This window comes from Marmota flaviventris, unplaced genomic scaffold, assembly GCF_047511675.1.
Source record: "Marmota flaviventris isolate mMarFla1 unplaced genomic scaffold, mMarFla1.hap1 Scaffold_132, whole genome shotgun sequence".
NCBI classification, from domain to species: Eukaryota; Metazoa; Chordata; class Mammalia; order Rodentia; family Sciuridae; genus Marmota; species Marmota flaviventris.
In genome coordinates this window covers 1-261,300 of record NW_027287911.1, presented here as the reverse complement: position 1 = coordinate 261,300, position 261,300 = coordinate 1, and the positions used below count along the sequence as shown (strand labels likewise).

The following is a 261,300-nucleotide window of genomic DNA, read 5'->3' as shown; positions in this document are numbered from 1 at the left end:
GATCTCGTCTGATCTCGGAAGCTAAGCAGGGTCGGGCCTGGTTAGTACTTGGATGGGAGACCGCCTGGGAATACCGGGTGCTGTAGGCTTTTGCGCCCCCTTCCCACACACACTTTTAACTTGCGTGGCCCCGAGAGACAGGCCGTGACCCCCGGGCCCTCGGGCCAGGGCGCAGGCGCAGCCCTGGGCTGCCGGTCGCTGTCCCTTCAGGCCTGCGGCTGGCCTCCCGACGACCAGCGCCCAGCGCCTGCAACAAGGCCCACAGGCCTGGCTCTCCCCAGGGACGCTAGGACACTCACTCCATGAGACCCCGCTGAGCCGAGCCAGGTCCAGGCCACGACCCTCCATGTGCACCCAGACCGACCCCCCCACCCCTCGGCCTGGAGGATGGGGTGTGTGGGGGGGCGACACCCGCCTTCCCCAGAACACGGGGCCCACCCGCGGGGCCCGCTCCCTCACCCGTTCCTGCCACACAAGCAGAACCTTGACACCCAGATCCTGGGAGTGGGAGAGTCCATCGAGCGTCTCTGCCTGGGTCCTTTCTCTTTGCACCACCTCCGCAAGGTCCCTCCTGTGTCTCTACCTCCTTCCCCACCGCCTTCCTCCGTGAGGGTCCCCCTGAGTCAATCTCTCTCTCTGCCTGTCTCTCCCTTTCACTCTCATCGGAGCAGCAGATGTCTCTGTGGGTCCCTGTTCATCCATCTCTCCTTCTCTCTTGTGCCTCTCTTGGCCTGTGAGGAGGCATCCCTGTCTCCATCTCCCACTCAATCCCTCTCTGGCCTTGACTCTCCTCTCTCTCTCTCTCTCTCTCTCTCTCTCTCACACACACACACACACACACACACACACACACAGAGACACACACTCACCCCTCTACCCCCCACCCAACCCCAGCCAACTCACTCTGGGCTGCAAGTCACCAGGTCCATGGTAGCCTGGAGACTGGGCAGTCACAGGTTCTCTCATCTCCCATCTAACTTCCCATGGATGTAAGAGTGGATTCACACATCACCCTTGAAGTGCGCGCAGGACTTCAGGGTGTGTGCTCAGCAGAGGCTGAGAGAGGGCCGAGGAGGCCACAGGGTCTTAGGAGTCTGCGCTGAGAGCCAAGCAAGAGAGCAGATGGCAAAAGAGGGCAGGCGCTCCTGAAAGAGGAGGAAGCAGCCTTCAGAGCAGGCAAGCGGTTCGGGGCCAGGGGGTTGCCATGGAGGACCAGGTGCCAAGAGGAGTTGAAGCCTGGCCGGTGGGGACAGGGAAGCAGAGGCCCCTTGGTCGAGGTCACCGGTCCACCTGCAGAGGACAGGACAAGACGCAGGGCCTGACGACCCGGTGGGCGCGTGTCCCCGCAACGCAACCACCGCTCCCCTCCCTCCCCCCTCTCCCCCCTGCAATGCTTGCAGGGGAGGGGGCTTTCCGTCTGGTGAGGCCGCCGACTAAGCTCCCACAGGGGTTTGAATCAGGGTGCTTCTTCCACAGGCGGTCCTTTCCTGGACACTGGACAGAGGGGTCTATGCCCTTCCTCAGGGCGGTGCTGTGCACGTGCTGGTCGTTGACTGGTACCAACAAGGCGCAGAGCCCTCCGACCTTGGCATTGGGTCCGAAGGGGGTGACTGCGGTGGCTTTGCAGAGTGGGCCCGAAACTCAGGGCGAGGCACGACCCCAGCGGCGCACTTCTGAGCCTGGCCGGGCGACTGACTGACTGGGAGCCAGCGGGCCGCTGCCCCCGGCCACCCTCTGCCCGGTTTTCCCTGAGTCCCTGAGTGTGTTCCTCCCTCCTGCCCTCCCTGTGCGTGGCTCCACTCGCCAGGCACGCTCAGGGGACGTGTGTGGCCGGCGGCTGGCCATTGCCCAGTCGGACTGCATTTCCGCCTGGGGCGCAGGGCCTCTGTCAGGGTCCCTGGGGTGTTGAGTTGAGTTGGGCTGGGCTGCCCTGTTGTGGGGCTGGCGAGGGAGGCCCCCTGCGACCACCCCCTCCGATTTCCCCCCTCCATCCCCCTCCCGTCCCCTGGACTGAAGGGTGGAACCCGGAGCAGGCTCTTGAGGCGCCCCCGGGCGGCCCTCCCCGTCTACGGCCATACCACCCTGAACGCGCCCGATCTTGTCTGATCTCGGAAGCTAAGCAGGGTCGGGCCTGGTTAGTACTTGGATGGGAGACCGCCTGGGAATACCGGGTGCTGTAGGCTTTTGCGCCCCCTTCCCACACACACTTTTAACTTGCGTGGCCCCGAGAGACAGGCCGTGACCCCCGGGCCCTCGGGCCAGGGCGCAGGCGCAGCCCTGGGCTGCCGGTCGCTGTCCCTTCAGGCCTGCGGCTGGCCTCCCGACGACCAGCGCCCAGCGCCTGCAACAAGGCCCACAGGCCTGGCTCTCCCCAGGGACGCTAGGACACTCACTCCATGAGACCCCGCTGAGCCGAGCCAGGTCCAGGCCACGACCCTCCATGTGCACCCAGACCGACCCCCCCACCCCTCGGCCTGGAGGATGGGGTGTGTGGGGGGGCGACACCCGCCTTCCCCAGAACACGGGGCCCACCCGCGGGGCCCGCTCCCTCACCCGTTCCTGCCACACAAGCAGAACCTTGACACCCAGATCCTGGGAGTGGGAGAGTCCATCGAGCGTCTCTGCCTGGGTCCTTTCTCTTTGCACCACCTCCGCAAGGTCCCTCCTGTGTCTCTACCTCCTTCCCCACCGCCTTCCTCCGTGAGGGTCCCCCTGAGTCAATCTCTCTCTCTGCCTGTCTCTCCCTTTCACTCTCATCGGAGCAGCAGATGTCTCTGTGGGTCCCTGTTCATCCATCTCTCCTTCTCTCTTGTGCCTCTCTTGGCCTGTGAGGAGGCATCCCTGTCTCCATCTCCCACTCAATCCCTCTCTGGCCTTGACTCTCCTCTCTCTCTCTCTCTCTCTCTCTCTCTCTCTCTCTCTCTCTCACACACACACACACACACACACAGAGACACACACTCACCCCTCTACCCCCCACCCAACCCCAGCCAACTCACTCTGGGCTGCAAGTCACCAGGTCCATGGTAGCCTGGAGACTGGGCAGTCACAGGTTCTCTCATCTCCCATCTAACTTCCCATGGATGTAAGAGTGGATTCACACATCACCCTTGAAGTGCGCGCAGGACTTCAGGGTGTGTGCTCAGCAGAGGCTGAGAGAGGGCCGAGGAGGCCACAGGGTCTTAGGAGTCTGCGCTGAGAGCCAAGCAAGAGAGCAGATGGCAAAAGAGGGCAGGCGCTCCTGAAAGAGGAGGAAGCAGCCTTCAGAGCAGGCAAGCGGTTCGGGGCCAGGGGGTTGCCATGGAGGACCAGGTGCCAAGAGGAGTTGAAGCCTGGCCGGTGGGGACAGGGAAGCAGAGGCCCCTTGGTCGCGGTCACCGGTCCACCTGCAGAGGACAGGACAAGACGCAGGGCCTGACGACCCGGTGGGCGCGTGTCCCCGCAACGCAACCACCGCTCCCCTCCCTCCCCCCTCTCCCCCCTGCAATGCTTGCAGGGGAGGGGGCTTTCCGTCTGGTGAGGCCGCCGACTAAGCTCCCACAGGGGTTTGAATCAGGGTGCTTCTTCCACAGGCGGTCCTTTCCTGGACACTGGACAGAGGGGTCTATGCCCTTCCTCAGGGCGGTGCTGTGCACGTGCTGGTCGTTGACTGGTACCAACAAGGCGCAGAGCCCTCCGACCTTGGCATTGGGTCCGAAGGGGGTGACTGCGGTGGCTTTGCAGAGTGGGCCCGAAACTCAGGGCGAGGCACGACCCCAGCGGCGCACTTCTGAGCCTGGCCGGGCGACTGACTGACTGGGAGCCAGCGGGCCGCTGCCCCCGGCCACCCTCTGCCCGGTTTTCCCTGAGTCCCTGAGTGTGTTCCTCCCTCCTGCCCTCCCTGTGCGTGGCTCCACTCGCCAGGCACGCTCAGGGGACGTGTGTGGCCGGCGGCTGGCCATTGCCCAGTCGGACTGCATTTCCGCCTGGGGCGCAGGGCCTGTGTCAGGGTCCCTGGGGTGTCCGAGGGGGGTGCCCGCCTGCCTCTCCGCCCCTGGCTCTCTGGGCTCCGGGCTAGGCTAGGCTAGGTTCGCGCGCGCGGGACACTGAAACGGCCAGGGCTTCTGGGCTTCTCCGCCTGGCGAAAGGCGGGGTGGGCGTGGCGGTGGGGGGCCGGGGGTCCGTGGGGGGGTTGGGGTCGCGGGAGGCCTGGGCCTTGGCGAGGAGCGGCGGAGGAGGCCAGGCCACGCCAGGCCACGCCAGGCCGGGGCGGGGCGGTGCGATCCCTGCGGGCGCTTGGTGGGGCTCGCGGTAAGTGGAGCCAGGTGGAGAGCGGCGGTGTTGGAGGCGGGACTCAGCCAGTCCCAGTCTCCCAGGACCCCTGGGCCGCTGCCCGGTGGAGTCAGGTCGGAGCAGAGCGTGAGAGCCCCCAGCCTTGAGTTGAGTTGGGCTGGGCTGCGCTGTTGTGGGGCGGGCGAGGGAGGCCCCCTGCGACCACCCCCTCCGATTTCCCCCCTCCACCCCCCTCCCGTCCCCTGGACTGAAGGGTGGAACCCGGAGCAGGCTCTTGAGGCGCCCCCGGGCGGCCCTCCCCGTCTACTGCCATACCACCCTGAACGCGCCCGATCTCGTCTGATCTCGGAAGCTAAGCAGGGTCGGGCCTGGTTAGTACTTGGATGGGAGACCGCCTGGGAATACCGGGTGCTGTAGGCTTTTGCGCCCCCTTCCCACACACACTTTTAACTTGCGTGGCCCCGAGAGACAGGCCGTGACCCCCGGGCCCTCGGGCCAGGGCGCAGGCGCAGCCCTGGGCTGCCGGTCGCTGTCCCTTCAGGCCTGCGGCTGGCCTCCCGACGACCAGCGCCCAGCGCCTGCAACAAGGCCCACAGGCCTGGCTCTCCCCAGGGACGCTAGGACACTCACTCCATGAGACCCCGCTGAGCCGAGCCAGGTCCAGGCCACGACCCTCCATGTGCACCCAGACCGACCCCCCCACCCCTCGGCCTGGAGGATGGGGTGTGTGGGGGGGCGACACCCGCCTTCCCCAGAACACGGGGCCCACCCGCGGGGCCCGCTCCCTCACCCGTTCCTGCCACACAAGCAGAACCTTGACACCCAGATCCTGGGAGTGGGAGAGTCCATCGAGCGTCTCTGCCTGGGTCCTTTCTCTTTGCACCACCTCCGCAAGGTCCCTCCTGTGTCTCTACCTCCTTCCCCACCGCCTTCCTCCGTGAGGGTCCCCCTGAGTCTATCTCTCTCTCTGCCTGTCTCTCCCTTTCACTCTCATCGGAGCAGCAGATGTCTCTGTGGGTCCCTGTTCATCCATCTCTCCTTCTCTCTTGTGCCTCTCTTGGCCTGTGAGGAGGCATCCCTGTCTCCATCTCCCACTCAATCCCTCTCTGGCCTTGACTCTCCTCTCTCTCTCTCTCTCTCTCTCTCACACACACACACACACACACACACACAGAGAGAGAGACACACACTCACCCCTCTACCCCCCACCCAACCCCAGCCAACTCACTCTGGGCTGCAAGTCACCAGGTCCATGGTAGCCTGGAGACTGGGCAGTCACAGGTTCTCTCATCTCCCATCTAACTTCCCATGGATGTAAGAGTGGATTCACACATCACCCTTGAAGTGCGCGCAGGACTTCAGGGTGTGTGCTCAGCAGAGGCTGAGAGAGGGCCGAGGAGGCCACAGGGTCTTAGGAGTCTGCGCTGAGAGCCAAGCAAGAGAGCAGATGGCAAAAGAGGGCAGGCGCTCCTGAAAGAGGAGGAAGCAGCCTTCAGAGCAGGCAAGCGGTTCGGGGCCAGGGGGTTGCCATGGAGGACCAGGTGCCAAGAGGAGTTGAAGCCCGGCCGGTGGGGACAGGGAAGCAGAGGCCCCTTGGTCGCGGTCACCGGTCCACCTGCAGAGGACAGGACAAGACGCAGGGCCTGACGACCCGGTGGGCGCGTGTCCCCGCAACGCAACCACCGCTCCCCTCCCTCCCCCCTCTCCCCCCTGCAATGCTTGCAGGGGAGGGGGCTTTCCGTCTGGTGAGGCCGCCGACTAAGCTCCCACAGGGGTTTGAATCAGGGTGCTTCTTCCACAGGCGGTCCTTTCCTGGACACTGGACAGAGGGGTCTATGCCCTTCCTCAGGGCGGTGCTGTGCACGTGCTGGTCGTTGACTGGTACCAACAAGGCGCAGAGCCCTCCGACCTTGGCATTGGGTCCGAAGGGGGTGACTGCGGTGGCTTTGCAGAGTGGGCCCGAAACTCAGGGCGAGGCACGACCCCAGCGGCGCACTTCTGAGCCTGGCCGGGCGACTGACTGACTGGGAGCCAGCGGGCCGCTGCCCCCGGCCACCCTCTGCCCGGTTTTCCCTGAGTCCCTGAGTGTGTTCCTCCCTCCTGCCCTCCCTGTGCGTGGCTCCACTCGCCAGGCACGCTCAGGGGACGTGTGTGGCCGGCGGCTGGCCATTGCCCAGTCGGACTGCATTTCCGCCTGGGGCGCAGGGCCTGTGTCAGGGTCCCTGGGGTGTCCGAGGGGGGTGCCCGCCTGCCTCTCCGCCCCTGGCTCTCTGGGCTCCGGGCTAGGCTAGGCTAGGTTCGCGCGCGCGGGACACTGAAACGGCCAGGGCTTCTGGGCTTCTCCGCCTGGCGAAAGGCGGGGTGGGCGTGGCGGTGGGGGGCCGGGGGTCCGTGGGGGGGTTGGGGTCGCGGGAGGCCTGGGCCTTGGCGAGGAGCGGCGGAGGAGGCCAGGCCACGCCAGGCCACGCCAGGCCGGGGCGGGGCGGTGCGATCCCTGCGGGCGCTTGGTGGGGCTCGCGGTAAGTGGAGCCAGGTGGAGAGCGGCGGTGTTGGAGGCGGGACTCAGCCAGTCCCAGTCTCCCAGGACCCCTGGGCCGCTGCCCGGTGGAGTCAGGTCGGAGCAGAGCGTGAGAGCCCCCAGCCTTGAGTTGAGTTGGGCTGGGCTGCGCTGTTGTGGGGCGGGCGAGGGAGGCCCCCTGCGACCACCCCCTCCGATTTCCCCCCTCCACCCCCCTCCCGTCCCCTGGACTGAAGGGTGGAACCCGGAGCAGGCTCTTGAGGCGCCCCCGGGCGGCCCTCCCCGTCTACGGCCATACCACCCTGAACGCGCCCGATCTCGTCTGATCTCGGAAGCTAAGCAGGGTCGGGCCTGGTTAGTACTTGGATGGGAGACCGCCTGGGAATACCGGGTGCTGTAGGCTTTTGCGCCCCCTTCCCACACACACTTTTAACTTGCGTGGCCCCGAGAGACAGGCCGTGACCCCCGGGCCCTCGGGCCAGGGCGCAGGCGCAGCCCTGGGCTGCCGGTCGCTGTCCCTTCAGGCCTGCGGCTGGCCTCCCGACGACCAGCGCCCAGCGCCTGCAACAAGGCCCACAGGCCTGGCTCTCCCCAGGGACGCTAGGACACTCACTCCATGAGACCCCGCTGAGCCGAGCCAGGTCCAGGCCACGACCCTCCATGTGCACCCAGACCGACCCCCCCACCCCTCGGCCTGGAGGATGGGGTGTGTGGGGGGGCGACACCCGCCTTCCCCAGAACACGGGGCCCACCCGCGGGGCCCGCTCCCTCACCCGTTCCTGCCACACAAGCAGAACCTTGACACCCAGATCCTGGGAGTGGGAGAGTCCATCGAGCGTCTCTGCCTGGGTCCTTTCTCTTTGCACCACCTCCGCAAGGTCCCTCCTGTGTCTCTACCTCCTTCCCCACCGCCTTCCTCCGTGAGGGTCCCCCTGAGTCAATCTCTCTCTCTGCCTGTCTCTCCCTTTCACTCTCATCGGAGCAGCAGATGTCTCTGTGGGTCCCTGTTCATCCATCTCTCCTTCTCTCTTGTGCCTCTCTTGGCCTGTGAGGAGGCATCCCTGTCTCCATCTCCCACTCAATCCCTCTCTGGCCTTGACTCTCCTCTCTCTCTCTCTCTCTCTCTCTCTCTCTCTCTCTCTCTCTCTCACACACACACACACACACAGAGACACACACTCACCCCTCTACCCCCCACCCAACCCCAGCCAACTCACTCTGGGCTGCAAGTCACCAGGTCCATGGTAGCCTGGAGACTGGGCAGTCACAGGTTCTCTCATCTCCCATCTAACTTCCCATGGATGTAAGAGTGGATTCACACATCACCCTTGAAGTGCGCGCAGGACTTCAGGGTGTGTGCTCAGCAGAGGCTGAGAGAGGGCCGAGGAGGCCACAGGGTCTTAGGAGTCTGCGCTGAGAGCCAAGCAAGAGAGCAGATGGCAAAAGAGGGCAGGCGCTCCTGAAAGAGGAGGAAGCAGCCTTCAGAGCAGGCAAGCGGTTCGGGGCCAGGGGGTTGCCATGGAGGACCAGGTGCCAAGAGGAGTTGAAGCCTGGCCGGTGGGGACAGGGAAGCAGAGGCCCCTTGGTCGAGGTCACCGGTCCACCTGCAGAGGACAGGACAAGACGCAGGGCCTGACGACCCGGTGGGCGCGTGTCCCCGCAACGCAACCACCGCTCCCCTCCCTCCCCCCTCTCCCCCCTGCAATGCTTGCAGGGGAGGGGGCTTTCCGTCTGGTGAGGCCGCCGACTAAGCTCCCACAGGGGTTTGAATCAGGGTGCTTCTTCCACAGGCGGTCCTTTCCTGGACACTGGACAGAGGGGTCTATGCCCTTCCTCAGGGCGGTGCTGTGCACGTGCTGGTCGTTGACTGGTACCAACAAGGCGCAGAGCCCTCCGACCTTGGCATTGGGTCCGAAGGGGGTGACTGCGGTGGCTTTGCAGAGTGGGCCCGAAACTCAGGGCGAGGCACGACCCCAGCGGCGCACTTCTGAGCCTGGCCGGGCGACTGACTGACTGGGAGCCAGCGGGCCGCTGCCCCCGGCCACCCTCTGCCCGGTTTTCCCTGAGTCCCTGAGTGTGTTCCTCCCTCCTGCCCTCCCTGTGCGTGGCTCCACTCGCCAGGCACGCTCAGGGGACGTGTGTGGCCGGCGGCTGGCCATTGCCCAGTCGGACTGCATTTCCGCCTGGGGCGCAGGGCCTCTGTCAGGGTCCCTGGGGTGTCCGAGGGGGGTGCCCGCCTGCCTCTCCGCCCCTGGCTCTCTGGGCTCCGGGCTAGGCTAGGCTAGGTTCGCGCGCGCGGGACACTGAAACGGCCAGGGCTTCTGGGCTTCTCCGCCTGGCGAAAGGCGGGGTGGGCGTGGCGGTGGGGGGCCGGGGGTCCGTGGGGGGGTTGGGGTCGCGGGAGGCCTGGGCCTTGGCGAGGAGCGGCGGAGGAGGCCAGGCCACGCCAGGCCACGCCAGGCCGGGGCGGGGCGGTGCGATCCCTGCGGGCGCTTGGTGGGGCTCGCGGTAAGTGGAGCCAGGTGGAGAGCGGCGGTGTTGGAGGCGGGACTCAGCCAGTCCCAGTCTCCCAGGACCCCTGGGCCGCTGCCCGGTGGAGTCAGGTCGGAGCAGAGCGTGAGAGCCCCCAGCCTTGAGTTGAGTTGGGCTGGGCTGCGCTGTTGTGGGGCGGGCGAGGGAGGCCCCCTGCGACCACCCCCTCCGATTTCCCCCCTCCACCCCCCTCCCGTCCCCTGGACTGAAGGGTGGAACCCGGAGCAGGCTCTTGAGGCGCCCCCGGGCGGCCCTCCCCGTCTACGGCCATACCACCCTGAACGCGCCCGATCTCGTCTGATCTCGGAAGCTAAGCAGGGTCGGGCCTGGTTAGTACTTGGATGGGAGACCGCCTGGGAATACCGGGTGCTGTAGGCTTTTGCGCCCCCTTCCCACACACACTTTTAACTTGCGTGGCCCCGAGAGACAGGCCGTGACCCCCGGGCCCTCGGGCCAGGGCGCAGGCGCAGCCCTGGGCTGCCGGTCGCTGTCCCTTCAGGCCTGCGGCTGGCCTCCCGACGACCAGCGCCCAGCGCCTGCAACAAGGCCCACAGGCCTGGCTCTCCCCAGGGACGCTAGGACACTCACTCCATGAGACCCCGCTGAGCCGAGCCAGGTCCAGGCCACGACCCTCCATGTGCACCCAGACCGACCCCCCCACCCCTCGGCCTGGAGGATGGGGTGTGTGGGGGGGCGACACCCGCCTTCCCCAGAACACGGGGCCCACCCGCGGGGCCCGCTCCCTCACCCGTTCCTGCCACACAAGCAGAACCTTGACACCCAGATCCTGGGAGTGGGAGAGTCCATCGAGCGTCTCTGCCTGGGTCCTTTCTCTTTGCACCACCTCCGCAAGGTCCCTCCTGTGTCTCTACCTCCTTCCCCACAGCCTTCCTCCGTGAGGGTCCCCCTGAGTCAATCTCTCTCTCTGCCTGTCTCTCCCTTTCACTCTCATCGGAGCAGCAGATGTCTCTGTGGGTCCCTGTTCATCCATCTCTCCTTCTCTCTTGTGCCTCTCTTGGCCTGTGAGGAGGCATCCCTGTCTCCATCTCCCACTCAATCCCTCTCTGGCCTTGACTCTCCTCTCTCTCTCTCTCTCTCTCTCTCTCTCTCTCTCTCTCTCACACACACACACACACACACACACAGAGACACACACTCACCCCTCTACCCCCCACCCAACCCCAGCCAACTCACTCTGGGCTGCAAGTCACCAGGTCCATGGTAGCCTGGAGACTGGGCAGTCACAGGTTCTCTCATCTCCCATCTAACTTCCCATGGATGTAAGAGTGGATTCACACATCACCCTTGAAGTGCGCGCAGGACTTCAGGGTGTGTGCTCAGCAGAGGCTGAGAGAGGGCCGAGGAGGCCACAGGGTCTTAGGAGTCTGCGCTGAGAGCCAAGCAAGAGAGCAGATGGCAAAAGAGGGCAGGCGCTCCTGAAAGAGGAGGAAGCAGCCTTCAGAGCAGGCAAGCGGTTCGGGGCCAGGGGGTTGCCATGGAGGACCAGGTGCCAAGAGGAGTTGAAGCCCGGCCGGTGGGGACAGGGAAGCAGAGGCCCCTTGGTCGCGGTCACCGGTCCACCTGCAGAGGACAGGACAAGACGCAGGGCCTGACGACCCGGTGGGCGCGTGTCCCCGCAACGCAACCACCGCTCCCCTCCCTCCCCCCTCTCCCCCCTGCAATGCTTGCAGGGGAGGGGGCTTTCCGTCTGGTGAGGCCGCCGACTAAGCTCCCACAGGGGTTTGAATCAGGGTGCTTCTTCCACAGGCGGTCCTTTCCTGGACACTGGACAGAGGGGTCTATGCCCTTCCTCAGGGCGGTGCTGTGCACGTGCTGGTCGTTGACTGGTACCAACAAGGCGCAGAGCCCTCCGACCTTGGCATTGGGTCCGAAGGGGGTGACTGCGGTGGCTTTGCAGAGTGGGCCCGAAACTCAGGGCGAGGCACGACCCCAGCGGCGCACTTCTGAGCCTGGCCGGGCGACTGACTGACTGGGAGCCAGCGGGCCGCTGCCCCCGGCCACCCTCTGCCCGGTTTTCCCTGAGTCCCTGAGTGTGTTCCTCCCTCCTGCCCTCCCTGTGCGTGGCTCCACTCGCCAGGCACGCTCAGGGGACGTGTGTGGCCGGCGGCTGGCCATTGCCCAGTCGGACTGCATTTCCGCCTGGGGCGCAGGGCCTGTGTCAGGGTCCCTGGGGTGTCCGAGGGGGGTGCCCGCCTGCCTCTCCGCCCCTGGCTCTCTGGGCTCCGGGCTAGGCTAGGCTAGGTTCGCGCGCGCGGGACACTGAAACGGCCAGGGCTTCTGGGCTTCTCCGCCTGGCGAAAGGCGGGGTGGGCGTGGCGGTGGGGGGCCGGGGGTCCGTGGGGGGGTTGGGGTCGCGGGAGGCCTGGGCCTTGGCGAGGAGCGGCGGAGGAGGCCAGGCCACGCCAGGCCACGCCAGGGCGGGGCGGGGCGGTGCGATCTCTGGGGGCGCTTGGTGGGGCTCGCGGTAGGTGGAGCCAGGTGGAGAGCGGCGGTGTTGGAGGCGGGACTCAGCCAGTCCCAGTCTCCCAGGCCTCCTGGGCCACTGCCCGGTGGAGTCAGGTCGGAGCGGAGCGTGAGAGCCCCCAGCCTTGAGTTGAGTTGGGCTGGGCTGCGCTGTTGTGGGGCGGGCGAGGGAGGCCCCCTGCGACCACCCCCTCCGATTTCCCCCCTCCACCCCCCTCCCGTCCCCTGGACTGAAGGGTGGAACCCGGAGCAGGCTCTTGAGGCGCCCCCGGGCGGCCCTCCCCGTCTATGGCCATACCACCCTGAACGCGCCCGATCTCGTCTGATCTCGGAAGCTAAGCAGGGTCGGGCCTGGTTAGTACTTGGATGGGAGACCGCCTGGGAATACCGGGTGCTGTAGGCTTTTGCGCCCCCTTCCCACACACACTTTTAACTTGCGTGGCCCCGAGAGACAGGCCGTGACCCCCGGGCCCTCGGGCCAGGGCGCAGGCGCAGCCCTGGGCTGCCGGTCGCTGTCCCTTCAGGCCTGCGGCTGGCCTCCCGACGACCAGCGCCCAGCGCCTGCAACAAGGCCCACAGGCCTGGCTCTCCCCAGGGACGCTAGGACACTCACTCCATGAGACCCCGCTGAGCCGAGCCAGGTCCAGGCCACGACCCTCCATGTGCACCCAGACCGACCCCCCCACCCCTCGGCCTGGAGGATGGGGTGTGTGGGGGGGCGACACCCGCCTTCCCCAGAACACGGGGCCCACCCGCGGGGCCCGCTCCCTCACCCGTTCCTGCCACACAAGCAGAACCTTGACACCGAGATCCTGGGAGTGGGAGAGTCCATCGAGCGTCTCTGCCTGGGTCCTTCTCTCTTTGCACCACCTCCGCAAGGTCCCTCCTGTGTCTCTACCTCCTTCCCCACCGCCTTCCTCCGTGAGGGTCCCCCTGAGTCAATCTCTCTCTCTGCCTGTCTCTCCCTTTCACTCTCATCGGAGCAGCAGATGTCTCTGTGGGTCCCTGTTCATCCATCTCTCCTTCTCTCTTGTGCCTCTCTTGGCCTGTGAGGAGGCATCCCTGTCTCCATCTCCCACTCAATCCCTCTCTGGCCTTGACTCTCCTCTCTCTCTCTCTCTCTCTCTCTCTCTCTCTCTCTCTCTCTCACACACACACACACACACAGAGACACACACTCACCCCTCTACCCCCCACCCAACCCCAGCCAACTCACTCTGGGCTGCAAGTCACCAGGTCCATGGTAGCCTGGAGACTGGGCAGTCACAGGTTCTCTCATCTCCCATCTAACTTCCCATGGATGTAAGAGTGGATTCACACATCACCCTTGAAGTGCGCGCAGGACTTCAGGGTGTGTGCTCAGCAGAGGCTGAGAGAGGGCCGAGGAGGCCACAGGGTCTTAGGAGTCTGCGCTGAGAGCCAAGCAAGAGAGCAGATGGCAAAAGAGGGCAGGCGCTCCTGAAAGAGGAGGAAGCAGCCTTCAGAGCAGGCAAGCGGTTCGGGGCCAGGGGGTTGCCATGGAGGACCAGGTGCCAAGAGGAGTTGAAGCCTGGCCGGTGGGGACAGGGAAGCAGAGGCCCCTTGGTCGCGGTCACCGGTCCACCTGCAGAGGACAGGACAAGACGCAGGGCCTGACGACCCGGTGGGCGCGTGTCCCCGCAACGCAACCACCGCTCCCCTCCCTCCCCCCTCTCCCCCCTGCAATGCTTGCAGGGGAGGGGGCTTTCCGTCTGGTGAGGCCGCCGACTAAGCTCCCACAGGGGTTTGAATCAGGGTGCTTCTTCCACAGGCGGTCCTTTCCTGGACACTGGACAGAGGGGTCTATGCCCTTCCTCAGGGCGGTGCTGTGCACGTGCTGGTCGTTGACTGGTACCAACAAGGCGCAGAGCCCTCCGACCTTGGCATTGGGTCCGAAGGGGGTGACTGCGGTGGCTTTGCAGAGTGGGCCCGAAACTCAGGGCGAGGCACGACCCCAGCGGCGCACTTCTGAGCCTGGCCGGGCGACTGACTGACTGGGAGCCAGCGGGCCGCTGCCCCCGGCCACCCTCTGCCCGGTTTTCCCTGAGTCCCTGAGTGTGTTCCTCCCTCCTGCCCTCCCTGTGCGTGGCTCCACTCGCCAGGCACGCTCAGGGGACGTGTGTGGCCGGCGGCTGGCCATTGCCCAGTCGGACTGCATTTCCGCCTGGGGCGCAGGGCCTGTGTCAGGGTCCCTGGGGTGTCCGAGGGGGGTGCCCGCCTGCCTCTCCGCCCCTGGCTCTCTGGGCTCCGGGCTAGGCTAGGCTAGGTTCGCGCGCGCGGGACACTGAAACGGCCAGGGCTTCTGGGCTTCTCCGCCTGGCGAAAGGCGGGGTGGGCGTGGCGGTGGGGGGCCGGGGGTCCGTGGGGGGGTTGGGGTCGCGGGAGGCCTGGGCCTTGGCGAGGAGCGGCGGAGGAGGCCAGGCCACGCCAGGCCACGCCAGGCCGGGGCGGGGCGGTGCGATCCCTGCGGGCGCTTGGTGGGGCTCGCGGTAGGTGGAGCCAGGTGGAGAGGGGCGGTGTTGGAGGCGGGACTCAGCCAGTCCCAGTCTCCCAGGACCCCTGGGCCGCTGCCCGGTGGAGTCAGGTCGGAGCGGAGCGTGAGAGCCCCCAGCCTTGAGTTGAGTTGGGCTGGGCTGCGCTGTTGTGGGGCGGGCGAGGGAGGACCCCTGCGACCACCCCCTCCGATTTCCCCCCTCCACCCCCCTCCCGTCCCCTGGACTGAAGGTTGGAACCCGGAGCAGGCTCTTGAGGCGCCCCCGGGCGGCCTCTCTGTCTATGGCCATACCACCCTGAACGCGCCCGATCTCGTCTGATCTCGGAAGCTAAGCAGGGTCGGGCCTGGTTAGTACTTGGATGGGAGACCGCCTGGGAATACCGGGTGCTGTAGGCTTTTGCGCCCCCTTCCCACACACACTTTTAACTTGCGTGGCCCCGAGAGACAGGCCGTGACCCCCGGGCCCTCGGGCCAGGGCGCAGGCGCAGCCCTGGGCTGCCGGTCGCTGTCCCTTCAGGCCTGCGGCTGGCCTCCCGACGACCAGCGCCCAGCGCCTGCAACAAGGCCCACAGGCCTGGCTCTCCCCAGGGACGCTAGGACACTCACTCCATGAGACCCCGCTGAGCCGAGCCAGGTCCAGGCCACGACCCTCCATGTGCACCCAGACCGACCCCCCCACCCCTCGGCCTGGAGGATGGGGTGTGTGGGGGGGCGACACCCGCCTTCCCCAGAACACGGGGCCCACCCGCGGGGCCCGCTCCCTCACCCGTTCCTGCCACACAAGCAGAACCTTGACACCGAGATCCTGGGAGTGGGAGAGTCCATCGAGCGTCTCTGCCTGGGTCCTTCTCTCTTTGCACCACCTCCGCAAGGTCCCTCCTGTGTCTCTACCTCCTTCCCCACCGCCTTCCTCCGTGAGGGTCCCCCTGAGTCAATCTCTCTCTCTGCCTGTCTCTCCCTTTCACTCTCATCGGAGCAGCAGATGTCTCTGTGGGTCCCTGTTCATCCATCTCTCCTTCTCTCTTGTGCCTCTCTTGGCCTGTGAGGAGGCATCCCTGTCTCCATCTCCCACTCAATCCCTCTCTGGCCTTGACTCTCCTCTCTCTCTCTCTCTCTCTCTCTCTCTCTCTCTCTCTCTCTCACACACACACACACAGAGAGACACACACTCACCCCTCTACCCCCCACCCAACCCCAGCCAACTCACTCTGGGCTGCAAGTCACCAGGTCCATGGTAGCCTGGAGACTGGGCAGTCACAGGTTCTCTCATCTCCCATCTAACTTCCCATGGATGTAAGAGTGGATTCACACATCACCCTTGAAGTGCGCGCAGGACTTCAGGGTGTGTGCTCAGCAGAGGCTGAGAGAGGGCCGAGGAGGCCACAGGGTCTTAGGAGTCTGCGCTGAGAGCCAAGCAAGAGAGCAGATGGCAAAAGAGGGCAGGCGCTCCTGAAAGAGGAGGAAGCAGCCTTCAGAGCAGGCAAGCGGTTCGGGGCCAGGGGGTTGCCATGGAGGACCAGGTGCCAAGAGGAGTTGAAGCCTGGCCGGTGGGGACAGGGAAGCAGAGGCCCCTTGGTCGCGGTCACCGGTCCACCTGCAGAGGACAGGACAAGACGCAGGGCCTGACGACCCGGTGGGCGCGTGTCCCCGCAACGCAACCACCGCTCCCCTCCCTCCCCCCTCTCCCCCCTGCAATGCTTGCAGGGGAGGGGGCTTTCCGTCTGGTGAGGCCGCCGACTAAGCTCCCACAGGGGTTTGAATCAGGGTGCTTCTTCCACAGGCGGTCCTTTCCTGGACACTGGACAGAGGGGTCTATGCCCTTCCTCAGGGCGGTGCTGTGCACGTGCTGGTCGTTGACTGGTACCAACAAGGCGCAGAGCCCTCCGACCTTGGCATTGGGTCCGAAGGGGGTGACTGCGGTGGCTTTGCAGAGTGGGCCCGAAACTCAGGGCGAGGCACGACCCCAGCGGCGCACTTCTGAGCCTGGCCGGGCGACTGACTGACTGGGAGCCAGCGGGCCGCTGCCCCCGGCCACCCTCTGCCCGGTTTTCCCTGAGTCCCTGAGTGTGTTCCTCCCTCCTGCCCTCCCTGTGCGTGGCTCCACTCGCCAGGCACGCTCAGGGGACGTGTGTGGCCGGCGGCTGGCCATTGCCCAGTCGGACTGCATTTCCGCCTGGGGCGCAGGGCCTCTGTCAGGGTCCCTGGGGTGTCCGAGGGGGGTGCCCGCCTGCCTCTCCGCCCCTGGCTCTCTGGGCTCCGGGCTAGGCTAGGCTAGGTTCGCGCGCGCGGGACACTGAAATGGCCAGGGCTTCTGGGCTTCTCCGCCTGGCGAAAGGCGGGGTGGGCGTGGCGGTGGGGGGCCGGGGGTCCGTGGGGGGGTTGGGGTCGCGGGAGGCCTGGGCCTTGGCGAGGAGCGGCGGAGGAGGCCAGGCCACGCCAGGCCACGCCAGGCCGGGGCGGGGCGGTGCGATCCCTGCGGGCGCTTGGTGGGGCTCGCGGTAGGTGGAGCCAGGTGGAGAGGGGCGGTGTTGGAGGCGGGACTCAGCCAGTCCCAGTCTCCCAGGACCCCTGGGCCGCTGCCCGGTGGAGTCAGGTCGGAGCGGAGCGTGAGAGCCCCCAGCCTTGAGTTGAGTTGGGCTGGGCTGCGCTGTTGTGGGGCGGGCGAGGGAGGCCCCCTGCGACCACCCCCTCCGATTTCCCCCCTCCACCCCCCTCCCGTCCCCTGGACTGAAGGGTGGAACCCGGAGCAGGCTCTTGAGGCGCCCCCGGGCGGCCCTCCCCGTCTACTGCCATACCACCCTGAACGCGCCCGATCTCGTCTGATCTCGGAAGCTAAGCAGGGTCGGGCCTGGTTAGTACTTGGATGGGAGACCGCCTGGGAATACCGGGTGCTGTAGGCTTTTGCGCCCCCTTCCCACACACACTTTTAACTTGCGTGGCCCCGAGAGACAGGCCGTGACCCCCGGGCCCTCGGGCCAGGGCGCAGGCGCAGCCCTGGGCTGCCGGTCGCTGTCCCTTCAGGCCTGCGGCTGGCCTCCCGACGACCAGCGCCCAGCGCCTGCAACAAGGCCCACAGGCCTGGCTCTCCCCAGGGACGCTAGGACACTCACTCCATGAGACCCCGCTGAGCCGAGCCAGGTCCAGGCCACGACCCTCCATGTGCACCCAGACCGACCCCCCCACCCCTCGGCCTGGAGGATGGGGTGTGTGGGGGGGCGACACCCGCCTTCCCCAGAACACGGGGCCCACCCGCGGGGCCCGCTCCCTCACCCGTTCCTGCCACACAAGCAGAACCTTGACACCCAGATCCTGGGAGTGGGAGAGTCCATCGAGCGTCTCTGCCTGGGTCCTTTCTCTTTGCACCACCTCCGCAAGGTCCCTCCTGTGTCTCTACCTCCTTCCCCACCGCCTTCCTCCGTGAGGGTCCCCCTGAGTCTATCTCTCTCTCTGCCTGTCTCTCCCTTTCACTCTCATCGGAGCAGCAGATGTCTCTGTGGGTCCCTGTTCATCCATCTCTCCTTCTCTCTTGTGCCTCTCTTGGCCTGTGAGGAGGCATCCCTGTCTCCATCTCCCACTCAATCCCTCTCTGGCCTTGACTCTCCTCTCTCTCTCTCTCTCTCTCTCTCTCTCTCTCTCTCTCTCTCTCACACACACACACACACACACACACACAGAGAGACACACACTCACCCCTCTACCCCCCACCCAACCCCAGCCAACTCACTCTGGGCTGCAAGTCACCAGGTCCATGGTAGCCTGGAGACTGGGCAGTCACAGGTTCTCTCATCTCCCATCTAACTTCCCATGGATGTAAGAGTGGATTCACACATCACCCTTGAAGTGCGCGCAGGACTTCAGGGTGTGTGCTCAGCAGAGGCTGAGAGAGGGCCGAGGAGGCCACAGGGTCTTAGGAGTCTGCGCTGAGAGCCAAGCAAGAGAGCAGATGGCAAAAGAGGGCAGGCGCTCCTGAAAGAGGAGGAAGCAGCCTTCAGAGCAGGCAAGCGGTTCGGGGCCAGGGGGTTGCCATGGAGGACCAGGTGCCAAGAGGAGTTGAAGCCCGGCCGGTGGGGACAGGGAAGCAGAGGCCCCTTGGTCGCGGTCACCGGTCCACCTGCAGAGGACAGGACAAGACGCAGGGCCTGACGACCCGGTGGGCGCGTGTCCCCGCAACGCAACCACCGCTCCCCTCCCTCCCCCCTCTCCCCCCTGCAATGCTTGCAGGGGAGGGGGCTTTCCGTCTGGTGAGGCCGCCGACTAAGCTCCCACAGGGGTTTGAATCAGGGTGCTTCTTCCACAGGCGGTCCTTTCCTGGACACTGGACAGAGGGGTCTATGCCCTTCCTCAGGGCGGTGCTGTGCACGTGCTGGTCGTTGACTGGTACCAACAAGGCGCAGAGCCCTCCGACCTTGGCATTGGGTCCGAAGGGGGTGACTGCGGTGGCTTTGCAGAGTGGGCCCGAAACTCAGGGCGAGGCACGACCCCAGCGGCGCACTTCTGAGTCTGGCCGGGCGACTGACTGACTGGGAGCCAGCGGGCCGCTGCCCCCGGCCACCCTCTGCCCGGTTTTCCCTGAGTCCCTGAGTGTGTTCCTCCCTCCTGCCCTCCCTGTGCGTGGCTCCACTCGCCAGGCACGCTCAGGGGACGTGTGTGGCCGGCGGCTGGCCATTGCCCAGTCGGACTGCATTTCCGCCTGGGGCGCAGGGCCTCTGTCAGGGTCCCTGGGGTGTCCGAGGGGGGTGCCCGCCTGCCTCTCCGCCCCTGGCTCTCTGGGCTCCGGGCTAGGCTAGGCTAGGTTCGCGCGCGCGGGACACTGAAACGGCCAGGGCTTCTGGGCTTCTCCGCCTGGCGAAAGGCGGGGTGGGCGTGGCGGTGGGGGGCCGGGGGTCCGTGGGGGGGTTGGGGTCGCGGGAGGCCTGGGCCTTGGCGAGGAGCGGCGGAGGAGGCCAGGCCACGCCAGGCCACGCCAGGCCGGGGCGGGGCGGTGCGATCTCTGGGGGCGCTTGGTGGGGCTCGCGGTAGGTGGAGCCAGGTGGAGAGCGGCGGTGTTGGAGGCGGGACTCAGCCAGTCCCAGTCTCCCAGGACTCCTGGGCCACTGCCCGGTGGAGTCAGGTCGGAGCGGAGCGTGAGAGCCCCCAGCCTTGAGTTGAGTTGGGCTGGGCTGCGCTGTTGTGGGGCGGGCGAGGGAGGCCCCCTGCGACCACCCCCTCCGATTTCCCCCCTCCACCCCCCTCCCGTCCCCTGGACTGAAAGGTGGAACCCGGAGCAGGCTCTTGAGGCGCCCCCGGGCGGCCCTCCCCGTCTATGGCCATACCACCCTGAACGCGCCCGATCTCGTCTGATCTCGGAAGCTAAGCAGGGTCGGGCCTGGTTAGTACTTGGATGGGAGACCGCCTGGGAATACCGGGTGCTGTAGGCTTTTGCGCCCCCTTCCCACACACACTTTTAACTTGCGTGGCCCCGAGAGACAGGCCGTGACCCCCGGGCCCTCGGGCCAGGGCGCAGGCGCAGCCCTGGGCTGCCGGTCGCTGTCCCTTCAGGCCTGCGGCTGGCCTCCCGACGACCAGCGCCCAGCGCCTGCAACAAGGCCCACAGGCCTGGCTCTCCCCAGGGACGCTAGGACACTCACTCCATGAGACCCCGCTGAGCCGAGCCAGGTCCAGGCCACGACCCTCCATGTGCACCCAGACCGACCCCCCCACCCCTCGGCCTGGAGGATGGGGTGTGTGGGGGGGCGACACCCGCCTTCCCCAGAACACGGGGCCCACCCGCGGGGCCCGCTCCCTCACCCGTTCCTGCCACACAAGCAGAACCTTGACACCGAGATCCTGGGAGTGGGAGAGTCCATCGAGCGTCTCTGCCTGGGTCCTTCTCTCTTTGCACCACCTCCGCAAGGTCCCTCCTGTGTCTCTACCTCCTTCCCCACCGCCTTCCTCCGTGAGGGTCCCCCTGAGTCAATCTCTCTCTCTGCCTGTCTCTCCCTTTCACTCTCATCGGAGCAGCAGATGTCTCTGTGGGTCCCTGTTCATCCATCTCTCCTTCTCTCTTGTGCCTCTCTTGGCCTGTGAGGAGGCATCCCTGTCTCCATCTCCCACTCAATCCCTCTCTGGCCTTGACTCTCCTCTCTCTCTCTCTCTCTCTCTCTCTCTCTCTCTCTCTCTCTCACACACACACACACACACAGAGACACACACTCACCCCTCTACCCCCCACCCAACCCCAGCCAACTCACTCTGGGCTGCAAGTCACCAGGTCCATGGTAGCCTGGAGACTGGGCAGTCACAGGTTCTCTCATCTCCCATCTAACTTCCCATGGATGTAAGAGTGGATTCACACATCACCCTTGAAGTGCGCGCAGGACTTCAGGGTGTGTGCTCAGCAGAGGCTGAGAGAGGGCCGAGGAGGCCACAGGGTCTTAGGAGTCTGCGCTGAGAGCCAAGCAAGAGAGCAGATGGCAAAAGAGGGCAGGCGCTCCTGAAAGAGGAGGAAGCAGCCTTCAGAGCAGGCAAGCGGTTCGGGGCCAGGGGGTTGCCATGGAGGACCAGGTGCCAAGAGGAGTTGAAGCCTGGCCGGTGGGGACAGGGAAGCAGAGGCCCCTTGGTCGCGGTCACCGGTCCACCTGCAGAGGACAGGACAAGACGCAGGGCCTGACGACCCGGTGGGCGCGTGTCCCCGCAACGCAACCACCGCTCCCCTCCCTCCCCCCTCTCCCCCCTGCAATGCTTGCAGGGGAGGGGGCTTTCCGTCTGGTGAGGCCGCCGACTAAGCTCCCACAGGGGTTTGAATCAGGGTGCTTCTTCCACAGGCGGTCCTTTCCTGGACACTGGACAGAGGGGTCTATGCCCTTCCTCAGGGCGGTGCTGTGCACGTGCTGGTCGTTGACTGGTACCAACAAGGCGCAGAGCCCTCCGACCTTGGCATTGGGTCCGAAGGGGGTGACTGCGGTGGCTTTGCAGAGTGGGCCCGAAACTCAGGGCGAGGCACGACCCCAGCGGCGCACTTCTGAGCCTGGCCGGGCGACTGACTGACTGGGAGCCAGCGGGCCGCTGCCCCCGGCCACCCTCTGCCCGGTTTTCCCTGAGTCCCTGAGTGTGTTCCTCCCTCCTGCCCTCCCTGTGCGTGGCTCCACTCGCCAGGCACGCTCAGGGGACGTGTGTGGCCGGCGGCTGGCCATTGCCCAGTCGGACTGCATTTCCGCCTGGGGCGCAGGGCCTCTGTCAGGGTCCCTGGGGTGTCCGAGGGGGGTGCCCGCCTGCCTCTCCGCCCCTGGCTCTCTGGGCTCCGGGCTAGGCTAGGCTAGGTTCGCGCGCGCGGGACACTGAAACGGCCAGGGCTTCTGGGCTTCTCCGCCTGGCGAAAGGCGGGGTGGGCGTGGCGGTGGGGGGCCGGGGGTCCGTGGGGGGGTTGGGGTCGCGGGAGGCCTGGGCCTTGGCGAGGAGCGGCGGAGGAGGCCAGGCCACGCCAGGCCACGCCAGGCCGGGGCGGGGCGGTGCGATCCCTGCGGGCGCTTGGTGGGGCTCGCGGTAGGTGGAGCCAGGTGGAGAGGGGCGGTGTTGGAGGCGGGACTCAGCCAGTCCCAGTCTCCCAGGACCCCTGGGCCGCTGCCCGGTGGAGTCAGGTCGGAGCGGAGCGTGAGAGCCCCCAGCCTTGAGTTGAGTTGGGCTGGGCTGCGCTGTTGTGGGGCGGGCGAGGGAGGACCCCTGCGACCACCCCCTCCGATTTCCCCCCTCCACCCCCCTCCCGTCCCCTGGACTGAAGGTTGGAACCCGGAGCAGGCTCTTGAGGCGCCCCCGGGCGGCCTCTCTGTCTATGGCCATACCACCCTGAACGCGCCCGATCTCGTCTGATCTCGGAAGCTAAGCAGGGTCGGGCCTGGTTAGTACTTGGATGGGAGACCGCCTGGGAATACCGGGTGCTGTAGGCTTTTGCGCCCCCTTCCCACACACACTTTTAACTTGCGTGGCCCCGAGAGACAGGCCGTGACCCCCGGGCCCTCGGGCCAGGGCGCAGGCGCAGCCCTGGGCTGCCGGTCGCTGTCCCTTCAGGCCTGCGGCTGGCCTCCCGACGACCAGCGCCCAGCGCCTGCAACAAGGCCCACAGGCCTGGCTCTCCCCAGGGACGCTAGGACACTCACTCCATGAGACCCCGCTGAGCCGAGCCAGGTCCAGGCCACGACCCTCCATGTGCACCCAGACCGACCCCCCCACCCCTCGGCCTGGAGGATGGGGTGTGTGGGGGGGCGACACCCGCCTTCCCCAGAACACGGGGCCCACCCGCGGGGCCCGCTCCCTCACCCGTTCCTGCCACACAAGCAGAACCTTGACACCGAGATCCTGGGAGTGGGAGAGTCCATCGAGCGTCTCTGCCTGGGTCCTTCTCTCTTTGCACCACCTCCGCAAGGTCCCTCCTGTGTCTCTACCTCCTTCCCCACCGCCTTCCTCCGTGAGGGTCCCCCTGAGTCAATCTCTCTCTCTGCCTGTCTCTCCCTTTCACTCTCATCGGAGCAGCAGATGTCTCTGTGGGTCCCTGTTCATCCATCTCTCCTTCTCTCTTGTGCCTCTCTTGGCCTGTGAGGAGGCATCCCTGTCTCCATCTCCCACTCAATCCCTCTCTGGCCTTGACTCTCCTCTCTCTCTCTCTCTCTCTCTCTCTCTCTCTCTCTCTCTCTCTCACACACACACACACACACAGAGACACACACTCACCCCTCTACCCCCCACCCAACCCCAGCCAACTCACTCTGGGCTGCAAGTCACCAGGTCCATGGTAGCCTGGAGACTGGGCAGTCACAGGTTCTCTCATCTCCCATCTAACTTCCCATGGATGTAAGAGTGGATTCACACATCACCCTTGAAGTGCGCGCAGGACTTCAGGGTGTGTGCTCAGCAGAGGCTGAGAGAGGGCCGAGGAGGCCACAGGGTCTTAGGAGTCTGCGCTGAGAGCCAAGCAAGAGAGCAGATGGCAAAAGAGGGCAGGCGCTCCTGAAAGAGGAGGAAGCAGCCTTCAGAGCAGGCAAGCGGTTCGGGGCCAGGGGGTTGCCATGGAGGACCAGGTGCCAAGAGGAGTTGAAGCCTGGCCGGTGGGGACAGGGAAGCAGAGGCCCCTTGGTCGCGGTCACCGGTCCACCTGCAGAGGACAGGACAAGACGCAGGGCCTGACGACCCGGTGGGCGCGTGTCCCCGCAACGCAACCACCGCTCCCCTCCCTCCCCCCTCTCCCCCCTGCAATGCTTGCAGGGGAGGGGGCTTTCCGTCTGGTGAGGCCGCCGACTAAGCTCCCACAGGGGTTTGAATCAGGGTGCTTCTTCCACAGGCGGTCCTTTCCTGGACACTGGACAGAGGGGTCTATGCCCTTCCTCAGGGCGGTGCTGTGCACGTGCTGGTCGTTGACTGGTACCAACAAGGCGCAGAGCCCTCCGACCTTGGCATTGGGTCCGAAGGGGGTGACTGCGGTGGCTTTGCAGAGTGGGCCCGAAACTCAGGGCGAGGCACGACCCCAGCGGCGCACTTCTGAGCCTGGCCGGGCGACTGACTGACTGGGAGCCAGCGGGCCGCTGCCCCCGGCCACCCTCTGCCCGGTTTTCCCTGAGTCCCTGAGTGTGTTCCTCCCTCCTGCCCTCCCTGTGCGTGGCTCCACTCGCCAGGCACGCTCAGGGGACGTGTGTGGCCGGCGGCTGGCCATTGCCCAGTCGGACTGCATTTCCGCCTGGGGCGCAGGGCCTGTGTCAGGGTCCCTGGGGTGTCCGAGGGGGGTGCCCGCCTGCCTCTCCGCCCCTGGCTCTCTGGGCTCCGGGCTAGGCTAGGCTAGGTTCGCGCGCGCGGGACACTGAAACGGCCAGGGCTTCTGGGCTTCTCCGCCTGGCGAAAGGCGGGGTGGGCGTGGCGGTGGGGGGCCGGGGGTCCGTGGGGGGGTTGGGGTCGCGGGAGGCCTGGGCCTTGGCGAGGAGCGGCGGAGGAGGCCAGGCCACGCCAGGCCACGCCAGGCCGGGGCGGGGCGGTGCGATCCCTGCGGGCGCTTGGTGGGGCTCGCGGTAGGTGGAGCCAGGTGGAGAGGGGCGGTGTTGGAGGCGGGACTCAGCCAGTCCCAGTCTCCCAGGACCCCTGGGCCGCTGCCCGGTGGAGTCAGGTCGGAGCGGAGCGTGAGAGCCCCCAGCCTTGAGTTGAGTTGGGCTGGGCTGCGCTGTTGTGGGGCGGGCGAGGGAGGACCCTTGCGACCACCCCCTCCGATTTCCCCCCTCCACCCCCCTCCCGTCCCCTGGACTGAAGGTTGGAACCCGGAGCAGGCTCTTGAGGCGCCCCCGGGCGGCCTCTCTGTCTATGGCCATACCACCCTGAACGCGCCCGATCTCGTCTGATCTCGGAAGCTAAGCAGGGTCGGGCCTGGTTAGTACTTGGATGGGAGACCGCCTGGGAATACCGGGTGCTGTAGGCTTTTGCGCCCCCTTCCCACACACACTTTTAACTTGCGTGGCCCCGAGAGACAGGCCGTGACCCCCGGGCCCTCGGGCCAGGGCGCAGGCGCAGCCCTGGGCTGCCGGTCGCTGTCCCTTCAGGCCTGCGGCTGGCCTCCCGACGACCAGCGCCCAGCGCCTGCAACAAGGCCCACAGGCCTGGCTCTCCCCAGGGACGCTAGGACACTCACTCCATGAGACCCCGCTGAGCCGAGCCAGGTCCAGGCCACGACCCTCCATGTGCACCCAGACCGACCCCCCCACCCCTCGGCCTGGAGGATGGGGTGTGTGGGGGGGCGACACCCGCCTTCCCCAGAACACGGGGCCCACCCGCGGGGCCCGCTCCCTCACCCGTTCCTGCCACACAAGCAGAACCTTGACACCCAGATCCTGGGAGTGGGAGAGTCCATCGAGCGTCTCTGCCTGGGTCCTTCTCTCTTTGCACCACCTCCGCAAGGTCCCTCCTGTGTCTCTACCTCCTTCCCCACCGCCTTCCTCCGTGAGGGTCCCCCTGAGTCTATCTCTCTCTCTGCCTGTCTCTCCCTTTCACTCTCATCGGAGCAGCAGATGTCTCTGTGGGTCCCTGTTCATCCATCTCTCCTTCTCTCTTGTGCCTCTCTTGGCCTGTGAGGAGGCATCCCTGTCTCCATCTCCCACTCAATCCCTCTCTGGCCTTGACTCTCCTCTCTCTCTCTCTCTCTCTCTCTCTCTCTCTCTCTCACACACACACACACACACACACACACACAGAGACACACACTCACCCCTCTACCCCCCACCCAACCCCAGCCAACTCACTCTGGGCTGCAAGTCACCAGGTCCATGGTAGCCTGGAGACTGGGCAGTCACAGGTTCTCTCATCTCCCATCTAACTTCCCATGGATGTAAGAGTGGATTCACACATCACCCTTGAAGTGCGCGCAGGACTTCAGGGTGTGTGCTCAGCAGAGGCTGAGAGAGGGCCGAGGAGGCCACAGGGTCTTAGGAGTCTGCGCTGAGAGCCAAGCAAGAGAGCAGATGGCAAAAGAGGGCAGGCGCTCCTGAAAGAGGAGGAAGCAGCCTTCAGAGCAGGCAAGCGGTTCGGGGCCAGGGGGTTGCCATGGAGGACCAGGTGCCAAGAGGAGTTGAAGCCCGGCCGGTGGGGACAGGGAAGCAGAGGCCCCTTGGTCGCGGTCACCGGTCCACCTGCAGAGGACAGGACAAGACGCAGGGCCTGACGACCCGGTGGGCGCGTGTCCCCGCAACGCAACCACCGCTCCCCTCCCTCCCCCCTCTCCCCCCTGCAATGCTTGCAGGGGAGGGGGCTTTCCGTCTGGTGAGGCCGCCGACTAAGCTCCCACAGGGGTTTGAATCAGGGTGCTTCTTCCACAGGCGGTCCTTTCCTGGACACTGGACAGAGGGGTCTATGCCCTTCCTCAGGGCGGTGCTGTGCACGTGCTGGTCGTTGACTGGTACCAACAAGGCGCAGAGCCCTCCGACCTTGGCATTGGGTCCGAAGGGGGTGACTGCGGTGGCTTTGCAGAGTGGGCCCGAAACTCAGGGCGAGGCACGACCCCAGCGGCGCACTTCTGAGCCTGGCCGGGCGACTGACTGACTGGGAGCCAGCGGGCCGCTGCCCCCGGCCACCCTCTGCCCGGTTTTCCCTGAGTCCCTGAGTGTGTTCCTCCCTCCTGCCCTCCCTGTGCGTGGCTCCACTCGCCAGGCACGCTCAGGGGACGTGTGTGGCCGGCGGCTGGCCATTGCCCAGTCGGACTGCATTTCCGCCTGGGGCGCTGGGCCTGTGTCAGGGTCCCTGGGGTGTCCGAGGGGGGTGCCCGCCTGCCTCTCCGCCCCTGGCTCTCTGGGCTCCGGGCTAGGCTAGGCTAGGTTCGCGCGCGCGGGACACTGAAACGGCCAGGGCTTCTGGGCTTCTCCGCCTGGCGAAAGGCGGGGTGGGCGTGGCGGTGGGGGGCCGGGGGTCCGTGGGGGGGTTGGGGTCGCGGGAGGCCTGGGCCTTGGCGAGGAGCGGCGGAGGAGGCCAGGCCACGCCAGGCCACACCAGGCCGGGGCGGGGCGGGGCGGGGCGATCCCTGCGGGCGCTTGGTGGGGCTCGCGGTAGGTGGAGCCAGGTGGAGAGGGGCGGTGTTGGAGGCGGGACTCAGCCAGTCCCAGTCTCCCAGGACCCCTGGGCCGCTGCCCGGTGGAGTCAGGTCGGAGCGGAGCGTGAGAGCCCCCAGCCTTGAGTTGAGTTGGGTTGGGCTGCGCTGTTGTGGGGCGGGCGAGGGAGGCCCCCTGCGACCACCCCCTCCGATTTCCCCCCTCCACCCCCCTCCCGTCCCCTGGACTGAAGGGTGGAACCCGGAGCAGGCTCTTGAGGCGCCCCCGGGCGGCCTCTCCGTCTAAGGCCATACCACCCTGAACGCGCCCGATCTCGTCTGATCTCGGAAGCTAAGCAGGGTCGGGCCTGGTTAGTACTTGGATGGGAGACCGCCTGGGAATACCGGGTGCTGTAGGCTTTTGCGCCCCCTTCCCACACACACTTTTAACTTGCGTGGCCCCGAGAGACAGGCCGTGACCCCCGGGCCCTCGGGCCAGGGCGCAGGCGCAGCCCTGGGCTGCCGGTCGCTGTCCCTTCAGGCCTGCGGCTGGCCTCCCGACGACCAGCGCCCAGCGCCTGCAACAAGGCCCACAGGCCTGGCTCTCCCCAGGGACGCTAGGACACTCACTCCATGAGACCCCGCTGAGCCGAGCCAGGTCCAGGCCACGACCCTCCATGTGCACCCAGACCGACCCCCCCACCCCTCGGCCTGGAGGATGGGGTGTGTGGGGGGGCGACACCCGCCTTCCCCAGAACACGGGGCCCACCCGCGGGGCCCGCTCCCTCACCCGTTCCTGCCACACAAGCAGAACCTTGACACCCAGATCCTGGGAGTGGGAGAGTCCATCGAGCGTCTCTGCCTGGGTCCTTCTCTCTTTGCACCACCTCCGCAAGGTCCCTCCTGTGTCTCTACCTCCTTCCCCACCGCCTTCCTCCGTGAGGGTCCCCCTGAGTCTATCTCTCTCTCTGCCTGTCTCTCCTTTTCACTCTCATCGGAGCAGCAGATGTCTCTGTGGGTCCCTGTTCATCCATCTCTCCTTCTCTCTTGTGCCTCTCTTGGCCTGTGAGGAGGCATCCCTGTCTCCATCTCCCACTCAATCCCTCTCTGGCCTTGACTCTCCTCTCTCTCTCTCTCTCTCTCTCTCTCTCTCTCACACACACACACACACACACACACACAGAGAGAGACACACACTCACCCCTCTACCCCCCACCCAACCCCAGCCAACTCACTCTGGGCTGCAAGTCACCAGGTCCATGGTAGCCTGGAGACTGGGCAGTCACAGGTTCTCTCATCTCCCATCTAACTTCCCATGGATGTAAGAGTGGATTCACACATCACCCTTGAAGTGCGCGCAGGACTTCAGGGTGTGTGCTCAGCAGAGGCTGAGAGAGGGCCGAGGAGGCCACAGGGTCTTAGGAGTCTGCGCTGAGAGCCAAGCAAGAGAGCAGATGGCAAAAGAGGGCAGGCGCTCCTGAAAGAGGAGGAAGCAGCCTTCAGAGCAGGCAAGCGGTTCGGGGCCAGGGGGTTGCCATGGAGGACCAGGTGCCAAGAGGAGTTGAAGCCCGGCCGGTGGGGACAGGGAAGCAGAGGCCCCTTGGTCGCGGTCACCGGTCCACCTGCAGAGGACAGGACAAGACGCAGGGCCTGACGACCCGGTGGGCGCGTGTCCCCGCAACGCAACCACCGCTCCCCTCCCTCCCCCCTCTCCCCCCTGCAATGCTTGCAGGGGAGGGGGCTTTCCGTCTGGTGAGGCCGCCGACTAAGCTCCCACAGGGGTTTGAATCAGGGTGCTTCTTCCACAGGCGGTCCTTTCCTGGACACTGGACAGAGGGGTCTATGCCCTTCCTCAGGGCGGTGCTGTGCACGTGCTGGTCGTTGACTGGTACCAACAAGGCGCAGAGCCCTCCGACCTTGGCATTGGGTCCGAAGGGGGTGACTGCGGTGGCTTTGCAGAGTGGGCCCGAAACTCAGGGCGAGGCACGACCCCAGCGGCGCACTTCTGAGCCTGGCCGGGCGACTGACTGACTGGGAGCCAGCGGGCCGCTGCCCCCGGCCACCCTCTGCCCGGTTTTCCCTGAGTCCCTGAGTGTGTTCCTCCCTCCTGCCCTCCCTGTGCGTGGCTCCACTCGCCAGGCACGCTCAGGGGACGTGTGTGGCCGGCGGCTGGCCATTGCCCAGTCGGACTGCATTTCCGCCTGGGGCGCTCGGCCTGTGTCAGGGTCCCTGGGGTGTCCGAGGGGGGTGCCCGCCTGCCTCTCCGCCCCTGGCTCTCTGGGCTCCGGGCTAGGCTAGGCTAGGTTCGCGCGCGCGGGACACTGAAACGGCCAGGGCTTCTGGGCTTCTCCGCCTGGCGAAAGGCGGGGTGGGCGTGGCGGTGGGGGGCCGGGGGTCCGTGGGGGGGTTGGGGTCGCGGGAGGCCTGGGCCTTGGCTAGGAGCGGCGGAGGAGGCCAGGCCACGCCAGGCCAGGCCGGGGCGGGGCGGGGCGATCCCTGCGGGCGCTTGGTGGGGCTCGCGGTAGGTGGAGCCAGGTGGAGAGGGGCGGTGTTGGAGGCGGGATTCAGCCAGTCCCAGTCTCCCAGGACCCCTGGGCCGCTGCCCGGTGGAGTCAGGTCGGAGCGGAGCATGAGAGCCCCCAGCCTTGAGTTGAGTTGGGTTGGGCTGCGCTGTTGTGGGGCGGGCGAGGGAGGACCCCTGCGACCACCCCCTCCGATTTCCCCCCTCCACCCCCCTCCCGTCCCCTGGACTGAAGGTTGGAACCCGGAGCAGGCTCTTGAGGCGCCCCCGGGCGGCCTCTCTGTCTATGGCCATACCACCCTGAACGCGCCCGATCTCGTCTGATCTCGGAAGCTAAGCAGGGTCGGGCCTGGTTAGTACTTGGATGGGAGACCGCCTGGGAATACCGGGTGCTGTAGGCTTTTGCGCCCCCTTCCCACACACACTTTTAACTTGCGTGGCCCCGAGAGACAGGCCGTGACCCCCGGGCCCTCGGGCCAGGGCGCAGGCGCAGCCCTGGGCTGCCGGTCGCTGTCCCTTCAGGCCTGCGGCTGGCCTCCCGACGACCAGCGCCCAGCGCCTGCAACAAGGCCCACAGGCCTGGCTCTCCCCAGGGACGCTAGGACACTCACTCCATGAGACCCCGCTGAGCCGAGCCAGGTCCAGGCCACGACCCTCCATGTGCACCCAGACCGACCCCCCCACCCCTCGGCCTGGAGGATGGGGTGTGTGGGGGGGCGACACCCGCCTTCCCCAGAACACGGGGCCCACCCGCGGGGCCCGCTCCCTCACCCGTTCCTGCCACACAAGCAGAACCTTGACACCCAGATCCTGGGAGTGGGAGAGTCCATCGAGCGTCTCTGCCTGGGTCCTTCTCTCTTTGCACCACCTCCGCAAGGTCCCTCCTGTGTCTCTACCTCCTTCCCCACCGCCTTCCTCCGTGAGGGTCCCCCTGAGTCAATCTCTCTCTCTGCCTGTCTCTCCCTTTCACTCTCATCGGAGCAGCAGATGTCTCTGTGGGTCCCTGTTCATCCATCTCTCCTTCTCTCTTGTGCCTCTCTTGGCCTGTGAGGAGGCATCCCTGTCTCCATCTCCCACTCAATCCCTCTCTGGCCTTGACTCTCCTCTCTCTCTCTCTCTCTCTCTCTCTCTCACACACACACACACACACACACACAGAGAGAGAGACACACACTCACCCCTCTACCCCCCACCCAACCCCAGCCAACTCACTCTGGGCTGCAAGTCACCAGGTCCATGGTAGCCTGGAGACTGGGCAGTCACAGGTTCTCTCATCTCCCATCTAACTTCCCATGGATGTAAGAGTGGATTCACACATCACCCTTGAAGTGCGCGCAGGACTTCAGGGTGTGTGCTCAGCAGAGGCTGAGAGAGGGCCGAGGAGGCCACAGGGTCTTAGGAGTCTGCGCTGAGAGCCAAGCAAGAGAGCAGATGGCAAAAGAGGGCAGGCGCTCCTGAAAGAGGAGGAAGCAGCCTTCAGAGCAGGCAAGCGGTTCGGGGCCAGGGGGTTGCCATGGAGGACCAGGTGCCAAGAGGAGTTGAAGCCCGGCCGGTGGGGACAGGGAAGCAGAGGCCCCTTGGTCGCGGTCACCGGTCCACCTGCAGAGGACAGGACAAGACGCAGGGCCTGACGACCCGGTGGGCGCGTGTCCCCGCAACGCAACCACCGCTCCCCTCCCTCCCCCCTCTCCCCCCTGCAATGCTTGCAGGGGAGGGGGCTTTCCGTCTGGTGAGGCCGCCGACTAAGCTCCCACAGGGGTTTGAATCAGGGTGCTTCTTCCACAGGCGGTCCTTTCCTGGACACTGGACAGAGGGGTCTATGCCCTTCCTCAGGGCGGTGCTGTGCACGTGCTGGTCGTTGACTGGTACCAACAAGGCGCAGAGCCCTCCGACCTTGGCATTGGGTCCGAAGGGGGTGACTGCGGTGGCTTTGCAGAGTGGGCCCGAAACTCAGGGCGAGGCACGACCCCAGCGGCGCACTTCTGAGCCTGGCCGGGCGACTGACTGACTGGGAGCCAGCGGGCCGCTGCCCCCGGCCACCCTCTGCCCGGTTTTCCCTGAGTCCCTGAGTGTGTTCCTCCCTCCTGCCCTCCCTGTGCGTGGCTCCACTCGCCAGGCACGCTCAGGGGACGTGTGTGGCCGGCGGCTGGCCATTGCCCAGTCGGACTGCATTTCCGCCTGGGGCGCTGGGCCTGTGTCAGGGTCCCTGGGGTGTCCGAGGGGGGTGCCCGCCTGCCTCTCCGCCCCTGGCTCTCTGGGCTCCGGGCTAGGCTAGGCTAGGTTCGCGCGCGCGGGACACTGAAACGGCCAGGGCTTCTGGGCTTCTCCGCCTGGCGAAAGGCGGGGTGGGCGTGGCGGTGGGGGGCCGGGGGTCCGTGGGGGGGTTGGGGTCGCGGGAGGCCTGGGCCTTGGCGAGGAGCGGCGGAGGAGGCCAGGCCACGCCAGGCCACGCCAGGCCGGGGCGGGGCGGTGCGATCCCTGCGGGCGCTTGGTGGGGCTCGCTGTAAGTGGAGCCAGGTGGAGAGCGGCGGTGTTGGAGGCGGGACTCAGCCAGTCCCAGTCTCCCAGGACCCCTGGGCCGCTGCCCGGTGGAGTCAGGTCGGAGCGGAGCGTGAGAGCCCCCAGCCTTGAGTTGAGTTGGGCTGGGCTGCGCTGTTGTGGGGCGGGCGAGGGAGGCCCCCTGCGACCACCCCCTCCGATTTCCCCCCTCCACCCCCCTCCCGTCCCCTGGACTGAAGGGTGGAACCCGGAGCAGGCTCTTGAGGCGCCCCCGGGCGGCCCTCCCCGTCTACGGCCATACCACCCTGAACGCGCCCGATCTCGTCTGATCTCGGAAGCTAAGCAGGGTCGGGCCTGGTTAGTACTTGGATGGGAGACCGCCTGGGAATACCGGGTGCTGTAGGCTTTTGCGCCCCCTTCCCACACACACTTTTAACTTGCGTGGCCCCGAGAGACAGGCCGTGACCCCCGGGCCCTCGGGCCAGGGCGCAGGCGCAGCCCTGGGCTGCCGGTCGCTGTCCCTTCAGGCCTGCGGCTGGCCTCCCGACGACCAGCGCCCAGCGCCTGCAACAAGGCCCACAGGCCTGGCTCTCCCCAGGGACGCTAGGACACTCACTCCATGAGACCCCGCTGAGCCGAGCCAGGTCCAGGCCACGACCCTCCATGTGCACCCAGACCGACCCCCCCACCCCTCGGCCTGGAGGATGGGGTGTGTGGGGGGGCGACACCCGCCTTCCCCAGAACACGGGGCCCACCCGCGGGGCCCGCTCCCTCACCCGTTCCTGCCACACAAGCAGAACCTTGACACCCAGATCCTGGGAGTGGGAGAGTCCATCGAGCGTCTCTGCCTGGGTCCTTCTCTCTTTGCACCACCTCCGCAAGGTCCCTCCTGTGTCTCTACCTCCTTCCCCACCGCCTTCCTCCGTGAGGGTCCCCCTGAGTCTATCTCTCTCTCTGCCTGTCTCTCCTTTTCACTCTCATCGGAGCAGCAGATGTCTCTGTGGGTCCCTGTTCATCCATCTCTCCTTCTCTCTTGTGCCTCTCTTGGCCTGTGAGGAGGCATCCCTGTCTCCATCTCCCACTCAATCCCTCTCTGGCCTTGACTCTCCTCTCTCTCTCTCTCTCTCTCTCTCTCTCTCTCTCTCTCTCACACACACACACACACACACACACAGAGACACACACTCACCCCTCTACCCCCCACCCAACCCCAGCCAACTCACTCTGGGCTGCAAGTCACCAGGTCCATGGTAGCCTGGAGACTGGGCAGTCACAGGTTCTCTCATCTCCCATCTAACTTCCCATGGATGTAAGAGTGGATTCACACATCACCCTTGAAGTGCGCGCAGGACTTCAGGGTGTGTGCTCAGCAGAGGCTGAGAGAGGGCCGAGGAGGCCACAGGGTCTTAGGAGTCTGCGCTGAGAGCCAAGCAAGAGAGCAGATGGCAAAAGAGGGCAGGCGCTCCTGAAAGAGGAGGAAGCAGCCTTCAGAGCAGGCAAGCGGTTCGGGGCCAGGGGGTTGCCATGGAGGACCAGGTGCCAAGAGGAGTTGAAGCCCGGCCGGTGGGGACAGGGAAGCAGAGGCCCCTTGGTCGCGGTCACCGGTCCACCTGCAGAGGACAGGACAAGACGCAGGGCCTGACGACCCGGTGGGCGCGTGTCCCCGCAACGCAACCACCGCTCCCCTCCCTCCCCTCTCTCCCCCCTGCAATGCTTGCAGGGGAGGGGGCTTTCCGTCTGGTGAGGCCGCCTACTAAGCTCCCACAGGGGTTTGAATCAGGGTGCTTCTTCCACAGGCGGTCCTTTCCTGGACACTGGACAGAGGGGTCTATGCCCTTCCTCAGGGCGGTGCTGTGCACGTGCTGGTCGATGACTGGTACCAACAAGGCGCAGAGCCCTCCGACCTTGGCATTGGGTCCGAAGGGGGTGACTGCGGTGGCTTTGCAGAGTGGGCCCGAAACTCAGGGCGAGGCACGACCCCAGCGGCGCACTTCTGAGCCTGGCCGGGCGACTGACTGACTGGGAGCCAGCGGGCCGCTGCCCCCGGCCACCCTCTGCCCGGTTTTCCCTGAGTCCCTGAGTGTGTTCCTCCCTCCTGCCCTCCCTGTGCGTGGCTCCACTCGCCAGGCACGCTCAGGGGACGTGTGTGGCCGGCGGCTGGCCATTGCCCAGTCGGACTGCATTTCCGCCTGGGGCGCTGGGCCTGTGTCAGGGTCCCTGGGGTGTCCGAGGGGGGTGCCCGCCTGCCTCTCCGCCCCTGGCTCTCTGGGCTCCGGGCTAGGCTAGGCTAGGTTCGCGCGCGCGGGACACTGAAACGGCCAGGGCTTCTGGGCTTCTCCGCCTGGCGAAAGGCGGGGTGGGCGTGGCGGTGGGGGGCCGGGGGTCCGTGGGGGGGTTGGGGTCGCGGGAGGCCTGGGCCTTGGCGAGGAGCGGCGGAGGAGGCCAGGCCACGCCAGGCCACGCCAGGCCGGGGCGGGGCGGGGCGATCCCTGCGGGCGCTTGGTGGGGCTCGCGGTAGGTGGAGCCAGGTGGAGAGGGGCGGTGTTGGAGGCGGGATTCAGCCAGTCCCAGTCTCCCAGGACCCCTGGGCCGCTGCCTGGTGGAGTCAGGTCGGAGCGGAGCGTGAGAGCCCCCAGCCTTGAGTTGAGTTGGGTTGGGCTGCGCTGTTGTGGGGCGGGCGAGGGAGGCCCCCTGCGACCACCCCCTCCGATTTCCCCCCTCCACCCCCCTCCCGTCCCCTGGACTGAAGGGTGGAACCCGGAGCAGGCTCTTGAGGCGCCCCCGGGCGGCCCTCCCCGTCTACGGCCATACCACCCTGAACGCGCCCGATCTCGTCTGATCTCGGAAGCTAAGCAGGGTCGGGCCTGGTTAGTACTTGGATGGGAGACCGCCTGGGAATACCGGGTGCTGTAGGCTTTTGCGCCCCCTTCCCACACACACTTTTAACTTGCGTGGCCCCGAGAGACAGGCCGTGACCCCCGGGCCCTCGGGCCAGGGCGCAGGCGCAGCCCTGGGCTGCCGGTCGCTGTCCCTTCAGGCCTGCGGCTGGCCTCCCGACGACCAGCGCCCAGCGCCTGCAACAAGGCCCACAGGCCTGGCTCTCCCCAGGGACGCTAGGACACTCACTCCATGAGACCCCGCTGAGCCGAGCCAGGTCCAGGCCACGACCCTCCATGTGCACCCAGACCGACCCCCCCACCCCTCGGCCTGGAGGATGGGGTGTGTGGGGGGGCGACACCCGCCTTCCCCAGAACACGGGGCCCACCCGCGGGGCCCGCTCCCTCACCCGTTCCTGCCCCACAAGCAGAAACTTGACACCCACATCCTGGGAGTGGGAGAGTCCGTCGAGCGTCTCTGCCTGGGTCCTTCTCTCTTTGCACCACCTCCGCAAGGTCCCTCCTGTGTCTCTACCTCCTTCCCCACCGCCTTCCTCCGTGAGGGTCCCCCTGAGTCTATCTCTCTCTCTGCCTGTCTCTCCCTTTCACTCTCATCGGAGCAGCAGATGTCTCTGTGGGTCCCTGTTCATCCATCTCTCCTTCTCTCTTGTGCCTCTCTTGGCCTGTGAGGAGGCATCCCTGTCTCCATCTCCCACTCAATCCCTCTCTGTCCTTGACTCTCCTCTCTCTCTCTCTCTCTCTCACACACACACACACACACACACACACAGAGAGAGACACACACTCACCCCTCTACCCCCCACCCAACCCCAGCCAACTCACTCTGGGCTGCAAGTCACCAGGTCCATGGTAGCCTGGAGACTGGGCAGTCACAGGTTCTCTCATCTCCCATCTAACTTCCCATGGATGTAAGAGTGGATTCACACATCACCCTTGAAGTGCGCGCAGGACTTCAGGGTGTGTGCTCAGCAGAGGCTGAGAGAGGGCCGAGGAGGCCACAGGGTCTTAGGAGTCTGTGCTGAGAGCCAAGCAAGAGAGCAGATGGCAAAAGAGGGCAGGCGCTCCTGAAAGAGGAGGAAGCAGCCTTCAGAGCAGGCAAGCGGTTCGGGGCCAGGGGGTTGCCATGGAGGACCAGGTGCCAAGAGGAGTTGAAGCCCGGCCGGTGGGGACAGGGAAGCAGAGGCCCCTTGGTCGCGGTCACCGGTCCACCTGCAGAGGACAGGACAAGACGCAGGGCCTGACGACCCGGTGGGCGCGTGTCCCCGCAACGCAACCACCGCTCCCCTCCCTCCCCCCTCTCCCCCCTGCAATGCTTGCAGGGGAGGGGGCTTTCCGTCTGGTGAGGCCGCCGACTAAGCTCCCACAGGGGTTTGAATCAGGGTGCTTCTTCCACAGGCGGTCCTTTCCTGGACACTGGACAGAGGGGTCTATGCCCTTCCTCAGGGCGGTGCTGTGCACGTGCTGGTCGTTGACTGGTACCAACAAGGCGCAGAGCCCTCCGACCTTGGCATTGGGTCCGAAGGGGGTGACTGCGGTGGCTTTGCAGAGTGGGCCCGAAACTCAGGGCGAGGCACGACCCCAGCGGCGCACTTCTGAGCCTGGCCGGGCGACTGACTGACTGGGAGCCAGCGGGCCGCTGCCCCCGGCCACCCTCTGCCCGGTTTTCCCTGAGTCCCTGAGTGTGTTCCTCCCTCCTGCCCTCCCTGTGCGTGGCTCCACTCGCCAGGCACGCTCAGGGGACGTGTGTGGCCGGCGGCTGGCCATTGCCCAGTCGGACTGCATTTCCGCCTGGGGCGCTGGGCCTGTGTCAGGGTCCCTGGGGTGTCCGAGGGGGGTGCCCGCCTGCCTCTCCGCCCCTGGCTCTCTGGTCTCCGGGCTAGGCTAGGCTAGGTTCGCGCGCGCGGGACACTGAAACGGCCAGGGCTTCTGGGCTTCTCCGCCTGGCGAAAGGCGGGGTGGGCGTGGCGGTGGGGGGCCGGGGCTCCGTGGGGGGGTTGGGGTCGCGGGAGGCCTGGGCCTTGGCGAGGAGCGGCGGAGGAGGCCAGGCCACGCCAGGCCACGCCAGGCCGGGGCGGGGCGGGGCGATCCCTGCGGGCGCTTGGTGGGGCTCGCGGTAGGTGGAGCCAGGTGGAGAGGGGCGGTGTTGGAGGCGGGACTCAGCCAGTCCCAGTCTCCCAGGACCCCTGGGCCGCTGCCCGGTGGAGTCAGGTCGGAGCGGAGCGTGAGAGCCCCCAGCCTTGAGTTGAGTTGGGTTGGGCTGCGCTGTTGTGGGGCGGGCGAGGGAGGCCCCCTGCTACCACCCCCTCCGATTTCCCCCCTCCACCCCCCTCCCGTCCCCTGGACTGAAGGGTGGAACCCGGAGCAGGCTCTTGAGGCGCCCCCGGGCGGCCCTCCCCGTCTACGGCCATACCACCCTGAACGCGCCCGATCTCGTCTGATCTCGGAAGCTAAGCAGGGTCGGGCCTGGTTAGTACTTGGATGGGAGACCGCCTGGGAATACCGGGTGCTGTAGGCTTTTGCGCCCCCTTCCCACACACACTTTTAACTTGCGTGGCCCCGAGAGACAGGCCGTGACCCCCGGGCCCTCGGGCCAGGGCGCAGGCGCAGCCCTGGGCTGCCGGTCGCTGTCCCTTCAGGCCTGCGGCTGGCCTCCCGACGACCAGCGCCCAGCGCCTGCAACAAGGCCCACAGGCCTGGCTCTCCCCAGGGACGCTAGGACACTCACTCCATGAGACCCCGCTGAGCCGAGCCAGGTCCAGGCCACGACCCTCCATGTGCACCCAGACCGACCCCCCCACCCCTCGGCCTGGAGGATGGGGTGTGTGGGGGGGCGACACCCGCCTTCCCCAGAACACGGGGCCCACCCGCGGGGCCCGCTCCCTCACCCGTTCCTGCCACACAAGCAGAACCTTGACACCCAGATCCTGGGAGTGGGAGAGTCCATCGAGCGTCTCTGCCTGGGTCCTTCTCTCTTTGCACCACCTCCGCAAGGTCCCTCCTGTGTCTCTACCTCCTTCCCCACCGCCTTCCTCCGTGAGGGTCCCCCTGAGTCTATCTCTCTCTCTGCCTGTCTCTCCCTTTCACTCTCATCGGAGCAGCAGATGTCTCTGTGGGTCCCTGTTCATCCATCTCTCCTTCTCTCTTGTGCCTCTCTTGGCCTGTGAGGAGGCATCCCTGTCTCCATCTCCCACCCAATCCCTCTCTGGCCTTGACTCTCCTCTCTCTCTCTCTCTCTCTCTCTCTCTCTCTCTCTCTCACAGACACACACACACACACACAGAGAGAGAGACACACACTCACCCCTCTACCCCCCACCCAACCCCAGCCAACTCACTCTGGGCTGCAAGTCACCAGGTCCATGGTAGCCTGGAGACTGGGCAGTCACAGGTTCTCTCATCTCCCATCTAACTTCCCATGGATGTAAGAGTGGATTCACACATCACCCTTGAAGTGCGCGCAGGACTTCAGGGTGTGTGCTCAGCAGAGGCTGAGAGAGGGCCGAGGAGGCCACAGGGTCTTAGGAGTCTGCGCTGAGAGCCAAGCAAGAGAGCAGATGGCAAAAGAGGGCAGGCGCTCCTGAAAGAGGAGGAAGCAGCCTTCAGAGCAGGCAAGCGGTTCGGGGCCAGGGGGTTGCCATGGAGGACCAGGTGCCAAGAGGAGTTGAAGCCCGGCCGGTGGGGACAGGGAAGCAGAGGCCCCTTGGTCGCGGTCACCGGTCCACCTGCAGAGGACAGGACAAGACGCAGGGCCTGACGACCCGGTGGGCGCGTGTCCCCGCAACGCAACCACCGCTCCCCTCCCTCCCCCCTCTCCCCCCTGCAATGCTTGCAGGGGAGGGGGCTTTCCGTCTGGTGAGGCCGCCGACTAAGCTCCCACAGGGGTTTGAATCAGGGTGCTTCTTCCACAGGCGGTCCTTTCCTGGACACTGGACAGAGGGGTCTATGCCCTTCCTCAGGGCGGTGCTGTGCACGTGCTGGTCGTTGACTGGTACCAACAAGGCGCAGAGCCCTCCGACCTTGGCATTGGGTCCGAAGGGGGTGACTGCGGTGGCTTTGCAGAGTGGGCCCGAAACTCAGGGCGAGGCACGACCCCAGCGGCGCACTTCTGAGCCTGGCCGGGCGACTGACTGACTGGGAGCCAGCGGGCCGCTGCCCCCGGCCACCCTCTGCCCGGTTTTCCCTGAGTCCCTGAGTGTGTTCCTCCCTCCTGCCCTCCCTGTGCGTGGCTCCACTCGCCAGGCACGCTCAGGGGACGTGTGTGGCCGGCGGCTGGCCATTGCCCAGTCGGACTGCATTTCCGCCTGGGGCGCTGGGCCTGTGTCAGGGTCCCTGGGGTGTCCGAGGGGGGTGCCCGCCTGCCTCTCCGCCCCTGGCTCTCTGGGCTCCGGGCTAGGCTAGGCTAGGTTCGCGCGCGCGGGACACTGAAACGGCCAGGGCTTCTGGGCTTCTCCGCCTGGCGAAAGGCGGGGTGGGCGTGGCGGTGGGGGGCCGGGGGTCCGTGGGGGGGTTGGGGTCGCGGGAGGCCTGGGCCTTGGCGAGGAGCGGCGGAGGAGGCCAGGCCACGCCAGGCCACACCAGGCCGGGGCGGGGCGGGGCGGGGCGATCCCTGCGGGCGCTTGGTGGGGCTCGCGGTAGGTGGAGCCAGGTGGAGAGGGGCGGTGTTGGAGGCGGGACTCAGCCAGTCCCAGTCTCCCAGGACCCCTGGGCCGCTGCCCGGTGGAGTCAGGTCGGAGCGGAGCGTGAGAGCCCCCAGCCTTGAGTTGAGTTGGGTTGGGCTGCGCTGTTGTGGGGCGGGCGAGGGAGGCCCCCTGCGACCACCCCCTCCGATTTCCCCCCTCCACCCCCCTCCCGTCCCCTGGACTGAAGGGTGGAACCCGGAGCAGGCTCTTGAGGCGCCCCCGGGCGGCCTCTCCGTCTAAGGCCATACCACCCTGAACGCGCCCGATCTCGTCTGATCTCGGAAGCTAAGCAGGGTCGGGCCTGGTTAGTACTTGGATGGGAGACCGCCTGGGAATACCGGGTGCTGTAGGCTTTTGCGCCCCCTTCCCACACACACTTTTAACTTGCGTGGCCCCGAGAGACAGGCCGTGACCCCCGGGCCCTCGGGCCAGGGCGCAGGCGCAGCCCTGGGCTGCCGGTCGCTGTCCCTTCAGGCCTGCGGCTGGCCTCCCGACGACCAGCGCCCAGCGCCTGCAACAAGGCCCACAGGCCTGGCTCTCCCCAGGGACGCTAGGACACTCACTCCATGAGACCCCGCTGAGCCGAGCCAGGTCCAGGCCACGACCCTCCATGTGCACCCAGACCGACCCCCCCACCCCTCGGCCTGGAGGATGGGGTGTGTGGGGGGGCGACACCCGCCTTCCCCAGAACACGGGGCCCACCCGCGGGGCCCGCTCCCTCACCCGTTCCTGCCACACAAGCAGAACCTTGACACCCAGATCCTGGGAGTGGGAGAGTCCATCGAGCGTCTCTGCCTGGGTCCTTCTCTCTTTGCACCACCTCCGCAAGGTCCCTCCTGTGTCTCTACCTCCTTCCCCACCGCCTTCCTCCGTGAGGGTCCCCCTGAGTCTATCTCTCTCTCTGCCTGTCTCTCCTTTTCACTCTCATCGGAGCAGCAGATGTCTCTGTGGGTCCCTGTTCATCCATCTCTCCTTCTCTCTTGTGCCTCTCTTGGCCTGTGAGGAGGCATCCCTGTCTCCATCTCCCACTCAATCCCTCTCTGGCCTTGACTCTCCTCTCTCTCTCTCTCTCTCTCTCTCTCTCTCTCTCTCTCTCTCACACACACACACACACACACACACAGAGACACACACTCACCCCTCTACCCCCCACCCAACCCCAGCCAACTCACTCTGGGCTGCAAGTCACCAGGTCCATGGTAGCCTGGAGACTGGGCAGTCACAGGTTCTCTCATCTCCCATCTAACTTCCCATGGATGTAAGAGTGGATTCACACATCACCCTTGAAGTGCGCGCAGGACTTCAGGGTGTGTGCTCAGCAGAGGCTGAGAGAGGGCCGAGGAGGCCACAGGGTCTTAGGAGTCTGCGCTGAGAGCCAAGCAAGAGAGCAGATGGCAAAAGAGGGCAGGCGCTCCTGAAAGAGGAGGAAGCAGCCTTCAGAGCAGGCAAGCGGTTCGGGGCCAGGGGGTTGCCATGGAGGACCAGGTGCCAAGAGGAGTTGAAGCCCGGCCGGTGGGGACAGGGAAGCAGAGGCCCCTTGGTCGCGGTCACCGGTCCACCTGCAGAGGACAGGACAAGACGCAGGGCCTGACGACCCGGTGGGCGCGTGTCCCCGCAACGCAACCACTGCTCCCCTCCCTCCCCTCTCTCCCCCCTGCAATGCTTGCAGGGGAGGGGGCTTTCCGTCTGGTGAGGCCGCCTACTAAGCTCCCACAGGGGTTTGAATCAGGGTGCTTCTTCCACAGGCGGTCCTTTCCTGGACACTGGACAGAGGGGTCTATGCCCTTCCTCAGGGCGGTGCTGTGCACGTGCTGGTCGATGACTGGTACCAACAAGGCGCAGAGCCCTCCGACCTTGGCATTGGGTCCGAAGGGGGTGACTGCGGTGGCTTTGCAGAGTGGGCCCGAAACTCAGGGCGAGGCACGACCCCAGCGGCGCACTTCTGAGCCTGGCCGGGCGACTGACTGACTGGGAGCCAGCGGGCCGCTGCCCCCGGCCACCCTCTGCCCGGTTTTCCCTGAGTCCCTGAGTGTGTTCCTCCCTCCTGCCCTCCCTGTGCGTGGCTCCACTCGCCAGGCACGCTCAGGGGACGTGTGTGGCCGGCGGCTGGCCATTGCCCAGTCGGACTGCATTTCCGCCTGGGGCGCTGGGCCTGTGTCAGGGTCCCTGGGGTGTCCGAGGGGGGTGCCCGCCTGCCTCTCCGCCCCTGGCTCTCTGGGCTCCGGGCTAGGCTAGGCTAGGTTCGCGCGCGCGGGACACTGAAACGGCCAGGGCTTCTGGGCTTCTCCGCCTGGCGAAAGGCGGGGTGGGCGTGGCGGTGGGGGGCCGGGGGTCCGTGGGGGGGTTGGGGTCGCGGGAGGCCTGGGCCTTGGCGAGGAGCGGCGGAGGAGGCCAGGCCACGCCAGGCCACACCAGGCCGGGGCGGGGCGGGGCGGGGCGATCCCTGCGGGCGCTTGGTGGGGCTCGCGGTAGGTGGAGCCAGGTGGAGAGGGGCGGTGTTGGAGGCGGGACTCAGCCAGTCCCAGTCTCCCAGGACCCCTGGGCCGCTGCCCGGTGGAGTCAGGTCGGAGCGGAGCGTGAGAGCCCCCAGCCTTGAGTTGAGTTGGGTTGGGCTGCGCTGTTGTGGGGCGGGCGAGGGAGGCCCCCTGCGACCACCCCCTCCGATTTCCCCCCTCCACCCCCCTCCCGTCCCCTGGACTGAAGGGTGGAACCCGGAGCAGGCTCTTGAGGCGCCCCCGGGCGGCCTCTCCGTCTAAGGCCATACCACCCTGAACGCGCCCGATCTCGTCTGATCTCGGAAGCTAAGCAGGGTCGGGCCTGGTTAGTACTTGGATGGGAGACCGCCTGGGAATACCGGGTGCTGTAGGCTTTTGCGCCCCCTTCCCACACACACTTTTAACTTGCGTGGCCCCGAGAGACAGGCCGTGACCCCCGGGCCCTCGGGCCAGGGCGCAGGCGCAGCCCTGGGCTGCCGGTCGCTGTCCCTTCAGGCCTGCGGCTGGCCTCCCGACGACCAGCGCCCAGCGCCTGCAACAAGGCCCACAGGCCTGGCTCTCCCCAGGGACGCTAGGACACTCACTCCATGAGACCCCGCTGAGCCGAGCCAGGTCCAGGCCACGACCCTCCATGTGCACCCAGACCGACCCCCCCACCCCTCGGCCTGGAGGATGGGGTGTGTGGGGGGGCGACACCCGCCTTCCCCAGAACACGGGGCCCACCCGCGGGGCCCGCTCCCTCACCCGTTCCTGCCACACAAGCAGAACCTTGACACCCAGATCCTGGGAGTGGGAGAGTCCATCGAGCGTCTCTGCCTGGGTCCTTCTCTCTTTGCACCACCTCCGCAAGGTCCCTCCTGTGTCTCTACCTCCTTCCCCACCGCCTTCCTCCGTGAGGGTCCCCCTGAGTCTATCTCTCTCTCTGCCTGTCTCTCCTTTTCACTCTCATCGGAGCAGCAGATGTCTCTGTGGGTCCCTGTTCATCCATCTCTCCTTCTCTCTTGTGCCTCTCTTGGCCTGTGAGGAGGCATCCCTGTCTCCATCTCCCACTCAATCCCTCTCTGGCCTTGACTCTCCTCTCTCTCTCTCTCTCTCTCTCTCTCTCTCTCTCTCTCTCTCTCTCACACACACACACACACACACACACACAGAGACACACACTCACCCCTCTACCCCCCACCCAACCCCAGCCAACTCACTCTGGGCTGCAAGTCACCAGGTCCATGGTAGCCTGGAGACTGGGCAGTCACAGGTTCTCTCATCTCCCATCTAACTTCCCATGGATGTAAGAGTGGATTCACACATCACCCTTGAAGTGCGCGCAGGACTTCAGGGTGTGTGCTCAGCAGAGGCTGAGAGAGGGCCGAGGAGGCCACAGGGTCTTAGGAGTCTGCGCTGAGAGCCAAGCAAGAGAGCAGATGGCAAAAGAGGGCAGGCGCTCCTGAAAGAGGAGGAAGCAGCCTTCAGAGCAGGCAAGCGGTTCGGGGCCAGGGGGTTGCCATGGAGGACCAGGTGCCAAGAGGAGTTGAAGCCCGGCCGGTGGGGACAGGGAAGCAGAGGCCCCTTGGTCGCGGTCACCGGTCCACCTGCAGAGGACAGGACAAGACGCAGGGCCTGACGACCCGGTGGGCGCGTGTCCCCGCAACGCAACCACCGCTCCCCTCCCTCCCCTCTCTCCCCCCTGCAATGCTTGCAGGGGAGGGGGCTTTCCGTCTGGTGAGGCCGCCTACTAAGCTCCCACAGGGGTTTGAATCAGGTTGCTTCTTCCACAGGCGGTCCTTTCCTGGACACTGGACAGAGGGGTCTATGCCCTTCCTCAGGGCGGTGCTGTGCACGTGCTGGTCGATGACTGGTACCAACAAGGCGCAGAGCCCTCCGACCTTGGCATTGGGTCCGAAGGGGGTGACTGCGGTGGCTTTGCAGAGTGGGCCCGAAACTCAGGGCGAGGCACGACCCCAGCGGCGCACTTCTGAGCCTGGCCGGGCGACTGACTGACTGGGAGCCAGCGGGCCGCTGCCCCCGGCCACCCTCTGCCCGGTTTTCCCTGAGTCCCTGAGTGTGTTCCTCCCTCCTGCCCTCCCTGTGCGTGGCTCCACTCGCCAGGCACGCTCAGGGGACGTGTGTGGCCGGCGGCTGGCCATTGCCCAGTCGGACTGCATTTCCGCCTGGGGCGCTGGGCCTGTGTCAGGGTCCCTGGGGTGTCCGAGGGGGGTGCCCGCCTGCCTCTCCGCCCCTGGCTCTCTGGGCTCCGGGCTAGGCTAGGCTAGGTTCGCGCGCGCGGGACACTGAAACGGCCAGGGCTTCTGGGCTTCTCCGCCTGGCGAAAGGCGGGGTGGGCGTGGCGGTGGGGGGCCGGGGGTCCGTGGGGGGGTTGGGGTCGCGGGAGGCCTGGGCCTTGGCGAGGAGCGGCGGAGGAGGCCAGGCCACGCCAGGCCACGCCAGGCCGGGGCGGGGCGGGGCGATCCCTGCGGGCGCTTGGTGGGGCTCGCGGTAGGTGGAGCCAGGTGGAGAGGGGCGGTGTTGGAGGCGGGATTCAGCCAGTCCCAGTCTCCCAGGACCCCTGGGCCGCTGCCTGGTGGAGTCAGGTCGGAGCGGAGCGTGAGAGCCCCCAGCCTTGAGTTGAGTTGGGTTGGGCTGCGCTGTTGTGGGGCGGGCGAGGGAGGCCCCCTGCGACCACCCCCTCCGATTTCCCCCCTCCACCCCCCTCCCGTCCCCTGGACTGAAGGGTGGAACCCGGAGCAGGCTCTTGAGGCGCCCCCGGGCGGCCCTCCCCGTCTACGGCCATACCACCCTGAACGCGCCCGATCTCGTCTGATCTCGGAAGCTAAGCAGGGTCGGGCCTGGTTAGTACTTGGATGGGAGACCGCCTGGGAATACCGGGTGCTGTAGGCTTTTGCGCCCCCTTCCCACACACACTTTTAACTTGCGTGGCCCCGAGAGACAGGCCGTGACCCCCGGGCCCTCGGGCCAGGGCGCAGGCGCAGCCCTGGGCTGCCGGTCGCTGTCCCTTCAGGCCTGCGGCTGGCCTCCCGACGACCAGCGCCCAGCGCCTGCAACAAGGCCCACAGGCCTGGCTCTCCCCAGGGACGCTAGGACACTCACTCCATGAGACCCCGCTGAGCCGAGCCAGGTCCAGGCCACGACCCTCCATGTGCACCCAGACCGACCCCCCCACCCCTCGGCCTGGAGGATGGGGTGTGTGGGGGGGCGACACCCGCCTTCCCCAGAACACGGGGCCCACCCGCGGGGCCCGCTCCCTCACCCGTTCCTGCCCCACAAGCAGAAACTTGACACCCACATCCTGGGAGTGGGAGAGTCCGTCGAGCGTCTCTGCCTGGGTCCTTCTCTCTTTGCACCACCTCCGCAAGGTCCCTCCTGTGTCTCTACCTCCTTCCCCACCGCCTTCCTCCGTGAGGGTCCCCCTGAGTCTATCTCTCTCTCTGCCTGTCTCTCCCTTTCACTCTCATCGGAGCAGCAGATGTCTCTGTGGGTCCCTGTTCATCCATCTCTCCTTCTCTCTTGTGCCTCTCTTGGCCTGTGAGGAGGCATCCCTGTCTCCATCTCCCACTCAATCCCTCTCTGTCCTTGACTCTCCTCTCTCTCTCTCTCTCTCACACACACACACACACACACACACACACACAGAGAGAGACACACACTCACCCCTCTACCCCCCACCCAACCCCAGCCAACTCACTCTGGGCTGCAAGTCACCAGGTCCATGGTAGCCTGGAGACTGGGCAGTCACAGGTTCTCTCATCTCCCATCTAACTTCCCATGGATGTAAGAGTGGATTCACACATCACCCTTGAAGTGCGCGCAGGACTTCAGGGTGTGTGCTCAGCAGAGGCTGAGAGAGGGCCGAGGAGGCCACAGGGTCTTAGGAGTCTGCGCTGAGAGCCAAGCAAGAGAGCAGATGGCAAAAGAGGGCAGGCGCTCCTGAAAGAGGAGGAAGCAGCCTTCAGAGCAGGCAAGCGGTTCGGGGCCAGGGGGTTGCCATGGAGGACCAGGTGCCAAGAGGAGTTGAAGCCCGGCCGGTGGGGACAGGGAAGCAGAGGCCCCTTGGTCGCGGTCACCGGTCCACCTGCAGAGGACAGGACAAGACGCAGGGCCTGACGACCCGGTGGGCGCGTGTCCCCGCAACGCAACCACCGCTCCCCTCCCTCCCCCCTCTCCCCCCTGCAATGCTTGCAGGGGAGGGGGCTTTCCGTCTGGTGAGGCCGCCGACTAAGCTCCCACAGGGGTTTGAATCAGGGTGCTTCTTCCACAGGCGGTCCTTTCCTGGACACTGGACAGAGGGGTCTATGCCCTTCCTCAGGGCGGTGCTGTGCACGTGCTGGTCGTTGACTGGTACCAACAAGGCGCAGAGCCCTCCGACCTTGGCATTGGGTCCGAAGGGGGTGACTGCGGTGGCTTTGCAGAGTGGGCCCGAAACTCAGGGCGAGGCACGACCCCAGCGGCGCACTTCTGAGCCTGGCCGGGCGACTGACTGACTGGGAGCCAGCGGGCCGCTGCCCCCGGCCACCCTCTGCCCGGTTTTCCCTGAGTCCCTGAGTGTGTTCCTCCCTCCTGCCCTCCCTGTGCGTGGCTCCACTCGCCAGGCACGCTCAGGGGACGTGTGTGGCCGGCGGCTGGCCATTGCCCAGTCGGACTGCATTTCCGCCTGGGGCGCTGGGCCTGTGTCAGGGTCCCTGGGGTGTCCGAGGGGGGTGCCCGCCTGCCTCTCCGCCCCTGGCTCTCTGGGCTCCGGGCTAGGCTAGGCTAGGTTCGCGCGCGCGGGACACTGAAACGGCCAGGGCTTCTGGGCTTCTCCGCCTGGCGAAAGGCGGGGTGGGCGTGGCGGTGGGGGGCCGGGGCTCCGTGGGGGGGTTGGGGTCGCGGGAGGCCTGGGCCTTGGCGAGGAGCGGCGGAGGAGGCCAGGCCACGCCAGGCCACGCCAGGCCGGGGCGGGGCGGGGCGATCCCTGCGGGCGCTTGGTGGGGCTCGCGGTAGGTGGAGCCAGGTGGAGAGGGGCGGTGTTGGAGGCGGGACTCAGCCAGTCCCAGTCTCCCAGGACCCCTGGGCCGCTGCCCGGTGGAGTCAGGTCGGAGCGGAGCGTGAGAGCCCCCAGCCTTGAGTTGAGTTGGGTTGGGCTGCGCTGTTGTGGGGCGGGCGAGGGAGGCCCCCTGCTACCACCCCCTCCGATTTCCCCCCTCCACCCCCCTCCCGTCCCCTGGACTGAAGGGTGGAACCCGGAGCAGGCTCTTGAGGCGCCCCCGGGCGGCCCTCCCCGTCTACGGCCATACCACCCTGAACGCGCCCGATCTCGTCTGATCTCGGAAGCTAAGCAGGGTCGGGCCTGGTTAGTACTTGGATGGGAGACCGCCTGGGAATACCGGGTGCTGTAGGCTTTTGCGCCCCCTTCCCACACACACTTTTAACTTGCGTGGCCCCGAGAGACAGGCCGTGACCCCCGGGCCCTCGGGCCAGGGCGCAGGCGCAGCCCTGGGCTGCCGGTCGCTGTCCCTTCAGGCCTGCGGCTGGCCTCCCGACGACCAGCGCCCAGCGCCTGCAACAAGGCCCACAGGCCTGGCTCTCCCCAGGGACGCTAGGACACTCACTCCATGAGACCCCGCTGAGCCGAGCCAGGTCCAGGCCACGACCCTCCATGTGCACCCAGACCGACCCCCCCACCCCTCGGCCTGGAGGATGGGGTGTGTGGGGGGGCGACACCCGCCTTCCCCAGAACACGGGGCCCACCCGCGGGGCCCGCTCCCTCACCCGTTCCTGCCACACAAGCAGAACCTTGACACCCAGATCCTGGGAGTGGGAGAGTCCATCGAGCGTCTCTGCCTGGGTCCTTCTCTCTTTGCACCACCTCCGCAAGGTCCCTCCTGTGTCTCTACCTCCTTCCCCACCGCCTTCCTCCGTGAGGGTCCCCCTGAGTCTATCTCTCTCTCTGCCTGTCTCTCCTTTTCACTCTCATCGGAGCAGCAGATGTCTCTGTGGGTCCCTGTTCATCCATCTCTCCTTCTCTCTTGTGCCTCTCTTGGCCTGTGAGGAGGCATCCCTGTCTCCATCTCCCACTCAATCCCTCTCTGGCCTTGACTCTCCTCTCTCTCTCTCTCTCTCTCTCTCTCTCTCTCACACACACACACACACACACACACACAGAGAGAGACACACACTCACCCCTCTACCCCCCACCCAACCCCAGCCAACTCACTCTGGGCTGCAAGTCACCAGGTCCATGGTAGCCTGGAGACTGGGCAGTCACAGGTTCTCTCATCTCCCATCTAACTTCCCATGGATGTAAGAGTGGATTCACACATCACCCTTGAAGTGCGCGCAGGACTTCAGGGTGTGTGCTCAGCAGAGGCTGAGAGAGGGCCGAGGAGGCCACAGGGTCTTAGGAGTCTGCGCTGAGAGCCAAGCAAGAGAGCAGATGGCAAAAGAGGGCAGGCGCTCCTGAAAGAGGAGGAAGCAGCCTTCAGAGCAGGCAAGCGGTTCGGGGCCAGGGGGTTGCCATGGAGGACCAGGTGCCAAGAGGAGTTGAAGCCCGGCCGGTGGGGACAGGGAAGCAGAGGCCCCTTGGTCGCGGTCACCGGTCCACCTGCAGAGGACAGGACAAGACGCAGGGCCTGACGACCCGGTGGGCGCGTGTCCCCGCAACGCAACCACCGCTCCCCTCCCTCCCCCCTCTCCCCCCTGCAATGCTTGCAGGGGAGGGGGCTTTCCGTCTGGTGAGGCCGCCGACTAAGCTCCCACAGGGGTTTGAATCAGGGTGCTTCTTCCACAGGCGGTCCTTTCCTGGACACTGGACAGAGGGGTCTATGCCCTTCCTCAGGGCGGTGCTGTGCACGTGCTGGTCGTTGACTGGTACCAACAAGGCGCAGAGCCCTCCGACCTTGGCATTGGGTCCGAAGGGGGTGACTGCGGTGGCTTTGCAGAGTGGGCCCGAAACTCAGGGCGAGGCACGACCCCAGCGGCGCACTTCTGAGCCTGGCCGGGCGACTGACTGACTGGGAGCCAGCGGGCCGCTGCCCCCGGCCACCCTCTGCCCGGTTTTCCCTGAGTCCCTGAGTGTGTTCCTCCCTCCTGCCCTCCCTGTGCGTGGCTCCACTCGCCAGGCACGCTCAGGGGACGTGTGTGGCCGGCGGCTGGCCATTGCCCAGTCGGACTGCATTTCCGCCTGGGGCGCTCGGCCTGTGTCAGGGTCCCTGGGGTGTCCGAGGGGGGTGCCCGCCTGCCTCTCCGCCCCTGGCTCTCTGGGCTCCGGGCTAGGCTAGGCTAGGTTCGCGCGCGCGGGACACTGAAACGGCCAGGGCTTCTGGGCTTCTCCGCCTGGCGAAAGGCGGGGTGGGCGTGGCGGTGGGGGGCCGGGGGTCCGTGGGGGGGTTGGGGTCGCGGGAGGCCTGGGCCTTGGCTAGGAGCGGCGGAGGAGGCCAGGCCACGCCAGGCCAGGCCGGGGCGGGGCGGGGCGATCCCTGCGGGCGCTTGGTGGGGCTCGCGGTAGGTGGAGCCAGGTGGAGAGGGGCGGTGTTGGAGGCGGGATTCAGCCAGTCCCAGTCTCCCAGGACCCCTGGGCCGCTGCCCGGTGGAGTCAGGTCGGAGCGGAGCATGAGAGCCCCCAGCCTTGAGTTGAGTTGGGTTGGGCTGCGCTGTTGTGGGGCGGGCGAGGGAGGACCCCTGCGACCACCCCCTCCGATTTCCCCCCTCCACCCCCCTCCCGTCCCCTGGACTGAAGGTTGGAACCCGGAGCAGGCTCTTGAGGCGCCCCCGGGCGGCCTCTCTGTCTATGGCCATACCACCCTGAACGCGCCCGATCTCGTCTGATCTCGGAAGCTAAGCAGGGTCGGGCCTGGTTAGTACTTGGATGGGAGACCGCCTGGGAATACCGGGTGCTGTAGGCTTTTGCGCCCCCTTCCCACACACACTTTTAACTTGCGTGGCCCCGAGAGACAGGCCGTGACCCCCGGGCCCTCGGGCCAGGGCGCAGGCGCAGCCCTGGGCTGCCGGTCGCTGTCCCTTCAGGCCTGCGGCTGGCCTCCCGACGACCAGCGCCCAGCGCCTGCAACAAGGCCCACAGGCCTGGCTCTCCCCAGGGACGCTAGGACACTCACTCCATGAGACCCCGCTGAGCCGAGCCAGGTCCAGGCCACGACCCTCCATGTGCACCCAGACCGACCCCCCCACCCCTCGGCCTGGAGGATGGGGTGTGTGGGGGGGCGACACCCGCCTTCCCCAGAACACGGGGCCCACCCGCGGGGCCCGCTCCCTCACCCGTTCCTGCCACACAAGCAGAACCTTGACACCCAGATCCTGGGAGTGGGAGAGTCCATCGAGCGTCTCTGCCTGGGTCCTTCTCTCTTTGCACCACCTCCGCAAGGTCCCTCCTGTGTCTCTACCTCCTTCCCCACCGCCTTCCTCCGTGAGGGTCCCCCTGAGTCAATCTCTCTCTCTGCCTGTCTCTCCCTTTCACTCTCATCGGAGCAGCAGATGTCTCTGTGGGTCCCTGTTCATCCATCTCTCCTTCTCTCTTGTGCCTCTCTTGGCCTGTGAGGAGGCATCCCTGTCTCCATCTCCCACTCAATCCCTCTCTGGCCTTGACTCTCCTCTCTCTCTCTCTCTCTCTCTCTCTCTCACACACACACACACACACACACACAGAGAGAGAGACACACACTCACCCCTCTACCCCCCACCCAACCCCAGCCAACTCACTCTGGGCTGCAAGTCACCAGGTCCATGGTAGCCTGGAGACTGGGCAGTCACAGGTTCTCTCATCTCCCATCTAACTTCCCATGGATGTAAGAGTGGATTCACACATCACCCTTGAAGTGCGCGCAGGACTTCAGGGTGTGTGCTCAGCAGAGGCTGAGAGAGGGCCGAGGAGGCCACAGGGTCTTAGGAGTCTGCGCTGAGAGCCAAGCAAGAGAGCAGATGGCAAAAGAGGGCAGGCGCTCCTGAAAGAGGAGGAAGCAGCCTTCAGAGCAGGCAAGCGGTTCGGGGCCAGGGGGTTGCCATGGAGGACCAGGTGCCAAGAGGAGTTGAAGCCCGGCCGGTGGGGACAGGGAAGCAGAGGCCCCTTGGTCGCGGTCACCGGTCCACCTGCAGAGGACAGGACAAGACGCAGGGCCTGACGACCCGGTGGGCGCGTGTCCCCGCAACGCAACCACCGCTCCCCTCCCTCCCCCCTCTCCCCCCTGCAATGCTTGCAGGGGAGGGGGCTTTCCGTCTGGTGAGGCCGCCGACTAAGCTCCCACAGGGGTTTGAATCAGGGTGCTTCTTCCACAGGCGGTCCTTTCCTGGACACTGGACAGAGGGGTCTATGCCCTTCCTCAGGGCGGTGCTGTGCACGTGCTGGTCGTTGACTGGTACCAACAAGGCGCAGAGCCCTCCGACCTTGGCATTGGGTCCGAAGGGGGTGACTGCGGTGGCTTTGCAGAGTGGGCCCGAAACTCAGGGCGAGGCACGACCCCAGCGGCGCACTTCTGAGCCTGGCCGGGCGACTGACTGACTGGGAGCCAGCGGGCCGCTGCCCCCGGCCACCCTCTGCCCGGTTTTCCCTGAGTCCCTGAGTGTGTTCCTCCCTCCTGCCCTCCCTGTGCGTGGCTCCACTCGCCAGGCACGCTCAGGGGACGTGTGTGGCCGGCGGCTGGCCATTGCCCAGTCGGACTGCATTTCCGCCTGGGGCGCTGGGCCTGTGTCAGGGTCCCTGGGGTGTCCGAGGGGGGTGCCCGCCTGCCTCTCCGCCCCTGGCTCTCTGGGCTCCGGGCTAGGCTAGGCTAGGTTCGCGCGCGCGGGACACTGAAACGGCCAGGGCTTCTGGGCTTCTCCGCCTGGCGAAAGGCGGGGTGGGCGTGGCGGTGGGGGGCCGGGGGTCCGTGGGGGGGTTGGGGTCGCGGGAGGCCTGGGCCTTGGCGAGGAGCGGCGGAGGAGGCCAGGCCACGCCAGGCCACGCCAGGCCGGGGCGGGGCGGTGCGATCCCTGCGGGCGCTTGGTGGGGCTCGCGGTAAGTGGAGCCAGGTGGAGAGCGGCGGTGTTGGAGGCGGGACTCAGCCAGTCCCAGTCTCCCAGGACCCCTGGGCCGCTGCCCGGTGGAGTCAGGTCGGAGCGGAGCGTGAGAGCCCCCAGCCTTGAGTTGAGTTGGGCTGGGCTGCGCTGTTGTGGGGCGGGCGAGGGAGGCCCCCTGCGACCACCCCCTCCGATTTCCCCCCTCCACCCCCCTCCCGTCCCCTGGACTGAAGGGTGGAACCCGGAGCAGGCTCTTGAGGCGCCCCCGGGCGGCCCTCCCCGTCTACGGCCATACCACCCTGAACGCGCCCGATCTCGTCTGATCTCGGAAGCTAAGCAGGGTCGGGCCTGGTTAGTACTTGGATGGGAGACCGCCTGGGAATACCGGGTGCTGTAGGCTTTTGCGCCCCCTTCCCACACACACTTTTAACTTGCGTGGCCCCGAGAGACAGGCCGTGACCCCCGGGCCCTCGGGCCAGGGCGCAGGCGCAGCCCTGGGCTGCCGGTCGCTGTCCCTTCAGGCCTGCGGCTGGCCTCCCGACGACCAGCGCCCAGCGCCTGCAACAAGGCCCACAGGCCTGGCTCTCCCCAGGGACGCTAGGACACTCACTCCATGAGACCCCGCTGAGCCGAGCCAGGTCCAGGCCACGACCCTCCATGTGCACCCAGACCGACCCCCCCACCCCTCGGCCTGGAGGATGGGGTGTGTGGGGGGGCGACACCCGCCTTCCCCAGAACACGGGGCCCACCCGCGGGGCCCGCTCCCTCACCCGTTCCTGCCACACAAGCAGAACCTTGACACCCAGATCCTGGGAGTGGGAGAGTCCATCGAGCGTCTCTGCCTGGGTCCTTCTCTCTTTGCACCACCTCCGCAAGGTCCCTCCTGTGTCTCTACCTCCTTCCCCACCGCCTTCCTCCGTGAGGGTCCCCCTGAGTCTATCTCTCTCTCTGCCTGTCTCTCCTTTTCACTCTCATCGGAGCAGCAGATGTCTCTGTGGGTCCCTGTTCATCCATCTCTCCTTCTCTCTTGTGCCTCTCTTGGCCTGTGAGGAGGCATCCCTGTCTCCATCTCCCACTCAATCCCTCTCTGGCCTTGACTCTCCTCTCTCTCTCTCTCTCTCTCTCTCTCTCTCTCTCTCTCACACACACACACACACACACACACAGAGACACACACTCACCCCTCTACCCCCCACCCAACCCCAGCCAACTCACTCTGGGCTGCAAGTCACCAGGTCCATGGTAGCCTGGAGACTGGGCAGTCACAGGTTCTCTCATCTCCCATCTAACTTCCCATGGATGTAAGAGTGGATTCACACATCACCCTTGAAGTGCGCGCAGGACTTCAGGGTGTGTGCTCAGCAGAGGCTGAGAGAGGGCCGAGGAGGCCACAGGGTCTTAGGAGTCTGCGCTGAGAGCCAAGCAAGAGAGCAGATGGCAAAAGAGGGCAGGCGCTCCTGAAAGAGGAGGAAGCAGCCTTCAGAGCAGGCAAGCGGTTCGGGGCCAGGGGGTTGCCATGGAGGACCAGGTGCCAAGAGGAGTTGAAGCCCGGCCGGTGGGGACAGGGAAGCAGAGGCCCCTTGGTCGCGGTCACCGGTCCACCTGCAGAGGACAGGACAAGACGCAGGGCCTGACGACCCGGTGGGCGCGTGTCCCCGCAACGCAACCACCGCTCCCCTCCCTCCCCTCTCTCCCCCCTGCAATGCTTGCAGGGGAGGGGGCTTTCCATCTGGTGAGGCCGCCTACTAAGCTCCCACAGGGGTTTGAATCAGGGTGCTTCTTCCACAGGCGGTCCTTTCCTGGACACTGGACAGAGGGGTCTATGCCCTTCCTCAGGGCGGTGCTGTGCACGTGCTGGTCGATGACTGGTACCAACAAGGCGCAGAGCCCTCCGACCTTGGCATTGGGTCCGAAGGGGGTGACTGCGGTGGCTTTGCAGAGTGGGCCCGAAACTCAGGGCGAGGCACGACCCCAGCGGCGCACTTCTGAGCCTGGCCGGGCGACTGACTGACTGGGAGCCAGCGGGCCGCTGCCCCCGGCCACCCTCTGCCCGGTTTTCCCTGAGTCCCTGAGTGTGTTCCTCCCTCCTGCCCTCCCTGTGCGTGGCTCCACTCGCCAGGCACGCTCAGGGGACGTGTGTGGCCGGCGGCTGGCCATTGCCCAGTCGGACTGCATTTCCGCCTGGGGCGCTGGGCCTGTGTCAGGGTCCCTGGGGTGTCCGAGGGGGGTGCCCGCCTGCCTCTCCGCCCCTGGCTCTCTGGGCTCCGGGCTAGGCTAGGCTAGGTTCGCGCGCGCGGGACACTGAAACGGCCAGGGCTTCTGGGCTTCTCCGCCTGGCGAAAGGCGGGGTGGGCGTGGCGGTGGGGGGCCGGGGGTCCGTGGGGGGGTTGGGGTCGCGGGAGGCCTGGGCCTTGGCGAGGAGCGGCGGAGGAGGCCAGGCCACGCCAGGCCACGCCAGGCCGGGGCGGGGCGGGGCGATCCCTGCGGGCGCTTGGTGGGGCTCGCGGTAGGTGGAGCCAGGTGGAGAGGGGCGGTGTTGGAGGCGGGATTCAGCCAGTCCCAGTCTCCCAGGACCCCTGGGCCGCTGCCTGGTGGAGTCAGGTCGGAGCGGAGCGTGAGAGCCCCCAGCCTTGAGTTGAGTTGGGTTGGGCTGCGCTGTTGTGGGGCGGGCGAGGGAGGCCCCCTGCGACCACCCCCTCCGATTTCCCCCCTCCACCCCCCTCCCGTCCCCTGGACTGAAGGGTGGAACCCGGAGCAGGCTCTTGAGGCGCCCCCGGGCGGCCCTCCCCGTCTACGGCCATACCACCCTGAACGCGCCCGATCTCGTCTGATCTCGGAAGCTAAGCAGGGTCGGGCCTGGTTAGTACTTGGATGGGAGACCGCCTGGGAATACCGGGTGCTGTAGGCTTTTGCGCCCCCTTCCCACACACACTTTTAACTTGCGTGGCCCCGAGAGACAGGCCGTGACCCCCGGGCCCTCGGGCCAGGGCGCAGGCGCAGCCCTGGGCTGCCGGTCGCTGTCCCTTCAGGCCTGCGGCTGGCCTCCCGACGACCAGCGCCCAGCGCCTGCAACAAGGCCCACAGGCCTGGCTCTCCCCAGGGACGCTAGGACACTCACTCCATGAGACCCCGCTGAGCCGAGCCAGGTCCAGGCCACGACCCTCCATGTGCACCCAGACCGACCCCCCCACCCCTCGGCCTGGAGGATGGGGTGTGTGGGGGGGCGACACCCGCCTTCCCCAGAACACGGGGCCCACCCGCGGGGCCCGCTCCCTCACCCGTTCCTGCCCCACAAGCAGAAACTTGACACCCACATCCTGGGAGTGGGAGAGTCCGTCGAGCGTCTCTGCCTGGGTCCTTCTCTCTTTGCACCACCTCCGCAAGGTCCCTCCTGTGTCTCTACCTCCTTCCCCACCGCCTTCCTCCGTGAGGGTCCCCCTGAGTCTATCTCTCTCTCTGCCTGTCTCTCCCTTTCACTCTCATCGGAGCAGCAGATGTCTCTGTGGGTCCCTGTTCATCCATCTCTCCTTCTCTCTTGTGCCTCTCTTGGCCTGTGAGGAGGCATCCCTGTCTCCATCTCCCACTCAATCCCTCTCTGTCCTTGACTCTCCTCTCTCTCTCTCTCTCTCTCACACACACACACACACACACACACACAGAGAGAGACACACACTCACCCCTCTACCCCCCACCCAACCCCAGCCAACTCACTCTGGGCTGCAAGTCACCAGGTCCATGGTAGCCTGGAGACTGGGCAGTCACAGGTTCTCTCATCTCCCATCTAACTTCCCATGGATGTAAGAGTGGATTCACACATCACCCTTGAAGTGCGCGCAGGACTTCAGGGTGTGTGCTCAGCAGAGGCTGAGAGAGGGCCGAGGAGGCCACAGGGTCTTAGGAGTCTGTGCTGAGAGCCAAGCAAGAGAGCAGATGGCAAAAGAGGGCAGGCGCTCCTGAAAGAGGAGGAAGCAGCCTTCAGAGCAGGCAAGCGGTTCGGGGCCAGGGGGTTGCCATGGAGGACCAGGTGCCAAGAGGAGTTGAAGCCCGGCCGGTGGGGACAGGGAAGCAGAGGCCCCTTGGTCGCGGTCACCGGTCCACCTGCAGAGGACAGGACAAGACGCAGGGCCTGACGACCCGGTGGGCGCGTGTCCCCGCAACGCAACCACCGCTCCCCTCCCTCCCCCCTCTCCCCCCTGCAATGCTTGCAGGGGAGGGGGCTTTCCGTCTGGTGAGGCCGCCGACTAAGCTCCCACAGGGGTTTGAATCAGGGTGCTTCTTCCACAGGCGGTCCTTTCCTGGACACTGGACAGAGGGGTCTATGCCCTTCCTCAGGGCGGTGCTGTGCACGTGCTGGTCGTTGACTGGTACCAACAAGGCGCAGAGCCCTCCGACCTTGGCATTGGGTCCGAAGGGGGTGACTGCGGTGGCTTTGCAGAGTGGGCCCGAAACTCAGGGCGAGGCACGACCCCAGCGGCGCACTTCTGAGCCTGGCCGGGCGACTGACTGACTGGGAGCCAGCGGGCCGCTGCCCCCGGCCACCCTCTGCCCGGTTTTCCCTGAGTCCCTGAGTGTGTTCCTCCCTCCTGCCCTCCCTGTGCGTGGCTCCACTCGCCAGGCACGCTCAGGGGACGTGTGTGGCCGGCGGCTGGCCATTGCCCAGTCGGACTGCATTTCCGCCTGGGGCGCTGGGCCTGTGTCAGGGTCCCTGGGGTGTCCGAGGGGGGTGCCCGCCTGCCTCTCCGCCCCTGGCTCTCTGGTCTCCGGGCTAGGCTAGGCTAGGTTCGCGCGCGCGGGACACTGAAACGGCCAGGGCTTCTGGGCTTCTCCGCCTGGCGAAAGGCGGGGTGGGCGTGGCGGTGGGGGGCCGGGGCTCCGTGGGGGGGTTGGGGTCGCGGGAGGCCTGGGCCTTGGCGAGGAGCGGCGGAGGAGGCCAGGCCACGCCAGGCCACGCCAGGCCGGGGCGGGGCGGGGCGATCCCTGCGGGCGCTTGGTGGGGCTCGCGGTAGGTGGAGCCAGGTGGAGAGGGGCGGTGTTGGAGGCGGGACTCAGCCAGTCCCAGTCTCCCAGGACCCCTGGGCCGCTGCCCGGTGGAGTCAGGTCGGAGCGGAGCGTGAGAGCCCCCAGCCTTGAGTTGAGTTGGGTTGGGCTGCGCTGTTGTGGGGCGGGCGAGGGAGGCCCCCTGCTACCACCCCCTCCGATTTCCCCCCTCCACCCCCCTCCCGTCCCCTGGACTGAAGGGTGGAACCCGGAGCAGGCTCTTGAGGCGCCCCCGGGCGGCCCTCCCCGTCTACGGCCATACCACCCTGAACGCGCCCGATCTCGTCTGATCTCGGAAGCTAAGCAGGGTCGGGCCTGGTTAGTACTTGGATGGGAGACCGCCTGGGAATACCGGGTGCTGTAGGCTTTTGCGCCCCCTTCCCACACACACTTTTAACTTGCGTGGCCCCGAGAGACAGGCCGTGACCCCCGGGCCCTCGGGCCAGGGCGCAGGCGCAGCCCTGGGCTGCCGGTCGCTGTCCCTTCAGGCCTGCGGCTGGCCTCCCGACGACCAGCGCCCAGCGCCTGCAACAAGGCCCACAGGCCTGGCTCTCCCCAGGGACGCTAGGACACTCACTCCATGAGACCCCGCTGAGCCGAGCCAGGTCCAGGCCACGACCCTCCATGTGCACCCAGACCGACCCCCCCACCCCTCGGCCTGGAGGATGGGGTGTGTGGGGGGGCGACACCCGCCTTCCCCAGAACACGGGGCCCACCCGCGGGGCCCGCTCCCTCACCCGTTCCTGCCACACAAGCAGAACCTTGACACCCAGATCCTGGGAGTGGGAGAGTCCATCGAGCGTCTCTGCCTGGGTCCTTCTCTCTTTGCACCACCTCCGCAAGGTCCCTCCTGTGTCTCTACCTCCTTCCCCACCGCCTTCCTCCGTGAGGGTCCCCCTGAGTCTATCTCTCTCTCTGCCTGTCTCTCCCTTTCACTCTCATCGGAGCAGCAGATGTCTCTGTGGGTCCCTGTTCATCCATCTCTCCTTCTCTCTTGTGCCTCTCTTGGCCTGTGAGGAGGCATCCCTGTCTCCATCTCCCACCCAATCCCTCTCTGGCCTTGACTCTCCTCTCTCTCTCTCTCTCTCTCTCTCTCTCTCTCTCTCACAGACACACACACACACACACAGAGAGAGAGACACACACTCACCCCTCTACCCCCCACCCAACCCCAGCCAACTCACTCTGGGCTGCAAGTCACCAGGTCCATGGTAGCCTGGAGACTGGGCAGTCACAGGTTCTCTCATCTCCCATCTAACTTCCCATGGATGTAAGAGTGGATTCACACATCACCCTTGAAGTGCGCGCAGGACTTCAGGGTGTGTGCTCAGCAGAGGCTGAGAGAGGGCCGAGGAGGCCACAGGGTCTTAGGAGTCTGCGCTGAGAGCCAAGCAAGAGAGCAGATGGCAAAAGAGGGCAGGCGCTCCTGAAAGAGGAGGAAGCAGCCTTCAGAGCAGGCAAGCGGTTCGGGGCCAGGGGGTTGCCATGGAGGACCAGGTGCCAAGAGGAGTTGAAGCCCGGCCGGTGGGGACAGGGAAGCAGAGGCCCCTTGGTCGCGGTCACCGGTCCACCTGCAGAGGACAGGACAAGACGCAGGGCCTGACGACCCGGTGGGCGCGTGTCCCCGCAACGCAACCACCGCTCCCCTCCCTCCCCCCTCTCCCCCCTGCAATGCTTGCAGGGGAGGGGGCTTTCCGTCTGGTGAGGCCGCCGACTAAGCTCCCACAGGGGTTTGAATCAGGGTGCTTCTTCCACAGGCGGTCCTTTCCTGGACACTGGACAGAGGGGTCTATGCCCTTCCTCAGGGCGGTGCTGTGCACGTGCTGGTCGTTGACTGGTACCAACAAGGCGCAGAGCCCTCCGACCTTGGCATTGGGTCCGAAGGGGGTGACTGCGGTGGCTTTGCAGAGTGGGCCCGAAACTCAGGGCGAGGCACGACCCCAGCGGCGCACTTCTGAGCCTGGCCGGGCGACTGACTGACTGGGAGCCAGCGGGCCGCTGCCCCCGGCCACCCTCTGCCCGGTTTTCCCTGAGTCCCTGAGTGTGTTCCTCCCTCCTGCCCTCCCTGTGCGTGGCTCCACTCGCCAGGCACGCTCAGGGGACGTGTGTGGCCGGCGGCTGGCCATTGCCCAGTCGGACTGCATTTCCGCCTGGGGCGCTGGGCCTGTGTCAGGGTCCCTGGGGTGTCCGAGGGGGGTGCCCGCCTGCCTCTCCGCCCCTGGCTCTCTGGGCTCCGGGCTAGGCTAGGCTAGGTTCGCGCGCGCGGGACACTGAAACGGCCAGGGCTTCTGGGCTTCTCCGCCTGGCGAAAGGCGGGGTGGGCGTGGCGGTGGGGGGCCGGGGGTCCGTGGGGGGGTTGGGGTCGCGGGAGGCCTGGGCCTTGGCGAGGAGCGGCGGAGGAGGCCAGGCCACGCCAGGCCACACCAGGCCACACCAGGCCGGGGCGGGGCGGGGCGGGGCGATCCCTGCGGGCGCTTGGTGGGGCTCGCGGTAGGTGGAGCCAGGTGGAGAGGGGCGGTGTTGGAGGCGGGACTCAGCCAGTCCCAGTCTCCCAGGACCCCTGGGCCGCTGCCCGGTGGAGTCAGGTCGGAGCGGAGCGTGAGAGCCCCCAGCCTTGAGTTGAGTTGGGTTGGGCTGCGCTGTTGTGGGGCGGGCGAGGGAGGCCCCCTGCGACCACCCCCTCCGATTTCCCCCCTCCACCCCCCTCCCGTCCCCTGGACTGAAGGGTGGAACCCGGAGCAGGCTCTTGAGGCGCCCCCGGGCGGCCTCTCCGTCTAAGGCCATACCACCCTGAACGCGCCCGATCTCGTCTGATCTCGGAAGCTAAGCAGGGTCGGGCCTGGTTAGTACTTGGATGGGAGACCGCCTGGGAATACCGGGTGCTGTAGGCTTTTGCGCCCCCTTCCCACACACACTTTTAACTTGCGTGGCCCCGAGAGACAGGCCGTGACCCCCGGGCCCTCGGGCCAGGGCGCAGGCGCAGCCCTGGGCTGCCGGTCGCTGTCCCTTCAGGCCTGCGGCTGGCCTCCCGACGACCAGCGCCCAGCGCCTGCAACAAGGCCCACAGGCCTGGCTCTCCCCAGGGACGCTAGGACACTCACTCCATGAGACCCCGCTGAGCCGAGCCAGGTCCAGGCCACGACCCTCCATGTGCACCCAGACCGACCCCCCCACCCCTCGGCCTGGAGGATGGGGTGTGTGGGGGGGCGACACCCGCCTTCCCCAGAACACGGGGCCCACCCGCGGGGCCCGCTCCCTCACCCGTTCCTGCCACACAAGCAGAACCTTGACACCCAGATCCTGGGAGTGGGAGAGTCCATCGAGCGTCTCTGCCTGGGTCCTTCTCTCTTTGCACCACCTCCGCAAGGTCCCTCCTGTGTCTCTACCTCCTTCCCCACCGCCTTCCTCCGTGAGGGTCCCCCTGAGTCTATCTCTCTCTCTGCCTGTCTCTCCTTTTCACTCTCATCGGAGCAGCAGATGTCTCTGTGGGTCCCTGTTCATCCATCTCTCCTTCTCTCTTGTGCCTCTCTTGGCCTGTGAGGAGGCATCCCTGTCTCCATCTCCCACTCAATCCCTCTCTGGCCTTGACTCTCCTCTCTCTCTCTCTCTCTCTCTCTCTCTCTCTCTCTCTCTCTCACACACACACACACACACACACACAGAGACACACACTCACCCCTCTACCCCCCACCCAACCCCAGCCAACTCACTCTGGGCTGCAAGTCACCAGGTCCATGGTAGCCTGGAGACTGGGCAGTCACAGGTTCTCTCATCTCCCATCTAACTTCCCATGGATGTAAGAGTGGATTCACACATCACCCTTGAAGTGCGCGCAGGACTTCAGGGTGTGTGCTCAGCAGAGGCTGAGAGAGGGCCGAGGAGGCCACAGGGTCTTAGGAGTCTGCGCTGAGAGCCAAGCAAGAGAGCAGATGGCAAAAGAGGGCAGGCGCTCCTGAAAGAGGAGGAAGCAGCCTTCAGAGCAGGCAAGCGGTTCGGGGCCAGGGGGTTGCCATGGAGGACCAGGTGCCAAGAGGAGTTGAAGCCCGGCCGGTGGGGACAGGGAAGCAGAGGCCCCTTGGTCGCGGTCACCGGTCCACCTGCAGAGGACAGGACAAGACGCAGGGCCTGACGACCCGGTGGGCGCGTGTCCCCGCAACGCAACCACTGCTCCCCTCCCTCCCCTCTCTCCCCCCTGCAATGCTTGCAGGGGAGGGGGCTTTCCGTCTGGTGAGGCCGCCTACTAAGCTCCCACAGGGGTTTGAATCAGGGTGCTTCTTCCACAGGCGGTCCTTTCCTGGACACTGGACAGAGGGGTCTATGCCCTTCCTCAGGGCGGTGCTGTGCACGTGCTGGTCGATGACTGGTACCAACAAGGCGCAGAGCCCTCCGACCTTGGCATTGGGTCCGAAGGGGGTGACTGCGGTGGCTTTGCAGAGTGGGCCCGAAACTCAGGGCGAGGCACGACCCCAGCGGCGCACTTCTGAGCCTGGCCGGGCGACTGACTGACTGGGAGCCAGCGGGCCGCTGCCCCCGGCCACCCTCTGCCCGGTTTTCCCTGAGTCCCTGAGTGTGTTCCTCCCTCCTGCCCTCCCTGTGCGTGGCTCCACTCGCCAGGCACGCTCAGGGGACGTGTGTGGCCGGCGGCTGGCCATTGCCCAGTCGGACTGCATTTCCGCCTGGGGCGCTGGGCCTGTGTCAGGGTCCCTGGGGTGTCCGAGGGGGGTGCCCGCCTGCCTCTCCGCCCCTGGCTCTCTGGGCTCCGGGCTAGGCTAGGCTAGGTTCGCGCGCGCGGGACACTGAAACGGCCAGGGCTTCTGGGCTTCTCCGCCTGGCGAAAGGCGGGGTGGGCGTGGCGGTGGGGGGCCGGGGGTCCGTGGGGGGGTTGGGGTCGCGGGAGGCCTGGGCCTTGGCGAGGAGCGGCGGAGGAGGCCAGGCCACGCCAGGCCACACCAGGCCGGGGCGGGGCGGGGCGGGGCGATCCCTGCGGGCGCTTGGTGGGGCTCGCGGTAGGTGGAGCCAGGTGGAGAGGGGCGGTGTTGGAGGCGGGACTCAGCCAGTCCCAGTCTCCCAGGACCCCTGGGCCGCTGCCCGGTGGAGTCAGGTCGGAGCGGAGCGTGAGAGCCCCCAGCCTTGAGTTGAGTTGGGTTGGGCTGCGCTGTTGTGGGGCGGGCGAGGGAGGCCCCCTGCGACCACCCCCTCCGATTTCCCCCCTCCACCCCCCTCCCGTCCCCTGGACTGAAGGGTGGAACCCGGAGCAGGCTCTTGAGGCGCCCCCGGGCGGCCTCTCCGTCTAAGGCCATACCACCCTGAACGCGCCCGATCTCGTCTGATCTCGGAAGCTAAGCAGGGTCGGGCCTGGTTAGTACTTGGATGGGAGACCGCCTGGGAATACCGGGTGCTGTAGGCTTTTGCGCCCCCTTCCCACACACACTTTTAACTTGCGTGGCCCCGAGAGACAGGCCGTGACCCCCGGGCCCTCGGGCCAGGGCGCAGGCGCAGCCCTGGGCTGCCGGTCGCTGTCCCTTCAGGCCTGCGGCTGGCCTCCCGACGACCAGCGCCCAGCGCCTGCAACAAGGCCCACAGGCCTGGCTCTCCCCAGGGACGCTAGGACACTCACTCCATGAGACCCCGCTGAGCCGAGCCAGGTCCAGGCCACGACCCTCCATGTGCACCCAGACCGACCCCCCCACCCCTCGGCCTGGAGGATGGGGTGTGTGGGGGGGCGACACCCGCCTTCCCCAGAACACGGGGCCCACCCGCGGGGCCCGCTCCCTCACCCGTTCCTGCCACACAAGCAGAACCTTGACACCCAGATCCTGGGAGTGGGAGAGTCCATCGAGCGTCTCTGCCTGGGTCCTTCTCTCTTTGCACCACCTCCGCAAGGTCCCTCCTGTGTCTCTACCTCCTTCCCCACCGCCTTCCTCCGTGAGGGTCCCCCTGAGTCTATCTCTCTCTCTGCCTGTCTCTCCTTTTCACTCTCATCGGAGCAGCAGATGTCTCTGTGGGTCCCTGTTCATCCATCTCTCCTTCTCTCTTGTGCCTCTCTTGGCCTGTGAGGAGGCATCCCTGTCTCCATCTCCCACTCAATCCCTCTCTGGCCTTGACTCTCCTCTCTCTCTCTCTCTCTCTCTCTCTCTCTCTCTCTCTCTCACACACACACACACACACACACACACAGAGACACACACTCACCCCTCTACCCCCCACCCAACCCCAGCCAACTCACTCTGGGCTGCAAGTCACCAGGTCCATGGTAGCCTGGAGACTGGGCAGTCACAGGTTCTCTCATCTCCCATCTAACTTCCCATGGATGTAAGAGTGGATTCACACATCACCCTTGAAGTGCGCGCAGGACTTCAGGGTGTGTGCTCAGCAGAGGCTGAGAGAGGGCCGAGGAGGCCACAGGGTCTTAGGAGTCTGCGCTGAGAGCCAAGCAAGAGAGCAGATGGCAAAAGAGGGCAGGCGCTCCTGAAAGAGGAGGAAGCAGCCTTCAGAGCAGGCAAGCGGTTCGGGGCCAGGGGGTTGCCATGGAGGACCAGGTGCCAAGAGGAGTTGAAGCCCGGCCGGTGGGGACAGGGAAGCAGAGGCCCCTTGGTCGCGGTCACCGGTCCACCTGCAGAGGACAGGACAAGACGCAGGGCCTGACGACCCGGTGGGCGCGTGTCCCCGCAACGCAACCACCGCTCCCCTCCCTCCCCTCTCTCCCCCCTGCAATGCTTGCAGGGGAGGGGGCTTTCCGTCTGGTGAGGCCGCCTACTAAGCTCCCACAGGGGTTTGAATCAGGTTGCTTCTTCCACAGGCGGTCCTTTCCTGGACACTGGACAGAGGGGTCTATGCCCTTCCTCAGGGCGGTGCTGTGCACGTGCTGGTCGATGACTGGTACCAACAAGGCGCAGAGCCCTCCGACCTTGGCATTGGGTCCGAAGGGGGTGACTGCGGTGGCTTTGCAGAGTGGGCCCGAAACTCAGGGCGAGGCACGACCCCAGCGGCGCACTTCTGAGCCTGGCCGGGCGACTGACTGACTGGGAGCCAGCGGGCCGCTGCCCCCGGCCACCCTCTGCCCGGTTTTCCCTGAGTCCCTGAGTGTGTTCCTCCCTCCTGCCCTCCCTGTGCGTGGCTCCACTCGCCAGGCACGCTCAGGGGACGTGTGTGGCCGGCGGCTGGCCATTGCCCAGTCGGACTGCATTTCCGCCTGGGGCGCTGGGCCTGTGTCAGGGTCCCTGGGGTGTCCGAGGGGGGTGCCCGCCTGCCTCTCCGCCCCTGGCTCTCTGGGCTCCGGGCTAGGCTAGGCTAGGTTCGCGCGCGCGGGACACTGAAACGGCCAGGGCTTCTGGGCTTCTCCGCCTGGCGAAAGGCGGGGTGGGCGTGGCGGTGGGGGGCCGGGGGTCCGTGGGGGGGTTGGGGTCGCGGGAGGCCTGGGCCTTGGCGAGGAGCGGCGGAGGAGGCCAGGCCACGCCAGGCCACGCCAGGCCGGGGCGGGGCGGGGCGATCCCTGCGGGCGCTTGGTGGGGCTCGCGGTAGGTGGAGCCAGGTGGAGAGGGGCGGTGTTGGAGGCGGGATTCAGCCAGTCCCAGTCTCCCAGGACCCCTGGGCCGCTGCCTGGTGGAGTCAGGTCGGAGCGGAGCGTGAGAGCCCCCAGCCTTGAGTTGAGTTGGGTTGGGCTGCGCTGTTGTGGGGCGGGCGAGGGAGGCCCCCTGCGACCACCCCCTCCGATTTCCCCCCTCCACCCCCCTCCCGTCCCCTGGACTGAAGGGTGGAACCCGGAGCAGGCTCTTGAGGCGCCCCCGGGCGGCCCTCCCCGTCTACGGCCATACCACCCTGAACGCGCCCGATCTCGTCTGATCTCGGAAGCTAAGCAGGGTCGGGCCTGGTTAGTACTTGGATGGGAGACCGCCTGGGAATACCGGGTGCTGTAGGCTTTTGCGCCCCCTTCCCACACACACTTTTAACTTGCGTGGCCCCGAGAGACAGGCCGTGACCCCCGGGCCCTCGGGCCAGGGCGCAGGCGCAGCCCTGGGCTGCCGGTCGCTGTCCCTTCAGGCCTGCGGCTGGCCTCCCGACGACCAGCGCCCAGCGCCTGCAACAAGGCCCACAGGCCTGGCTCTCCCCAGGGACGCTAGGACACTCACTCCATGAGACCCCGCTGAGCCGAGCCAGGTCCAGGCCACGACCCTCCATGTGCACCCAGACCGACCCCCCCACCCCTCGGCCTGGAGGATGGGGTGTGTGGGGGGGCGACACCCGCCTTCCCCAGAACACGGGGCCCACCCGCGGGGCCCGCTCCCTCACCCGTTCCTGCCCCACAAGCAGAAACTTGACACCCACATCCTGGGAGTGGGAGAGTCCATCGAGCGTCTCTGCCTGGGTCCTTCTCTCTTTGCACCACCTCCGCAAGGTCCCTCCTGTGTCTCTACCTCCTTCCCCACCGCCTTCCTCCGTGAGGGTCCCCCTGAGTCTATCTCTCTCTCTGCCTGTCTCTCCCTTTCACTCTCATCGGAGCAGCAGATGTCTCTGTGGGTCCCTGTTCATCCATCTCTCCTTCTCTCTTGTGCCTCTCTTGGCCTGTGAGGAGGCATCCCTGTCTCCATCTCCCACTCAATCCCTCTCTGTCCTTGACTCTCCTCTCTCTCTCTCTCTCTCTCACACACACACACACACACACACACACACAGAGAGAGACACACACTCACCCCTCTACCCCCCACCCAACCCCAGCCAACTCACTCTGGGCTGCAAGTCACCAGGTCCATGGTAGCCTGGAGACTGGGCAGTCACAGGTTCTCTCATCTCCCATCTAACTTCCCATGGATGTAAGAGTGGATTCACACATCACCCTTGAAGTGCGCGCAGGACTTCAGGGTGTGTGCTCAGCAGAGGCTGAGAGAGGGCCGAGGAGGCCACAGGGTCTTAGGAGTCTGCGCTGAGAGCCAAGCAAGAGAGCAGATGGCAAAAGAGGGCAGGCGCTCCTGAAAGAGGAGGAAGCAGCCTTCAGAGCAGGCAAGCGGTTCGGGGCCAGGGGGTTGCCATGGAGGACCAGGTGCCAAGAGGAGTTGAAGCCCGGCCGGTGGGGACAGGGAAGCAGAGGCCCCTTGGTCGCGGTCACCGGTCCACCTGCAGAGGACAGGACAAGACGCAGGGCCTGACGACCCGGTGGGCGCGTGTCCCCGCAACGCAACCACCGCTCCCCTCCCTCCCCCCTCTCCCCCCTGCAATGCTTGCAGGGGAGGGGGCTTTCCGTCTGGTGAGGCCGCCGACTAAGCTCCCACAGGGGTTTGAATCAGGGTGCTTCTTCCACAGGCGGTCCTTTCCTGGACACTGGACAGAGGGGTCTATGCCCTTCCTCAGGGCGGTGCTGTGCACGTGCTGGTCGTTGACTGGTACCAACAAGGCGCAGAGCCCTCCGACCTTGGCATTGGGTCCGAAGGGGGTGACTGCGGTGGCTTTGCAGAGTGGGCCCGAAACTCAGGGCGAGGCACGACCCCAGCGGCGCACTTCTGAGCCTGGCCGGGCGACTGACTGACTGGGAGCCAGCGGGCCGCTGCCCCCGGCCACCCTCTGCCCGGTTTTCCCTGAGTCCCTGAGTGTGTTCCTCCCTCCTGCCCTCCCTGTGCGTGGCTCCACTCGCCAGGCACGCTCAGGGGACGTGTGTGGCCGGCGGCTGGCCATTGCCCAGTCGGACTGCATTTCCGCCTGGGGCGCTGGGCCTGTGTCAGGGTCCCTGGGGTGTCCGAGGGGGGTGCCCGCCTGCCTCTCCGCCCCTGGCTCTCTGGGCTCCGGGCTAGGCTAGGCTAGGTTCGCGCGCGCGGGACACTGAAACGGCCAGGGCTTCTGGGCTTCTCCGCCTGGCGAAAGGCGGGGTGGGCGTGGCGGTGGGGGGCCGGGGCTCCGTGGGGGGGTTGGGGTCGCGGGAGGCCTGGGCCTTGGCGAGGAGCGGCGGAGGAGGCCAGGCCACGCCAGGCCACGCCAGGCCGGGGCGGGGCGGGGCGATCCCTGCGGGCGCTTGGTGGGGCTCGCGGTAGGTGGAGCCAGGTGGAGAGGGGCGGTGTTGGAGGCGGGACTCAGCCAGTCCCAGTCTCCCAGGACCCCTGGGCCGCTGCCCGGTGGAGTCAGGTCGGAGCGGAGCGTGAGAGCCCCCAGCCTTGAGTTGAGTTGGGTTGGGCTGCGCTGTTGTGGGGCGGGCGAGGGAGGCCCCCTGCTACCACCCCCTCCGATTTCCCCCCTCCACCCCCCTCCCGTCCCCTGGACTGAAGGGTGGAACCCGGAGCAGGCTCTTGAGGCGCCCCCGGGCGGCCCTCCCCGTCTACGGCCATACCACCCTGAACGCGCCCGATCTCGTCTGATCTCGGAAGCTAAGCAGGGTCGGGCCTGGTTAGTACTTGGATGGGAGACCGCCTGGGAATACCGGGTGCTGTAGGCTTTTGCGCCCCCTTCCCACACACACTTTTAACTTGCGTGGCCCCGAGAGACAGGCCGTGACCCCCGGGCCCTCGGGCCAGGGCGCAGGCGCAGCCCTGGGCTGCCGGTCGCTGTCCCTTCAGGCCTGCGGCTGGCCTCCCGACGACCAGCGCCCAGCGCCTGCAACAAGGCCCACAGGCCTGGCTCTCCCCAGGGACGCTAGGACACTCACTCCATGAGACCCCGCTGAGCCGAGCCAGGTCCAGGCCACGACCCTCCATGTGCACCCAGACCGACCCCCCCACCCCTCGGCCTGGAGGATGGGGTGTGTGGGGGGGCGACACCCGCCTTCCCCAGAACACGGGGCCCACCCGCGGGGCCCGCTCCCTCACCCGTTCCTGCCACACAAGCAGAACCTTGACACCCAGATCCTGGGAGTGGGAGAGTCCATCGAGCGTCTCTGCCTGGGTCCTTCTCTCTTTGCACCACCTCCGCAAGGTCCCTCCTGTGTCTCTACCTCCTTCCCCACCGCCTTCCTCCGTGAGGGTCCCCCTGAGTCTATCTCTCTCTCTGCCTGTCTCTCCCTTTCACTCTCATCGGAGCAGCAGATGTCTCTGTGGGTCCCTGTTCATCCATCTCTCCTTCTCTCTTGTGCCTCTCTTGGCCTGTGAGGAGGCATCCCTGTCTCCATCTCCCACTCAATCCCTCTCTGGCCTTGACTCTCCTCTCTCTCTCTCTCTCTCTCTCTCTCTCTCTCTCTCTCTATCTCTCACAGACACACACACACACACACAGAGAGAGAGACACACACTCACCCCTCTACCCCCCACCCAACCCCAGCCAACTCACTCTGGGCTGCAAGTCACCAGGTCCATGGTAGCCTGGAGACTGGGCAGTCACAGGTTCTCTCATCTCCCATCTAACTTCCCATGGATGTAAGAGTGGATTCACACATCACCCTTGAAGTGCGCGCAGGACTTCAGGGTGTGTGCTCAGCAGAGGCTGAGAGAGGGCCGAGGAGGCCACAGGGTCTTAGGAGTCTGCGCTGAGAGCCAAGCAAGAGAGCAGATGGCAAAAGAGGGCAGGCGCTCCTGAAAGAGGAGGAAGCAGCCTTCAGAGCAGGCAAGCGGTTCGGGGCCAGGGGGTTGCCATGGAGGACCAGGTGCCAAGAGGAGTTGAAGCCCGGCCGGTGGGGACAGGGAAGCAGAGGCCCCTTGGTCGCGGTCACCGGTCCACCTGCAGAGGACAGGACAAGACGCAGGGCCTGACGACCCGGTGGGCGCGTGTCCCCGCAACGCAACCACCGCTCCCCTCCCTCCCCCCTCTCCCCCCTGCAATGCTTGCAGGGGAGGGGGCTTTCCGTCTGGTGAGGCCGCCGACTAAGCTCCCACAGGGGTTTGAATCAGGGTGCTTCTTCCACAGGCGGTCCTTTCCTGGACACTGGACAGAGGGGTCTATGCCCTTCCTCAGGGCGGTGCTGTGCACGTGCTGGTCGTTGACTGGTACCAACAAGGCGCAGAGCCCTCCGACCTTGGCATTGGGTCCGAAGGGGGTGACTGCGGTGGCTTTGCAGAGTGGGCCCGAAACTCAGGGCGAGGCACGACCCCAGCGGCGCACTTCTGAGCCTGGCCGGGCGACTGACTGACTGGGAGCCAGCGGGCCGCTGCCCCCGGCCACCCTCTGCCCGGTTTTCCCTGAGTCCCTGAGTGTGTTCCTCCCTCCTGCCCTCCCTGTGCGTGGCTCCACTCGCCAGGCACGCTCAGGGGACGTGTGTGGCCGGCGGCTGGCCATTGCCCAGTCGGACTGCATTTCCGCCTGGGGCGCTGGGCCTGTGTCAGGGTCCCTGGGGTGTCCGAGGGGGGTGCCCGCCTGCCTCTCCGCCCCTGGCTCTCTGGTCTCCGGGCTAGGCTAGGCTAGGTTCGCGCGCGCGGGACACTGAAACGGCCAGGGCTTCTGGGCTTCTCCGCCTGGCGAAAGGCGGGGTGGGCGTGGCGGTGGGGGGCCGGGGCTCCGTGGGGGGGTTGGGGTCGCGGGAGGCCTGGGCCTTGGCGAGGAGCGGCGGAGGAGGCCAGGCCACGCCAGGCCACGCCAGGCCGGGGCGGGGCGGGGCGATCCCTGCGGGCGCTTGGTGGGGCTCGCGGTAGGTGGAGCCAGGTGGAGAGGGGCGGTGTTGGAGGCGGGACTCAGCCAGTCCCAGTCTCCCAGGACCCCTGGGCCGCTGCCCGGTGGAGTCAGGTCGGAGCGGAGCGTGAGAGCCCCCAGCCTTGAGTTGAGTTGGGTTGGGCTGCGCTGTTGTGGGGCGGGCGAGGGAGGCCCCCTGCTACCACCCCCTCCGATTTCCCCCCTCCACCCCCCTCCCGTCCCCTGGACTGAAGGGTGGAACCCGGAGCAGGCTCTTGAGGCGCCCCCGGGCGGCCCTCCCCGTCTACGGCCATACCACCCTGAACGCGCCCGATCTCGTCTGATCTCGGAAGCTAAGCAGGGTCGGGCCTGGTTAGTACTTGGATGGGAGACCGCCTGGGAATACCGGGTGCTGTAGGCTTTTGCGCCCCCTTCCCACACACACTTTTAACTTGCGTGGCCCCGAGAGACAGGCCGTGACCCCCGGGCCCTCGGGCCAGGGCGCAGGCGCAGCCCTGGGCTGCCGGTCGCTGTCCCTTCAGGCCTGCGGCTGGCCTCCCGACGACCAGCGCCCAGCGCCTGCAACAAGGCCCACAGGCCTGGCTCTCCCCAGGGACGCTAGGACACTCACTCCATGAGACCCCGCTGAGCCGAGCCAGGTCCAGGCCACGACCCTCCATGTGCACCCAGACCGACCCCCCCACCCCTCGGCCTGGAGGATGGGGTGTGTGGGGGGGCGACACCCGCCTTCCCCAGAACACGGGGCCCACCCGCGGGGCCCGCTCCCTCACCCGTTCCTGCCACACAAGCAGAACCTTGACACCCAGATCCTGGGAGTGGGAGAGTCCATCGAGCGTCTCTGCCTGGGTCCTTCTCTCTTTGCACCACCTCCGCAAGGTCCCTCCTGTGTCTCTACCTCCTTCCCCACCGCCTTCCTCCGTGAGGGTCCCCCTGAGTCTATCTCTCTCTCTGCCTGTCTCTCCCTTTCACTCTCATCGGAGCAGCAGATGTCTCTGTGGGTCCCTGTTCATCCATCTCTCCTTCTCTCTTGTGCCTCTCTTGGCCTGTGAGGAGGCATCCCTGTCTCCATCTCCCACTCAATCCCTCTCTGGCCTTGACTCTCCTCTCTCTCTCTCTCTCTCTCTCTCTCTCTCTCTCTCTCTCTCTCACACAGACACACACACACACACACAGAGAGAGAGACACACACTCACCCCTCTACCCCCCACCCAACCCCAGCCAACTCACTCTGGGCTGCAAGTCACCAGGTCCATGGTAGCCTGGAGACTGGGCAGTCACAGGTTCTCTCATCTCCCATCTAACTTCCCATGGATGTAAGAGTGGATTCACACATCACCCTTGAAGTGCGCGCAGGACTTCAGGGTGTGTGCTCAGCAGAGGCTGAGAGAGGGCCGAGGAGGCCACAGGGTCTTAGGAGTCTGCGCTGAGAGCCAAGCAAGAGAGCAGATGGCAAAAGAGGGCAGGCGCTCCTGAAAGAGGAGGAAGCAGCCTTCAGAGCAGGCAAGCGGTTCGGGGCCAGGGGGTTGCCATGGAGGACCAGGTGCCAAGAGGAGTTGAAGCCCGGCCGGTGGGGACAGGGAAGCAGAGGCCCCTTGGTCGCGGTCACCGGTCCACCTGCAGAGGACAGGACAAGACGCAGGGCCTGACGACCCGGTGGGCGCGTGTCCCCGCAACGCAACCACCGCTCCCCTCCCTCCCCCCTCTCCCCCCTGCAATGCTTGCAGGGGAGGGGGCTTTCCGTCTGGTGAGGCCGCCGACTAAGCTCCCACAGGGGTTTGAATCAGGGTGCTTCTTCCACAGGCGGTCCTTTCCTGGACACTGGACAGAGGGGTCTATGCCCTTCCTCAGGGCGGTGCTGTGCACGTGCTGGTCGTTGACTGGTACCAACAAGGCGCAGAGCCCTCCGACCTTGGCATTGGGTCCGAAGGGGGTGACTGCGGTGGCTTTGCAGAGTGGGCCCGAAACTCAGGGCGAGGCACGACCCCAGCGGCGCACTTCTGAGCCTGGCCGGGCGACTGACTGACTGGGAGCCAGCGGGCCGCTGCCCCCGGCCACCCTCTGCCCGGTTTTCCCTGAGTCCCTGAGTGTGTTCCTCCCTCCTGCCCTCCCTGTGCGTGGCTCCACTCGCCAGGCACGCTCAGGGGACGTGTGTGGCCGGCGGCTGGCCATTGCCCAGTCGGACTGCATTTCCGCCTGGGGCGCTGGGCCTGTGTCAGGGTCCCTGGGGTGTCCGAGGGGGGTGCCCGCCTGCCTCTCCGCCCCTGGCTCTCTGGTCTCCGGGCTAGGCTAGGCTAGGTTCGCGCGCGCGGGACACTGAAACGGCCAGGGCTTCTGGGCTTCTCCGCCTGGCGAAAGGCGGGGTGGGCGTGGCGGTGGGGGGCCGGGGCTCCGTGGGGGGGTTGGGGTCGCGGGAGGCCTGGGCCTTGGCGAGGAGCGGCGGAGGAGGCCAGGCCACGCCAGGCCACGCCAGGCCGGGGCGGGGCGGGGCGATCCCTGCGGGCGCTTGGTGGGGCTCGCGGTAGGTGGAGCCAGGTGGAGAGGGGCGGTGTTGGAGGCGGGACTCAGCCAGTCCCAGTCTCCCAGGACCCCTGGGCCGCTGCCCGGTGGAGTCAGGTCGGAGCGGAGCGTGAGAGCCCCCAGCCTTGAGTTGAGTTGGGTTGGGCTGCGCTGTTGTGGGGCGGGCGAGGGAGGCCCCCTGCTACCACCCCCTCCGATTTCCCCCCTCCACCCCCCTCCCGTCCCCTGGACTGAAGGGTGGAACCCGGAGCAGGCTCTTGAGGCGCCCCCGGGCGGCCCTCCCCGTCTACGGCCATACCACCCTGAACGCGCCCGATCTCGTCTGATCTCGGAAGCTAAGCAGGGTCGGGCCTGGTTAGTACTTGGATGGGAGACCGCCTGGGAATACCGGGTGCTGTAGGCTTTTGCGCCCCCTTCCCACACACACTTTTAACTTGCGTGGCCCCGAGAGACAGGCCGTGACCCCCGGGCCCTCGGGCCAGGGCGCAGGCGCAGCCCTGGGCTGCCGGTCGCTGTCCCTTCAGGCCTGCGGCTGGCCTCCCGACGACCAGCGCCCAGCGCCTGCAACAAGGCCCACAGGCCTGGCTCTCCCCAGGGACGCTAGGACACTCACTCCATGAGACCCCGCTGAGCCGAGCCAGGTCCAGGCCACGACCCTCCATGTGCACCCAGACCGACCCCCCCACCCCTCGGCCTGGAGGATGGGGTGTGTGGGGGGGCGACACCCGCCTTCCCCAGAACACGGGGCCCACCCGCGGGGCCCGCTCCCTCACCCGTTCCTGCCACACAAGCAGAACCTTGACACCCAGATCCTGGGAGTGGGAGAGTCCATCGAGCGTCTCTGCCTGGGTCCTTCTCTCTTTGCACCACCTCCGCAAGGTCCCTCCTGTGTCTCTACCTCCTTCCCCACCGCCTTCCTCCGTGAGGGTCCCCCTGAGTCTATCTCTCTCTCTGCCTGTCTCTCCCTTTCACTCTCATCGGAGCAGCAGATGTCTCTGTGGGTCCCTGTTCATCCATCTCTCCTTCTCTCTTGTGCCTCTCTTGGCCTGTGAGGAGGCATCCCTGTCTCCATCTCCCACTCAATCCCTCTCTGGCCTTGACTCTCCTCTCTCTCTCTCTCTCTCTCTCTCTCTCTCTCTCTCTCTCACACAGACACACACACACACACACAGAGAGAGAGACACACACTCACCCCTCTACCCCCCACCCAACCCCAGCCAACTCACTCTGGGCTGCAAGTCACCAGGTCCATGGTAGCCTGGAGACTGGGCAGTCACAGGTTCTCTCATCTCCCATCTAACTTCCCATGGATGTAAGAGTGGATTCACACATCACCCTTGAAGTGCGCGCAGGACTTCAGGGTGTGTGCTCAGCAGAGGCTGAGAGAGGGCCGAGGAGGCCACAGGGTCTTAGGAGTCTGCGCTGAGAGCCAAGCAAGAGAGCAGATGGCAAAAGAGGGCAGGCGCTCCTGAAAGAGGAGGAAGCAGCCTTCAGAGCAGGCAAGCGGTTCGGGGCCAGGGGGTTGCCATGGAGGACCAGGTGCCAAGAGGAGTTGAAGCCCGGCCGGTGGGGACAGGGAAGCAGAGGCCCCTTGGTCGCGGTCACCGGTCCACCTGCAGAGGACAGGACAAGACGCAGGGCCTGACGACCCGGTGGGCGCGTGTCCCCGCAACGCAACCACCGCTCCCCTCCCTCCCCCCTCTCCCCCCTGCAATGCTTGCAGGGGAGGGGGCTTTCCGTCTGGTGAGGCCGCCGACTAAGCTCCCACAGGGGTTTGAATCAGGGTGCTTCTTCCACAGGCGGTCCTTTCCTGGACACTGGACAGAGGGGTCTATGCCCTTCCTCAGGGCGGTGCTGTGCACGTGCTGGTCGTTGACTGGTACCAACAAGGCGCAGAGCCCTCCGACCTTGGCATTGGGTCCGAAGGGGGTGACTGCGGTGGCTTTGCAGAGTGGGCCCGAAACTCAGGGCGAGGCACGACCCCAGCGGCGCACTTCTGAGCCTGGCCGGGCGACTGACTGACTGGGAGCCAGCGGGCCGCTGCCCCCGGCCACCCTCTGCCCGGTTTTCCCTGAGTCCCTGAGTGTGTTCCTCCCTCCTGCCCTCCCTGTGCGTGGCTCCACTCGCCAGGCACGCTCAGGGGACGTGTGTGGCCGGCGGCTGGCCATTGCCCAGTCGGACTGCATTTCCGCCTGGGGCGCTGGGCCTGTGTCAGGGTCCCTGGGGTGTCCGAGGGGGGTGCCCGCCTGCCTCTCCGCCCCTGGCTCTCTGGTCTCCGGGCTAGGCTAGGCTAGGTTCGCGCGCGCGGGACACTGAAACGGCCAGGGCTTCTGGGCTTCTCCGCCTGGCGAAAGGCGGGGTGGGCGTGGCGGTGGGGGGCCGGGGCTCCGTGGGGGGGTTGGGGTCGCGGGAGGCCTGGGCCTTGGCGAGGAGCGGCGGAGGAGGCCAGGCCACGCCAGGCCACGCCAGGCCGGGGCGGGGCGGGGCGATCCCTGCGGGCGCTTGGTGGGGCTCGCGGTAGGTGGAGCCAGGTGGAGAGGGGCGGTGTTGGAGGCGGGACTCAGCCAGTCCCAGTCTCCCAGGACCCCTGGGCCGCTGCCCGGTGGAGTCAGGTCGGAGCGGAGCGTGAGAGCCCCCAGCCTTGAGTTGAGTTGGGTTGGGCTGCGCTGTTGTGGGGCGGGCGAGGGAGGCCCCCTGCTACCACCCCCTCCGATTTCCCCCCTCCACCCCCCTCCCGTCCCCTGGACTGAAGGGTGGAACCCGGAGCAGGCTCTTGAGGCGCCCCCGGGCGGCCCTCCCCGTCTACGGCCATACCACCCTGAACGCGCCCGATCTCGTCTGATCTCGGAAGCTAAGCAGGGTCGGGCCTGGTTAGTACTTGGATGGGAGACCGCCTGGGAATACCGGGTGCTGTAGGCTTTTGCGCCCCCTTCCCACACACACTTTTAACTTGCGTGGCCCCGAGAGACAGGCCGTGACCCCCGGGCCCTCGGGCCAGGGCGCAGGCGCAGCCCTGGGCTGCCGGTCGCTGTCCCTTCAGGCCTGCGGCTGGCCTCCCGACGACCAGCGCCCAGCGCCTGCAACAAGGCCCACAGGCCTGGCTCTCCCCAGGGACGCTAGGACACTCACTCCATGAGACCCCGCTGAGCCGAGCCAGGTCCAGGCCACGACCCTCCATGTGCACCCAGACCGACCCCCCCACCCCTCGGCCTGGAGGATGGGGTGTGTGGGGGGGCGACACCCGCCTTCCCCAGAACACGGGGCCCACCCGCGGGGCCCGCTCCCTCACCCGTTCCTGCCACACAAGCAGAACCTTGACACCCAGATCCTGGGAGTGGGAGAGTCCATCGAGCGTCTCTGCCTGGGTCCTTCTCTCTTTGCACCACCTCCGCAAGGTCCCTCCTGTGTCTCTACCTCCTTCCCCACCGCCTTCCTCCGTGAGGGTCCCCCTGAGTCTATCTCTCTCTCTGCCTGTCTCTCCCTTTCACTCTCATCGGAGCAGCAGATGTCTCTGTGGGTCCCTGTTCATCCATCTCTCCTTCTCTCTTGTGCCTCTCTTGGCCTGTGAGGAGGCATCCCTGTCTCCATCTCCCACTCAATCCCTCTCTGGCCTTGACTCTCCTCTCTCTCTCTCTCTCTCTCTCTCTCTCTCTCTCTCTCTATCTCTCACAGACACACACACACACACACAGAGAGAGAGACACACACTCACCCCTCTACCCCCCACCCAACCCCAGCCAACTCACTCTGGGCTGCAAGTCACCAGGTCCATGGTAGCCTGGAGACTGGGCAGTCACAGGTTCTCTCATCTCCCATCTAACTTCCCATGGATGTAAGAGTGGATTCACACATCACCCTTGAAGTGCGCGCAGGACTTCAGGGTGTGTGCTCAGCAGAGGCTGAGAGAGGGCCGAGGAGGCCACAGGGTCTTAGGAGTCTGCGCTGAGAGCCAAGCAAGAGAGCAGATGGCAAAAGAGGGCAGGCGCTCCTGAAAGAGGAGGAAGCAGCCTTCAGAGCAGGCAAGCGGTTCGGGGCCAGGGGGTTGCCATGGAGGACCAGGTGCCAAGAGGAGTTGAAGCCCGGCCGGTGGGGACAGGGAAGCAGAGGCCCCTTGGTCGCGGTCACCGGTCCACCTGCAGAGGACAGGACAAGACGCAGGGCCTGACGACCCGGTGGGCGCGTGTCCCCGCAACGCAACCACCGCTCCCCTCCCTCCCCCCTCTCCCCCCTGCAATGCTTGCAGGGGAGGGGGCTTTCCGTCTGGTGAGGCCGCCGACTAAGCTCCCACAGGGGTTTGAATCAGGGTGCTTCTTCCACAGGCGGTCCTTTCCTGGACACTGGACAGAGGGGTCTATGCCCTTCCTCAGGGCGGTGCTGTGCACGTGCTGGTCGTTGACTGGTACCAACAAGGCGCAGAGCCCTCCGACCTTGGCATTGGGTCCGAAGGGGGTGACTGCGGTGGCTTTGCAGAGTGGGCCCGAAACTCAGGGCGAGGCACGACCCCAGCGGCGCACTTCTGAGCCTGGCCGGGCGACTGACTGACTGGGAGCCAGCGGGCCGCTGCCCCCGGCCACCCTCTGCCCGGTTTTCCCTGAGTCCCTGAGTGTGTTCCTCCCTCCTGCCCTCCCTGTGCGTGGCTCCACTCGCCAGGCACGCTCAGGGGACGTGTGTGGCCGGCGGCTGGCCATTGCCCAGTCGGACTGCATTTCCGCCTGGGGCGCTGGGCCTGTGTCAGGGTCCCTGGGGTGTCCGAGGGGGGTGCCCGCCTGCCTCTCCGCCCCTGGCTCTCTGGTCTCCGGGCTAGGCTAGGCTAGGTTCGCGCGCGCGGGACACTGAAACGGCCAGGGCTTCTGGGCTTCTCCGCCTGGCGAAAGGCGGGGTGGGCGTGGCGGTGGGGGGCCGGGGCTCCGTGGGGGGGTTGGGGTCGCGGGAGGCCTGGGCCTTGGCGAGGAGCGGCGGAGGAGGCCAGGCCACGCCAGGCCACGCCAGGCCGGGGCGGGGCGGGGCGATCCCTGCGGGCGCTTGGTGGGGCTCGCGGTAGGTGGAGCCAGGTGGAGAGGGGCGGTGTTGGAGGCGGGACTCAGCCAGTCCCAGTCTCCCAGGACCCCTGGGCCGCTGCCCGGTGGAGTCAGGTCGGAGCGGAGCGTGAGAGCCCCCAGCCTTGAGTTGAGTTGGGTTGGGCTGCGCTGTTGTGGGGCGGGCGAGGGAGGCCCCCTGCTACCACCCCCTCCGATTTCCCCCCTCCACCCCCCTCCCGTCCCCTGGACTGAAGGGTGGAACCCGGAGCAGGCTCTTGAGGCGCCCCCGGGCGGCCCTCCCCGTCTACGGCCATACCACCCTGAACGCGCCCGATCTCGTCTGATCTCGGAAGCTAAGCAGGGTCGGGCCTGGTTAGTACTTGGATGGGAGACCGCCTGGGAATACCGGGTGCTGTAGGCTTTTGCGCCCCCTTCCCACACACACTTTTAACTTGCGTGGCCCCGAGAGACAGGCCGTGACCCCCGGGCCCTCGGGCCAGGGCGCAGGCGCAGCCCTGGGCTGCCGGTCGCTGTCCCTTCAGGCCTGCGGCTGGCCTCCCGACGACCAGCGCCCAGCGCCTGCAACAAGGCCCACAGGCCTGGCTCTCCCCAGGGACGCTAGGACACTCACTCCATGAGACCCCGCTGAGCCGAGCCAGGTCCAGGCCACGACCCTCCATGTGCACCCAGACCGACCCCCCCACCCCTCGGCCTGGAGGATGGGGTGTGTGGGGGGGCGACACCCGCCTTCCCCAGAACACGGGGCCCACCCGCGGGGCCCGCTCCCTCACCCGTTCCTGCCACACAAGCAGAACCTTGACACCCAGATCCTGGGAGTGGGAGAGTCCATCGAGCGTCTCTGCCTGGGTCCTTCTCTCTTTGCACCACCTCCGCAAGGTCCCTCCTGTGTCTCTACCTCCTTCCCCACCGCCTTCCTCCGTGAGGGTCCCCCTGAGTCTATCTCTCTCTCTGCCTGTCTCTCCCTTTCACTCTCATCGGAGCAGCAGATGTCTCTGTGGGTCCCTGTTCATCCATCTCTCCTTCTCTCTTGTGCCTCTCTTGGCCTGTGAGGAGGCATCCCTGTCTCCATCTCCCACTCAATCCCTCTCTGGCCTTGACTCTCCTCTCTCTCTCTCTCTCTCTCTCTCTCTCTCTCTCTCTCTCTCTCACACAGACACACACACACACACACAGAGAGAGAGACACACACTCACCCCTCTACCCCCCACCCAACCCCAGCCAACTCACTCTGGGCTGCAAGTCACCAGGTCCATGGTAGCCTGGAGACTGGGCAGTCACAGGTTCTCTCATCTCCCATCTAACTTCCCATGGATGTAAGAGTGGATTCACACATCACCCTTGAAGTGCGCGCAGGACTTCAGGGTGTGTGCTCAGCAGAGGCTGAGAGAGGGCCGAGGAGGCCACAGGGTCTTAGGAGTCTGCGCTGAGAGCCAAGCAAGAGAGCAGATGGCAAAAGAGGGCAGGCGCTCCTGAAAGAGGAGGAAGCAGCCTTCAGAGCAGGCAAGCGGTTCGGGGCCAGGGGGTTGCCATGGAGGACCAGGTGCCAAGAGGAGTTGAAGCCCGGCCGGTGGGGACAGGGAAGCAGAGGCCCCTTGGTCGCGGTCACCGGTCCACCTGCAGAGGACAGGACAAGACGCAGGGCCTGACGACCCGGTGGGCGCGTGTCCCCGCAACGCAACCACCGCTCCCCTCCCTCCCCCCTCTCCCCCCTGCAATGCTTGCAGGGGAGGGGGCTTTCCGTCTGGTGAGGCCGCCGACTAAGCTCCCACAGGGGTTTGAATCAGGGTGCTTCTTCCACAGGCGGTCCTTTCCTGGACACTGGACAGAGGGGTCTATGCCCTTCCTCAGGGCGGTGCTGTGCACGTGCTGGTCGTTGACTGGTACCAACAAGGCGCAGAGCCCTCCGACCTTGGCATTGGGTCCGAAGGGGGTGACTGCGGTGGCTTTGCAGAGTGGGCCCGAAACTCAGGGCGAGGCACGACCCCAGCGGCGCACTTCTGAGCCTGGCCGGGCGACTGACTGACTGGGAGCCAGCGGGCCGCTGCCCCCGGCCACCCTCTGCCCGGTTTTCCCTGAGTCCCTGAGTGTGTTCCTCCCTCCTGCCCTCCCTGTGCGTGGCTCCACTCGCCAGGCACGCTCAGGGGACGTGTGTGGCCGGCGGCTGGCCATTGCCCAGTCGGACTGCATTTCCGCCTGGGGCGCTGGGCCTGTGTCAGGGTCCCTGGGGTGTCCGAGGGGGGTGCCCGCCTGCCTCTCCGCCCCTGGCTCTCTGGTCTCCGGGCTAGGCTAGGCTAGGTTCGCGCGCGCGGGACACTGAAACGGCCAGGGCTTCTGGGCTTCTCCGCCTGGCGAAAGGCGGGGTGGGCGTGGCGGTGGGGGGCCGGGGCTCCGTGGGGGGGTTGGGGTCGCGGGAGGCCTGGGCCTTGGCGAGGAGCGGCGGAGGAGGCCAGGCCACGCCAGGCCACGCCAGGCCGGGGCGGGGCGGGGCGATCCCTGCGGGCGCTTGGTGGGGCTCGCGGTAGGTGGAGCCAGGTGGAGAGGGGCGGTGTTGGAGGCGGGACTCAGCCAGTCCCAGTCTCCCAGGACCCCTGGGCCGCTGCCCGGTGGAGTCAGGTCGGAGCGGAGCGTGAGAGCCCCCAGCCTTGAGTTGAGTTGGGTTGGGCTGCGCTGTTGTGGGGCGGGCGAGGGAGGCCCCCTGCTACCACCCCCTCCGATTTCCCCCCTCCACCCCCCTCCCGTCCCCTGGACTGAAGGGTGGAACCCGGAGCAGGCTCTTGAGGCGCCCCCGGGCGGCCCTCCCCGTCTACGGCCATACCACCCTGAACGCGCCCGATCTCGTCTGATCTCGGAAGCTAAGCAGGGTCGGGCCTGGTTAGTACTTGGATGGGAGACCGCCTGGGAATACCGGGTGCTGTAGGCTTTTGCGCCCCCTTCCCACACACACTTTTAACTTGCGTGGCCCCGAGAGACAGGCCGTGACCCCCGGGCCCTCGGGCCAGGGCGCAGGCGCAGCCCTGGGCTGCCGGTCGCTGTCCCTTCAGGCCTGCGGCTGGCCTCCCGACGACCAGCGCCCAGCGCCTGCAACAAGGCCCACAGGCCTGGCTCTCCCCAGGGACGCTAGGACACTCACTCCATGAGACCCCGCTGAGCCGAGCCAGGTCCAGGCCACGACCCTCCATGTGCACCCAGACCGACCCCCCCACCCCTCGGCCTGGAGGATGGGGTGTGTGGGGGGGCGACACCCGCCTTCCCCAGAACACGGGGCCCACCCGCGGGGCCCGCTCCCTCACCCGTTCCTGCCACACAAGCAGAACCTTGACACCCAGATCCTGGGAGTGGGAGAGTCCATCGAGCGTCTCTGCCTGGGTCCTTCTCTCTTTGCACCACCTCCGCAAGGTCCCTCCTGTGTCTCTACCTCCTTCCCCACCGCCTTCCTCCGTGAGGGTCCCCCTGAGTCTATCTCTCTCTCTGCCTGTCTCTCCCTTTCACTCTCATCGGAGCAGCAGATGTCTCTGTGGGTCCCTGTTCATCCATCTCTCCTTCTCTCTTGTGCCTCTCTTGGCCTGTGAGGAGGCATCCCTGTCTCCATCTCCCACTCAATCCCTCTCTGGCCTTGACTCTCCTCTCTCTCTCTCTCTCTCTCTCTCTCTCTCTCTCTCTCTATCTCTCACAGACACACACACACACACACAGAGAGAGAGACACACACTCACCCCTCTACCCCCCACCCAACCCCAGCCAACTCACTCTGGGCTGCAAGTCACCAGGTCCATGGTAGCCTGGAGACTGGGCAGTCACAGGTTCTCTCATCTCCCATCTAACTTCCCATGGATGTAAGAGTGGATTCACACATCACCCTTGAAGTGCGCGCAGGACTTCAGGGTGTGTGCTCAGCAGAGGCTGAGAGAGGGCCGAGGAGGCCACAGGGTCTTAGGAGTCTGCGCTGAGAGCCAAGCAAGAGAGCAGATGGCAAAAGAGGGCAGGCGCTCCTGAAAGAGGAGGAAGCAGCCTTCAGAGCAGGCAAGCGGTTCGGGGCCAGGGGGTTGCCATGGAGGACCAGGTGCCAAGAGGAGTTGAAGCCCGGCCGGTGGGGACAGGGAAGCAGAGGCCCCTTGGTCGCGGTCACCGGTCCACCTGCAGAGGACAGGACAAGACGCAGGGCCTGACGACCCGGTGGGCGCGTGTCCCCGCAACGCAACCACCGCTCCCCTCCCTCCCCCCTCTCCCCCCTGCAATGCTTGCAGGGGAGGGGGCTTTCCGTCTGGTGAGGCCGCCGACTAAGCTCCCACAGGGGTTTGAATCAGGGTGCTTCTTCCACAGGCGGTCCTTTCCTGGACACTGGACAGAGGGGTCTATGCCCTTCCTCAGGGCGGTGCTGTGCACGTGCTGGTCGTTGACTGGTACCAACAAGGCGCAGAGCCCTCCGACCTTGGCATTGGGTCCGAAGGGGGTGACTGCGGTGGCTTTGCAGAGTGGGCCCGAAACTCAGGGCGAGGCACGACCCCAGCGGCGCACTTCTGAGCCTGGCCGGGCGACTGACTGACTGGGAGCCAGCGGGCCGCTGCCCCCGGCCACCCTCTGCCCGGTTTTCCCTGAGTCCCTGAGTGTGTTCCTCCCTCCTGCCCTCCCTGTGCGTGGCTCCACTCGCCAGGCACGCTCAGGGGACGTGTGTGGCCGGCGGCTGGCCATTGCCCAGTCGGACTGCATTTCCGCCTGGGGCGCTGGGCCTGTGTCAGGGTCCCTGGGGTGTCCGAGGGGGGTGCCCGCCTGCCTCTCCGCCCCTGGCTCTCTGGTCTCCGGGCTAGGCTAGGCTAGGTTCGCGCGCGCGGGACACTGAAACGGCCAGGGCTTCTGGGCTTCTCCGCCTGGCGAAAGGCGGGGTGGGCGTGGCGGTGGGGGGCCGGGGCTCCGTGGGGGGGTTGGGGTCGCGGGAGGCCTGGGCCTTGGCGAGGAGCGGCGGAGGAGGCCAGGCCACGCCAGGCCACGCCAGGCCGGGGCGGGGCGGGGCGATCCCTGCGGGCGCTTGGTGGGGCTCGCGGTAGGTGGAGCCAGGTGGAGAGGGGCGGTGTTGGAGGCGGGACTCAGCCAGTCCCAGTCTCCCAGGACCCCTGGGCCGCTGCCCGGTGGAGTCAGGTCGGAGCGGAGCGTGAGAGCCCCCAGCCTTGAGTTGAGTTGGGTTGGGCTGCGCTGTTGTGGGGCGGGCGAGGGAGGCCCCCTGCTACCACCCCCTCCGATTTCCCCCCTCCACCCCCCTCCCGTCCCCTGGACTGAAGGGTGGAACCCGGAGCAGGCTCTTGAGGCGCCCCCGGGCGGCCCTCCCCGTCTACGGCCATACCACCCTGAACGCGCCCGATCTCGTCTGATCTCGGAAGCTAAGCAGGGTCGGGCCTGGTTAGTACTTGGATGGGAGACCGCCTGGGAATACCGGGTGCTGTAGGCTTTTGCGCCCCCTTCCCACACACACTTTTAACTTGCGTGGCCCCGAGAGACAGGCCGTGACCCCCGGGCCCTCGGGCCAGGGCGCAGGCGCAGCCCTGGGCTGCCGGTCGCTGTCCCTTCAGGCCTGCGGCTGGCCTCCCGACGACCAGCGCCCAGCGCCTGCAACAAGGCCCACAGGCCTGGCTCTCCCCAGGGACGCTAGGACACTCACTCCATGAGACCCCGCTGAGCCGAGCCAGGTCCAGGCCACGACCCTCCATGTGCACCCAGACCGACCCCCCCACCCCTCGGCCTGGAGGATGGGGTGTGTGGGGGGGCGACACCCGCCTTCCCCAGAACACGGGGCCCACCCGCGGGGCCCGCTCCCTCACCCGTTCCTGCCACACAAGCAGAACCTTGACACCCACATCCTGGGAGTGGGAGAGTCCATCGAGCGTCTCTGCCTGGGTCCTTCTCTCTTTGCACCACCTCCGCAAGGTCCCTCCTGTGTCTCTACCTCCTTCCCCACCGCCTTCCTCCGTGAGGGTCCCCCTGAGTCTATCTCTCTCTCTGCCTGTCTCTCCCTTTCACTCTCATCGGAGCAGCAGATGTCTCTGTGGGTCCCTGTTCATCCATCTCTCCTTCTCTCTTGTGCCTCTCTTGGCCTGTGAGGAGGCATCCCTGTCTCCATCTCCCACTCAATCCCTCTCTGGCCTTGACTCTCCTCTCTCTCTCTCTCTCTCTCTCTCTCTCTCTCTCTCTCTCTCTCTATCTCTCACAGACACACACACACACACACAGAGAGAGAGACACACACTCACCCCTCTACCCCCCACCCAACCCCAGCCAACTCACTCTGGGCTGCAAGTCACCAGGTCCATGGTAGCCTGGAGACTGGGCAGTCACAGGTTCTCTCATCTCCCATCTAACTTCCCATGGATGTAAGAGTGGATTCACACATCACCCTTGAAGTGCGCGCAGGACTTCAGGGTGTGTGCTCAGCAGAGGCTGAGAGAGGGCCGAGGAGGCCACAGGGTCTTAGGAGTCTGCGCTGAGAGCCAAGCAAGAGAGCAGATGGCAAAAGAGGGCAGGCGCTCCTGAAAGAGGAGGAAGCAGCCTTCAGAGCAGGCAAGCGGTTCGGGGCCAGGGGGTTGCCATGGAGGACCAGGTGCCAAGAGGAGTTGAAGCCCGGCCGGTGGGGACAGGGAAGCAGAGGCCCCTTGGTCGCGGTCACCGGTCCACCTGCAGAGGACAGGACAAGACGCAGGGCCTGACGACCCGGTGGGCGCGTGTCCCCGCAACGCAACCACCGCTCCCCTCCCTCCCCCCTCTCCCCCCTGCAATGCTTGCAGGGGAGGGGGCTTTCCGTCTGGTGAGGCCGCCGACTAAGCTCCCACAGGGGTTTGAATCAGGGTGCTTCTTCCACAGGCGGTCCTTTCCTGGACACTGGACAGAGGGGTCTATGCCCTTCCTCAGGGCGGTGCTGTGCACGTGCTGGTCGTTGACTGGTACCAACAAGGCGCAGAGCCCTCCGACCTTGGCATTGGGTCCGAAGGGGGTGACTGCGGTGGCTTTGCAGAGTGGGCCCGAAACTCAGGGCGAGGCACGACCCCAGCGGCGCACTTCTGAGCCTGGCCGGGCGACTGACTGACTGGGAGCCAGCGGGCCGCTGCCCCCGGCCACCCTCTGCCCGGTTTTCCCTGAGTCCCTGAGTGTGTTCCTCCCTCCTGCCCTCCCTGTGCGTGGCTCCACTCGCCAGGCACGCTCAGGGGACGTGTGTGGCCGGCGGCTGGCCATTGCCCAGTCGGACTGCATTTCCGCCTGGGGCGCTGGGCCTGTGTCAGGGTCCCTGGGGTGTCCGAGGGGGGTGCCCGCCTGCCTCTCCGCCCCTGGCTCTCTGGTCTCCGGGCTAGGCTAGGCTAGGTTCGCGCGCGCGGGACACTGAAACGGCCAGGGCTTCTGGGCTTCTCCGCCTGGCGAAAGGCGGGGTGGGCGTGGCGGTGGGGGGCCGGGGCTCCGTGGGGGGGTTGGGGTCGCGGGAGGCCTGGGCCTTGGCGAGGAGCGGCGGAGGAGGCCAGGCCACGCCAGGCCACGCCAGGCCGGGGCGGGGCGGGGCGATCCCTGCGGGCGCTTGGTGGGGCTCGCGGTAGGTGGAGCCAGGTGGAGAGGGGCGGTGTTGGAGGCGGGACTCAGCCAGTCCCAGTCTCCCAGGACCCCTGGGCCGCTGCCCGGTGGAGTCAGGTCGGAGCGGAGCGTGAGAGCCCCCAGCCTTGAGTTGAGTTGGGTTGGGCTGCGCTGTTGTGGGGCGGGCGAGGGAGGCCCCCTGCTACCACCCCCTCCGATTTCCCCCCTCCACCCCCCTCCCGTCCCCTGGACTGAAGGGTGGAACCCGGAGCAGGCTCTTGAGGCGCCCCCGGGCGGCCCTCCCCGTCTACGGCCATACCACCCTGAACGCGCCCGATCTCGTCTGATCTCGGAAGCTAAGCAGGGTCGGGCCTGGTTAGTACTTGGATGGGAGACCGCCTGGGAATACCGGGTGCTGTAGGCTTTTGCGCCCCCTTCCCACACACACTTTTAACTTGCGTGGCCCCGAGAGACAGGCCGTGACCCCCGGGCCCTCGGGCCAGGGCGCAGGCGCAGCCCTGGGCTGCCGGTCGCTGTCCCTTCAGGCCTGCGGCTGGCCTCCCGACGACCAGCGCCCAGCGCCTGCAACAAGGCCCACAGGCCTGGCTCTCCCCAGGGACGCTAGGACACTCACTCCATGAGACCCCGCTGAGCCGAGCCAGGTCCAGGCCACGACCCTCCATGTGCACCCAGACCGACCCCCCCACCCCTCGGCCTGGAGGATGGGGTGTGTGGGGGGGCGACACCCGCCTTCCCCAGAACACGGGGCCCACCCGCGGGGCCCGCTCCCTCACCCGTTCCTGCCACACAAGCAGAACCTTGACACCCACATCCTGGGAGTGGGAGAGTCCATCGAGCGTCTCTGCCTGGGTCCTTCTCTCTTTGCACCACCTCCGCAAGGTCCCTCCTGTGTCTCTACCTCCTTCCCCACCGCCTTCCTCCGTGAGGGTCCCCCTGAGTCTATCTCTCTCTCTGCCTGTCTCTCCCTTTCACTCTCATCGGAGCAGCAGATGTCTCTGTGGGTCCCTGTTCATCCATCTCTCCTTCTCTCTTGTGCCTCTCTTGGCCTGTGAGGAGGCATCCCTGTCTCCATCTCCCACTCAATCCCTCTCTGGCCTTGACTCTCCTCTCTCTCTCTCTCTCTCTCTCTCTCTCTCTCTCTCTCTCTCACACAGACACACACACACACACACAGAGAGAGAGACACACACTCACCCCTCTACCCCCCACCCAACCCCAGCCAACTCACTCTGGGCTGCAAGTCACCAGGTCCATGGTAGCCTGGAGACTGGGCAGTCACAGGTTCTCTCATCTCCCATCTAACTTCCCATGGATGTAAGAGTGGATTCACACATCACCCTTGAAGTGCGCGCAGGACTTCAGGGTGTGTGCTCAGCAGAGGCTGAGAGAGGGCCGAGGAGGCCACAGGGTCTTAGGAGTCTGCGCTGAGAGCCAAGCAAGAGAGCAGATGGCAAAAGAGGGCAGGCGCTCCTGAAAGAGGAGGAAGCAGCCTTCAGAGCAGGCAAGCGGTTCGGGGCCAGGGGGTTGCCATGGAGGACCAGGTGCCAAGAGGAGTTGAAGCCCGGCCGGTGGGGACAGGGAAGCAGAGGCCCCTTGGTCGCGGTCACCGGTCCACCTGCAGAGGACAGGACAAGACGCAGGGCCTGACGACCCGGTGGGCGCGTGTCCCCGCAACGCAACCACCGCTCCCCTCCCTCCCCCCTCTCCCCCCTGCAATGCTTGCAGGGGAGGGGGCTTTCCGTCTGGTGAGGCCGCCGACTAAGCTCCCACAGGGGTTTGAATCAGGGTGCTTCTTCCACAGGCGGTCCTTTCCTGGACACTGGACAGAGGGGTCTATGCCCTTCCTCAGGGCGGTGCTGTGCACGTGCTGGTCGTTGACTGGTACCAACAAGGCGCAGAGCCCTCCGACCTTGGCATTGGGTCCGAAGGGGGTGACTGCGGTGGCTTTGCAGAGTGGGCCCGAAACTCAGGGCGAGGCACGACCCCAGCGGCGCACTTCTGAGCCTGGCCGGGCGACTGACTGACTGGGAGCCAGCGGGCCGCTGCCCCCGGCCACCCTCTGCCCGGTTTTCCCTGAGTCCCTGAGTGTGTTCCTCCCTCCTGCCCTCCCTGTGCGTGGCTCCACTCGCCAGGCACGCTCAGGGGACGTGTGTGGCCGGCGGCTGGCCATTGCCCAGTCGGACTGCATTTCCGCCTGGGGCGCTGGGCCTGTGTCAGGGTCCCTGGGGTGTCCGAGGGGGGTGCCCGCCTGCCTCTCCGCCCCTGGCTCTCTGGTCTCCGGGCTAGGCTAGGCTAGGTTCGCGCGCGCGGGACACTGAAACGGCCAGGGCTTCTGGGCTTCTCCGCCTGGCGAAAGGCGGGGTGGGCGTGGCGGTGGGGGGCCGGGGCTCCGTGGGGGGGTTGGGGTCGCGGGAGGCCTGGGCCTTGGCGAGGAGCGGCGGAGGAGGCCAGGCCACGCCAGGCCACGCCAGGCCGGGGCGGGGCGGGGCGATCCCTGCGGGCGCTTGGTGGGGCTCGCGGTAGGTGGAGCCAGGTGGAGAGGGGCGGTGTTGGAGGCGGGACTCAGCCAGTCCCAGTCTCCCAGGACCCCTGGGCCGCTGCCCGGTGGAGTCAGGTCGGAGCGGAGCGTGAGAGCCCCCAGCCTTGAGTTGAGTTGGGTTGGGCTGCGCTGTTGTGGGGCGGGCGAGGGAGGCCCCCTGCTACCACCCCCTCCGATTTCCCCCCTCCACCCCCCTCCCGTCCCCTGGACTGAAGGGTGGAACCCGGAGCAGGCTCTTGAGGCGCCCCCGGGCGGCCCTCCCCGTCTACGGCCATACCACCCTGAACGCGCCCGATCTCGTCTGATCTCGGAAGCTAAGCAGGGTCGGGCCTGGTTAGTACTTGGATGGGAGACCGCCTGGGAATACCGGGTGCTGTAGGCTTTTGCGCCCCCTTCCCACACACACTTTTAACTTGCGTGGCCCCGAGAGACAGGCCGTGACCCCCGGGCCCTCGGGCCAGGGCGCAGGCGCAGCCCTGGGCTGCCGGTCGCTGTCCCTTCAGGCCTGCGGCTGGCCTCCCGACGACCAGCGCCCAGCGCCTGCAACAAGGCCCACAGGCCTGGCTCTCCCCAGGGACGCTAGGACACTCACTCCATGAGACCCCGCTGAGCCGAGCCAGGTCCAGGCCACGACCCTCCATGTGCACCCAGACCGACCCCCCCACCCCTCGGCCTGGAGGATGGGGTGTGTGGGGGGGCGACACCCGCCTTCCCCAGAACACGGGGCCCACCCGCGGGGCCCGCTCCCTCACCCGTTCCTGCCACACAAGCAGAACCTTGACACCCAGATCCTGGGAGTGGGAGAGTCCATCGAGCGTCTCTGCCTGGGTCCTTCTCTCTTTGCACCACCTCCGCAAGGTCCCTCCTGTGTCTCTACCTCCTTCCCCACCGCCTTCCTCCGTGAGGGTCCCCCTGAGTCTATCTCTCTCTCTGCCTGTCTCTCCCTTTCACTCTCATCGGAGCAGCAGATGTCTCTGTGGGTCCCTGTTCATCCATCTCTCCTTCTCTCTTGTGCCTCTCTTGGCCTGTGAGGAGGCATCCCTGTCTCCATCTCCCACTCAATCCCTCTCTGGCCTTGACTCTCCTCTCTCTCTCTCTCTCTCTCTCTCTCTCTCTCTCTCTCTCTCTCACACAGACACACACACACACACACAGAGAGAGAGACACACACTCACCCCTCTACCCCCCACCCAACCCCAGCCAACTCACTCTGGGCTGCAAGTCACCAGGTCCATGGTAGCCTGGAGACTGGGCAGTCACAGGTTCTCTCATCTCCCATCTAACTTCCCATGGATGTAAGAGTGGATTCACACATCACCCTTGAAGTGCGCGCAGGACTTCAGGGTGTGTGCTCAGCAGAGGCTGAGAGAGGGCCGAGGAGGCCACAGGGTCTTAGGAGTCTGCGCTGAGAGCCAAGCAAGAGAGCAGATGGCAAAAGAGGGCAGGCGCTCCTGAAAGAGGAGGAAGCAGCCTTCAGAGCAGGCAAGCGGTTCGGGGCCAGGGGGTTGCCATGGAGGACCAGGTGCCAAGAGGAGTTGAAGCCCGGCCGGTGGGGACAGGGAAGCAGAGGCCCCTTGGTCGCGGTCACCGGTCCACCTGCAGAGGACAGGACAAGACGCAGGGCCTGACGACCCGGTGGGCGCGTGTCCCCGCAACGCAACCACCGCTCCCCTCCCTCCCCCCTCTCCCCCCTGCAATGCTTGCAGGGGAGGGGGCTTTCCGTCTGGTGAGGCCGCCGACTAAGCTCCCACAGGGGTTTGAATCAGGGTGCTTCTTCCACAGGCGGTCCTTTCCTGGACACTGGACAGAGGGGTCTATGCCCTTCCTCAGGGCGGTGCTGTGCACGTGCTGGTCGTTGACTGGTACCAACAAGGCGCAGAGCCCTCCGACCTTGGCATTGGGTCCGAAGGGGGTGACTGCGGTGGCTTTGCAGAGTGGGCCCGAAACTCAGGGCGAGGCACGACCCCAGCGGCGCACTTCTGAGCCTGGCCGGGCGACTGACTGACTGGGAGCCAGCGGGCCGCTGCCCCCGGCCACCCTCTGCCCGGTTTTCCCTGAGTCCCTGAGTGTGTTCCTCCCTCCTGCCCTCCCTGTGCGTGGCTCCACTCGCCAGGCACGCTCAGGGGACGTGTGTGGCCGGCGGCTGGCCATTGCCCAGTCGGACTGCATTTCCGCCTGGGGCGCTGGGCCTGTGTCAGGGTCCCTGGGGTGTCCGAGGGGGGTGCCCGCCTGCCTCTCCGCCCCTGGCTCTCTGGTCTCCGGGCTAGGCTAGGCTAGGTTCGCGCGCGCGGGACACTGAAACGGCCAGGGCTTCTGGGCTTCTCCGCCTGGCGAAAGGCGGGGTGGGCGTGGCGGTGGGGGGCCGGGGCTCCGTGGGGGGGTTGGGGTCGCGGGAGGCCTGGGCCTTGGCGAGGAGCGGCGGAGGAGGCCAGGCCACGCCAGGCCACGCCAGGCCGGGGCGGGGCGGGGCGATCCCTGCGGGCGCTTGGTGGGGCTCGCGGTAGGTGGAGCCAGGTGGAGAGGGGCGGTGTTGGAGGCGGGACTCAGCCAGTCCCAGTCTCCCAGGACCCCTGGGCCGCTGCCCGGTGGAGTCAGGTCGGAGCGGAGCGTGAGAGCCCCCAGCCTTGAGTTGAGTTGGGTTGGGCTGCGCTGTTGTGGGGCGGGCGAGGGAGGCCCCCTGCTACCACCCCCTCCGATTTCCCCCCTCCACCCCCCTCCCGTCCCCTGGACTGAAGGGTGGAACCCGGAGCAGGCTCTTGAGGCGCCCCCGGGCGGCCCTCCCCGTCTACGGCCATACCACCCTGAACGCGCCCGATCTCGTCTGATCTCGGAAGCTAAGCAGGGTCGGGCCTGGTTAGTACTTGGATGGGAGACCGCCTGGGAATACCGGGTGCTGTAGGCTTTTGCGCCCCCTTCCCACACACACTTTTAACTTGCGTGGCCCCGAGAGACAGGCCGTGACCCCCGGGCCCTCGGGCCAGGGCGCAGGCGCAGCCCTGGGCTGCCGGTCGCTGTCCCTTCAGGCCTGCGGCTGGCCTCCCGACGACCAGCGCCCAGCGCCTGCAACAAGGCCCACAGGCCTGGCTCTCCCCAGGGACGCTAGGACACTCACTCCATGAGACCCCGCTGAGCCGAGCCAGGTCCAGGCCACGACCCTCCATGTGCACCCAGACCGACCCCCCCACCCCTCGGCCTGGAGGATGGGGTGTGTGGGGGGGCGACACCCGCCTTCCCCAGAACACGGGGCCCACCCGCGGGGCCCGCTCCCTCACCCGTTCCTGCCACACAAGCAGAACCTTGACACCCAGATCCTGGGAGTGGGAGAGTCCATCGAGCGTCTCTGCCTGGGTCCTTCTCTCTTTGCACCACCTCCGCAAGGTCCCTCCTGTGTCTCTACCTCCTTCCCCACCGCCTTCCTCCGTGAGGGTCCCCCTGAGTCTATCTCTCTCTCTGCCTGTCTCTCCCTTTCACTCTCATCGGAGCAGCAGATGTCTCTGTGGGTCCCTGTTCATCCATCTCTCCTTCTCTCTTGTGCCTCTCTTGGCCTGTGAGGAGGCATCCCTGTCTCCATCTCCCACTCAATCCCTCTCTGGCCTTGACTCTCCTCTCTCTCTCTCTCTCTCTCTCTCTCTCTCTCTCTCTCTATCTCTCACAGACACACACACACACACACAGAGAGAGAGACACACACTCACCCCTCTACCCCCCACCCAACCCCAGCCAACTCACTCTGGGCTGCAAGTCACCAGGTCCATGGTAGCCTGGAGACTGGGCAGTCACAGGTTCTCTCATCTCCCATCTAACTTCCCATGGATGTAAGAGTGGATTCACACATCACCCTTGAAGTGCGCGCAGGACTTCAGGGTGTGTGCTCAGCAGAGGCTGAGAGAGGGCCGAGGAGGCCACAGGGTCTTAGGAGTCTGCGCTGAGAGCCAAGCAAGAGAGCAGATGGCAAAAGAGGGCAGGCGCTCCTGAAAGAGGAGGAAGCAGCCTTCAGAGCAGGCAAGCGGTTCGGGGCCAGGGGGTTGCCATGGAGGACCAGGTGCCAAGAGGAGTTGAAGCCCGGCCGGTGGGGACAGGGAAGCAGAGGCCCCTTGGTCGCGGTCACCGGTCCACCTGCAGAGGACAGGACAAGACGCAGGGCCTGACGACCCGGTGGGCGCGTGTCCCCGCAACGCAACCACCGCTCCCCTCCCTCCCCCCTCTCCCCCCTGCAATGCTTGCAGGGGAGGGGGCTTTCCGTCTGGTGAGGCCGCCGACTAAGCTCCCACAGGGGTTTGAATCAGGGTGCTTCTTCCACAGGCGGTCCTTTCCTGGACACTGGACAGAGGGGTCTATGCCCTTCCTCAGGGCGGTGCTGTGCACGTGCTGGTCGTTGACTGGTACCAACAAGGCGCAGAGCCCTCCGACCTTGGCATTGGGTCCGAAGGGGGTGACTGCGGTGGCTTTGCAGAGTGGGCCCGAAACTCAGGGCGAGGCACGACCCCAGCGGCGCACTTCTGAGCCTGGCCGGGCGACTGACTGACTGGGAGCCACCGGGCCGCTGCCCCCGGCCACCCTCTGCCCGGTTTTCCCTGAGTCCCTGAGTGTGTTCCTCCCTCCTGCCCTCCCTGTGCGTGGCTCCACTCGCCAGGCACGCTCAGGGGACGTGTGTGGCCGGCGGCTGGCCATTGCCCAGTCGGACTGCATTTCCGCCTGGGGCGCTGGGCCTGTGTCAGGGTCCCTGGGGTGTCCGAGGGGGGTGCCCGCCTGCCTCTCCGCCCCTGGCTCTCTGGGCTCCGGGCTAGGCTAGGCTAGGTTCGCGCGCGCGGGACACTGAAACGGCCAGGGCTTCTGGGCTTCTCCGCCTGGCGAAAGGCGGGGTGGGCGTGGCGGTGGGGGGCCGGGGCTCCGTGGGGGGGTTGGGGTCGCGGGAGGCCTGGGCCTTGGCGAGGAGCGGCGGAGGAGGCCAGGCCACGCCAGGCCACGCCAGGCCGGGGCGGGGCGGGGCGATCCCTGCGGGCGCTTGGTGGGGCTCGCGGTAGGTGGAGCCAGGTGGAGAGGGGCGGTGTTGGAGGCGGGACTCAGCCAGTCCCAGTCTCCCAGGACCCCTGGGCCGCTGCCCGGTGGAGTCAGGTCGGAGCGGAGCGTGAGAGCCCCCAGCCTTGAGTTGAGTTGGGTTGGGCTGCGCTGTTGTGGGGCGGGCGAGGGAGGCCCCCTGCTACCACCCCCTCCGATTTCCCCCCTCCACCCCCCTCCCGTCCCCTGGACTGAAGGGTGGAACCCGGAGCAGGCTCTTGAGGCGCCCCCGGGCGGCCCTCCCCGTCTACGGCCATACCACCCTGAACGCGCCCGATCTCGTCTGATCTCGGAAGCTAAGCAGGGTCGGGCCTGGTTAGTACTTGGATGGGAGACCGCCTGGGAATACCGGGTGCTGTAGGCTTTTGCGCCCCCTTCCCACACACACTTTTAACTTGCGTGGCCCCGAGAGACAGGCCGTGACCCCCGGGCCCTCGGGCCAGGGCGCAGGCGCAGCCCTGGGCTGCCGGTCGCTGTCCCTTCAGGCCTGCGGCTGGCCTCCCGACGACCAGCGCCCAGCGCCTGCAACAAGGCCCACAGGCCTGGCTCTCCCCAGGGACGCTAGGACACTCACTCCATGAGACCCCGCTGAGCCGAGCCAGGTCCAGGCCACGACCCTCCATGTGCACCCAGACCGACCCCCCCACCCCTCGGCCTGGAGGATGGGGTGTGTGGGGGGGCGACACCCGCCTTCCCCAGAACACGGGGCCCACCCGCGGGGCCCGCTCCCTCACCCGTTCCTGCCACACAAGCAGAACCTTGACACCCAGATCCTGGGAGTGGGAGAGTCCATCGAGCGTCTCTGCCTGGGTCCTTCTCTCTTTGCACCACCTCCGCAAGGTCCCTCCTGTGTCTCTACCTCCTTCCCCACCGCCTTCCTCCGTGAGGGTCCCCCTGAGTCTATCTCTCTCTCTGCCTGTCTCTCCCTTTCACTCTCATCGGAGCAGCAGATGTCTCTGTGGGTCCCTGTTCATCCATCTCTCCTTCTCTCTTGTGCCTCTCTTGGCCTGTGAGGAGGCATCCCTGTCTCCATCTCCCACTCAATCCCTCTCTGGCCTTGACTCTCCTCTCTCTCTCTCTCTCTCTCTCTCTCTCTCTCTCTCTCTCTCTCACACAGACACACACACACACACACAGAGAGAGAGACACACACTCACCCCTCTACCCCCCACCCAACCCCAGCCAACTCACTCTGGGCTGCAAGTCACCAGGTCCATGGTAGCCTGGAGACTGGGCAGTCACAGGTTCTCTCATCTCCCATCTAACTTCCCATGGATGTAAGAGTGGATTCACACATCACCCTTGAAGTGCGCGCAGGACTTCAGGGTGTGTGCTCAGCAGAGGCTGAGAGAGGGCCGAGGAGGCCACAGGGTCTTAGGAGTCTGCGCTGAGAGCCAAGCAAGAGAGCAGATGGCAAAAGAGGGCAGGCGCTCCTGAAAGAGGAGGAAGCAGCCTTCAGAGCAGGCAAGCGGTTCGGGGCCAGGGGGTTGCCATGGAGGACCAGGTGCCAAGAGGAGTTGAAGCCCGGCCGGTGGGGACAGGGAAGCAGAGGCCCCTTGGTCGCGGTCACCGGTCCACCTGCAGAGGACAGGACAAGACGCAGGGCCTGACGACCCGGTGGGCGCGTGTCCCCGCAACGCAACCACCGCTCCCCTCCCTCCCCCCTCTCCCCCCTGCAATGCTTGCAGGGGAGGGGGCTTTCCGTCTGGTGAGGCCGCCGACTAAGCTCCCACAGGGGTTTGAATCAGGGTGCTTCTTCCACAGGCGGTCCTTTCCTGGACACTGGACAGAGGGGTCTATGCCCTTCCTCAGGGCGGTGCTGTGCACGTGCTGGTCGTTGACTGGTACCAACAAGGCGCAGAGCCCTCCGACCTTGGCATTGGGTCCGAAGGGGGTGACTGCGGTGGCTTTGCAGAGTGGGCCCGAAACTCAGGGCGAGGCACGACCCCAGCGGCGCACTTCTGAGCCTGGCCGGGCGACTGACTGACTGGGAGCCACCGGGCCGCTGCCCCCGGCCACCCTCTGCCCGGTTTTCCCTGAGTCCCTGAGTGTGTTCCTCCCTCCTGCCCTCCCTGTGCGTGGCTCCACTCGCCAGGCACGCTCAGGGGACGTGTGTGGCCGGCGGCTGGCCATTGCCCAGTCGGACTGCATTTCCGCCTGGGGCGCTGGGCCTGTGTCAGGGTCCCTGGGGTGTCCGAGGGGGGTGCCCGCCTGCCTCTCCGCCCCTGGCTCTCTGGGCTCCGGGCTAGGCTAGGCTAGGTTCGCGCGCGCGGGACACTGAAACGGCCAGGGCTTCTGGGCTTCTCCGCCTGGCGAAAGGCGGGGTGGGCGTGGCGGTGGGGGGCCGGGGCTCCGTGGGGGGGTTGGGGTCGCGGGAGGCCTGGGCCTTGGCGAGGAGCGGCGGAGGAGGCCAGGCCACGCCAGGCCACGCCAGGCCGGGGCGGGGCGGGGCGATCCCTGCGGGCGCTTGGTGGGGCTCGCGGTAGGTGGAGCCAGGTGGAGAGGGGCGGTGTTGGAGGCGGGACTCAGCCAGTCCCAGTCTCCCAGGACCCCTGGGCCGCTGCCCGGTGGAGTCAGGTCGGAGCGGAGCGTGAGAGCCCCCAGCCTTGAGTTGAGTTGGGTTGGGCTGCGCTGTTGTGGGGCGGGCGAGGGAGGCCCCCTGCTACCACCCCCTCCGATTTCCCCCCTCCACCCCCCTCCCGTCCCCTGGACTGAAGGGTGGAACCCGGAGCAGGCTCTTGAGGCGCCCCCGGGCGGCCCTCCCCGTCTACGGCCATACCACCCTGAACGCGCCCGATCTCGTCTGATCTCGGAAGCTAAGCAGGGTCGGGCCTGGTTAGTACTTGGATGGGAGACCGCCTGGGAATACCGGGTGCTGTAGGCTTTTGCGCCCCCTTCCCACACACACTTTTAACTTGCGTGGCCCCGAGAGACAGGCCGTGACCCCCGGGCCCTCGGGCCAGGGCGCAGGCGCAGCCCTGGGCTGCCGGTCGCTGTCCCTTCAGGCCTGCGGCTGGCCTCCCGACGACCAGCGCCCAGCGCCTGCAACAAGGCCCACAGGCCTGGCTCTCCCCAGGGACGCTAGGACACTCACTCCATGAGACCCCGCTGAGCCGAGCCAGGTCCAGGCCACGACCCTCCATGTGCACCCAGACCGACCCCCCCACCCCTCGGCCTGGAGGATGGGGTGTGTGGGGGGGCGACACCCGCCTTCCCCAGAACACGGGGCCCACCCGCGGGGCCCGCTCCCTCACCCGTTCCTGCCACACAAGCAGAACCTTGACACCCAGATCCTGGGAGTGGGAGAGTCCATCGAGCGTCTCTGCCTGGGTCCTTCTCTCTTTGCACCACCTCCGCAAGGTCCCTCCTGTGTCTCTACCTCCTTCCCCACCGCCTTCCTCCGTGAGGGTCCCCCTGAGTCTATCTCTCTCTCTGCCTGTCTCTCCCTTTCACTCTCATCGGAGCAGCAGATGTCTCTGTGGGTCCCTGTTCATCCATCTCTCCTTCTCTCTTGTGCCTCTCTTGGCCTGTGAGGAGGCATCCCTGTCTCCATCTCCCACTCAATCCCTCTCTGGCCTTGACTCTCCTCTCTCTCTCTCTCTCTCTCTCTCTCTCACAGACACACACACACACACACAGAGAGAGAGACACACACTCACCCCTCTACCCCCCACCCAACCCCAGCCAACTCACTCTGGGCTGCAAGTCACCAGGTCCATGGTAGCCTGGAGACTGGGCAGTCACAGGTTCTCTCATCTCCCATCTAACTTCCCATGGATGTAAGAGTGGATTCACACATCACCCTTGAAGTGCGCGCAGGACTTCAGGGTGTGTGCTCAGCAGAGGCTGAGAGAGGGCCGAGGAGGCCACAGGGTCTTAGGAGTCTGCGCTGAGAGCCAAGCAAGAGAGCAGATGGCAAAAGAGGGCAGGCGCTCCTGAAAGAGGAGGAAGCAGCCTTCAGAGCAGGCAAGCGGTTCGGGGCCAGGGGGTTGCCATGGAGGACCAGGTGCCAAGAGGAGTTGAAGCCCGGCCGGTGGGGACAGGGAAGCAGAGGCCCCTTGGTCGCGGTCACCGGTCCACCTGCAGAGGACAGGACAAGACGCAGGGCCTGACGACCCGGTGGGCGCGTGTCCCCGCAACGCAACCACCGCTCCCCTCCCTCCCCCCTCTCCCCCCTGCAATGCTTGCAGGGGAGGGGGCTTTCCGTCTGGTGAGGCCGCCGACTAAGCTCCCACAGGGGTTTGAATCAGGGTGCTTCTTCCACAGGCGGTCCTTTCCTGGACACTGGACAGAGGGGTCTATGCCCTTCCTCAGGGCGGTGCTGTGCACGTGCTGGTCGTTGACTGGTACCAACAAGGCGCAGAGCCCTCCGACCTTGGCATTGGGTCCGAAGGGGGTGACTGCGGTGGCTTTGCAGAGTGGGCCCGAAACTCAGGGCGAGGCACGACCCCAGCGGCGCACTTCTGAGCCTGGCCGGGCGACTGACTGACTGGGAGCCACCGGGCCGCTGCCCCCGGCCACCCTCTGCCCGGTTTTCCCTGAGTCCCTGAGTGTGTTCCTCCCTCCTGCCCTCCCTGTGCGTGGCTCCACTCGCCAGGCACGCTCAGGGGACGTGTGTGGCCGGCGGCTGGCCATTGCCCAGTCGGACTGCATTTCCGCCTGGGGCGCTGGGCCTGTGTCAGGGTCCCTGGGGTGTCCGAGGGGGGTGCCCGCCTGCCTCTCCGCCCCTGGCTCTCTGGGCTCCGGGCTAGGCTAGGCTAGGTTCGCGCGCGCGGGACACTGAAACGGCCAGGGCTTCTGGGCTTCTCCGCCTGGCGAAAGGCGGGGTGGGCGTGGCGGTGGGGGGCCGGGGCTCCGTGGGGGGGTTGGGGTCGCGGGAGGCCTGGGCCTTGGCGAGGAGCGGCGGAGGAGGCCAGGCCACGCCAGGCCACGCCAGGCCGGGGCGGGGCGGGGCGATCCCTGCGGGCGCTTGGTGGGGCTCGCGGTAGGTGGAGCCAGGTGGAGAGGGGCGGTGTTGGAGGCGGGACTCAGCCAGTCCCAGTCTCCCAGGACCCCTGGGCCGCTGCCCGGTGGAGTCAGGTCGGAGCGGAGCGTGAGAGCCCCCAGCCTTGAGTTGAGTTGGGTTGGGCTGCGCTGTTGTGGGGCGGGCGAGGGAGGCCCCCTGCTACCACCCCCTCCGATTTCCCCCCTCCACCCCCCTCCCGTCCCCTGGACTGAAGGGTGGAACCCGGAGCAGGCTCTTGAGGCGCCCCCGGGCGGCCCTCCCCGTCTACGGCCATACCACCCTGAACGCGCCCGATCTCGTCTGATCTCGGAAGCTAAGCAGGGTCGGGCCTGGTTAGTACTTGGATGGGAGACCGCCTGGGAATACCGGGTGCTGTAGGCTTTTGCGCCCCCTTCCCACACACACTTTTAACTTGCGTGGCCCCGAGAGACAGGCCGTGACCCCCGGGCCCTCGGGCCAGGGCGCAGGCGCAGCCCTGGGCTGCCGGTCGCTGTCCCTTCAGGCCTGCGGCTGGCCTCCCGACGACCAGCGCCCAGCGCCTGCAACAAGGCCCACAGGCCTGGCTCTCCCCAGGGACGCTAGGACACTCACTCCATGAGACCCCGCTGAGCCGAGCCAGGTCCAGGCCACGACCCTCCATGTGCACCCAGACCGACCCCCCCACCCCTCGGCCTGGAGGATGGGGTGTGTGGGGGGGCGACACCCGCCTTCCCCAGAACACGGGGCCCACCCGCGGGGCCCGCTCCCTCACCCGTTCCTGCCACACAAGCAGAACCTTGACACCCAGATCCTGGGAGTGGGAGAGTCCATCGAGCGTCTCTGCCTGGGTCCTTCTCTCTTTGCACCACCTCCGCAAGGTCCCTCCTGTGTCTCTACCTCCTTCCCCACCGCCTTCCTCCGTGAGGGTCCCCCTGAGTCTATCTCTCTCTCTGCCTGTCTCTCCCTTTCACTCTCATCGGAGCAGCAGATGTCTCTGTGGGTCCCTGTTCATCCATCTCTCCTTCTCTCTTGTGCCTCTCTTGGCCTGTGAGGAGGCATCCCTGTCTCCATCTCCCACTCAATCCCTCTCTGGCCTTGACTCTCCTCTCTCTCTCTCTCTCTCTCTCTCTCTCACAGACACACACACACACACACAGAGAGAGAGACACACACTCACCCCTCTACCCCCCACCCAACCCCAGCCAACTCACTCTGGGCTGCAAGTCACCAGGTCCATGGTAGCCTGGAGACTGGGCAGTCACAGGTTCTCTCATCTCCCATCTAACTTCCCATGGATGTAAGAGTGGATTCACACATCACCCTTGAAGTGCGCGCAGGACTTCAGGGTGTGTGCTCAGCAGAGGCTGAGAGAGGGCCGAGGAGGCCACAGGGTCTTAGGAGTCTGCGCTGAGAGCCAAGCAAGAGAGCAGATGGCAAAAGAGGGCAGGCGCTCCTGAAAGAGGAGGAAGCAGCCTTCAGAGCAGGCAAGCGGTTCGGGGCCAGGGGGTTGCCATGGAGGACCAGGTGCCAAGAGGAGTTGAAGCCCGGCCGGTGGGGACAGGGAAGCAGAGGCCCCTTGGTCGCGGTCACCGGTCCACCTGCAGAGGACAGGACAAGACGCAGGGCCTGACGACCCGGTGGGCGCGTGTCCCCGCAACGCAACCACCGCTCCCCTCCCTCCCCCCTCTCCCCCCTGCAATGCTTGCAGGGGAGGGGGCTTTCCGTCTGGTGAGGCCGCCGACTAAGCTCCCACAGGGGTTTGAATCAGGGTGCTTCTTCCACAGGCGGTCCTTTCCTGGACACTGGACAGAGGGGTCTATGCCCTTCCTCAGGGCGGTGCTGTGCACGTGCTGGTCGTTGACTGGTACCAACAAGGCGCAGAGCCCTCCGACCTTGGCATTGGGTCCAAAGGGGGTGACTGCGGTGGCTTTGCAGAGTGGGCCCGAAACTCAGGGCGAGGCACGACCCCAGCGGCGCACTTCTGAGCCTGGCCGGGCGACTGACTGACTGGGAGCCACCGGGCCGCTGCCCCCGGCCACCCTCTGCCCGGTTTTCCCTGAGTCCCTGAGTGTGTTCCTCCCTCCTGCCCTCCCTGTGCGTGGCTCCACTCGCCAGGCACGCTCAGGGGACGTGTGTGGCCGGCGGCTGGCCATTGCCCAGTCGGACTGCATTTCCGCCTGGGGCGCTGGGCCTGTGTCAGGGTCCCTGGGGTGTCCGAGGGGGGTGCCCGCCTGCCTCTCCGCCCCTGGCTCTCTGGGCTCCGGGCTAGGCTAGGCTAGGTTCGCGCGCGCGGGACACTGAAACGGCCAGGGCTTCTGGGCTTCTCCGCCTGGCGAAAGGCGGGGTGGGCGTGGCGGTGGGGGGCCGGGGGTCCGTGGGGGGGTTGGGGTCGCGGGAGGCCTGGGCCTTGGCGAGGAGCGGCGGAGGAGGCCAGGCCACGCCAGGCCACGCCAGGCCGGGGCGGGGCGGGGCGATCCCTGCGGGCGCTTGGTGGGGCTCGCGGTAGGTGGAGCCAGGTGGAGAGGGGCGGTGTTGGAGGCGGGACTCAGCCAGTCCCAGTCTCCCAGGACCCCTGGGCCGCTGCCCGGTGGAGTCAGGTCGGAGCGGAGCGTGAGAGCCCCCAGCCTTGAGTTGAGTTGGGTTGGGCTGCGCTGTTGTGGGGCGGGCGAGGGAGGCCCCCTGCGACCACCCCCTCCGATTTCCCCCCTCCACCCCCCTCCCGTCCCCTGGACTGAAGGGTGGAACCCGGAGCAGGCTCTTGAGGCGCCCCCGGGCGGCCCTCCCCGTCTACGGCCATACCACCCTGAACGCGCCCGATCTCGTCTGATCTCGGAAGCTAAGCAGGGTCGGGCCTGGTTAGTACTTGGATGGGAGACCGCCTGGGAATACCGGGTGCTGTAGGCTTTTGCGCCCCCTTCCCACACACACTTTTAACTTGCGTGGCCCCGAGAGACAGGCCGTGACCCCCGGGCCCTCGGGCCAGGGCGCAGGCGCAGCCCTGGGCTGCCGGTCGCTGTCCCTTCAGGCCTGCGGCTGGCCTCCCGACGACCAGCGCCCAGCGCCTGCAACAAGGCCCACAGGCCTGGCTCTCCCCAGGGACGCTAGGACACTCACTCCATGAGACCCCGCTGAGCCGAGCCAGGTCCAGGCCACGACCCTCCATGTGCACCCAGACCGACCCCCCCACCCCTCGGCCTGGAGGATGGGGTGTGTGGGGGGGCGACACCCGCCTTCCCCAGAACACGGGGCCCACCCGCGGGGCCCGCTCCCTCACCCGTTCCTGCCACACAAGCAGAACCTTGACACCCAGATCCTGGGAGTGGGAGAGTCCATCGAGCGTCTCTGCCTGGGTCCTTCTCTCTTTGCACCACCTCCGCAAGGTCCCTCCTGTGTCTCTACCTCCTTCCCCACCGCCTTCCTCCGTGAGGGTCCCCCTGAGTCTATCTCTCTCTCTGCCTGTCTCTCCCTTTCACTCTCATCGGAGCAGCAGATGTCTCTGTGGGTCCCTGTTCATCCATCTCTCCTTCTCTCTTGTGCCTCTCTTGGCCTGTGAGGAGGCATCCCTGTCTCCATCTCCCACTCAATCCCTCTCTGGCCTTGACTCTCCTCTCTCTCTCTCTCTCTCTCTCTCTCTCTCTCTCTCTCTCTCACACAGACACACACACACACACACAGAGAGAGAGACACACACTCACCCCTCTACCCCCCACCCAACCCCAGCCAACTCACTCTGGGCTGCAAGTCACCAGGTCCATGGTAGCCTGGAGACTGGGCAGTCACAGGTTCTCTCATCTCCCATCTAACTTCCCATGGATGTAAGAGTGGATTCACACATCACCCTTGAAGTGCGCGCAGGACTTCAGGGTGTGTGCTCAGCAGAGGCTGAGAGAGGGCCGAGGAGGCCACAGGGTCTTAGGAGTCTGCGCTGAGAGCCAAGCAAGAGAGCAGATGGCAAAAGAGGGCAGGCGCTCCTGAAAGAGGAGGAAGCAGCCTTCAGAGCAGGCAAGCGGTTCGGGGCCAGGGGGTTGCCATGGAGGACCAGGTGCCAAGAGGAGTTGAAGCCCGGCCGGTGGGGACAGGGAAGCAGAGGCCCCTTGGTCGCGGTCACCGGTCCACCTGCAGAGGACAGGACAAGACGCAGGGCCTGACGACCCGGTGGGCGCGTGTCCCCGCAACGCAACCACCGCTCCCCTCCCTCCCCCCTCTCCCCCCTGCAATGCTTGCAGGGGAGGGGGCTTTCCGTCTGGTGAGGCCGCCGACTAAGCTCCCACAGGGGTTTGAATCAGGGTGCTTCTTCCACAGGCGGTCCTTTCCTGGACACTGGACAGAGGGGTCTATGCCCTTCCTCAGGGCGGTGCTGTGCACGTGCTGGTCGTTGACTGGTACCAACAAGGCGCAGAGCCCTCCGACCTTGGCATTGGGTCCGAAGGGGGTGACTGCGGTGGCTTTGCAGAGTGGGCCCGAAACTCAGGGCGAGGCACGACCCCAGCGGCGCACTTCTGAGCCTGGCCGGGCGACTGACTGACTGGGAGCCACCGGGCCGCTGCCCCCGGCCACCCTCTGCCCGGTTTTCCCTGAGTCCCTGAGTGTGTTCCTCCCTCCTGCCCTCCCTGTGCGTGGCTCCACTCGCCAGGCACGCTCAGGGGACGTGTGTGGCCGGCGGCTGGCCATTGCCCAGTCGGACTGCATTTCCGCCTGGGGCGCTGGGCCTGTGTCAGGGTCCCTGGGGTGTCCGAGGGGGGTGCCCGCCTGCCTCTCCGCCCCTGGCTCTCTGGGCTCCGGGCTAGGCTAGGCTAGGTTCGCGCGCGCGGGACACTGAAACGGCCAGGGCTTCTGGGCTTCTCCGCCTGGCGAAAGGCGGGGTGGGCGTGGCGGTGGGGGGCCGGGGCTCCGTGGGGGGGTTGGGGTCGCGGGAGGCCTGGGCCTTGGCGAGGAGCGGCGGAGGAGGCCAGGCCACGCCAGGCCACGCCAGGCCGGGGCGGGGCGGGGCGATCCCTGCGGGCGCTTGGTGGGGCTCGCGGTAGGTGGAGCCAGGTGGAGAGGGGCGGTGTTGGAGGCGGGACTCAGCCAGTCCCAGTCTCCCAGGACCCCTGGGCCGCTGCCCGGTGGAGTCAGGTCGGAGCGGAGCGTGAGAGCCCCCAGCCTTGAGTTGAGTTGGGTTGGGCTGCGCTGTTGTGGGGCGGGCGAGGGAGGCCCCCTGCTACCACCCCCTCCGATTTCCCCCCTCCACCCCCCTCCCGTCCCCTGGACTGAAGGGTGGAACCCGGAGCAGGCTCTTGAGGCGCCCCCGGGCGGCCCTCCCCGTCTACGGCCATACCACCCTGAACGCGCCCGATCTCGTCTGATCTCGGAAGCTAAGCAGGGTCGGGCCTGGTTAGTACTTGGATGGGAGACCGCCTGGGAATACCGGGTGCTGTAGGCTTTTGCGCCCCCTTCCCACACACACTTTTAACTTGCGTGGCCCCGAGAGACAGGCCGTGACCCCCGGGCCCTCGGGCCAGGGCGCAGGCGCAGCCCTGGGCTGCCGGTCGCTGTCCCTTCAGGCCTGCGGCTGGCCTCCCGACGACCAGCGCCCAGCGCCTGCAACAAGGCCCACAGGCCTGGCTCTCCCCAGGGACGCTAGGACACTCACTCCATGAGACCCCGCTGAGCCGAGCCAGGTCCAGGCCACGACCCTCCATGTGCACCCAGACCGACCCCCCCACCCCTCGGCCTGGAGGATGGGGTGTGTGGGGGGGCGACACCCGCCTTCCCCAGAACACGGGGCCCACCCGCGGGGCCCGCTCCCTCACCCGTTCCTGCCACACAAGCAGAACCTTGACACCCAGATCCTGGGAGTGGGAGAGTCCATCGAGCGTCTCTGCCTGGGTCCTTCTCTCTTTGCACCACCTCCGCAAGGTCCCTCCTGTGTCTCTACCTCCTTCCCCACCGCCTTCCTCCGTGAGGGTCCCCCTGAGTCTATCTCTCTCTCTGCCTGTCTCTCCCTTTCACTCTCATCGGAGCAGCAGATGTCTCTGTGGGTCCCTGTTCATCCATCTCTCCTTCTCTCTTGTGCCTCTCTTGGCCTGTGAGGAGGCATCCCTGTCTCCATCTCCCACTCAATCCCTCTCTGGCCTTGACTCTCCTCTCTCTCTCTCTCTCTCTCTCTCTCTCTCACAGACACACACACACACACACAGAGAGAGAGACACACACTCACCCCTCTACCCCCCACCCAACCCCAGCCAACTCACTCTGGGCTGCAAGTCACCAGGTCCATGGTAGCCTGGAGACTGGGCAGTCACAGGTTCTCTCATCTCCCATCTAACTTCCCATGGATGTAAGAGTGGATTCACACATCACCCTTGAAGTGCGCGCAGGACTTCAGGGTGTGTGCTCAGCAGAGGCTGAGAGAGGGCCGAGGAGGCCACAGGGTCTTAGGAGTCTGCGCTGAGAGCCAAGCAAGAGAGCAGATGGCAAAAGAGGGCAGGCGCTCCTGAAAGAGGAGGAAGCAGCCTTCAGAGCAGGCAAGCGGTTCGGGGCCAGGGGGTTGCCATGGAGGACCAGGTGCCAAGAGGAGTTGAAGCCCGGCCGGTGGGGACAGGGAAGCAGAGGCCCCTTGGTCGCGGTCACCGGTCCACCTGCAGAGGACAGGACAAGACGCAGGGCCTGACGACCCGGTGGGCGCGTGTCCCCGCAACGCAACCACCGCTCCCCTCCCTCCCCCCTCTCCCCCCTGCAATGCTTGCAGGGGAGGGGGCTTTCCGTCTGGTGAGGCCGCCGACTAAGCTCCCACAGGGGTTTGAATCAGGGTGCTTCTTCCACAGGCGGTCCTTTCCTGGACACTGGACAGAGGGGTCTATGCCCTTCCTCAGGGCGGTGCTGTGCACGTGCTGGTCGTTGACTGGTACCAACAAGGCGCAGAGCCCTCCGACCTTGGCATTGGGTCCAAAGGGGGTGACTGCGGTGGCTTTGCAGAGTGGGCCCGAAACTCAGGGCGAGGCACGACCCCAGCGGCGCACTTCTGAGCCTGGCCGGGCGACTGACTGACTGGGAGCCACCGGGCCGCTGCCCCCGGCCACCCTCTGCCCGGTTTTCCCTGAGTCCCTGAGTGTGTTCCTCCCTCCTGCCCTCCCTGTGCGTGGCTCCACTCGCCAGGCACGCTCAGGGGACGTGTGTGGCCGGCGGCTGGCCATTGCCCAGTCGGACTGCATTTCCGCCTGGGGCGCTGGGCCTGTGTCAGGGTCCCTGGGGTGTCCGAGGGGGGTGCCCGCCTGCCTCTCCGCCCCTGGCTCTCTGGGCTCCGGGCTAGGCTAGGCTAGGTTCGCGCGCGCGGGACACTGAAACGGCCAGGGCTTCTGGGCTTCTCCGCCTGGCGAAAGGCGGGGTGGGCGTGGCGGTGGGGGGCCGGGGGTCCGTGGGGGGGTTGGGGTCGCGGGAGGCCTGGGCCTTGGCGAGGAGCGGCGGAGGAGGCCAGGCCACGCCAGGCCACGCCAGGCCGGGGCGGGGCGGGGCGATCCCTGCGGGCGCTTGGTGGGGCTCGCGGTAGGTGGAGCCAGGTGGAGAGGGGCGGTGTTGGAGGCGGGACTCAGCCAGTCCCAGTCTCCCAGGACCCCTGGGCCGCTGCCCGGTGGAGTCAGGTCGGAGCGGAGCGTGAGAGCCCCCAGCCTTGAGTTGAGTTGGGTTGGGCTGCGCTGTTGTGGGGCGGGCGAGGGAGGCCCCCTGCGACCACCCCCTCCGATTTCCCCCCTCCACCCCCCTCCCGTCCCCTGGACTGAAGGGTGGAACCCGGAGCAGGCTCTTGAGGCGCCCCCGGGCGGCCCTCCCCGTCTACGGCCATACCACCCTGAACGCGCCCGATCTCGTCTGATCTCGGAAGCTAAGCAGGGTCGGGCCTGGTTAGTACTTGGATGGGAGACCGCCTGGGAATACCGGGTGCTGTAGGCTTTTGCGCCCCCTTCCCACACACACTTTTAACTTGCGTGGCCCCGAGAGACAGGCCGTGACCCCCGGGCCCTCGGGCCAGGGCGCAGGCGCAGCCCTGGGCTGCCGGTCGCTGTCCCTTCAGGCCTGCGGCTGGCCTCCCGACGACCAGCGCCCAGCGCCTGCAACAAGGCCCACAGGCCTGGCTCTCCCCAGGGACGCTAGGACACTCACTCCATGAGACCCCGCTGAGCCGAGCCAGGTCCAGGCCACGACCCTCCATGTGCACCCAGACCGACCCCCCCACCCCTCGGCCTGGAGGATGGGGTGTGTGGGGGGGCGACACCCGCCTTCCCCAGAACACGGGGCCCACCCGCGGGGCCCGCTCCCTCACCCGTTCCTGCCACACAAGCAGAACCTTGACACCCAGATCCTGGGAGTGGGAGAGTCCATCGAGCGTCTCTGCCTGGGTCCTTCTCTCTTTGCACCACCTCCGCAAGGTCCCTCCTGTGTCTCTACCTCCTTCCCCACCGCCTTCCTCCGTGAGGGTCCCCCTGAGTCTATCTCTCTCTCTGCCTGTCTCTCCCTTTCACTCTCATCGGAGCAGCAGATGTCTCTGTGGGTCCCTGTTCATCCATCTCTCCTTCTCTCTTGTGCCTCTCTTGGCCTGTGAGGAGGCATCCCTGTCTCCATCTCCCACTCAATCCCTCTCTGGCCTTGACTCTCCTCTCTCTCTCTCTCTCTCTCTCTCTCTCTCTCTCACACACACACACACACACACACACACACAGAGAGACACACACTCACCCCTCTACCCCCCACCCAACCCCAGCCAACTCACTCTGGGCTGCAAGTCACCAGGTCCATGGTAGCCTGGAGACTGGGCAGTCACAGGTTCTCTCATCTCCCATCTAACTTCCCATGGATGTAAGAGTGGATTCACACATCACCCTTGAAGTGCGCGCAGGACTTCAGGGTGTGTGCTCAGCAGAGGCTGAGAGAGGGCCGAGGAGGCCACAGGGTCTTAGGAGTCTGCGCTGAGAGCCAAGCAAGAGAGCAGATGGCAAAAGAGGGCAGGCGCTCCTGAAAGAGGAGGAAGCAGCCTTCAGAGCAGGCAAGCGGTTCGGGGCCAGGGGGTTGCCATGGAGGACCAGGTGCCAAGAGGAGTTGAAGCCCGGCCGGTGGGGACAGGGAAGCAGAGGCCCCTTGGTCGCGGTCACCGGTCCACCTGCAGAGGACAGGACAAGACGCAGGGCCTGACGACCCGGTGGGCGCGTGTCCCCGCAACGCAACCACCGCTCCCCTCCCTCCCCCCTCTCCCCCCTGCAATGCTTGCAGGGGAGGGGGCTTTCCGTCTGGTGAGGCCGCCGACTAAGCTCCCACAGGGGTTTGAATCAGGGTGCTTCTTCCACAGGCGGTCCTTTCCTGGACACTGGACAGAGGGGTCTATGCCCTTCCTCAGGGCGGTGCTGTGCACGTGCTGGTCGTTGACTGGTACCAACAAGGCGCAGAGCCCTCCGACCTTGGCATTGGGTCCGAAGGGGGTGACTGCGGTGGCTTTGCAGAGTGGGCCCGAAACTCAGGGCGAGGCACGACCCCAGCGGCGCACTTCTGAGCCTGGCCGGGCGACTGACTGACTGGGAGCCACCGGGCCGCTGCCCCCGGCCACCCTCTGCCCGGTTTTCCCTGAGTCCCTGAGTGTGTTCCTCCCTCCTGCCCTCCCTGTGCGTGGCTCCACTCGCCAGGCACGCTCAGGGGACGTGTGTGGCCGGCGGCTGGCCATTGCCCAGTCGGACTGCATTTCCGCCTGGGGCGCTGGGCCTGTGTCAGGGTCCCTGGGGTGTCCGAGGGGGGTGCCCGCCTGCCTCTCCGCCCCTGGCTCTCTGGGCTCCGGGCTAGGCTAGGCTAGGTTCGCGCGCGCGGGACACTGAAACGGCCAGGGCTTCTGGGCTTCTCCGCCTGGCGAAAGGCGGGGTGGGCGTGGCGGTGGGGGGCCGGGGGTCCGTGGGGGGGTTGGGGTCGCGGGAGGCCTGGGCCTTGGCGAGGAGCGGCGGAGGAGGCCAGGCCACGCCAGGCCACGCCAGGCCGGGGCGGGGCGGGGCGATCCCTGCGGGCGCTTGGTGGGGCTCGCGGTAGGTGGAGCCAGGTGGAGAGCGGCGGTGTTGGAGGCGGGACTCAGCCAGTCCCAGTCTCCCAGGACCCCTGGGCCGCTGCCCGGTGGAGTCAGGTCGGAGCGGAGCGTGAGAGCCCCCAGCCTTGAGTTGAGTTGGGTTGGGCTGCGCTGTTGTGGGGCGGGCGAGGGAGGCCCCCTGCGACCACCACCTCCGATTTCCCCCCTCCACCCCCCTCCCGTCCCCTGGACTGAAGGGTGGAACCCGGAGCAGGCTCTTGAGGCGCCCCCGGGCGGCCCTCCCCGTCTACGGCCATACCACCCTGAACGCGCCTGATCTCATCTGATCTCGGAAGCTAAGCAGGGTCGGGCCTGGTTAGTACTTGGATGGGAGACCGCCTGGGAATACCGGGTGCTGTAGGCTTTTGCGCCCCCTTCCCACACACACTTTTAACTTGCGTGGCCCCGAGAGACAGGCCGTGACCCCCGGGCCCTCGGGCCAGGGCGCAGGCGCAGCCCTGGGCTGCCGGTCGCTGTCCCTTCAGGCCTGCGGCTGGCCTCCCGACGACCAGCGCCCAGCGCCTGCAACAAGGCCCACAGGCCTGGCTCTCCCCAGGGACGCTAGGACACTCACTCCATGAGACCCCGCTGAGCCGAGCCAGGTCCAGGCCACGACCCTCCATGTGCACCCAGACCGACCCCCCCACCCCTCGGCCTGGAGGATGGGGTGTGTGGGGGGGCGACACCCGCCTTCCCCAGAACACGGGGCCCACCCGCGGGGCCCGCTCCCTCACCCGTTCCTGCCACACAAGCAGAACCTTGACACCCACATCCTGGGAGTGGGAGAGTCCATCGAGCGTCTCTGCCTGGGTCCTTCTCTCTTTGCACCACCTCCGCAAGGTCCCTCCTGTGTCTCTACCTCCTTCCCCACCGCCTTCCTCCGTGAGGGTCCCCCTGAGTCTATCTCTCTCTCTGCCTGTCTCTCCCTTTCACTCTCATCGGAGCAGCAGATGTCTCTGTGGGTCCCTGTTCATCCATCTCTCCTTCTCTCTTGTGCCTCTCTTGGCCTGTGAGGAGGCATCCCTGTCTCCATCTCCCACTCAATCCCTCTCTGGCCTTGACTCTCCTCTCTCTCTCTCTCTCTCTCTCTCTCTCTCTCTCTCTCTCACACACACACACACACACACACACACACACAGAGAGAGAGACACACACTCACCCCTCTACCCCCCACCCAACCCCAGCCAACTCACTCTGGGCTGCAAGTCACCAGGTCCATGGTAGCCTGGAGACTGGGCAGTCACAGGTTCTCTCATCTCCCATCTAACTTCCCATGGATGTAAGAGTGGATTCACACATCACCCTTGAAGTGCGCGCAGGACTTCAGGGTGTGTGCTCAGCAGAGGCTGAGAGAGGGCCGAGGAGGCCACAGGGTCTTAGGAGTCTGCGCTGAGAGCCAAGCAAGAGAGCAGATGGCAAAAGAGGGCAGGCGCTCCTGAAAGAGGAGGAAGCAGCCTTCAGAGCAGGCAAGCGGTTCGGGGCCAGGGGGTTGCCATGGAGGACCAGGTGCCAAGAGGAGTTGAAGCCCGGCCGGTGGGGACAGGGAAGCAGAGGCCCCTTGGTCGCGGTCACCGGTCCACCTGCAGAGGACAGGACAAGACGCAGGGCCTGACGACCCGGTGGGCGCGTGTCCCCGCAACGCAACCACCGCTCCCCTCCCTCCCCCCTCTCCCCCCTGCAATGCTTGCAGGGGAGGGGGCTTTCCGTCTGGTGAGGCCGCCGACTAAGCTCCCACAGGGGTTTGAATCAGGGTGCTTCTTCCACAGGCGGTCCTTTCCTGGACACTGGACAGAGGGGTCTATGCCCTTCCTCAGGGCGGTGCTGTGCACGTGCTGGTCGTTGACTGGTACCAACAAGGCGCAGAGCCCTCCGACCTTGGCATTGGGTCCGAAGGGGGTGACTGCGGTGGCTTTGCAGAGTGGGCCCGAAACTCAGGGCGAGGCACGACCCCAGCGGCGCACTTCTGAGCCTGGCCGGGCGACTGACTGACTGGGAGCCAGCGGGCCGCTGCCCCCGGCCACCCTCTGCCCGGTTTTCCCTGAGTCCCTGAGTGTGTTCCTCCCTCCTGCCCTCCCTGTGCGTGGCTCCACTCGCCAGGCACGCTCAGGGGACGTGTGTGGCCGGCGGCTGGCCATTGCCCAGTCGGACTGCATTTCCGCCTGGGGCGCTGGGCCTGTGTCAGGGTCCCTGGGGTGTCCGAGGGGGGTGCCCGCCTGCCTCTCCGCCCCTGGCTCTCTGGGCTCCGGGCTAGGCTAGGCTAGGTTCGCGCGCGCGGGACACTGAAACGGCCAGGGCTTCTGGGCTTCTCCGCCTGGCGAAAGGCGGGGTGGGCGTGGCGGTGGGGGGCCGGGGGTCCGTGGGGGGGTTGGGGTCGCGGGAGGCCTGGGCCTTGGCGAGGAGCGGCGGAGGAGGCCAGGCCACGCCAGGCCACGCCAGGCCGGGGCGGGGCGGGGCGATCCCTGCGGGCGCTTGGTGGGGCTCGCGGTAGGTGGAGCCAGGTGGAGAGGGGCGGTGTTGGAGGCGGGACTCAGCCAGTCCCAGTCTCCCAGGACCCCTGGGCCGCTGCCCGGTGGAGTCAGGTCGGAGCGGAGCGTGAGAGCCCCCAGCCTTGAGTTGAGTTGGGTTGGGCTGCGCTGTTGTGGGGCGGGCGAGGGAGGCCCCCTGCGACCACCCCCTCCGATTTCCCCCCTCCACCCCCCTCCCGTCCCCTGGACTGAAGGGTGGAACCCGGAGCAGGCTCTTGAGGCGCCCCCGGGCGGCCCTCCCCGTCTACGGCCATACCACCCTGAACGCGCCTGATCTCATCTGATCTCGGAAGCTAAGCAGGGTCGGGCCTGGTTAGTACTTGGATGGGAGACCGCCTGGGAATACCGGGTGCTGTAGGCTTTTGCGCCCCCTTCCCACACACACTTTTAACTTGCGTGGCCCCGAGAGACAGGCCGTGACCCCCGGGCCCTCGGGCCAGGGCGCAGGCGCAGCCCTGGGCTGCCGGTCGCTGTCCCTTCAGGCCTGCGGCTGGCCTCCCGACGACCAGCGCCCAGCGCCTGCAACAAGGCCCACAGGCCTGGCTCTCCCCAGGGACGCTAGGACACTCACTCCATGAGACCCCGCTGAGCCGAGCCAGGTCCAGGCCACGACCCTCCATGTGCACCCAGACCGACCCCCCCACCCCTCGGCCTGGAGGATGGGGTGTGTGGGGGGGCGACACCCGCCTTCCCCAGAACACGGGGCCCACCCGCGGGGCCCGCTCCCTCACCCGTTCCTGCCACACAAGCAGAACCTTGACACCCAGATCCTGGGAGTGGGAGAGTCCATCGAGCGTCTCTGCCTGGGTCCTTCTCTCTTTGCACCACCTCCGCAAGGTCCCTCCTGTGTCTCTACCTCCTTCCCCACCGCCTTCCTCCGTGAGGGTCCCCCTGAGTCTATCTCTCTCTCTGCCTGTCTCTCCCTTTCACTCTCATCGGAGCAGCAGATGTCTCTGTGGGTCCCTGTTCATCCATCTCTCCTTCTCTCTTGTGCCTCTCTTGGCCTGTGAGGAGGCATCCCTGTCTCCATCTCCCACTCAATCCCTCTCTGGCCTTGACTCTCCTCTCTCTCTCTCTCTCTCTCTCTCTCTCTCTCTCACACACACACACACACACACACACACACAGAGAGAGACACACACTCACCCCTCTACCCCCCACCCAACCCCAGCCAACTCACTCTGGGCTGCAAGTCACCAGGTCCATGGTAGCCTGGAGACTGGGCAGTCACAGGTTCTCTCATCTCCCATCTAACTTCCCATGGATGTAAGAGTGGATTCACACATCACCCTTGAAGTGCGCGCAGGACTTCAGGGTGTGTGCTCAGCAGAGGCTGAGAGAGGGCCGAGGAGGCCACAGGGTCTTAGGAGTCTGCGCTGAGAGCCAAGCAAGAGAGCAGATGGCAAAAGAGGGCAGGCGCTCCTGAAAGAGGAGGAAGCAGCCTTCAGAGCAGGCAAGCGGTTCGGGGCCAGGGGGTTGCCATGGAGGACCAGGTGCCAAGAGGAGTTGAAGCCCGGCCGGTGGGGACAGGGAAGCAGAGGCCCCTTGGTCGCGGTCACCGGTCCACCTGCAGAGGACAGGACAAGACGCAGGGCCTGACGACCCGGTGGGCGCGTGTCCCCGCAACGCAACCACCGCTCCCCTCCCTCCCCCCTCTCCCCCCTGCAATGCTTGCAGGGGAGGGGGCTTTCCGTCTGGTGAGGCCGCCGACTAAGCTCCCACAGGGGTTTGAATCAGGGTGCTTCTTCCACAGGCGGTCCTTTCCTGGACACTGGACAGAGGGGTCTATGCCCTTCCTCAGGGCGGTGCTGTGCACGTGCTGGTCGTTGACTGGTACCAACAAGGCGCAGAGCCCTCCGACCTTGGCATTGGGTCCGAAGGGGGTGACTGCGGTGGCTTTGCAGAGTGGGCCCGAAACTCAGGGCGAGGCACGACCCCAGCGGCGCACTTCTGAGCCTGGCCGGGCGACTGACTGACTGGGAGCCAGCGGGCCGCTGCCCCCGGCCACCCTCTGCCCGGTTTTCCCTGAGTCCCTGAGTGTGTTCCTCCCTCCTGCCCTCCCTGTGCGTGGCTCCACTCGCCAGGCACGCTCAGGGGACGTGTGTGGCCGGCGGCTGGCCATTGCCCAGTCGGACTGCATTTCCGCCTGGGGCGCTGGGCCTGTGTCAGGGTCCCTGGGGTGTCCGAGGGGGGTGCCCGCCTGCCTCTCCGCCCCTGGCTCTCTGGGCTCCGGGCTAGGCTAGGCTAGGTTCGCGCGCGCGGGACACTGAAACGGCCAGGGCTTCTGGGCTTCTCCGCCTGGCGAAAGGCGGGGTGGGCGTGGCGGTGGGGGGCCGGGGGTCCGTGGGGGGGTTGGGGTCGCGGGAGGCCTGGGCCTTGGCGAGGAGCGGCGGAGGAGGCCAGGCCACGCCAGGCCACGCCAGGCCGGGGCGGGGCGGGGCGATCCCTGCGGGCGCTTGGTGGGGCTCGCGGTAGGTGGAGCCAGGTGGAGAGGGGCGGTGTTGGAGGCGGGACTCAGCCAGTCCCAGTCTCCCAGGACCCCTGGGCCGCTGCCCGGTGGAGTCAGGTCGGAGCGGAGCGTGAGAGCCCCCAGCCTTGAGTTGAGTTGGGTTGGGCTGCGCTGTTGTGGGGCGGGCGAGGGAGGCCCCCTGCGACCACCCCCTCCGATTTCCCCCCTCCACCCCCCTCCCGTCCCCTGGACTGAAGGGTGGAACCCGGAGCAGGCTCTTGAGGCGCCCCCGGGCGGCCCTCCCCGTCTACGGCCATACCACCCTGAACGCGCCCGATCTCATCTGATCTCGGAAGCTAAGCAGGGTCGGGCCTGGTTAGTACTTGGATGGGAGACCGCCTGGGAATACCGGGTGCTGTAGGCTTTTGCGCCCCCTTCCCACACACACTTTTAACTTGCGTGGCCCCGAGAGACAGGCCGTGACCCCCGGGCCCTCGGGCCAGGGCGCAGGCGCAGCCCTGGGCTGCCGGTCGCTGTCCCTTCAGGCCTGCGGCTGGCCTCCCGACGACCAGCGCCCAGCGCCTGCAACAAGGCCCACAGGCCTGGCTCTCCCCAGGGACGCTAGGACACTCACTCCATGAGACCCCGCTGAGCCGAGCCAGGTCCAGGCCACGACCCTCCATGTGCACCCAGACCGACCCCCCCACCCCTCGGCCTGGAGGATGGGGTGTGTGGGGGGGCGACACCCGCCTTCCCCAGAACACGGGGCCCACCCGCGGGGCCCGCTCCCTCACCCGTTCCTGCCACACAAGCAGAACCTTGACACCCACATCCTGGGAGTGGGAGAGTCCATCGAGCGTCTCTGCCTGGGTCCTTCTCTCTTTGCACCACCTCCGTAAGGTCCCTCCTGTGTCTCTACCTCCTTCCCCACCGCCTTCCTCCGTGAGGGTCCCCCTGAGTCTATCTCTCTCTCTGCCTGTCTCTCCCTTTCACTCTCATCGGAGCAGCAGATGTCTCTGTGGGTCCCTGTTCATCCATCTCTCCTTCTCTCTTGTGCCTCTCTTGGCCTGTGAGGAGGCATCCCTGTCTCCATCTCCCACTCAATCCCTCTCTGGCCTTGACTCTCCTCTCTCTCTCTCTCTCTCTCTCTCTCTCTCTCACACACACACACACACACACACACACACACAGAGACACACACTCACCCCTCTACCCCCCACCCAACCCCAGCCAACTCACTCTGGGCTGCAAGTCACCAGGTCCATGGTAGCCTGGAGACTGGGCAGTCACAGGTTCTCTCATCTCCCATCTAACTTCCCATGGATGTAAGAGTGGATTCACACATCACCCTTGAAGTGCGCGCAGGACTTCAGGGTGTGTGCTCAGCAGAGGCTGAGAGAGGGCCGAGGAGGCCACAGGGTCTTAGGAGTCTGCGCTGAGAGCCAAGCAAGAGAGCAGATGGCAAAAGAGGGCAGGCGCTCCTGAAAGAGGAGGAAGCAGCCTTCAGAGCAGGCAAGCGGTTCGGGGCCAGGGGGTTGCCATGGAGGACCAGGTGCCAAGAGGAGTTGAAGCCCGGCCGGTGGGGACAGGGAAGCAGAGGCCCCTTGGTCGCGGTCACCGGTCCACCTGCAGAGGACAGGACAAGACGCAGGGCCTGACGACCCGGTGGGCGCGTGTCCCCGCAACGCAACCACCGCTCCCCTCCCTCCCCCCTCTCCCCCCTGCAATGCTTGCAGGGGAGGGGGCTTTCCGTCTGGTGAGGCCGCCGACTAAGCTCCCACAGGGGTTTGAATCAGGGTGCTTCTTCCACAGGCGGTCCTTTCCTGGACACTGGACAGAGGGGTCTATGCCCTTCCTCAGGGCGGTGCTGTGCACGTGCTGGTCGTTGACTGGTACCAACAAGGCGCAGAGCCCTCCGACCTTGGCATTGGGTCCGAAGGGGGTGACTGCGGTGGCTTTGCAGAGTGGGCCCGAAACTCAGGGCGAGGCACGACCCCAGCGGCGCACTTCTGAGCCTGGCCGGGCGACTGACTGACTGGGAGCCAGCGGGCCGCTGCCCCCGGCCACCCTCTGCCCGGTTTTCCCTGAGTCCCTGAGTGTGTTCCTCCCTCCTGCCCTCCCTGTGCGTGGCTCCACTCGCCAGGCACGCTCAGGGGACGTGTGTGGCCGGCGGCTGGCCATTGCCCAGTCGGACTGCATTTCCGCCTGGGGCGCAGGGCCTGTGTCAGGGTCCCTGGGGTGTCCGAGGGGGGTGCCCGCCTGCCTCTCCGCCCCTGGCTCTCTGGGCTCCGGGCTAGGCTAGGCTAGGTTCGCGCGCGCGGGACACTGAAACGGCCAGGGCTTCTGGGCTTCTCCGCCTGGCGAAAGGCGGGGTGGGCGTGGCGGTGGGGGGCCGGGGGTCCGTGGGGGGGTTGGGGTCGCGGGAGGCCTGGGCCTTGGCGAGGAGCGGCGGAGGAGGCCAGGCCACGCCAGGCCACACCAGGCCGGGGCGGGGCGGGGCGGGGCGATCCCTGCGGGCGCTTGGTGGGGCTCGCGGTAGGTGGAGCCAGGTGGAGAGGGGCGGTGTTGGAGGCGGGACTCAGCCAGTCCCAGTCTCCCAGGACCCCTGGGCCGCTGCCCGGTGGAGTCAGGTCGGAGCGGAGCGTGAGAGCCCCCAGCCTTGAGTTGAGTTGGGTTGGGCTGCGCTGTTGTGGGGCGGGCGAGGGAGGCCCCCTGCGACCACCCCCTCCGATTTCCCCCCTCCACCCCCCTCCCGTCCCCTGGACTGAAGGGTGGAACCCGGAGCAGGCTCTTGAGGCGCCCCCGGGCGGCCCTCCCCGTCTACGGCCATACCACCCTGAACGCGCCTGATCTCATCTGATCTCGGAAGCTAAGCAGGGTCGGGCCTGGTTAGTACTTGGATGGGAGACCGCCTGGGAATACCGGGTGCTGTAGGCTTTTGCGCCCCCTTCCCACACACACTTTTAACTTGCGTGGCCCCGAGAGACAGGCCGTGACCCCCGGGCCCTCGGGCCAGGGCGCAGGCGCAGCCCTGGGCTGCCGGTCGCTGTCCCTTCAGGCCTGCGGCTGGCCTCCCGACGACCAGCGCCCAGCGCCTGCAACAAGGCCCACAGGCCTGGCTCTCCCCAGGGACGCTAGGACACTCACTCCATGAGACCCCGCTGAGCCGAGCCAGGTCCAGGCCACGACCCTCCATGTGCACCCAGACCGACCCCCCCACCCCTCGGCCTGGAGGATGGGGTGTGTGGGGGGGCGACACCCGCCTTCCCCAGAACACGGGGCCCACCCGCGGGGCCCGCTCCCTCACCCGTTCCTGCCACACAAGCAGAACCTTGACACCCAGATCCTGGGAGTGGGAGAGTCCATCGAGCGTCTCTGCCTGGGTCCTTCTCTCTTTGCACCACCTCCGTAAGGTCCCTCCTGTGTCTCTACCTCCTTCCCCACCGCCTTCCTCCGTGAGGGTCCCCCTGAGTCTATCTCTCTCTCTGCCTGTCTCTCCCTTTCACTCTCATCGGAGCAGCAGATGTCTCTGTGGGTCCCTGTTCATCCATCTCTCCTTCTCTCTTGTGCCTCTCTTGGCCTGTGAGGAGGCATCCCTGTCTCCATCTCCCACTCAATCCCTCTCTGGCCTTGACTCTCCTCTCTCTCTCTCTCTCTCTCTCTCTCTCTCACACACACACACACACACACACACACACACAGAGACACACACTCACCCCTCTACCCCCCACCCAACCCCAGCCAACTCACTCTGGGCTGCAAGTCACCAGGTCCATGGTAGCCTGGAGACTGGGCAGTCACAGGTTCTCTCATCTCCCATCTAACTTCCCATGGATGTAAGAGTGGATTCACACATCACCCTTGAAGTGCGCGCAGGACTTCAGGGTGTGTGCTCAGCAGAGGCTGAGAGAGGGCCGAGGAGGCCACAGGGTCTTAGGAGTCTGCGCTGAGAGCCAAGCAAGAGAGCAGATGGCAAAAGAGGGCAGGCGCTCCTGAAAGAGGAGGAAGCAGCCTTCAGAGCAGGCAAGCGGTTCGGGGCCAGGGGGTTGCCATGGAGGACCAGGTGCCAAGAGGAGTTGAAGCCCGGCCGGTGGGGACAGGGAAGCAGAGGCCCCTTGGTCGCGGTCACCGGTCCACCTGCAGAGGACAGGACAAGACGCAGGGCCTGACGACCCGGTGGGCGCGTGTCCCCGCAACGCAACCACCGCTCCCCTCCCTCCCCCCTCTCCCCCCTGCAATGCTTGCAGGGGAGGGGGCTTTCCGTCTGGTGAGGCCGCCGACTAAGCTCCCACAGGGGTTTGAATCAGGGTGCTTCTTCCACAGGCGGTCCTTTCCTGGACACTGGACAGAGGGGTCTATGCCCTTCCTCAGGGCGGTGCTGTGCACGTGCTGGTCGTTGACTGGTACCAACAAGGCGCAGAGCCCTCCGACCTTGGCATTGGGTCCGAAGGGGGTGACTGCGGTGGCTTTGCAGAGTGGGCCCGAAACTCAGGGCGAGGCACGACCCCAGCGGCGCACTTCTGAGCCTGGCCGGGCGACTGACTGACTGGGAGCCAGCGGGCCGCTGCCCCCGGCCACCCTCTGCCCGGTTTTCCCTGAGTCCCTGAGTGTGTTCCTCCCTCCTGCCCTCCCTGTGCGTGGCTCCACTCGCCAGGCACGCTCAGGGGACGTGTGTGGCCGGCGGCTGGCCATTGCCCAGTCGGACTGCATTTCCGCCTGGGGCGCTCGGCCTGTGTCAGGGTCCCTGGGGTGTCCGAGGGGGGTGCCCGCCTGCCTCTCCGCCCCTGGCTCTCTGGGCTCCGGGCTAGGCTAGGCTAGGTTCGCGCGCGCGGGACACTGAAACGGCCAGGGCTTCTGGGCTTCTCCGCCTGGCGAAAGGCGGGGTGGGCGTGGCGGTGGGGGGCCGGGGGTCCGTGGGGGGGTTGGGGTCGCGGGAGGCCTGGGCCTTGGCGAGGAGCGGCGGAGGAGGCCAGGCCACGCCAGGCCACACCAGGCCGGGGCGGGGCGGGGCGATCCCTGCGGGCGCTTGGTGGGGCTCGCGGTAGGTGGAGCCAGGTGGAGAGGGGCGGTGTTGGAGGCGGGACTCAGCCAGTCCCAGTCTCCCAGGACCCCTGGGCCGCTGCCCGGTGGAGTCAGGTCGGAGCGGAGCGTGAGAGCCCCCAGCCTTGAGTTGAGTTGGGTTGGGCTGCGCTGTTGTGGGGCGGGCGAGGGAGGCCCCCTGCGACCACCCCCTCCGATTTCCCCCCTCCACCCCCCTCCCGTCCCCTGGACTGAAGGGTGGAACCCGGAGCAGGCTCTTGAGGCGCCCCCGGGCGGCCCTCCCCGTCTACGGCCATACCACCCTGAACGTGCCCGATCTCATCTGATCTCGGAAGCTAAGCAGGGTCGGGCCTGGTTAGTACTTGGATGGGAGACCGCCTGGGAATACCGGGTGCTGTAGGCTTTTGCGCCCCCTTCCCACACACACTTTTAACTTGCGTGGCCCCGAGAGACAGGCCGTGACCCCCGGGCCCTCGGGCCAGGGCGCAGGCGCAGCCCTGGGCTGCCGGTCGCTGTCCCTTCAGGCCTGCGGCTGGCCTCCCGACGACCAGCGCCCAGCGCCTGCAACAAGGCCCACAGGCCTGGCTCTCCCCAGGGACGCTAGGACACTCACTCCATGAGACCCCGCTGAGCCGAGCCAGGTCCAGGCCACGACCCTCCATGTGCACCCAGACCGACCCCCCCACCCCTCGGCCTGGAGGATGGGGTGTGTGGGGGGGCGACACCCGCCTTCCCCAGAACACGGGGCCCACCCGCGGGGCCCGCTCCCTCACCCGTTCCTGCCACACAAGCAGAACCTTGACACCCAGATCCTGGGAGTGGGAGAGTCCATCGAGCGTCTCTGCCTGGGTCCTTCTCTCTTTGCACCACCTCCGTAAGGTCCCTCCTGTGTCTCTACCTCCTTCCCCACCGCCTTCCTCCGTGAGGGTCCCCCTGAGTCAATCTCTCTCTCTGCCTGTCTCTCCCTTTCACTCTCATCGGAGCAGCAGATGTCTCTGTGGGTCCCTGTTCATCCATCTCTCCTTCTCTCTTGTGCCTCTCTTGGCCTGTGAGGAGGCATCCCTGTCTCCATCTCCCACTCAATCCCTCTCTGGCCTTGACTCTCCTCTCTCTCTCTCTCTCTCTCTCTCTCTCACACACACACACACACACACACACACACACACAGAGACACACACTCACCCCTCTACCCCCCACCCAACCCCAGCCAACTCACTCTGGGCTGCAAGTCACCAGGTCCATGGTAGCCTGGAGACTGGGCAGTCACAGGTTCTCTCATCTCCCATCTAACTTCCCATGGATGTAAGAGTGGATTCACACATCACCCTTGAAGTGCGCGCAGGACTTCAGGGTGTGTGCTCAGCAGAGGCTGAGAGAGGGCCGAGGAGGCCACAGGGTCTTAGGAGTCTGCGCTGAGAGCCAAGCAAGAGAGCAGATGGCAAAAGAGGGCAGGCGCTCCTGAAAGAGGAGGAAGCAGCCTTCAGAGCAGGCAAGCGGTTCGGGGCCAGGGGGTTGCCATGGAGGACCAGGTGCCAAGAGGAGTTGAAGCCCGGCCGGTGGGGACAGGGAAGCAGAGGCCCCTTGGTCGCGGTCACCGGTCCACCTGCAGAGGACAGGACAAGACGCAGGGCCTGACGACCCGGTGGGCGCGTGTCCCCGCAACGCAACCACCGCTCCCCTCCCTCCCCCCTCTCCCCCCTGCAATGCTTGCAGGGGAGGGGGCTTTCCGTCTGGTGAGGCCGCCGACTAAGCTCCCACAGGGGTTTGAATCAGGGTGCTTCTTCCACAGGCGGTCCTTTCCTGGACACTGGACAGAGGGGTCTATGCCCTTCCTCAGGGCGGTGCTGTGCACGTGCTGGTCGTTGACTGGTACCAACAAGGCGCAGAGCCCTCCGACCTTGGCATTGGGTCCGAAGGGGGTGACTGCGGTGGCTTTGCAGAGTGGGCCCGAAACTCAGGGCGAGGCACGACCCCAGCGGCGCACTTCTGAGCCTGGCCGGGCGACTGACTGACTGGGAGCCAGCGGGCCGCTGCCCCCGGCCACCCTCTGCCCGGTTTTCCCTGAGTCCCTGAGTGTGTTCCTCCCTCCTGCCCTCCCTGTGCGTGGCTCCACTCGCCAGGCACGCTCAGGGGACGTGTGTGGCCGGCGGCTGGCCATTGCCCAGTCGGACTGCATTTCCGCCTGGGGCGCTCGGCCTGTGTCAGGGTCCCTGGGGTGTCCGAGGGGGGTGCCCGCCTGCCTCTCCGCCCCTGGCTCTCTGGGCTCCGGGCTAGGCTAGGCTAGGTTCGCGCGCGCGGGACACTGAAACGGCCAGGGCTTCTGGGCTTCTCCGCCTGGCGAAAGGCGGGGTGGGCGTGGCGGTGGGGGGCCGGGGGTCCGTGGGGGGGTTGGGGTCGCGGGAGGCCTGGGCCTTGGCTAGGAGCGGCGGAGGAGGCCAGGCCACGCCAGGCCAGGCCGGGGCGGGGCGGGGCGATCCCTGCGGGCGCTTGGTGGGGCTCGCGGTAGGTGGAGCCAGGTGGAGAGGGGCGGTGTTGGAGGCGGGACTCAGCCAGTCCCAGTCTCCCAGGACCCCTGGGCCGCTGCCCGGTGGAGTCAGGTCGGAGCGGAGCGTGAGAGCCCCCAGCCTTGAGTTGAGTTGGGTTGGGCTGTGCTGTTGTGGGGCGGGCGAGGGAGGACCCCTGCGACCACCCCCTCCGATTTCCCCCCTCCACCCCCCTCCCGTCCCCTGGACTGAAGGGTGGAACCCGGAGCAGGCTCTTGAGGCGCCCCCGGGCGGCCCTCCCCGTCTACGGCCATACCACCCTGAACGCGCCCGATCTCATCTGATCTCGGAAGCTAAGCAGGGTCGGGCCTGGTTAGTACTTGGATGGGAGACCGCCTGGGAATACCGGGTGCTGTAGGCTTTTGCGCCCCCTTCCCACACACACTTTTAACTTGCGTGGCCCCGAGAGACAGGCCGTGACCCCCGGGCCCTCGGGCCAGGGCGCAGGCGCAGCCCTGGGCTGCCGGTCGCTGTCCCTTCAGGCCTGCGGCTGGCCTCCCGACGACCAGCGCCCAGCGCCTGCAACAAGGCCCACAGGCCTGGCTCTCCCCAGGGACGCTAGGACACTCACTCCATGAGACCCCGCTGAGCCGAGCCAGGTCCAGGCCACGACCCTCCATGTGCACCCAGACCGACCCCCCCACCCCTCGGCCTGGAGGATGGGGTGTGTGGGGGGGCGACACCCGCCTTCCCCAGAACACGGGGCCCACCCGCGGGGCCCGCTCCCTCACCCGTTCCTGCCACACAAGCAGAACCTTGACACCCAGATCCTGGGAGTGGGAGAGTCCATCGAGCGTCTCTGCCTGGGTCCTTCTCTCTTTGCACCACCTCCGTAAGGTCCCTCCTGTGTCTCTACCTCCTTCCCCACCGCCTTCCTCCGTGAGGGTCCCCCTGAGTCTATCTCTCTCTCTGCCTGTCTCTCCCTTTCACTCTCATCGGAGCAGCAGATGTCTCTGTGGGTCCCTGTTCATCCATCTCTCCTTCTCTCTTGTGCCTCTCTTGGCCTGTGAGGAGGCATCCCTGTCTCCATCTCCCACTCAATCCCTCTCTGGCCTTGACTCTCCTCTCTCTCTCTCTCTCTCTCTCTCTCTCTCACACACACACACACACACACACACACACACAGAGACACACACTCACCCCTCTACCCCCCACCCAACCCCAGCCAACTCACTCTGGGCTGCAAGTCACCAGGTCCATGGTAGCCTGGAGACTGGGCAGTCACAGGTTCTCTCATCTCCCATCTAACTTCCCATGGATGTAAGAGTGGATTCACACATCACCCTTGAAGTGCGCGCAGGACTTCAGGGTGTGTGCTCAGCAGAGGCTGAGAGAGGGCCGAGGAGGCCACAGGGTCTTAGGAGTCTGCGCTGAGAGCCAAGCAAGAGAGCAGATGGCAAAAGAGGGCAGGCGCTCCTGAAAGAGGAGGAAGCAGCCTTCAGAGCAGGCAAGCGGTTCGGGGCCAGGGGGTTGCCATGGAGGACCAGGTGCCAAGAGGAGTTGAAGCCCGGCCGGTGGGGACAGGGAAGCAGAGGCCCCTTGGTCGCGGTCACCGGTCCACCTGCAGAGGACAGGACAAGACGCAGGGCCTGACGACCCGGTGGGCGCGTGTCCCCGCAACGCAACCACCGCTCCCCTCCCTCCCCCCTCTCCCCCCTGCAATGCTTGCAGGGGAGGGGGCTTTCCGTCTGGTGAGGCCGCCGACTAAGCTCCCACAGGGGTTTGAATCAGGGTGCTTCTTCCACAGGCGGTCCTTTCCTGGACACTGGACAGAGGGGTCTATGCCCTTCCTCAGGGCGGTGCTGTGCACGTGCTGGTCGTTGACTGGTACCAACAAGGCGCAGAGCCCTCCGACCTTGGCATTGGGTCCGAAGGGGGTGACTGCGGTGGCTTTGCAGAGTGGGCCCGAAACTCAGGGCGAGGCACGACCCCAGCGGCGCACTTCTGAGCCTGGCCGGGCGACTGACTGACTGGGAGCCAGCGGGCCGCTGCCCCCGGCCACCCTCTGCCCGGTTTTCCCTGAGTCCCTGAGTGTGTTCCTCCCTCCTGCCCTCCCTGTGCGTGGCTCCACTCGCCAGGCACGCTCAGGGGACGTGTGTGGCCGGCGGCTGGCCATTGCCCAGTCGGACTGCATTTCCGCCTGGGGCGCTCGGCCTGTGTCAGGGTCCCTGGGGTGTCCGAGGGGGGTGCCCGCCTGCCTCTCCGCCCCTGGCTCTCTGGGCTCCGGGCTAGGCTAGGCTAGGTTCGCGCGCGCGGGACACTGAAACGGCCAGGGCTTCTGGGCTTCTCCGCCTGGCGAAAGGCGGGGTGGGCGTGGCGGTGGGGGGCCGGGGGTCCGTGGGGGGGTTGGGGTCGCGGGAGGCCTGGGCCTTGGCGAGGAGCGGCGGAGGAGGCCAGGCCACGCCAGGCCACACCAGGCCGGGGCGGGGCGGGGCGGGGCGATCCCTGCGGGGCGCTTGGTGGGGCTCGCGGTAGGTGGAGCCAGGTGGAGAGGGGCGGTGTTGGAGGCGGGACTCAGCCAGTCCCAGTCTCCCAGGACCCCTGGGCCGCTGCCCGGTGGAGTCAGGTCGGAGCGGAGCGTGAGAGCCCCCAGCCTTGAGTTGAGTTGGGTTGGGCTGCGCTGTTGTGGGGCGGGCGAGGGAGGCCCCCTGCGACCACCCCCTCCGATTTCCCCCCTCCACCCCCCTCCCGTCCCCTGGACTGAAGGGTGGAACCCGGAGCAGGCTCTTGAGGCGCCCCCGGGCGGCCCTCCCCGTCTACGGCCATACCACCCTGAACGCGCCCGATCTCATCTGATCTCGGAAGCTAAGCAGGGTCGGGCCTGGTTAGTACTTGGATGGGAGACCGCCTGGGAATACCGGGTGCTGTAGGCTTTTGCGCCCCCTTCCCACACACACTTTTAACTTGCGTGGCCCCGAGAGACAGGCCGTGACCCCCGGGCCCTCGGGCCAGGGCGCAGGCGCAGCCCTGGGCTGCCGGTCGCTGTCCCTTCAGGCCTGCGGCTGGCCTCCCGACGACCAGCGCCCAGCGCCTGCAACAAGGCCCACAGGCCTGGCTCTCCCCAGGGACGCTAGGACACTCACTCCATGAGACCCCGCTGAGCCGAGCCAGGTCCAGGCCACGACCCTCCATGTGCACCCAGACCGACCCCCCCACCCCTCGGCCTGGAGGATGGGGTGTGTGGGGGGGCGACACCCGCCTTCCCCAGAACACGGGGCCCACCCGCGGGGCCCGCTCCCTCACCCGTTCCTGCCACACAAGCAGAACCTTGACACCCAGATCCTGGGAGTGGGAGAGTCCATCGAGCGTCTCTGCCTGGGTCCTTCTCTCTTTGCACCACCTCCGCAAGGTCCCTCCTGTGTCTCTACCTCCTTCCCCACCGCCTTCCTCCGTGAGGGTCCCCCTGAGTCTATCTCTCTCTCTGCCTGTCTCTCCCTTTCACTCTCATCGGAGCAGCAGATGTCTCTGTGGGTCCCTGTTCATCCATCTCTCCTTCTCTCTTGTGCCTCTCTTGGCCTGTGAGGAGGCATCCCTGTCTCCATCTCCCACTCAATCCCTCTCTGTCCTTGACTCTCCTCTCTCTCTCTCTCTCTCTCTCTCTCTCACACACACACACACACACACACACACACACAGAGAGACACACACTCACCCCTCTACCCCCCACCCAACCCCAGCCAACTCACTCTGGGCTGCAAGTCACCAGGTCCATGGTAGCCTGGAGACTGGGCAGTCACAGGTTCTCTCATCTCCCATCTAACTTCCCATGGATGTAAGAGTGGATTCACACATCACCCTTGAAGTGCGCGCAGGACTTCAGGGTGTGTGCTCAGCAGAGGCTGAGAGAGGGCCGAGGAGGCCACAGGGTCTTAGGAGTCTGCGCTGAGAGCCAAGCAAGAGAGCAGATGGCAAAAGAGGGCAGGCGCTCCTGAAAGAGGAGGAAGCAGCCTTCAGAGCAGGCAAGCGGTTCGGGGCCAGGGGGTTGCCATGGAGGACCAGGTGCCAAGAGGAGTTGAAGCCCGGCCGGTGGGGACAGGGAAGCAGAGGCCCCTTGGTCGCGGTCACCGGTCCACCTGCAGAGGACAGGACAAGACGCAGGGCCTGACGACCCGGTGGGCGCGTGTCCCCGCAACGCAACCACCGCTCCCCTCCCTCCCCCCTCTCCCCCCTGCAATGCTTGCAGGGGAGGGGGCTTTCCGTCTGGTGAGGCCGCCGACTAAGCTCCCACAGGGGTTTGAATCAGGGTGCTTCTTCCACAGGCGGTCCTTTCCTGGACACTGGACAGAGGGGTCTATGCCCTTCCTCAGGGCGGTGCTGTGCACGTGCTGGTCGTTGACTGGTACCAACAAGGCGCAGAGCCCTCCGACCTTGGCATTGGGTCCGAAGGGGGTGACTGCGGTGGCTTTGCAGAGTGGGCCCGAAACTCAGGGCGAGGCACGACCCCAGCGGCGCACTTCTGAGCCTGGCCGGGCGACTGACTGACTGGGAGCCAGCGGGCCGCTGCCCCCGGCCACCCTCTGCCCGGTTTTCCCTGAGTCCCTGAGTGTGTTCCTCCCTCCTGCCCTCCCTGTGCGTGGCTCCACTCGCCAGGCACGCTCAGGGGACGTGTGTGGCCGGCGGCTGGCCATTGCCCAGTCGGACTGCATTTCCGCCTGGGGCGCTCGGCCTGTGTCAGGGTCCCTGGGGTGTCCGAGGGGGGTGCCCGCCTGCCTCTCCGCCCCTGGCTCTCTGGGCTCCGGGCTAGGCTAGGCTAGGTTCGCGCGCGCGGGACACTGAAACGGCCAGGGCTTCTGGGCTTCTCCGCCTGGCGAAAGGCGGGGTGGGCGTGGCGGTGGGGGGCCGGGGGTCCGTGGGGGGGTTGGGGTCGCGGGAGGCCTGGGCCTTGGCGAGGAGCGGCGGTGGAGGCCAGGCCACGCCAGGCCACGCCAGGCCGGGGCGGGGCGGGGCGATCCCTGCGGGCGCTTGGTGGGGCTCGCGGTAGGTGGAGCCAGGTGGAGAGGGGCGGTGTTGGAGGCGGGACTCAGCCAGTCCCAGTCTCCCAGGACCCCTGGGCCGCTGCCCGGTGGAGTCAGGTCGGAGCGGAGCGTGAGAGCCCCCAGCCTTGAGTTGAGTTGGGTTGGGCTGTGCTGTTGTGGGGCGGGCGAGGGAGGCCCCCTGCGACCACCCCCTCCGATTTCCCCCCTCCACCCCCCTCCCGTCCCCTGGACTGAAGGGTGGAACCCGGAGCAGGCTCTTGAGGCGCCCCCGGGCGGCCCTCCCCGTCTATGGCCATACCACCCTGAACGCGCCCGATCTCGTCTGATCTCGGAAGCTAAGCAGGGTCGGGCCTGGTTAGTACTTGGATGGGAGACCGCCTGGGAATACCGGGTGCTGTAGGCTTTTGCGCCCCCTTCCCACACACACTTTTAACTTGCGTGGCCCCGAGAGACAGGCCGTGACCCCCGGGCCCTCGGGCCAGGGCACAGGCGCAGCCCTGGGCTGCCGGTCGCTGTCCCTTCAGGCCTGCGGCTGGCCTCCCGACGACCAGCGCCCAGCGCCTGCAACAAGGCCCACAGGCCTGGCTCTCCCCAGGGACGCTAGGACACTCACTCCATGAGACCCCGCTGAGCCGAGCCAGGTCCAGGCCACGACCCTCCATGTGCACCCAGACCGACCCCCCCACCCCTCGGCCTGGAGGATGGGGTGTGTGGGGGGGCGACACCCGCCTTCCCCAGAACACGGGGCCCACCCGCGGGGCCCGCTCCCTCACCCGTTCCTGCCACACAAGCAGAACCTTGACACCCAGATCCTGGGAGTGGGAGAGTCCATCGAGCGTCTCTGCCTGGGTCCTTCTCTCTTTGCACCACCTCCGCAAGGTCCCTCCTGTGTCTCTACCTCCTTCCCCACCGCCTTCCTCCGTGAGGGTCCCCCTGAGTCTATCTCTCTCTCTGCCTGTCTCTCCCTTTCACTCTCATCGGAGCAGCAGATGTCTCTGTGGGTCCCTGTTCATCCATCTCTCCTTCTCTCTTGTGCCTCTCTTGGCCTGTGAGGAGGCATCCCTGTCTCCATCTCCCACTCAATCCCTCTCTGTCCTTGACTCTCCTCTCTCTCTCTCTCTCTCTCTCTCTCTCACACACACACACACACACACACACACACACAGAGAGACACACACTCACCCCTCTACCCCCCACCCAACCCCAGCCAACTCACTCTGGGCTGCAAGTCACCAGGTCCATGGTAGCCTGGAGACTGGGCAGTCACAGGTTCTCTCATCTCCCATCTAACTTCCCATGGATGTAAGAGTGGATTCACACATCACCCTTGAAGTGCGCGCAGGACTTCAGGGTGTGTGCTCAGCAGAGGCTGAGAGAGGGCCGAGGAGGCCACAGGGTCTTAGGAGTCTGCGCTGAGAGCCAAGCAAGAGAGCAGATGGCAAAAGAGGGCAGGCGCTCCTGAAAGAGGAGGAAGCAGCCTTCAGAGCAGGCAAGCGGTTCGGGGCCAGGGGGTTGCCATGGAGGACCAGGTGCCAAGAGGAGTTGAAGCCCGGCCGGTGGGGACAGGGAAGCAGAGGCCCCTTGGTCGCGGTCACCGGTCCACCTGCAGAGGACAGGACAAGACGCAGGGCCTGACGACCCGGTGGGCGCGTGTCCCCGCAACGCAACCACCGCTCCCCTCCCTCCCCCCTCTCCCCCCTGCAATGCTTGCAGGGGAGGGGGCTTTCCGTCTGGTGAGGCCGCCGACTAAGCTCCCACAGGGGTTTGAATCAGGGTGCTTCTTCCACAGGCGGTCCTTTCCTGGACACTGGACAGAGGGGTCTATGCCCTTCCTCAGGGCGGTGCTGTGCACGTGCTGGTCGTTGACTGGTACCAACAAGGCGCAGAGCCCTCCGACCTTGGCATTGGGTCCGAAGGGGGTGACTGCGGTGGCTTTGCAGAGTGGGCCCGAAACTCAGGGCGAGGCACGACCCCAGCGGCGCACTTCTGAGCCTGGCCGGGCGACTGACTGACTGGGAGCCAGCGGGCCGCTGCCCCCGGCCACCCTCTGCCCGGTTTTCCCTGAGTCCCTGAGTGTGTTCCTCCCTCCTGCCCTCCCTGTGCGTGGCTCCACTCGCCAGGCACGCTCAGGGGACGTGTGTGGCCGGCGGCTGGCCATTGCCCAGTCGGACTGCATTTCCGCCTGGGGCGCTGGGCCTGTGTCAGGGTCCCTGGGGTGTCCGAGGGGGGTGCCCGCCTGCCTCTCCGCCCCTGGCTCTCTGGGCTCCGGGCTAGGCTAGGCTAGGTTCGCGCGCGCGGGACACTGAAACGGCCAGGGCTTCTGGGCTTCTCCGCCTGGCGAAAGGCGGGGTGGGCGTGGCGGTGGGGGGCCGGGGGTCCGTGGGGGGGTTGGGGTCGCGGGAGGCCTGGGCCTTGGCGAGGAGCGGCGGTGGAGGCCAGGCCACGCCAGGCCACGCCAGGCCGGGGCGGGGCGGTGCGATCCCTGCGGGCGCTTGGTGGGGCTCGCGGTAGGTGGAGCCAGGTGGAGAGGGGCGGTGTTGGAGGCGGGACTCAGCCAGTCCCAGTCTCCCAGGACCCCTGGGCCGCTGCCCGGTGGAGTCAGGTCGGAGCGGAGCGTGAGAGCCCCCAGCCTTGAGTTGAGTTGGGTTGGGCTGTGCTGTTGTGGGGCGGGCGAGGGAGGCCCCCTGCGACCACCCCCTCCGATTTCCCCCCTCCACCCCCCTCCCGTCCCCTGGACTGAAGGGTGGAACCCAGAGCAGGCTCTTGAGGCGCCCCCGGGCGGCCCTCCCCGTCTATGGCCATACCACCCTGAACGCGCCCGATCTCGTCTGATCTCGGAAGCTAAGCAGGGTCGGGCCTGGTTAGTACTTGGATGGGAGACCGCCTGGGAATACCGGGTGCTGTAGGCTTTTGCGCCCCCTTCCCACACACACTTTTAACTTGCGTGGCCCCGAGAGACAGGCCGTGACCCCCGGGCCCTCGGGCCAGGGCGCAGGCGCAGCCCTGGGCTGCCGGTCGCTGTCCCTTCAGGCCTGCGGCTGGCCTCCCGACGACCAGCGCCCAGCGCCTGCAACAAGGCCCACAGGCCTGGCTCTCCCCAGGGACGCTAGGACACTCACTCCATGAGACCCCGCTGAGCCGAGCCAGGTCCAGGCCACGACCCTCCATGTGCACCCAGACCGACCCCCCCACCCCTCGGCCTGGAGGATGGGGTGTGTGGGGGGGCGACACCCGCCTTCCCCAGAACACGGGGCCCACCCGCGGGGCCCGCTCCCTCACCCGTTCCTGCCACACAAGCAGAACCTTGACACCCAGATCCTGGGAGTGGGAGAGTCCATCGAGCGTCTCTGCCTGGGTCCTTCTCTCTTTGCACCACCTCCGCAAGGTCCTTCCTGTGTCTCTACCTCCTTCCCCACCGCCTTCCTCCGTGAGGGTCCCCCTGAGTCTATCTCTCTATCTGCCTGTCTCTCCCTTTCACTCTCATCGGAGCAGCAGATGTCTCTGTGGGTCCCTGTTCATCCATCTCTCCTTCTCTCTTGTGCGTCTCTTGGCCTGTGAGGAGGCATCCCTGTCTCCATCTCCCACTCAATCCCTCTCTGGCCTTGACTCTCCTCTCTCTCTCTCTCTCTCTCTCTCTCTCTCTCTCTCTCACACACACACACACACACACACACACAGAGAGACACACACTCACCCCTCTACCCCCCACCCAACCCCAGCCAACTCACTCTGGGCTGCAAGTCACCAGGTCCATGGTAGCCTGGAGACTGGGCAGTCACAGGTTCTCTCATCTCCCATCTAACTTCCCATGGATGTAAGAGTGGATTCACACATCACCCTTGAAGTGCGCGCAGGACTTCAGGGTGTGTGCTCAGCAGAGGCTGAGAGAGGGCCGAGGAGGCCACAGGGTCTTAGGAGTCTGCGCTGAGAGCCAAGCAAGAGAGCAGATGGCAAAAGAGGGCAGGCGCTCCTGAAAGAGGAGGAAGCAGCCTTCAGAGCAGGCAAGCGGTTCGGGGCCAGGGGGTTGCCATGGAGGACCAGGTGCCAAGAGGAGTTGAAGCCCGGCCGGTGGGGACAGGGAAGCAGAGGCCCCTTGGTCGCGGTCACCGGTCCACCTGCAGAGGACAGGACAAGACGCAGGGCCTGACGACCCGGTGGGCGCGTGTCCCCGCAACGCAACCACCGCTCCCCTCCCTCCCCCCTCTCCCCCCTGCAATGCTTGCAGGGGAGGGGGCTTTCCGTCTGGTGAGGCCGCCGACTAAGCTCCCACAGGGGTTTGAATCAGGGTGCTTCTTCCACAGGCGGTCCTTTCCTGGACACTGGACAGAGGGGTCTATGCCCTTCCTCAGGGCGGTGCTGTGCACGTGCTGGTCGTTGACTGGTACCAACAAGGCGCAGAGCCCTCCGACCTTGGCATTGGGTCCGAAGGGGGTGACTGCGGTGGCTTTGCAGAGTGGGCCCGAAACTCAGGGCGAGGCACGACCCCAGCGGCGCACTTCTGAGCCTGGCCGGGCGACTGACTGACTGGGAGCCAGCGGGCCGCTGCCCCCGGCCACCCTCTGCCCGGTTTTCCCTGAGTCCCTGAGTGTGTTCCTCCCTCCTGCCCTCCCTGTGCGTGGCTCCACTCGCCAGGCACGCTCAGGGGACGTGTGTGGCCGGCGGCTGGCCATTGCCCAGTCGGACTGCATTTCCGCCTGGGGCGCTCGGCCTGTGTCAGGGTCCCTGGGGTGTCCGAGGGGGGTGCCCGCCTGCCTCTCCGCCCCTGGCTCTCTGGGCTCCGGGCTAGGCTAGGCTAGGTTCGCGCGCGCGGGACACTGAAACGGCCAGGGCTTCTGGGCTTCTCCGCCTGGCGAAAGGCGGGGTGGGCGTGGCGGTGGGGGGCCGGGGGTCCGTGGGGGGGTTGGGGTCGCGGGAGGCCTGGGCCTTGGCGAGGAGCGGCGGAGGAGGCCAGGCCACGCCAGGCCACACCAGGCCGGGGCGGGGCGGGGCGGGGCGATCCCTGCGGGGCGCTTGGTGGGGCTCGCGGTAGGTGGAGCCAGGTGGAGAGGGGCGGTGTTGGAGGCGGGACTCAGCCAGTCCCAGTCTCCCAGGACCCCTGGGCCGCTGCCCGGTGGAGTCAGGTCGGAGCGGAGCGTGAGAGCCCCCAGCCTTGAGTTGAGTTGGGTTGGGCTGCGCTGTTGTGGGGCGGGCGAGGGAGGCCCCCTGCGACCACCCCCTCCGATTTCCCCCCTCCACCCCCCTCCCGTCCCCTGGACTGAAGGGTGGAACCCGGAGCAGGCTCTTGAGGCGCCCCCGGGCGGCCCTCCCCGTCTACGGCCATACCACCCTGAACACGCCCGATCTCATCTGATCTCGGAAGCTAAGCAGGGTCGGGCCTGGTTAGTACTTGGATGGGAGACCGCCCGGGAATACCGGGTGCTGTAGGCTTTTGCGCCCCCTTCCCACACACACTTTTAACTTGCGTGGCCCCGAGAGACAGGCCGTGACCCCCGGGCCCTCGGGCCAGGGCGCAGGCGCAGCCCTGGGCTGCCGGTCGCTGTCCCTTCAGGCCTGCGGCTGGCCTCCCGACGACCAGCGCCCAGCGCCTGCAACAAGGCCCACAGGCCTGGCTCTCCCCAGGGACGCTAGGACACTCACTCCATGAGACCCCGCTGAGCCGAGCCAGGTCCAGGCCACGACCCTCCATGTGCACCCAGACCGACCCCCCCACCCCTCGGCCTGGAGGATGGGGTGTGTGGGGGGGCGACACCCGCCTTCCCCAGAACACGGGGCCCACCCGCGGGGCCCGCTCCCTCACCCGTTCCTGCCACACAAGCAGAACCTTGACACCCAGATCCTGGGAGTGGGAGAGTCCATCGAGCGTCTCTGCCTGGGTCCTTCTCTCTTTGCACCACCTCCGCAAGGTCCCTCCTGTGTCTCTACCTCCTTCCCCACCGCCTTCCTCCGTGAGGGTCCCCCTGAGTCTATCTCTCTCTCTGCCTGTCTCTCCCTTTCACTCTCATCGGAGCAGCAGATGTCTCTGTGGGTCCCTGTTCATCCATCTCTCCTTCTCTCTTGTGCCTCTCTTGGCCTGTGAGGAGGCATCCCTGTCTCCATCTCCCACTCAATCCCTCTCTGTCCTTGACTCTCCTCTCTCTCTCTCTCTCTCTCTCTCTCTCACACACACACACACAAACACACACACACACAGAGAGACACACACTCACCCCTCTACCCCCCACCCAACCCCAGCCAACTCACTCTGGGCTGCAAGTCACCAGGTCCATGGTAGCCTGGAGACTGGGCAGTCACAGGTTCTCTCATCTCCCATCTAACTTCCCATGGATGTAAGAGTGGATTCACACATCACCCTTGAAGTGCGCGCAGGACTTCAGGGTGTGTGCTCAGCAGAGGCTGAGAGAGGGCCGAGGAGGCCACAGGGTCTTAGGAGTCTGCGCTGAGAGCCAAGCAAGAGAGCAGATGGCAAAAGAGGGCAGGCGCTCCTGAAAGAGGAGGAAGCAGCCTTCAGAGCAGGCAAGCGGTTCGGGGCCAGGGGGTTGCCATGGAGGACCAGGTGCCAAGAGGAGTTGAAGCCCGGCCGGTGGGGACAGGGAAGCAGAGGCCCCTTGGTCGCGGTCACCGGTCCACCTGCAGAGGACAGGACAAGACGCAGGGCCTGACGACCCGGTGGGCGCGTGTCCCCGCAACGCAACCACCGCTCCCCTCCCTCCCCCCTCTCCCCCCTGCAATGCTTGCAGGGGAGGGGGCTTTCCGTCTGGTGAGGCCGCCGACTAAGCTCCCACAGGGGTTTGAATCAGGGTGCTTCTTCCACAGGCGGTCCTTTCCTGGACACTGGACAGAGGGGTCTATGCCCTTCCTCAGGGCGGTGCTGTGCACGTGCTGGTCGTTGACTGGTACCAACAAGGCGCAGAGCCCTCCGACCTTGGCATTGGGTCCGAAGGGGGTGACTGCGGTGGCTTTGCAGAGTGGGCCCGAAACTCAGGGCGAGGCACGACCCCAGCGGCGCACTTCTGAGCCTGGCCGGGCGACTGACTGACTGGGAGCCAGCGGGCCGCTGCCCCCGGCCACCCTCTGCCCGGTTTTCCCTGAGTCCCTGAGTGTGTTCCTCCCTCCTGCCCTCCCTGTGCGTGGCTCCACTCGCCAGGCACGCTCAGGGGACGTGTGTGGCCGGCGGCTGGCCATTGCCCAGTCGGACTGCATTTCCGCCTGGGGCGCTCGGCCTGTGTCAGGGTCCCTGGGGTGTCCGAGGGGGGTGCCCGCCTGCCTCTCCGCCCCTGGCTCTCTGGGCTCCGGGCTAGGCTAGGCTAGGTTCGCGCGCGCGGGACACTGAAACGGCCAGGGCTTCTGGGCTTCTCCGCCTGGCGAAAGGCGGGGTGGGCGTGGCGGTGGGGGGCCGGGGGTCCGTGGGGGGGTTGGGGTCGCGGGAGGCCTGGGCCTTGGCGAGGAGCGGCGGTGGAGGCCAGGCCACGCCAGGCCACGCCAGGCCGGGGCGGGGCGGGGCGATCCCTGCGGGCGCTTGGTGGGGCTCGCGGTAGGTGGAGCCAGGTGGAGAGGGGCGGTGTTGGAGGCGGGACTCAGCCAGTCCCAGTCTCCCAGGACCCCTGGGCCGCTGCCCGGTGGAGTCAGGTCGGAGCGGAGCGTGAGAGCCCCCAGCCTTGAGTTGAGTTGGGTTGGGCTGTGCTGTTGTGGGGCGGGCGAGGGAGGCCCCCTGCGACCACCCCCTCCGATTTCCCCCCTCCACCCCCCTCCCGTCCCCTGGACTGAAGGGTGGAACCCGGAGCAGGCTCTTGAGGCGCCCCCGGGCGGCCCTCCCCGTCTATGGCCATACCACCCTGAACGCGCCCGATCTCGTCTGATCTCGGAAGCTAAGCAGGGTCGGGCCTGGTTAGTACTTGGATGGGAGACCGCCTGGGAATACCGGGTGCTGTAGGCTTTTGCGCCCCCTTCCCACACACACTTTTAACTTGCGTGGCCCCGAGAGACAGGCCGTGACCCCCGGGCCCTCGGGCCAGGGCGCAGGCGCAGCCCTGGGCTGCCGGTCGCTGTCCCTTCAGGCCTGCGGCTGGCCTCCCGACGACCAGCGCCCAGCGCCTGCAACAAGGCCCACAGGCCTGGCTCTCCCCAGGGACGCTAGGACACTCACTCCATGAGACCCCGCTGAGCCGAGCCAGGTCCAGGCCACGACCCTCCATGTGCACCCAGACCGACCCCCCCACCCCTCGGCCTGGAGGATGGGGTGTGTGGGGGGGCGACACCCGCCTTCCCCAGAACACGGGGCCCACCCGCGGGGCCCGCTCCCTCACCCGTTCCTGCCACACAAGCAGAACCTTGACACCCAGATCCTGGGAGTGGGAGAGTCCATCGAGCGTCTCTGCCTGGGTCCTTCTCTCTTTGCACCACCTCCGCAAGGTCCTTCCTGTGTCTCTACCTCCTTCCCCACCGCCTTCCTCCGTGAGGGTCCCCCTGAGTCTATCTCTCTATCTGCCTGTCTCTCCCTTTCACTCTCATCGGAGCAGCAGATGTCTCTGTGGGTCCCTGTTCATCCATCTCTCCTTCTCTCTTGTGCGTCTCTTGGCCTGTGAGGAGGCATCCCTGTCTCCATCTCCCACTCAATCCCTCTCTGGCCTTGACTCTCCTCTCTCTCTCTCTCTCTCTCTCTCTCTCTCTCTCTCTCTCTCACACACACACACACACACACACAGAGAGACACACACTCACCCCTCTACCCCCCACCCAACCCCAGCCAACTCACTCTGGGCTGCAAGTCACCAGGTCCATGGTAGCCTGGAGACTGGGCAGTCACAGGTTCTCTCATCTCCCATCTAACTTCCCATGGATGTAAGAGTGGATTCACACATCACCCTTGAAGTGCGCGCAGGACTTCAGGGTGTGTGCTCAGCAGAGGCTGAGAGAGGGCCGAGGAGGCCACAGGGTCTTAGGAGTCTGCGCTGAGAGCCAAGCAAGAGAGCAGATGGCAAAAGAGGGCAGGCGCTCCTGAAAGAGGAGGAAGCAGCCTTCAGAGCAGGCAAGCGGTTCGGGGCCAGGGGGTTGCCATGGAGGACCAGGTGCCAAGAGGAGTTGAAGCCCGGCCGGTGGGGACAGGGAAGCAGAGGCCCCTTGGTCGCGGTCACCGGTCCACCTGCAGAGGACAGGACAAGACGCAGGGCCTGACGACCCGGTGGGCGCGTGTCCCCGCAACGCAACCACCGCTCCCCTCCCTCCCCCCTCTCCCCCCTGCAATGCTTGCAGGGGAGGGGGCTTTCCGTCTGGTGAGGCCGCCGACTAAGCTCCCACAGGGGTTTGAATCAGGGTGCTTCTTCCACAGGCGGTCCTTTCCTGGACACTGGACAGAGGGGTCTATGCCCTTCCTCAGGGCGGTGCTGTGCACGTGCTGGTCGTTGACTGGTACCAACAAGGCGCAGAGCCCTCCGACCTTGGCATTGGGTCCGAAGGGGGTGACTGCGGTGGCTTTGCAGAGTGGGCCCGAAACTCAGGGCGAGGCACGACCCCAGCGGAGCACTTCTGAGCCTGGCCGGGCGACTGACTGACTGGGAGCCAGCGGGCCGCTGCCCCCGGCCACCCTCTGCCCGGTTTTCCCTGAGTCCCTGAGTGTGTTCCTCCCTCCTGCCCTCCCTGTGCGTGGCTCCACTCGCCAGGCACGCTCAGGGGACGTGTGTGGCCGGCGGCTGGCCATTGCCCAGTCGGACTGCATTTCCGCCTGGGGCGCTCGGCCTGTGTCAGGGTCCCTGGGGTGTCCGAGGGGGGTGCCCGCCTGCCTCTCCGCCCCTGGCTCTCTGGGCTCCGGGCTAGGCTAGGCTAGGTTCGCGCGCGCGGGACACTGAAACGGCCAGGGCTTCTGGGCTTCTCCGCCTGGCGAAAGGCGGGGTGGGCGTGGCGGTGGGGGGCCGGGGGTCCGTGGGGGGGTTGGGGTCGCGGGAGGCCTGGGCCTTGGCGAGGAGCGGCGGTGGAGGCCAGGCCACGCCAGGCCACGCCAGGCCGGGGCGGGGCGGGGCGATCCCTGCGGGCGCTTGGTGGGGCTCGCGGTAGGTGGAGCCAGGTGGAGAGGGGCGGTGTTGGAGGCGGGACTCAGCCAGTCCCAGTCTCCCAGGACCCCTGGGCCGCTGCCCGGTGGAGTCAGGTCGGAGCGGAGCGTGAGAGCCCCCAGCCTTGAGTTGAGTTGGGTTGGGCTGTGCTGTTGTGGGGCGGGCGAGGGAGGACCCCTGCGACCACCCCCTCCGATTTCCCCCCTCCACCCCCCTCCCGTCCCCTGGACTGAAGGGTGGAACCCGGAGCAGGCTCTTGAGGCGCCCCCGGGCGGCCCTCCCCGTCTACGGCCATACCACCCTGAACGCGCCCGATCTCGTCTGATCTCGGAAGCTAAGCAGGGTCGGGCCTGGTTAGTACTTGGATGGGAGACCGCCTGGGAATACCGGGTGCTGTAGGCTTTTGCGCCCCCTTCCCACACACACTTTTAACTTGCGTGGCCCCGAGAGACAGGCCGTGACCCCCGGGCCCTCGGGCCAGGGCACAGGCGCAGCCCTGGGCTGCCGGTCGCTGTCCCTTCAGGCCTGCGGCTGGCCTCCCGACGACCAGCGCCCAGCGCCTGCAACAAGGCCCACAGGCCTGGCTCTCCCCAGGGACGCTAGGACACTCACTCCATGAGACCCCGCTGAGCCGAGCCAGGTCCAGGCCACGACCCTCCATGTGCACCCAGACCGACCCCCCCACCCCTCGGCCTGGAGGATGGGGTGTGTGGGGGGGCGACACCCGCCTTCCCCAGAACACGGGGCCCACCCGCGGGGCCCGCTCCCTCACCCGTTCCTGCCACACAAGCAGAACCTTGACACCCAGATCCTGGGAGTGGGAGAGTCCATCGAGCGTCTCTGCCTGGGTCCTTCTCTCTTTGCACCACCTCCGCAAGGTCCCTCCTGTGTCTCTACCTCCTTCCCCACCGCCTTCCTCCGTGAGGGTCCCCCTGAGTCTATCTCTCTCTCTGCCTGTCTCTCCCTTTCACTCTCATCGGAGCAGCAGATGTCTCTGTGGGTCCCTGTTCATCCATCTCTCCTTCTCTCTTGTGCCTCTCTTGGCCTGTGAGGAGGCATCCCTGTCTCCATCTCCCACTCAATCCCTCTCTGGCCTTGACTCTCCTCTCTCTCTCTCTCTCTCTCTCTCTCTCTCACACACACACACACACACACACACACACAGAGAGACACACACTCACCCCTCTACCCCCCACCCAACCCCAGCCAACTCACTCTGGGCTGCAAGTCACCAGGTCCATGGTAGCCTGGAGACTGGGCAGTCACAGGTTCTCTCATCTCCCATCTAACTTCCCATGGATGTAAGAGTGGATTCACACATCACCCTTGAAGTGCGCGCAGGACTTCAGGGTGTGTGCTCAGCAGAGGCTGAGAGAGGGCCGAGGAGGCCACAGGGTCTTAGGAGTCTGCGCTGAGAGCCAAGCAAGAGAGCAGATGGCAAAAGAGGGCAGGCGCTCCTGAAAGAGGAGGAAGCAGCCTTCAGAGCAGGCAAGCGGTTCGGGGCCAGGGGGTTGCCATGGAGGACCAGGTGCCAAGAGGAGTTGAAGCCCGGCCGGTGGGGACAGGGAAGCAGAGGCCCCTTGGTCGCGGTCACCGGTCCACCTGCAGAGGACAGGACAAGACGCAGGGCCTGACGACCCGGTGGGCGCGTGTCCCCGCAACGCAACCACCGCTCCCCTCCCTCCCCCCTCTCCCCCCTGCAATGCTTGCAGGGGAGGGGGCTTTCCGTCTGGTGAGGCCGCCGACTAAGCTCCCACAGGGGTTTGAATCAGGGTGCTTCTTCCACAGGCGGTCCTTTCCTGGACACTGGACAGAGGGGTCTATGCCCTTCCTCAGGGCGGTGCTGTGCACGTGCTGGTCGTTGACTGGTACCAACAAGGCGCAGAGCCCTCCGACCTTGGCATTGGGTCCGAAGGGGGTGACTGCGGTGGCTTTGCAGAGTGGGCCCGAAACTCAGGGCGAGGCACGACCCCAGCGGCGCACTTCTGAGCCTGGCCGGGCGACTGACTGACTGGGAGCCAGCGGGCCGCTGCCCCCGGCCACCCTCTGCCCGGTTTTCCCTGAGTCCCTGAGTGTGTTCCTCCCTCCTGCCCTCCCTGTGCGTGGCTCCACTCGCCAGGCACGCTCAGGGGACGTGTGTGGCCGGCGGCTGGCCATTGCCCAGTCGGACTGCATTTCCGCCTGGGGCGCTGGGCCTGTGTCAGGGTCCCTGGGGTGTCCGAGGGGGGTGCCCGCCTGCCTCTCCGCCCCTGGCTCTCTGGGCTCCGGGCTAGGCTAGGCTAGGTTCGCGCGCGCGGGACACTGAAACGGCCAGGGCTTCTGGGCTTCTCCGCCTGGCGAAAGGCGGGGTGGGCGTGGCGGTGGGGGGCCGGGGGTCCGTGGGGGGGTTGGGGTCGCGGGAGGCCTGGGCCTTGGCGAGGAGCGGCGGTGGAGGCCAGGCCACGCCAGGCCACGCCAGGCCGGGGCGGGGCGGTGCGATCCCTGCGGGCGCTTGGTGGGGCTCGCGGTAGGTGGAGCCAGGTGGAGAGGGGCGGTGTTGGAGGCGGGACTCAGCCAGTCCCAGTCTCCCAGGACCCCTGGGCCGCTGCCCGGTGGAGTCAGGTCGGAGCGGAGCGTGAGAGCCCCCAGCCTTGAGTTGAGTTGGGTTGGGCTGTGCTGTTGTGGGGCGGGCGAGGGAGGCCCCCTGCGACCACCCCCTCCGATTTCCCCCCTCCACCCCCCTCCCGTCCCCTGGACTGAAGGGTGGAACCCAGAGCAGGCTCTTGAGGCGCCCCCGGGCGGCCCTCCCCGTCTATGGCCATACCACCCTGAACGCGCCCGATCTCGTCTGATCTCGGAAGCTAAGCAGGGTCGGGCCTGGTTAGTACTTGGATGGGAGACCGCCTGGGAATACCGGGTGCTGTAGGCTTTTGCGCCCCCTTCCCACACACACTTTTAACTTGCGTGGCCCCGAGAGACAGGCCGTGACCCCCGGGCCCTCGGGCCAGGGCGCAGGCGCAGCCCTGGGCTGCCGGTCGCTGTCCCTTCAGGCCTGCGGCTGGCCTCCCGACGACCAGCGCCCAGCGCCTGCAACAAGGCCCACAGGCCTGGCTCTCCCCAGGGACGCTAGGACACTCACTCCATGAGACCCCGCTGAGCCGAGCCAGGTCCAGGCCACGACCCTCCATGTGCACCCAGACCGACCCCCCCACCCCTCGGCCTGGAGGATGGGGTGTGTGGGGGGGCGACACCCGCCTTCCCCAGAACACGGGGCCCACCCGCGGGGCCCGCTCCCTCACCCGTTCCTGCCACACAAGCAGAACCTTGACACCCAGATCCTGGGAGTGGGAGAGTCCATCGAGCGTCTCTGCCTGGGTCCTTCTCTCTTTGCACCACCTCCGCAAGGTCCTTCCTGTGTCTCTACCTCCTTCCCCACCGCCTTCCTCCGTGAGGGTCCCCCTGAGTCTATCTCTCTCTCTGCCTGTCTCTCCCTTTCACTCTCATCGGAGCAGCAGATGTCTCTGTGGGTCCCTGTTCATCCATCTCTCCTTCTCTCTTGTGCGTCTCTTGGCCTGTGAGGAGGCATCCCTGTCTCCATCTCCCACTCAATCCCTCTCTGGCCTTGACTCTCCTCTCTCTCTCTCTCTCTCTCTCTCTCTCTCACACACACACACACACACACACACAGAGAGACACACACTCACCCCTCTACCCCCCACCCAACCCCAGCCAACTCACTCTGGGCTGCAAGTCACCAGGTCCATGGTAGCCTGGAGACTGGGCAGTCACAGGTTCTCTCATCTCCCATCTAACTTCCCATGGATGTAAGAGTGGATTCACACATCACCCTTGAAGTGCGCGCAGGACTTCAGGGTGTGTGCTCAGCAGAGGCTGAGAGAGGGCCGAGGAGGCCACAGGGTCTTAGGAGTCTGCGCTGAGAGCCAAGCAAGAGAGCAGATGGCAAAAGAGGGCAGGCGCTCCTGAAAGAGGAGGAAGCAGCCTTCAGAGCAGGCAAGCGGTTCGGGGCCAGGGGGTTGCCATGGAGGACCAGGTGCCAAGAGGAGTTGAAGCCCGGCCGGTGGGGACAGGGAAGCAGAGGCCCCTTGGTCGCGGTCACCGGTCCACCTGCAGAGGACAGGACAAGACGCAGGGCCTGACGACCCGGTGGGCGCGTGTCCCCGCAACGCAACCACCGCTCCCCTCCCTCCCCCCTCTCCCCCCTGCAATGCTTGCAGGGGAGGGGGCTTTCCGTCTGGTGAGGCCGCCGACTAAGCTCCCACAGGGGTTTGAATCAGGGTGCTTCTTCCACAGGCGGTCCTTTCCTGGACACTGGACAGAGGGGTCTATGCCCTTCCTCAGGGCGGTGCTGTGCACGTGCTGGTCGTTGACTGGTACCAACAAGGCGCAGAGCCCTCCGACCTTGGCATTGGGTCCGAAGGGGGTGACTGCGGTGGCTTTGCAGAGTGGGCCCGAAACTCAGGGCGAGGCACGACCCCAGCGGCGCACTTCTGAGCCTGGCCGGGCGACTGACTGACTGGGAGCCAGCGGGCCGCTGCCCCCGGCCACCCTCTGCCCGGTTTTCCCTGAGTCCCTGAGTGTGTTCCTCCCTCCTGCCCTCCCTGTGCGTGGCTCCACTCGCCAGGCACGCTCAGGGGACGTGTGTGGCCGGCGGCTGGCCATTGCCCAGTCGGACTGCATTTCCGCCTGGGGCGCTCGGCCTGTGTCAGGGTCCCTGGGGTGTCCGAGGGGGGTGCCCGCCTGCCTCTCCGCCCCTGGCTCTCTGGGCTCCGGGCTAGGCTAGGCTAGGTTCGCGCGCGCGGGACACTGAAACGGCCAGGGCTTCTGGGCTTCTCCGCCTGGCGAAAGGCGGGGTGGGCGTGGCGGTGGGGGGCCGGGGGTCCGTGGGGGGGTTGGGGTCGCGGGAGGCCTGGGCCTTGGCGAGGAGCGGCGGTGGAGGCCAGGCCACGCCAGGCCACGCCAGGCCGGGGCGGGGCGGGGCGATCCCTGCGGGCGCTTGGTGGGGCTCGCGGTAGGTGGAGCCAGGTGGAGAGGGGCGGTGTTGGAGGCGGGACTCAGCCAGTCCCAGTCTCCCAGGACCCCTGGGCCGCTGCCCGGTGGAGTCAGGTCGGAGCGGAGCGTGAGAGCCCCCAGCCTTGAGTTGAGTTGGGTTGGGCTGTGCTGTTGTGGGGCGGGCGAGGGAGGACCCCTGCGACCACCCCCTCCGATTTCCCCCCTCCACCCCCCTCCCGTCCCCTGGACTGAAGGGTGGAACCCGGAGCAGGCTCTTGAGGCGCCCCCGGGCGGCCCTCCCCGTCTACGGCCATACCACCCTGAACGCGCCCGATCTCGTCTGATCTCGGAAGCTAAGCAGGGTCGGGCCTGGTTAGTACTTGGATGGGAGACCGCCTGGGAATACCGGGTGCTGTAGGCTTTTGCGCCCCCTTCCCACACACACTTTTAACTTGCGTGGCCCCGAGAGACAGGCCGTGACCCCCGGGCCCTCGGGCCAGGGCACAGGCGCAGCCCTGGGCTGCCGGTCGCTGTCCCTTCAGGCCTGCGGCTGGCCTCCCGACGACCAGCGCCCAGCGCCTGCAACAAGGCCCACAGGCCTGGCTCTCCCCAGGGACGCTAGGACACTCACTCCATGAGACCCCGCTGAGCCGAGCCAGGTCCAGGCCACGACCCTCCATGTGCACCCAGACCGACCCCCCCACCCCTCGGCCTGGAGGATGGGGTGTGTGGGGGGGCGACACCCGCCTTCCCCAGAACACGGGGCCCACCCGCGGGGCCCGCTCCCTCACCCGTTCCTGCCACACAAGCAGAACCTTGACACCCAGATCCTGGGAGTGGGAGAGTCCATCGAGCGTCTCTGCCTGGGTCCTTCTCTCTTTGCACCACCTCCGCAAGGTCCCTCCTGTGTCTCTACCTCCTTCCCCACCGCCTTCCTCCGTGAGGGTCCCCCTGAGTCTATCTCTCTCTCTGCCTGTCTCTCCCTTTCACTCTCATCGGAGCAGCAGATGTCTCTGTGGGTCCCTGTTCATCCATCTCTCCTTCTCTCTTGTGCCTCTCTTGGCCTGTGAGGAGGCATCCCTGTCTCCATCTCCCACTCAATCCCTCTCTGGCCTTGACTCTCCTCTCTCTCTCTCTCTCTCTCTCTCTCTCTCACACACACACACACACACACACACACACAGAGAGACACACACTCACCCCTCTACCCCCCACCCAACCCCAGCCAACTCACTCTGGGCTGCAAGTCACCAGGTCCATGGTAGCCTGGAGACTGGGCAGTCACAGGTTCTCTCATCTCCCATCTAACTTCCCATGGATGTAAGAGTGGATTCACACATCACCCTTGAAGTGCGCGCAGGACTTCAGGGTGTGTGCTCAGCAGAGGCTGAGAGAGGGCCGAGGAGGCCACAGGGTCTTAGGAGTCTGCGCTGAGAGCCAAGCAAGAGAGCAGATGGCAAAAGAGGGCAGGCGCTCCTGAAAGAGGAGGAAGCAGCCTTCAGAGCAGGCAAGCGGTTCGGGGCCAGGGGGTGGCCATGGAGGACCAGGTGCCAAGAGGAGTTGAAGCCCGGCCGGTGGGGACAGGGAAGCAGAGGCCCCTTGGTCGCGGTCACCGGTCCACCTGCAGAGGACAGGACAAGACGCAGGGCCTGACGACCCGGTGGGCGCGTGTCCCCGCAACGCAACCACCGCTCCCCTCCCTCCCCCCTCTCCCCCCTGCAATGCTTGCAGGGGAGGGGGCTTTCCGTCTGGTGAGGCCGCCGACTAAGCTCCCACAGGGGTTTGAATCAGGGTGCTTCTTCCACAGGCGGTCCTTTCCTGGACACTGGACAGAGGGGTCTATGCCCTTCCTCAGGGCGGTGCTGTGCACGTGCTGGTCGTTGACTGGTACCAACAAGGCGCAGAGCCCTCCGACCTTGGCATTGGGTCCGAAGGGGGTGACTGCGGTGGCTTTGCAGAGTGGGCCCGAAACTCAGGGCGAGGCACGACCCCAGCGGCGCACTTCTGAGCCTGGCCGGGCGACTGACTGACTGGGAGCCAGCGGGCCGCTGCCCCCGGCCACCCTCTGCCCGGTTTTCCCTGAGTCCCTGAGTGTGTTCCTCCCTCCTGCCCTCCCTGTGCGTGGCTCCACTCGCCAGGCACGCTCAGGGGACGTGTGTGGCCGGCGGCTGGCCATTGCCCAGTCGGACTGCATTTCCGCCTGGGGCGCTGGGCCTGTGTCAGGGTCCCTGGGGTGTCCGAGGGGGGTGCCCGCCTGCCTCTCCGCCCCTGGCTCTCTGGGCTCCGGGCTAGGCTAGGCTAGGTTCGCGCGCGCGGGACACTGAAACGGCCAGGGCTTCTGGGCTTCTCCGCCTGGCGAAAGGCGGGGTGGGCGTGGCGGTGGGGGGCCGGGGGTCCGTGGGGGGGTTGGGGTCGCGGGAGGCCTGGGCCTTGGCGAGGAGCGGCGGTGGAGGCCAGGCCACGCCAGGCCACGCCAGGCCGGGGCGGGGCGGTGCGATCCCTGCGGGCGCTTGGTGGGGCTCGCGGTAGGTGGAGCCAGGTGGAGAGGGGCGGTGTTGGAGGCGGGACTCAGCCAGTCCCAGTCTCCCAGGACCCCTGGGCCGCTGCCCGGTGGAGTCAGGTCGGAGCGGAGCGTGAGAGCCCCCAGCCTTGAGTTGAGTTGGGTTGGGCTGCGCTGTTGTGGGGCGGGCGAGGGAGGCCCCCTGCGACCACCCCCTCCGATTTCCCCCCTCCACCCCCCTCCCGTCCCCTGGACTGAAGGGTGGAACCCGGAGCAGGCTCTTGAGGCGCCCCCGGGCGGCCCTCCCCGTCTACGGCCATACCACCCTGAACGCGCCCGATCTCATCTGATCTCGGAAGCTAAGCAGGGTCGGGCCTGGTTAGTACTTGGATGGGAGACCGCCTGGGAATACCGGGTGCTGTAGGCTTTTGCGCCCCCTTCCCACACACACTTTTAACTTGCGTGGCCCCGAGAGACAGGCCGTGACCCCCGGGCCCTCGGGCCAGGGCGCAGGCGCAGCCCTGGGCTGCCGGTCGCTGTCCCTTCAGGCCTGCGGCTGGCCTCCCGACGACCAGCGCCCAGCGCCTGCAACAAGGCCCACAGGCCTGGCTCTCCCCAGGGACGCTAGGACACTCACTCCATGAGACCCCGCTGAGCCGAGCCAGGTCCAGGCCACGACCCTCCATGTGCACCCAGACCGACCCCCCCACCCCTCGGCCTGGAGGATGGGGTGTGTGGGGGGGCGACACCCGCCTTCCCCCAGAACACGGGGCCCACCCGCGGGCCCGCTCCCTCACCCGTTCCTGCCACACAAGCAGAACCTTGACACCCAGATCCTGGGAGTGGGAGAGTCCATGGAGCGTCTCTGCCTGGGTCCTTCTCTCTTTGCACCACCTCCGCAAGGTCCCTCCTGTGTCTCTACCTCCTTCCCCACCGCCTTCCTCCGTGAGGGTCCCCCTGAGTCTATCTCTCTCTCTGCCTGTCTCTCCCTTTCACTCTCATCGGAGCAGCAGATGTCTCTGTGGGTCCCTGTTCATCCATCTCTCCTTCTCTCTTGTGCCTCTCTTGGCCTGTGAGGAGGCATCCCTGTCTCCATCTCCCACTCAATCCCTCTCTGGCCTTGACTCTCCTCTCTCTCTCTCTCTCTCTCTCTCTCTCTCTCTCTCTCTCACACACACACACACACACACACACAAACACACACACACACACACAGAGACACACACTCACCCCTCTACCCCCCACCCAACCCCAGCCAACTCACTCTGGGCTGCAAGTCACCAGGTCCATGGTAGCCTGGAGACTGGGCAGTCACAGGTTCTCTCATCTCCCATCTAACTTCCCATGGATGTAAGAGTGGATTCACACATCACCCTTGAAGTGCGCGCAGGACTTCAGGGTGTGTGCTCAGCAGAGGCTGAGAGAGGGCCGAGGAGGCCACAGGGTCTTAGGAGTCTGCGCTGAGAGCCAAGCAAGAGAGCAGATGGCAAAAGAGGGCAGGCGCTCCTGAAAGAGGAGGAAGCAGCCTTCAGAGCAGGCAAGCGGTTCGGGGCCAGGGGGTTGCCATGGAGGACCAGGTGCCAAGAGGAGTTGAAGCCCGGCCGGTGGGGACAGGGAAGCAGAGGCCCCTTGGTCGCGGTCACCGGTCCACCTGCAGAGGACAGGACAAGACGCAGGGCCTGACGACCCGGTGGGCGCGTGTCCCCGCAACGCAACCACCGCTCCCCTCCCTCCCCCCTCTCCCCCCTGCAATGCTTGCAGGGGAGGGGGCTTTCCGTCTGGTGAGGCCGCCGACTAAGCTCCCACAGGGGTTTGAATCAGGGTGCTTCTTCCACAGGCGGTCCTTTCCTGGACACTGGACAGAGGGGTCTATGCCCTTCCTCAGGGCGGTGCTGTGCACGTGCTGGTCGTTGACTGGTACCAACAAGGCGCAGAGCCCTCCGACCTTGGCATTGGGTCCGAAGGGGGTGACTGCGGTGGCTTTGCAGAGTGGGCCCGAAACTCAGGGCGAGGCACGACCCCAGCGGCGCACTTCTGAGCCTGGCCGGGCGACTGACTGACTGGGAGCCAGCGGGCCGCTGCCCCCGGCCACCCTCTGCCCGGTTTTCCCTGAGTCCCTGAGTGTGTTCCTCCCTCCTGCCCTCCCTGTGCGTGGCTCCACTCGCCAGGCACGCTCAGGGGACGTGTGTGGCCGGCGGCTGGCCATTGCCCAGTCGGACTGCATTTCCGCCTGGGGCGCTGGGCCTGTGTCAGGGTCCCTGGGGTGTCCGAGGGGGGTGCCCGCCTGCCTCTCCGCCCCTGGCTCTCTGGGCTCCGGGCTAGGCTAGGCTAGGTTCGCGCGCGCGGGACACTGAAACGGCCAGGGCTTCTGGGCTTCTCCGCCTGGCGAAAGGCGGGGTGGGCGTGGCGGTGGGGGGCCGGGGGTCCGTGGGGGGGTTGGGGTCGCGGGAGGCCTGGGCCTTGGCGAGGAGCGGCGGTGGAGGCCAGGCCACGCCAGGCCACGCCAGGCCGGGGCGCGGCGGTGCGATCCCTGCGGGCGCTTGGTGGGGCTCGCGGTAGGTGGAGCCAGGTGGAGAGGGGCGGTGTTGGAGGCGGGACTCAGCCAGTCCCAGTCTCCCAGGACCCCTGGGCCGCTGCCCGGTGGAGTCAGGTCGGAGCGGAGCGTGAGAGCCCCCAGCCTTGAGTTGAGTTGGGTTGGGCTGCGCTGTTGTGGGGCGGGCGAGGGAGGCCCCCTGCGACCACCCCCTCCGATTTCCCCCCTCCACCCCCCTCCCGTCCCCTGGACTGAATGGTGGAACCCGGAGCAGGCTCTTGAGGCGCCCCCGGGCGGCCCTCCCCGTCTACGGCCATACCACCCTGAACGCGCCGGATCTCGTCTGATCTCGGAAGCTAAGCAGGGTCGGGCCTGGTTAGTACTTGGATGGGAGACCGCCTGGGAATACCGGGTGCTGTAGGCTTTTGCGCCCCCTTCCCACACACACTTTTAACTTGCGTGGCCCCGAGAGACAGGCCGTGACCCCCGGGCCCTCGGGCCAGGGCGCAGGCGCAGCCCTGGGCTGCCGGTCGCTGTCCCTTCAGGCCTGCGGCTGGCCTCCCGACGACCAGCGCCCAGCGCCTGCAACAAGGCCCACAGGCCTGGCTCTCCCCAGGGACGCTAGGACACTCACTCCATGAGACCCCGCTGAGCCGAGCCAGGTCCAGGCCACGACCCTCCATGTGCACCCAGACCGACCCCCCCACCCCTCGGCCTGGAGGATGGGGTGTGTGGGGGGGCGACACCCGCCTTCCCCAGAACACGGGGCCCACCCGCGGGGCCCGCTCCCTCACCCGTTCCTGCCACACAAGCAGAACCTTGACACCCAGATCCTGGGAGTGGGAGAGTCCATCGAGCGTCTCTGCCTGGGTCCTTCTCTCTTTGCACCACCTCCGCAAGGTCCCTCCTGTGTCTCTACCTCCTTCCCCACCGCCTTCCTCCGTGAGGGTCCCCCTGAGTCTATCTCTCTCTCTGCCTGTCTCTCCTTTTCACTCTCATCGGAGCAGCAGATGTCTCTGTGGGTCCCTGTTCATCCATCTCTCCTTCTCTCTTGTGCCTCTCTTGGCCTGTGAGGAGGCATCCCTGTCTCCATCTCCCACTCAATCCCTCTCTGGCCTTGACTCTCCTCTCTCTCTCTCTCTCTCTCTCTCTCTCTCTCTCACACACACACACACACACACACACACACAGAGACACACACTCACCCCTCTACCCCCCACCCAACCCCAGCCAACTCACTCTGGGCTGCAAGTCACCAGGTCCATGGTAGCCTGGAGACTGGGCAGTCACAGGTTCTCTCATCTCCCATCTAACTTCCCATGGATGTAAGAGTGGATTCACACATCACCCTTGAAGTGCGCGCAGGACTTCAGGGTGTGTGCTCAGCAGAGGCTGAGAGAGGGCCGAGGAGGCCACAGGGTCTTAGGAGTCTGCGCTGAGAGCCAAGCAAGAGAGCAGATGGCAAAAGAGGGCAGGCGCTCCTGAAAGAGGAGGAAGCAGCCTTCAGAGCAGGCAAGCGGTTCGGGGCCAGGGGGTTGCCATGGAGGACCAGGTGCCAAGAGGAGTTGAAGCCCGGCCGGTGGGGACAGGGAAGCAGAGGCCCCTTGGTCGCGGTCACCGGTCCACCTGCAGAGGACAGGACAAGACGCAGGGCCTGACGACCCGGTGGGCGCGTGTCCCCGCAACGCAACCACCGCTCCCCTCCCTCCCCCCTCTCCCCCCTGCAATGCTTGCAGGGGAGGGGGCTTTCCGTCTGGTGAGGCCGCCGACTAAGCTCCCACAGGGGTTTGAATCAGGGTGCTTCTTCCACAGGCGGTCCTTTCCTGGACACTGGACAGAGGGGTCTATGCCCTTCCTCAGGGCGGTGCTGTGCACGTGCTGGTCGTTGACTGGTACCAACAAGGCGCAGAGCCCTCCGACCTTGGCATTGGGTCCGAAGGGGGTGACTGCGGTGGCTTTGCAGAGTGGGCCCGAAACTCAGGGCGAGGCACGACCCCAGCGGCGCACTTCTGAGCCTGGCCGGGCGACTGACTGACTGGGAGCCAGCGGGCCGCTGCCCCCGGCCACCCTCTGCCCGGTTTTCCCTGAGTCCCTGAGTGTGTTCCTCCCTCCTGCCCTCCCTGTGCGTGGCTCCACTCGCCAGGCACGCTCAGGGGACGTGTGTGGCCGGCGGCTGGCCATTGCCCAGTCGGACTGCATTTCCGCCTGGGGCGCTGGGCCTGTGTCAGGGTCCCTGGGGTGTCCGAGGGGGGTGCCCGCCTGCCTCTCCGCCCCTGGCTCTCTGGGCTCCGGGCTAGGCTAGGCTAGGTTCGCGCGCGCGGGACACTGAAACGGCCAGGGCTTCTGGGCTTCTCCGCCTGGCGAAAGGCGGGGTGGGCGTGGCGGTGGGGGGCCGGGGGTCCGTGGGGGGGTTGGGGTCGCGGGAGGCCTGGGCCTTGGCGAGGAGCGGCGGAGGAGGCCAGGCCACGCCAGGCCACGCCAGGCCGGGGCGGGGCGGGGCGATCCCTGCGGGCGCTTGGTGGGGCTCGCGGTAGGTGGAGTCAGGTGGAGAGGGGCGGTGTTGGAGGCGGGACTCAGCCAGTCCCAGTCTCCCAGGACCCCTGGGCCGCTGCCCGGTGGAGTCAGGTCGGAGCGGAGCGTGAGAGCCCCCAGCCTTGAGTTGAGTTGGGTTGGGCTGCGCTGTTGTGGGGCGGGCGAGGGAGGCCCCCTGCGACCACCCCCTCCGATTTCCCCCCTCCACCCCCCTCCCGTCCCCTGGACTGAATGGTGGAACCCGGAGCAGGCTCTTGAGGCGCCCCCGGGCGGCCCTCCCCGTCTACGGCCATACCACCCTGAACGCGCCCGATCTCGTCTGATCTCGGAAGCTAAGCAGGGTCGGGCCTGGTTAGTACTTGGATGGGAGACCGCCTGGGAATACCGGGTGCTGTAGGCTTTTGCGCCCCCTTCCCACACACACTTTTAACTTGCGTGGCCCCGAGAGACAGGCCGTGACCCCCGGGCCCTCGGGCCAGGGCGCAGGCGCAGCCCTGGGCTGCCGGTCGCTGTCCCTTCAGGCCTGCGGCTGGCCTCCCGACGACCAGCGCCCAGCGCCTGCAACAAGGCCCACAGGCCTGGCTCTCCCCAGGGACGCTAGGACACTCACTCCATGAGACCCCGCTGAGCCGAGCCAGGTCCAGGCCACGACCCTCCATGTGCACCCAGACCGACCCCCCCACCCCTCGGCCTGGAGGATGGGGTGTGTGGGGGGGCGACACCCGCCTTCCCCAGAACACGGGGCCCACCCGCGGGGCCCGCTCCCTCACCCGTTCCTGCCACACAAGCAGAACCTTGACACCCACATCCTGGGAGTGGGAGAGTCCATCGAGCGTCTCTGCCTGGGTCCTTCTCTCTTTGCACCACCTCCGCAAGGTCCCTCCTGTGTCTCTACCTCCTTCCCCACCGCCTTCCTCCGTGAGGGTCCCCCTGAGTCTATCTCTCTCTCTGCCTGTCTCTCCCTTTCACTCTCATCGGAGCAGCAGATGTCTCTGTGGGTCCCTGTTCATCCATCTCTCCTTCTCTCTTGTGCCTCTCTTGGCCTGTGAGGAGGCATCCCTGTCTCCATCTCCCACTCAATCCCTCTCTGGCCTTGACTCTCCTCTCTCTCTCTCTCTCTCTCTCTCTCTCTCTCTCTCTCACACACACACACACACACACACAAACACACACACACACACAGAGACACACACTCACCCCTCTACCCCCCACCCAACCCCAGCCAACTCACTCTGGGCTGCAAGTCACCAGGTCCATGGTAGCCTGGAGACTGGGCAGTCACAGGTTCTCTCATCTCCCATCTAACTTCCCATGGATGTAAGAGTGGATTCACACATCACCCTTGAAGTGCGCGCAGGACTTCAGGGTGTGTGCTCAGCAGAGGCTGAGAGAGGGCCGAGGAGGCCACAGGGTCTTAGGAGTCTGCGCTGAGAGCCAAGCAAGAGAGCAGATGGCAAAAGAGGGCAGGCGCTCCTGAAAGAGGAGGAAGCAGCCTTCAGAGCAGGCAAGCGGTTCGGGGCCAGGGGGTTGCCATGGAGGACCAGGTGCCAAGAGGAGTTGAAGCCCGGCCGGTGGGGACAGGGAAGCAGAGGCCCCTTGGTCGCGGTCACCGGTCCACCTGCAGAGGACAGGACAAGACGCAGGGCCTGACGACCCGGTGGGCGCGTGTCCCCGCAACGCAACCACCGCTCCCCTCCCTCCCCCCTCTCCCCCCTGCAATGCTTGCAGGGGAGGGGGCTTTCCGTCTGGTGAGGCCGCCGACTAAGCTCCCACAGGGGTTTGAATCAGGGTGCTTCTTCCACAGGCGGTCCTTTCCTGGACACTGGACAGAGGGGTCTATGCCCTTCCTCAGGGCGGTGCTGTGCACGTGCTGGTCGTTGACTGGTACCAACAAGGCGCAGAGCCCTCCGACCTTGGCATTGGGTCCGAAGGGGGTGACTGCGGTGGCTTTGCAGAGTGGGCCCGAAACTCAGGGCGAGGCACGACCCCAGCGGCGCACTTCTGAGCCTGGCCGGGCGACTGACTGACTGGGAGCCAGCGGGCCGCTGCCCCCGGCCACCCTCTGCCCGGTTTTCCCTGAGTCCCTGAGTGTGTTCCTCCCTCCTGCCCTCCCTGTGCGTGGCTCCACTCGCCAGGCACGCTCAGGGGACGTGTGTGGCCGGCGGCTGGCCATTGCCCAGTCGGACTGCATTTCCGCCTGGGGCGCTGGGCCTGTGTCAGGGTCCCTGGGGTGTCCGAGGGGGGTGCCCGCCTGCCTCTCCGCCCCTGGCTCTCTGGGCTCCGGGCTAGGCTAGGCTAGGTTCGCGCGCGCGGGACACTGAAACGGCCAGGGCTTCTGGGCTTCTCCGCCTGGCGAAAGGCGGGGTGGGCGTGGCGGTGGGGGGCCGGGGGTCCGTGGGGGGGTTGGGGTCGCGGGAGGCCTGGGCCTTGGCGAGGAGCGGCGGAGGAGGCCAGGCCACGCCAGGCCACGCCAGGCCGGGGCGGGGCGGGGCGATCCCTGCGGGCGCTTGGTGGGGCTCGCGGTAGGTGGAGTCAGGTGGAGAGGGGCGGTGTTGGAGGCGGGACTCAGCCAGTCCCAGTCTCCCAGGACCCCTGGGCCGCTGCCCGGTGGAGTCAGGTCGGAGCGGAGCGTGAGAGCCCCCAGCCTTGAGTTGAGTTGGGTTGGGCTGCGCTGTTGTGGGGCGGGCGAGGGAGGCCCCCTGCGACCACCCCCTCCGATTTCCCCCCTCCACCCCCCTCCCGTCCCCTGGACTGAATGGTGGAACCCGGAGCAGGCTCTTGAGGCGCCCCCGGGCGGCCCTCCCCGTCTACGGCCATACCACCCTGAACGCGCCCGATCTCGTCTGATCTCGGAAGCTAAGCAGGGTCGGGCCTGGTTAGTACTTGGATGGGAGACCGCCTGGGAATACCGGGTGCTGTAGGCTTTTGCGCCCCCTTCCCACACACACTTTTAACTTGCGTGGCCCCGAGAGACAGGCCGTGACCCCCGGGCCCTCGGGCCAGGGCGCAGGCGCAGCCCTGGGCTGCCGGTCGCTGTCCCTTCAGGCCTGCGGCTGGCCTCCCGACGACCAGCGCCCAGCGCCTGCAACAAGGCCCACAGGCCTGGCTCTCCCCAGGGACGCTAGGACACTCACTCCATGAGACCCCGCTGAGCCGAGCCAGGTCCAGGCCACGACCCTCCATGTGCACCCAGACCGACCCCCCCACCCCTCGGCCTGGAGGATGGGGTGTGTGGGGGGGCGACACCCGCCTTCCCCAGAACACGGGGCCCACCCGCGGGGCCCGCTCCCTCACCCGTTCCTGCCACACAAGCAGAACCTTGACACCCAGATCCTGGGAGTGGGAGAGTCCATCGAGCGTCTCTGCCTGGGTCCTTCTCTCTTTGCACCACCTCCGCAAGGTCCCTCCTGTGTCTCTACCTCCTTCCCCACCGCCTTCCTCCGTGAGGGTCCCCCTGAGTCTATCTCTCTCTCTGCCTGTCTCTCCCTTTCACTCTCATCGGAGCAGCAGATGTCTCTGTGGGTCCCTGTTCATCCATCTCTCCTTCTCTCTTGTGCCTCTCTTGGCCTGTGAGGAGGCATCCCTGTCTCCATCTCCCACTCAATCCCTCTCTGGCCTTGACTCTCCTCTCTCTCTCTCTCTCTCTCTCTCTCTCTCTCTCTCTCTCACACACACACACACACACACACAAACACACACACACACACAGAGACACACACTCACCCCTCTACCCCCCACCCAACCCCAGCCAACTCACTCTGGGCTGCAAGTCACCAGGTCCATGGTAGCCTGGAGACTGGGCAGTCACAGGTTCTCTCATCTCCCATCTAACTTCCCATGGATGTAAGAGTGGATTCACACATCACCCTTGAAGTGCGCGCAGGACTTCAGGGTGTGTGCTCAGCAGAGGCTGAGAGAGGGCCGAGGAGGCCACAGGGTCTTAGGAGTCTGCGCTGAGAGCCAAGCAAGAGAGCAGATGGCAAAAGAGGGCAGGCGCTCCTGAAAGAGGAGGAAGCAGCCTTCAGAGCAGGCAAGCGGTTCGGGGCCAGGGGGTTGCCATGGAGGACCAGGTGCCAAGAGGAGTTGAAGCCCGGCCGGTGGGGACAGGGAAGCAGAGGCCCCTTGGTCGCGGTCACCGGTCCACCTGCAGAGGACAGGACAAGACGCAGGGCCTGACGACCCGGTGGGCGCGTGTCCCCGCAACGCAACCACCGCTCCCCTCCCTCCCCCCTCTCCCCCCTGCAATGCTTGCAGGGGAGGGGGCTTTCCTTCTGGTGAGGCCGCCGACTAAGCTCCCACAGGGGTTTGAATCAGGGTGCTTCTTCCACAGGCGGTCCTTTCCTGGACACTGGACAGAGGGGTCTATGCCCTTCCTCAGGGCGGTGCTGTGCACGTGCTGGTCGTTGACTGGTACCAACAAGGCGCAGAGCCCTCCGACCTTGGCATTGGGTCCGAAGGGGGTGACTGCGGTGGCTTTGCAGAGTGGGCCCGAAACTCAGGGCGAGGCACGACCCCAGCGGCGCACTTCTGAGCCTGGCCGGGCGACTGACTGACTGGGAGCCAGCGGGCCGCTGCCCCCGGCCACCCTCTGCCCGGTTTTCCCTGAGTCCCTGAGTGTGTTCCTCCCTCCTGCCCTCCCTGTGCGTGGCTCCACTCGCCAGGCACGCTCAGGGGACGTGTGTGGCCGGCGGCTGGCCATTGCCCAGTCGGACTGCATTTCCGCCTGGGGCGCTGGGCCTGTGTCAGGGTCCCTGGGGTGTCCGAGGGGGGTGCCCGCCTGCCTCTCCGCCCCTGGCTCTCTGGGCTCCGGGCTAGGCTAGGCTAGGTTCGCGCGCGCGGGACACTGAAACGGCCAGGGCTTCTGGGCTTCTCCGCCTGGCGAAAGGCGGGGTGGGCGTGGCGGTGGGGGGCCGGGGGTCCGTGGGGGGGTTGGGGTCGCGGGAGGCCTGGGCCTTGGCGAGGAGCGGCGGTGGAGGCCAGGCCACGCCAGGCCACGCCAGGCCGGGGCGGGGCGGTGCGATCCCTGCGGGCGCTTGGTGGGCCTCGCGGTAGGTGGAGCCAGGTGGAGAGGGGCGGTGTTGGAGGCGGGACTCAGCCAGTCCCAGTCTCCCAGGACCCCTGGGCCGCTGCCCGGTGGAGTCAGGTCGGAGCGGAGCGTGAGAGCCCCCAGCCTTGAGTTGAGTTGGGTTGGGCTGCGCTGTTGTGGGGCGGGCGAGGGAGGCCCCCTGCGACCACCCCCTCCGATTTCCCCCCTCCACCCCCCTCCCGTCCCCTGGACTGAAGGGTGGAACCCGGAGCAGGCTCTTGAGGCGCCCCCGGGCGGCCCTCCCCGTCTACGGCCATACCACCCTGAACGCGCCCGATCTCGTCTGATCTCGGAAGCTAAGCAGGGTCGGGCCTGGTTAGTACTTGGATGGGAGACCGCCTGGGAATACCGGGTGCTGTAGGCTTTTGCGCCCCCTTCCCACACACACTTTTAACTTGCGTGGCCCCGAGAGACAGGCCGTGACCCCCGGGCCCTCGGGCCAGGGCGCAGGCGCAGCCCTGGGCTGCCGGTCGCTGTCCCTTCAGGCCTGCGGCTGGCCTCCCGACGACCAGCGCCCAGCGCCTGCAACAAGGCCCACAGGCCTGGCTCTCCCCAGGGACGCTAGGACACTCACTCCATGAGACCCCGCTGAGCCGAGCCAGGTCCAGGCCACGACCCTCCATGTGCACCCAGACCGACCCCCCCACCCCTCGGCCTGGAGGATGGGGTGTGTGGGGGGGCGACACCCGCCTTCCCCAGAACACGGGGCCCACCCGCGGGGCCCGCTCCCTCACCCGTTCCTGCCACACAAGCAGAACCTTGACACCCAGATCCTGGGAGTGGGAGAGTCCATCGAGCGTCTCTGCCTGGGTCCTTCTCTCTTTGCACCACCTCCGCAAGGTCCCTCCTGTGTCTCTACCTCCTTCCCCACCGCCTTCCTCCGTGAGGGTCCCCCTGAGTCTATCTCTCTCTCTGCCTGTCTCTCCCTTTCACTCTCATCGGAGCAGCAGATGTCTCTGTGGGTCCCTGTTCATCCATCTCTCCTTCTCTCTTGTGCCTCTCTTGGCCTGTGAGGAGGCATCCCTGTCTCCATCTCCCACTCAATCCCTCTCTGGCCTTGACTCTCCTCTCTCTCTCTCTCTCTCTCTCACACACACACACACACACACACACACAGAGAGAGACACACACTTACCCCTCTACCCCCCACCCAACCCCAGCCAACTCACTCTGGGCTGCAAGTCACCAGGTCCATGGTAGCCTGGAGACTGGGCAGTCACAGGTTCTCTCATCTCCCATCTAACTTCCCATGGATGTAAGAGTGGATTCACACATCACCCTTGAAGTGCGCGCAGGACTTCAGGGTGTGTGCTCAGCAGAGGCTGAGAGAGGGCCGAGGAGGCCACAGGGTCTTAGGAGTCTGCGCTGAGAGCCAAGCAAGAGAGCAGATGGCAAAAGAGGGCAGGCGCTCCTGAAAGAGGAGGAAGCAGCCTTCAGAGCAGGCAAGCGGTTCGGGGCCAGGGGGTTGCCATGGAGGACCAGGTGCCAAGAGGAGTTGAAGCCCGGCCGGTGGGGACAGGGAAGCAGAGGCCCCTTGGTCGCGGTCACCGGTCCACCTGCAGAGGACAGGACAAGACGCAGGGCCTGACGACCCGGTGGGCGCGTGTCCCCGCAACGCAACCACCGCTCCCCTCCCTCCCCCCTCTCCCCCCTGCAATGCTTGCAGGGGAGGGGGCTTTCCGTCTGGTGAGGCCGCCGACTAAGCTCCCACAGGGGTTTGAATCAGGGTGCTTCTTCCACAGGCGGTCCTTTCCTGGACACTGGACAGAGGGGTCTATGCCCTTCCTCAGGGCGGTGCTGTGCACGTGCTGGTCGTTGACTGGTACCAACAAGGCGCAGAGCCCTCCGACCTTGGCATTGGGTCCGAAGGGGGTGACTGCGGTGGCTTTGCAGAGTGGGCCCGAAACTCAGGGCGAGGCACGACCCCAGCGGCGCACTTCTGAGCCTGGCCGGGCGACTGACTGACTGGGAGCCAGCGGGCCGCTGCCCCCGGCCACCCTCTGCCCGGTTTTCCCTGAGTCCCTGAGTGTGTTCCTCCCTCCTGCCCTCCCTGTGCGTGGCTCCACTCGCCAGGCACGCTCAGGGGACGTGTGTGGCCGGCGGCTGGCCATTGCCCAGTCGGACTGCATTTCCGCCTGGGGCGCTGGGCCTGTGTCAGGGTCCCTGGGGTGTCCGAGGGGGGTGCCCGCCTGCCTCTCCGCCCCTGGCTCTCTGGGCTCCGGGCTAGGCTAGGCTAGGTTCGCGCGCGCGGGACACTGAAACGGCCAGGGCTTCTGGGCTTCTCCGCCTGGCGAAAGGCGGGGTGGGCGTGGCGGTGGGGGGCCGGGGGTCCGTGGGGGGGGTTGGGGTCGCGGGAGGCCTGGGCCTTGGCGAGGAGCGGCGGTGGAGGCCAGGCCACGCCAGGCCACGCCAGGCCGGGGCGGGGCGGTGCGATCCCTGCGGGCGCTTGGTGGGGCTCGCGGTAGGTGGAGCCAGGTGGAGAGGGGCGGTGTTGGAGGCGGGACTCAGCCAGTCCCAGTCTCCCAGGACCCCTGGGCCGCTGCCCGGTGGAGTCAGGTCGGAGCGGAGCGTGAGAGCCCCCAGCCTTGAGTTGAGTTGGGTTGGGCTGCGCTGTTGTGGGGCGGGCGAGGGAGGCCCCCTGCGACCACCCCCTCCGATTTCCCCCCTCCACCCCCCTCCCGTCCCCTGGACTGAAGGGTGGAACCCGGAGCAGGCTCTTGAGGCGCCCCCGGGCGGCCCTCCCCGTCTACGGCCATACCACCCTGAACGCGCCCGATCTCGTCTGATCTCGGAAGCTAAGCAGGGTCGGGCCTGGTTAGTACTTGGATGGGAGACCGCCTGGGAATACCGGGTGCTGTAGGCTTTTGCGCCCCCTTCCCACACACACTTTTAACTTGTGTGGCCCCGAGAGACAGGCCGTGACCCCCGGGCCCTCGGACCAGGGCGCAGGCGCAGCCCTGGGCTGCCGGTCGCTGTCCCTTCAGGCCTGCGGCTGGCCTCCCGACGACCAGCGCCCAGCGCCTGCAACAAGGCCCACAGGCCTGGCTCTCCCCAGGGACGCTAGGACACTCACTCCATGAGACCCCGCTGAGCCGAGCCAGGTCCAGGCCACGACCCTCCATGTGCACTCAGACCGACCCCCCCACCCCTCGGCCTGGAGGATGGGGTGTGTGGGGGGGCGACACCCGCCTTCCCCAGAACACGGGGCCCACCCGCGGGGCCCGCTCCCTCACCCGTTCCTGCCACACAAGCAGAACCTTGACACCCAGATCCTGGGAGTGGGAGAGTCCATCGAGCGTCTCTGCCTGGGTCCTTCTCTCTTTGCACCACCTCCGCAAGGTCCCTCCTGTGTCTCTACCTCCTTCCCCACCGCCTTCCTCCGTGAGGGTCCCCCTGAGTCTATCTCTCTCTCTGCCTGTCTCTCCTTTTCACTCTCATCGGAGCAGCAGATGTCTCTGTGGGTCCCTGTTCATCCATCTCTCCTTCTCTCTTGTGCGTCTCTTGGCCTGTGAGGAGGCATCCCTGTCTCCATCTCCCACTCAATCCCTCTCTGGCCTTGACTCTCCTCTCTCTCTCTCTCTCTCTCTCTCTCTCTCTCTCTCTACACACACACACACACACACACACAAACACACACACACACACAGAGACACACACTCACCCCTCTACCCCCCACCCAACCCCAGCCAACTCACTCTGGGCTGCAAGTCACCAGGTCCATGGTAGCCTGGAGACTGGGCAGTCACAGGTTCTCTCATCTCCCATCTAACTTCCCATGGATGTAAGAGTGGATTCACACATCACCCTTGAAGTGCGCGCAGGACTTCAGGGTGTGTGCTCAGCAGAGGCTGAGAGAGGGCCGAGGAGGCCACAGGGTCTTAGGAGTCTGCGCTGAGAGCCAAGCAAGAGAGCAGATGGCAAAAGAGGGCAGGCGCTCCTGAAAGAGGAGGAAGCAGCCTTCAGAGCAGGCAAGCGGTTCGGGGCCAGGGGGTTGCCATGGAGGACCAGGTGCCAAGAGGAGTTGAAGCCCGGCCGGTGGGGACAGGGAAGCAGAGGCCCCTTGGTCGCGGTCACCGGTCCACCTGCAGAGGACAGGACAAGACGCAGGGCCTGACGACCCGGTGGGCGCGTGTCCCCGCAACGCAACCACCGCTCCCCTCCCTCCCCCCTCTCCCCCCTGCAATGCTTGCAGGGGAGGGGGCTTTCCGTCTGGTGAGGCCGCCGACTAAGCTCCCACAGGGGTTTGAATCAGGGTGCTTCTTCCACAGGCGGTCCTTTCCTGGACACTGGACAGAGGGGTCTATGCCCTTCCTCAGGGCGGTGCTGTGCACGTGCTGGTCGTTGACTGGTACCAACAAGGCGCAGAGCCCTCCGACCTTGGCATTGGGTCCGAAGGGGGTGACTGCGGTGGCTTTGCAGAGTGGGCCCGAAACTCAGGGCGAGGCACGACCCCAGCGGCGCACTTCTGAGCCTGGCCGGGCGACTGACTGACTGGGAGCCAGCGGGCCGCTGCCCCCGGCCACCCTCTGCCCGGTTTTCCCTGAGTCCCTGAGTGTGTTCCTCCCTCCTGCCCTCCCTGTGCGTGGCTCCACTCGCCAGGCACGCTCAGGGGACGTGTGTGGCCGGCGGCTGGCCATTGCCCAGTCGGACTGCATTTCCGCCTGGGGCGCTGGGCCTGTGTCAGGGTCCCTGGGGTGTCCGAGGGGGGTGCCCGCCTGCCTCTCCGCCCCTGGCTCTCTGGGCTCCGGGCTAGGCTAGGCTAGGTTCGCGCGCGCGGGACACTGAAACGGCCAGGGCTTCTGGGCTTCTCCGCCTGGCGAAAGGCGGGGTGGGCGTGGCGGTGGGGGGCCGGGGGTCCGTGGGGGGGTTGGGGTCGCGGGAGGCCTGGGCCTTGGCGAGGAGCGGCGGTGGAGGCCAGGCCACGCCAGGCCACGCCAGGCCGGGGCGGGGCGGTGCGATCCCTGCGGGCGCTTGGTGGGGCTCGCGGTAGGTGGAGCCAGGTGGAGAGGGGCGGTGTTGGAGGCGGGACTCAGCCAGTCCCAGTCTCCCAGGACCCCTGGGCCGCTGCCCGGTGGAGTCAGGTCGGAGCGGAGCGTGAGAGCCCCCAGCCTTGAGTTGAGTTGGGTTGGGCTGCGCTGTTGTGGGGCGGGCGAGGGAGGCCCCCTGCGACCACCCCCTCCGATTTCCCCCCTCCACCCCCCTCCCGTCCCCTGGACTGAAGGGTGGAACCCGGAGCAGGCTCTTGAGGCGCCCCCGGGCGGCCCTCCCCGTCTACGGCCATACCACCCTGAACGCGCCCGATCTCGTCTGATCTCGGAAGCTAAGCAGGGTCGGGCCTGGTTAGTACTTGGATGGGAGACCGCCTGGGAATACCGGGTGCTGTAGGCTTTTGCGCCCCCTTCCCACACACACTTTTAACTTGCGTGGCCCCGAGAGACAGGCCGTGACCCCCGGGCCCTCGGGCCAGGGCGCAGGCGCAGCCCTGGGCTGCCGGTCGCTGTCCCTTCAGGCCTGCGGCTGGCCTCCCGACGACCAGCGCCCAGCGCCTGCAACAAGGCCCACAGGCCTGGCTCTCCCCAGGGACGCTAGGACACTCACTCCATGAGACCCCACTGAGCCGAGCCAGGTCCAGGCCACGACCCTCCATGTGCACCCAGACCGACCCCCCCACCCCTCGGCCTGGAGGATGGGGTGTGTGGGGGGGCGACACCCGCCTTCCCCAGAACACGGGGCCCACCCGCGGGGCCCGCTCCCTCACCCGTTCCTGCCACACAAGCAGAACCTTGACACCCAGATCCTGGGAGTGGGAGAGTCCATCGAGCGTCTCTGCCTGGGTCCTTCTCTCTTTGCACCACCTCCGCAAGGTCCCTCCTGTGTCTCTACCTCCTTCCCCACCGCCTTCCTCCGTGAGGGTCCCCCTGAGTCTATCTCTCTCTCTGCCTGTCTCTCCCTTTCACTCTCATCGGAGCAGCAGATGTCTCTGTGGGTCCCTGTTCATCCATCTCTCCTTCTCTCTTGTGCGTCTCTTGGCCTGTGAGGAGGCATCCCTGTCTCCATCTCCCACTCAATCCCTCTCTGGCCTTGACTCTCCTCTCTCTCTCTCTCTCTCTCTCTCTCTCTCTCTCACACACACACACACACACACACACACAAACACACACACACACACAGAGACACACACTCACCCCTCTACCCCCCACCCAACCCCAGCCAACTCACTCTGGGCTGCAAGTCACCAGGTCCATGGTAGCCTGGAGACTGGGCAGTCACAGGTTCTCTCATCTCCCATCTAACTTCCCATGGATGTAAGAGTGGATTCACACATCACCCTTGAAGTGCGCGCAGGACTTCAGGGTGTGTGCTCAGCAGAGGCTGTGAGAGGGCCGAGGAGGCCACAGGGTCTTAGGAGTCTGCGCTGAGAGCCAAGCAAGAGAGCAGATGGCAAAAGAGGGCAGGCGCTCCTGAAAGAGGAGGAAGCAGCCTTCAGAGCAGGCAAGCGGTTCGGGGCCAGGGGGTTGCCATGGAGGACCAGGTGCCAAGAGGAGTTGAAGCCCGGCCGGTGGGGACAGGGAAGCAGAGGCCCCTTGGTCGCGGTCACCGGTCCACCTGCAGAGGACAGGACAAGACGCAGGGCCTGACGACCCGGTGGGCGCGTGTCCCCGCAACGCAACCACCGCTCCCCTCCCTCCCCCCTCTCCCCCCTGCAATGCTTGCAGGGGAGGGGGCTTTCCTTCTGGTGAGGCCGCCGACTAAGCTCCCACAGGGGTTTGAATCAGGGTGCTTCTTCCACAGGCGGTCCTTTCCTGGACACTGGACAGAGGGGTCTATGCCCTTCCTCAGGGCGGTGCTGTGCACGTGCTGGTCGTTGACTGGTACCAACAAGGCGCAGAGCCCTCCGACCTTGGCATTGGGTCCGAAGGGGGTGACTGCGGTGGCTTTGCAGAGTGGGCCCGAAACTCAGGGCGAGGCACGACCCCAGCGGCGCACTTCTGAGCCTGGCCGGGCGACTGACTGACTGGGAGCCAGCGGGCCGCTGCCCCCGGCCACCCTCTGCCCGGTTTTCCCTGAGTCCCTGAGTGTGTTCCTCCCTCCTGCCCTCCCTGTGCGTGGCTCCACTCGCCAGGCACGCTCAGGGGACGTGTGTGGCCGGCGGCTGGCCATTGCCCAGTCGGACTGCATTTCCGCCTGGGGCGCTGGGCCTGTGTCAGGGTCCCTGGGGTGTCCGAGGGGGGTGCCCGCCTGCCTCTCCGCCCCTGGCTCTCTGGGCTCCGGGCTAGGCTAGGCTAGGTTCGCGCGCGCGGGACACTGAAACGGCCAGGGCTTCTGGGCTTCTCCGCCTGGCGAAAGGCGGGGTGGGCGTGGCGGTGGGGGGCCGGGGGTCCGTGGGGGGGTTGGGGTCGCGGGAGGCCTGGGCCTTGGCGAGGAGCGGCGGTGGAGGCCAGGCCACGCCAGGCCACGCCAGGCCGGGGCGGGGCGGTGCGATCCCTGCGGGCGCTTGGTGGGGCTCGCGGTAGGTGGAGCCAGGTGGAGAGGGGCGGTGTTGGAGGCGGGACTCAGCCAGTCCCAGTCTCCCAGGACCCCTGGGCCGCTGCCCGGTGGAGTCAGGTCGGAGCGGAGCGTGAGAGCCCCCAGCCTTGAGTTGAGTTGGGTTGGGCTGCGCTGTTGTGGGGCGGGCGAGGGAGGCCCCCTGCGACCACCCCCTCCGATTTCCCCCCTCCACCCCCCTCCCGTCCCCTGGACTGAAGGGTGGAACCCGGAGCAGGCTCTTGAGGCGCCCCCGGGCGGCCCTCCCCGTCTACGGCCATACCACCCTGAACGCGCCCGATCTCGTCTGATCTCGGAAGCTAAGCAGGGTCGGGCCTGGTTAGTACTTGGATGGGAGACCGCCTGGAAATACCGGGTGCTGTAGGCTTTTGCGCCCCCTTCCCACACACACTTTTAACTTGCGTGGCCCCGAGAGACAGGCCGTGACCCCCGGGCCCTCGGGCCAGGGCGCAGGCGCAGCCCTGGGCTGCCGGTCGCTGTCCCTTCAGGCCTGCGGCTGGCCTCCCGACGACCAGCGCCCAGCGCCTGCAACAAGGCCCACAGGCCTGGCTCTCCCCAGGGACGCTAGGACACTCACTCCATGAGACCCCGCTGAGCCGAGCCAGGTCCAGGCCACGACCCTCCATGTGCACCCAGACCGACCCCCCCACCCCTCGGCCTGGAGGATGGGGTGTGTGGGGGGGCGACACCCGCCTTCCCCAGAACACGGGGCCCACCCGCGGGGCCCGCTCCCTCACCCGTTCCTGCCACACAAGCAGAACCTTGACACCCAGATCCTGGGAGTGGGAGAGTCCATGGAGCGTCTCTGCCTGGGTCCTTCTCTCTTTGCACCACCTCCGCAAGGTCCCTCCTGTGTCTCTACCTCCTTCCCCACCGCCTTCCTCCGTGAGGGTCCCCCTGAGTCTATCTCTCTCTCTGCCTGTCTCTCCCTTTCACTCTCATCGGAGCAGCAGATGTCTCTGTGGGTCCCTGTTCATCCATCTCTCCTTCTCTCTTGTGCCTCTCTTGGCCTGTGAGGAGGCATCCCTGTCTCCATCTCCCACTCAATCCCTCTCTGGCCTTGACTCTCCTCTCTCTCTCTCTCTCTCTCTCTCTCTCTCTCTCTCTCACACACACACACACACACACACACACACAAACACACACACACACACAGAGACACACACTCACCCCTCTACCCCCCACCCAACCCCAGCCAACTCACTCTGGGCTGCAAGTCACCAGGTCCATGGTAGCCTGGAGACTGGGCAGTCACAGGTTCTCTCATCTCCCATCTAACTTCCCATGGATGTAAGAGTGGATTCACACATCACCCTTGAAGTGCGCGCAGGACTTCAGGGTGTGTGCTCAGCAGAGGCTGAGAGAGGGCCGAGGAGGCCACAGGGTCTTAGGAGTCTGCGCTGAGAGCCAAGCAAGAGAGCAGATGGCAAAAGAGGGCAGGCGCTCCTGAAAGAGGAGGAAGCAGCCTTCAGAGCAGGCAAGCGGTTCGGGGCCAGGGGGTTGCCATGGAGGACCAGGTGCCAAGAGGAGTTGAAGCCCGGCCGGTGGGGACAGGGAAGCAGAGGCCCCTTGGTCGCGGTCACCGGTCCACCTGCAGAGGACAGGACAAGACGCAGGGCCTGACGACCCGGTGGGCGCGTGTCCCCGCAACGCAACCACCGCTCCCCTCCCTCCCCCCTCTCCCCCCTGCAATGCTTGCAGGGGAGGGGGCTTTCCGTCTGGTGAGGCCGCCGACTAAGCTCCCACAGGGGTTTGAATCAGGGTGCTTCTTCCACAGGCGGTCCTTTCCTGGACACTGGACAGAGGGGTCTATGCCCTTCCTCAGGGCGGTGCTGTGCACGTGCTGGTCGTTGACTGGTACCAACAAGGCGCAGAGCCCTCCGACCTTGGCATTGGGTCCGAAGGGGGTGACTGCGGTGGCTTTGCAGAGTGGGCCCGAAACTCAGGGCGAGGCACGACCCCAGCGGCGCACTTCTGAGCCTGGCCGGGCGACTGACTGACTGGGAGCCAGCGGGCCGCTGCCCCCGGCCACCCTCTGCCCGGTTTTCCCTGAGTCCCTGAGTGTGTTCCTCCCTCCTGCCCTCCCTGTGCGTGGCTCCACTCGCCAGGCACGCTCAGGGGACGTGTGTGGCCGGCGGCTGGCCATTGCCCAGTCGGACTGCATTTCCGCCTGGGGCGCTGGGCCTGTGTCAGGGTCCCTGGGGTGTCCGAGGGGGGTGCCCGCCTGCCTCTCCGCCCCTGGCTCTCTGGGCTCCGGGCTAGGCTAGGCTAGGTTCGCGCGCGCGGGACACTGAAACGGCCAGGGCTTCTGGGCTTCTCCGCCTGGCGAAAGGCGGGGTGGGCGTGGCGGTGGGGGGCCGGGGGTCCGTGGGGGGGTTGGGGTCGCGGGAGGCCTGGGCCTTGGCGAGGAGCGGCGGTGGAGGCCAGGCCACGCCAGGCCACGCCAGGCCGGGGCGGGGCGGTGCGATCCCTGCGGGCGCTTGGTGGGGCTCGCGGTAGGTGGAGCCAGGTGGAGAGGGGCGGTGTTGGAGGCGGGACTCAGCCAGTCCCAGTCTCCCAGGACCCCTGGGCCGCTGCCCGGTGGAGTCAGGTCGGAGCGGAGCGTGAGAGCCCCCAGCCTTGAGTTGAGTTGGGTTGGGCTGCGCTGTTGTGGGGCGGGCGAGGGAGGCCCCCTGCGACCACCCCCTCCGATTTCCCCCCTCCACCCCCCTCCCGTCCCCTGGACTGAAGGGTGGAACCCGGAGCAGGCTCTTGAGGCGCCCCCGGGCGGCCCTCCCCGTCTACGGCCATACCACCCTGAACGCGCCCGATCTCGTCTGATCTCGGAAGCTAAGCAGGGTCGGGCCTGGTTAGTACTTGGATGGGAGACCGCCTGGGAATACCGGGTGCTGTAGGCTTTTGCGCCCCCTTCCCACACACACTTTTAACTTGCGTGGCCCCGAGAGACAGGCCGTGACCCCCGGGCCCTCGGGCCAGGGCGCAGGCGCAGCCCTGGGCTGCCGGTCGCTGTCCCTTCAGGCCTGCGGCTGGCCTCCCGACGACCAGCGCCCAGCGCCTGCAACAAGGCCCACAGGCCTGGCTCTCCCCAGGGACGCTAGGACACTCACTCCATGAGACCCCGCTGAGCCGAGCCAGGTCCAGGCCACGACCCTCCATGTGCACCCAGACCGACCCCCCCACCCCTCGGCCTGGAGGATGGGGTGTGTGGGGGGGCGACACCCGCCTTCCCCAGAACACGGGGCCCACCCGCGGGGCCCGCTCCCTCACCCGTTCCTGCCACACAAGCAGAACCTTGACACCCAGATCCTGGGAGTGGGAGAGTCCATGGAGCGTCTCTGCCTGGGTCCTTCTCTCTTTGCACCACCTCCGCAAGGTCCCTCCTGTGTCTCTACCTCCTTCCCCACCGCCTTCCTCCGTGAGGGTCCCCCTGAGTCTATCTCTCTCTCTGCCTGTCTCTCCCTTTCACTCTCATCGGAGCAGCAGATGTCTCTGTGGGTCCCTGTTCATCCATCTCTCCTTCTCTCTTGTGCGTCTCTTGGCCTGTGAGGAGGCATCCCTGTCTCCATCTCCCACTCAATCCCTCTCTGGCCTTGACTCTCCTCTCTCTCTCTCTCTCTCTCTCTCTCTCTCTCTCTCTCTCACACACACACACACACACACACACAAACACACACACACACACAGAGACACACACTCACCCCTCTACCCCCCACCCAACCCCAGCCAACTCACTCTGGGCTGCAAGTCACCAGGTCCATGGTAGCCTGGAGACTGGGCAGTCACAGCTTCTCTCATCTCCCATCTAACTTCCCATGGATGTAAGAGTGGATTCACACATCACCCTTGAAGTGCGTGCAGGACTTCAGGGTGTGTGCTCAGCAGAGGCTGAGAGAGGGCCGAGGAGGCCACAGGGTCTTAGGAGTCTGCGCTGAGAGCCAAGCAAGAGAGCAGATGGCAAAAGAGGGCAGGCGCTCCTGAAAGAGGAGGAAGCAGCCTTCAGAGCAGGCAAGCGGTTCGGGGCCAGGGGGTTGCCATGGAGGACCAGGTGCCAAGAGGAGTTGAAGCCCGGCCGGTGGGGACAGGGAAGCAGAGGCCCCTTGGTCGCGGTCACCGGTCCACCTGCAGAGGACAGGACAAGACGCAGGGCCTGACGACCCGGTGGGCGCGTGTCCCCGCAACGCAACCACCGCTCCCCTCCCTCCCCCCTCTCCCCCCTGCAATGCTTGCAGGGGAGGGGGCTTTCCGTCTGGTGAGGCCGCCGACTAAGCTCCCACAGGGGTTTGAATCAGGGTGCTTCTTCCACAGGCGGTCCTTTCCTGGACACTGGACAGAGGGGTCTATGCCCTTCCTCAGGGCGGTGCTGTGCACGTGCTGGTCGTTGACTGGTACCAACAAGGCGCAGAGCCCTCCGACCTTGGCATTGGGTCCGAAGGGGGTGACTGCGGTGGCTTTGCAGAGTGGGCCCGAAACTCAGGGCGAGGCACGACCCCAGCGGCGCACTTCTGAGCCTGGCCGGGCGACTGACTGACTGGGAGCCAGCGGGCCGCTGCCCCCGGCCACCCTCTGCCCGGTTTTCCCTGAGTCCCTGAGTGTGTTCCTCCCTCCTGCCCTCCCTGTGCGTGGCTCCACTCGCCAGGCACGCTCAGGGGACGTGTGTGGCCGGCGGCTGGCCATTGCCCAGTCGGACTGCATTTCCGCCTGGGGCGCTGGGCCTGTGTCAGGGTCCCTGGGGTGTCCGAGGGGGGTGCCCGCCTGCCTCTCCGCCCCTGGCTCTCTGGGCTCCGGGCTAGGCTAGGCTAGGTTCGCGCGCGCGGGACACTGAAACGGCCAGGGCTTCTGGGCTTCTCCGCCTGGCGAAAGGCGGGGTGGGCGTGGCGGTGGGGGGCCGGGGGTCCGTGGGGGGGTTGGGGTCGCGGGAGGCCTGGGCCTTGGCGAGGAGCGGCGGAGGAGGCCAGGCCACGCCAGGCCACGCCAGGCCGGGGCGGGGCGGGGCGATCCCTGCGGGCGCTTGGTGGGGCTCGCGGTAGGTGGAGCCAGGTGGAGAGGGGCGGTGTTGGAGGCGGGACTCAGCCAGTCCCAGTCTCCCAGGACCCCTGGGCCGCTGCCCGGTGGAGTCAGGTCGGAGCGGAGCGTGAGAGCCCCCAGCCTTGAGTTGAGTTGGGTTGGGCTGCGCTGTTGTGGGGCGGGCGAGGGAGGCCCCCTGCGACCACCCCCTCCGATTTCCCCCCTCCACCCCCCTCCCGTCCCCTGGACTGAAGGGTGGAACCCCGAGCAGGCTCTTGAGGCGCCCCCGGGCGGCCCTCCCCGTCTACGGCCATACCACCCTGAACGCGCCCGATCTCGTCTGATCTCGGAAGCTAAGCAGGGTCGGGCCTGGTTAGTACTTGGATGGGAGACCGCCTGGGAATACCGGGTGCTGTAGGCTTTTGCGCCCCCTTCCCACACACACTTTTAACTTGCGTGGCCCCGAGAGACAGGCCGTGACCCCCGGGCCCTCGGGCCAGGGCGCAGGCGCAGCCCTGGGCTGCCGGTCGCTGTCCCTTCAGGCCTGCGGCTGGCCTCCCGACGACCAGCGCCCAGCGCCTGCAACAAGGCCCACAGGCCTGGCTCTCCCCAGGGACGCTAGGACACTCACTCCATGAGACCCCGCTGAGCCGAGCCAGGTCCAGGCCACGACCCTCCATGTGCACCCAGACCGACCCCCCCACCCCTCGGCCTGGAGGATGGGGTGTGTGGGGGGGCGACACCCGCCTTCCCCAGAACACGGGGCCCACCCGCGGGGCCCGCTCCCTCACCCGTTCCTGCCACACAAGCAGAACCTTGACACCCAGATCCTGGGAGTGGGAGAGTCCATCGAGCGTCTCTGCCTGGGTCCTTCTCTCTTTGCACCACCTCCGCAAGGTCCCTCCTGTGTCTCTACCTCCTTCCCCACCGCCTTCCTCCGTGAGGGTCCCCCTGAGTCTATCTCTCTCTCTGCCTGTCTCTCCCTTTCACTCTCATCGGAGCAGCAGATGTCTCTGTGGGTCCCTGTTCATCCATCTCTCCTTCTCTCTTGTGCCTCTCTTGGCCTGTGAGGAGGCATCCCTGTCTCCATCTCCCACTCAATCCCTCTCTGGCCTTGACTCTCCTCTCTCTCTCTCTCTCTCTCTCTCTCTCTCTCTCTCTCACACACACACACACACACAAACACACACACACACACAGAGACACACACTCACCCCTCTACCCCCCACCCAACCCCAGCCAACTCACTCTGGGCTGCAAGTCACCAGGTCCATGGTAGCCTGGAGACTGGGCAGTCACAGGTTCTCTCATCTCCCATCTAACTTCCCATGGATGTAAGAGTGGATTCACACATCACCCTTGAAGTGCGCGCAGGACTTCAGGGTGTGTGCTCAGCAGAGGCTGAGAGAGGGCCGAGGAGGCCACAGGGTCTTAGGAGTCTGCGCTGAGAGCCAAGCAAGAGAGCAGATGGCAAAAGAGGGCAGGCGCTCCTGAAAGAGGAGGAAGCAGCCTTCAGAGCAGGCAAGCGGTTCGGGGCCAGGGGGTTGCCATGGAGGACCAGGTGCCAAGAGGAGTTGAAGCCCGGCCGGTGGGGACAGGGAAGCAGAGGCCCCTTGGTCGCGGTCACCGGTCCACCTGCAGAGGACAGGACAAGACGCAGGGCCTGACGACCCGGTGGGCGCGTGTCCCCGCAACGCAACCACCGCTCCCCTCCCTCCCCCCTCTCCCCCCTGCAATGCTTGCAGGGGAGGGGGCTTTCCGTCTGGTGAGGCCGCCGACTAAGCTCCCACAGGGGTTTGAATCAGGGTGCTTCTTCCACAGGCGGTCCTTTCCTGGACACTGGACAGAGGGGTCTATGCCCTTCCTCAGGGCGGTGCTGTGCACGTGCTGGTCGTTGACTGGTACCAACAAGGCGCAGAGCCCTCCGACCTTGGCATTGGGTCCGAAGGGGGTGACTGCGGTGGCTTTGCAGAGTGGGCCCGAAACTCAGGGCGAGGCACGACCCCAGCGGCGCACTTCTGAGCCTGGCCGGGCGACTGACTGACTGGGAGCCAGCGGGCCGCTGCCCCCGGCCACCCTCTGCCCGGTTTTCCCTGAGTCCCTGAGTGTGTTCCTCCCTCCTGCCCTCCCTGTGCGTGGCTCCACTCGCCAGGCACGCTCAGGGGACGTGTGTGGCCGGCGGCTGGCCATTGCCCAGTCGGACTGCATTTCCGCCTGGGGCGCTGGGCCTGTGTCAGGGTCCCTGGGGTGTCCGAGGGGGGTGCCCGCCTGCCTCTCCGCCCCTGGCTCTCTGGGCTCCGGGCTAGGCTAGGCTAGGTTCGCGCGCGCGGGACACTGAAACGGCCAGGGCTTCTGGGCTTCTCCGCCTGGCGAAAGGCGGGGTGGGCGTGGCGGTGAGGGGCCGGGGGTCCGTGGGGGGGTTGGGGTCGCGGGAGGCCTGGGCCTTGGCGAGGAGCGGCGGTGGAGGCCAGGCCACGCCAGGCCACGCCAGGCCGGGGCGGGGCGGTGCGATCCCTGCGGGCGCTTGGTGGGGCTCGCGGTAGGTGGAGCCAGGTGGAGAGGGGCGGTGTTGGAGGCGGGACTCAGCCAGTCCCAGTCTCCCAGGACCCCTGGGCCGCTGCCCGGTGGAGTCAGGTCGGAGCGGAGCGTGAGAGCCCCCAGCCTTGAGTTGAGTTGGGTTGGGCTGCGCTGTTGTGGGGCGGGCGAGGGAGGCCCCCTGCGACCACCCCCTCCGATTTCCCCCCTCCACCCCCCTCCCGTCCCCTGGACTGAATGGTGGAACCCGGAGCAGGCTCTTGAGGCGCCCCCGGGCGGCCCTCCCCGTCTACGGCCATACCACCCTGAACGCGCCCGATCTCGTCTGATCTCGGAAGCTAAGCAGGGTCGGGCTTGGTTAGTACTTGGATGGGAGACCGCCTGGGAATACCGGGTGCTGTAGGCTTTTGCGCCCCCTTCCCACACACACTTTTAACTTGTGTGGCCCCGAGAGACAGGCCGTGACCCCCGGGCCCTCGGGCCAGGGCGCAGGCGCAGCCCTGGGCTGCCGGTCGCTGTCCCTTCAGGCCTGCGGCTGGCCTCCCGACGACCAGCGCCCAGCGCCTGCAACAAGGCCCACAGGCCTGGCTCTCCCCAGGGACGCTAGGACACTCACTCCATGAGACCCCGCTGAGCCGAGCCAGGTCCAGGCCACGACCCTCCATGTGCACCCAGACCGACCCCCCCACCCCTCGGCCTGGAGGATGGGGTGTGTGGGGGGGCGACACCCGCCTTCCCCAGAACACGGGGCCCACCCGCGGGGCCCGCTCCCTCACCCGTTCCTGCCACACAAGCAGAACCTTGACACCCAGATCCTGGGAGTGGGAGAGTCCATCGAGCGTCTCTGCCTGGGTCCTTCTCTCTTTGCACCACCTCCGCAAGGTCCCTCCTGTGTCTCTACCTCCTTCCCCACCGCCTTCCTCCGTGAGGGTCCCCCTGAGTCTATCTCTCTCTCTGCCTGTCTCTCCCTTTCACTCTCATCGGAGCAGCAGATGTCTCTGTGGGTCCCTGTTCATCCATCTCTCCTTCTCTCTTGTGCCTCTCTTGGCCTGTGAGGAGGCATCCCTGTCTCCATCTCCCACTCAATCCCTCTCTGGCCTTGACTCTCCTCTCTCTCTCTCTCTCTCTCTCTCTCTCTCTCTCTCTCTCTCACACACACACACACACACACACAAACACACACACACACACAGAGACACACACTCACCCCTCTACCCCCCACCCAACCCCAGCCAACTCACTCTGGGCTGCAAGTCACCAGGTCCATGGTAGCCTGGAGACTGGGCAGTCACAGGTTCTCTCATCTCCCATCTAACTTCCCATGGATGTAAGAGTGGATTCACACATCACCCTTGAAGTGCGCGCAGGACTTCAGGGTGTGTGCTCAGCAGAGGCTGAGAGAGGGCCGAGGAGGCCACAGGGTCTTAGGAGTCTGCGCTGAGAGCCAAGCAAGAGAGCAGATGGCAAAAGAGGGCAGGCGCTCCTGAAAGAGGAGGAAGCAGCCTTCAGAGCAGGCAAGCGGTTCGGGGCCAGGGGGTTGCCATGGAGGACCAGGTGCCAAGAGGAGTTGAAGCCCGGCCGGTGGGGACAGGGAAGCAGAGGCCCCTTGGTCGCGGTCACCGGTCCACCTGCAGAGGACAGGACAAGACGCAGGGCCTGACGACCCGGTGGGCGCGTGTCCCCGCAACGCAACCACCGCTCCCCTCCCTCCCCCCTCTCCCCCCTGCAATGCTTGCAGGGGAGGGGGCTTTCCGTCTGGTGAGGCCGCCGACTAAGCTCCCACAGGGGTTTGAATCAGGGTGCTTCTTCCACAGGCGGTCCTTTCCTGGACACTGGACAGAGGGGTCTATGCCCTTCCTCAGGGCGGTGCTGTGCACGTGCTGGTCGTTGACTGGTACCAACAAGGCGCAGAGCCCTCCGACCTTGGCATTGGGTCCGAAGGGGGTGACTGCGGTGGCTTTGCAGAGTGGGCCCGAAACTCAGGGCGAGGCACGACCCCAGCGGCGCACTTCTGAGCCTGGCCGGGCGACTGACTGACTGGGAGCCAGCGGGCCGCTGCCCCCGGCCACCCTCTGCCCGGTTTTCCCTGAGTCCCTGAGTGTGTTCCTCCCTCCTGCCCTCCCTGTGCGTGGCTCCACTCGCCAGGCACGCTCAGGGGACGTGTGTGGCCGGCGGCTGGCCATTGCCCAGTCGGACTGCATTTCCGCCTGGGGCGCTGGGCCTGTGTCAGGGTCCCTGGGGTGTCCGAGGGGGGTGCCCGCCTGCCTCTCCGCCCCTGGCTCTCTGGGCTCCGGGCTAGGCTAGGCTAGGTTCGCGCGCGCGGGACACTGAAACGGCCAGGGCTTCTGGGCTTCTCCGCCTGGCGAAAGGCGGGGTGGGCGTGGCGGTGGGGGGCCGGGGGTCCGTGGGGGGGTTGGGGTCGCGGGAGGCCTGGGCCTTGGCGAGGAGCGGCGGTGGAGGCCAGGCCACGCCAGGCCACGCCAGGCCGGGGCGGGGCGGTGCGATCCCTGCGGGCGCTTGGTGGGGCTCGCGGTAGGTGGAGCCAGGTGGAGAGGGGCGGTGTTGGAGGCAGGACTCAGCCAGTCCCAGTCTCCCAGGACCCCTGGGCCGCTGCCCGGTGGAGTCAGGTCGGAGCGGAGCGTGAGAGCCCCCAGCCTTGAGTTGAGTTGGGTTGGGCTGTGCTGTTGTGGGGCGGGCGAGGGAGGCCCCCTGCGACCACCCCCTCCGATTTCCCCCCTCCACCCCCCTCCCGTCCCCTGGACTGAAGGGTGGAACCCAGAGCAGGCTCTTGAGGCGCCCCCGGGCGGCCCTCCCCGTCTATGGCCATACCACCCTGAACGCGCCCGATCTCGTCTGATCTCGGAAGCTAAGCAGGGTCGGGCCTGGTTAGTACTTGGATGGGAGACCGCCTGGGAATACCGGGTGCTGTAGGCTTTTGCGCCCCCTTCCCACACACACTTTTAACTTGCGTGGCCCCGAGAGACAGGCCGTGACCCCCGGGCCCTCGGGCCAGGGCGCAGGCGCAGCCCTGGGCTGCCGGTCGCTGTCCCTTCAGGCCTGCGGCTGGCCTCCCGACGACCAGCGCCCAGCGCCTGCAACAAGGCCCACAGGCCTGGCTCTCCCCAGGGACGCTAGGACACTCACTCCATGAGACCCCGCTGAGCCGAGCCAGGTCCAGGCCACGACCCTCCATGTGCACCCAGACCGACCCCCCCACCCCTCGGCCTGGAGGATGGGGTGTGTGGGGGGGCGACACCCGCCTTCCCCAGAACACGGGGCCCACCCGCGGGGCCCGCTCCCTCACCCGTTCCTGCCACACAAGCAGAACCTTGACACCCACATCCTGGGAGTGGGAGAGTCCATCGAGCGTCTCTGCCTGGGTCCTTCTCTCTTTGCACCACCTCCGCAAGGTCCCTCCTGTGTCTCTACCTCCTTCCCCACCGCCTTCCTCCGTGAGGGTCCCCCTGAGTCTATCTCTCTCTCTGCCTGTCTCTCCCTTTCACTATCATCGGAGCAGCAGATGTCTCTGTGGGTCCCTGTTCATCCATCTCTCCTTCTCTCTTGTGCCTCTCTTGGCCTGTGAGGAGGCATCCCTGTCTCCATCTCCCACTCAATCCCTCTCTGGCCTTGACTCTCCTCTCTCTCTCTCTCTCTCTCTCTCTCTCTCTCTCTCTCTCACACACACACACACACACACACACACACAAACACACACACACACACAGAGACACACACTCACCCCTCTACCCCCCACCCAACCCCAGCCAACTCACTCTGGGCTGCAAGTCACCAGGTCCATGGTAGCCTGGAGACTGGGCAGTCACAGGTTCTCTCATCTCCCATCTAACTTCCCATGGATGTAAGAGTGGATTCACACATCACCCTTGAAGTGCGCGCAGGACTTCAGGGTGTGTGCTCAGCAGAGGCTGAGAGAGGGCCGAGGAGGCCACAGGGTCTTAGGAGTCTGCGCTGAGAGCCAAGCAAGAGAGCAGATGGCAAAAGAGGGCAGGCGCTCCTGAAAGAGGAGGAAGCAGCCTTCAGAGCAGGCAAGCGGTTCGGGGCCAGGGGGTTGCCATGGAGGACCAGGTGCCAAGAGGAGTTGAAGCCCGGCCGGTGGGGACAGGGAAGCAGAGGCCCCTTGGTCGCGGTCACCGGTCCACCTGCAGAGGACAGGACAAGACGCAGGGCCTGACGACCCGGTGGGCGCGTGTCCCCGCAACGCAACCACCGCTCCCCTCCCTCCCCCCTCTCCCCCCTGCAATGCTTGCAGGGGAGGGGGCTTTCCGTCTGGTGAGGCCGCCGACTAAGCTCCCACAGGGGTTTGAATCAGGGTGCTTCTTCCACAGGCGGTCCTTTCCTGGACACTGGACAGAGGGGTCTATGCCCTTCCTCAGGGCGGTGCTGTGCACGTGCTGGTCGTTGACTGGTACCAACAAGGCGCAGAGCCCTCCGACCTTGGCATTGGGTCCGAAGGGGGTGACTGCGGTGGCTTTGCAGAGTGGGCCCGAAACTCAGGGCGAGGCACGACCCCAGCGGCGCACTTCTGAGCCTGGCCGGGCGACTGACTGACTGGGAGCCAGCGGGCCGCTGCCCCCGGCCACCCTCTGCCCGGTTTTCCCTGAGTCCCTGAGTGTGTTCCTCCCTCCTGCCCTCCCTGTGCGTGGCTCCACTCGCCAGGCACGCTCAGGGGACGTGTGTGGCCGGCGGCTGGCCATTGCCCAGTCGGACTGCATTTCCGCCTGGGGCGCTGGGCCTGTGTCAGGGTCCCTGGGGTGTCCGAGGGGGGTGCCCGCCTGCCTCTCCGCCCCTGGCTCTCTGGGCTCCGGGCTAGGCTAGGCTAGGTTCGCGCGCGCGGGACACTGAAACGGCCAGGGCTTCTGGGCTTCTCCGCCTGGCGAAAGGCGGGGTGGGCGTGGCGGTGGGGGGCCGGGGGTCCGTGGGGGGGTTGGGGTCGCGGGAGGCCTGGGCCTTGGCGAGGAGCGGCGGTGGAGGCCAGGCCACGCCAGGCCACGCCAGGCCGGGGCGGGGCGGTGCGATCCCTGCGGGCGCTTGGTGGGGCTCGCGGTAGGTGGAGCCAGGTGGAGAGGGGCGGTGTTGGAGGCGGGACTCAGCCAGTCCCAGTCTCCCAGGACCCCTGGGCCGCTGCCCGGTGGAGTCAGGTCGGAGCGGAGCGTGAGAGCCCCCAGCCTTGAGTTGAGTTGGGTTGGGCTGCGCTGTTGTGGGGCGGGCGAGGGAGGCCCCCTGCGACCACCCCCTCCGATTTCCCCCCTCCACCCCCCTCCCGTCCCCTGGACTGAAGGGTGGAACCCGGAGCAGGCTCTTGAGGCGCCCCCGGGCGGCCCTCCCCGTCTACGGCCATACCACCCTGAACGCGCCCGATCTCGTCTGATCTCGGAAGCTAAGCAGGGTCGGGCCTGGTTAGTACTTGGATGGGAGACCGCCTGGGAATACCGGGTGCTGTAGGCTTTTGCGCCCCCTTCCCACACACACTTTTAACTTGCGTGGCCCCGAGAGACAGGCCGTGACCCCCGGGCCCTCGGGCCAGGGCGCAGGCGCAGCCCTGGGCTGCCGGTCGCTGTCCCTTCAGGCCTGCGGCTGGCCTCCCGACGACCAGCGCCCAGCGCCTGCAACAAGGCCCACAGGCCTGGCTCTCCCCAGGGACGCTAGGACACTCACTCCATGAGACCCCGCTGAGCCGAGCCAGGTCCAGGCCACGACCCTCCATGTGCACCCAGACCGACCCCCCCACCCCTCGGCCTGGAGGATGGGGTGTGTGGGGGGGCGACACCCGCCTTCCCCAGAACACGGGGCCCACCCGCGGGGCCCGCTCCCTCACCCGTTCCTGCCACACAAGCAGAACCTTGACACCCACATCCTGGGAGTGGGAGAGTCCATCGAGCGTCTCTGCCTGGGTCCTTCTCTCTTTGCACCACCTCCGCAAGGTCCCTCCTGTGTCTCTACCTCCTTCCCCACCGCCTTCCTCCGTGAGGGTCCCCCTGAGTCTATCTCTCTCTCTGCCTGTCTCTCCCTTTCACTCTCATCGGAGCAGCAGATGTCTCTGTGGGTCCCTGTTCATCCATCTCTCCTTCTCTCTTGTGCCTCTCTTGGCCTGTGAGGAGGCATCCCTGTCTCCATCTCCCACTCAATCCCTCTCTGGCCTTGACTCTCCTCTCTCTCTCTCTCTCTCTCTCTCTCTCTCTCTCTCACACACACACACACACACACACACACAAACACACACACACACACAGAGACACACACTCACCCCTCTACCCCCCACCCAACCCCAGCCAACTCACTCTGGGCTGCAAGTCACCAGGTCCATGGTAGCCTGGAGACTGGGCAGTCACAGGTTCTCTCATCTCCCATCTAACTTCCCATGGATGTAAGAGTGGATTCACACATCACCCTTGAAGTGCGCGCAGGACTTCAGGGTGTGTGCTCAGCAGAGGCTGAGAGAGGGCCGAGGAGGCCACAGGGTCTTAGGAGTCTGCGCTGAGAGCCAAGCAAGAGAGCAGATGGCAAAAGAGGGCAGGCGCTCCTGAAAGAGGAGGAAGCAGCCTTCAGAGCAGGCAAGCGGTTCGGGGCCAGGGGGTTGCCATGGAGGACCAGGTGCCAAGAGGAGTTGAAGCCCGGCCGGTGGGGACAGGGAAGCAGAGGCCCCTTGGTCGCGGTCACCGGTCCACCTGCAGAGGACAGGACAAGACGCAGGGCCTGACGACCCGGTGGGCGCGTGTCCCCGCAACGCAACCACCGCTCCCCTCCCTCCCCCCTCTCCCCCCTGCAATGCTTGCAGGGGAGGGGGCTTTCCGTCTGGTGAGGCCGCCGACTAAGCTCCCACAGGGGTTTGAATCAGGGTGCTTCTTCCACAGGCGGTCCTTTCCTGGACACTGGACAGAGGGGTCTATGCCCTTCCTCAGGGCGGTGCTGTGCACGTGCTGGTCCTTGACTGGTACCAACAAGGCGCAGAGCCCTCCGACCTTGGCATTGGGTCCGAAGGGGGTGACTGCGGTGGCTTTGCAGAGTGGGCCCGAAACTCAGGGCGAGGCACGACCCCAGCGGCGCACTTCTGAGCCTGGCCGGGCGACTGACTGACTGGGAGCCAGCGGGCCGCTGCCCCCGGCCACCCTCTGCCCGGTTTTCCCTGAGTCCCTGAGTGTGTTCCTCCCTCCTGCCCTCCCTGTGCGTGGCTCCACTCGCCAGGCACGCTCAGGGGACGTGTGTGGCCGGCGGCTGGCCATTGCCCAGTCGGACTGCATTTCCGCCTGGGGCGCTGGGCCTGTGTCAGGGTCCCTGGGGTGTCCGAGGGGGGTGCCCGCCTGCCTCTCCGCCCCTGGCTCTCTGGGCTCCGGGCTAGGCTAGGCTAGGTTCGCGCGCGCGGGACACTGAAACGGCCAGGGCTTCTGGGCTTCTCCGCCTGGCGAAAGGCGGGGTGGGCGTGGCGGTGGGGGGCCGGGGGTCCGTGGGGGGGTTGGGGTCGCGGGAGGCCTGGGCCTTGGCGAGGAGCGGCGGTGGAGGCCAGGCCACGCCTGGCCACGCCAGGCCGGGGCGGGGCGGTGCGATCCCTGCGGGCGCTTGGTGGGGCTCGCGGTAGGTGGAGCCAGGTGGAGAGGGGCGGTGTTGGAGGCGGGACTCAGCCAGTCCCAGTCTCCCAGGACCCCTGGGCCGCTGCCCGGTGGAGTCAGGTCGGAGCGGAGCGTGAGAGCCCCCAGCCTTGAGTTGAGTTGGGTTGGGCTGCGCTGTTGTGGGGCGGGCGAGGGAGGCCCCCTGCGACCACCCCCTCCGATTTCCCCCCTCCACCCCCCTCCCGTCCCCTGGACTGAAGGGTGGAACCCGGAGCAGGCTCTTGAGGCGCCCCCGGGCGGCCCTCCCCGTCTACGGCCATACCACCCTGAACGCGCCCGATCTCGTCTGATCTCGGAAGCTAAGCAGGGTCGGGCCTGGTTAGTACTTGGATGGGAGACCGCCTGGGAATACCGGGTGCTGTAGGCTTTTGCGCCCCCTTCCCACACACACTTTTAACTTGCGTGGCCCCGAGAGACAGGCCGTGACCCCCGGGCCCTCGGGCCAGGGCGCAGGCGCAGCCCTGGGCTGCCGGTCGCTGTCCCTTCAGGCCTGCGGCTGGCCTCCCGACGACCAGCGCCCAGCGCCTGCAACAAGGCCCACAGGCCTGGCTCTCCCCAGGGACGCTAGGACACTCACTCCATGAGACCCCGCTGAGCCGAGCCAGGTCCAGGCCACGACCCTCCATGTGCACCCAGACCGACCCCCCCACCCCTCGGCCTGGAGGATGGGGTGTGTGGGGGGGCGACACCCGCCTTCCCCAGAACACGGGGCCCACCCGCGGGGCCCGCTCCCTCACCCGTTCCTGCCACACAAGCAGAACCTTGACACCCACATCCTGGGAGTGGGAGAGTCCATCGAGCGTCTCTGCCTGGGTCCTTCTCTCTTTGCACCACCTCCGCAAGGTCCCTCCTGTGTCTCTACCTCCTTCCCCACCGCCTTCCTCCGTGAGGGTCCCCCTGAGTCTATCTCTCTCTCTGCCTGTCTCTCCCTTTCACTATCATCGGAGCAGCAGATGTCTCTGTGGGTCCCTGTTCATCCATCTCTCCTTCTCTCTTGTGCCTCTCTTGGCCTGTGAGGAGGCATCCCTGTCTCCATCTCCCACTCAATCCCTCTCTGGCCTTGACTCTCCTCTCTCTCTCTCTCTCTCTCTCTCTCTCTCTCTCTCTCACACACACACACACACACACACACACAAACACACACACACACACAGAGACACACACTCACCCCTCTACCCCCCACCCAACCCCAGCCAACTCACTCTGGGCTGCAAGTCACCAGGTCCATGGTAGCCTGGAGACTGGGCAGTCACAGGTTCTCTCATCTCCCATCTAACTTCCCATGGATGTAAGAGTGGATTCACACATCACCCTTGAAGTGCGCGCAGGACTTCAGGGTGTGTGCTCAGCAGAGGCTGAGAGAGGGCCGAGGAGGCCACAGGGTCTTAGGAGTCTGCGCTGAGAGCCAAGCAAGAGAGCAGATGGCAAAAGAGGGCAGGCGCTCCTGAAAGAGGAGGAAGCAGCCTTCAGAGCAGGCAAGCGGTTCGGGGCCAGGGGGTTGCCATGGAGGACCAGGTGCCAAGAGGAGTTGAAGCCCGGCCGGTGGGGACAGGGAAGCAGAGGCCCCTTGGTCGCGGTCACCGGTCCACCTGCAGAGGACAGGACAAGACGCAGGGCCTGACGACCCGGTGGGCGCGTGTCCCCGCAACGCAACCACCGCTCCCCTCCCTCCCCCCTCTCCCCCCTGCAATGCTTGCAGGGGAGGGGGCTTTCCGTCTGGTGAGGCCGCCGACTAAGCTCCCACAGGGGTTTGAATCAGGGTGCTTCTTCCACAGGCGGTCCTTTCCTGGACACTGGACAGAGGGGTCTATGCCCTTCCTCAGGGCGGTGCTGTGCACGTGCTGGTCGTTGACTGGTACCAACAAGGCGCAGAGCCCTCCGACCTTGGCATTGGGTCCGAAGGGGGTGACTGCGGTGGCTTTGCAGAGTGGGCCCGAAACTCAGGGCGAGGCACGACCCCAGCGGCGCACTTCTGAGCCTGGCCGGGCGACTGACTGACTGGGAGCCAGCGGGCCGCTGCCCCCGGCCACCCTCTGCCCGGTTTTCCCTGAGTCCCTGAGTGTGTTCCTCCCTCCTGCCCTCCCTGTGCGTGGCTCCACTCGCCAGGCACGCTCAGGGGACGTGTGTGGCCGGCGGCTGGCCATTGCCCAGTCGGACTGCATTTCCGCCTGGGGCGCTGGGCCTGTGTCAGGGTCCCTGGGGTGTCCGAGGGGGGTGCCCGCCTGCCTCTCCGCCCCTGGCTCTCTGGGCTCCGGGCTAGGCTAGGCTAGGTTCGCGCGCGCGGGACACTGAAACGGCCAGGGCTTCTGGGCTTCTCCGCCTGGCGAAAGGCGGGGTGGGCGTGGCGGTGGGGGGCCGGGGGTCCGTGGGGGGGTTGGGGTCGCGGGAGGCCTGGGCCTTGGCGAGGAGCGGCGGAGGAGGCCAGGCCACGCCAGGCCACGCCAGGCCGGGGCGGGGCGGGGCGATCCCTGCGGGCGCTTGGTGGGGCTCGCGGTAGGTGGAGTCAGGTGGAGAGGGGCGGTGTTGGAGGCGGGACTCAGCCAGTCCCAGTCTCCCAGGACCCCTGGGCCGCTGCCCGGTGGAGTCAGGTCGGAGCGGAGCGTGAGAGCCCCCAGCCTTGAGTTGAGTTGGGTTGGGCTGCGCTGTTGTGGGGCGGGCGAGGGAGGCCCCCTGCGACCACCCCCTCCGATTTCCCCCCTCCACCCCCCTCCCGTCCCCTGGACTGAAGGGTGGAACCCGGAGCAGGCTCTTGAGGCGCCCCCGGGCGGCCCTCCCCGTCTACGGCCATACCACCCTGAACGCGCCCGATCTCGTCTGATCTCGGAAGCTAAGCAGGGTCGGGCCTGGTTAGTACTTGGATGGGAGACCGCCTGGGAATACCGGGTGCTGTAGGCTTTTGCGCCCCCTTCCCACACACACTTTTAACTTGCGTGGCCCCGAGAGACAGGCCGTGACCCCCGGGCCCTCGGGCCAGGGCGCAGGCGCAGCCCTGGGCTGCCGGTCGCTGTCCCTTCAGGCCTGCGGCTGGCCTCCCGACGACCAGCGCCCAGCGCCTGCAACAAGGCCCACAGGCCTGGCTCTCCCCAGGGACGCTAGGACACTCACTCCATGAGACCCCGCTGAGCCGAGCCAGGTCCAGGCCACGACCCTCCATGTGCACCCAGACCGACCCCCCCACCCCTCGGCCTGGAGGATGGGGTGTGTGGGGGGGCGACACCCGCCTTCCCCAGAACACGGGGCCCACCCGCGGGGCCCGCTCCCTCACCCGTTCCTGCCACACAAGCAGAACCTTGACACCCACATCCTGGGAGTGGGAGAGTCCATCGAGCGTCTCTGCCTGGGTCCTTCTCTCTTTGCACCACCTCCGCAAGGTCCCTCCTGTGTCTCTACCTCCTTCCCCACCGCCTTCCTCCGTGAGGGTCCCCCTGAGTCTATCTCTCTCTCTGCCTGTCTCTCCCTTTCACTCTCATCGGAGCAGCAGATGTCTCTGTGGGTCCCTGTTCATCCATCTCTCCTTCTCTCTTGTGCCTCTCTTGGCCTGTGAGGAGGCATCCCTGTCTCCATCTCCCACTCAATCCCTCTCTGGCCTTGACTCTCCTCTCTCTCTCTCTCTCTCTCTCTCTCTCTCACACACACACACACACACACACAAACACACACACACACACAGAGACACACACTCACCCCTCTACCCCCCACCCAACCCCAGCCAACTCACTCTGGGCTGCAAGTCACCAGGTCCATGGTAGCCTGGAGACTGGGCAGTCACAGGTTCTCTCATCTCCCATCTAACTTCCCATGGATGTAAGAGTGGATTCACACATCACCCTTGAAGTGCGCGCAGGACTTCAGGGTGTGTGCTCAGCAGAGGCTGAGAGAGGGCCGAGGAGGCCACAGGGTCTTAGGAGTCTGCGCTGAGAGCCAAGCAAGAGAGCAGATGGCAAAAGAGGGCAGGCGCTCCTGAAAGAGGAGGAAGCAGCCTTCAGAGCAGGCAAGCGGTTCGGGGCCAGGGGGTTGCCATGGAGGACCAGGTGCCAAGAGGAGTTGAAGCCCGGCCGGTGGGGACAGGGAAGCAGAGGCCCCTTGGTCGCGGTCACCGGTCCACCTGCAGAGGACAGGACAAGACGCAGGGCCTGACGACCCGGTGGGCGCGTGTCCCCGCAACGCAACCACCGCTCCCCTCCCTCCCCCCTCTCCCCCCTGCAATGCTTGCAGGGGAGGGGGCTTTCCGTCTGGTGAGGCCGCCGACTAAGCTCCCACAGGGGTTTGAATCAGGGTGCTTCTTCCACAGGCGGTCCTTTCCTGGACACTGGACAGAGGGGTCTATGCCCTTCCTCAGGGCGGTGCTGTGCACGTGCTGGTCGTTGACTGGTACCAACAAGGCGCAGAGCCCTCCGACCTTGGCATTGGGTCCGAAGGGGGTGACTGCGGTGGCTTTGCAGAGTGGGCCCGAAACTCAGGGCGAGGCACGACCCCAGCGGCGCACTTCTGAGCCTGGCCGGGCGACTGACTGACTGGGAGCCAGCGGGCCGCTGCCCCCGGCCACCCTCTGCCCGGTTTTCCCTGAGTCCCTGAGTGTGTTCCTCCCTCCTGCCCTCCCTGTGCGTGGCTCCACTCGCCAGGCACGCTCAGGGGACGTGTGTGGCCGGCGGCTGGCCATTGCCCAGTCGGACTGCATTTCCGCCTGGGGCGCTGGGCCTGTGTCAGGGTCCCTGGGGTGTCCGAGGGGGGTGCCCGCCTGCCTCTCCGCCCCTGGCTCTCTGGGCTCCGGGCTAGGCTAGGCTAGGTTCGCGCGCGCGGGACACTGAAACGGCCAGGGCTTCTGGGCTTCTCCGCCTGGCGAAAGGCGGGGTGGGCGTGGCGGTGGGGGGCCGGGGGTCCGTGGGGGGGTTGGGGTCGCGGGAGGCCTGGGCCTTGGCGAGGAGCGGCGGAGGAGGCCAGGCCACGCCAGGCCACGCCAGGCCGGGGCGGGGCGGGGCGATCCCTGCGGGCGCTTGGTGGGGCTCGCGGTAGGTGGAGTCAGGTGGAGAGGGGCGGTGTTGGAGGCGGGACTCAGCCAGTCCCAGTCTCCCAGGACCCCTGGGCCGCTGCCCGGTGGAGTCAGGTCGGAGCGGAGCGTGAGAGCCCCCAGCCTTGAGTTGAGTTGGGTTGGGCTGCGCTGTTGTGGGGCGGGCGAGGGAGGCCCCCTGCGACCACCCCCTCCGATTTCCCCCCTCCACCCCCCTCCCGTCCCCTGGACTGAAGGGTGGAACCCGGAGCAGGCTCTTGAGGCGCCCCCGGGCGGCCCTCCCCGCCTACGGCCATACCACCCTGAACGCGCCCGATCTCGTCTGATCTCGGAAGCTAAGCAGGGTCGGGCCTGGTTAGTACTTGGATGGGAGACCGCCTGGGAATACCGGGTGCTGTAGGCTTTTGCGCCCCCTTCCCACACACACTTTTAACTTGCGTGGCCCCGAGAGACAGGCCGTGACCCCCGGGCCCTCGGGCCAGGGCGCAGGCGCAGCCCTGGGCTGCCGGTCGCTGTCCCTTCAGGCCTGCGGCTGGCCTCCCGACGACCAGCGCCCAGCGCCTGCAACAAGGCCCACAGGCCTGGCTCTCCCCAGGGACGCTAGGACACTCACTCCATGAGACCCCGCTGAGCCGAGCCAGGTCCAGGCCACGACCCTCCATGTGCACCCAGACCGACCCCCCCACCCCTCGGCCTGGAGGATGGGGTGTGTGGGGGGGCGACACCCGCCTTCCCCAGAACACGGGGCCCACCCGCGGGGCCCGCTCCCTCACCCGTTCCTGCCACACAAGCAGAACCTTGACACCCACATCCTGGGAGTGGGAGAGTCCATCGAGCGTCTCTGCCTGGGTCCTTCTCTCTTTGCACCACCTCCGCAAGGTCCCTCCTGTGTCTCTACCTCCTTCCCCACCGCCTTCCTCCGTGAGGGTCCCCCTGAGTCTATCTCTCTCTCTGCCTGTCTCTCCCTTTCACTCTCATCGGAGCAGCAGATGTCTCTGTGGGTCCCTGTTCATCCATCTCTCCTTCTCTCTTGTGCCTCTCTTGGCCTGTGAGGAGGCATCCCTGTCTCCATCTCCCACTCAATCCCTCTCTGGCCTTGACTCTCCTCTCTCTCTCTCTCTCTCTCTCTCTCTCTCTCTCTCACACACACACACACACACACACACACACACACAAACACACACACACACACACAGAGACACACACTCACCCCTCTACCCCCCACCCAACCCCAGCCAACTCACTCTGGGCTGCAAGTCACCAGGTCCATGGTAGCCTGGAGACTGGGCAGTCACAGGTTCTCTCATCTCCCATCTAACTTCCCATGGATGTAAGAGTGGATTCACACATCACCCTTGAAGTGCGCGCAGGACTTCAGGGTGTGTGCTCAGCAGAGGCTGAGAGAGGGCCGAGGAGGCCACAGGGTCTTAGGAGTCTGCGCTGAGAGCCAAGCAAGAGAGCAGATGGCAAAAGAGGGCAGGCGCTCCTGAAAGAGGAGGAAGCAGCCTTCAGAGCAGGCAAGCGGTTCGGGGCCAGGGGGTGGCCATGGAGGACCAGGTGCCAAGAGGAGTTGAAGCCCGGCCGGTGGGGACAGGGAAGCAGAGGCCCCTTGGTCGCGGTCACCGGTCCACCTGCAGAGGACAGGACAAGACGCAGGGCCTGACGACCCGGTGGGCGCGTGTCCCCGCAACGCAACCACCGCTCCCCTCCCTCCCCCCTCTCCCCCCTGCAATGCTTGCAGGGGAGGGGGCTTTCCGTCTGGTGAGGCCGCCGACTAAGCTCCCACAGGGGTTTGAATCAGGGTGCTTCTTCCACAGGCGGTCCTTTCCTGGACACTGGACAGAGGGGTCTATGCCCTTCCTCAGGGCGGTGCTGTGCACGTGCTGGTCGTTGACTGGTACCAACAAGGCGCAGAGCCCTCCGACCTTGGCATTGGGTCCGAAGGGGGTGACTGCGGTGGCTTTGCAGAGTGGGCCCGAAACTCAGGGCGAGGCACGACCCCAGCGGCGCACTTCTGAGCCTGGCCGGGCGACTGACTGACTGGGAGCCAGCGGGCCGCTGCCCCCGGCCACCCTCTGCCCGGTTTTCCCTGAGTCCCTGAGTGTGTTCCTCCCTCCTGCCCTCCCTGTGCGTGGCTCCACTCGCCAGGCACGCTCAGGGGACGTGTGTGGCCGGCGGCTGGCCATTGCCCAGTCGGACTGCATTTCCGCCTGGGGCGCTGGGCCTGTGTCAGGGTCCCTGGGGTGTCCGAGGGGGGTGCCCGCCTGCCTCTCCGCCCCTGGCTCTCTGGGCTCCGGGCTAGGCTAGGCTAGGTTCGCGCGCGCGGGACACTGAAACGGCCAGGGCTTCTGGGCTTCTCCGCCTGGCGAAAGGCGGGGTGGGCGTGGCGGTGGGGGGCCGGGGGTCCGTGGGGGGGTTGGGGTCGCGGGAGGCCTGGGCCTTGGCGAGGAGCGGCGGAGGAGGCCAGGCCACGCCAGGCCACGCCAGGCCGGGGCGGGGCGGGGCGATCCCTGCGGGCGCTTGGTGGGGCTCGCGGTAGGTGGAGTCAGGTGGAGAGGGGCGGTGTTGGAGGCGGGACTCAGCCAGTCCCAGTCTCCCAGGACCCCTGGGCCGCTGCCCGGTGGAGTCAGGTCGGAGCGGAGCGTGAGAGCCCCCAGCCTTGAGTTGAGTTGGGTTGGGCTGCGCTGTTGTGGGGCGGGCGAGGGAGGCCCCCTGCGACCACCCCCTCCGATTTCCCCCCTCCACCCCCCTCCCGTCCCCTGGACTGAAGGGTGGAACCCGGAGCAGGCTCTTGAGGCGCCCCCGGGCGGCCCTCCCCGCCTACGGCCATACCACCCTGAACGCGCCCGATCTCGTCTGATCTCGGAAGCTAAGCAGGGTCGGGCCTGGTTAGTACTTGGATGGGAGACCGCCTGGGAATACCGGGTGCTGTAGGCTTTTGCGCCCCCTTCCCACACACACTTTTAACTTGCGTGGCCCCGAGAGACAGGCCGTGACCCCCGGGCCCTCGGGCCAGGGCGCAGGCGCAGCCCTGGGCTGCCGGTCGCTGTCCCTTCAGGCCTGCGGCTGGCCTCCCGACGACCAGCGCCCAGCGCCTGCAACAAGGCCCACAGGCCTGGCTCTCCCCAGGGACGCTAGGACACTCACTCCATGAGACCCCGCTGAGCCGAGCCAGGTCCAGGCCACGACCCTCCATGTGCACCCAGACCGACCCCCCCACCCCTCGGCCTGGAGGATGGGGTGTGTGGGGGGGCGACACCCGCCTTCCCCAGAACACGGGGCCCACCCGCGGGGCCCGCTCCCTCACCCGTTCCTGCCACACAAGCAGAACCTTGACACCCACATCCTGGGAGTGGGAGAGTCCATCGAGCGTCTCTGCCTGGGTCCTTCTCTCTTTGCACCACCTCCGCAAGGTCCCTCCTGTGTCTCTACCTCCTTCCCCACCGCCTTCCTCCGTGAGGGTCCCCCTGAGTCTATCTCTCTCTCTGCCTGTCTCTCCCTTTCACTCTCATCGGAGCAGCAGATGTCTCTGTGGGTCCCTGTTCATCCATCTCTCCTTCTCTCTTGTGCCTCTCTTGGCCTGTGAGGAGGCATCCCTGTCTCCATCTCCCACTCAATCCCTCTCTGGCCTTGACTCTCCTCTCTCTCTCTCTCTCTCTCTCTCTCTCTCTCTCTCTCTCACACACACACACACACACAAACACACACACACACACAGAGACACACACTCACCCCTCTACCCCCCACCCAACCCCAGCCAACTCACTCTGGGCTGCAAGTCACCAGGTCCATGGTAGCCTGGAGACTGGGCAGTCACAGGTTCTCTCATCTCCCATCTAACTTCCCATGGATGTAAGAGTGGATTCACACATCACCCTTGAAGTGCGCGCAGGACTTCAGGGTGTGTGCTCAGCAGAGGCTGAGAGAGGGCCGAGGAGGCCACAGGGTCTTAGGAGTCTGCGCTGAGAGCCAAGCAAGAGAGCAGATGGCAAAAGAGGGCAGGCGCTCCTGAAAGAGGAGGAAGCAGCCTTCAGAGCAGGCAAGCGGTTCGGGGCCAGGGGGTTGCCATGGAGGACCAGGTGCCAAGAGGAGTTGAAGCCCGGCCGGTGGGGACAGGGAAGCAGAGGCCCCTTGGTCGCGGTCACCGGTCCACCTGCAGAGGACAGGACAAGACGCAGGGCCTGACGACCCGGTGGGCGCGTGTCCCCGCAACGCAACCACCGCTCCCCTCCCTCCCCCCTCTCCCCCCTGCAATGCTTGCAGGGGAGGGGGCTTTCCGTCTGGTGAGGCCGCCGACTAAGCTCCCACAGGGGTTTGAATCAGGGTGCTTCTTCCACAGGCGGTCCTTTCCTGGACACTGGACAGAGGGGTCTATGCCCTTCCTCAGGGCGGTGCTGTGCACGTGCTGGTCGTTGACTGGTACCAACAAGGCGCAGAGCCCTCCGACCTTGGCATTGGGTCCGAAGGGGGTGACTGCGGTGGCTTTGCAGAGTGGGCCCGAAACTCAGGGCGAGGCACGACCCCAGCGGCGCACTTCTGAGCCTGGCCGGGCGACTGACTGACTGGGAGCCAGCGGGCCGCTGCCCCCGGCCACCCTCTGCCCGGTTTTCCCTGAGTCCCTGAGTGTGTTCCTCCCTCCTGCCCTCCCTGTGCGTGGCTCCACTCGCCAGGCACGCTCAGGGGACGTGTGTGGCCGGCGGCTGGCCATTGCCCAGTCGGACTGCATTTCCGCCTGGGGCGCTGGGCCTGTGTCAGGGTCCCTGGGGTGTCCGAGGGGGGTGCCCGCCTGCCTCTCCGCCCCTGGCTCTCTGGGCTCCGGGCTAGGCTAGGCTAGGTTCGCGCGCGCGGGACACTGAAACGGCCAGGGCTTCTGGGCTTCTCCGCCTGGCGAAAGGCGGGGTGGGCGTGGCGGTGGGGGGCCGGGGGTCCGTGGGGGGGTTGGGGTCGCGGGAGGCCTGGGCCTTGGCGAGGAGCGGCGGAGGAGGCCAGGCCACGCCAGGCCACGCCAGGCCGGGGCGGGGCGGGGCGATCCCTGCGGGCGCTTGGTGGGGCTCGCGGTAGGTGGAGTCAGGTGGAGAGGGGCGGTGTTGGAGGCGGGACTCAGCCAGTCCCAGTCTCCCAGGACCCCTGGGCCGCTGCCCGGTGGAGTCAGGTCGGAGCGGAGCGTGAGAGCCCCCAGCCTTGAGTTGAGTTGGGTTGGGCTGCGCTGTTGTGGGGCGGGCGAGGGAGGCCCCCTGCGACCACCCCCTCCGATTTCCCCCCTCCACCCCCCTCCCGTCCCCTGGACTGAAGGGTGGAACCCGGAGCAGGCTCTTGAGGCGCCCCCGGGCGGCCCTCCCCGTCTACGGCCATACCACCCTGAACGCGCCCGATCTCGTCTGATCTCGGAAGCTAAGCAGGGTCGGGCCTGGTTAGTACTTGGATGGGAGACCGCCTGGGAATACCGGGTGCTGTAGGCTTTTGCGCCCCCTTCCCACACACACTTTTAACTTGCGTGGCCCCGAGAGACAGGCCGTGACCCCCGGGCCCTCGGGCCAGGGCGCAGGCGCAGCCCTGGGCTGCCGGTCGCTGTCCCTTCAGGCCTGCGGCTGGCCTCCCGACGACCAGCGCCCAGCGCCTGCAACAAGGCCCACAGGCCTGGCTCTCCCCAGGGACGCTAGGACACTCACTCCATGAGACCCCGCTGAGCCGAGCCAGGTCCAGGCCACGACCCTCCATGTGCACCCAGACCGACCCCCCCACCCCTCGGCCTGGAGGATGGGGTGTGTGGGGGGGCGACACCCGCCTTCCCCAGAACACGGGGCCCACCCGCGGGGCCCGCTCCCTCACCCGTTCCTGCCACACAAGCAGAACCTTGACACCCACATCCTGGGAGTGGGAGAGTCCATCGAGCGTCTCTGCCTGGGTCCTTCTCTCTTTGCACCACCTCCGCAAGGTCCCTCCTGTGTCTCTACCTCCTTCCCCACCGCCTTCCTCCGTGAGGGTCCCCCTGAGTCTATCTCTCTCTCTGCCTGTCTCTCCCTTTCACTCTCATCGGAGCAGCAGATGTCTCTGTGGGTCCCTGTTCATCCATCTCTCCTTCTCTCTTGTGCCTCTCTTGGCCTGTGAGGAGGCATCCCTGTCTCCATCTCCCACTCAATCCCTCTCTGGCCTTGACTCTCCTCTCTCTCTCTCTCTCTCTCTCTCTCTCTCTCTCTCACACACACACACACACACACACACACACACACAAACACACACACACACACACAGAGACACACACTCACCCCTCTACCCCCCACCCAACCCCAGCCAACTCACTCTGGGCTGCAAGTCACCAGGTCCATGGTAGCCTGGAGACTGGGCAGTCACAGGTTCTCTCATCTCCCATCTAACTTCCCATGGATGTAAGAGTGGATTCACACATCACCCTTGAAGTGCGCGCAGGACTTCAGGGTGTGTGCTCAGCAGAGGCTGAGAGAGGGCCGAGGAGGCCACAGGGTCTTAGGAGTCTGCGCTGAGAGCCAAGCAAGAGAGCAGATGGCAAAAGAGGGCAGGCGCTCCTGAAAGAGGAGGAAGCAGCCTTCAGAGCAGGCAAGCGGTTCGGGGCCAGGGGGTTGCCATGGAGGACCAGGTGCCAAGAGGAGTTGAAGCCCGGCCGGTGGGGACAGGGAAGCAGAGGCCCCTTGGTCGCGGTCACCGGTCCACCTGCAGAGGACAGGACAAGACGCAGGGCCTGACGACCCGGTGGGCGCGTGTCCCCGCAACGCAACCACCGCTCCCCTCCCTCCCCCCTCTCCCCCCTGCAATGCTTGCAGGGGAGGGGGCTTTCCGTCTGGTGAGGCCGCCGACTAAGCTCCCACAGGGGTTTGAATCAGGGTGCTTCTTCCACAGGCGGTCCTTTCCTGGACACTGGACAGAGGGGTCTATGCCCTTCCTCAGGGCGGTACTGTGCACGTGCTGGTCGTTGACTGGTACCAACAAGGCGCAGAGCCCTCCGACCTTGGCATTGGGTCCGAAGGGGGTGACTGCGGTGGCTTTGCAGAGTGGGCCCGAAACTCAGGGCGAGGCACGACCCCAGCGGCGCACTTCTGAGCCTGGCCGGGCGACTGACTGACTGGGAGCCAGCGGGCCGCTGCCCCCGGCCACCCTCTGCCCGGTTTTCCCTGAGTCCCTGAGTGTGTTCCTCCCTCCTGCCCTCCCTGTGCGTGGCTCCACTCGCCAGGCACGCTCAGGGGACGTGTGTGGCCGGCGGCTGGCCATTGCCCAGTCGGACTGCATTTCCGCCTGGGGCGCTGGGCCTGTGTCAGGGTCCCTGGGGTGTCCGAGGGGGGTGCCCGCCTGCCTCTCCGCCCCTGGCTCTCTGGGCTCCGGGCTAGGCTAGGCTAGGTTCGCGCGCGCGGGACACTGAAACGGCCAGGGCTTCTGGGCTTCTCCGCCTGGCGAAAGGCGGGGTGGGCGTGGCGGTGGGGGGCCGGGGGTCCGTGGGGGGGTTGGGGTCGCGGGAGGCCTGGGCCTTGGCGAGGAGCGGCGGAGGAGGCCAGGCCACGCCAGGCCACGCCAGGCCGGGGCGGGGCGGGGCGATCCCTGCGGGCGCTTGGTGGGGCTCGCGGTAGGTGGAGTCAGGTGGAGAGGGGCGGTGTTGGAGGCGGGACTCAGCCAGTCCCAGTCTCCCAGGACCCCTGGGCCGCTGCCCGGTGGAGTCAGGTCGGAGCGGAGCGTGAGAGCCCCCAGCCTTGAGTTGAGTTGGGTTGGGCTGCGCTGTTGTGGGGCGGGCGAGGGAGGCCCCCTGCGACCACCCCCTCCGATTTCCCCCCTCCACCCCCCTCCCGTCCCCTGGACTGAAGGGTGGAACCCGGAGCAGGCTCTTGAGGCGCCCCCGGGCGGCCCTCCCCGCCTACGGCCATACCACCCTGAACGCGCCCGATCTCGTCTGATCTCGGAAGCTAAGCAGGGTCGGGCCTGGTTAGTACTTGGATGGGAGACCGCCTGGGAATACCGGGTGCTGTAGGCTTTTGCGCCCCCTTCCCACACACACTTTTAACTTGCGTGGCCCCGAGAGACAGGCCGTGACCCCCGGGCCCTCGGGCCAGGGCGCAGGCGCAGCCCTGGGCTGCCGGTCGCTGTCCCTTCAGGCCTGCGGCTGGCCTCCCGACGACCAGCGCCCAGCGCCTGCAACAAGGCCCACAGGCCTGGCTCTCCCCAGGGACGCTAGGACACTCACTCCATGAGACCCCGCTGAGCCGAGCCAGGTCCAGGCCACGACCCTCCATGTGCACCCAGACCGACCCCCCCACCCCTCGGCCTGGAGGATGGGGTGTGTGGGGGGGCGACACCCGCCTTCCCCAGAACACGGGGCCCACCCGCGGGGCCCGCTCCCTCACCCGTTCCTGCCACACAAGCAGAACCTTGACACCCACATCCTGGGAGTGGGAGAGTCCATCGAGCGTCTCTGCCTGGGTCCTTCTCTCTTTGCACCACCTCCGCAAGGTCCCTCCTGTGTCTCTACCTCCTTCCCCACCGCCTTCCTCCGTGAGGGTCCCCCTGAGTCTATCTCTCTCTCTGCCTGTCTCTCCCTTTCACTCTCATCGGAGCAGCAGATGTCTCTGTGGGTCCCTGTTCATCCATCTCTCCTTCTCTCTTGTGCCTCTCTTGGCCTGTGAGGAGGCATCCCTGTCTCCATCTCCCACTCAATCCCTCTCTGGCCTTGACTCTCCTCTCTCTCTCTCTCTCTCTCTCTCTCTCTCTCTCTCTCACACACACACACACACACAAACACACACACACACACAGAGACACACACTCACCCCTCTACCCCCCACCCAACCCCAGCCAACTCACTCTGGGCTGCAAGTCACCAGGTCCATGGTAGCCTGGAGACTGGGCAGTCACAGGTTCTCTCATCTCCCATCTAACTTCCCATGGATGTAAGAGTGGATTCACACATCACCCTTGAAGTGCGCGCAGGACTTCAGGGTGTGTGCTCAGCAGAGGCTGAGAGAGGGCCGAGGAGGCCACAGGGTCTTAGGAGTCTGCGCTGAGAGCCAAGCAAGAGAGCAGATGGCAAAAGAGGGCAGGCGCTCCTGAAAGAGGAGGAAGCAGCCTTCAGAGCAGGCAAGCGGTTCGGGGCCAGGGGGTTGCCATGGAGGACCAGGTGCCAAGAGGAGTTGAAGCCCGGCCGGTGGGGACAGGGAAGCAGAGGCCCCTTGGTCGCGGTCACCGGTCCACCTGCAGAGGACAGGACAAGACGCAGGGCCTGACGACCCGGTGGGCGCGTGTCCCCGCAACGCAACCACCGCTCCCCTCCCTCCCCCCTCTCCCCCCTGCAATGCTTGCAGGGGAGGGGGCTTTCCGTCTGGTGAGGCCGCCGACTAAGCTCCCACAGGGGTTTGAATCAGGGTGCTTCTTCCACAGGCGGTCCTTTCCTGGACACTGGACAGAGGGGTCTATGCCCTTCCTCAGGGCGGTGCTGTGCACGTGCTGGTCGTTGACTGGTACCAACAAGGCGCAGAGCCCTCCGACCTTGGCATTGGGTCCGAAGGGGGTGACTGCGGTGGCTTTGCAGAGTGGGCCCGAAACTCAGGGCGAGGCACGACCCCAGCGGCGCACTTCTGAGCCTGGCCGGGCGACTGACTGACTGGGAGCCAGCGGGCCGCTGCCCCCGGCCACCCTCTGCCCGGTTTTCCCTGAGTCCCTGAGTGTGTTCCTCCCTCCTGCCCTCCCTGTGCGTGGCTCCACTCGCCAGGCACGCTCAGGGGACGTGTGTGGCCGGCGGCTGGCCATTGCCCAGTCGGACTGCATTTCCGCCTGGGGCGCTGGGCCTGTGTCAGGGTCCCTGGGGTGTCCGAGGGGGGTGCCCGCCTGCCTCTCCGCCCCTGGCTCTCTGGGCTCCGGGCTAGGCTAGGCTAGGTTCGCGCGCGCGGGACACTGAAACGGCCAGGGCTTCTGGGCTTCTCCGCCTGGCGAAAGGCGGGGTGGGCGTGGCGGTGGGGGGCCGGGGGTCCGTGGGGGGGTTGGGGTCGCGGGAGGCCTGGGCCTTGGCGAGGAGCGGCGGAGGAGGCCAGGCCACGCCAGGCCACGCCAGGCCGGGGCGGGGCGGGGCGATCCCTGCGGGCGCTTGGTGGGGCTCGCGGTAGGTGGAGTCAGGTGGAGAGGGGCGGTGTTGGAGGCGGGACTCAGCCAGTCCCAGTCTCCCAGGACCCCTGGGCCGCTGCCCGGTGGAGTCAGGTCGGAGCGGAGCGTGAGAGCCCCCAGCCTTGAGTTGAGTTGGGTTGGGCTGCGCTGTTGTGGGGCGGGCGAGGGAGGCCCCCTGCGACCACCCCCTCCGATTTCCCCCCTCCACCCCCCTCCCGTCCCCTGGACTGAAGGGTGGAACCCGGAGCAGGCTCTTGAGGCGCCCCCGGGCGGCCCTCCCCGCCTACGGCCATACCACCCTGAACGCGCCCGATCTCGTCTGATCTCGGAAGCTAAGCAGGGTCGGGCCTGGTTAGTACTTGGATGGGAGACCGCCTGGGAATACCGGGTGCTGTAGGCTTTTGCGCCCCCTTCCCACACACACTTTTAACTTGCGTGGCCCCGAGAGACAGGCCGTGACCCCCGGGCCCTCGGGCCAGGGCGCAGGCGCAGCCCTGGGCTGCCGGTCGCTGTCCCTTCAGGCCTGCGGCTGGCCTCCCGACGACCAGCGCCCAGCGCCTGCAACAAGGCCCACAGGCCTGGCTCTCCCCAGGGACGCTAGGACACTCACTCCATGAGACCCCGCTGAGCCGAGCCAGGTCCAGGCCACGACCCTCCATGTGCACCCAGACCGACCCCCCCACCCCTCGGCCTGGAGGATGGGGTGTGTGGGGGGGCGACACCCGCCTTCCCCAGAACACGGGGCCCACCCGCGGGGCCCGCTCCCTCACCCGTTCCTGCCACACAAGCAGAACCTTGACACCCACATCCTGGGAGTGGGAGAGTCCATCGAGCGTCTCTGCCTGGGTCCTTCTCTCTTTGCACCACCTCCGCAAGGTCCCTCCTGTGTCTCTACCTCCTTCCCCACCGCCTTCCTCCGTGAGGGTCCCCCTGAGTCTATCTCTCTCTCTGCCTGTCTCTCCCTTTCACTCTCATCGGAGCAGCAGATGTCTCTGTGGGTCCCTGTTCATCCATCTCTCCTTCTCTCTTGTGCCTCTCTTGGCCTGTGAGGAGGCATCCCTGTCTCCATCTCCCACTCAATCCCTCTCTGGCCTTGACTCTCCTCTCTCTCTCTCTCTCTCTCTCTCTCTCTCTCTCTCTCACACACACACACACACACACACACACACACAAACACACACACACACACACAGAGACACACACTCACCCCTCTACCCCCCACCCAACCCCAGCCAACTCACTCTGGGCTGCAAGTCACCAGGTCCATGGTAGCCTGGAGACTGGGCAGTCACAGGTTCTCTCATCTCCCATCTAACTTCCCATGGATGTAAGAGTGGATTCACACATCACCCTTGAAGTGCGCGCAGGACTTCAGGGTGTGTGCTCAGCAGAGGCTGAGAGAGGGCCGAGGAGGCCACAGGGTCTTAGGAGTCTGCGCTGAGAGCCAAGCAAGAGAGCAGATGGCAAAAGAGGGCAGGCGCTCCTGAAAGAGGAGGAAGCAGCCTTCAGAGCAGGCAAGCGGTTCGGGGCCAGGGGGTTGCCATGGAGGACCAGGTGCCAAGAGGAGTTGAAGCCCGGCCGGTGGGGACAGGGAAGCAGAGGCCCCTTGGTCGCGGTCACCGGTCCACCTGCAGAGGACAGGACAAGACGCAGGGCCTGACGACCCGGTGGGCGCGTGTCCCCGCAACGCAACCACCGCTCCCCTCCCTCCCCCCTCTCCCCCCTGCAATGCTTGCAGGGGAGGGGGCTTTCCGTCTGGTGAGGCCGCCGACTAAGCTCCCACAGGGGTTTGAATCAGGGTGCTTCTTCCACAGGCGGTCCTTTCCTGGACACTGGACAGAGGGGTCTATGCCCTTCCTCAGGGCGGTACTGTGCACGTGCTGGTCGTTGACTGGTACCAACAAGGCGCAGAGCCCTCCGACCTTGGCATTGGGTCCGAAGGGGGTGACTGCGGTGGCTTTGCAGAGTGGGCCCGAAACTCAGGGCGAGGCACGACCCCAGCGGCGCACTTCTGAGCCTGGCCGGGCGACTGACTGACTGGGAGCCAGCGGGCCGCTGCCCCCGGCCACCCTCTGCCCGGTTTTCCCTGAGTCCCTGAGTGTGTTCCTCCCTCCTGCCCTCCCTGTGCGTGGCTCCACTCGCCAGGCACGCTCAGGGGACGTGTGTGGCCGGCGGCTGGCCATTGCCCAGTCGGACTGCATTTCCGCCTGGGGCGCTGGGCCTGTGTCAGGGTCCCTGGGGTGTCCGAGGGGGGTGCCCGCCTGCCTCTCCGCCCCTGGCTCTCTGGGCTCCGGGCTAGGCTAGGCTAGGTTCGCGCGCGCGGGACACTGAAACGGCCAGGGCTTCTGGGCTTCTCCGCCTGGCGAAAGGCGGGGTGGGCGTGGCGGTGGGGGGCCGGGGGTCCGTGGGGGGGTTGGGGTCGCGGGAGGCCTGGGCCTTGGCGAGGAGCGGCGGAGGAGGCCAGGCCACGCCAGGCCACGCCAGGCCGGGGCGGGGCGGGGCGATCCCTGCGGGCGCTTGGTGGGGCTCGCGGTAGGTGGAGTCAGGTGGAGAGGGGCGGTGTTGGAGGCGGGACTCAGCCAGTCCCAGTCTCCCAGGACCCCTGGGCCGCTGCCCGGTGGAGTCAGGTCGGAGCGGAGCGTGAGAGCCCCCAGCCTTGAGTTGAGTTGGGTTGGGCTGCGCTGTTGTGGGGCGGGCGAGGGAGGCCCCCTGCGACCACCCCCTCCGATTTCCCCCCTCCACCCCCCTCCCGTCCCCTGGACTGAAGGGTGGAACCCGGAGCAGGCTCTTGAGGCGCCCCCGGGCGGCCCTCCCCGCCTACGGCCATACCACCCTGAACGCGCCCGATCTCGTCTGATCTCGGAAGCTAAGCAGGGTCGGGCCTGGTTAGTACTTGGATGGGAGACCGCCTGGGAATACCGGGTGCTGTAGGCTTTTGCGCCCCCTTCCCACACACACTTTTAACTTGCGTGGCCCCGAGAGACAGGCCGTGACCCCCGGGCCCTCGGGCCAGGGCGCAGGCGCAGCCCTGGGCTGCCGGTCGCTGTCCCTTCAGGCCTGCGGCTGGCCTCCCGACGACCAGCGCCCAGCGCCTGCAACAAGGCCCACAGGCCTGGCTCTCCCCAGGGACGCTAGGACACTCACTCCATGAGACCCCGCTGAGCCGAGCCAGGTCCAGGCCACGACCCTCCATGTGCACCCAGACCGACCCCCCCACCCCTCGGCCTGGAGGATGGGGTGTGTGGGGGGGCGACACCCGCCTTCCCCAGAACACGGGGCCCACCCGCGGGGCCCGCTCCCTCACCCGTTCCTGCCACACAAGCAGAACCTTGACACCCACATCCTGGGAGTGGGAGAGTCCATCGAGCGTCTCTGCCTGGGTCCTTCTCTCTTTGCACCACCTCCGCAAGGTCCCTCCTGTGTCTCTACCTCCTTCCCCACCGCCTTCCTCCGTGAGGGTCCCCCTGAGTCTATCTCTCTCTCTGCCTGTCTCTCCCTTTCACTCTCATCGGAGCAGCAGATGTCTCTGTGGGTCCCTGTTCATCCATCTCTCCTTCTCTCTTGTGCCTCTCTTGGCCTGTGAGGAGGCATCCCTGTCTCCATCTCCCACTCAATCCCTCTCTGGCCTTGACTCTCCTCTCTCTCTCTCTCTCTCTCTCTCTCTCTCTCTCTCTCTCACACACACACACACACACACACACACACACACAAACACACACACACACACACAGAGACACACACTCACCCCTCTACCCCCCACCCAACCCCAGCCAACTCACTCTGGGCTGCAAGTCACCAGGTCCATGGTAGCCTGGAGACTGGGCAGTCACAGGTTCTCTCATCTCCCATCTAACTTCCCATGGATGTAAGAGTGGATTCACACATCACCCTTGAAGTGCGCGCAGGACTTCAGGGTGTGTGCTCAGCAGAGGCTGAGAGAGGGCCGAGGAGGCCACAGGGTCTTAGGAGTCTGCGCTGAGAGCCAAGCAAGAGAGCAGATGGCAAAAGAGGGCAGGCGCTCCTGAAAGAGGAGGAAGCAGCCTTCAGAGCAGGCAAGCGGTTCGGGGCCAGGGGGTTGCCATGGAGGACCAGGTGCCAAGAGGAGTTGAAGCCCGGCCGGTGGGGACAGGGAAGCAGAGGCCCCTTGGTCGCGGTCACCGGTCCACCTGCAGAGGACAGGACAAGACGCAGGGCCTGACGACCCGGTGGGCGCGTGTCCCCGCAACGCAACCACCGCTCCCCTCCCTCCCCCCTCTCCCCCCTGCAATGCTTGCAGGGGAGGGGGCTTTCCGTCTGGTGAGGCCGCCGACTAAGCTCCCACAGGGGTTTGAATCAGGGTGCTTCTTCCACAGGCGGTCCTTTCCTGGACACTGGACAGAGGGGTCTATGCCCTTCCTCAGGGCGGTACTGTGCACGTGCTGGTCGTTGACTGGTACCAACAAGGCGCAGAGCCCTCCGACCTTGGCATTGGGTCCGAAGGGGGTGACTGCGGTGGCTTTGCAGAGTGGGCCCGAAACTCAGGGCGAGGCACGACCCCAGCGGCGCACTTCTGAGCCTGGCCGGGCGACTGACTGACTGGGAGCCAGCGGGCCGCTGCCCCCGGCCACCCTCTGCCCGGTTTTCCCTGAGTCCCTGAGTGTGTTCCTCCCTCCTGCCCTCCCTGTGCGTGGCTCCACTCGCCAGGCACGCTCAGGGGACGTGTGTGGCCGGCGGCTGGCCATTGCCCAGTCGGACTGCATTTCCGCCTGGGGCGCTGGGCCTGTGTCAGGGTCCCTGGGGTGTCCGAGGGGGGTGCCCGCCTGCCTCTCCGCCCCTGGCTCTCTGGGCTCCGGGCTAGGCTAGGCTAGGTTCGCGCGCGCGGGACACTGAAACGGCCAGGGCTTCTGGGCTTCTCCGCCTGGCGAAAGGCGGGGTGGGCGTGGCGGTGGGGGGCCGGGGGTCCGTGGGGGGGTTGGGGTCGCGGGAGGCCTGGGCCTTGGCGAGGAGCGGCGGTGGAGGCCAGGCCACGCCAGGCCACGCCAGGCCGGGGCGGGGCGGTGCGATCCCTGCGGGCGCTTGGTGGGGCTCGCGGTAGGTGGAGCCAGGTGGAGAGGGGCGGTGTTGGAGGCGGGACTCAGCCAGTCCCAGTCTCCCAGGACCCCTGGGCCGCTGCCTGGTGGAGTCAGGTCGGAGCGGAGCGTGAGAGCCCCCAGCCTTGAGTTGAGTTGGGTTGGGCTGCGCTGTTGTGGGGCGGGCGAGGGAGGCCCCCTGCGACCACCCCCTCCGATTTCCCCCCTCCACCCCCCTCCCGTCCCCTGGACTGAAGGGTGGAACCCGGAGCAGGCTCTTGAGGCGCCCCCGGGCGGCCCTCCCCGTCTACGGCCATACCACCCTGAACGCGCCCGATCTCGTCTGATCTCGGAAGCTAAGCAGGGTCGGGCCTGGTTAGTACTTGGATGGGAGACCGCCTGGGAATACCGGGTGCTGTAGGCTTTTGCGCCCCCTTCCCACACACACTTTTAACTTGCGTGGCCCCGAGAGACAGGCCGTGACCCCCGGGCCCTCGGGCCAGGGCGCAGGCGCAGCCCTGGGCTGCCGGTCGCTGTCCCTTCAGGCCTACGGCTGGCCTCCCGACGACCAGCGCCCAGCGCCTGCAACAAGGCCCACAGGCCTGGCTCTCCCCAGGGACGCTAGGACACTCACTCCATGAGACCCCGCTGAGCCGAGCCAGGTCCAGGCCACGACCCTCCATGTGCACCCAGACCGACCCCCCCACCCCTCGGCCTGGAGGATGGGGTGTGTGGGGGGGCGACACCCGCCTTCCCCAGAACACGGGGCCCACCCGCGGGGCCCGCTCCCTCACCCGTTCCTGCCACACAAGCAGAACCTTGACACCCACATCCTGGGAGTGGGAGAGTCCATCGAGCGTCTCTGCCTGGGTCCTTCTCTCTTTGCACCACCTCCGCAAGGTCCCTCCTGTGTCTCTACCTCCTTCCCCACCGCCTTCCTCCGTGAGGGTCCCCCTGAGTCTATCTCTCTCTCTGCCTGTCTCTCCCTTTCACTCTCATCGGAGCAGCAGATGTCTCTGTGGGTCCCTGTTCATCCATCTCTCCTTCTCTCTTGTGCCTCTCTTGGCCTGTGAGGAGGCATCCCTGTCTCCATCTCCCACTCAATCCCTCTCTGGCCTTGACTCTCCTCTCTCTCTCTCTCTCTCTCTCTCTCTCTCTCTCACACACACACACACACACACACACACAAACACACACACACACACACAGAGACACACACTCACCCCTCTACCCCCCACCCAACCCCAGCCAACTCACTCTGGGCTGCAAGTCACCAGGTCCATGGTAGCCTGGAGACTGGGCAGTCACAGGTTCTCTCATCTCCCATCTAACTTCCCATGGATGTAAGAGTGGATTCACACATCACCCTTGAAGTGCGCGCAGGACTTCAGGGTGTGTGCTCAGCAGAGGCTGAGAGAGGGCCGAGGAGGCCACAGGGTCTTAGGAGTCTGCGCTGAGAGCCAAGCAAGAGAGCAGATGGCAAAAGAGGGCAGGCGCTCCTGAAAGAGGAGGAAGCAGCCTTCAGAGCAGGCAAGCGGTTCGGGGCCAGGGGGTTGCCATGGAGGACCAGGTGCCAAGAGGAGTTGAAGCCCGGCCGGTGGGGACAGGGAAGCAGAGGCCCCTTGGTCGCGGTCACCGGTCCACCTGCAGAGGACAGGACAAGACGCAGGGCCTGACGACCCGGTGGGCGCGTGTCCCCGCAACGCAACCACCGCTCCCCTCCCTCCCCCCTCTCCCCCCTGCAATGCTTGCAGGGGAGGGGGCTTTCCGTCTGGTGAGGCCGCCGACTAAGCTCCCACAGGGGTTTGAATCAGGGTGCTTCTTCCACAGGCGGTCCTTTCCTGGACACTGGACAGAGGGGTCTATGCCCTTCCTCAGGGCGGTACTGTGCACGTGCTGGTCGTTGACTGGTACCAACAAGGCGCAGAGCCCTCCGACCTTGGCATTGGGTCCGAAGGGGGTGACTGCGGTGGCTTTGCAGAGTGGGCCCGAAACTCAGGGCGAGGCACGACCCCAGCGGCGCACTTCTGAGCCTGGCCGGGCGACTGACTGACTGGGAGCCAGCGGGCCGCTGCCCCCGGCCACCCTCTGCCCGGTTTTCCCTGAGTCCCTGAGTGTGTTCCTCCCTCCTGCCCTCCCTGTGCGTGGCTCCACTCGCCAGGCACGCTCAGGGGACGTGTGTGGCCGGCGGCTGGCCATTGCCCAGTCGGACTGCATTTCCGCCTGGGGCGCTGGGCCTGTGTCAGGGTCCCTGGGGTGTCCGAGGGGGGTGCCCGCCTGCCTCTCCGCCCCTGGCTCTCTGGGCTCCGGGCTAGGCTAGGCTAGGTTCGCGCGCGCGGGACACTGAAACGGCCAGGGCTTCTGGGCTTCTCCGCCTGGCGAAAGGCGGGGTGGGCGTGGCGGTGGGGGGCCGGGGGTCCGTGGGGGGGTTGGGGTCGCGGGAGGCCTGGGCCTTGGCGAGGAGCGGCGGTGGAGGCCAGGCCACGCCAGGCCACGCCAGGCCGGGGCGGGGCGGTGCGATCCCTGCGGGCGCTTGGTGGGGCTCGCGGTAGGTGGAGCCAGGTGGAGAGGGGCAGTGTTGGAGGCGGGACTCAGCCAGTCCCAGTCTCCCAGGACCCCTGGGCCGCTGCCTGGTGGAGTCAGGTCGGAGCGGAGCGTGAGAGCCCCCAGCCTTGAGTTGAGTTGGGTTGGGCTGCGCTGTTGTGGGGCGGGCGAGGGAGGCCCCCTGCGACCACCCCCTCCGATTTCCCCCCTCCACCCCCCTCCCGTCCCCTGGACTGAAGGGTGGAACCCGGAGCAGGCTCTTGAGGCGCCCCCGGGCGGCCCTCCCCGTCTACGGCCATACCACCCTGAACGCGCCCGATCTCGTCTGATCTCGGAAGCTAAGCAGGGTCGGGCCTGGTTAGTACTTGGATGGGAGACCGCCTGGGAATACCGGGTGCTGTAGGCTTTTGCGCCCCCTTCCCACACACACTTTTAACTTGCGTGGCCCCGAGAGACAGGCCGTGACCCCCGGGCCCTCGGGCCAGGGCGCAGGCGCAGCCCTGGGCTGCCGGTCGCTGTCCCTTCAGGCCTACGGCTGGCCTCCCGACGACCAGCGCCCAGCGCCTGCAACAAGGCCCACAGGCCTGGCTCTCCCCAGGGACGCTAGGACACTCACTCCATGAGACCCCGCTGAGCCGAGCCAGGTCCAGGCCACGACCCTCCATGTGCACCCAGACCGACCCCCCCACCCCTCGGCCTGGAGGATGGGGTGTGTGGGGGGGCGACACCCGCCTTCCCCAGAACACGGGGCCCACCCGCGGGGCCCGCTCCCTCACCCGTTCCTGCCACACAAGCAGAACCTTGACACCCACATCCTGGGAGTGGGAGAGTCCATCGAGCGTCTCTGCCTGGGTCCTTCTCTCTTTGCACCACCTCCGCAAGGTCCCTCCTGTGTCTCTACCTCCTTCCCCACCGCCTTCCTCCGTGAGGGTCCCCCTGAGTCTATCTCTCTCTCTGCCTGTCTCTCCCTTTCACTCTCATCGGAGCAGCAGATGTCTCTGTGGGTCCCTGTTCATCCATCTCTCCTTCTCTCTTGTGCCTCTCTTGGCCTGTGAGGAGGCATCCCTGTCTCCATCTCCCACTCAATCCCTCTCTGGCCTTGACTCTCCTCTCTCTCTCTCTCTCTCTCTCTCTCTCTCTCTCTCTCTCTCACACACACACACACACACACACACAAACACACACACACACACACAGAGACACACACTCACCCCTCTACCCCCCACCCAACCCCAGCCAACTCACTCTGGGCTGCAAGTCACCAGGTCCATGGTAGCCTGGAGACTGGGCAGTCACAGGTTCTCTCATCTCCCATCTAACTTCCCATGGATGTAAGAGTGGATTCACACATCACCCTTGAAGTGCGCGCAGGACTTCAGGGTGTGTGCTCAGCAGAGGCTGAGAGAGGGCCGAGGAGGCCACAGGGTCTTAGGAGTCTGCGCTGAGAGCCAAGCAAGAGAGCAGATGGCAAAAGAGGGCAGGCGCTCCTGAAAGAGGAGGAAGCAGCCTTCAGAGCAGGCAAGCGGTTCGGGGCCAGGGGGTTGCCATGGAGGACCAGGTGCCAAGAGGAGTTGAAGCCCGGCCGGTGGGGACAGGGAAGCAGAGGCCCCTTGGTCGCGGTCACCGGTCCACCTGCAGAGGACAGGACAAGACGCAGGGCCTGACGACCCGGTGGGCGCGTGTCCCCGCAACGCAACCACCGCTCCCCTCCCTCCCCCCTCTCCCCCCTGCAATGCTTGCAGGGGAGGGGGCTTTCCGTCTGGTGAGGCCGCCGACTAAGCTCCCACAGGGGTTTGAATCAGGGTGCTTCTTCCACAGGCGGTCCTTTCCTGGACACTGGACAGAGGGGTCTATGCCCTTCCTCAGGGCGGTACTGTGCACGTGCTGGTCGTTGACTGGTACCAACAAGGCGCAGAGCCCTCCGACCTTGGCATTGGGTCCGAAGGGGGTGACTGCGGTGGCTTTGCAGAGTGGGCCCGAAACTCAGGGCGAGGCACGACCCCAGCGGCGCACTTCTGAGCCTGGCCGGGCGACTGACTGACTGGGAGCCAGCGGGCCGCTGCCCCCGGCCACCCTCTGCCCGGTTTTCCCTGAGTCCCTGAGTGTGTTCCTCCCTCCTGCCCTCCCTGTGCGTGGCTCCACTCGCCAGGCACGCTCAGGGGACGTGTGTGGCCGGCGGCTGGCCATTGCCCAGTCGGACTGCATTTCCGCCTGGGGCGCTGGGCCTGTGTCAGGGTCCCTGGGGTGTCCGAGGGGGGTGCCCGCCTGCCTCTCCGCCCCTGGCTCTCTGGGCTCCGGGCTAGGCTAGGCTAGGTTCGCGCGCGCGGGACACTGAAACGGCCAGGGCTTCTGGGCTTCTCCGCCTGGCGAAAGGCGGGGTGGGCGTGGCGGTGGGGGGCCGGGGGTCCGTGGGGGGGTTGGGGTCGCGGGAGGCCTGGGCCTTGGCGAGGAGCGGCGGTGGAGGCCAGGCCACGCCAGGCCACGCCAGGCCGGGGCGGGGCGGTGCGATCCCTGCGGGCGCTTGGTGGGGCTCGCGGTAGGTGGAGCCAGGTGGAGAGGGGCGGTGTTGGAGGCGGGACTCAGCCAGTCCCAGTCTCCCAGGACCCCTGGGCCGCTGCCCGGTGGAGTCAGGTCGGAGCGGAGCGTGAGAGCCCCCAGCCTTGAGTTGAGTTGGGTTGGGCTGCGCTGTTGTGGGGCGGGCGAGGGAGGCCCCCTGCGACCACCCCCTCCGATTTCCCCCCTCCACCCCCCTCCCGTCCCCTGGACTGAAGGGTGGAACCCGGAGCAGGCTCTTGAGGCGCCCCCGGGCGGCCCTCCCCTTCTACGGCCATACCACCCTGAACGCGCCCGATCTCGTCTGATCTCGGAAGCTAAGCAGGGTCGGGCCTGGTTAGTACTTGGATGGGAGACCGCCTGGGAATACCGGGTGCTGTAGGCTTTTGCGCCCCCTTCCCACACACACTTTTAACTTGCGTGGCCCCGAGAGACAGGCCGTGACCCCCGGGCCCTCGGGCCAGGGCGCAGGCGCAGCCCTGGGCTGCCGGTCGCTGTCCCTTCAGGCCTGCGGCTGGCCTCCCGACGACCAGCGCCCAGCGCCTGCAACAAGGCCCACAGGCCTGGCTCTCCCCAGGGACGCTAGGACACTCACTCCATGAGACCCCGCTGAGCCGAGCCAGGTCCAGGCCACGACCCTCCATGTGCACCCAGACCGACCCCCCCACCCCTCGGCCTGGAGGATGGGGTGTGTGGGGGGGCGACACCCGCCTTCCCCAGAACACGGGGCCCACCCGCGGGGCCCGCTCCCTCACCCGTTCCTGCCACACAAGCAGAACCTTGACACCCACATCCTGGGAGTGGGAGAGTCCATCGAGCGTCTCTGCCTGGGTCCTTCTCTCTTTGCACCACCTCCGCAAGGTCCCTCCTGTGTCTCTACCTCCTTCCCCACCGCCTTCCTCCGTGAGGGTCCCCCTGAGTCTATCTCTCTCTCTGCCTGTCTCTCCCTTTCACTCTCATCGGAGCAGCAGATGTCTCTGTGGGTCCCTGTTCATCCATCTCTCCTTCTCTCTTGTGCCTCTCTTGGCCTGTGAGGAGGCATCCCTGTCTCCATCTCCCACTCAATCCCTCTCTGGCCTTGACTCTCCTCTCTCTCTCTCTCTCTCTCTCTCTCACACACACACACACACACACAAACACACACACACACACAGAGACACACACTCACCCCTCTACCCCCCACCCAACCCCAGCCAACTCACTCTGGGCTGCAAGTCACCAGGTCCATGGTAGCCTGGAGACTGGGCAGTCACAGGTTCTCTCATCTCCCATCTAACTTCCCATGGATGTAAGAGTGGATTCACACATCACCCTTGAAGTGCGCGCAGGACTTCAGGGTGTGTGCTCAGCAGAGGCTGAGAGAGGGCCGAGGAGGCCACAGGGTCTTAGGAGTCTGCGCTGAGAGCCAAGCAAGAGAGCAGATGGCAAAAGAGGGCAGGCGCTCCTGAAAGAGGAGGAAGCAGCCTTCAGAGCAGGCAAGCGGTTCGGGGCCAGGGGGTTGCCATGGAGGACCAGGTGCCAAGAGGAGTTGAAGCCCGGCCGGTGGGGACAGGGAAGCAGAGGCCCCTTGGTCGCGGTCACCGGTCCACCTGCAGAGGACAGGACAAGACGCAGGGCCTGACGACCCGGTGGGCGCGTGTCCCCGCAACGCAACCACCGCTCCCCTCCCTCCCCCCTCTCCCCCCTGCAATGCTTGCAGGGGAGGGGGCTTTCCGTCTGGTGAGGCCGCCGACTAAGCTCCCACAGGGGTTTGAATCAGGGTGCTTCTTCCACAGGCGGTCCTTTCCTGGACACTGGACAGAGGGGTCTATGCCCTTCCTCAGGGCGGTGCTGTGCACGTGCTGGTCGTTGACTGGTACCAACAAGGCGCAGAGCCCTCCGACCTTGGCATTGGGTCCGAAGGGGGTGACTGCGGTGGCTTTGCAGAGTGGGCCCGAAACTCAGGGCGAGGCACGACCCCAGCGGCGCACTTCTGAGCCTGGCCGGGCGACTGACTGACTGGGAGCCAGCGGGCCGCTGCCCCCGGCCACCCTCTGCCCGGTTTTCCCTGAGTCCCTGAGTGTGTTCCTCCCTCCTGCCCTCCCTGTGCGTGGCTCCACTCGCCAGGCACGCTCAGGGGACGTGTGTGGCCGGCGGCTGGCCATTGCCCAGTCGGACTGCATTTCCGCCTGGGGCGCTGGGCCTGTGTCAGGGTCCCTGGGGTGTCCGAGGGGGGTGCCCGCCTGCCTCTCCGCCCCTGGCTCTCTGGGCTCCGGGCTAGGCTAGGCTAGGTTCGCGCGCGCGGGACACTGAAACGGCCAGGGCTTCTGGGCTTCTCCGCCTGGCGAAAGGCGGGGTGGGCGTGGCGGTGGGGGGCCGGGGGTCCGTGGGGGGGTTGGGGTCGCGGGAGGCCTGGGCCTTGGCGAGGAGCGGCGGTGGAGGCCAGGCCACGCCAGGCCACGCCAGGCCGGGGCGGGGCGGTGCGATCCCTGCGGGCGCTTGGTGGGGCTCGCGGTAGGTGGAGCCAGGTGGAGAGGGGCGGTGTTGGAGGCGGGACTCAGCCAGTCCCAGTCTCCCAGGACCCCTGTGCCGCTGCCCGGTGGAGTCAGGTCGGAGCGGAGCGTGAGAGCCCCCAGCCTTGAGTTGAGTTGGGTTGGGCTGCGCTGTTGTGGGGCGGGCGAGGGAGGCCCCCTGCGACCACCCCCTCCGATTTCCCCCCTCCACCCCCCTCCCGTCCCCTGGACTGAAGGGTGGAACCCGGAGCAGGCTCTTGAGGCGCCCCCGGGCGGCCCTCCCCGTCTACGGCCATACCACCCTGAACGCGCCCGATCTCGTCTGATCTCGGAAGCTAAGCAGGGTCGGGCCTGGTTAGTACTTGGATGGGAGACCGCCTGGGAATACCGGGTGCTGTAGGCTTTTGCGCCCCCTTCCCACACACACTTTTAACTTGCGTGGCCCCGAGAGACAGGCCGTGACCCCCGGGCCCTCGGGCCAGGGCGCAGGCGCAGCCCTGGGCTGCCGGTCGCTGTCCCTTCAGGCCTGCGGCTGGCCTCCCGACGACCAGCGCCCAGCGCCTGCAACAAGGCCCACAGGCCTGGCTCTCCCCAGGGACGCTAGGACACTCACTCCATGAGACCCCGCTGAGCCGAGCCAGGTCCAGGCCACGACCCTCCATGTGCACCCAGACCGACCCCCCCACCCCTCGGCCTGGAGGATGGGGTGTGTGGGGGGGCGACACCCGCATTCCCCAGAACACGGGGCCCACCCGCGGGGCCCGCTCCCTCACCCGTTCCTGCCACACAAGCAGAACCTTGACACCCACATCCTGGGAGTGGGAGAGTCCATCGAGCGTCTCTGCCTGGGTCCTTCTCTCTTTGCACCACCTCCGCAAGGTCCCTCCTGTGTCTCTACCTCCTTCCCCACCGCCTTCCTCCGTGAGGGTCCCCCTGAGTCTATCTCTCTCTCTGCCTGTCTCTCCCTTTCACTCTCATCGGAGCAGCAGATGTCTCTGTGGGTCCCTGTTCATCCATCTCTCCTTCTCTCTTGTGCCTCTCTTGGCCTGTGAGGAGGCATCCCTGTCTCCATCTCCCACTCAATCCCTCTCTGGCCTTGACTCTCCTCTCTCTCTCTCTCTCTCTCTCTCTCTCTCTCTCACACACACACACACACACACAAACACACACACACACACAGAGACACACACTCACCCCTCTACCCCCCACCCAACCCCAGCCAACTCACTCTGGGCTGCAAGTCACCAGGTCCATGGTAGCCTGGAGACTGGGCAGTCACAGGTTCTCTCATCTCCCATCTAACTTCCCATGGATGTAAGAGTGGATTCACACATCACCCTTGAAGTGCGCGCAGGACTTCAGGGTGTGTGCTCAGCAGAGGCTGAGAGAGGGCCGAGGAGGCCACAGGGTCTTAGGAGTCTGCGCTGAGAGCCAAGCAAGAGAGCAGATGGCAAAAGAGGGCAGGCGCTCCTGAAAGAGGAGGAAGCAGCCTTCAGAGCAGGCAAGCGGTTCGGGGCCAGGGGGTTGCCATGGAGGACCAGGTGCCAAGAGGAGTTGAAGCCCGGCCGGTGGGGACAGGGAAGCAGAGGCCCCTTGGTCGCGGTCACCGGTCCACCTGCAGAGGACAGGACAAGACGCAGGGCCTGACGACCCGGTGGGCGCGTGTCCCCGCAACGCAACCACCGCTCCCCTCCCTCCCCCCTCTCCCCCCTGCAATGCTTGCAGGGGAGGGGGCTTTCCGTCTGGTGAGGCCGCCGACTAAGCTCCCACAGGGGTTTGAATCAGGGTGCTTCTTCCACAGGCGGTCCTTTCCTGGACACTGGACAGAGGGGTCTATGCCCTTCCTCAGGGCGGTGCTGTGCACGTGCTGGTCGTTGACTGGTACCAACAAGGCGCAGAGCCCTCCGACCTTGGCATTGGGTCCGAAGGGGGTGACTGCGGTGGCTTTGCAGAGTGGGCCCGAAACTCAGGGCGAGGCACGACCCCAGCGGCGCACTTCTGAGCCTGGCCGGGCGACTGACTGACTGGGAGCCAGCGGGCCGCTGCCCCCGGCCACCCTCTGCCCGGTTTTCCCTGAGTCCCTGAGTGTGTTCCTCCCTCCTGCCCTCCCTGTGCGTGGCTCCACTCGCCAGGCACGCTCAGGGGACGTGTGTGGCCGGCGGCTGGCCATTGCCCAGTCGGACTGCATTTCCGCCTGGGGCGCTGGGCCTGTGTCAGGGTCCCTGGGGTGTCCGAGGGGGGTGCCCGCCTGCCTCTCCGCCCCTGGCTCTCTGGGCTCCGGGCTAGGCTAGGCTAGGTTCGCGCGCGCGGGACACTGAAACGGCCAGGGCTTCTGGGCTTCTCCGCCTGGCGAAAGGCGGGGTGGGCGTGGCGGTGGGGGGCCGGGGGTCCGTGGGGGGGTTGGGGTCGCGGGAGGCCTGGGCCTTGGCGAGGAGCGGCGGTGGAGGCCAGGCCACGCCAGGCCACGCCAGGCCGGGGCGGGGCGGTGCGATCCCTGCGGGCGCTTGGTGGGGCTCGCGGTAGGTGGAGCCAGGTGGAGAGGGGCGGTGTTGGAGGCGGGACTCAGCCAGTCCCAGTCTCCCAGGACCCCTGGGCCGCTGCCCGGTGGAGTCAGGTCGGAGCGGAGCGTGAGAGCCCCCAGCCTTGAGTTGAGTTGGGTTGGGCTGCGCTGTTGTGGGGCGGGCGAGGGAGGCCCCCTGCGACCACCCCCTCCGATTTCCCCCCTCCACCCCCCTCCCGTCCCCTGGACTGAAGGGTGGAACCCGGAGCAGGCTCTTGAGGCGCCCCCGGGCGGCCCTCCCCGCCTACGGCCATACCACCCTGAACGCGCCCGATCTCGTCTGATCTCGGAAGCTAAGCAGGGTCGGGCCTGGTTAGTACTTGGATGGGAGACCGCCTGGGAATACCGGGTGCTGTAGGCTTTTGCGCCCCCTTCCCACACACACTTTTAACTTGCGTGGCCCCGAGAGACAGGCCGTGACCCCCGGGCCCTCGGGCCAGGGCGCAGGCGCAGCCCTGGGCTGCCGGTCGCTGTCCCTTCAGGCCTGCGGCTGGCCTCCCGACGACCAGCGCCCAGCGCCTGCAACAAGGCCCACAGGCCTGGCTCTCCCCAGGGACGCTAGGACACTCACTCCATGAGACCCCGCTGAGCCGAGCCAGGTCCAGGCCACGACCCTCCATGTGCACCCAGACCGACCCCCCCACCCCTCGGCCTGGAGGATGGGGTGTGTGGGGGGGCGACACCCGCCTTCCCCAGAACACGGGGCCCACCCGCGGGGCCCGCTCCCTCACCCGTTCCTGCCACACAAGCAGAACCTTGACACCCACATCCTGGGAGTGGGAGAGTCCATCGAGCGTCTCTGCCTGGGTCCTTCTCTCTTTGCACCACCTCCGCAAGGTCCCTCCTGTGTCTCTACCTCCTTCCCCACCGCCTTCCTCCGTGAGGGTCCCCCTGAGTCTATCTCTCTCTCTGCCTGTCTCTCCCTTTCACTCTCATCGGAGCAGCAGATGTCTCTGTGGGTCCCTGTTCATCCATCTCTCCTTCTCTCTTGTGCCTCTCTTGGCCTGTGAGGAGGCATCCCTGTCTCCATCTCCCACTCAATCCCTCTCTGGCCTTGACTCTCCTCTCTCTCTCTCTCTCTCTCTCTCTCTCTCTCTCTCTCTCACACACACACACACACACAAACACACACACACACACAGAGACACACACTCACCCCTCTACCCCCCACCCAACCCCAGCCAACTCACTCTGGGCTGCAAGTCACCAGGTCCATGGTAGCCTGGAGACTGGGCAGTCACAGGTTCTCTCATCTCCCATCTAACTTCCCATGGATGTAAGAGTGGATTCACACATCACCCTTGAAGTGCGCGCAGGACTTCAGGGTGTGTGCTCAGCAGAGGCTGAGAGAGGGCCGAGGAGGCCACAGGGTCTTAGGAGTCTGCGCTGAGAGCCAAGCAAGAGAGCAGATGGCAAAAGAGGGCAGGCGCTCCTGAAAGAGGAGGAAGCAGCCTTCAGAGCAGGCAAGCGGTTCGGGGCCAGGGGGTTGCCATGGAGGACCAGGTGCCAAGAGGAGTTGAAGCCCGGCCGGTGGGGACAGGGAAGCAGAGGCCCCTTGGTCGCGGTCACCGGTCCACCTGCAGAGGACAGGACAAGACGCAGGGCCTGACGACCCGGTGGGCGCGTGTCCCCGCAACGCAACCACCGCTCCCCTCCCTCCCCCCTCTCCCCCCTGCAATGCTTGCAGGGGAGGGGGCTTTCCGTCTGGTGAGGCCGCCGACTAAGCTCCCACAGGGGTTTGAATCAGGGTGCTTCTTCCACAGGCGGTCCTTTCCTGGACACTGGACAGAGGGGTCTATGCCCTTCCTCAGGGCGGTGCTGTGCACGTGCTGGTCGTTGACTGGTACCAACAAGGCGCAGAGCCCTCCGACCTTGGCATTGGGTCCGAAGGGGGTGACTGCGGTGGCTTTGCAGAGTGGGCCCGAAACTCAGGGCGAGGCACGACCCCAGCGGCGCACTTCTGAGCCTGGCCGGGCGACTGACTGACTGGGAGCCAGCGGGCCGCTGCCCCCGGCCACCCTCTGCCCGGTTTTCCCTGAGTCCCTGAGTGTGTTCCTCCCTCCTGCCCTCCCTGTGCGTGGCTCCACTCGCCAGGCACGCTCAGGGGACGTGTGTGGCCGGCGGCTGGCCATTGCCCAGTCGGACTGCATTTCCGCCTGGGGCGCTGGGCCTGTGTCAGGGTCCCTGGGGTGTCCGAGGGGGGTGCCCGCCTGCCTCTCCGCCCCTGGCTCTCTGGGCTCCGGGCTAGGCTAGGCTAGGTTCGCGCGCGCGGGACACTGAAACGGCCAGGGCTTCTGGGCTTCTCCGCCTGGCGAAAGGCGGGGTGGGCGTGGCGGTGGGGGGCCGGGGGTCCGTGGGGGGGTTGGGGTCGCGGGAGGCCTGGGCCTTGGCGAGGAGCGGCGGTGGAGGCCAGGCCACGCCAGGCCACGCCAGGCCGGGGCGGGGCGGTGCGATCCCTGCGGGCGCTTGGTGGGGCTCGCGGTAGGTGGAGCCAGGTGGAGAGGGGCGGTGTTGGAGGCGGGACTCAGCCAGTCCCAGTCTCCCAGGACCCCTGGGCCGCTGCCCGGTGGAGTCAGGTCGGAGCGGAGCGTGAGAGCCCCCAGCCTTGAGTTGAGTTGGGTTGGGCTGCGCTGTTGTGGGGCGGGCGAGGGAGGCCCCCTGCGACCACCCCCTCCGATTTCCCCCCTCCACCCCCCTCCCGTCCCCTGGACTGAAGGGTGGAACCCGGAGCAGGCTCTTGAGGCGCCCCCGGGCGGCCCTCCCCGTCTACGGCCATACCACCCTGAACGCGCCCGATCTCGTCTGATCTCGGAAGCTAAGCAGGGTCGGGCCTGGTTAGTACTTGGATGGGAGACCGCCTGGGAATACCGGGTGCTGTAGGCTTTTGCGCCCCCTTCCCACACACACTTTTAACTTGCGTGGCCCCGAGAGACAGGCCGTGACCCCCGGGCCCTCGGGCCAGGGCGCAGGCGCAGCCCTGGGCTGCCGGTCGCTGTCCCTTCAGGCCTGCGGCTGGCCTCCCGACGACCAGCGCCCAGCGCCTGCAACAAGGCCCACAGGCCTGGCTCTCCCCAGGGACGCTAGGACACTCACTCCATGAGACCCCGCTGAGCCGAGCCAGGTCCAGGCCACGACCCTCCATGTGCACCCAGACCGACCCCCCCACCCCTCGGCCTGGAGGATGGGGTGTGTGGGGGGGCGACACCCGCCTTCCCCAGAACACGGGGCCCACCCGCGGGGCCCGCTCCCTCACCCGTTCCTGCCACACAAGCAGAACCTTGACACCCAGATCCTGGGAGTGGGAGAGTCCATCGAGCGTCTCTGCCTGGGTCCTTCTCTCTTTGCACCACCTCCGCAAGGTCCCTCCTGTGTCTCTACCTCCTTCCCCACCGCCTTCCTCCGTGAGGGTCCCCCTGAGTCTATCTCTCTCTCTGCCTGTCTCTCCCTTTCACTCTCATCGGAGCAGCAGATGTCTCTGTGGGTCCCTGTTCATCCATCTCTCCTTCTCTCTTGTGCCTCTCTTGGCCTGTGAGGAGGCATCCCTGTCTCCATCTCCCACTCAATCCCTCTCTGGCCTTGACTCTCCTCTCTCTCTCTCTCTCTCTCTCTCTCTCTCTCACACACACACACACACACACACACACACAGAGACACACACTCACCCCTCTACCCCCCACCCAACCCCAGCCAACTCACTCTGGGCTGCAAGTCACCAGGTCCATGGTAGCCTGGAGACTGGGCAGTCACAGGTTCTCTCATCTCCCATCTAACTTCCCATGGATGTAAGAGTGGATTCACACATCACCCTTGAAGTGCGCGCAGGACTTCAGGGTGTGTGCTCAGCAGAGGCTGAGAGAGGGCCGAGGAGGCCACAGGGTCTTAGGAGTCTGCGCTGAGAGCCAAGCAAGAGAGCAGATGGCAAAAGAGGGCAGGCGCTCCTGAAAGAGGAGGAAGCAGCCTTCAGAGCAGGCAAGCGGTTCGGGGCCAGGGGGTTGCCATGGAGGACCAGGTGCCAAGAGGAGTTGAAGCCCGGCCGGTGGGGACAGGGAAGCAGAGGCCCCTTGGTCGCGGTCACCGGTCCACCTGCAGAGGACAGGACAAGACGCAGGGCCTGACGACCCGGTGGGCGCGTGTCCCCGCAACGCAACCACCGCTCCCCTCCCTCCCCCCTCTCCCCCCTGCAATGCTTGCAGGGGAGGGGGCTTTCCGTCTGGTGAGGCCGCCGACTAAGCTCCCACAGGGGTTTGAATCAGGGTGCTTCTTCCACAGGCGGTCCTTTCCTGGACACTGGACAGAGGGGTCTATGCCCTTCCTCAGGGCGGTACTGTGCACGTGCTGGTCGTTGACTGGTACCAACAAGGCGCAGAGCCCTCCGACCTTGGCATTGGGTCCGAAGGGGGTGACTGCGGTGGCTTTGCAGAGTGGGCCCGAAACTCAGGGCGAGGCACGACCCCAGCGGCGCACTTCTGAGCCTGGCCGGGCGACTGACTGACTGGGAGCCAGCGGGCCGCTGCCCCCGGCCACCCTCTGCCCGGTTTTCCCTGAGTCCCTGAGTGTGTTCCTCCCTCCTGCCCTCCCTGTGCGTGGCTCCACTCGCCAGGCACGCTCAGGGGACGTGTGTGGCCGGCGGCTGGCCATTGCCCAGTCGGACTGCATTTCCGCCTGGGGCGCTGGGCCTGTGTCAGGGTCCCTGGGGTGTCCGAGGGGGGTGCCCGCCTGCCTCTCCGCCCCTGGCTCTCTGGGCTCCGGGCTAGGCTAGGCTAGGTTCGCGCGCGCGGGACACTGAAACGGCCAGGGCTTCTGGGCTTCTCCGCCTGGCGAAAGGCGGGGTGGGCGTGGCGGTGGGGGGCCGGGGGTCCGTGGGGGGGTTGGGGTCGCGGGAGGCCTGGGCCTTGGCGAGGAGCGGCGGTGGAGGCCAGGCCACGCCAGGCCACGCCAGGCCGGGGCGCGGCGGTGCGATCCCTGCGGGCGCTTGGTGGGGCTCGCGGTAGGTGGAGCCAGGTGGAGAGGGGCGGTGTTGGAGGCGGGACTCAGCCAGTCCCAGTCTCCCAGGACCCCTGGGCCGCTGCCCGGTGGAGTCAGGTCGGAGCGGAGCGTGAGAGCCCCCAGCCTTGAGTTGAGTTGGGTTGGGCTGCGCTGTTGTGGGGCGGGCGAGGGAGGCCCCCTGCGACCACCCCCTCCGATTTCCCCCCTCCACCCCCCTCCCGTCCCCTGGACTGAAGGGTGGAACCCGGAGCAGGCTCTTGAGGCGCCCCCGGGCGGCCCTCCCCGCCTACGGCCATACCACCCTGAACGCGCCCGATCTCGTCTGATCTCGGAAGCTAAGCAGGGTCGGGCCTGGTTAGTACTTGGATGGGAGACCGCCTGGGAATACCGGGTGCTGTAGGCTTTTGCGCCCCCTTCCCACACACACTTTTAACTTGCGTGGCCCCGAGAGACAGGCCGTGACCCCCGGGCCCTCGGGCCAGGGCGCAGGCGCAGCCCTGGGCTGCCGGTCGCTGTCCCTTCAGGCCTGCGGCTGGCCTCCCGACGACCAGCGCCCAGCGCCTGCAACAAGGCCCACAGGCCTGGCTCTCCCCAGGGACGCTAGGACACTCACTCCATGAGACCCCGCTGAGCCGAGCCAGGTCCAGGCCACGACCCTCCATGTGCACCCAGACCGACCACCCCACCCCTCGGCCTGGAGGATGGGGTGTGTGGGGGGGTGACACCCGCCTTCCCCAGAACACGGGGCCCACCCGCGGGGCCCGCTCCCTCACCCGTTCCTGCCACACAAGCAGAACCTTGACACCCACATCCTGGGAGTGGGAGAGTCCATCGAGCGTCTCTGCCTGGGTCCTTCTCTCTTTGCACCACCTCCGCAAGGTCCCTCCTGTGTCTCTACCTCCTTCCCCACCGCCTTCCTCCGTGAGGGTCCCCCTGAGTCTATCTCTCTCTCTGCCTGTCTCTCCCTTTCACTCTCATCGGAGCAGCAGATGTCTCTGTGGGTCCCTGTTCATCCATCTCTCCTTCTCTCTTGTGCCTCTCTTGGCCTGTGAGGAGGCATCCCTGTCTCCATCTCCCACTCAATCCCTCTCTGGCCTTGACTCTCCTCTCTCTCTCTCTCTCTCTCTCTCTCTCTCTCTCTCTCACACACACACACACACACACACAAACACACACACACACACAGAGACACACACTCACCCCTCTACCCCCCACCCAACCCCAGCCAACTCACTCTGGGCTGCAAGTCACCAGGTCCATGGTAGCCTGGAGACTGGGCAGTCACAGGTTCTCTCATCTCCCATCTAACTTCCCATGGATGTAAGAGTGGATTCACACATCACCCTTGAAGTGCGCGCAGGACTTCAGGGTGTGTGCTCAGCAGAGGCTGAGAGAGGGCCGAGGAGGCCACAGGGTCTTAGGAGTCTGCGCTGAGAGCCAAGCAAGAGAGCAGATGGCAAAAGAGGGCAGGCGCTCCTGAAAGAGGAGGAAGCAGCCTTCAGAGCAGGCAAGCGGTTCGGGGCCAGGGGCTTGCCATGGAGGACCAGGTGCCAAGAGGAGTTGAAGCCCGGCCGGTGGGGACAGGGAAGCAGAGGCCCCTTGGTCGCGGTCACCGGTCCACCTGCAGAGGACAGGACAAGACGCAGGGCCTGACGACCCGGTGGGCGCGTGTCCCCGCAACGCAACCACAGCTCCCCTCCCTCCCCCCTCTCCCCCCTGCAATGCTTGCAGGGGAGGGGGCTTTCCGTCTGGTGAGGCCGCCGACTAAGCTCCCACAGGGGTTTGAATCAGGGTGCTTCTTCCACAGGCGGTCCTTTCCTGGACACTGGACAGAGGGGTCTATGCCCTTCCTCAGGGCGGTACTGTGCACGTGCTGGTCGTTGACTGGTACCAACAAGGCGCAGAGCCCTCCGACCTTGGCATTGGGTCCGAAGGGGGTGACTGCGGTGGCTTTGCAGAGTGGGCCCGAAACTCAGGGCGAGGCACGACCCCAGCGGCGCACTTCTGAGCCTGGCCGGGCGACTGACTGACTGGGAGCCAGCGGGCCGCTGCCCCCGGCCACCCTCTGCCCGGTTTTCCCTGAGTCCCTGAGTGTGTTCCTCCCTCCTGCCCTCCCTGTGCGTGGCTCCACTCGCCAGGCACGCTCAGGGGACGTGTGTGGCCGGCGGCTGGCCATTGCCCAGTCGGACTGCATTTCCGCCTGGGGCGCTGGGCCTGTGTCAGGGTCCCTGGGGTGTCCGAGGGGGGTGCCCGCCTGCCTCTCCGCCCCTGGCTCTCTGGGCTCCGGGCTAGGCTAGGCTAGGTTCGCGCGCGCGGGACACTGAAACGGCCAGGGCTTCTGGGCTTCTCCGCCTGGCGAAAGGCGGGGTGGGCGTGGCGGTGGGGGGCCGGGGGTCCGTGGGGGGGTTGGGGTCGCGGGAGGCCTGGGCCTTGGCGAGGAGCGGCGGTGGAGGCCAGGCCACGCCAGGCCACGCCAGGCCGGGGCGCGGCGGTGCGATCCCTGCGGGCGCTTGGTGGGGCTCGCGGTAGGTGGAGCCAGGTGGAGAGCGGCGGTGTTGGAGGCGGGACTCAGCCAGTCCCAGTCTCCCAGGACCCCTGGGCCGCTGCCCGGTGGAGTCAGGTCGGAGCGGAGCGTGAGAGCCCCCAGCCTTGAGTTGAGTTGGGTTGGGCTGCGCTGTTGTGGGGCGGGCGAGGGAGGCCCCCTGCGACCACCCCCTCCGATTTCCCCCCTCCACCCCCCTCCCGTCCCCTGGACTGAAGGGTGGAACCCGGAGCAGGCTCTTGAGGCGCCCCCGGGCGGCCCTCCCCGCCTACGGCCATACCACCCTGAACGCGCCCGATCTCGTCTGATCTCGGAAGCTAAGCAGGGTCGGGCCTGGTTAGTACTTGGATGGGAGACCGCCTGGGAATACCGGGTGCTGTAGGCTTTTGCGCCCCCTTCCCACACACACTTTTAACTTGCGTGGCCCCGAGAGACAGGCCGTGACCCCCGGGCCCTCGGGCCAGGGCGCAGGCGCAGCCCTGGGCTGCCGGTCGCTGTCCCTTCAGGCCTGCGGCTGGCCTCCCGACGACCAGCGCCCAGCGCCTGCAACAAGGCCCACAGGCCTGGCTCTCCCCAGGGACGCTAGGACACTCACTCCATGAGACCCCGCTGAGCCGAGCCAGGTCCAGGCCACGACCCTCCATGTGCACCCAGACCGACCCCCCCACCCCTCGGCCTGGAGGATGGGGTGTGTGGGGGGGCGACACCCGCCTTCCCCAGAACACGGGGCCCACCCGCGGGGCCCGCTCCCTCACCCGTTCCTGCCACACAAGCAGAACCTTGACACCCACATCCTGGGAGTGGGAGAGTCCATCGAGCGTCTCTGCCTGGGTCCTTCTCTCTTTGCACCACCTCCGCAAGGTCCCTCCTGTGTCTCTACCTCCTTCCCCACCGCCTTCCTCCGTGAGGGTCCCCCTGAGTCTATCTCTCTCTCTGCCTGTCTCTCCCTTTCACTCTCATCGGAGCAGCAGATGTCTCTGTGGGTCCCTGTTCATCCATCTCTCCTTCTCTCTTGTGCCTCTCTTGGCCTGTGAGGAGGCATCCCTGTCTCCATCTCCCACTCAATCCCTCTCTGGCCTTGACTCTCCTCTCTCTCTCTCTCTCTCTCTCTCTCTCTCTCTCTGTCTCACACACACACACACACACACACACAAACACACACACACACACAGAGACACACACTCACCCCTCTACCCCCCACCCAACCCCAGCCAACTCACTCTGGGCTGCAAGTCACCAGGTCCATGGTAGCCTGGAGACTGGGCAGTCACAGGTTCTCTCATCTCCCATCTAACTTCCCATGGATGTAAGAGTGGATTCACACATCACCCTTGAAGTGCGCGCAGGACTTCAGGGTGTGTGCTCAGCAGAGGCTGAGAGAGGGCCGAGGAGGCCACAGGGTCTTAGGAGTCTGCGCTGAGAGCCAAGCAAGAGAGCAGATGGCAAAAGAGGGCAGGCGCTCCTGAAAGAGGAGGAAGCAGCCTTCAGAGCAGGCAAGCGGTTCGGGGCCAGGGGGTTGCCATGGAGGACCAGGTGCCAAGAGGAGTTGAAGCCCGGCCGGTGGGGACAGGGAAGCAGAGGCCCCTTGGTCGCGGTCACCGGTCCACCTGCAGAGGACAGGACAAGACGCAGGGCCTGACGACCCGGTGGGCGCGTGTCCCCGCAACGCAACCACCGCTCCCCTCCCTCCCCCCTCTCCCCCCTGCAATGCTTGCAGGGGAGGGGGCTTTCCGTCTGGTGAGGCCGCCGACTAAGCTCCCACAGGGGTTTGAATCAGGGTGCTTCTTCCACAGGCGGTCCTTTCCTGGACACTGGACAGAGGGGTCTATGCCCTTCCTCAGGGCGGTGCTGTGCACGTGCTGGTCGTTGACTGGTACCAACAAGGCGCAGAGCCCTCCGACCTTGGCATTGGGTCCGAAGGGGGTGACTGCGGTGGCTTTGCAGAGTGGGCCCGAAACTCAGGGCGAGGCACGACCCCAGCGGCGCACTTCTGAGCCTGGCCGGGCGACTGACTGACTGGGAGCCAGCGGGCCGCTGCCCCCGGCCACCCTCTGCCCGGTTTTCCCTGAGTCCCTGAGTGTGTTCCTCCCTCCTGCCCTCCCTGTGCGTGGCTCCACTCGCCAGGCACGCTCAGGGGACGTGTGTGGCCGGCGGCTGGCCATTGCCCAGTCGGACTGCATTTCCGCCTGGGGCGCTGGGCCTGTGTCAGGGTCCCTGGGGTGTCCGAGGGGGGTGCCCGCCTGCCTCTCCGCCCCTGGCTCTCTGGGCTCCGGGCTAGGCTAGGCTAGGTTCGCGCGCGCGGGACACTGAAACGGCCAGGGCTTCTGGGCTTCTCCGCCTGGCGAAAGGCGGGGTGGGCGTGGCGGTGGGGGGCCGGGGGTCCGTGGGGGGGTTGGGGTCGCGGGAGGCCTGGGCCTTGGCGAGGAGCGGCGGTGGAGGCCAGGCCACGCCAGGCCACGCCAGGCCGGGGCGCGGCGGTGCGATCCCTGCGGGCGCTTGGTGGGGCTCGCGGTAGGTGGAGCCAGGTGGAGAGGGGCGGTGTTGGAGGCGGGACTCAGCCAGTCCCAGTCTCCCAGGACCCCTGGGCCGCTGCCCGGTGGAGTCAGGTCGGAGCGGAGCGTGAGAGCCCCCAGCCTTGAGTTGAGTTGGGTTGGGCTGCGCTGTTGTGGGGCGGGCGAGGGAGGCCCCCTGCGACCACCCCCTCCGATTTCCCCCCTCCACCCCCCTCCCGTCCCCTGGACTGAAGGGTGGAACCCGGAGCAGGCTCTTGAGGCGCCCCCGGGCGGCCCTCCCCGCCTACGGCCATACCACCCTGAACGCGCCCGATCTCGTCTGATCTCGGAAGCTAAGCAGGGTCGGGCCTGGTTAGTACTTGGATGGGAGACCGCCTGGGAATACCGGGTGCTGTAGGCTTTTGCGCCCCCTTCCCACACACACTTTTAACTTGCGTGGCCCCGAGAGACAGGCCGTGACCCCCGGGCCCTCGGGCCAGGGCGCAGGCGCAGCCCTGGGCTGCCGGTCGCTGTCCCTTCAGGCCTGCGGCTGGCCTCCCGACGACCAGCGCCCAGCGCCTGCAACAAGGCCCACAGGCCTGGCTCTCCCCAGGGACGCTAGGACACTCACTCCATGAGACCCCGCTGAGCCGAGCCAGGTCCAGGCCACGACCCTCCATGTGCACCCAGACCGACCACCCCACCCCTCGGCCTGGAGGATGGGGTGTGTGGGGGGGTGACACCCGCCTTCCCCAGAACACGGGGCCCACCCGCGGGGCCCGCTCCCTCACCCGTTCCTGCCACACAAGCAGAACCTTGACACCCACATCCTGGGAGTGGGAGAGTCCATCGAGCGTCTCTGCCTGGGTCCTTCTCTCTTTGCACCACCTCCGCAAGGTCCCTCCTGTGTCTCTACCTCCTTCCCCACCGCCTTCCTCCGTGAGGGTCCCCCTGAGTCTATCTCTCTCTCTGCCTGTCTCTCCCTTTCACTCTCATCGGAGCAGCAGATGTCTCTGTGGGTCCCTGTTCATCCATCTCTCCTTCTCTCTTGTGCCTCTCTTGGCCTGTGAGGAGGCATCCCTGTCTCCATCTCCCACTCAATCCCTCTCTGGCCTTGACTCTCCTCTCTCTCTCTCTCTCTCTCTCTCTCTCTCTCTCTCTCACACACACACACACACACACACAAACACACACACACACACAGAGACACACACTCACCCCTCTACCCCCCACCCAACCCCAGCCAACTCACTCTGGGCTGCAAGTCACCAGGTCCATGGTAGCCTGGAGACTGGGCAGTCACAGGTTCTCTCATCTCCCATCTAACTTCCCATGGATGTAAGAGTGGATTCACACATCACCCTTGAAGTGCGCGCAGGACTTCAGGGTGTGTGCTCAGCAGAGGCTGAGAGAGGGCCGAGGAGGCCACAGGGTCTTAGGAGTCTGCGCTGAGAGCCAAGCAAGAGAGCAGATGGCAAAAGAGGGCAGGCGCTCCTGAAAGAGGAGGAAGCAGCCTTCAGAGCAGGCAAGCGGTTCGGGGCCAGGGGGTGGCCATGGAGGACCAGGTGCCAAGAGGAGTTGAAGCCCGGCCGGTGGGGACAGGGAAGCAGAGGCCCCTTGGTCGCGGTCACCGGTCCACCTGCAGAGGACAGGACAAGACGCAGGGCCTGACGACCCGGTGGGCGCGTGTCCCCGCAACGCAACCACCGCTCCCCTCCCTCCCCCCTCTCCCCCCTGCAATGCTTGCAGGGGAGGGGGCTTTCCGTCTGGTGAGGCCGCCGACTAAGCTCCCACAGGGGTTTGAATCAGGGTGCTTCTTCCACAGGCGGTCCTTTCCTGGACACTGGACAGAGGGGTCTATGCCCTTCCTCAGGGCGGTGCTGTGCACGTGCTGGTCGTTGACTGGTACCAACAAGGCGCAGAGCCCTCCGACCTTGGCATTGGGTCTGAAGGGGGTGACTGCGGTGGCTTTGCAGAGTGGGCCCGAAACTCAGGGCGAGGCACGACCCCAGCGGCGCACTTCTGAGCCTGGCCGGGCGACTGACTGACTGGGAGCCAGCGGGCCGCTGCCCCCGGCCACCCTCTGCCCGGTTTTCCCTGAGTCCCTGAGTGTGTTCCTCCCTCCTGCCCTCCCTGTGCGTGGCTCCACTCGCCAGGCACGCTCAGGGGACGTGTGTGGCCGGCGGCTGGCCATTGCCCAGTCGGACTGCATTTCCGCCTGGGGCGCTGGGCCTGTGTCAGGGTCCCTGGGGTGTCCGAGGGGGGTGCCCGCCTGCCTCTCCGCCCCTGGCTCTCTGGGCTCCGGGCTAGGCTAGGCTAGGTTCGCGCGCGCGGGACACTGAAACGGCCAGGGCTTCTGGGCTTCTCCGCCTGGCGAAAGGCGGGGTGGGCGTGGCGGTGGGGGGCCGGGGGTCCGTGGGGGGGTTGGGGTCGCGGGAGGCCTGGGCCTTGGCGAGGAGCGGCGGTGGAGGCCAGGCCACGCCAGGCCACGCCAGGCCGGGGCGCGGCGGTGCGATCCCTGCGGGCGCTTGGTGGGGCTCGCGGTAGGTGGAGCCAGGTGGAGAGCGGCGGTGTTGGAGGCGGGACTCAGCCAGTCCCAGTCTCCCAGGACCCCTGGGCCGCTGCCCGGTGGAGTCAGGTCGGAGCGGAGCGTGAGAGCCCCCAGCCTTGAGTTGAGTTGGGTTGGGCTGCGCTGTTGTGGGGCGGGCGAGGGAGGCCCCCTGCGACCACCCCCTCCGATTTCCCCCCTCCACCCCCCTCCCGTCCCCTGGACTGAAGGGTGGAACCCGGAGCAGGCTCTTGAGGCGCCCCCGGGCGGCCCTCCCCGCCTACGGCCATACCACCCTGAACGCGCCCGATCTCGTCTGATCTCGGAAGCTAAGCAGGGTCGGGCCTGGTTAGTACTTGGATGGGAGACCGCCTGGGAATACCGGGTGCTGTAGGCTTTTGCGCCCCCTTCCCACACACACTTTTAACTTGCGTGGCCCCGAGAGACAGGCCGTGACCCCCGGGCCCTCGGGCCAGGGCGCAGGCGCAGCCCTGGGCTGCCGGTCGCTGTCCCTTCAGGCCTGCGGCTGGCCTCCCGACGACCAGCGCCCAGCGCCTGCAACAAGGCCCACAGGCCTGGCTCTCCCCAGGGACGCTAGGACACTCACTCCATGAGACCCCGCTGAGCCGAGCCAGGTCCAGGCCACGACCCTCCATGTGCACCCAGACCGACCCCCCCACCCCTCGGCCTGGAGGATGGGGTGTGTGGGGGGGCGACACCCGCCTTCCCCAGAACACGGGGCCCACCCGCGGGGCCCGCTCCCTCACCCGTTCCTGCCACACAAGCAGAACCTTGACACCCACATCCTGGGAGTGGGAGAGTCCATCGAGCGTCTCTGCCTGGGTCCTTCTCTCTTTGCACCACCTCCGCAAGGTCCCTCCTGTGTCTCTACCTCCTTCCCCACCGCCTTCCTCCGTGAGGGTCCCCCTGAGTCTATCTCTCTCTCTGCCTGTCTCTCCCTTTCACTCTCATCGGAGCAGCAGATGTCTCTGTGGGTCCCTGTTCATCCATCTCTCCTTCTCTCTTGTGCCTCTCTTGGCCTGTGAGGAGGCATCCCTGTCTCCATCTCCCACTCAATCCCTCTCTGGCCTTGACTCTCCTCTCTCTCTCTCTCTCTCTCTCTCTCTCTCTCTCTGTCTCACACACACACACACACACACACACAAACACACACACACACACAGAGACACACACTCACCCCTCTACCCCCCACCCAACCCCAGCCAACTCACTCTGGGCTGCAAGTCACCAGGTCCATGGTAGCCTGGAGACTGGGCAGTCACAGGTTCTCTCATCTCCCATCTAACTTCCCATGGATGTAAGAGTGGATTCACACATCACCCTTGAAGTGCGCGCAGGACTTCAGGGTGTGTGCTCAGCAGAGGCTGAGAGAGGGCCGAGGAGGCCACAGGGTCTTAGGAGTCTGCGCTGAGAGCCAAGCAAGAGAGCAGATGGCAAAAGAGGGCAGGCGCTCCTGAAAGAGGAGGAAGCAGCCTTCAGAGCAGGCAAGCGGTTCGGGGCCAGGGGGTTGCCATGGAGGACCAGGTGCCAAGAGGAGTTGAAGCCCGGCCGGTGGGGACAGGGAAGCAGAGGCCCCTTGGTCGCGGTCACCGGTCCACCTGCAGAGGACAGGACAAGACGCAGGGCCTGACGACCCGGTGGGCGCGTGTCCCCGCAACGCAACCACCGCTCCCCTCCCTCCCCCCTCTCCCCCCTGCAATGCTTGCAGGGGAGGGGGCTTTCCGTCTGGTGAGGCCGCCGACTAAGCTCCCACAGGGGTTTGAATCAGGGTGCTTCTTCCACAGGCGGTCCTTTCCTGGACACTGGACAGAGGGGTCTATGCCCTTCCTCAGGGCGGTGCTGTGCACGTGCTGGTCGTTGACTGGTACCAACAAGGCGCAGAGCCCTCCGACCTTGGCATTGGGTCCGAAGGGGGTGACTGCGGTGGCTTTGCAGAGTGGGCCCGAAACTCAGGGCGAGGCACGACCCCAGCGGCGCACTTCTGAGCCTGGCCGGGCGACTGACTGACTGGGAGCCAGCGGGCCGCTGCCCCCGGCCACCCTCTGCCCGGTTTTCCCTGAGTCCCTGAGTGTGTTCCTCCCTCCTGCCCTCCCTGTGCGTGGCTCCACTCGCCAGGCACGCTCAGGGGACGTGTGTGGCCGGCGGCTGGCCATTGCCCAGTCGGACTGCATTTCCGCCTGGGGCGCTGGGCCTGTGTCAGGGTCCCTGGGGTGTCCGAGGGGGGTGCCCGCCTGCCTCTCCGCCCCTGGCTCTCTGGGCTCCGGGCTAGGCTAGGCTAGGTTCGCGCGCGCGGGACACTGAAACGGCCAGGGCTTCTGGGCTTCTCCGCCTGGCGAAAGGCGGGGTGGGCGTGGCGGTGGGGGGCCGGGGGTCCGTGGGGGGGTTGGGGTCGCGGGAGGCCTGGGCCTTGGCGAGGAGCGGCGGTGGAGGCCAGGCCACGCCAGGCCACGCCAGGCCGGGGCGGGGCGGTGCGATCCCTGCGGGCGCTTGGTGGGGCTCGCGGTAGGTGGAGCCAGGTGGAGAGGGGCGGTGTTGGAGGCGGGACTCAGCCAGTCCCAGTCTCCCAGGACCCCTGGGCCGCTGCCCGGTGGAGTCAGGTCGGAGCGGAGCGTGAGAGCCCCCAGCCTTGAGTTGAGTTGGGTTGGGCTGCGCTGTTGTGGGGCGGGCGAGGGAGGCCCCCTGCGACCACCCCCTCCGATTTCCCCCCTCCACCCCCCTCCCGTCCCCTGGACTGAAGGGTGGAACCCGGAGCAGGCTCTTGAGGCGCCCCCGGGCGGCCCTCCCCGTCTACGGCCATACCACCCTGAACGCGCCCGATCTCGTCTGATCTCGGAAGCTAAGCAGGGTCGGGCCTGGTTAGTACTTGGATGGGAGACCGCCTGGGAATACCGGGTGCTGTAGGCTTTTGCGCCCCCTTCCCACACACACTTTTAACTTGCGTGGCCCCGAGAGACAGGCCGTGACCCCCGGGCCCTCGGGCCAGGGCGCAGGCGCAGCCCTGGGCTGCCGGTCGCTGTCCCTTCAGGCCTGCGGCTGGCCTCCCGACGACCAGCGCCCAGCGCCTGCAACAAGGCCCACAGGCCTGGCTCTCCCCAGGGACGCTAGGACACTCACTCCATGAGACCCCACTGAGCCGAGCCAGGTCCAGGCCACGACCCTCCATGTGCACCCAGACCGACCCCCCCACCCCTCGGCCTGGAGGATGGGGTGTGTGGGGGGGCGACACCCGCCTTCCCCAGAACACGGGGCCCACCCGCGGGGCCCGCTCCCTCACCCGTTCCTGCCACACAAGCAGAACCTTGACACCCAGATCCTGGGAGTGGGAGAGTCCATCGAGCGTCTCTGCCTGGGTCCTTCTCTCTTTGCACCACCTCCGCAAGGTCCCTCCTGTGTCTCTACCTCCTTCCCCACCGCCTTCCTCCGTGAGGGTCCCCCTGAGTCTATCTCTCTCTCTGCCTGTCTCTCCCTTTCACTCTCATCGGAGCAGCAGATGTCTCTGTGGGTCCCTGTTCATCCATCTCTCCTTCTCTCTTGTGCCTCTCTTGGCCTGTGAGGAGGCATCCCTGTCTCCATCTCCCACTCAATCCCTCTCTGGCCTTGACTCTCCTCTCTCTCTCTCTCTCTCTCTCTCTCTCTCTCTCTCTCACACACACACACACACACACACAAACACACACACACACACAGAGACACACACTCACCCCTCTACCCCCCACCCAACCCCAGCCAACTCACTCTGGGCTGCAAGTCACCAGGTCCATGGTAGCCTGGAGACTGGGCAGTCACAGGTTCTCTCATCTCCCATCTAACTTCCCATGGATGTAAGAGTGGATTCACACATCACCCTTGAAGTGCGCGCAGGACTTCAGGGTGTGTGCTCAGCAGAGGCTGAGAGAGGGCCGAGGAGGCCACAGGGTCTTAGGAGTCTGCGCTGAGAGCCAAGCAAGAGAGCAGATGGCAAAAGAGGGCAGGCGCTCCTGAAAGAGGAGGAAGCAGCCTTCAGAGCAGGCAAGCGGTTCGGGGCCAGGGGGTGGCCATGGAGGACCAGGTGCCAAGAGGAGTTGAAGCCCGGCCGGTGGGGACAGGGAAGCAGAGGCCCCTTGGTCGCGGTCACCGGTCCACCTGCAGAGGACAGGACAAGACGCAGGGCCTGACGACCCGGTGGGCGCGTGTCCCCGCAACGCAACCACCGCTCCCCTCCCTCCCCCCTCTCCCCCCTGCAATGCTTGCAGGGGAGGGGGCTTTCCGTCTGGTGAGGCCGCCGACTAAGCTCCCACAGGGGTTTGAATCAGGGTGCTTCTTCCACAGGCGGTCCTTTCCTGGACACTGGACAGAGGGGTCTATGCCCTTCCTCAGGGCGGTGCTGTGCACGTGCTGGTCGTTGACTGGTACCAACAAGGCGCAGAGCCCTCCGACCTTGGCATTGGGTCTGAAGGGGGTGACTGCGGTGGCTTTGCAGAGTGGGCCCGAAACTCAGGGCGAGGCACGACCCCAGCGGCGCACTTCTGAGCCTGGCCGGGCGACTGACTGACTGGGAGCCAGCGGGCCGCTGCCCCCGGCCACCCTCTGCCCGGTTTTCCCTGAGTCCCTGAGTGTGTTCCTCCCTCCTGCCCTCCCTGTGCGTGGCTCCACTCGCCAGGCACGCTCAGGGGACGTGTGTGGCCGGCGGCTGGCCATTGCCCAGTCGGACTGCATTTCCGCCTGGGGCGCTGGGCCTGTGTCAGGGTCCCTGGGGTGTCCGAGGGGGGTGCCCGCCTGCCTCTCCGCCCCTGGCTCTCTGGGCTCCGGGCTAGGCTAGGCTAGGTTCGCGCGCGCGGGACACTGAAACGGCCAGGGCTTCTGGGCTTCTCCGCCTGGCGAAAGGCGGGGTGGGCGTGGCGGTGGGGGGCCGGGGGTCCGTGGGGGGGTTGGGGTCGCGGGAGGCCTGGGCCTTGGCGAGGAGCGGCGGTGGAGGCCAGGCCACGCCAGGCCACGCCAGGCCGGGGCGCGGCGGTGCGATCCCTGCGGGCGCTTGGTGGGGCTCGCGGTAGGTGGAGCCAGGTGGAGAGCGGCGGTGTTGGAGGCGGGACTCAGCCAGTCCCAGTCTCCCAGGACCCCTGGGCCGCTGCCCGGTGGAGTCAGGTCGGAGCGGAGCGTGAGAGCCCCCAGCCTTGAGTTGAGTTGGGTTGGGCTGCGCTGTTGTGGGGCGGGCGAGGGAGGCCCCCTGCGACCACCCCCTCCGATTTCCCCCCTCCACCCCCCTCCCGTCCCCTGGACTGAAGGGTGGAACCCGGAGCAGGCTCTTGAGGCGCCCCCGGGCGGCCCTCCCCGCCTACGGCCATACCACCCTGAACGCGCCCGATCTCGTCTGATCTCGGAAGCTAAGCAGGGTCGGGCCTGGTTAGTACTTGGATGGGAGACCGCCTGGGAATACCGGGTGCTGTAGGCTTTTGCGCCCCCTTCCCACACACACTTTTAACTTGCGTGGCCCCGAGAGACAGGCCGTGACCCCCGGGCCCTCGGGCCAGGGCGCAGGCGCAGCCCTGGGCTGCCGGTCGCTGTCCCTTCAGGCCTGCGGCTGGCCTCCCGACGACCAGCGCCCAGCGCCTGCAACAAGGCCCACAGGCCTGGCTCTCCCCAGGGACGCTAGGACACTCACTCCATGAGACCCCGCTGAGCCGAGCCAGGTCCAGGCCACGACCCTCCATGTGCACCCAGACCGACCCCCCCACCCCTCGGCCTGGAGGATGGGGTGTGTGGGGGGGCGACACCCGCCTTCCCCAGAACACGGGGCCCACCCGCGGGGCCCGCTCCCTCACCCGTTCCTGCCACACAAGCAGAACCTTGACACCCACATCCTGGGAGTGGGAGAGTCCATCGAGCGTCTCTGCCTGGGTCCTTCTCTCTTTGCACCACCTCCGCAAGGTCCCTCCTGTGTCTCTACCTCCTTCCCCACCGCCTTCCTCCGTGAGGGTCCCCCTGAGTCTATCTCTCTCTCTGCCTGTCTCTCCCTTTCACTCTCATCGGAGCAGCAGATGTCTCTGTGGGTCCCTGTTCATCCATCTCTCCTTCTCTCTTGTGCCTCTCTTGGCCTGTGAGGAGGCATCCCTGTCTCCATCTCCCACTCAATCCCTCTCTGGCCTTGACTCTCCTCTCTCTCTCTCTCTCTCTCTCTCTCTCTCTCTCTGTCTCACACACACACACACACACACACACAAACACACACACACACACAGAGACACACACTCACCCCTCTACCCCCCACCCAACCCCAGCCAACTCACTCTGGGCTGCAAGTCACCAGGTCCATGGTAGCCTGGAGACTGGGCAGTCACAGGTTCTCTCATCTCCCATCTAACTTCCCATGGATGTAAGAGTGGATTCACACATCACCCTTGAAGTGCGCGCAGGACTTCAGGGTGTGTGCTCAGCAGAGGCTGAGAGAGGGCCGAGGAGGCCACAGGGTCTTAGGAGTCTGCGCTGAGAGCCAAGCAAGAGAGCAGATGGCAAAAGAGGGCAGGCGCTCCTGAAAGAGGAGGAAGCAGCCTTCAGAGCAGGCAAGCGGTTCGGGGCCAGGGGGTTGCCATGGAGGACCAGGTGCCAAGAGGAGTTGAAGCCCGGCCGGTGGGGACAGGGAAGCAGAGGCCCCTTGGTCGCGGTCACCGGTCCACCTGCAGAGGACAGGACAAGACGCAGGGCCTGACGACCCGGTGGGCGCGTGTCCCCGCAACGCAACCACCGCTCCCCTCCCTCCCCCCTCTCCCCCCTGCAATGCTTGCAGGGGAGGGGGCTTTCCGTCTGGTGAGGCCGCCGACTAAGCTCCCACAGGGGTTTGAATCAGGGTGCTTCTTCCACAGGCGGTCCTTTCCTGGACACTGGACAGAGGGGTCTATGCCCTTCCTCAGGGCGGTGCTGTGCACGTGCTGGTCGTTGACTGGTACCAACAAGGCGCAGAGCCCTCCGACCTTGGCATTGGGTCCGAAGGGGGTGACTGCGGTGGCTTTGCAGAGTGGGCCCGAAACTCAGGGCGAGGCACGACCCCAGCGGCGCACTTCTGAGCCTGGCCGGGCGACTGACTGACTGGGAGCCAGCGGGCCGCTGCCCCCGGCCACCCTCTGCCCGGTTTTCCCTGAGTCCCTGAGTGTGTTCCTCCCTCCTGCCCTCCCTGTGCGTGGCTCCACTCGCCAGGCACGCTCAGGGGACGTGTGTGGCCGGCGGCTGGCCATTGCCCAGTCGGACTGCATTTCCGCCTGGGGCGCTGGGCCTGTGTCAGGGTCCCTGGGGTGTCCGAGGGGGGTGCCCGCCTGCCTCTCCGCCCCTGGCTCTCTGGGCTCCGGGCTAGGCTAGGCTAGGTTCGCGCGCGCGGGACACTGAAACGGCCAGGGCTTCTGGGCTTCTCCGCCTGGCGAAAGGCGGGGTGGGCGTGGCGGTGGGGGGCCGGGGGTCCGTGGGGGGGTTGGGGTCGCGGGAGGCCTGGGCCTTGGCGAGGAGCGGCGGTGGAGGCCAGGCCACGCCAGGCCACGCCAGGCCGGGGCGGGGCGGTGTGATCCCTGCGGGCGCTTGGTGGGGCTCGCGGTAGGTGGAGCCAGGTGGAGAGGGGCGGTGTTGGAGGCGGGACTCAGCCAGTCCCAGTCTCCCAGGACCCCTGGGCCGCTGCCCGGTGGAGTCAGGTCGGAGCGGAGCGTGAGAGCCCCCAGCCTTGAGTTGAGTTGGGTTGGGCTGCGCTGTTGTGGGGCGGGCGAGGGAGGCCCCCTGCGACCACCCCCTCCGATTTCCCCCCTCCACCCCCCTCCCGTCCCCTGGACTGAAGGGTGGAACCCGGAGCAGGCTCTTGAGGCGCCCCCGGGCGGCCCTCCCCGTCTACGGCCATACCACCCTGAACGCGCCCGATCTCGTCTGATCTCGGAAGCTAAGCAGGGTCGGGCCTGGTTAGTACTTGGATGGGAGACCGCCTGGGAATACCGGGTGCTGTAGGCTTTTGCGCCCCCTTCCCACACACACTTTTAACTTGCGTGGCCCCGAGAGACAGGCCGTGACCCCCGGGCCCTCGGGCCAGGGCGCAGGCGCAGCCCTGGGCTGCCGGTCGCTGTCCCTTCAGGCCTGCGGCTGGCCTCCCGACGACCAGCGCCCAGCGCCTGCAACAAGGCCCACAGGCCTGGCTCTCCCCAGGGACGCTAGGACACTCACTCCATGAGACCCCGCTGAGCCGAGCCAGGTCCAGGCCACGACCCTCCATGTGCACCCAGACCGACCCCCCCACCCTCGGCCTGGAGGATGGGTGTGTGGGGGGGCGACACCCGCCTTCCCCAGAACACGGGGCCCACCCGCGGGGCCCGCTCCCTCACCCGTTCCTGCCACACAAGCAGAACCTTGACACCCACATCCTGGGAGTGGGAGAGTCCATCGAGCGTCTCTGCCTGGGTCCTTCTCTCTTTGCACCACCTCCGCAAGGTCCCTCCTGTGTCTCTACCTCTTCCCCACCGCCTTCCTCCGTGAGGGTCCCCCTGAGTCTATCTCTCCTCTGCCTGTCTCTCCTTTCACTCTCATCGGAGCAGCAGATGTCTCGTGGGTCCCTGTTCATCCATCTCTCCTTCTCTCTTGTGCTCTCTTGGCCTGTGAGGAGGCATCCCTGTCTCCATCTCCCACTCAATCCCTCTCTGGCCTTGACTCTCCTCTCTCTCTCTCTCTCTCTCTCTCTCTCTCTCTCTCTCTCACACACACACACACACACACACACACACACACAGAGACACACACTCACCCCTCTACCCCCCACCCAACCCCAGCCAACTCACTCTGGGCTGCAAGTCACCAGTCCATGGTAGCCTGGAGACTGGGCAGTCACAGGTTCTCTCATCTCCCATCTAACTCCCATGGATGTAAGAGTGGATTCACACATCACCCTTGAAGTGCGCGCAGGACTTCAGGGTGTGTGCTCAGCAGAGGCTGAGAGAGGGCCGAGGAGGCACAGGGTCTTAGGAGTCTGCGCTGAGACCAAGCAAGAGAGCAGATGGCAAAAGAGGGCAGGCGCTCCTGAAAGAGGAGGAAGCAGCCTTCAGAGCAGGCAAGCGGTTCGGGGCCAGGGGGTTGCCATGGAGGACCAGGTGCCAGAGGAGTTGAAGCCCGGCCGGTGGGGACAGGGAAGCAGAGGCCCCTTGGTCGGCGGTCACCGGTCCACCTGCAGAGGACAGGACAAGACGCAGGGCCTGACGACCCGGTGGGCGCGTGTCCCGCAACGCAACCACCGCTCCCCTCCCTCCCCCCTCTCCCCCTGCAATGCTTGCAGGGGAGGGGGCTTCCGTCTGGTGAGGCCGCCGACTAAGCTCCCACAGGGGTTTGAATCAGGGTGCTTCTTCCACAGGCGGTCTTTCCTGGACACTGGACAGAGGGGTCTATGCCCTTCCTCAGGGCGGTGCTGTGCACGTGCTGGTCGTTGACTGGTACCAACAAGGCGCAGAGCCTCCGACCTTGGCAATTGGTCCGAAGGGGTGACTGCGGTGGCTTTGCAGAGTGGGCCCGAAACTCAGGCGAGGCACGACCCCAGCGGCGCACTCTGAGCCTGGCCGGGCGACTGACTGACTGGGAGCCAGCGGGCCGCTGCCCCCGGCCACCCTCTGCCCGGTTTTCCCTGAGTCCCTGAGTGTGTTCCTCCCTCCTGCCCTCCCTGTGCGTGGCTCCACTCGCCAGGCACGCTCAGGGGACGTGTGTGGCCGGCGGCTGGCCATTGCCCAGTCGGACTGCATTTCCGCCTGGGGCGCTGGGCCTGTGTCAGGGTCCCTGGGGTGTCCGAGGGGGGTGCCCGCCTGCCTCTCCGCCCCTGGCTCTCTGGGCTCCGGGCTAGGCTAGGCTAGGTTCGCGCGCGCGGGACACTGAAACGGCCAGGGCTTCTGGGCTTCTCCGCCTGGCGAAAGGCGGGGTGGGCGTGGCGGTGGGGGCCGGGGGTCCGTGGGGGGGTTGGGGTCGCGGGAGGCCTGGGCCTTGGCGAGGAGCGGCGGTGGAGGCCAGGCCACGCCAGGCCACGCCAGGCCGGGGCGGGGCGGTGTGATCCCTGCGGGCGCTTGGTGGGGCTCGCGGTAGGTGGAGCCAGGTGGAGAGGGGCGGTGTTGGAGGCGGGACTCAGCCCAGTCCCAGTCTCCCAGGACCCCTGGGCCGCTGCCCGGTGAGTCAGGTCGGAGCGGAGCGTGAGAGCCCCCAGCCTTGAGTTGAGTGGGTTGGGCTGCGCTGTTGTGGGGCGGGCGAGGAGGCCCCCTGCGACCACCCCCTCCGATTTCCCCCCTCCACCCCCCTCCCGTCCCCTGGACTGAAGGGTGAACCCGGAGCAGGCTCTTGAGGCGCCCCCGGGCGGCCCTCCCCGTCTACGGCCATACCACCCTGAACGCGCCCGATCTCGTCTGATCTCGGAAGCTAAGCAGGGTCGGGCCTGGTTAGTACTTGGATGGAGACCGCCTGGGAATACCGGGTGCTGTAGGCTTTTGCGCCCCCTTCCCACACACACTTTTAACTTGCGTGGCCCCGAGAGACAGGCCGTGACCCCCGGGCCCTCGGGCCAGGGCGCAGGCGCAGCCCTGGGCTGCCGGTCGCTGTCCCTTCAGGCCTGCGGCTGGCCTCCCGACGACCAGCGCCCAGCGCCTGCAACAAGGCCCACAGGCCTGGCTCTCCCCAGGGACGCTAGGACACTCACTCCATGAGACCCCGCTGAGCCGAGCCAGGTCCAGGCCACGACCCTCCATGTGCACCCAGACCGACCCCCCACCCCTCGGCCTGGAGGATGGGGTGTGTGGGGGGGCGACACCCGCCTTCCCCAGAACACGGGCCCACCCGCGGGGCCCGCTCCCTCACCCGTTCCTGCCACACAAGCAGAACCTTGACACCCACATCCTGGGAGTGGGAGAGTCCATCGAGCGTCTCTGCCTGGGTCCTTCTCTCTTTGCACCACCTCCGCAAGGTCCCTCCTGTGTCTCTACCTCCTTCCCCACCGCCTTCCTCCGTGAGGGTCCCCCTGAGTCTATCTCTCTCTCTGCCTGTCTCTCCCTTTCACTCTCATCGGAGCAGCAGATGTCTCTGTGGGTCCCTGTTCATCCATCTCTCCTTCTCTCTTGTGCCTCTCTTGGCCTGTGAGGAGGCATCCCTGTCTCCATCTCCCACTCAATCCCTCTCTGGCCTTGACTCTCCTCTCTCTCTCTCTCTCTCTCTCTCTCTCTCTCTCTCTCTCACACACACACACACACACACACACACACACAGAGACACACACTCACCCCTCTACCCCCCACCCAACCCCAGCCAACTCACTCTGGGCTGCAAGTCACCAGGTCCATGGTAGCCTGGAGACTGGGCAGTCACAGGTTCTCTCATCTCCCATCTAACTTCCCATGGATGTAAGAGTGGATTCACACATCACCCTTGAAGTCGCGCAGGACTTCAGGGTGTGTGCTCAGCAGAGGCTGAGAGAGGGCCGAGGAGGCCACAGGGTCTTAGGAGTCTGCGCTGAGAGCCAAGCAAGAGAGCAGATGGCAAAAGAGGGCAGGCGCTCCTGAAAGAGGAGGAAGCAGCCTTCAGAGCAGGCAAGCGGTTCGGGGCCAGGGGGTTGCCATGGAGGACCAGGTGCCAAGAGGAGTTGAAGCCCGCCGGTGGGGACAGGGAAGCAGAGGCCCCTTGGTCGCGGTCACCGGTCCACCTGCAGAGGACAGGACAAGACGCAGGGCCTGACGACCCGGTGGGCGCGTGTCCCCGCAACGCAACCACCGCTCCCCTCCCTCCCCCCTCTCCCCCCTGCAATGCTTGCAGGGGAGGGGGCTTTCCGTCTGGTGAGGCCGCCGACTAAGCTCCCACAGGGGTTTGAATCAGGGTGCTTCTTCCACAGGCGGTCCTTTCCTGGACACTGGACAGAGGGGTCTATGCCCTTCCTCAGGGCGGTGCTGTGCACGTGCTGGTCGTTGACTGGTACCAACAAGGCGCAGAGCCCTCCGACCTTGGCATTGGGTCCGAAGGGGGTGACTGCGGTGGCTTTGCAGAGTGGGCCCGAAACTCAGGGCGAGGCACGACCCCAGCGGCGCACTTCTGAGCCTGGCCGGGCGACTGACTGACTGGGAGCCAGCGGGCCGCTGCCCCCGGCCACCCTCTGCCCGGTTTTCCCTGAGTCCCTGAGTGTGTTCCTCCCTCCTGCCCTCCCTGTGCGTGGCTCCACTCGCCAGGCACGCTCAGGGGACGTGTGTGGCCGGCGGCTGGCCATTGCCCAGTCGGACTGCATTTCCGCCTGGGGCGCTGGGCCTGTGTCAGGGTCCCTGGGGTGTCCGAGGGGGGTGCCCGCCTGCCTCTCCGCCCCTGGCTCTCTGGGCTCCGGGCTAGGCTAGGCTAGGTTCGCGCGCGCGGGACACTGAAACGGCCAGGGCTTCTGGGCTTCTCCGCCTGGCGAAAGGCGGGGTGGGCGTGGCGGTGGGGGGCCGGGGGTCCGTGGGGGGGTTGGGGTCGCGGGAGGCCTGGGCCTTGGCGAGGAGCGGCGGTGGAGGCCAGGCCACGCCAGGCCACGCCAGGCCGGGGCGCGGCGGTGCGATCCCTGCGGGCGCTTGGTGGGGCTCGCGGTAGGTGGAGCCAGGTGGAGAGCGGCGGTGTTGGAGGCGGGACTCAGCCAGTCCCAGTCTCCCAGGACCCCTGGGCCGCTGCCCGGTGGAGTCAGGTCGGAGCGGAGCGTGAGAGCCCCCAGCCTTGAGTTGAGTTGGGTTGGGCTGCGCTGTTGTGGGGCGGGCGAGGGAGGCCCCCTGCGACCACCCCCTCCGATTTCCCCCCTCCACCCCCCTCCCGTCCCCTGGACTGAAGGGTGGAACCCGGAGCAGGCTCTTGAGGCGCCCCCGGGCGGCCCTCCCCGCCTACGGCCATACCACCCTGAACGCGCCCGATCTCGTCTGATCTCGGAAGCTAAGCAGGGTCGGGCCTGGTTAGTACTTGGATGGGAGACCGCCTGGGAATACCGGGTGCTGTAGGCTTTTGCGCCCCCTTCCCACACACACTTTTAACTTGCGTGGCCCCGAGAGACAGGCCGTGACCCCCGGGCCCTCGGGCCAGGGCGCAGGCGCAGCCCTGGGCTGCCGGTCGCTGTCCCTTCAGGCCTGCGGCTGGCCTCCCGACGACCAGCGCCCAGCGCCTGCAACAAGGCCCACAGGCCTGGCTCTCCCCAGGGACGCTAGGACACTCACTCCATGAGACCCCGCTGAGCCGAGCCAGGTCCAGGCCACGACCCTCCATGTGCACCCAGACCGACCCCCCCACCCCTCGGCCTGGAGGATGGGGTGTGTGGGGGGGCGACACCCGCCTTCCCCAGAACACGGGGCCCACCCGCGGGGCCCGCTCCCTCACCCGTTCCTGCCACACAAGCAGAACCTTGACACCCACATCCTGGGAGTGGGAGAGTCCATCGAGCGTCTCTGCCTGGGTCCTTCTCTCTTTGCACCACCTCCGCAAGGTCCCTCCTGTGTCTCTACCTCCTTCCCCACCGCCTTCCTCCGTGAGGGTCCCCCTGAGTCTATCTCTCTCTCTGCCTGTCTCTCCCTTTCACTCTCATCGGAGCAGCAGATGTCTCTGTGGGTCCCTGTTCATCCATCTCTCCTTCTCTCTTGTGCCTCTCTTGGCCTGTGAGGAGGCATCCCTGTCTCCATCTCCCACTCAATCCCTCTCTGGCCTTGACTCTCCTCTCTCTCTCTCTCTCTCTCTCTCTCTCTCTCTCTCTCTCACACACACACACACACACACAAACACACACACACACAGAGACACACACTCACCCCTCTACCCCCCACCCAACCCCAGCCAACTCACTCTGGGCTGCAAGTCACCAGGTCCATGGTAGCCTGGAGACTGGGCAGTCACAGGTTCTCTCATCTCCCATCTAACTTCCCATGGATGTAAGAGTGGATTCACACATCACCCTTGAAGTGCGCGCAGGACTTCAGGGTGTGTGCTCAGCAGAGGCTGAGAGAGGGCCGAGGAGGCCACAGGGTCTTAGGAGTCTGCGCTGAGAGCCAAGCAAGAGAGCAGATGGCAAAAGAGGGCAGGCGCTCCTGAAAGAGGAGGAAGCAGCCTTCAGAGCAGGCAAGCGGTTCGGGGCCAGGGGGTTGCCATGGAGGACCAGGTGCCAAGAGGAGTTGAAGCCCGGCCGGTGGGGACAGGGAAGCAGAGGCCCCTTGGTCGCGGTCACCGGTCCACCTGCAGAGGACAGGACAAGACGCAGGGCCTGACGACCCGGTGGGCGCGTGTCCCCGCAACGCAACCACCGCTCCCCTCCCTCCCCCCTCTCCCCCCTGCAATGCTTGCAGGGGAGGGGGCTTTCCGTCTGGTGAGGCCGCCGACTAAGCTCCCACAGGGGTTTGAATCAGGGTGCTTCTTCCACAGGCGGTCCTTTCCTGGACACTGGACAGAGGGGTCTATGCCCTTCCTCAGGGCGGTGCTGTGCACGTGCTGGTCGTTGACTGGTACCAACAAGGCGCAGAGCCCTCCGACCTTGGCATTGGGTCCGAAGGGGGTGACTGCGGTGGCTTTGCAGAGTGGGCCCGAAACTCAGGGCGAGGCACGACCCCAGCGGCGCACTTCTGAGCCTGGCCGGGCGACTGACTGACTGGGAGCCAGCGGGCCGCTGCCCCCGGCCACCCTCTGCCCGGTTTTCCCTGAGTCCCTGAGTGTGTTCCTCCCTCCTGCCCTCCCTGTGCGTGGCTCCACTCGCCAGGCACGCTCAGGGGACGTGTGTGGCCGGCGGCTGGCCATTGCCCAGTCGGACTGCATTTCCGCCTGGGGCGCTGGGCCTGTGTCAGGGTCCCTGGGGTGTCCGAGGGGGGTGCCCGCCTGCCTCTCCGCCCCTGGCTCTCTGGGCTCCGGGCTAGGCTAGGCTAGGTTCGCGCGCGCGGGACACTGAAACGGCCAGGGCTTCTGGGCTTCTCCGCCTGGCGAAAGGCGGGGTGGGCGTGGCGGTGGGGGGCCGGGGGTCCGTGGGGGGGTTGGGGTCGCGGGAGGCCTGGGCCTTGGCGAGGAGCGGCGGTGGAGGCCAGGCCACGCCAGGCCACGCCAGGCCGGGGCGCGGCGGTGCGATCCCTGCGGGCGCTTGGTGGGGCTCGCGGTAGGTGGAGCCAGGTGGAGAGGGGCGGTGTTGGAGGCGGGACTCAGCCAGTCCCAGTCTCCCAGGACCCCTGGGCCGCTGCCCGGTGGAGTCAGGTCGGAGCGGAGCGTGAGAGCCCCCAGCCTTGAGTTGAGTTGGGTTGGGCTGCGCTGTTGTGGGGCGGGCGAGGGAGGCCCCCTGCGACCACCCCCTCCGATTTCCCCCCTCCACCCCCCTCCCGTCCCCTGGACTGAAGGGTGGAACCCGGAGCAGGCTCTTGAGGCGCCCCCGGGCGGCCCTCCCCGCCTACGGCCATACCACCCTGAACGCGCCCGATCTACGGCCATACCACCCTGAACGCGCCCGATCTCGTCTGATCTCGGAAGCTAAGCAGGGTCGGGCCTGGTTAGTACTTGGATGGGAGACCGCCTGGGAATACCGGGTGCTGTAGGCTTTTGCGCCCCCTTCCCACACACACTTTTAACTTGCGTGGCCCCGAGAGACAGGCCGTGACCCCCGGGCCCTCGGGCCAGGGCGCAGGCGCAGCCCTGGGCTGCCGGTCGCTGTCCCTTCAGGCCTGCGGCTGGCCTCCCGACGACCAGCGCCCAGCGCCTGCAACAAGGCCCACAGGCCTGGCTCTCCCCAGGGACGCTAGGACACTCACTCCATGAGACCCCGCTGAGCCGAGCCAGGTCCAGGCCACGACCCTCCATGTGCACCCAGACCGACCCCCCCACCCCTCGGCCTGGAGGATGGGGTGTGTGGGGGGGTGACACCCGCCTTCCCCAGAACACGGGGCCCACCCGCGGGGCCCGCTCCCTCACCCGTTCCTGCCACACAAGCAGAACCTTGACACCCACATCCTGGGAGTGGGAGAGTCCATCGAGCGTCTCTGCCTGGGTCCTTCTCTCTTTGCACCACCTCCGCAAGGTCCCTCCTGTGTCTCTACCTCCTTCCCCACCGCCTTCCTCCGTGAGGGTCCCCCTGAGTCTATCTCTCTCTCTGCCTGTCTCTCCCTTTCACTCTCATCGGAGCAGCAGATGTCTCTGTGGGTCCCTGTTCATCCATCTCTCCTTCTCTCTTGTGCCTCTCTTGGCCTGTGAGGAGGCATCCCTGTCTCCATCTCCCACTCAATCCCTCTCTGGCCTTGACTCTCCTCTCTCTCTCTCTCTCTCTCTCTCTCTCTCTCTCTCTCTCTCACACACACACACACACACACACACACACACACAGAGACACACACTCACCCCTCTACCCCCCACCCAACCCCAGCCAACTCACTCTGGGCTGCAAGTCACCAGGTCCATGGTAGCCTGGAGACTGGGCAGTCACAGGTTCTCTCATCTCCCATCTAACTTCCCATGGATGTAAGAGTGGATTCACACATCACCCTTGAAGTGCGCGCAGGACTTCAGGGTGTGTGCTCAGCAGAGGCTGAGAGAGGGCCGAGGAGGCCACAGGGTCTTAGGAGTCTGCGCTGAGAGCCAAGCAAGAGAGCAGATGGCAAAAGAGGGCAGGCGCTCCTGAAAGAGGAGGAAGCAGCCTTCAGAGCAGGCAAGCGGTTCGGGGCCAGGGGGTTGCCATGGAGGACCAGGTGCCAAGAGGAGTTGAAGCCCGGCCGGTGGGGACAGGGAAGCAGAGGCCCCTTGGTCGCGGTCACCGGTCCACCTGCAGAGGACAGGACAAGACGCAGGGCCTGACGACCCGGTGGGCGCGTGTCCCCGCAACGCAACCACCGCTCCCCTCCCTCCCCCCTCTCCCCCCTGCAATGCTTGCAGGGGAGGGGGCTTTCCGTCTGGTGAGGCCGCCGACTAAGCTCCCACAGGGGTTTGAATCAGGGTGCTTCTTCCACAGGCGGTCCTTTCCTGGACACTGGACAGAGGGGTCTATGCCCTTCCTCAGGGCGGTACTGTGCACGTGCTGGTCGTTGACTGGTACCAACAAGGCGCAGAGCCCTCCGACCTTGGCATTGGGTCCGAAGGGGGTGACTGCGGTGGCTTTGCAGAGTGGGCCCGAAACTCAGGGCGAGGCACGACCCCAGCGGCGCACTTCTGAGCCTGGCCGGGCGACTGACTGACTGGGAGCCAGCGGGCCGCTGCCCCCGGCCACCCTCTGCCCGGTTTTCCCTGAGTCCCTGAGTGTGTTCCTCCCTCCTGCCCTCCCTGTGCGTGGCTCCACTCGCCAGGCACGCTCAGGGGACGTGTGTGGCCGGCGGCTGGCCATTGCCCAGTCGGACTGCATTTCCGCCTGGGGCGCTGGGCCTGTGTCAGGGTCCCTGGGGTGTCCGAGGGGGGTGCCCGCCTGCCTCTCCGCCCCTGGCTCTCTGGGCTCCGGGCTAGGCTAGGCTAGGTTCGCGCGCGCGGGACACTGAAACGGCCAGGGCTTCTGGGCTTCTCCGCCTGGCGAAAGGCGGGGTGGGCGTGGCGGTGGGGGGCCGGGGGTCCGTGGGGGGGTTGGGGTCGCGGGAGGCCTGGGCCTTGGCGAGGAGCGGCGGTGGAGGCCAGGCCACGCCAGGCCACGCCAGGCCGGGGCGCGGCGGTGCGATCCCTGCGGGCGCTTGGTGGGGCTCGCGGTAGGTGGAGCCAGGTGGAGAGGGGCGGTGTTGGAGGCGGGACTCAGCCAGTCCCAGTCTCCCAGGACCCCTGGGCCGCTGCCCGGTGGAGTCAGGTCGGAGCGGAGCGTGAGAGCCCCCAGCCTTGAGTTGAGTTGGGTTGGGCTGCGCTGTTGTGGGGCGGGCGAGGGAGGCCCCCTGCGACCACCCCCTCCGATTTCCCCCCTCCACCCCCCTCCCGTCCCCTGGACTGAAGGGTGGAACCCGGAGCAGGCTCTTGAGGCGCCCCCGGGCGGCCCTCCCCGCCTACGGCCATACCACCCTGAACGCGCCCGATCTCGTCTGATCTCGGAAGCTAAGCAGGGTCGGGCCTGGTTAGTACTTGGATGGGAGACCGCCTGGGAATACCGGGTGCTGTAGGCTTTTGCGCCCCCTTCCCACACACACTTTTAACTTGCGTGGCCCCGAGAGACAGGCCGTGACCCCCGGGCCCTCGGGCCAGGGCGCAGGCGCAGCCCTGGGCTGCCGGTCGCTGTCCCTTCAGGCCTGCGGCTGGCCTCCCGACGACCAGCGCCCAGCGCCTGCAACAAGGCCCACAGGCCTGGCTCTCCCCAGGGACGCTAGGACACTCACTCCATGAGACCCCGCTGAGCCGAGCCAGGTCCAGGCCACGACCCTCCATGTGCACCCAGACCGACCCCCCCACCCCTCGGCCTGGAGGATGGGGTGTGTGGGGGGGTGACACCCGCCTTCCCCAGAACACGGGGCCCACCCGCGGGGCCCGCTCCCTCACCCGTTCCTGCCACACAAGCAGAACCTTGACACCCACATCCTGGGAGTGGGAGAGTCCATCGAGCGTCTCTGCCTGGGTCCTTCTCTCTTTGCACCACCTCCGCAAGGTCCCTCCTGTGTCTCTACCTCCTTCCCCACCGCCTTCCTCCGTGAGGGTCCCCCTGAGTCTATCTCTCTCTCTGCCTGTCTCTCCCTTTCACTCTCATCGGAGCAGCAGATGTCTCTGTGGGTCCCTGTTCATCCATCTCTCCTTCTCTCTTGTGCCTCTCTTGGCCTGTGAGGAGGCATCCCTGTCTCCATCTCCCACTCAATCCCTCTCTGGCCTTGACTCTCCTCTCTCTCTCTCTCTCTCTCTCTCTCTCTCTCTCTCACACACACACACACACACACAAACACACACACACACACAGAGACACACACTCACCCCTCTACCCCCCACCCAACCCCAGCCAACTCACTCTGGGCTGCAAGTCACCAGGTCCATGGTAGCCTGGAGACTGGGCAGTCACAGGTTCTCTCATCTCCCATCTAACTTCCCATGGATGTAAGAGTGGATTCACACATCACCCTTGAAGTGCGCGCAGGACTTCAGGGTGTGTGCTCAGCAGAGGCTGAGAGAGGGCCGAGGAGGCCACAGGGTCTTAGGAGTCTGCGCTGAGAGCCAAGCAAGAGAGCAGATGGCAAAAGAGGGCAGGCGCTCCTGAAAGAGGAGGAAGCAGCCTTCAGAGCAGGCAAGCGGTTCGGGGCCAGGGGGTTGCCATGGAGGACCAGGTGCCAAGAGGAGTTGAAGCCCGGCCGGTGGGGACAGGGAAGCAGAGGCCCCTTGGTCGCGGTCACCGGTCCACCTGCAGAGGACAGGACAAGACGCAGGGCCTGACGACCCGGTGGGCGCGTGTCCCCGCAACGCAACCACCGCTCCCCTCCCTCCCCCCTCTCCCCCCTGCAATGCTTGCAGGGGAGGGGGCTTTCCGTCTGGTGAGGCCGCCGACTAAGCTCCCACAGGGGTTTGAATCAGGGTGCTTCTTCCACAGGCGGTCCTTTCCTGGACACTGGACAGAGGGGTCTATGCCCTTCCTCAGGGCGGTGCTGTGCACGTGCTGGTCGTTGACTGGTACCAACAAGGCGCAGAGCCCTCCGACCTTGGCATTGGGTCCGAAGGGGGTGACTGCGGTGGCTTTGCAGAGTGGGCCCGAAACTCAGGGCGAGGCACGACCCCAGCGGCGCACTTCTGAGCCTGGCCGGGCGACTGACTGACTGGGAGCCAGCGGGCCGCTGCCCCCGGCCACCCTCTGCCCGGTTTTCCCTGAGTCCCTGAGTGTGTTCCTCCCTCCTGCCCTCCCTGTGCGTGGCTCCACTCGCCAGGCACGCTCAGGGGACGTGTGTGGCCGGCGGCTGGCCATTGCCCAGTCGGACTGCATTTCCGCCTGGGGCGCTGGGCCTGTGTCAGGGTCCCTGGGGTGTCCGAGGGGGGTGCCCGCCTGCCTCTCCGCCCCTGGCTCTCTGGGCTCCGGGCTAGGCTAGGCTAGGTTCGCGCGCGCGGGACACTGAAACGGCCAGGGCTTCTGGGCTTCTCCGCCTGGCGAAAGGCGGGGTGGGCGTGGCGGTGGGGGGCCGGGGGTCCGTGGGGGGGTTGGGGTCGCGGGAGGCCTGGGCCTTGGCGAGGAGCGGCGGTGGAGGCCAGGCCACGCCAGGCCACGCCAGGCCGGGGCGGGGCGGTGCGATCCCTGCGGGCGCTTGGTGGGGCTCGCGGTAGGTGGAGCCAGGTGGAGAGGGGCGGTGTTGGAGGCGGGACTCAGCCAGTCCCAGTCTCCCAGGACCCCTGGGCCGCTGCCCGGTGGAGTCAGGTCGGAGCGGAGCGTGAGAGCCCCCAGCCTTGAGTTGAGTTGGGTTGGGCTGCGCTGTTGTGGGGCGGGCGAGGGAGGCCCCCTGCGACCACCCCCTCCGATTTCCCCCCTCCACCCCCCTCCCGTCCCCTGGACTGAAGGGTGGAACCCGGAGCAGGCTCTTGAGGCGCCCCCGGGCGGCCCTCCCCGTCTACGGCCATACCACCCTGAACGCGCCCGATCTCGTCTGATCTCGGAAGCTAAGCAGGGTCGGGCCTGGTTAGTACTTGGATGGGAGACCGCCTGGGAATACCGGGTGCTGTAGGCTTTTGCGCCCCCTTCCCACACACACTTTTAACTTGCGTGGCCCCGAGAGACAGGCCGTGACCCCCGGGCCCTCGGGCCAGGGCGCAGGCGCAGCCCTGGGCTGCCGGTCGCTGTCCCTTCAGGCCTGCGGCTGGCCTCCCGACGACCAGCGCCCAGCGCCTGCAACAAGGCCCACAGGCCTGGCTCTCCCCAGGGACGCTAGGACACTCACTCCATGAGACCCCGCTGAGCCGAGCCAGGTCCAGGCCACGACCCTCCATGTGCACCCAGACCGACCCCCCCACCCCTCGGCCTGGAGGATGGGGTGTGTGGGGGGGCGACACCCGCCTTCCCCAGAACACGGGGCCCACCCGCGGGGCCCGCTCCCTCACCCGTTCCTGCCACACAAGCAGAACCTTGACACCCACATCCTGGGAGTGGGAGAGTCCATCGAGCGTCTCTGCCTGGGTCCTTCTCTCTTTGCACCACCTCCGCAAGGTCCCTCCTGTGTCTCTACCTCCTTCCCCACCGCCTTCCTCCGTGAGGGTCCCCCTGAGTCTATCTCTCTCTCTGCCTGTCTCTCCCTTTCACTCTCATCGGAGCAGCAGATGTCTCTGTGGGTCCCTGTTCATCCATCTCTCCTTCTCTCTTGTGCCTCTCTTGGCCTGTGAGGAGGCATCCCTGTCTCCATCTCCCACTCAATCCCTCTCTGGCCTTGACTCTCCTCTCTCTCTCTCTCTCTCTCTCTCTCTCTCTCTCTCTCTCTCACACACACACACACACACACACACACACACACACAGAGACACACACTCACCCCTCTACCCCCCACCCAACCCCAGCCAACTCACTCTGGGCTGCAAGTCACCAGGTCCATGGTAGCCTGGAGACTGGGCAGTCACAGGTTCTCTCATCTCCCATCTAACTTCCCATGGATGTAAGAGTGGATTCACACATCACCCTTGAAGTGCGCGCAGGACTTCAGGGTGTGTGCTCAGCAGAGGCTGAGAGAGGGCCGAGGAGGCCACAGGGTCTTAGGAGTCTGCGCTGAGAGCCAAGCAAGAGAGCAGATGGCAAAAGAGGGCAGGCGCTCCTGAAAGAGGAGGAAGCAGCCTTCAGAGCAGGCAAGCGGTTCGGGGCCAGGGGGTTGCCATGGAGGACCAGGTGCCAAGAGGAGTTGAAGCCCGGCCGGTGGGGACAGGGAAGCAGAGGCCCCTTGGTCGCGGTCACCGGTCCACCTGCAGAGGACAGGACAAGACGCAGGGCCTGACGACCCGGTGGGCGCGTGTCCCCGCAACGCAACCACCGCTCCCCTCCCTCCCCCCTCTCCCCCCTGCAATGCTTGCAGGGGAGGGGGCTTTCCGTCTGGTGAGGCCGCCGACTAAGCTCCCACAGGGGTTTGAATCAGGGTGCTTCTTCCACAGGCGGTCCTTTCCTGGACACTGGACAGAGGGGTCTATGCCCTTCCTCAGGGCGGTACTGTGCACGTGCTGGTCGTTGACTGGTACCAACAAGGCGCAGAGCCCTCCGACCTTGGCATTGGGTCCGAAGGGGGTGACTGCGGTGGCTTTGCAGAGTGGGCCCGAAACTCAGGGCGAGGCACGACCCCAGCGGCGCACTTCTGAGCCTGGCCGGGCGACTGACTGACTGGGAGCCAGCGGGCCGCTGCCCCCGGCCACCCTCTGCCCGGTTTTCCCTGAGTCCCTGAGTGTGTTCCTCCCTCCTGCCCTCCCTGTGCGTGGCTCCACTCGCCAGGCACGCTCAGGGGACGTGTGTGGCCGGCGGCTGGCCATTGCCCAGTCGGACTGCATTTCCGCCTGGGGCGCTGGGCCTGTGTCAGGGTCCCTGGGGTGTCCGAGGGGGGTGCCCGCCTGCCTCTCCGCCCCTGGCTCTCTGGGCTCCGGGCTAGGCTAGGCTAGGTTCGCGCGCGCGGGACACTGAAACGGCCAGGGCTTCTGGGCTTCTCCGCCTGGCGAAAGGCGGGGTGGGCGTGGCGGTGGGGGGCCGGGGGTCCGTGGGGGGGTTGGGGTCGCGGGAGGCCTGGGCCTTGGCGAGGAGCGGCGGTGGAGGCCAGGCCACGCCAGGCCACGCCAGGCCGGGGCGCGGCGGTGCGATCCCTGCGGGCGCTTGGTGGGGCTCGCGGTAGGTGGAGCCAGGTGGAGAGGGGCGGTGTTGGAGGCGGGACTCAGCCAGTCCCAGTCTCCCAGGACCCCTGGGCCGCTGCCCGGTGGAGTCAGGTCGGAGAGGAGCGTGAGAGCCCCCAGCCTTGAGTTGAGTTGGGTTGGGCTGCGCTGTTGTGGGGCGGGCGAGGGAGGCCCCCTGCGACCACCCCCTCCGATTTCCCCCCTCCACCCCCCTCCCGTCCCCTGGACTGAAGGGTGGAACCCGGAGCAGGCTCTTGAGGCGCCCCCGGGCGGCCCTCCCCGCCTACGGCCATACCACCCTGAACGCGCCCGATCTCGTCTGATCTCGGAAGCTAAGCAGGGTCGGGCCTGGTTAGTACTTGGATGGGAGACCGCCTGGGAATACCGGGTGCTGTAGGCTTTTGCGCCCCCTTCCCACACACACTTTTAACTTGCGTGGCCCCGAGAGACAGGCCGTGACCCCCGGGCCCTCGGGCCAGGGCGCAGGCGCAGCCCTGGGCTGCCGGTCGCTGTCCCTTCAGGCCTGCGGCTGGCCTCCCGACGACCAGCGCCCAGCGCCTGCAACAAGGCCCACAGGCCTGGCTCTCCCCAGGGACGCTAGGACACTCACTCCATGAGACCCCGCTGAGCCGAGCCAGGTCCAGGCCACGACCCTCCATGTGCACCCAGACCGACCCCCCCACCCCTCGGCCTGGAGGATGGGGTGTGTGGGGGGGCGACACCCGCCTTCCCCAGAACACGGGGCCCACCCGCGGGGCCCGCTCCCTCACCCGTTCCTGCCACACAAGCAGAACCTTGACACCCACATCCTGGGAGTGGGAGAGTCCATCGAGCGTCTCTGCCTGGGTCCTTCTCTCTTTGCACCACCTCCGCAAGGTCCCTCCTGTGTCTCTACCTCCTTCCCCACCGCCTTCCTCCGTGAGGGTCCCCCTGAGTCTATCTCTCTCTCTGCCTGTCTCTCCCTTTCACTCTCATCGGAGCAGCAGATGTCTCTGTGGGTCCCTGTTCATCCATCTCTCCTTCTCTCTTGTGCCTCTCTTGGCCTGTGAGGAGGCATCCCTGTCTCCATCTCCCACTCAATCCCTCTCTGGCCTTGACTCTCCTCTCTCTCTCTCTCTCTCTCTCTCTCTCTCTCTCACACACACACACACACACACACACACACACACAGAGACACACACTCACCCCTCTACCCCCCACCCAACCCCAGCCAACTCACTCTGGGCTGCAAGTCACCAGGTCCATGGTAGCCTGGAGACTGGGGAGTCACAGGTTCTCTCATCTCCCATCTAACTTCCCATGGATGTAAGAGTGGATTCACACATCACCCTTGAAGTGCGCGCAGGACTTCAGGGTGTGTGCTCAGCAGAGGCTGAGAGAGGGCCGAGGAGGCCACAGGGTTTTAGGAGTCTGCGCTGAGAGCCAAGCAAGAGAGCAGATGGCAAAAGAGGGCAGGCGCTCCTGAAAGAGGAGGAAGCAGCCTTCAGAGCAGGCAAGCGGTTCGGGGCCAGGGGGTTGCCATGGAGGACCAGGTGCCAAGAGGAGTTGAAGCCCGGCCGGTGGGGACAGGGAAGCAGAGGCCCCTTGGTCGCGGTCACCGGTCCACCTGCAGAGGACAGGACAAGACGCAGGGCCTGACGACCCGGTGGGCGCGTGTCCCCGCAACGCAACCACCGCTCCCCTCCCTCCCCCCTCTCCCCCCTGCAATGCTTGCAGGGGAGGGGGCTTTCCGTCTGGTGAGGCCGCCGACTAAGCTCCCACAGGGGTTTGAATCAGGGTGCTTCTTCCACAGGCGGTCCTTTCCTGGACACTGGACAGAGGGGTCTATGCCCTTCCTCAGGGCGGTACTGTGCACGTGCTGGTCGTTGACTGGTACCAACAAGGCGCAGAGCCCTCCGACCTTGGCATTGGGTCCGAAGGGGGTGACTGCGGTGGCTTTGCAGAGTGGGCCCGAAACTCAGGGCGAGGCACGACCCCAGCGGCGCACTTCTGAGCCTGGCCGGGCGACTGACTGACTGGGAGCCAGCGGGCCGCTGCCCCCGGCCACCCTCTGCCCGGTTTTCCCTGAGTCCCTGAGTGTGTTCCTCCCTCCTGCCCTCCCTGTGCGTGGCTCCACTCGCCAGGCACGCTCAGGGGACGTGTGTGGCCGGCGGCTGGCCATTGCCCAGTCGGACTGCATTTCCGCCTGGGGCGCTGGGCCTGTGTCAGGGTCCCTGGGGTGTCCGAGGGGGGTGCCCGCCTGCCTCTCCGCCCCTGGCTCTCTGGGCTCCGGGCTAGGCTAGGCTAGGTTCGCGCGCGCGGGACACTGAAACGGCCAGGGCTTCTGGGCTTCTCCGCCTGGCGAAAGGCGGGGTGGGCGTGGCGGTGGGGGGCCGGGGGTCCGTGGGGGGGTTGGGGTCGCGGGAGGCCTGGGCCTTGGCGAGGAGCGGCGGTGGAGGCCAGGCCACGCCAGGCCACGCCAGGCCGGGGCGCGGCGGTGCGATCCCTGCGGGCGCTTGGTGGGGCTCGCGGTAGGTGGAGCCAGGTGGAGAGGGGCGGTGTTGGAGGCGGGACTCAGCCAGTCCCAGTCTCCCAGGACCCCTGGGCCGCTGCCCGGTGGAGTCAGGTCGGAGCGGAGCGTGAGAGCCCCCAGCCTTGAGTTGAGTTGGGTTGGGCTGCGCTGTTGTGGGGCGGGCGAGGGAGGCCCCCTGCGACCACCCCCTCCGATTTCCCCCCTCCACCCCCCTCCCGTCCCCTGGACTGAAGGGTGGAACCCGGAGCAGGCTCTTGAGGCGCCCCCGGGCGGCCCTCCCCGTCTACGGCCATACCACCCTGAACGCGCCCGATCTCGTCTGATCTCGGAAGCTAAGCAGGGTCGGGCCTGGTTAGTACTTGGATGGGAGACCGCCTGGGAATACCGGGTGCTGTAGGCTTTTGCGCCCCCTTCCCACACACACTTTTAACTTGCGTGGCCCCGAGAGACAGGCCGTGACCCCCGGGCCCTCGGGCCAGGGCGCAGGCGCAGCCCTGGGCTGCCGGTCGCTGTCCCTTCAGGCCTGCGGCTGGCCTCCCGACGACCAGCGCCCAGCGCCTGCAACAAGGCCCACAGGCCTGGCTCTCCCCAGGGACGCTAGGACACTCACTCCATGAGACCCCGCTGAGCCGAGCCAGGTCCAGGCCACGACCCTCCATGTGCACCCAGACCGACCCCCCCACCCCTCGGCCTGGAGGATGGGGTGTGTGGGGGGGCGACACCCGCCTTCCCCAGAACACGGGGCCCACCCGCGGGGCCCGCTCCCTCACCCGTTCCTGCCACACAAGCAGAACCTTGACACCCACATCCTGGGAGTGGGAGAGTCCATCGAGCGTCTCTGCCTGGGTCCTTCTCTCTTTGCACCACCTCCGCAAGGTCCCTCCTGTGTCTCTACCTCCTTCCCCACCGCCTTCCTCCGTGAGGGTCCCCCTGAGTCTATCTCTCTCTCTGCCTGTCTCTCCCTTTCACTCTCATCGGAGCAGCAGATGTCTCTGTGGGTCCCTGTTCATCCATCTCTCCTTCTCTCTTGTGCCTCTCTTGGCCTGTGAGGAGGCATCCCTGTCTCCATCTCCCACTCAATCCCTCTCTGGCCTTGACTCTCCTCTCTCTCTCTCTCTCTCTCTCTCTCTCTCTCTCTCTCACACACACACACACACACACACACACACACAGAGACACACACTCACCCCTCTACCCCCCACCCAACCCCAGCCAACTCACTCTGGGCTGCAAGTCACCAGGTCCATGGTAGCCTGGAGACTGGGCAGTCACAGGTTCTCTCATCTCCCATCTAACTTCCCATGGATGTAAGAGTGGATTCACACATCACCCTTGAAGTGCGCGCAGGACTTCAGGGTGTGTGCTCAGCAGAGGCTGAGAGAGGGCCGAGGAGGCCACAGGGTCTTAGGAGTCTGCGCTGAGAGCCAAGCAAGAGAGCAGATGGCAAAAGAGGGCAGGTGCTCCTGAAAGAGGAGGAAGCAGCCTTCAGAGCAGGCAAGCGGTTCGGGGCCAGGGGGTTGCCATGGAGGACCAGGTGCCAAGAGGAGTTGAAGCCCGGCCGGTGGGGACAGGGAAGCAGAGGCCCCTTGGTCGCGGTCACCGGTCCACCTGCAGAGGACAGGACAAGACGCAGGGCCTGACGACCCGGTGGGCGCGTGTCCCCGCAACGCAACCACCGCTCCCCTCCCTCCCCCCTCTCCCCCCTGCAATGCTTGCAGGGGAGGGGGCTTTCCGTCTGGTGAGGCCGCCGACTAAGCTCCCACAGGGGTTTGAATCAGGGTGCTTCTTCCACAGGCGGTCCTTTCCTGGACACTGGACAGAGGGGTCTATGCCCTTCCTCAGGGCGGTACTGTGCACGTGCTGGTCGTTGACTGGTACCAACAAGGCGCAGAGCCCTCCGACCTTGGCATTGGGTCCGAAGGGGGTGACTGCGGTGGCTTTGCAGAGTGGGCCCGAAACTCAGGGCGAGGCACGACCCCAGCGGCGCACTTCTGAGCCTGGCCGGGCGACTGACTGACTGGGAGCCAGCGGGCCGCTGCCCCCGGCCACCCTCTGCCCGGTTTTCCCTGAGTCCCTGAGTGTGTTCCTCCCTCCTGCCCTCCCTGTGCGTGGCTCCACTCGCCAGGCACGCTCAGGGGACGTGTGTGGCCGGCGGCTGGCCATTGCCCAGTCGGACTGCATTTCCGCCTGGGGCGCTGGGCCTGTGTCAGGGTCCCTGGGGTGTCCGAGGGGGGTGCCCGCCTGCCTCTCCGCCCCTGGCTCTCTGGGCTCCGGGCTAGGCTAGGCTAGGTTCGCGCGCGCGGGACACTGAAACGGCCAGGGCTTCTGGGCTTCTCCGCCTGGCGAAAGGCGGGGTGGGCGTGGCGGTGGGGGGCCGGGGGTCCGTGGGGGGGTTGGGGTCGCGGGAGGCCTGGGCCTTGGCGAGGAGCGGCGGTGGAGGCCAGGCCACGCCAGGCCACGCCAGGCCGGGGCGCGGCGGTGCGATCCCTGCGGGCGCTTGGTGGGGCTCGCGGTAGGTGGAGCCAGGTGGAGAGGGGCGGTGTTGGAGGCGGGACTCAGCCAGTCCCAGTCTCCCAGGACCCCTGGGCCGCTGCCCGGTGGAGTCAGGTCGGAGCGGAGCGTGAGAGCCCCCAGCCTTGAGTTGAGTTGGGTTGGGCTGCGCTGTTGTGGGGCGGGCGAGGGATGCCCCCTGCGACCACCCCCTCCGATTTCCCCCCTCCACCCCCCTCCCGTCCCCTGGACTGAAGGGTGGAACCCGGAGCAGGCTCTTGAGGCGCCCCCGGGCGGCCCTCCCCGCCTACGGCCATACCACCCTGAACGCGCCCGATCTCGTCTGATCTCGGAAGCTAAGCAGGGTCGGGCCTGGTTAGTACTTGGATGGGAGACCGCCTGGGAATACCGGGTGCTGTAGGCTTTTGCGCCCCCTTCCCACACACACTTTTAACTTGCGTGGCCCCGAGAGACAGGCCGTGACCCCCGGGCCCTCGGGCCAGGGCGCAGGCGCAGCCCTGGGCTGCCGGTCGCTGTCCCTTCAGGCCTGCGGCTGGCCTCCCGACGACCAGCGCCCAGCGCCTGCAACAAGGCCCACAGGCCTGGCTCTCCCCAGGGACGCTAGGACACTCACTCCATGAGACCCCGCTGAGCCGAGCCAGGTCCAGGCCACGACCCTCCATGTGCACCCAGACCGACCCCCCCACCCCTCGGCCTGGAGGATGGGGTGTGTGGGGGGGTGACACCCGCCTTCCCCAGAACACGGGGCCCACCCGCGGGGCCCGCTCCCTCACCCGTTCCTGCCACACAAGCAGAACCTTGACACCCACATCCTGGGAGTGGGAGAGTCCATCGAGCGTCTCTGCCTGGGTCCTTCTCTCTTTGCACCACCTCCGCAAGGTCCCTCCTGTGTCTCTACCTCCTTCCCCACCGCCTTCCTCCGTGAGGGTCCCCCTGAGTCTATCTCTCTCTCTGCCTGTCTCTCCCTTTCACTCTCATCGGAGCAGCAGATGTCTCTGTGGGTCCCTGTTCATCCATCTCTCCTTCTCTCTTGTGCCTCTCTTGGCCTGTGAGGAGGCATCCCTGTCTCCATCTCCCACTCAATCCCTCTCTGGCCTTGACTCTCCTCTCTCTCTCTCTCTCTCTCTCTCTCTCTCTCTCTCACACACACACACACACACACACAAACACACACACACACACAGAGACACACACTCACCCCTCTACCCCCCACCCAACCCCAGCCAACTCACTCTGGGCTGCAAGTCACCAGGTCCATGGTAGCCTGGAGACTGGGCAGTCACAGGTTCTCTCATCTCCCATCTAACTTCCCATGGATGTAAGAGTGGATTCACACATCACCCTTGAAGTGCGCGCAGGACTTCAGGGTGTGTGCTCAGCAGAGGCTGAGAGAGGGCCGAGGAGGCCACAGGGTCTTAGGAGTCTGCGCTGAGAGCCAAGCAAGAGAGCAGATGGCAAAAGAGGGCAGGTGCTCCTGAAAGAGGAGGAAGCAGCCTTCAGAGCAGGCAAGCGGTTCGGGGCCAGGGGGTTGCCATGGAGGACCAGGTGCCAAGAGGAGTTGAAGCCCGGCCGGTGGGGACAGGGAAGCAGAGGCCCCTTGGTCGCGGTCACCGGTCCACCTGCAGAGGACAGGACAAGACGCAGGGCCTGACGACCCGGTGGGCGCGTGTCCCCGCAACGCAACCACCGCTCCCCTCCCTCCCCCCTCTCCCCCCTGCAATGCTTGCAGGGGAGGGGGCTTTCCGTCTGGTGAGGCCGCCGACTAAGCTCCCACAGGGGTTTGAATCAGGGTGCTTCTTCCACAGGCGGTCCTTTCCTGGACACTGGACAGAGGGGTCTATGCCCTTCCTCAGGGCGGTACTGTGCACGTGCTGGTCGTTGACTGGTACCAACAAGGCGCAGAGCCCTCCGACCTTGGCATTGGGTCCGAAGGGGGTGACTGCGGTGGCTTTGCAGAGTGGGCCCGAAACTCAGGGCGAGGCACGACCCCAGCGGCGCACTTCTGAGCCTGGCCGGGCGACTGACTGACTGGGAGCCAGCGGGCCGCTGCCCCCGGCCACCCTCTGCCCGGTTTTCCCTGAGTCCCTGAGTGTGTTCCTCCCTCCTGCCCTCCCTGTGCGTGGCTCCACTCGCCAGGCACGCTCAGGGGACGTGTGTGGCCGGCGGCTGGCCATTGCCCAGTCGGACTGCATTTCCGCCTGGGGCGCTGGGCCTGTGTCAGGGTCCCTGGGGTGTCCTAGGGGGGTGCCCGCCTGCCTCTCCGCCCCTGGCTCTCTGGGCTCCGGGCTAGGCTAGGCTAGGTTCGCGCGCGCGGGACACTGAAACGGCCAGGGCTTCTGGGCTTCTCCGCCTGGCGAAAGGCGGGGTGGGCGTGGCGGTGGGGGGCCGGGGGTCCGTGGGGGGGTTGGGGTCGCGGGAGGCCTGGGCCTTGGCGAGGAGCGGCGGTGGAGGCCAGGCCACGCCAGGCCACGCCAGGCCGGGGCGCGGCGGTGCGATCCCTGCGGGCGCTTGGTGGGGCTCGCGGTAGGTGGAGCCAGGTGGAGAGGGGCGGTGTTGGAGGCGGGACTCAGCCAGTCCCAGTCTCCCAGGACCCCTGGGCCGCTGCCCGGTGGAGTCAGGTCGGAGCGGAGCGTGAGAGCCCCCAGCCTTGAGTTGAGTTGGGTTGGGCTGCGCTGTTGTGGGGCGGGCGAGGGAGGCCCCCTGCGACCACCCCCTCCGATTTCCCCCCTCCACCCCCCTCCCGTCCCCTGGACTGAAGGGTGGAACCCGGAGCAGGCTCTTGAGGCGCCCCCGGGCGGCCCTCCCCGCCTACGGCCATACCACCCTGAACGCGCCCGATCTCGTCTGATCTCGGAAGCTAAGCAGGGTCGGGCCTGGTTAGTACTTGGATGGGAGACCGCCTGGGAATACCGGGTGCTGTAGGCTTTTGCGCCCCCTTCCCACACACACTTTTAACTTGCGTGGCCCCGAGAGACAGGCCGTGACCCCCGGGCCCTCGGGCCAGGGCGCAGGCGCAGCCCTGGGCTGCCGGTCGCTGTCCCTTCAGGCCTGCGGCTGGCCTCCCGACGACCAGCGCCCAGCGCCTGCAACAAGGCCCACAGGCCTGGCTCTCCCCAGGGACGCTAGGACACTCACTCCATGAGACCCCGCTGAGCCGAGCCAGGTCCAGGCCACGACCCTCCATGTGCACCCAGACCGACCCCCCCACCCCTCGGCCTGGAGGATGGGGTGTGTGGGGGGGTGACACCCGCCTTCCCCAGAACACGGGGCCCACCCGCGGGGCCCGCTCCCTCACCCGTTCCTGCCACACAAGCAGAACCTTGACACCCACATCCTGGGAGTGGGAGAGTCCATCGAGCGTCTCTGCCTGGGTCCTTCTCTCTTTGCACCACCTCCGCAAGGTCCCTCCTGTGTCTCTACCTCCTTCCCCACCGCCTTCCTCCGTGAGGGTCCCCCTGAGTCTATCTCTCTCTCTGCCTGTCTCTCCCTTTCACTCTCATCGGAGCAGCAGATGTCTCTGTGGGTCCCTGTTCATCCATCTCTCCTTCTCTCTTGTGCCTCTCTTGGCCTGTGAGGAGGCATCCCTGTCTCCATCTCCCACTCAATCCCTCTCTGGCCTTGACTCTCCTCTCTCTCTCTCTCTCTCTCTCTCTCTCTCTCTCACACACACACACACACACACAAACACACACACACACACAGAGACACACACTCACCCCTCTACCCCCCACCCAACCCCAGCCAACTCACTCTGGGCTGCAAGTCACCAGGTCCATGGTAGCCTGGAGACTGGGCAGTCACAGGTTCTCTCATCTCCCATCTAACTTCCCATGGATGTAAGAGTGGATTCACACATCACCCTTGAAGTGCGCGCAGGACTTCAGGGTGTGTGCTCAGCAGAGGCTGAGAGAGGGCCGAGGAGGCCACAGGGTCTTAGGAGTCTGCGCTGAGAGCCAAGCAAGAGAGCAGATGGCAAAAGAGGGCAGGCGCTCCTGAAAGAGGAGGAAGCAGCCTTCAGAGCAGGCAAGCGGTTCGGGGCCAGGGGGTTGCCATGGAGGACCAGGTGCCAAGAGGAGTTGAAGCCCGGCCGGTGGGGACAGGGAAGCAGAGGCCCCTTGGTCGCGGTCACCGGTCCACCTGCAGAGGACAGGACAAGACGCAGGGCCTGACGACCCGGTGGGCGCGTGTCCCCGCAACGCAACCACCGCTCCCCTCCCTCCCCCCTCTCCCCCCTGCAATGCTTGCAGGGGAGGGGGCTTTCCGTCTGGTGAGGCCGCCGACTAAGCTCCCACAGGGGTTTGAATCAGGGTGCTTCTTCCACAGGCGGTCCTTTCCTGGACACTGGACAGAGGGGTCTATGCCCTTCCTCAGGGCGGTGCTGTGCACGTGCTGGTCGTTGACTGGTACCAACAAGGCGCAGAGCCCTCCGACCTTGGCATTGGGTCCGAAGGGGGTGACTGCGGTGGCTTTGCAGAGTGGGCCCGAAACTCAGGGCGAGGCACGACCCCAGCGGCGCACTTCTGAGCCTGGCCGGGCGACTGACTGACTGGGAGCCAGCGGGCCGCTGCCCCCGGCCACCCTCTGCCCGGTTTTCCCTGAGTCCCTGAGTGTGTTCCTCCCTCCTGCCCTCCCTGTGCGTGGCTCCACTCGCCAGGCACGCTCAGGGGACGTGTGTGGCCGGCGGCTGGCCATTGCCCAGTCGGACTGCATTTCCGCCTGGGGCGCTGGGCCTGTGTCAGGGTCCCTGGGGTGTCCGAGGGGGGTGCCCGCCTGCCTCTCCGCCCCTGGCTCTCTGGGCTCCGGGCTAGGCTAGGCTAGGTTCGCGCGCGCGGGACACTGAAACGGCCAGGGCTTCTGGGCTTCTCCGCCTGGCGAAAGGCGGGGTGGGCGTGGCGGTGGGGGGCCGGGGGTCCGTGGGGGGGTTGGGGTCGCGGGAGGCCTGGGCCTTGGCGAGGAGCGGCGGTGGAGGCCAGGCCACGCCAGGCCACGCCAGGCCGGGGCGGGGCGGTGCGATCCCTGCGGGCGCTTGGTGGGGCTCGCGGTAGGTGGAGCCAGGTGGAGAGGGGCGGTGTTGGAGGCGGGACTCAGCCAGTCCCAGTCTCCCAGGACCCCTGGGCCGCTGCCCGGTGGAGTCAGGTCGGAGCGGAGCGTGAGAGCCCCCAGCCTTGAGTTGAGTTGGGTTGGGCTGCGCTGTTGTGGGGCGGGCGAGGGAGGCCCCCTGCGACCACCCCCTCCGATTTCCCCCCTCCACCCCCCTCCCGTCCCCTGGACTGAAGGGTGGAACCCGGAGCAGGCTCTTGAGGCGCCCCCGGGCGGCCCTCCCCGTCTACGGCCATACCACCCTGAACGCGCCCGATCTCGTCTGATCTCGGAAGCTAAGCAGGGTCGGGCCTGGTTAGTACTTGGATGGGAGACCGCCTGGGAATACCGGGTGCTGTAGGCTTTTGCGCCCCCTTCCCACACACACTTTTAACTTGCGTGGCCCCGAGAGACAGGCCGTGACCCCCGGGCCCTCGGGCCAGGGCGCAGGCGCAGCCCTGGGCTGCCGGTCGCTGTCCCTTCAGGCCTGCGGCTGGCCTCCCGACGACCAGCGCCCAGCGCCTGCAACAAGGCCCACAGGCCTGGCTCTCCCCAGGGACGCTAGGACACTCACTCCATGAGACCCCGCTGAGCCGAGCCAGGTCCAGGCCACGACCCTCCATGTGCACCCAGACCGACCCCCCCACCCCTCGGCCTGGAGGATGGGGTGTGTGGGGGGGCGACACCCGCCTTCCCCAGAACACGGGGCCCACCCGCGGGGCCCGCTCCCTCACCCGTTCCTGCCACACAAGCAGAACCTTGACACCCACATCCTGGGAGTGGGAGAGTCCATCGAGCGTCTCTGCCTGGGTCCTTCTCTCTTTGCACCACCTCCGCAAGGTCCCTCCTGTGTCTCTACCTCCTTCCCCACCGCCTTCCTCCGTGAGGGTCCCCCTGAGTCTATCTCTCTCTCTGCCTGTCTCTCCCTTTCACTCTCATCGGAGCAGCAGATGTCTCTGTGGGTCCCTGTTCATCCATCTCTCCTTCTCTCTTGTGCCTCTCTTGGCCTGTGAGGAGGCATCCCTGTCTCCATCTCCCACTCAATCCCTCTCTGGCCTTGACTCTCCTCTCTCTCTCTCTCTCTCTCTCTCTCTCTCTCTCTCTCACACACACACACACACACACAAACACACACACACACACAGAGACACACACTCACCCCTCTACCCCCCACCCAACCCCAGCCAACTCACTCTGGGCTGCAAGTCACCAGGTCCATGGTAGCCTGGAGACTGGGCAGTCACAGGTTCTCTCATCTCCCATCTAACTTCCCATGGATGTAAGAGTGGATTCACACATCACCCTTGAAGTGCGCGCAGGACTTCAGGGTGTGTGCTCAGCAGAGGCTGAGAGAGGGCCGAGGAGGCCACAGGGTCTTAGGAGTCTGCGCTGAGAGCCAAGCAAGAGAGCAGATGGCAAAAGAGGGCAGGCGCTCCTGAAAGAGGAGGAAGCAGCCTTCAGAGCAGGCAAGCGGTTCGGGGCCAGGGGGTTGCCATGGAGGACCAGGTGCCAAGAGGAGTTGAAGCCCGGCCGGTGGGGACAGGGAAGCAGAGGCCCCTTGGTCGCGGTCACCGGTCCACCTGCAGAGGACAGGACAAGACGCAGGGCCTGACGACCCGGTGGGCGCGTGTCCCCGCAACGCAACCACCGCTCCCCTCCCTCCCCCCTCTCCCCCCTGCAATGCTTGCAGGGGAGGGGGCTTTCCGTCTGGTGAGGCCGCCGACTAAGCTCCCACAGGGGTTTGAATCAGGGTGCTTCTTCCACAGGCGGTCCTTTCCTGGACACTGGACAGAGGGGTCTATGCCCTTCCTCAGGGCGGTACTGTGCACGTGCTGGTCGTTGACTGGTACCAACAAGGCGCAGAGCCCTCCGACCTTGGCATTGGGTCCGAAGGGGGTGACTGCGGTGGCTTTGCAGAGTGGGCCCGAAACTCAGGGCGAGGCACGACCCCAGCGGCGCACTTCTGAGCCTGGCCGGGCGACTGACTGACTGGGAGCCAGCGGGCCGCTGCCCCCGGCCACCCTCTGCCCGGTTTTCCCTGAGTCCCTGAGTGTGTTCCTCCCTCCTGCCCTCCCTGTGCGTGGCTCCACTCGCCAGGCACGCTCAGGGGACGTGTGTGGCCGGCGGCTGGCCATTGCCCAGTCGGACTGCATTTCCGCCTGGGGCGCTGGGCCTGTGTCAGGGTCCCTGGGGTGTCCGAGGGGGGTGCCCGCCTGCCTCTCCGCCCCTGGCTCTCTGGGCTCCGGGCTAGGCTAGGCTAGGTTCGCGCGCGCGGGACACTGAAACGGCCAGGGCTTCTGGGCTTCTCCGCCTGGCGAAAGGCGGGGTGGGCGTGGCGGTGGGGGGCCGGGGGTCCGTGGGGGGGTTGGGGTCGCGGGAGGCCTGGGCCTTGGCGAGGAGCGGCGGTGGAGGCCAGGCCACGCCAGGCCACGCCAGGCCGGGGCGCGGCGGTGCGATCCCTGCGGGCGCTTGGTGGGGCTCGCGGTAGGTGGAGCCAGGTGGAGAGGGGCGGTGTTGGAGGCGGGACTCAGCCAGTCCCAGTCTCCCAGGACCCCTGGGCCGCTGCCCGGTGGAGTCAGGTCGGAGCGGAGCGTGAGAGCCCCCAGCCTTGAGTTGAGTTGGGTTGGGCTGCGCTGTTGTGGGGCGGGCGAGGGAGGCCCCCTGCGACCACCCCCTCCGATTTCCCCCCTCCACCCCCCTCCCGTCCCCTGGACTGAAGGGTGGAACCCGGAGCAGGCTCTTGAGGCGCCCCCGGGCGGCCCTCCCCGTCTACGGCCATACCACCCTGAACGCGCCCGATCTCGTCTGATCTCGGAAGCTAAGCAGGGTCGGGCCTGGTTAGTACTTGGATGGGAGACCGCCTGGGAATACCGGGTGCTGTAGGCTTTTGCGCCCCCTTCCCACACACACTTTTAACTTGCGTGGCCCCGAGAGACAGGCCGTGACCCCCGGGCCCTCGGGCCAGGGCGCAGGCGCAGCCCTGGGCTGCCGGTCGCTGTCCCTTCAGGCCTGCGGCTGGCCTCCCGACGACCAGCGCCCAGCGCCTGCAACAAGGCCCACAGGCCTGGCTCTCCCCAGGGACGCTAGGACACTCACTCCATGAGACCCCGCTGAGCCGAGCCAGGTCCAGGCCACGACCCTCCATGTGCACCCAGACCGACCCCCCCACCCCTCGGCCTGGAGGATGGGGTGTGTGGGGGGGCGACACCCGCCTTCCCCAGAACACGGGGCCCACCCGCGGGGCCCGCTCCCTCACCCGTTCCTGCCACACAAGCAGAACCTTGACACCCACATCCTGGGAGTGGGAGAGTCCATCGAGCGTCTCTGCCTGGGTCCTTCTCTCTTTGCACCACCTCCGCAAGGTCCCTCCTGTGTCTCTACCTCCTTCCCCACCGCCTTCCTCCGTGAGGGTCCCCCTGAGTCTATCTCTCTCTCTGCCTGTCTCTCCCTTTCACTCTCATCGGAGCAGCAGATGTCTCTGTGGGTCCCTGTTCATCCATCTCTCCTTCTCTCTTGTGCCTCTCTTGGCCTGTGAGGAGGCATCCCTGTCTCCATCTCCCACTCAATCCCTCTCTGGCCTTGACTCTCCTCTCTCTCTCTCTCTCTCTCTCTCTCTCTCTCTCTCTCACACACACACACACACACACACACACACACAGAGACACACACTCACCCCTCTACCCCCCACCCAACCCCAGCCAACTCACTCTGGGCTGCAAGTCACCAGGTCCATGGTAGCCTGGAGACTGGGCAGTCACAGGTTCTCTCATCTCCCATCTAACTTCCCATGGATGTAAGAGTGGATTCACACATCACCCTTGAAGTGCGCGCAGGACTTCAGGGTGTGTGCTCAGCAGAGGCTGAGAGAGGGCCGAGGAGGCCACAGGGTCTTAGGAGTCTGCGCTGAGAGCCAAGCAAGAGAGCAGATGGCAAAAGAGGGCAGGTGCTCCTGAAAGAGGAGGAAGCAGCCTTCAGAGCAGGCAAGCGGTTCGGGGCCAGGGGGTTGCCATGGAGGACCAGGTGCCAAGAGGAGTTGAAGCCCGGCCGGTGGGGACAGGGAAGCAGAGGCCCCTTGGTCGCGGTCACCGGTCCACCTGCAGAGGACAGGACAAGACGCAGGGCCTGACGACCCGGTGGGCGCGTGTCCCCGCAACGCAACCACCGCTCCCCTCCCTCCCCCCTCTCCCCCCTGCAATGCTTGCAGGGGAGGGGGCTTTCCGTCTGGTGAGGCCGCCGACTAAGCTCCCACAGGGGTTTGAATCAGGGTGCTTCTTCCACAGGCGGTCCTTTCCTGGACACTGGACAGAGGGGTCTATGCCCTTCCTCAGGGCGGTACTGTGCACGTGCTGGTCGTTGACTGGTACCAACAAGGCGCAGAGCCCTCCGACCTTGGCATTGGGTCCGAAGGGGGTGACTGCGGTGGCTTTGCAGAGTGGGCCCGAAACTCAGGGCGAGGCACGACCCCAGCGGCGCACTTCTGAGCCTGGCCGGGCGACTGACTGACTGGGAGCCAGCGGGCCGCTGCCCCCGGCCACCCTCTGCCCGGTTTTCCCTGAGTCCCTGAGTGTGTTCCTCCCTCCTGCCCTCCCTGTGCGTGGCTCCACTCGCCAGGCACGCTCAGGGGACGTGTGTGGCCGGCGGCTGGCCATTGCCCAGTCGGACTGCATTTCCGCCTGGGGCGCTGGGCCTGTGTCAGGGTCCCTGGGGTGTCCGAGGGGGGTGCCCGCCTGCCTCTCCGCCCCTGGCTCTCTGGGCTCCGGGCTAGGCTAGGCTAGGTTCGCGCGCGCGGGACACTGAAACGGCCAGGGCTTCTGGGCTTCTCCGCCTGGCGAAAGGCGGGGTGGGCGTGGCGGTGGGGGGCCGGGGGTCCGTGGGGGGGTTGGGGTCGCGGGAGGCCTGGGCCTTGGCGAGGAGCGGCGGTGGAGGCCAGGCCACGCCAGGCCACGCCAGGCCGGGGCGCGGCGGTGCGATCCCTGCGGGCGCTTGGTGGGGCTCGCGGTAGGTGGAGCCAGGTGGAGAGGGGCGGTGTTGGAGGCGGGACTCAGCCAGTCCCAGTCTCCCAGGACCCCTGGGCCGCTGCCCGGTGGAGTCAGGTCGGAGCGGAGCGTGAGAGCCCCCAGCCTTGAGTTGAGTTGGGTTGGGCTGCGCTGTTGTGGGGCGGGCGAGGGAGGCCCCCTGCGACCACCCCCTCCGATTTCCCCCCTCCACCCCCCTCCCGTCCCCTGGACTGAAGGGTGGAACCCGGAGCAGGCTCTTGAGGCGCCCCCGGGCGGCCCTCCCCGCCTACGGCCATACCACCCTGAACGCGCCCGATCTCGTCTGATCTCGGAAGCTAAGCAGGGTCGGGCCTGGTTAGTACTTGGATGGGAGACCGCCTGGGAATACCGGGTGCTGTAGGCTTTTGCGCCCCCTTCCCACACACACTTTTAACTTGCGTGGCCCCGAGAGACAGGCCGTGACCCCCGGGCCCTCGGGCCAGGGCGCAGGCGCAGCCCTGGGCTGCCGGTCGCTGTCCCTTCAGGCCTGCGGCTGGCCTCCCGACGACCAGCGCCCAGCGCCTGCAACAAGGCCCACAGGCCTGGCTCTCCCCAGGGACGCTAGGACACTCACTCCATGAGACCCCGCTGAGCCGAGCCAGGTCCAGGCCACGACCCTCCATGTGCACCCAGACCGACCCCCCCACCCCTCGGCCTGGAGGATGGGGTGTGTGGGGGGGCGACACCCGCCTTCCCCAGAACACGGGGCCCACCCGCGGGGCCCGCTCCCTCACCCGTTCCTGCCACACAAGCAGAACCTTGACACCCAGATCCTGGGAGTGGGAGAGTCCATCGAGCGTCTCTGCCTGGGTCCTTCTCTCTTTGCACCACCTCCGCAAGGTCCCTCCTGTGTCTCTACCTCCTTCCCCACCGCCTTCCTCCGTGAGGGTCCCCCTGAGTCTATCTCTCTCTCTGCCTGTCTCTCCCTTTCACTCTCATCGGAGCAGCAGATGTCTCTGTGGGTCCCTGTTCATCCATCTCTCCTTCTCTCTTGTGCCTCTCTTGGCCTGTGAGGAGGCATCCCTGTCTCCATCTCCCACTCAATCCCTCTCTGGCCTTGACTCTCCTCTCTCTCTCTCTCTCTCTCTCTCTCTCTCTCTCTCACACACACACACACACACACAAACACACACACACACACAGAGACACACACTCACCCCTCTACCCCCCACCCAACCCCAGCCAACTCACTCTGGGCTGCAAGTCACCAGGTCCATGGTAGCCTGGAGACTGGGCAGTCACAGGTTCTCTCATCTCCCATCTAACTTCCCATGGATGTAAGAGTGGATTCACACATCACCCTTGAAGTGCGCGCAGGACTTCAGGGTGTGTGCTCAGCAGAGGCTGAGAGAGGGCCGAGGAGGCCACAGGGTCTTAGGAGTCTGCGCTGAGAGCCAAGCAAGAGAGCAGATGGCAAAAGAGGGCAGGCGCTCCTGAAAGAGGAGGAAGCAGCCTTCAGAGCAGGCAAGCGGTTCGGGGCCAGGGGGTTGCCATGGAGGACCAGGTGCCAAGAGGAGTTGAAGCCCGGCCGGTGGGGACAGGGAAGCAGAGGCCCCTTGGTCGCGGTCACCGGTCCACCTGCAGAGGACAGGACAAGACGCAGGGCCTGACGACCCGGTGGGCGCGTGTCCCCGCAACGCAACCACCGCTCCCCTCCCTCCCCCCTCTCCCCCCTGCAATGCTTGCAGGGGAGGGGGCTTTCCGTCTGGTGAGGCCGCCGACTAAGCTCCCACAGGGGTTTGAATCAGGGTGCTTCTTCCACAGGCGGTCCTTTCCTGGACACTGGACAGAGGGGTCTATGCCCTTCCTCAGGGCGGTGCTGTGCACGTGCTGGTCGTTGACTGGTACCAACAAGGCGCAGAGCCCTCCGACCTTGGCATTGGGTCCGAAGGGGGTGACTGCGGTGGCTTTGCAGAGTGGGCCCGAAACTCAGGGCGAGGCACGACCCCAGCGGCGCACTTCTGAGCCTGGCCGGGCGACTGACTGACTGGGAGCCAGCGGGCCGCTGCCCCCGGCCACCCTCTGCCCGGTTTTCCCTGAGTCCCTGAGTGTGTTCCTCCCTCCTGCCCTCCCTGTGCGTGGCTCCACTCGCCAGGCACGCTCAGGGGACGTGTGTGGCCGGCGGCTGGCCATTGCCCAGTCGGACTGCATTTCCGCCTGGGGCGCTGGGCCTGTGTCAGGGTCCCTGGGGTGTCCGAGGGGGGTGCCCGCCTGCCTCTCCGCCCCTGGCTCTCTGGGCTCCGGGCTAGGCTAGGCTAGGTTCGCGCGCGCGGGACACTGAAACGGCCAGGGCTTCTGGGCTTCTCCGCCTGGCGAAAGGCGGGGTGGGCGTGGCGGTGGGGGGCCGGGGGTCCGTGGGGGGGTTGGGGTCGCGGGAGGCCTGGGCCTTGGCGAGGAGCGGCGGTGGAGGCCAGGCCACGCCAGGCCACGCCAGGCCGGGGCGGGGCGGTGCGATCCCTGCGGGCGCTTGGTGGGGCTCGCGGTAGGTGGAGCCAGGTGGAGAGGGGCGGTGTTGGAGGCGGGACTCAGCCAGTCCCAGTCTCCCAGGACCCCTGGGCCGCTGCCCGGTGGAGTCAGGTCGGAGCGGAGCGTGAGAGCCCCCAGCCTTGAGTTGAGTTGGGTTGGGCTGCGCTGTTGTGGGGCGGGCGAGGGAGGCCCCCTGCGACCACCCCCTCCGATTTCCCCCCTCCACCCCCCTCCCGTCCCCTGGACTGAAGGGTGGAACCCGGAGCAGGCTCTTGAGGCGCCCCCGGGCGGCCCTCCCCGTCTACGGCCATACCACCCTGAACGCGCCCGATCTCGTCTGATCTCGGAAGCTAAGCAGGGTCGGGCCTGGTTAGTACTTGGATGGGAGACCGCCTGGGAATACCGGGTGCTGTAGGCTTTTGCGCCCCCTTCCCACACACACTTTTAACTTGCGTGGCCCCGAGAGACAGGCCGTGACCCCCGGGCCCTCGGGCCAGGGCGCAGGCGCAGCCCTGGGCTGCCGGTCGCTGTCCCTTCAGGCCTGCGGCTGGCCTCCCGACGACCAGCGCCCAGCGCCTGCAACAAGGCCCACAGGCCTGGCTCTCCCCAGGGACGCTAGGACACTCACTCCATGAGACCCCGCTGAGCCGAGCCAGGTCCAGGCCACGACCCTCCATGTGCACCCAGACCGACCCCCCCACCCCTCGGCCTGGAGGATGGGGTGTGGGGGGGGGCGACACCCGCCTTCCCCAGAACACGGGGCCCACCCGCGGGGCCCGCTCCCTCACCCGTTCCTGCCACACAAGCAGAACCTTGACACCCACATCCTGGGAGTGGGAGAGTCCATCGAGCGTCTCTGCCTGGGTCCTTCTCTCTTTGCACCACCTCCGCAAGGTCCCTCCTGTGTCTCTACCTCCTTCCCCACCGCCTTCCTCCGTGAGGGTCCCCCTGAGTCTATCTCTCTCTCTGCCTGTCTCTCCCTTTCACTCTCATCGGAGCAGCAGATGTCTCTGTGGGTCCCTGTTCATCCATCTCTCCTTCTCTCTTGTGCCTCTCTTGGCCTGTGAGGAGGCATCCCTGTCTCCATCTCCCACTCAATCCCTCTCTGGCCTTGACTCTCCTCTCTCTCTCTCTCTCTCTCTCTCTCTCTCTCTCTCTCACACACACACACACACACACACACACACACAGAGACACACACTCACCCCTCTACCCCCCACCCAACCCCAGCCAACTCACTCTGGGCTGCAAGTCACCAGGTCCATGGTAGCCTGGAGACTGGGCAGTCACAGGTTCTCTCATCTCCCATCTAACTTCCCATGGATGTAAGAGTGGATTCACACATCACCCTTGAAGTGCGCGCAGGACTTCAGGGTGTGTGCTCAGCAGAGGCTGAGAGAGGGCCGAGGAGGCCACAGGGTCTTAGGAGTCTGCGCTGAGAGCCAAGCAAGAGAGCAGATGGCAAAAGAGGGCAGGCGCTCCTGAAAGAGGAGGAAGCAGCCTTCAGAGCAGGCAAGCGGTTCGGGGCCAGGGGGTTGCCATGGAGGACCAGGTGCCAAGAGGAGTTGAAGCCCGGCCGGTGGGGACAGGGAAGCAGAGGCCCCTTGGTCGCGGTCACCGGTCCACCTGCAGAGGACAGGACAAGACGCAGGGCCTGACGACCCGGTGGGCGCGTGTCCCCGCAACGCAACCACCGCTCCCCTCCCTCCCCCCTCTCCCCCCTGCAATGCTTGCAGGGGAGGGGGCTTTCCGTCTGGTGAGGCCGCCGACTAAGCTCCCACAGGGGTTTGAATCAGGGTGCTTCTTCCACAGGCGGTCCTTTCCTGGACACTGGACAGAGGGGTCTATGCCCTTCCTCAGGGCGGTACTGTGCACGTGCTGGTCGTTGACTGGTACCAACAAGGCGCAGAGCCCTCCGACCTTGGCATTGGGTCCGAAGGGGGTGACTGCGGTGGCTTTGCAGAGTGGGCCCGAAACTCAGGGCGAGGCACGACCCCAGCGGCGCACTTCTGAGCCTGGCCGGGCGACTGACTGACTGGGAGCCAGCGGGCCGCTGCCCCCGGCCACCCTCTGCCCGGTTTTCCCTGAGTCCCTGAGTGTGTTCCTCCCTCCTGCCCTCCCTGTGCGTGGCTCCACTCGCCAGGCACGCTCAGGGGACGTGTGTGGCCGGCGGCTGGCCATTGCCCAGTCGGACTGCATTTCCGCCTGGGGCGCTGGGCCTGTGTCAGGGTCCCTGGGGTGTCCGAGGGGGGTGCCCGCCTGCCTCTCCGCCCCTGGCTCTCTGGGCTCCGGGCTAGGCTAGGCTAGGTTCGCGCGCGCGGGACACTGAAACGGCCAGGGCTTCTGGGCTTCTCCGCCTGGCGAAAGGCGGGGTGGGCGTGGCGGTGGGGGGCCGGGGGTCCGTGGGGGGGTTGGGGTCGCGGGAGGCCTGGGCCTTGGCGAGGAGCGGCGGTGGAGGCCAGGCCACGCCAGGCCACGCCAGGCCGGGGCGCGGCGGTGCGATCCCTGCGGGCGCTTGGTGGGGCTCGCGGTAGGTGGAGCCAGGTGGAGAGGGGCGGTGTTGGAGGCGGGACTCAGCCAGTCCCAGTCTCCCAGGACCCCTGGGCCGCTGCCCGGTGGAGTCAGGTCGGAGCGGAGCGTGAGAGCCCCCAGCCTTGAGTTGAGTTGGGTTGGGCTGCGCTGTTGTGGGGCGGGCGAGGGAGGCCCCCTGCGACCACCCCCTCCGATTTCCCCCCTCCACCCCCCTCCCGTCCCCTGGACTGAAGGGTGGAACCCGGAGCAGGCTCTTGAGGCGCCCCCGGGCGGCCCTCCCCGTCTACGGCCATACCACCCTGAACGCGCCCGATCTCGTCTGATCTCGGAAGCTAAGCAGGGTCGGGCCTGGTTAGTACTTGGATGGGAGACCGCCTGGGAA

At 66.6% G+C, this 261,300-nt stretch overlaps 103 non-coding genes and 1 pseudogene across 103 annotated transcripts; all 104 read left to right on the top strand.

Annotated features, from left to right (window-relative positions):
* The first annotated feature begins 2,064 nt into the window (after positions 1-2,064).
* LOC139703865 (5S ribosomal RNA) lies at positions 2,065-2,183 on the top strand. The gene has a single exon (XR_011705944.1). It is a non-coding gene; the product is annotated as a 5S ribosomal RNA (ribosomal RNA).
* Positions 2,184-4,573: 2,390 nt separating this feature from the next.
* On the top strand, positions 4,574-4,692 carry LOC139703862 (5S ribosomal RNA). The gene has a single exon (XR_011705941.1). It is a non-coding gene; the product is annotated as a 5S ribosomal RNA (ribosomal RNA).
* A 2,382-nt stretch (positions 4,693-7,074) lies between these two features.
* On the top strand, positions 7,075-7,193 carry LOC139703838 (5S ribosomal RNA). The gene has a single exon (XR_011705917.1). It is a non-coding gene; the product is annotated as a 5S ribosomal RNA (ribosomal RNA).
* Positions 7,194-9,581: 2,388 nt separating this feature from the next.
* On the top strand, positions 9,582-9,700 carry LOC139703837 (5S ribosomal RNA). The gene has a single exon (XR_011705916.1). It is a non-coding gene; the product is annotated as a 5S ribosomal RNA (ribosomal RNA).
* Positions 9,701-12,090: 2,390 nt separating this feature from the next.
* LOC139703857 (5S ribosomal RNA) lies at positions 12,091-12,209 on the top strand. Its single transcript, XR_011705936.1, has one exon. It is a non-coding gene; the product is annotated as a 5S ribosomal RNA (ribosomal RNA).
* Positions 12,210-14,595: 2,386 nt separating this feature from the next.
* Positions 14,596-14,714, top strand: LOC139703856 (5S ribosomal RNA). Its single transcript, XR_011705935.1, has one exon. It is a non-coding gene; the product is annotated as a 5S ribosomal RNA (ribosomal RNA).
* Positions 14,715-17,099: 2,385 nt separating this feature from the next.
* LOC139703861 (5S ribosomal RNA) lies at positions 17,100-17,218 on the top strand. Its single transcript, XR_011705940.1, has one exon. It is a non-coding gene; the product is annotated as a 5S ribosomal RNA (ribosomal RNA).
* A 2,398-nt stretch (positions 17,219-19,616) lies between these two features.
* LOC139703855 (5S ribosomal RNA) lies at positions 19,617-19,735 on the top strand. Its single transcript, XR_011705934.1, has one exon. It is a non-coding gene; the product is annotated as a 5S ribosomal RNA (ribosomal RNA).
* A 2,386-nt stretch (positions 19,736-22,121) lies between these two features.
* LOC139703854 (5S ribosomal RNA) lies at positions 22,122-22,240 on the top strand. Its single transcript, XR_011705933.1, has one exon. It is a non-coding gene; the product is annotated as a 5S ribosomal RNA (ribosomal RNA).
* Positions 22,241-24,628: 2,388 nt separating this feature from the next.
* Positions 24,629-24,747, top strand: LOC139703852 (5S ribosomal RNA). The gene has a single exon (XR_011705931.1). It is a non-coding gene; the product is annotated as a 5S ribosomal RNA (ribosomal RNA).
* A 2,395-nt stretch (positions 24,748-27,142) lies between these two features.
* On the top strand, positions 27,143-27,261 carry LOC139703871 (5S ribosomal RNA). Its single transcript, XR_011705950.1, has one exon. It is a non-coding gene; the product is annotated as a 5S ribosomal RNA (ribosomal RNA).
* Positions 27,262-29,644: 2,383 nt separating this feature from the next.
* Positions 29,645-29,763, top strand: LOC139703851 (5S ribosomal RNA). The gene has a single exon (XR_011705930.1). It is a non-coding gene; the product is annotated as a 5S ribosomal RNA (ribosomal RNA).
* Positions 29,764-32,148: 2,385 nt separating this feature from the next.
* LOC139703836 (5S ribosomal RNA) lies at positions 32,149-32,267 on the top strand. Its single transcript, XR_011705915.1, has one exon. It is a non-coding gene; the product is annotated as a 5S ribosomal RNA (ribosomal RNA).
* A 2,391-nt stretch (positions 32,268-34,658) lies between these two features.
* On the top strand, positions 34,659-34,777 carry LOC139703835 (5S ribosomal RNA). The gene has a single exon (XR_011705914.1). It is a non-coding gene; the product is annotated as a 5S ribosomal RNA (ribosomal RNA).
* Positions 34,778-37,154: 2,377 nt separating this feature from the next.
* On the top strand, positions 37,155-37,273 carry LOC139703834 (5S ribosomal RNA). The gene has a single exon (XR_011705913.1). It is a non-coding gene; the product is annotated as a 5S ribosomal RNA (ribosomal RNA).
* A 2,397-nt stretch (positions 37,274-39,670) lies between these two features.
* LOC139703870 (5S ribosomal RNA) lies at positions 39,671-39,789 on the top strand. The gene has a single exon (XR_011705949.1). It is a non-coding gene; the product is annotated as a 5S ribosomal RNA (ribosomal RNA).
* Positions 39,790-42,186: 2,397 nt separating this feature from the next.
* Positions 42,187-42,305, top strand: LOC139703869 (5S ribosomal RNA). The gene has a single exon (XR_011705948.1). It is a non-coding gene; the product is annotated as a 5S ribosomal RNA (ribosomal RNA).
* Positions 42,306-44,704: 2,399 nt separating this feature from the next.
* Positions 44,705-44,823, top strand: LOC139703833 (5S ribosomal RNA). The gene has a single exon (XR_011705912.1). It is a non-coding gene; the product is annotated as a 5S ribosomal RNA (ribosomal RNA).
* Positions 44,824-47,202: 2,379 nt separating this feature from the next.
* Positions 47,203-47,321, top strand: LOC139703832 (5S ribosomal RNA). Its single transcript, XR_011705911.1, has one exon. It is a non-coding gene; the product is annotated as a 5S ribosomal RNA (ribosomal RNA).
* A 2,383-nt stretch (positions 47,322-49,704) lies between these two features.
* On the top strand, positions 49,705-49,823 carry LOC139703850 (5S ribosomal RNA). Its single transcript, XR_011705929.1, has one exon. It is a non-coding gene; the product is annotated as a 5S ribosomal RNA (ribosomal RNA).
* A 2,385-nt stretch (positions 49,824-52,208) lies between these two features.
* On the top strand, positions 52,209-52,327 carry LOC139703830 (5S ribosomal RNA). The gene has a single exon (XR_011705909.1). It is a non-coding gene; the product is annotated as a 5S ribosomal RNA (ribosomal RNA).
* Positions 52,328-54,716: 2,389 nt separating this feature from the next.
* Positions 54,717-54,835, top strand: LOC139703829 (5S ribosomal RNA). The gene has a single exon (XR_011705908.1). It is a non-coding gene; the product is annotated as a 5S ribosomal RNA (ribosomal RNA).
* Positions 54,836-57,212: 2,377 nt separating this feature from the next.
* LOC139703828 (5S ribosomal RNA) lies at positions 57,213-57,331 on the top strand. Its single transcript, XR_011705907.1, has one exon. It is a non-coding gene; the product is annotated as a 5S ribosomal RNA (ribosomal RNA).
* Positions 57,332-59,736: 2,405 nt separating this feature from the next.
* Positions 59,737-59,855, top strand: LOC139703868 (5S ribosomal RNA). The gene has a single exon (XR_011705947.1). It is a non-coding gene; the product is annotated as a 5S ribosomal RNA (ribosomal RNA).
* A 2,397-nt stretch (positions 59,856-62,252) lies between these two features.
* On the top strand, positions 62,253-62,371 carry LOC139703867 (5S ribosomal RNA). Its single transcript, XR_011705946.1, has one exon. It is a non-coding gene; the product is annotated as a 5S ribosomal RNA (ribosomal RNA).
* A 2,393-nt stretch (positions 62,372-64,764) lies between these two features.
* Positions 64,765-64,883, top strand: LOC139703827 (5S ribosomal RNA). The gene has a single exon (XR_011705906.1). It is a non-coding gene; the product is annotated as a 5S ribosomal RNA (ribosomal RNA).
* Positions 64,884-67,262: 2,379 nt separating this feature from the next.
* Positions 67,263-67,381, top strand: LOC139703826 (5S ribosomal RNA). Its single transcript, XR_011705905.1, has one exon. It is a non-coding gene; the product is annotated as a 5S ribosomal RNA (ribosomal RNA).
* A 2,401-nt stretch (positions 67,382-69,782) lies between these two features.
* On the top strand, positions 69,783-69,901 carry LOC139703825 (5S ribosomal RNA). The gene has a single exon (XR_011705904.1). It is a non-coding gene; the product is annotated as a 5S ribosomal RNA (ribosomal RNA).
* A 2,401-nt stretch (positions 69,902-72,302) lies between these two features.
* On the top strand, positions 72,303-72,421 carry LOC139703824 (5S ribosomal RNA). Its single transcript, XR_011705903.1, has one exon. It is a non-coding gene; the product is annotated as a 5S ribosomal RNA (ribosomal RNA).
* A 2,397-nt stretch (positions 72,422-74,818) lies between these two features.
* On the top strand, positions 74,819-74,937 carry LOC139703823 (5S ribosomal RNA). The gene has a single exon (XR_011705902.1). It is a non-coding gene; the product is annotated as a 5S ribosomal RNA (ribosomal RNA).
* A 2,401-nt stretch (positions 74,938-77,338) lies between these two features.
* Positions 77,339-77,457, top strand: LOC139703822 (5S ribosomal RNA). The gene has a single exon (XR_011705901.1). It is a non-coding gene; the product is annotated as a 5S ribosomal RNA (ribosomal RNA).
* Positions 77,458-79,858: 2,401 nt separating this feature from the next.
* Positions 79,859-79,977, top strand: LOC139703821 (5S ribosomal RNA). The gene has a single exon (XR_011705900.1). It is a non-coding gene; the product is annotated as a 5S ribosomal RNA (ribosomal RNA).
* A 2,401-nt stretch (positions 79,978-82,378) lies between these two features.
* On the top strand, positions 82,379-82,497 carry LOC139703819 (5S ribosomal RNA). Its single transcript, XR_011705898.1, has one exon. It is a non-coding gene; the product is annotated as a 5S ribosomal RNA (ribosomal RNA).
* A 2,407-nt stretch (positions 82,498-84,904) lies between these two features.
* LOC139703818 (5S ribosomal RNA) lies at positions 84,905-85,023 on the top strand. The gene has a single exon (XR_011705897.1). It is a non-coding gene; the product is annotated as a 5S ribosomal RNA (ribosomal RNA).
* A 2,399-nt stretch (positions 85,024-87,422) lies between these two features.
* LOC139703817 (5S ribosomal RNA) lies at positions 87,423-87,541 on the top strand. Its single transcript, XR_011705896.1, has one exon. It is a non-coding gene; the product is annotated as a 5S ribosomal RNA (ribosomal RNA).
* Positions 87,542-89,942: 2,401 nt separating this feature from the next.
* LOC139703816 (5S ribosomal RNA) lies at positions 89,943-90,061 on the top strand. The gene has a single exon (XR_011705895.1). It is a non-coding gene; the product is annotated as a 5S ribosomal RNA (ribosomal RNA).
* Positions 90,062-92,462: 2,401 nt separating this feature from the next.
* Positions 92,463-92,581, top strand: LOC139703815 (5S ribosomal RNA). The gene has a single exon (XR_011705894.1). It is a non-coding gene; the product is annotated as a 5S ribosomal RNA (ribosomal RNA).
* A 2,401-nt stretch (positions 92,582-94,982) lies between these two features.
* Positions 94,983-95,101, top strand: LOC139703917 (5S ribosomal RNA). Its single transcript, XR_011705995.1, has one exon. It is a non-coding gene; the product is annotated as a 5S ribosomal RNA (ribosomal RNA).
* A 2,383-nt stretch (positions 95,102-97,484) lies between these two features.
* Positions 97,485-97,603, top strand: LOC139703916 (5S ribosomal RNA). Its single transcript, XR_011705994.1, has one exon. It is a non-coding gene; the product is annotated as a 5S ribosomal RNA (ribosomal RNA).
* Positions 97,604-99,986: 2,383 nt separating this feature from the next.
* On the top strand, positions 99,987-100,105 carry LOC139703915 (5S ribosomal RNA). Its single transcript, XR_011705993.1, has one exon. It is a non-coding gene; the product is annotated as a 5S ribosomal RNA (ribosomal RNA).
* Positions 100,106-102,504: 2,399 nt separating this feature from the next.
* On the top strand, positions 102,505-102,623 carry LOC139703914 (5S ribosomal RNA). Its single transcript, XR_011705992.1, has one exon. It is a non-coding gene; the product is annotated as a 5S ribosomal RNA (ribosomal RNA).
* Positions 102,624-105,008: 2,385 nt separating this feature from the next.
* On the top strand, positions 105,009-105,127 carry LOC139703913 (5S ribosomal RNA). Its single transcript, XR_011705991.1, has one exon. It is a non-coding gene; the product is annotated as a 5S ribosomal RNA (ribosomal RNA).
* A 2,391-nt stretch (positions 105,128-107,518) lies between these two features.
* Positions 107,519-107,637, top strand: LOC139703844 (5S ribosomal RNA). Its single transcript, XR_011705923.1, has one exon. It is a non-coding gene; the product is annotated as a 5S ribosomal RNA (ribosomal RNA).
* Positions 107,638-110,040: 2,403 nt separating this feature from the next.
* LOC139703843 (5S ribosomal RNA) lies at positions 110,041-110,159 on the top strand. The gene has a single exon (XR_011705922.1). It is a non-coding gene; the product is annotated as a 5S ribosomal RNA (ribosomal RNA).
* Positions 110,160-112,552: 2,393 nt separating this feature from the next.
* Positions 112,553-112,671, top strand: LOC139703885 (5S ribosomal RNA). The gene has a single exon (XR_011705963.1). It is a non-coding gene; the product is annotated as a 5S ribosomal RNA (ribosomal RNA).
* Positions 112,672-115,065: 2,394 nt separating this feature from the next.
* On the top strand, positions 115,066-115,184 carry LOC139703841 (5S ribosomal RNA). The gene has a single exon (XR_011705920.1). It is a non-coding gene; the product is annotated as a 5S ribosomal RNA (ribosomal RNA).
* A 2,387-nt stretch (positions 115,185-117,571) lies between these two features.
* Positions 117,572-117,690, top strand: LOC139703839 (5S ribosomal RNA). The gene has a single exon (XR_011705918.1). It is a non-coding gene; the product is annotated as a 5S ribosomal RNA (ribosomal RNA).
* Positions 117,691-120,072: 2,382 nt separating this feature from the next.
* On the top strand, positions 120,073-120,191 carry LOC139703884 (5S ribosomal RNA). Its single transcript, XR_011705962.1, has one exon. It is a non-coding gene; the product is annotated as a 5S ribosomal RNA (ribosomal RNA).
* Positions 120,192-122,584: 2,393 nt separating this feature from the next.
* LOC139703883 (5S ribosomal RNA) lies at positions 122,585-122,703 on the top strand. The gene has a single exon (XR_011705961.1). It is a non-coding gene; the product is annotated as a 5S ribosomal RNA (ribosomal RNA).
* Positions 122,704-125,090: 2,387 nt separating this feature from the next.
* LOC139703849 (5S ribosomal RNA) lies at positions 125,091-125,209 on the top strand. The gene has a single exon (XR_011705928.1). It is a non-coding gene; the product is annotated as a 5S ribosomal RNA (ribosomal RNA).
* A 2,387-nt stretch (positions 125,210-127,596) lies between these two features.
* LOC139703848 (5S ribosomal RNA) lies at positions 127,597-127,715 on the top strand. The gene has a single exon (XR_011705927.1). It is a non-coding gene; the product is annotated as a 5S ribosomal RNA (ribosomal RNA).
* Positions 127,716-130,114: 2,399 nt separating this feature from the next.
* LOC139703840 (5S ribosomal RNA) lies at positions 130,115-130,233 on the top strand. The gene has a single exon (XR_011705919.1). It is a non-coding gene; the product is annotated as a 5S ribosomal RNA (ribosomal RNA).
* Positions 130,234-132,620: 2,387 nt separating this feature from the next.
* Positions 132,621-132,739, top strand: LOC139703847 (5S ribosomal RNA). The gene has a single exon (XR_011705926.1). It is a non-coding gene; the product is annotated as a 5S ribosomal RNA (ribosomal RNA).
* A 2,393-nt stretch (positions 132,740-135,132) lies between these two features.
* LOC139703911 (5S ribosomal RNA) lies at positions 135,133-135,251 on the top strand. Its single transcript, XR_011705989.1, has one exon. It is a non-coding gene; the product is annotated as a 5S ribosomal RNA (ribosomal RNA).
* Positions 135,252-137,638: 2,387 nt separating this feature from the next.
* LOC139703846 (5S ribosomal RNA) lies at positions 137,639-137,757 on the top strand. Its single transcript, XR_011705925.1, has one exon. It is a non-coding gene; the product is annotated as a 5S ribosomal RNA (ribosomal RNA).
* Positions 137,758-140,140: 2,383 nt separating this feature from the next.
* On the top strand, positions 140,141-140,259 carry LOC139703910 (5S ribosomal RNA). Its single transcript, XR_011705988.1, has one exon. It is a non-coding gene; the product is annotated as a 5S ribosomal RNA (ribosomal RNA).
* A 2,387-nt stretch (positions 140,260-142,646) lies between these two features.
* Positions 142,647-142,765, top strand: LOC139703882 (5S ribosomal RNA). Its single transcript, XR_011705960.1, has one exon. It is a non-coding gene; the product is annotated as a 5S ribosomal RNA (ribosomal RNA).
* Positions 142,766-145,176: 2,411 nt separating this feature from the next.
* LOC139703866 (5S ribosomal RNA) lies at positions 145,177-145,295 on the top strand. Its single transcript, XR_011705945.1, has one exon. It is a non-coding gene; the product is annotated as a 5S ribosomal RNA (ribosomal RNA).
* Positions 145,296-147,684: 2,389 nt separating this feature from the next.
* On the top strand, positions 147,685-147,803 carry LOC139703909 (5S ribosomal RNA). Its single transcript, XR_011705987.1, has one exon. It is a non-coding gene; the product is annotated as a 5S ribosomal RNA (ribosomal RNA).
* A 2,405-nt stretch (positions 147,804-150,208) lies between these two features.
* Positions 150,209-150,327, top strand: LOC139703908 (5S ribosomal RNA). Its single transcript, XR_011705986.1, has one exon. It is a non-coding gene; the product is annotated as a 5S ribosomal RNA (ribosomal RNA).
* A 2,407-nt stretch (positions 150,328-152,734) lies between these two features.
* On the top strand, positions 152,735-152,853 carry LOC139703907 (5S ribosomal RNA). Its single transcript, XR_011705985.1, has one exon. It is a non-coding gene; the product is annotated as a 5S ribosomal RNA (ribosomal RNA).
* A 2,380-nt stretch (positions 152,854-155,233) lies between these two features.
* LOC139703906 (5S ribosomal RNA) lies at positions 155,234-155,352 on the top strand. Its single transcript, XR_011705984.1, has one exon. It is a non-coding gene; the product is annotated as a 5S ribosomal RNA (ribosomal RNA).
* Positions 155,353-157,758: 2,406 nt separating this feature from the next.
* Positions 157,759-157,877, top strand: LOC139703905 (5S ribosomal RNA). The gene has a single exon (XR_011705983.1). It is a non-coding gene; the product is annotated as a 5S ribosomal RNA (ribosomal RNA).
* A 2,405-nt stretch (positions 157,878-160,282) lies between these two features.
* On the top strand, positions 160,283-160,401 carry LOC139703863 (5S ribosomal RNA). The gene has a single exon (XR_011705942.1). It is a non-coding gene; the product is annotated as a 5S ribosomal RNA (ribosomal RNA).
* A 2,411-nt stretch (positions 160,402-162,812) lies between these two features.
* On the top strand, positions 162,813-162,931 carry LOC139703904 (5S ribosomal RNA). The gene has a single exon (XR_011705982.1). It is a non-coding gene; the product is annotated as a 5S ribosomal RNA (ribosomal RNA).
* A 2,409-nt stretch (positions 162,932-165,340) lies between these two features.
* LOC139703903 (5S ribosomal RNA) lies at positions 165,341-165,459 on the top strand. The gene has a single exon (XR_011705981.1). It is a non-coding gene; the product is annotated as a 5S ribosomal RNA (ribosomal RNA).
* Positions 165,460-167,860: 2,401 nt separating this feature from the next.
* Positions 167,861-167,979, top strand: LOC139703858 (5S ribosomal RNA). The gene has a single exon (XR_011705937.1). It is a non-coding gene; the product is annotated as a 5S ribosomal RNA (ribosomal RNA).
* Positions 167,980-170,388: 2,409 nt separating this feature from the next.
* Positions 170,389-170,507, top strand: LOC139703845 (5S ribosomal RNA). The gene has a single exon (XR_011705924.1). It is a non-coding gene; the product is annotated as a 5S ribosomal RNA (ribosomal RNA).
* A 2,413-nt stretch (positions 170,508-172,920) lies between these two features.
* On the top strand, positions 172,921-173,039 carry LOC139703902 (5S ribosomal RNA). Its single transcript, XR_011705980.1, has one exon. It is a non-coding gene; the product is annotated as a 5S ribosomal RNA (ribosomal RNA).
* Positions 173,040-175,446: 2,407 nt separating this feature from the next.
* Positions 175,447-175,565, top strand: LOC139703900 (5S ribosomal RNA). Its single transcript, XR_011705978.1, has one exon. It is a non-coding gene; the product is annotated as a 5S ribosomal RNA (ribosomal RNA).
* A 2,409-nt stretch (positions 175,566-177,974) lies between these two features.
* On the top strand, positions 177,975-178,093 carry LOC139703899 (5S ribosomal RNA). Its single transcript, XR_011705977.1, has one exon. It is a non-coding gene; the product is annotated as a 5S ribosomal RNA (ribosomal RNA).
* Positions 178,094-180,490: 2,397 nt separating this feature from the next.
* On the top strand, positions 180,491-180,609 carry LOC139703881 (5S ribosomal RNA). The gene has a single exon (XR_011705959.1). It is a non-coding gene; the product is annotated as a 5S ribosomal RNA (ribosomal RNA).
* A 2,415-nt stretch (positions 180,610-183,024) lies between these two features.
* LOC139703880 (5S ribosomal RNA) lies at positions 183,025-183,143 on the top strand. Its single transcript, XR_011705958.1, has one exon. It is a non-coding gene; the product is annotated as a 5S ribosomal RNA (ribosomal RNA).
* Positions 183,144-185,546: 2,403 nt separating this feature from the next.
* On the top strand, positions 185,547-185,665 carry LOC139703898 (5S ribosomal RNA). The gene has a single exon (XR_011705976.1). It is a non-coding gene; the product is annotated as a 5S ribosomal RNA (ribosomal RNA).
* Positions 185,666-188,080: 2,415 nt separating this feature from the next.
* Positions 188,081-188,199, top strand: LOC139703878 (5S ribosomal RNA). Its single transcript, XR_011705956.1, has one exon. It is a non-coding gene; the product is annotated as a 5S ribosomal RNA (ribosomal RNA).
* A 2,401-nt stretch (positions 188,200-190,600) lies between these two features.
* Positions 190,601-190,719, top strand: LOC139703877 (5S ribosomal RNA). Its single transcript, XR_011705955.1, has one exon. It is a non-coding gene; the product is annotated as a 5S ribosomal RNA (ribosomal RNA).
* Positions 190,720-193,134: 2,415 nt separating this feature from the next.
* Positions 193,135-193,253, top strand: LOC139703876 (5S ribosomal RNA). The gene has a single exon (XR_011705954.1). It is a non-coding gene; the product is annotated as a 5S ribosomal RNA (ribosomal RNA).
* A 2,419-nt stretch (positions 193,254-195,672) lies between these two features.
* LOC139703897 (5S ribosomal RNA) lies at positions 195,673-195,791 on the top strand. Its single transcript, XR_011705975.1, has one exon. It is a non-coding gene; the product is annotated as a 5S ribosomal RNA (ribosomal RNA).
* A 2,407-nt stretch (positions 195,792-198,198) lies between these two features.
* On the top strand, positions 198,199-198,317 carry LOC139703896 (5S ribosomal RNA). The gene has a single exon (XR_011705974.1). It is a non-coding gene; the product is annotated as a 5S ribosomal RNA (ribosomal RNA).
* Positions 198,318-200,730: 2,413 nt separating this feature from the next.
* Positions 200,731-200,849, top strand: LOC139703859 (5S ribosomal RNA). Its single transcript, XR_011705938.1, has one exon. It is a non-coding gene; the product is annotated as a 5S ribosomal RNA (ribosomal RNA).
* A 2,391-nt stretch (positions 200,850-203,240) lies between these two features.
* Positions 203,241-203,359, top strand: LOC139703895 (5S ribosomal RNA). The gene has a single exon (XR_011705973.1). It is a non-coding gene; the product is annotated as a 5S ribosomal RNA (ribosomal RNA).
* Positions 203,360-205,758: 2,399 nt separating this feature from the next.
* LOC139703875 (5S ribosomal RNA) lies at positions 205,759-205,877 on the top strand. The gene has a single exon (XR_011705953.1). It is a non-coding gene; the product is annotated as a 5S ribosomal RNA (ribosomal RNA).
* A 2,403-nt stretch (positions 205,878-208,280) lies between these two features.
* LOC139703894 (5S ribosomal RNA) lies at positions 208,281-208,399 on the top strand. Its single transcript, XR_011705972.1, has one exon. It is a non-coding gene; the product is annotated as a 5S ribosomal RNA (ribosomal RNA).
* Positions 208,400-210,786: 2,387 nt separating this feature from the next.
* LOC139703874 (5S ribosomal RNA) lies at positions 210,787-210,905 on the top strand. Its single transcript, XR_011705952.1, has one exon. It is a non-coding gene; the product is annotated as a 5S ribosomal RNA (ribosomal RNA).
* A 2,405-nt stretch (positions 210,906-213,310) lies between these two features.
* LOC139703864 (5S ribosomal RNA) lies at positions 213,311-213,429 on the top strand. Its single transcript, XR_011705943.1, has one exon. It is a non-coding gene; the product is annotated as a 5S ribosomal RNA (ribosomal RNA).
* A 2,409-nt stretch (positions 213,430-215,838) lies between these two features.
* Positions 215,839-215,957, top strand: LOC139703853 (5S ribosomal RNA). The gene has a single exon (XR_011705932.1). It is a non-coding gene; the product is annotated as a 5S ribosomal RNA (ribosomal RNA).
* A 2,405-nt stretch (positions 215,958-218,362) lies between these two features.
* LOC139703842 (5S ribosomal RNA) lies at positions 218,363-218,481 on the top strand. Its single transcript, XR_011705921.1, has one exon. It is a non-coding gene; the product is annotated as a 5S ribosomal RNA (ribosomal RNA).
* A 2,409-nt stretch (positions 218,482-220,890) lies between these two features.
* On the top strand, positions 220,891-221,009 carry LOC139703893 (5S ribosomal RNA). Its single transcript, XR_011705971.1, has one exon. It is a non-coding gene; the product is annotated as a 5S ribosomal RNA (ribosomal RNA).
* A 2,405-nt stretch (positions 221,010-223,414) lies between these two features.
* LOC139703831 (5S ribosomal RNA) lies at positions 223,415-223,533 on the top strand. The gene has a single exon (XR_011705910.1). It is a non-coding gene; the product is annotated as a 5S ribosomal RNA (ribosomal RNA).
* Positions 223,534-225,942: 2,409 nt separating this feature from the next.
* LOC139703892 (5S ribosomal RNA) lies at positions 225,943-226,061 on the top strand. Its single transcript, XR_011705970.1, has one exon. It is a non-coding gene; the product is annotated as a 5S ribosomal RNA (ribosomal RNA).
* Positions 226,062-228,437: 2,376 nt separating this feature from the next.
* On the top strand, positions 228,438-228,555 carry LOC139703872 (5S ribosomal RNA). Its single transcript, XR_011705951.1, has one exon. It is a non-coding gene; the product is annotated as a 5S ribosomal RNA (ribosomal RNA).
* A 2,393-nt stretch (positions 228,556-230,948) lies between these two features.
* LOC139703820 (5S ribosomal RNA) lies at positions 230,949-231,067 on the top strand. Its single transcript, XR_011705899.1, has one exon. It is a non-coding gene; the product is annotated as a 5S ribosomal RNA (ribosomal RNA).
* Positions 231,068-233,501: 2,434 nt separating this feature from the next.
* LOC139703860 (5S ribosomal RNA) lies at positions 233,502-233,620 on the top strand. Its single transcript, XR_011705939.1, has one exon. It is a non-coding gene; the product is annotated as a 5S ribosomal RNA (ribosomal RNA).
* A 2,401-nt stretch (positions 233,621-236,021) lies between these two features.
* Positions 236,022-236,140, top strand: LOC139703912 (5S ribosomal RNA). Its single transcript, XR_011705990.1, has one exon. It is a non-coding gene; the product is annotated as a 5S ribosomal RNA (ribosomal RNA).
* Positions 236,141-238,541: 2,401 nt separating this feature from the next.
* On the top strand, positions 238,542-238,660 carry LOC139703891 (5S ribosomal RNA). Its single transcript, XR_011705969.1, has one exon. It is a non-coding gene; the product is annotated as a 5S ribosomal RNA (ribosomal RNA).
* A 2,403-nt stretch (positions 238,661-241,063) lies between these two features.
* On the top strand, positions 241,064-241,182 carry LOC139703901 (5S ribosomal RNA). The gene has a single exon (XR_011705979.1). It is a non-coding gene; the product is annotated as a 5S ribosomal RNA (ribosomal RNA).
* Positions 241,183-243,575: 2,393 nt separating this feature from the next.
* LOC139703889 (5S ribosomal RNA) lies at positions 243,576-243,694 on the top strand. Its single transcript, XR_011705967.1, has one exon. It is a non-coding gene; the product is annotated as a 5S ribosomal RNA (ribosomal RNA).
* Positions 243,695-246,089: 2,395 nt separating this feature from the next.
* On the top strand, positions 246,090-246,208 carry LOC139703890 (5S ribosomal RNA). Its single transcript, XR_011705968.1, has one exon. It is a non-coding gene; the product is annotated as a 5S ribosomal RNA (ribosomal RNA).
* Positions 246,209-248,611: 2,403 nt separating this feature from the next.
* On the top strand, positions 248,612-248,730 carry LOC139703879 (5S ribosomal RNA). The gene has a single exon (XR_011705957.1). It is a non-coding gene; the product is annotated as a 5S ribosomal RNA (ribosomal RNA).
* A 2,399-nt stretch (positions 248,731-251,129) lies between these two features.
* On the top strand, positions 251,130-251,248 carry LOC139703888 (5S ribosomal RNA). Its single transcript, XR_011705966.1, has one exon. It is a non-coding gene; the product is annotated as a 5S ribosomal RNA (ribosomal RNA).
* Positions 251,249-253,651: 2,403 nt separating this feature from the next.
* On the top strand, positions 253,652-253,770 carry LOC139703887 (5S ribosomal RNA). The gene has a single exon (XR_011705965.1). It is a non-coding gene; the product is annotated as a 5S ribosomal RNA (ribosomal RNA).
* Positions 253,771-256,165: 2,395 nt separating this feature from the next.
* Positions 256,166-256,284, top strand: LOC139703814 (5S ribosomal RNA). Its single transcript, XR_011705893.1, has one exon. It is a non-coding gene; the product is annotated as a 5S ribosomal RNA (ribosomal RNA).
* A 2,401-nt stretch (positions 256,285-258,685) lies between these two features.
* LOC139703886 (5S ribosomal RNA) lies at positions 258,686-258,804 on the top strand. Its single transcript, XR_011705964.1, has one exon. It is a non-coding gene; the product is annotated as a 5S ribosomal RNA (ribosomal RNA).
* Positions 258,805-261,199: 2,395 nt separating this feature from the next.
* On the top strand, positions 261,200-261,300 carry LOC139703873 (5S ribosomal RNA; annotated as a pseudogene; the record flags this gene model as incomplete).